Below are 288358 nucleotides of genomic sequence, written 5' to 3' on the forward strand. Positions count from 1 at the left end.
TGTATGTCAAAGGATCGAAATGCCTTTTTGGGGTACAGAGGATTTCATTTTTGGGATTTATTTTGTCTCTGTCAACTATTGAAATGGATCCGGCCAAGGTACAGGCCATTTATGATTGGGTTCAGCCCACTTCTTTGAAGGCCCTTCAGAAGTTTTTGGGTTTTGCTAATTTTTATTGGAAATTTATAGCAAAATTTTCTAGTATTACCAAGCCATTGACTGATCTGACTAAGAAGGGTGCTGATGTGTTGAATTGGTCTCCGGTGGCTGTTTCTTCCTTTCAGGAGCTGAAGCGAAGATTCACTTCTGCCCCGGTTTTGCGGCAACCAGATGTCTCACTCCCGTTCCAGATAGAGGTGGACGCTTCTGAGATTGGTGCAGGAGCTGTTTTGTCCCAAAAGGATCCTGTAACATCTAAAATGAATCCCTGTGCTTTCTTTTCCCGAAAGTTCTCCCCATCTGAACGTAACTATGATGTGGGGAATCGGGAACTGTTGGCCATGAAATGGGCATTTGAGGAGTGGAGACATTGGTTGGAGGGAGCTAAACATCAAGTCGTGGTCCTCACTGACCACAAGAATTTGATTTGCCTGGAGTCGGCCAAACGCTTGAACCCTAGACAGGCTAGATGGGCCTTGTTTTTTACACATTTTGATTTTGTGGTCTCTTTTCTTCCTGGCACTAAGAATGTCAAGGCTGACGCTCTTTCCAGGAGCTTCTTTGCTGATTCTCCTGTGGTGACCAAGCCTGCTACCATCTTAGGCGAAGGGGTAGTTCTTTCTGCCATCTCACCCGATTTGAGACGTGCTCTGGAAGAGTTCCAGGAGGACAAACCTGAGCGTTGTCACAGTGGAAAGTTGTATGTTCCTGACCAGTGGAAGAAGAGAGTGATGTCTGAAGTTCATTGCTCTGCATTGGCTGGTCATCCAGGTATTTTTGGTACTAGAGATCTGGTGAGTAGGTCTTTTTGGTGGCCCGCCTTGTCTCGTGATGTCAGGAATTTTGTGCAGTCCTGTGGGACTTGCTCCCGGTCTAAACCTTGTTCTCGCTCTAGTGGGTTGTTGATGCCTTTGCCGGTCCCCAGGAGGCCATGGGCCCATATTTCAATGGATTTCATCTCTGATATGCCTGTCTCTCAGAGAATGACTGTTATTTTGGGTGATTTGTGATAGGTTCTCTAAGAAGGTTCATCTTGTACCACTCCCTAAGTTGCCATCTTCTTCTGAGTTGGTGCCCCTGTTTTTGCAACAAGTGGTTCGCTTGCACGGGATTCCTGAGAACTTTGTATCTGACAGAGGAGTTCAGTTTGTGTCTAGATTTTGGAGGACGTTCTGTTCCAAGGTGGGAATTCAGTTGTCCTTCTCCTCTGCGTTTCACCCTCAGACCAATGGGCAGACGGAGAGAACAAACCAGACCTTGGAGTTGTATTTGAGATGTTTTATTTCCGCTGATCAGGATGATTGGGTTTCATTTTTGCCCTTGGCCGAATTTGCTTTAAATAATAGAGCTAGTTCTGCCACTTTGATGTCACCTTTTTCTTGTAACTTTGGGTTTCATCCTCGATTTTCTTCAGGGCAGGTGGAGCCTTCTGCCTGCCCAGGTGTTGACACTGTGGTGGAGAGAATGCACCAGATCTGGGACCAAGTGGTGGATAAGTTATCTCTCTCCCAGGAAAGGCCCAGCGGTTTTCCAACCGACATAGGACCGTTGGTCCCCAGTTTAAGGTGGGTGATATGGTTTGGTTATCATCAAAAAATATCGCTATGAAGGTAGCTTCTCCTAAGTTTAATCCTAGATTTATTGGGCCTTACAAGATTTTGGAGATCATTAATCCGGTCTCTTTTCCGTTGGCTCTTCCTGTCACATTTAAAATCCATAATGTGTTTCATAAGTCCTTGTTGAAGAGGTTTGTTGAACCAGTAGTTCCTGGGGTGGCACCTCCGGACCCTGTATTGGTTGAAGGTAACATGGAATATGAGGTAGAGAAGATACTGGATTCCCGTCTGGCTAGACGGAGACTCCAGTATTTGGTTAAGTGGAAGGGTTATGGTCAGGAGGATAATTCCTGGGTCTCTGCCTCTGATATTCATGCCAAAAGATTGGTGCGTGCCTTTCATCGGGCTCACCCTGATCGCCCTGGTGGCGTGGATGAGGGTTCGGTGACCCCTCCTCAAGGGGGAGGTACTGTTATGAGTTCATTTTCCCCTTCACCATTGAGGTCTGATGAACTCCCTCTTCTGGTGAAGGAAGGTAGTGAGGCTGATTACCAAGCACCTGAGCTGGGAGAGGATGACTGGGCGATGGGGATCTCTGACTGGATATAAGGCAGCCGACGCTCTTCTGCCTCGCTGGTGATTTCTCTGTGGAATTCTAGGAGACCAGTCTGATTCCTGCTCCTCAAAAGCTAAGTTTTCTGCTTTGCCTTTTTGCCTTTGTGTTTTGGTTTTAGTTTGCCTTGCTTTTCTGGATTCTGCCATTCCCTTCTGGGGTGAGCTGAATTCCTTTTTGTCGGTTTGCTCTGTCTTCAGAAAATACCTGAGTACTGACATAGTCTTTTTGAAGTCTAGCGTCTTCAGGGCCTTTTTCCCTGTCAGTCTGTTGGCTCTTATTTTGATAGGGTTTTTCGCGGATTGCAGACAGCAGCCTTCCTATCCTGTCCTATTTAGTTAGCTTGGGCCCCATCATTTGCTCAGCCTATCTTTCTATCTTTGTTAGTGTTTTTTCTTCTTGCTTCACCGTCATTATATGTTGGGGGCTGCCTATTGCTTTGGGGTCTGCTCTGGGGCAGTTTAGATTTCCCTTTCTGTCTTTAGGCTAGGCAGTTCTCCGGCTGTGATCGAGGGGTCTAGGGCATCGTAGGAACCCCCCACGGCTACTGCTAGTTGTTGTTGATAGGTTCAGGGGTCTGCCATCCGATAGCTGCCAACTTCTCTGGTTTTCTGGACTTAGCTAGCATTTCTGTTTTTGCCTCCTACGGTGACTCATTCATAACAGATCCTTTTACCTCGCGTCCTCACATTTAACTGTCATTTTTCCTCACAGCTCACAGCTGCTTCGTTTCCATGACAACTCCCTCAGCTGATTTCTAGCTGACTTACCAACCCCCTCTGCTGGCCAGAATTTATAAGGCATCTCCCTTTTTCTGACCTGCAGCAGGAAATTGTGATTAAATCTATGCTGCCTGGCATGGGGGTCCCTTTTCTGCCTCCAAGCATGACTTTACCCATTAGAGGGAGGTAATGTCACTGTGACAACCGGACTCTGGGGTGTCACATTCCCCCCCCAGTTAGGTCAGTACTTCTGGACTGAGGAAAATATAACAAGAATTGTTAACAACAACAATTAATGAAAATTTACAAAGTCTTAAAAATGTAAAAATTATCAAAAACCAGACAAGAAAAAAAAAACAATAGCACAGTTACTGCAGCGACCAGTCCTTAAGCTGCTATCCAGGAATTGTCTTTGTGCTTGTACCTGGAGTTTGGTTGGTGGGAACTGCCTTAGCCCACTTTGTGTGTCGTCCCTGGGCGTGGCTACAGGGCACTCTGTAGATGGGCCTGTTTTTCGGCCACACCGGCGGCTTATTTCCAAGGCCTTTTTGGAGTAACTATTTAAAAATACAGTTCTGACCACACATAGTCCTGTGGCCCAATTGTCCTTTAACTGGTTATTGCGAATACTTAAAAAGGTTCTTACAGTAAGTCTCTGTAGGCTCTCATGCTTAACGGTTACAACTATACATTCTTATTACTTTATTTACATTACGTAATCTCTGTATCGGGCAGGGATTTGACCTCTAGTACTACAAGTGGATCTACGCAGTATAGGTATTTCTGATGACCTGGCCTGTTCTCTGATGTCTACTGTTGGTGCATTAGTCACTACGCTATAAGTAGACTTGTGTAAGATAGGTATTCTAGACTGCTTTCTCTCTACTCCTAGACTCACCATGTGATCATCAGATTCGCTGTTAGCAGGGGACAGATTTCCGCATTCCCCTGCAGATGTGGTATCTGTTACTGGAGCCATTTCATTTAAGGCCCTTTTACATTTAGCAATGCACCAGCGATCCGACCCGGTCAGGATCGCTGGTGCATCGCTAAATGATCGCTAGTGAGCTTTCATACAGAAAGATCTCACAGCGATGCAGCAGCGACGCAGCGCACGATACTCACCTTTCACACACAGCGATCCAGACGTCCTCCCGCCCGCCTCCAGCGTCGCTCGTCGTCACAGCAGGAAGCCCAGCAGGAAGCAGACGACGAGAAATGGAGCGATCAGCGATGGACAGCGGGGGAGCCGGTCGGAGGTAAGTATCACACATAGCGATATCGCTAGCGATATCGCTATAACGTCACAAAATCACTAAGGTTTTAGCGATATTGCTAGCGATATCGCTATGTGTAAAACCCCCTTTAGAGTATCTTCTTCATCTGGTGCAGTAGGCTGATGAAAGGTTAGTACTGGTACTACTATTGCCTGATTTACTTGTGTCCATATTCCAAGGAAATTCTCCAAGTATAGTTTGAATCTCTTCTTCCACCTCTACTATGGGTTGTGGAGTGCCTTGGACTTCTTTCTTGTCCTTCAATTGATCAGGGCACATCTTTAGATGATCTCTTGAGACTGCTTCGAAGGTTTCTCCTCCATCTTTGCTGATGATACATACTTTGGTGTTATTAAAGTCTGAAGGTATCACAGTGCATGGCTCTGCTTCCCACTGGTCATCTAGTTTGTGAACACGTCTCTTTCCTTTAAGTACTTGTTCTCCTGGTGTCAAGGGAACTGCAGGGGCATGTTGGTTGTAATTTCTTTCCTGCCTCTGTCTTGCTTGGGACAAACTTTTCTCCACACATTCTTGCACTTTGCGGTATTGTTGCTGCCGCTCTGTGTCCCAGTCTGCATCTGGTGATGTTGTCTCAGGTGTTAAGACTCCCATGTCTAAATCAATGGGTAACTTGCCAGGTCTCGCTCTCATCAGGTAGGCCGGAGTGCAATTTGTAGAGTTTACCGGCATATGATTATACAGATCTACCAGATCTGGCAACTTCTCTGGCCACTGGTTTCGTTCTTCCAGAGGTAAGGTCTTCAATAAGTCAATGACCACCTGGTTCATCTTCTCACACATACCATTTGTCTGTGGATGGTACGGCGTCGTTCTGATTTTCTTGCAACCGCACATGTTACAGAACTCCTGGAACACTTCTGCCTCAAGGCTGGACCTTGGTCGGTGAGCACTTGTTCAGGGTATCCGTGCGGTCGACAAAAGTGTTGCTGAAATGCCTTGGCTGCTGTCTTCGCTGTTTGGTCTTTAACAGGCACAACTACCAAGAACCTCGAGTAATGGTCCACGATGGTCAAAGCATAGGTGTAGCTCAAAGCGCTTATTCCTCACTCTTTGAGAGCGCTGGGCTGCAATTGGAAGGTGGAAGGCTGGTAACTCGATTTCTTCTGGATCTTCTCCCCCATCTGATGAATTAGGCATCCTGGACAGCGCATCAGCATTAGCGTTCTTATGTCCAGCTCTGTACTTGATGGTGAACTCGTAGTTGGACAGCCGGGCCATCCATCTCTGCTCTAGTGCCCCGAGCTTTGCCGTTTGAAGGTGAGTTAGCGGATTATTGTCCGTGTAGATGGTGAACTTTGCAGAAGCCAAGTAGTGCTTTAATCGCTCTGTTACTGCCCATACTATGTCGAGGAACTCCAGTTTAAAGGAACTGTAGTTGTCGGGGTTCCTCTCAGTGGGACGAAGCTTCCTGCTGACGTAGGCAATCACTCTCTCTCTGCCTTTCTGCACTTGTGACAGCACTGCTCCCAATCCCACGCTGCTGGCGTCAGTGTAAAGTACAAATGGTTGGTCATAGTCAGGGTAGGCCAGGACCTCATCTCCCGAGAGGGCCAGTTTCAACTTGGTGAAGGACTCTTCTATCCTTTTGTTCCACTCGAATGGAAGATTTTTGTTCTTGGCCTTCTTGGATTGGCCCACTAGAAGATCTTGCAGCGGTGCTGCTATCTTGGTGAAGTCCTTGATAAATCTTCGGTAGTAGCCTACTAACCCAAGAAATTGCCTCACTTCATGGATAGTGCTTGGTCTTTGCCAGTCCCGGTTAATGGTGACTTTGTCAGGATCGGGTGCCACACCTTCCGCACTCACCACATGGCCTAGGTACTGCACCTTGGGTTTCAAAAGGTGCCATTGGACAGCTTTATTTTCAGGCCAAAGTTTGACAGGGCTTTGAATACCTTGGCTAGGTGCTTCAAATGGTCTTCGTAGGTTTTGGAGAAGACGATGATGTCATCCAGGTACAGCAGAACAGTTTCAAAGTTTTTATGTCCAAGGCAGCATTCCAATAACTGCTGAAATGTTCCTGGTGCATTGCTGAGCCCGAACAGCATGTACTTAAACTCGCAGAGGCCCATTGGTGTTGTAAATGCCGTCTTCTCTTTGTCTGCCTCTGTGACAGGAACCTGCCAATACCCACTGGTGAGATCTAAGGTAAAGAAATAATTAGCAGTTCTCAGTGCAGCTAGTAATTCCTCAATTCTAGGCAATGGGTACGTGTCTTTATGTGTAATGCTGTTAATCCGCCTATAGTCTATACACATTCTCATAGTACCGTCTTTCTTCGTAACGAGGACTAATGGAGCTACCCAGGGGCTACAAGTATCTCTGATTACCCCAGCCTCCTTCATCTCCCGTAACATACTCTTGGCACATTGGTAGTGTGCTAGGGGTACAGGCCAGTGTCTCTCTTTAATGGGTGGATGATCTCCGGTGGGGATATGATGTTGAACCCCTTTTGCCTGCACAAAATCTAGAGGATGCTTGCTGAAGACCTGTTCAAATTCTCGAGCTGCCCGGTAAGCCCCATGCTTTTGGTGTGAAGGGGTGGAGTCAGTGCCTACATGTAGCTGCTGACACCAATCCTCCTGTTGCCCTTCAGAGCCATTCTCTTCCACCTTGTCAGACGGAAGCAAGGGTTCTAGTGCCTCTATTGCATTGTTACTGACGGTGAACAATTTAGCATGGGTGGCATACCGGGGTAACTGGACCTCTCTCTGCCCACAATTTAAGATTGCTATTGGTACTCTCCCCTTGCGAACATCAACTACCCCTCTGGCTGTCAGGATAGTGGGCCTACTGTCAGAGTACATGGGTTCTACCCTGGCTTGGTAATCTTGACCCCTTAGGCCTATTGCTGCCCGACACCAAATTAACATTTCACTTCTGGGAGGTACTGCAATGGGGAAAGGATCATTCACTCTGACACTGCCGACTTCTCCACCAGACAGCTCTACCTGTTATCTCTGCATCAGGGCTCTGATCTCCTTTTGCAGGACCCATTGCTGACTGGAGCTGGCGGTCTCGGCTACCTGTTGTAACAAAGCAATAATTTCTCCAAGACAATTTTCAAATACATTAGTGCCTAAAGTGATCATAGGATGTCATTCTCGTTTGTCAATATCAACTATTATCAAACCTTGCGATTGCAATTCTACGTGGCCAATTTTGATGGTCACCTCTTTATATCCCATCTGAGGCAAGGGCTGTCCATTGCTGGCAAAAATGGTAAGGTCTTTATCTGGGCTATGAGTAATGTCTGAATCAGCCCAGTACTGCTTAAAAAAAACATATGGTATTATTGTCACCTGGGAGCCGGTGTCCAGTATAGCGTTCATTGGAAAACCGTCAATCACAACAGGCAAGACTGGTCGTCCTCCTATGTACTTGTCTCGCCAATTTGGTGGGCCTGGTCGTCTTACTCCTGAGGGTTGGCCCTTTGCCCCAGGGGTTGCTTGTTTAAATGACAGTATCTTGCTAGGTGTCCTGCCTTGTTGCAGCGGCGACAGATGAGCTTTCCGTCCTCGTCATAACGATCACTGTCTATTCCTGTGGTCGGTGGGATCCTTTTCTGCTGTCACCACGGGACGTCTTCTGGACTGAAGGCCAGCTGGATCTTCTTCTTTGGAATCACTTGCAGGGACTGCACAGTTTCTCTGAGTGCAGCCACACTTTTGGTTAGTTCCTTGACTTGGAGACGTAAGTCTGCAGCAGAATCATCATCTTGGGACAGCTTGTCAGTCTCAATAGAGGTCTTTGGAAAGGATGCTGTCTCCTGCTGGTATGTAATTGCAGGATGCTTAGAGGGCTCTGTGCTGCTAGGGTTTGGTACACAAGCACGGAAAAAAATGGATTAAAAACACATGTGACATGCACACATATGAACAAGTCGGTAGGACACTGTTCATACCACCCACTGACTCAAACACAAACAGAGAGCACAGAATGACAATTGTGCAAAAATATCCTGCAGCAAAACATATAACAGTAGCCAGCAAGTGCTGATGAAAAGATGATAACAAATACAGGGTATTTAGTCGATATGTTTTTTTGCAAAAAAATGTATATCAAGCTGCTTCACCGCATCAAGGTAACCCTATTGAAGCAGTCCCTATCTAATGTATTTAAAACCTGAACATGTGAACAGTGTCTAAATGAACAGGATGAAGATAGGCCGCTTCCTAGTATGGGCACATGGTGTAAGCCAGCTCTTACATGTCACATGTGTTTTTAATCCAGTTTTTTCCATGCTTATGCATGATTTGAGAGACCCCACCCCTCTCTTGTATGACATGCACATAAAGAGCTGGCTTACACCACGTGCCCATACTAGGAAGCGGCCTATCTTCATCCTGTTCATTTAGACACTGTTCACATGTTCAGGTTTTAAATACATTAGATAGGGACTGCTTCAATAGGGTTACCTTGACGCAGTGAAGCAGCTTAATATACATTTTTTTGCAAAAAAACGTATCGACTAAATACCCTGTATTTGTTATCTTTTCATCAGCACTTGCTGGCTACTGTTATATGTTTTACTGCAGGATATTTCTGCACAATTGTCATTCCGTGCTCTCTGTTTGTGTTTGAGTCAGTGGGTGGTATGAACAGTGTCCTACTGACTTGTTCATATGTGTGCATGTCACATGTGTTTTGAATCCAGTTTTTCCCGTGCTTATGCATGATTTGAGAGACCCCACCCCTCTCTTGTGTGACATGCACATAAAGAGCTGGCTTACACCATCTGCCCATACTAGGAAGCGGCCTATCTTCATCCTGTTCATTTAGACACTGTTCACATGTTCAGGTTTTAAATACATTAGATAGGGACTGCTTCAATAGGGTTACCTTGACTCGGTGATGCAGCTTGATATACATTTTTTTGCAAAAAAACGTATCGACTAAATACTCTGTATTTGTTATCATCTTTTCATCAGCACTTGCTGCCTACTGTTATATGTTTTACTGCAGGATATTTCTGCACAATTGTCATTCTGTGCTCTCTGTTTGTGTTAGGGTTTGGTACATGCAGCACTCGGATGGCTCTATCCTTAAAGTGTGCAAAGTCCAATTCAGGATTTTGTAGGGCCATTATGCACAGCTGTTTCCTTTGGTTGTTAGACTGGAGTCCCTCTATGAACTGCTCTGTTAGTAATTTATCTTCATCTTGCACGCTCTCAGGGTCAACCTGCTTTACGGCCCATAGTGCCTCCTGAAGATTATGGGCATAGTCCCGTATACTGTCCTGCACTCTCTGTTTGCACCCAAAAAATCTCATTTTTATCTCTGTTGCAGTACGGGTATCAAAAGTGTCTTCAGTCTGGCTAAGATTTGTTTGACAGTTCTTTTATCAGTGTCCTGCCAGGACTTTACTTCCCTCTGAGCCGCACCAGTTAACTGGCCAATGAGGATATTGACTTTTTGGCTTTCTGACAGGGGGTACACTTTGAACAAACTACAGTCTTTCTTTAAAATTGCTCTGGATGTGCGACTCCCTTGAGTACTGTGGTAACCAGGCTGCTCCTGGTATATATGGCATTGATAGCGGCATTATGGAGGCTGCGGCTGCGACCACCACTGAATCTTCACCCACGTTGGGCATTTTTCTTCCTGCTTTTTCACTTGCTCACTAACGTCAGAGCACGGGCAGGGGTTTCGCTTTGTGCTTTATTTCTGGCTCTGCCCACAATTGTACATCCCTCTCTGCTCGCATGTGCTGTATGACGTAGTTATGGCGGTTATTTGAAAGCTCAGTAAAGTCTTTAGCACACAATTTAATAAAGTCTATGGCACACAGTACCCAGCTTTGCCAGGCTCCTTTACCCAGCTTTGCTAGGCTCGCTAAATCCTGTTCGTGACGCCAGTTGGAGCGCCCCACGGGGCCTGGGGATACTTGGTACCGGGCCCATCGACTTCCATGGGGGATGGTGTCACGGCGGCGGCTATCAGGTCCGTGGCCCAGAGGCGTCCAGTAATAAAATAGGGGAAAGTTGTGTGGTATTTATGTGGTAAAAATGAAAATAAAGTTATTAGATGGTGAAATACGTGACGCCACCTGTGGCTTTCTAGTCCGAGGTGACCAACGCTGCGGTGTTGCTTCTCTAGGATGGATGTTGGATGCAGCTATGATGTTGTAGCCCTCCACAGGTAGGGCTGTAGTCCCAGGGCAAAGATGTTAAATAAATAGTTAAAGTGGCTGTAAACATTGGGGTGAAAATAAATGAGAGAAAGACACAGAGAAGTGCAGTTTCTTTACCTTTTACTGGTAATTGGTTGTACTCCGGAGTACCACATACAGGTGATGGAATGAGTCCGGCTCGCCTGGAGGCATTCAGGGGATCCACCTTGCCAGGTGGGGATTTAGGACCTTCCTTTCTGCGCTTTGTGTGTGGGTCTCCGCTGTATATAACTATGCTGCAACCTTCTATTCGTGATGGTTTCACTAACCTGTACGGCTGTCAGCGTGAGCCTATTCCACGGGTACCGTTCTCTTCACCATCGGCCCCGGGCTCCTTATCCGCTGCCATGCCCTCAGGTGATTAATGTGCACAGGAATTTACAATCCCCTGTACTTTCAGATTCGGCTATCAGGACTTACAGCTCCTGTCAGCCTAGGACTCTGATGTCCCTTTTCTCTTTATTAGCGCTTCACTCAAGGGTCTGCTATATGCAGTATTTTAGCTTCCCTAGAGTCTCTCAGTCTCTGCTCGTGTCCTTTTCCTCTTGTCAGATCAGCTGCCTGTCTTGAACTGACAGGATCTTCCAGAAAGGTCCTTTTACCTCACGTCCTCACGTTTAACTGTCATTTTTCCTCACAGCTCACAGCTGCTTCGTTTCCATGACAACTCCCTCAGCTGATTTCTAGCTGACTCACCAACCCCCTCTGCTGGCCAGAATTTATAAGCCATCTCCCTTTTCTGACCTGCAGCAGGAAATTGTGATTAAATCTATGCTGCCTGGCATGGGGGTCCCTTTTCTGCCTCCAAGCATGACTTTACCCATTAGAGGGAGGTAATGTCACTGTGACAACCGGACTCTGGGGTGTCACATGTCTATATAGAGAAATCCCATGAGACACGTCCATTGGGTGTCTGGTGTCAAGGAAACTCTACTGGAAAAGCATTGGAAGTATCGAATGAATGCGCAGAAACAATGTAAACGCATGCAAAAACGCATACAAATGCATGCACACGCAGCGTTTTTTTGCCGTCATGTGTAAGATAATGCAGATAAAAAACGCTACGTAAACATGCGCTTTGCATGCGGATGATACGCTGCGGACTCAAAAGCTATTGTGAACCTAACCTAAGTACACAGTATAAAACAACATTCCATCATGTACAACCATTATCTGTCCATGCTTTTCTGCTTATCTTAGTTCCTGCAACACCCTTTAGCAAAACCAAAATGCACAGAAAACTAAAAAAAAAATTTTTAAAAATTGCCTGCCTGAACTTCAAGGTCTAGGTGCACAATATATACCTCTCCACACCTCTCTACCTATCTTAGTCCATCCATCTCCGTGGATGTGGCTCTATTATCCTGCTATCTGTGCTACTCTTAGGCTAAATCCGCACTGGGCATTTTTGCTGCGTTTTTTTAAATGCTTTTGTATGCTAATTTTCAGCTGCATTTGACAGTACCAACTATGTCTATGAGATATCAGAAATCTCATGCACACAGCTTGTTTTTTTTCATCTGTATGCATGTTACTTCTTTCAGTGTTTTTTCAGCGTTTTTCACCAATTGAATTGAAAGGAAAAAACACAAGAAAAAAACTCACCAAAAACGCTGCAAAAAGAACAGCAAAACCTGCGTTTTTGCCACAGCTTCTTTCCTGCCAAGCACTCAGGTTTAGCTGCAGGAAAAATCGCCCAGTCTGAACTTGCCTTATCCTTATGAATTCTAGGGAAAAACTGGAGCTAAAAGTAACAGTATCAGCAAATAAAAACATTTACTTCACAGGTGTTCTGATAGAAGACAGAAAACAACCAGCATACTAACAAATCATGTTATACAATGCCTTCATATTGAACCTTAGATAAAACTTTTTTGGCTCCTGTCTGAAAATCGCAGGTCCAACAATATATTGAAATTGTAAAAGAACAAACCTAGTAAACAAAGGAAAAGTAAAGTAAACTAATAAAACAAAACAACCATGTACATAAAGAAACACTACAGGCCTGTTTGAACCACATTAATGGTAAAAACGGACACACTGATGGTAAAATCAGGCATCATGATGACACAGTGATGATAAAAATGAACACATAGACGACACCCTGATGGTAAAAACAGGCACACTGATGACACACTGATGGTAAAAAGAGGCAAACTGATGACGCACTGATGGTAAAAACAGGCACACTGATGACGCACTGATGGTAAAAACGGAGATACTGAAGACACACTGATGGTAAAAATGAACACATGGACAACACACTGATGGTAAAAACAGGCACACTGATGACACAATGATGGTACAAATGGACACACTGATGACACACTGATTGTAAAAACAGAGATACTAAAGACACACTGTTGGTAAAACGGACACATGGATGACACATTGATGGTAAAAACAGGCACACTGATGACACACTGATGGTAAAAATGGACACACTGATGACACACTGATGGTAAAAACGGAGATACTGAAGACACACTGATGGTAAAAACGGACACATAGACGACACCCTGATGGTAAAAGCAGGCACACTGATGACACACTGATGGTAAAAACAGAGATACTAAAGACACACTGTTGGTAAAACGGACACATGGATGACACATTGATGGTAAAAACAGGCACACTGATGACACACTGATGGTAAAAATGGACACACTGATAACACACTGATGGTAAAAACGGACACATGGACAACACACTGATGGTAAAAACAGGCACACTGATGACACACTGATGGTAAAAATGGACACACTGATGACACACTGATGGTAAAAACGGACACATGGACGACACACTGATGGTAAAAACAGGCACACTGATGACACACTGATGGTAAAAATGGACACACTGATGACACACTGATGGTAAAAACGGACACATGGACGACACACTGATGGTAAAAACAGGCACACTGATGACACACTGATGGTAAAAATGGACACACTGATGACACACTGATGGTAAAAACGGACACATGGACGACACACTGATGGTAAAAACAGGCACACTGATGACACACTAATGGTAAAAATGGACACACTGATGACACACTGATGGTAAAAACGGAGATACTGAAGACACACTGATGGTAAAAACGGACACATGGACGACACACTGATGGTAAAAACAGGCACACTGATGACACACTAGTCCAAAGCACTGATGATACTGGTACCATTTTTTCACATACATGTTTAACCACAGACATGTGAATGAGATCTACAGTAGAAACATTAACCATTTTACTCCCAAGGATGGCTTCCATGTTAATGCCCAGGCCAGTTTTTACAATTCTGACCACTGTCCCTTTATGAGGTAATAACTCTGGAACGCTTCCATGGATCCCGGTGATTCTGACATTGTTTTCTCGTGACATATTGTACTTCATGATAGTGGTAAAATTTTATTCAAATAACTTGCGTTTATTTGTGAAAAAAAAATGGAAATTTGGCGAAAACTTTGAAAATTTTGCAATTTTCCAACTTTTAATTTTTATTCTCTTAAATCACAGAGATACGGCACACAAAAAACTTAATAAGTAACATTTCCCACATGCTTACTTTACATCAGCACAATTTGGGAACCAAAATTTTTTTTTGATAGGAAGTTATAAGGGTTAAAAGTTGACCAGCGGTTTCTCGTTTTTAAAACACCATTTTATTTTTAGGGACCACATCATATTTGAAGTCACTTTGAGGGGTCTATATGATAGAAAATACCCAAAAGTGACACCGTTCTAAAAACTGCACCCCTCAAGGTACTCAAAACCAGATTCAAGAAGTTTATTAACCCTTCAGGTGCTTCACAGGAATTTTTTTAATGTTTAATAAAAATGAACATTCAACTTTTTTTCACAAAAAAAATTACTTCAGGTTCAATTTTTTTATTTTACCAAGGGTAACAGGAGAAATTAGACTGCAAAAGTTATTGTGCAATTTCTCCTGAGTGCGCTGATACCTGATATGTGGGGGGGGACCACTGTTTTGGCGCATGGCAGAGCTTAGAAGGTAAGGAGCGCCATTTGACTTTTTCACTGCAAAATTGTCTGGAATTCATATCGGATGCCATGTCACGTTTGGAGAGCTCCGGAAGTGCCTAAACACTGGAAACCCCCACAAATGACCGCATTTTGGAAACTAGACCCCCCCAAGGAACATATCTTGATATGTGGTGAGCACTTTGAGCCCCCAAGGGCTTCACAGAAGTTTATAACGTACAGCCGTACAATTAAAAAATCATATTTTTCCACAAAAATGATCTTTTCACCACCAATTTTTATTTTCCCAAGGGTAACAGGACCCCAAAAGTTATTGTGCAATTTGTCCTGAGTGCGCTGATACCTGATATGTGGGGGGGGACCACTGTTTTGGCGCATGGCAGAGCTTAGAAGGGAAGGAGCGCCATTTGACTTTTTCACTGCAAAATTGTCTGGAATTCATATCGGATGCCATGTCACGTTTGGAGAGCTCCGGAAGTGCCTAAACACTGGAAACCCCCACAAATGACCGCATTTTGGAAACTAGACCCCCCCAAGGAACATATCTTGATATGTGGTGAGCACTTTGAGCCCCCAAGGGCTTCACAGAAGTTTATAACGTACAGCCGTACAATTAAAAAATCATATTTTTCCACAAAAATGATCTTTTCACCACCAATTTTTATTTTCCCAAGGGTAACAGGACCCCAAAAGTTATTGTGCAATTTGTCCTGAGTACGCTGATACCCCACATGTGGGGGTAAATCACTATTTGGGTGTATGGCGGAGCTCGGAAGGGAAGCAGCGCCATTTTACTTTTTTGGCTGGAATAGAGATCGGACGCCATGTCGCGTTTGGAAAGCACCTGATGTGCCAAAACAGTGAAAACCCCCCAATTCTAACTCCAACCCTAACCCCAACACACCCCTAACCCTAATATCAGCCCTAACCCTATCCCTAATCCTAGCCCTAACCCTAATGGGAAAATGGAAATAAATACATTTTTTTTATTTTATTATTTTTCCATAACTAAGGGGGTGATAAAGGTGGGTTTGATTTACTATTTATGGCGGGTTTTTATATTTGGCAGCTGTCGCATGCTAAAAGATGCTTTTTATTGTAAAAATAGTTTTTGCATCACCACATTTTGAGAGCTATAATTTTTCTATATTTTGACCAACCGAGTCATGTGAGATCTTATTTTTTGTGGGACAATTTGACATTTTTATTGGTACCATTTTCGGGCACGTGACTTTTTTGATTGCTTTTTATTCCGATTTTTGGGATGCAGAATGAACAAAAACCAGCGTTTCATGAATTTCTTTTGGGGGGTGCGTTTACACTGTTCCACGTGTGGTAAAATTGATAAGGCGGTTTTATTCCTTGGGTCAGTACGGTTACAGCGATACCTCATTTATGCTCATTTATGTCTTTTTTTATGTTTTGGCGCTTTTATGCAATGAAAACAATTTTGCATAAAAAATAATTAGGCCTCTTTCACACATCAGGTTTTCTGCTTTGACTAAAACCGGATCCGTCGAAATGCAATGCCGGATCCGGTTTCCCCCCCATTGACTTGCATTAGAGCCGGATCGAGCCGGATGGCCATGCGTTTCATCCGATTTTCGCCGGATCCGGCAATGTGACGCGATCCGGCGTCTGGAAAAAACGTTGACTGTAACGTTTTTTGTATCCGTCGAAAAAGGCGGACACGCCGGATCCGGCGTGTCCGGCTTTTTCATACAATGAAAGCCTATGAGCGCCGCAATGCGCCGGATCCGGTTTCTTTGGTCTGAGCATGCTCAGTAGCTCTGCCCACAGGACATATATAAAAGCAAGACAATGGGACCCTCAGCCACACCCAACATGCCACCCAAGCCAAGAACCAGGAGCAGGAGAAGGCAGCAGACATCTGCAGCAGCAGCACCATCAGCACCACCCCAAATGGAGCAGCATGCTGAACAGCGGGAGGGGAGTCCAGCAGCAGATGAGAGACGGTAATTATCAAATCCCCCATTCCTCCAAACTAGGGCTATGGAATATCAAGATATTCATTGGCCCTTTGTTTCTCTTTATTCAACAGCTGCCCAATAGATGCAGCAGCAGCAGCAATGGCAGCAGCAGAAACACCACCCACAGCCATGGAGTCTGGCCATGAGGAAGACAGCACATCTTCATGGAGCCATCCCTCGCATCGTCAGCGTTTGACGGTAAGTTTTTATTTCCAAAATCCATCATCTCTGTAATATATGTGTATTCATTGCCTTTTATTTCAAAACAGGAATCACAAGATGAAGAGGAGCTCCCAGAAGAAGAAGGAAGGGGTGGACAGACACTTGGAGTGGGCTCACAATTGGTAAGTTTTTTGCATCAAACGCAGAAACACAACATCACACTACACACAACACATAGAAAACAATGTTCTGCAGACCACACACAGCAAACAAATGCCTACATCCAAAGACATAACATTTTTTGTTTTCTTCTCTAGTCTTCCCAATCTGGTGCTCGGCCAAGAGGTCCTCGCAGTGCCTCCCAGGGTCGTCGGCGACAGCAACGCGGCGGTCACCAGCGTGTAAGTATAAATATTTTTGCTTTGTTTTTTTTGCACTTTTTACTTCATTTCTTTTGTGGAGGCTAATTATGTTATTTTTGTCTTTTTCTTTAAGAGCCTTCACAGCGTGCTCCCGACTCTGACGGTGAGGATGGAGGGATTGATGTGGACCGCCTCATCGATCTCGTCAGAGAAAGGGAGCCGCTCTGGAATATGGCTGACCGACGCCACGCTGACCTGATCGTTACCCGACGACTCTGGGAGGAAATCTGTTCGCTCCTTGTGGACCGCTGGGAGGACCTCGAAGCTCGGGCCCAGATTAAAGAGCGTAAGTATATACAGTACCGGTTGCTTGATTTAAACCAGTGTTTCCCGAACTCCAGTCCTCGTGGTCCCCACGGATCATGTGTTCAGGATTTCTATTTACTTTGGAAATCCTGAAAACATGACCCCTGGGGACCATGAGGACTGGAGTTTGGGAAACACTGATGTTGTATACTAACCACTTTGTCCTTTCTCGTTTCAGGGGAGAGAATTGTGAAGCGGTGGCGGTCTGTGAGGGATCGTTTCAAGAAGGAGTTCAATAAAGAGATGCGGGCCCCGAGTGGATCTGGAGGACGCAGGAGCAAGTACAAGTACGCACGAGCCCTGTCGTTCCTCCGGGAGACAATGCTCACCAGAAGGTAAATATTACACACCACATGTGACAAAAAAATGTTTAGATGTAACTTTTTTTTTTCAGCCGGGGCCATACCATGTCACTATTTTAATTGTTTTTTTTTCTCTTTATTCCAGAGCACGGTGAGCAGCACTCGGGAGCCTGCACGATTGGACCCTTCTGAGGCGATCCCTGAGGAGACCGGCACCGAGGGACACTTGACCGCCCCGGTACATCTGCACCTTCCCAGCCTTCCCACACATTCGACCCATCTGTCCCATCCACCAGCACAGGAGCATCGTGGCCGCCTACATTACATGAAGCTGCTGGTGAGATCGCTTTCCCTTTACCCCACCCTTCTGCCCCTGCCACCTCTAGTACACCTGCGGGTACTGGGCGGCAGCGGCAGAGGGGTCAGGAAAAGACTTATGCGCCAGAGTTCTTGCATCTGAATGCATCTTTCCAGAACTGTCTAAAAGTCTTGTCAGAGCAAATCTCCGCAGGGTATCAGCAGATCAACTCCAGCATTCTGGAGGTGAAGACACTTCTGCAAACCATGCATTCAGAAGCAAGATCTTCGCCAAACCACACCTTTTTCAGGTCTGTTGTGGAGCGCATGGAAACGCTCTCTCCTGCCCAGCAGATGCATGTAATGCATTCATGCCACGCTGCTCTCCAGCAAGTTACCTCCCAACCTCCTCCTCCCACCACAGTAGTTCCTCCACCTGCACCCCCTCCAGCCACTTTCCATCCTCCCCCTCCTATTACATCTACACCCCCTCCAGCCACTTTCCATCCTCCCCCTCCTATTACATCTACACCCCCTCCAGCCACTTTCCATCCTCCCCCTCCTATTACATACCATCCACCTCCCCAGCACCATCCACCTCCCCAGCACCATCCACCTCCCCAGAACCAGCAACCTCCCCAGCACCAGCAACCTCCCCAGTACCAGCAACCTCCCCAGTACCAGCAACCTCCCCAGTACCAGCAACCTCCCCAGTACCTGCAAACTCCCCAGTACCAGCAACCTCCCCAGTACCAGACATCTCCCCACTTCCAGTAACCTGCCCCGTACCAGACATCTCCCCACTTCCAGCAACCTGCCCCGTACCAGACATCTCCCCACTTCCAGCAACCTGCCCCGTACCAGACATCTCCCCACTTCCAGCAACCTGCCCCGTACCAAACTCCTTCCCCATACAACTTGCCATCAACATCATCTGCTCCTACAGTCCCTGCCCAACCCTCCACTCCACCACCCACCACCTCTTCTGCTTCCCACATGTCCACCCATTCTGTAGTTTTTTCCACACCTTCACCTCTAACTGTTCCTTCCCCACCACGATCCCAGTCCTCTCTCCACACTCCCAGTGTCGAAGTGTCCCACAGCCCCTACAGCAGTATTTCCACCACACACTACACAGATTTATAATGTGTGTATTTAAATAAAAATGACCAGTTTTATGGTTTCAAAGCTTTATTAAACAAGTTTATTAAAATTTTAAAAAAGTTTACTAAAAAAACATTTTTCAATAAAAGTTAAATTATTTTAAACTGGTTGTCTGTCATTTCTTTCTGCGGCGAAAAAGGTTAAATACAGGGTATTTAAAAGGTGAAATGGTATTCAAAACTAGGTATATAACTGTGGGTAAATTTTAGCTTTTTGCCACAGTTGTGTTCCTGGTTGTGTTTGAAGCAAAGTATTTCACCTAAAAAGTTGTGTTTATTGTTGGTGATTTCATAACAATGTACACAACTTTTGTTAAAAGGTGAAATACTTTGCATAAAACACAACCAGGTACACACCTGTGGCCTAAAGCTAAAAATAGAGACCATGACAAGATAGCCAACTTTGGTTGGCAAAGGTATATACTGTTGGTACAGAAGGTACACAAGTTTGGTTGGGCACAAATCTTTCACACTCTGTCATCCTGCCAGTGTACTCTGCCTTGAGGTGACATAAAGTATAGTGCAAAATTGTCCCTCATTACTGAAACCGTCACAGAACTTCTAGTGGTAATGTCATGGTAATCTTGCAAGGTGGTTTCTTCAGAGGTGTCCTCAATGGAAATGGGTTCCTTGCAGATAACAAAATTGTGGAGTACCACGCACGCTTTGATCACCTCGTCCACAGTTTCTGTCTTGAGGTTGATCGCAGTCAATAGGACCCGCCATTTGGCTGTCAGAATACCAAAGGTACATTCAACCATTCTTCTTGCTCTTGTGAGGCGGTAATTAAAAATGCGTTTTGGTCTTGTCAATCCTCTGCTAGAGTACGGTTTCAAAAGGTGTTCTGACAGCTGGAAGGCTTCATCCCCTACACAGACAAATGGCATAGGTGGACCAGATGTTTGCGGCAGCGGTCTAGGTGGTGGGAACTGGAAGGTGTTTCCATACAGTTTACGCCCCATGGCAGACAGTTTGAAAACTTGAGAGTCATTGGAGCGGCCATAGGCCCCAATATCAACCGCAATAAATTTGTATTCCGCGTCAGCGATGGCCATGAGGACGATTGAAAAATATTTCTTGTAATTGAAATATTCCGATCCCGATCCAGCTGGCTTTACAATGCGGATATGTTTCCCGTCCACAGCGCCCAAGCAGTTGGGAAACTGACATATCTGTTGAAACTTGTCAGCAATTTCAATCCACCTCTCTGTTGTGGGCTCTGGTAAAAACTCTTCAGCTAAGGAGTCCCACAGTGCACGGCATGTGTACTTCACTATTCCAGATATGGTGGAAATCCCGAGTCTGTACTGGAAATGCAGTGACGAAAGGGATTCTCCAGTTGCAAGAAATCTGTGGGGAATTAAAAAACAATAAATTAGTTTTAAATCACAGCATTACATACCAAAACTGAGCTATAACACTTGGAGATACAAACTACCACCAACAAGATTGCAGTGAAAGTGTGCTCTGATGCGATCACATCCAATAAATGTGGCTTACCTTAAAGTCACCATCAGACGCTCTGTGGGTGAAACAGAGAAGCGGCAATAGGTGTCCGCTTTTCTTATGAGGTGTGCAATGCGCTCCACCAAGTAATCAAAATTCTCCATTTTCATCCTAACATATCCAAAAAATGTATCCGGGTTTCGTCAAAGGTCCATGCAGAGTGTAGAATAGACCCCACGCGTCATTCTCTTGGCTGTGATGGGGTGGATCCACAAACGTCGTCTACGATGCCTGATGCGCTGCTGTCTCGCTCTCTCCTTCTCCAGAACAATCACCCTCAAACGATTCGCCTCCGCTATAAAATCCGCCAAATTCTTCAAAATATTTCCAATGACAACATCCATCTTCGCCAGTAACTTGCTCTTCTCTCCAACCTGCACTTTCTCTACAACCTGTCAAAGAAGGGCTGTAGGAACATGCTATATATAGTTTTCCAGTAGCCAATCCCGTTCGGAAGGCCACAAGGGTCAATTTTAAAAACCGGATCCGGCGTAATCCGTCGAAAAACGGATAGAAAAACGGATGGACCGGATGAGACGGATCCGGTTTTGTCTGTCAAGAAAAAGACGGATCCGGCAGAAAACCGGATCCGTCACATCCGGTTTTACTAAACATTTGCCGGATCCGGCGTTCCGGCATGACGCCGGATCGCGCCTGACGCCGAAAACCTGAAGTGTGAAAGTAGCCTTAATTTTGCATCGCTTTATTCTGCAAGCTATAACTTCTTTCATTTTTGCTGATGACGCTGTGTGGCAGCTCGTTTTTTTGCGGGACAAGATGATGTTTTCAGCGGTACCATGGTTATTTACAGTTGTGGCAAAAAGTATTGACACCCCTGCAATTCTGTCAGATAATACTCAGTTTCTTCCTGAAAATGATTGCAAACACAAATTCTTTGGTATTATTATCTTAATTTTATTTGTTTTAAATGAAAAAGCACAAAAGAGAATGAAGCAAAAAGCAAAACATTGATCATTTCACACAAAACTCCAAAAATAGGCCAGACAAAAGGATTGGCACCCTCAGCCTAATACTTGGTTGCACAACCTTTAGCCAAAATAACTGCGACCAACCGCTTCCGGTAACCATCCATGAGTTTCTTACAATGCTCTGCTGGAATTTTAGACCATTCTTCTTTGGCAAACTGCTCCAGGTCCCTGATATTTGAAGGGTGCCTTCTCCAAACTGCCATTTTTAGATCTCTCCACAGGTGTTCTATGGGATTCAGGTCTGGACTCATTGCTGGCCACCTTATAAGTCTCCAGTGCTTTCTCTCCAACCATTTTCTAGTGCTTTTTGAAGTGTGTTTTGGGTCATTGACCTGCTGGAAGACCCATGACCTCTGAGGGAGACCCAGCTTTCTCACACTGGGCCCTACATTATGCTGCAAAATTTGTTGGTAGTCTTCAGACTTCATAATGCCATGCACACGGTCAAGCAGTCCAGTGCCAGAGGCAGCAAAGCAACTCCAAAACATCAGGGAACCTCCGACATGTTTGACTGTAGGGACCGTGTTCTTTTCTTTGAATGCCTCTTTTTTTCTCCTGTAAACTCTATGTTGATGCCTTTGCCCAAAAAGCTCTACTTTTGTCTCATCTGACCAGAGAACATTCTTCCAAAATGTTTTAGGCTTTTTCAGGTAAGTTTTGGCAAACTCCAGCCTGGCTTTTTTATGTCTCGGGGTAAGAAGTGGGGTCTTCCTGGGTCTCCTACCATACAGACCCTTTTCATTCAGATGCCGACGGATAGTACGGGTTGACACTGTTGTACCCTTGGGCTGCAGGGCAGTTTGAACTTGTTTGGATGTTAGTTGAGGTTCTTTATCCAACATCCGCACAATCTTGTGTTGAAATCTCTTGTCAATTTTTCTTTTCCGTCCACATCTAGGGAGGTTAGCCACAGTGCCATGGGCTTTAAACTTCTTGATGACACTGCGCACGGTAGACACAGGAACATTCAGGTCTTTGGAGATGGACTTGTAGCCTTGAGATTGCTCATGCTTCCTCACAATTTGGTTTCTCAAGTCCTCAGACAGTTCTTTGGTCTTCTTTCTTTTCTCCATGCTCAATGTGGTACACACAAGGACACAGGACAGAGGTTGAGTCAACTTTAATCCATGTCAACTGGCTGCAAGTGTGATTTAGTTATTGCCAACACCTGTTAGGTGCCACAGGTAAGTTACAGGTGCTGTTAATTACACAAATTAGAGAAGCATCACATGATTTTTCGAACAGTGCCAATACTTTTGTCCACCCTCTTTTTTATGTTTGGTGTGGAATTATATCCAATTTGGCTTTAGGACAATTCTTTTTGTGTTTATTCATTTAATACAAATTAAATGAAGATAATAATACCAAAGAATTTGTGTTTGCAATAATTTTCAGGAAGAAACTGAGTATTATCTGACAGAATTGCAGGGGTGTCAATACTTTTGGCCACAACTGTATATTCGTCTTTTTGATCGCGCTTTATTGCACTTTTTGTTCGGCAGTATGATGATAAAACATTATTTTTTGCTTCTTTTTTTTATTTTTATTTTTTAAGGGGTTCAATAAAGGGGTTAACTAGTGGGACAGTGTTATAGGGCGGGTCGTTTCGGACCCGGCAATACTAAATATGTTTACTTTTATTGTTTTTTATTTTCAAAAAATGAATTTATTAGGGAATATTTTTTTTTTATAAGCGATTTTTTATAAATTATTTTTACACTCTTTTTTTTTTAGTTTATTACATTGTCCCAGGGGGGGGACATTATTGTAATATGTCAGATCGCTGATCTGACACCTTGCACAGCAGTGTGTCAGATTGGCGATCTGCAGGCACTGCTGGAGGATTTCTCATGCCTGCGCTCTGCAGGCACTGAGAAAGAAACCTCCCTGCAGGCCCCCGAAGGCCCCCGCCGCCATATTGGATCCGGGGACCTGCAGGGAAGGAGGCCCCCGCAGCAGCGCTGCACATCGTGCTTCTGCGGGGGTCTCAGGGAAGCACGGAGGGAGCCCCCTCCCTGCCCATACTTCCCTGATCCTCCGGTACACTGCAATCACGTTTGATCGCAGTGTGCCAGGGGTTAATGTGCCGGGGTTGGTCCGTGACTGCCCCTGACACATAGTGCCGGGTGTCAGCTGTGATAGTCAGCTGACACCCGGCCGCGATTAGCGGCGCTCCCCACGGGGGGCATCGCTGATCGCTATGACGTACTATTCCGTCCTTGGGACTTAGGTCCCAGGTCACATGGACGGAATAGTACGTCTAATGTATGAAAGGGGTTAAAGTAGAGATTAAGTAAACATTCATTCTTTAGTTCACTTGATGAATATTTTGTGAAGATGTGAAGACATTAAACAATTATCATGAAAAAAGACTGCTACACCTGCTACATTACAAAGCTAAAGATGAAAATAACCGGGTGTGTTATGAATGGGTCACCGAAGAGGAGAGCACAATAGGCTATGCCACCAGAACACCAGAGAGGTTGGTCGCTCAGCGGATTGCAGACCCCTGATTTTAACAACACAACCAGCAGTAGCCGTGGAGCGTTCCTATGTTGCCCTAGACGCTTCATCACAGCTGGAGGGCTAATTAGGCCTAAAGACAGAAAGGTGAAATCTAAACTGCCCCGGAGCAGATCCCCAAAGGAATAGACATGCCCCCAAACATATATTGTCGATGAGACAAGATGAAACACAAACACAGACAGAAAATAGACTGAGCAAATGATGGGGCCCACACTGACTAGATAGGACAGGACAGAAAAGACACTGTCTGCAATCACGCAAAAACCCTAACAATTCGAACACGACTGATGTACAAAAATACTGAGGTTTGCGCAAGCCTCGTCCCCACTATATCAGCACTCAGGTGAGAACTGGCGGCTAGCAACAGGCTAATACAGCAGGGGACTGAGCAAACAAACACAAGATACAAAAATACAGGGCTGGAGCCAGCAGCCCCTGGGGGAGCAAGCTGACCCCTGACAGCAAGGCAAAATTAGATGCAAAGGGTTTAGCAAATGTCACTTAGCTGAAAAATGCAGGGTCAGGCAGGAGACAGAAATCCTCAGTAAGCAAAGAAAGGAGTATCACCGGCAGCCACTGAGAGAAGTCTGCTAGCTTATGCAGTCCCAGTCACTACCCCCACTCCTCCAATTATCTTCTGCAGCTGTTGGGTTAACATCATGTTGACCAGCTCAACTACCAGCAGTGTCCACCAGAGGGAGCCTTGCCTCAAAAGTCGGATTAAGAGAGTTCACAACACGGGTGCCTCTAGTGGTCACCTACAATCCAAATCTGGAGATGCTAAGGGGAACTGCACAGAAATTACAACCTTTACTGCAAAAAGATGCCAGATTACAATCCATATTTCCAGACCCCCCACTGCTGTGTTTTAGGAAGTCCCCAAATTTAAGAAGCATAATTGTCAGAAGCTCCCTGTCCTCTCCAACAGCTGCAGGAACCTTTCCTTGCAACCAGAAAAAATGTAAAACCTGTCCATTTATAATGACCACGGAAAAGATAAAGATCCCCAACTCATCAGGAATACAAGATCCCAGGTACTTTCAGCTGCATTACATCTAATGTGGTGTACTTAATTATTTGTACTAAATATTAAACTGGGGGTCTGTATGTGGGGGAGACAAGGCAAAAACTGAGAACAAGGATGAATGCTCATCGTCACACAATAAGAGAAAAAAGAATGGATCTACCAGAGGCAAAACATTTTTGTATCCCTGGTCATAACATGATGGACATTAAATTACTTGTATTAAAAGGTAACTTCAAGTCTCAGAGAGAGAGAAGAATCTTGGAGTACAAATTTATGAAAACTTTCCACACATTCAGTGCAGGTATTAATGTGTCGCATGGATTTATGTTTTTTTACATCAATTAAGGAATTTGCTCTTCAGATCTTCTGAGGTCATCTCAACACAGAACTAGACCCCATCAGAGGACAATAAAACTTTCAGGCTCCTTATCTATGAACTGCTCCAATATTTATGCTTATCCCTCTCCCATATCGACATTTCTGCTTCACATCACTTGTCTTATCTATTGCATTTTTTCTGTGCTGTCTTGTGTATAAATATGTGACTCTTCAGATCTTGTATTAGTCTAGCCTGATGAAGAGACCTGCGTAGTCTCGGAAGCTTGCAATGTGTTACCATATTTTCAGTTAGCCATTAAAAGGTTTCAACCACTGAGGACTCTCAATTCTGAATATTCTTCATGAATAAAGAAACACTTAGCACCGTAAGCCTGATAAGTGCGGACTCTTCATATCCTGGTTGGAAGTCTGACATTATATACACATAATTCCCCTTCTTGACCTTTTCCGGTATCCATGAATGGTGTGAGAACGCTTCATAGGGTGAACAAGTGGTGTTTAAAGAAAAAATGTCTCAAGACAGAAGTGACAGATTTATGACCCCTAATAACTAAACTGTCCTTACACAAAAATCAGCTAATGTGAAGAAAACACTTGCAGCTGTCAGGTGAAAATAAATATGTTCTGTGAGAGTCCATCAGTTATCCTTATCTATGGAGAGGGTAAGCACAACCTGAACAACCACTTGGGGGTCACTTGTCCTCCACATTAAATAGGGTCATGTTATCTGGTAATGTGCCAGTGACCTTAGCCTGTATACTGCAGATGGTGCATGTAACCGCACTGCACAATCTTCCCATGTGAGTCCAGTAACAAATGAGCACAATAATGCGTCACTGCAGATGGAAATTAAATACAAAGAAATCATATTTTTTTCATTTCATGGTGATTAAACAGTGTACATTCATTCGGTAAATGTTCAGAAATAGTTTCTCATTGACTTCATTGACAACCTGTTGACACCTGCGCTGCATTAGCAGGAAGCAGCTGCTTGAACCATTCACATTATGCAGTTTTTCTAAGGCCTCTTTCACACTTCAGTTATTTGCATCAGTTAAAATCCGCCAAAAAGGGAGACAAGCGGATCCGTTGTCAACTGATGTGAACGGATGGCACAGGATCCGTTTTTAGAAGGATCCTGAAAATGAGTAAATGTAAAGGAACCGCTGGCCGGGAAGGAGAGAGAGAGAGAGAGAGAGAGAGAGAGAGAGAGAATTTTTTTGTCCGGCACACAGACAGATTTTGGGGTTAATTCAGTGTCTGGAGGATCCGCCGGCAAAAAAAAACGTTGCAAGCTCTGTTTGGAAATCTTTGAGGATGTTGACGGACACAAACATTGTGGCAGATCCTCAAAAAAACGGATGCAACGGACGGCAATCAGTCAGGATCCGCCAATAATGAAAGTCAATGGGGAAAAAAACGGATCCGCAAAGAAAAATAGCGGATCCGTTTTTTTTCAAAATTGGCGGATCTTGACTGATTGTCAAAAACGGAAGTGTGAAAGAGGCCTAACATGCATAGCTTTATTGGTCTCTATGAGTGACAGAACACAATTGGTGATATAGCATATGGCAATTTAAAAAGACTTTGTGCAGTATAAACTTTTAGTTCCCCCAAAGGTTTGCAGACATAAAATAATTAACTGAGCTGGTACCCTCCCTAGGTCCAGCACTGCATTTCCACTATTGTACTGGTTTTTGTTGACAGGCTGCAGCAGTGGTTTGGCGACAAGTCGGAATTGCTCGCCTACTGGGAGGCGGAGCAGGGGCAAGTCAGAAAGGCAGGGGCCCCACCCCTACTGCACCAGGCTACATGGAAGGACTGAGAAGACCAAAGTTGGGGCCTATGACAACTGGACAAGGAATGAGACTCCTGAAGAATTTGATGGCTTCAGGAAGTGGAAGAGTGGGTGGAAGAAGAAAACCACAGCTGCAGGGGTCATCGACAACCAAGAGAGGAGACATGACTGACCACCTCATCCCTGCAGACAAAGCCAGGGAACACAGGCCTGCAACAAACTCAACAAATGACCAGGTGACCCAATACAAAGTGGCTTAGGCTGGTTTCACACTTGCGTTTTTTTGCGCTGTGTTTTAGCGCAAAAAAACGCATGCATTTTTTCCCCTATACTTTAACATGGGTGCGCATATGTGCGCATACACATGCGTTTGTACGCGTTTGTATGCGCATGCGTTCTTTTGTAGTGTGCGCTCGGGCGCACAAAATGCATCCTCTTGCATTTTTTGTGAGTCCGACTTGCGCTCAAAAAACGCATGCGCACGCAATGCGTTTTTTTACAGCAAAACACCCATTCTAGTCTATGGGTGCGCATACGTGCGCATTGTAATGCATACGTATGCGCAAAAAACGCATGCGGGTTTTTAAAAAAAAATGCTCCAAAACCCGCAAAAAAAGCACAGAAACGCATGATGCGTTTTTTTCATGCATTTGTGTGCGCAAAAAACGAGCAACAAAAAAACGCAAGTGTGAAAGTAGCCTTAGGCTACTTTCACACATCAGGTTTTCGGCGTCAGGCGCGATCCGGCGTCGTGCCGGAACGCCGGATCCGGCAACTGTTTCGTAAAACCGGATGTGACGGATCCGGTTTTCTGCCGGATCCGTCTTTTTCTTGACAGACAAAACCGGATCCGTCTCATCCGGTTCATCCGTTTTTCGACGGATTACGCCGGATCCGGTTTTTAAAATTGACCCTTCTGGCCTTCCGAACGGGATTGGCTACTGGAAAACTATATATAGCATGTTCCTACAGCCCTTCTTTGACAGGTTGTAGAGGAGAAAGTGCAGGTTGGAGAGAAGAGCAAGTTACTGGCGAAGATGGATGTTGTCATTGGAAATATTTTGAAGAATTTGGCGGATTTTACAGCGGAGGCAAATCGTTTGAGGGTGATTGTTCTGGAGAAGGAGAGAGCGAGACAGCAGCGCATCAGGCATCGTAGACGACGTTTGTGGATCCACCCCATCACAGCCAAGAGAATGACGCGTGGGGTCTATTCTACACTATGCATGGACCTTCGACGAAACCCGGATAAATTTTTTGGATATATTAGGATGAAAATGGAGAATTTTGATTACTTGGTGGAGCGCATTGCACACCTCATAAGAAAAGCGGACACCTATTTCCGCTTCTCTGTTTCACCCGCAGAGCGTCTGATGGTGACTTTAAGGTAAGCCACATTTATTGGATATGCTCGCATCAGAGCACACTTTCACTGCAATCTTGTTGGTGGTAGTTTGTATCTCCAAGTGTTATAGCTCAGTTTTGGTATGTAATGCTGTGATTTAAAACTAATTTATTGTTTTTTAATTCCCCACAGATTTCTTGCAACTGGAGAATCCCTTTCGTCACTGCATTTCCAGTACAGACTCGGGATTTCCACCATATCTGGAATTGTGAAGTACACATGCCGTGCACTGTGGGACTCCTTAGCTGAAGAGTTTTTACCAGAGCCCACAACAGAGAGGTGGATTGAAATTGCTGACAAGTTTCAACAGATATGTCAGTTTCCAAACTGCTTGGGCGCTGTGGACGGGAAACATATCCGCATTGTAAAGCCAGCTGGATCGGGATCGGAATATTTCAATTACAAGAAATATTTTTCAATTGTCCTCATGGCCATCGCTGACGCGGAATACAAATTTATTGCGGTTGATATTGGGGCCTATGGCCGCTCCAATGACTCTCAAGTTTTCAAACTGTCTGCCATGGGGCGTAAACTGTATGGAAACACCTTCCAGTTCCCACCACCTAGACCGCTGCCGCAAACATCTGGTCCACCTATGCCATTTGTCTGTGTAGGGGATGAAGCCTTCCAGCTGTCAGAACACCTTTTGAAACCGTACTCTAGCAGAGGATTGACAAGACCAAAACGCATTTTTAATTACCGCCTCACAAGAGCAAGAAGAATGGTTGAATGTACCTTTGGTATTCTGACAGCCAAATGGCGGGTCCTATTGACTGCGATCAACCTCAAGACAGAAACTGTGGACGAGGTGATCAAAGCGTGCGTGGTACTCCACAATTTTGTTATCTGCAAGGAACCCATTTCCATTGAGGACACCTCTGAAGAAACCACCTTGCAAGATTACCATGACATTACCACTAGAAGTTCTGTGACGGTTTCAGTAATGAGGGACAATTTTGCACTATACTTTATGTCACCTCAAGGCAGAGTACACTGGCAGGATGACAGAGTGTGAAAGATTTGTGCCCAACCAAACTTGTGTACCTTCTGTACCAACAGTATATACCTTTGCCAACCAAAGTTGGCTATCTTGTCATGGTCTCTATTTTTAGCTTTAGGCCACAGGTGTGTACCTGGTTGTGTTTTATGCAAAGTATTTCACCTTTTAACAAAAGTTGTGTACATTGTTAGGAAATCACCAACAATAAACACAACTTTTTAGGTGAAATACTTTGCTTCAAACACAACCAGGAACACAACTGTGGCAAAAAGCTAAAATTTACCCACAGTTATATACCTAGTTTTGAATACCATTTCACCTTTTAAATACCCTGTATTTAACCTTTTTCGCCGCAGAAAGAAATGACAGACAACCAGTGTAAAATAATTTAACTTTTATTGAAAAATGTTTTTTTTTAGTAAACTTTTTTAAAATTTTAATAAACTTGTTTAATAAAACTTTGAAACTATAAAACTGAAACCATAAAACTGGTCATTTTTATTTAAATACACACATTATAAATCTGTGTAGTGTGTGGTGGAAATACTGCTGTAGGGGCTGCGGGACACTTCGACACTGGGAGTGTGGAGAGAGGACTGGGATCGTGGTGGGGAAGGAACAGTTAGAGGTGAAGGTGTGGAAAAAACTACAGAATGGGTGGACATGTGGGAAGCAGAAGAGGTGGTGGGTGGTGGAGTGGAGGGTTGGGCAGGGACTGTAGGAGCAGATGATGTTGATGGCAAGTTGTATGGGGAAGGAGTTTGGTACGGGGCAGGTTGCTGGAAGTGGGGAGATGTCTGGTACGGGGCAGGTTGCTGGAAGTGGGGAGATGTCTGGTACGGGGCAGGTTGCTGGAAGTGGGGAGATGTCTGGTACGGGGCAGGTTGCTGGAAGTGGGGAGATGTCTGGTACTGGGGAGGTTGCTGGTACTGGGGAGTTTGCAAGTACTGGGGAGGTTGCTGGTACTGGGGAGGTTGCTGGTACTGGGGAGGTTGCTGGTACTGGGGAGGTTGCTGGTACTGGGGAGGTTGCTGGTACTGGGGAGGTTGCTGGTGCTGGGGAGGTTGCTGGTGCTGGGGAGGTGGATGGTGCTGGGGAGGTGGATGGTGCTGGGGAGGTGGATGGTATGTAATAGGAGGGGGAGGATGGAAAGTGGCTGGAGGGGGTGTAGATGTAATAGGAGGGGGAGGATGGAATAGTGGCTGGAGGGGGTGCAGGTGGAGGAACTACTGTGGTGGGAGGAGGAGGTTGGGAGGTAACTTGCTGGAGAGCAGCGTGGCATGAATGCATTACATGCATCTGCTGGTCAGGAGAGAGCGTTTCCATGCGCTCCACAACAGACCTGAAAAAGGTGTGGTTTGGCGAAGATCTTGCTTCTGAATGCATGGTTTGCAGAAGTGTCTTCACCTCCAGAATGCTGGAGTTGATCTGCTGATAGCCTGCGGAGATTTGCTCTGACAAGACTTTTAGACAGTTCTGGAAAGATGCATTCAGATGCAAGAACTCTGGCGCATAAGTCTTTTCCTGACCCCTCTGCCGCTGCCGCCCAGTACCCGCAGATGTACTAGAGGTGGCAGGGGCAGAAGGGTGGGGTAAAGGGAAAGCGATCTCCTCACCAGCAGCTTCATGTAATGTAGGCGGCCACGAAGCTCCTGTGCTGGTGGATGGGACAGATGGGTCGAATGTGTGGGAAGGCTGGGAAGGTGCAGATGTACCGGGGCGGTCGAAGTGTCCCTCGGTGCCGGTCTCCTCAGGGATCGCCTCAGAAGGGTCCAATCGTGCAGGCTCCCGAGTGCTGCTCACCGTGCTGTGGAATAAAGAGAAAAAAAAACAATTAAAATACTGACATGGTATGGCCCTGGCTGAAAAAAAAATGTACATCTAACATTTGTTTTCACATGTGGTGTGTAATATTTACCTTCTGGTGACCATTGTTTCCCGGAGGAACGACAGGGCTTCTGCGTACTTGTACTTGCTCCTGCGTCCTCCAGATCCACTCGGGGCCCGCATCTCTTTATTGAACTCCTTCTTGAAACGATCCCTCACAGACCGCCACCGATTCACAATTCTGTTCCCTGAAACGAGAAAGGAGTGGTTAGTATACAACATCAGTGTTTCCCAAACTCCAGTCCTCATGGTCCCCAGGGGTCATGTTTTCAGGATTTCCATAGTAAATAGAAATCCTGAACACATGATCCGTGGGGACCACGAGGACTGGAGTTCGGGAAACACTGGTTTACATCAAGCAACCGGTACTGTATATACTTACGCTCTGTAATCTGGGCCCGAACATCGAGGTCCTCCCAGCGGCCCACAAGGAGCGAACAGATTTCCTCCCAGAGTCGTCGGGTAACGATAAGGTCAGCGTGGCGGCGGTCAGCCATATTCCAGAGCGGCTCCCTTTCTCGGACGAGATTGATGAGGTGGTCCACATCGAGTCCTCCATCCTCACCGTCAGAGTCGGGAGCACGCTGTGAAGGCTGTTAAAGAAAAAGACAAAAATAACGCCTCCACATAAGAAATGTAATAAAAAGTGCAAAAAAACAAAGCAAAAATATTTATACTTACACGCTGGTGACCGCCGCGTTGCTGTCGCCGACGACCCTGGGAGGCACTGCGAGGACCTCTTGGCCGAGCACCAGATTGGGAAGACTAGAGAAGAAAACAAAAAATGTTATGTCTTTGGATGTAGGCATTTGTTTGCTGTGTGTGGTCTGCAGAACATTGTTTTCTATGTGTTGTGTGTAGTGTGATGTTGTGTTTCTGCGTTTGATGCAAAAAACTTACCAATTGTGAGCCCACTCCAGGTGTCTGTCCACCCCTTCCTTCTTCTTCTGGGAGCTCCTCTTCATCTTGTGAATCCTGTTTTGAAATAAAAGGCAATGAATAGACATATATTACAGAGAAGATGGATTTTGGAAATAAAAACTTACCGTCAAACGCTGACGATGCGAGGGAGGGCTCCCAGAAGATGATGTGCTGTCTTCCTGGTGGCCACACTCCATGCCTGTGGGTGGTGTTCCAGCTGCTGCCATTGCTGCTGCTGCTGCTGCATCTATTGGGCGGCTGTTGAATAAAGAGAAACAAAGGGCCAATGAATATCTTGATATTCAATAGCCCTAGTTTGGAGGAATGGGGGATTTGATAATTACCGTCTCTCATCTGCTGCTGGCCTCCCCTCCTCAGCATGTTGCATTTGCTGCTCCATTTGGGGTGGTTGTGGTGCTGATGGTGCTGCAGTGGTCTCCTGCCTTCTCCTGCTTCGCTTGGTTGCTTTCTTGGGTGGCATGTTGGGTGTGGCTGTGGGTCCCACTGTCTTGCTTTTATATATGTCTTGTGGGCAGAGCTACTGAGCATGCTCAGACCAAAAAACCGGATCCGGCGCATTGCGGCGCTCATAGGCTTTCATTGTGTGAAAAAGCCGGACGCGCCGGATCCGGCGTGTCCGGCTTTTTCGCCGGAGACAAAAAATGTTACAGTAGCCGTTTTTTCCAGACGCCGGATCGCGACACATTGCCGGATCCGGCGAAAACCGGATGAAACGCATGGCCATCCGGTGCGATCCGGCGCAAATGCAAGTCAATGGGGGGGAAACCGGATCCGGCATTGCATTTCGCCGGATCCGGTTTCTGTCAAAAGCGCCGGATCGCGCCTGACGGCGAAAACCTGATGTGTGAAAGAGGCCTTACATGTGTGAAGATCGTCATTCAGACCCACTCCTAAAAACAACATACAAAAATATTAGAGAAGTCTTCAGAGATGATGTTTTGATGACTTCTCTACCTGTACTCTGCCATACAACTATGCTCCACTGCTTGTGATGGTCTAGGTAGTGATCACCAGTGTGCAAGATATGATAGTCCATATGATGTCATAAATGATGTTAGCCCACTCTCTGATGCTTCAGCATTGTGGAAAATGGTGTCGGGCAAGTTTTTTTTGTGAACTGTTGATCACCCGAAATCGTGAATTTGAGAAAATTCAACGCGCAACTGATCTTCTGTGGAACAATCCACTCATCTTTACAGATTCCCAAATTTATTGGTTGAAAACTAATAAAGGTGAATTTGTGGATAGTCTTCAATAGACGTTACAACAAAATCAGTTAAAAGCTCCCAAAAAACAATACATAGGAACACGGGACTTCATGGGAGACGACTAAGGAGGACACCATTGTTGAAAAAAAAATCATAAAAAAGGCAGTCTGGTATTTGTCAAACTACATGTTGACAAGCCACAAAGTTTCTGAGAGAATGTCCTATAGACAGATGAGACAAAAATGGAACTTTTTGGCAAGGCACATCAGCTCTATGTTCACAGACGGAAAAATGAAGCATATCAAGAAAAGAACACTGTCCCTACTGTGAAACATGGAGGAGGCTCTGTTATGTTCTGGGGCTGTTTTGCTGCATCTGGCACAGGGTGTCTAGACTCTGTACAGGATACAATGAAATCTCAAGCCTATCAAGGGATTCTAGAGAGAAATGTGCTGCCCAGTGTCAGAAAGCTTGGTCTCAGTTGCAGGTCATGGATCTTGCAACAGGTTAATGACCCAAAACATACAGCTAAAAACACCCAAGAATGGCTAAGAGAAAACCACTGGACTATTCTGAAGTGAACTTCTATGAGGCCTGACCTAAATCCTATTGAGCATCTTTGGAAAGAGCTGAAACATACCATCTGTAAAAGGCAACCTTCAAACATGAGACAACTGGAGCAGTTTGCTCTTGAGTAGTGAGCCAAAATACCTGTCGAGAGGTGCAGAAGTCTCATTGACAGTTACATGAATCGTTTGATTGCAGTGATTGTCTGAAAAGGTTGTGCAGCAAAATATTAAGTTAAAGGGAATCTGTCAGCCCATTTTTGGCCTATAAGGTGCAGCCACCGCCATCAGGGGCTTATCTACAGCATTCTGTAATGCTGTAGATAAGCCCCCGATGTAACCTGAAAGATAAGAAAAAAGAGTTATATTATACTCACCCTGGCGTTCGGTCTGGTCCAATGGGTGTCGCTGTCCCGTCCAGCGCCTCCTCTCTTCATACGATGATGTCGTCCTCCTTGCTTCTCCCTCAGCTCCTGCGCTGGCATACTTTATCTGCCCTGTTGAGGGCAGAGCAGAGTACTATAGTGCGCAGGCGCCGGACCTCTCTGACCTTTCCCAGCGCCTGCGCACTGCAGTACTTTACTCTGCCCTCAACAGGGCAGATAAAGTATGCCAGCGCAGGAGCTGAGGGAGAAGCAAGGAGGACGACATCATCGTATGAAGATGGGAAGCTTCGGACCGGACTGCGACACCCACCGCACACAACTCCGCCCCCCCCCCCCCGGGTGAGTATAATCTAACATGTTTTTCTTATTTTTCAAGTTTCATCGGGATCTTATCTACAGCATTACAGAATGCTGTAGATAAGCCCCTGATGGTGGTGGCTGCACCTTATAGGCCAAAAATGGGCTGACAGATTCCCTTTAAGGGTACCATCATTTCTGTCCAGGCCTATTTCATGAGTTTTATTTTTTTTTAAATTCTGTGGAAGCATGGTTGAAAAGCAATGTCTGACTTTCATTTGTTCATTTTCATAGATTTTTGATTTATTATTACTTTTGTCAGATTCAAGTTACTTCTGTCACCAATGTGGGTTTTTCTGTCATTAAACGGGGGGTACCAACAGTTTTGACCAGGTGTGTGATCTGTCTTTGGAAGCCTGGGTGGCCCCCCATAATCATTAGACTGGGGTGATACTGCGGTGTTGCGGTTTGGGCTAGCTTTAGCCCAGGTGTATAGGAGCCTTATCCCAGTTATTTCAGTATGTGGTATGGGTTTTTTTTTTAGGAATAACGCCCAGAAAAACAAGAAAAAGTCCGGTTTGTTGAAATTCATCCAGTCCGATCCTTCTCTCCACCGGCCTCTTCCTTCAGGGTAGAGTGGGCACAAGCACATAGCAGGCTGCCCACCCGTGACAGTGTGTGGGGCCCTCTGTGACACTGAGAGTTAGCCATTAACAGAATGACGTCATCCAGAGGAACCTGTAGCCTGATAACCATTAACTTTCTGTGAAGAAGACAGAGAAAAGCCTTGGATTCTGGGTGTATCATTTCCTATATGCCTGTATAATGAGGAGGTGACAATGCGATGTGTGACAGCTGTATATAGGGACAATGTACAAAACAATCCCTGTACATGGTCCCCTCTCTGCCATGGGACCAGCTAGGGATTTCCGGCACTCCACATGTAATGCTGTGGTGGTCGCACCTCCATAGGACTCACCTCTCCCCTGACCCCCGCAGCGCAGAGCGCAGGGTCTGGCATCCAGCGGCTCACGGGCAGCCCCTCCCCCTCCTGGCCGGATCCGGCACTGCAGGTTCCAGAGTGACTCACAAACAGGAGCTCCTGTGGGAAGCAGCACACTCTGCCGAGGGCTCCTCTCCCCGGGACGGACGCGTGAGCGCAGCACCTTACACATGTGGATGCCGGCTGGGAGGGAGCTTGTGCCACCCTCACCTCTTCTCTGGACAGCCGGCCCCAGGTAAGAGCCCGTGCTGCAGGGTGACTGACTGCAGGTTACCGTTATCTGAGGAGCCCGACAATCCACATATGTCTGATCGGAGGGCATGCTGCCCGTGACTGGCACACACAGGGCGTAGTGTCGGAGCCTTGATGGCAGCCTGGAAGTTTTCCTTGATGTTATGTGAAACTTTCTGCTATTGATTATCAGTGTCCTGTAGTAATGATGGAGGAGGTGACAGCCGGGCAACAGAGAGTTAATCTGTGAGCTATGATTATGGAGTAATTGCAGAGGTTTCCTGGTACTGGAGGGTGACGGTGTGGTTCTGGTGCCAGGGTGCCAGGACGGTGACTGCTGAGCCTGGAGGGGCTGCCATACTGGGAGGGTAAAGTGCTGCACACTCATTATAGTGTATACCTACTGGGAGAGCAAACACTGGGGGGCAGGGGTGTGGGGGCAACATGGTGCAAAGGGGCAGGGGTGTGGGGGCAACATGGTGCAAAGGGGCAGGGGTGTGGGGGGCAACATGGTGCAAAGGGGCAGGGGTGTGGGGGCAACATGGTGCAAAGGGGCAGGGGTGTGGGGGCAACATGGTGCAAAGGGGCAGGGGTGTGGGGGCAACATGGTGCAAAGGGGCAGGGGTGTGGGGGCAACATGGTGCAAAGGGGCAGGGGTGTGGGGGCAACATGGTGCAAAGGGGCAGGGGTGTGGGGGCAACATGGTGCAAAGGGGCAGGGGTGTGGGGGCAACATGGTGCAAAGGGGCAGGGGTGTGGGGGCAACATGGTGCAAAGGGGCAGGGGTGTGGGGGGCAACATGGTGCAAAGGGGCAGGGATGTGGGGGCAACATGGTGGAATGTGCAGGTGTGGGGGCAACATGGTGCAAAGGGGCAGGGGTGTGGGGGCAACATGGTGGAATGTGCAGGTGTGGGGTCAACATGGTGCAAAGGGGCAGGGGTGTGGGGGCAACATGGTGGAATGTGCAGGTGTGGGGGAGAATATGTTATGAGATAGAGAGAAGATGGATGGATGGATAAAGATAGATAGATAGATATATAGATAGATAGATATGGGATAGATAGACAGACAGACAGACAGATAGATAGATAGATAGATAGATAGATAGATAGATAGATAGATAGATACAAAGATATATGAATTATAGATATAGATAAATAGATATGGGATAGATAGATAGATAGATAGATAGATATATGATATATACATATGGGATAGATAGATAGATAGATAGATATGGGATAGATAAGAGATAGATATGGGATAGATAGATAGATAGATAGATATGGGATAGATAGACAGACAGATAGATAGATATATGATATATAGATATGGGATAGATAGATAGATAGATAGATATGGGATAGATAGATAGATAGATAGATAGATAGATATGGGATAGATAGACAGACAGATAGATAGATATATGATATATAGATATGGGATAGATAGATAGATAGATAGATATGGGATAGATAGATAGATAGATAGATATGGGATAGATAGATAGATAGATAGATAGATAGATAGATAGATAGATAGATAGATAGATAGATAGATAAGAGATAGAATATAGTGTGAGGTATAGGCTGAGTGTTATCCCATATGTTTTTCCGGAATCTACTAATGACACTTCTCAGTGATTGGATTTTTTCGCTAACCCTAGAATACACACATTTCCATGATTGTTGCATTTTGCTGCTTCTGACACAAGCCCTGATAATGTCCGGTGTGAGCCATCATGGAGCTCCCCGGGTGTCAGTCTCCGTAGTGTGGGGTCATGGGTATGAGGTAATTCTTCTCACATCAGTCGGCTGTCTGTTATTCATTGGGAAGTAAGAGGCAGAACGTTGATTATTTTGCTCAGGCTATGTGTGTTTCTCTATAATTAGTGGCATTCTTTATAATCTGGCCTCTGCACATATTGGAGAGTTGCTGAGCACTTGTTGTTATACAGTGAGGCATGGGTGCTGGCTCTAGTCATGTTATTGTTTCCAATCTCTAGCCGTTCTAGAAGGTGGAACGTTCCCTGTCATCACCACATAACAAACTCACCTCGTTTATCCGAATTTCTGGTGAAAAGAGTTTTTCAAACTGATAAACTTTCTATAATTACTGTCTTATGAGAGCCCCACCGCCGTATTGTTATGTCCTGCATGGTGGTGTCTCATCCACAATAATTATCACTGAGCCAGTGACTGACAAAGTAGGGGACCAGATCATCATTCTAGAGCTTCTATGGGCTTACATATACTGTATACACACACACACATATATACACACATACACACACACTACACACACTACACACACTACACACACACACACACACATATATACACACATACACACACACTACACACACTACACACACACACTACACACACACACACACACATATATACACACATACACACACACTACACATACACACACACACACACACTACACACACACACACTACACACACACACACTACACACACACACTACAATCTGGCTCAGTGGGACTTTCTAGCATTTTTGGTGCCTGAGGTAAAGAAAGTGATATAATGATGTTCTTCCTTTCAGATGGGAGGTGAAAAGAGGGCTCAGGCTGAGTATTAGTGAGACCACTGCCCCTTGCTTTCATGGCTTTGTACTTTTGCGCTGTGAGCAGACGGCAGCAGGCATTAGTTACACCTGGCACGGCATAAATACCTACCTGATACATGTGTAGATGTGTTTATGCTAATTTGTTAAAAAAAGAGCTATATTATAGATCCTCCAAATCAAATATATATGTTTGTCAGTGCAGACATACTTCCAATATAAATATTTCATTTTTAGTAGTAATGTTTGTAACTGATCAGGTTTACTTAGTAGTGTAACCTACCGCTCCTCGGTCTGTGTGCAGCAAAGCCCCTGTAATAAGCCCCCAACTATCATCTGTCATTTATAGTGCTGATATTGTCATATTTACTGAAAGATCATGATTTCTATCAGGAGACTATACCCTATTACAAAATTAGCAACTAATGCCAAATAAACCCCTGACTGATGTATCCTTAAGGTTATGTGCACACAGTGTGTTTGTTTTTGTGGCGTTTTTCCGCATGGAAATGGGCTAAAAACGCTATGGAAACCTTATGAAGGTTATTCAATGACAGTCCTGAAGTGTTGTGAACATGATCAATAAATTTCAGTGAGTGTTTGCAGTACATTTTTTTTCTGCAGCATGTCAATTCTTTGGGTGGATTTGTAGCATTTATCCCCCATTGACTTCAAATGAGTCAGTTAAATCTGCAGAAAAAACGCAGGTATAAAAATGTTTGCGGATTTGCTGCATTTTTGTTTGTGTTTTTACTGACTTCCTATGTTGTTTCCCACGCTGTCGTCTGTGTGACAGCATGGGAAAAACCTGCACGGTAGTTGTTATCGGCAATAACGCTACCATCGGTAAGACTGTCATTCTGAGCGTTGCAGGATCATGCTGTCAGATGTCAGCGTGATCTCGCAGCTGTGACTGTCACCCGTGGTAATGCTACTGCCGGTAAGACTGTCGGTCAGAGCGCTGCGGGATCATGCTGTCAGATGTCAGCGTGATCACGCAGCTGTGACTGTCACCCGCGGTAACGCTACTGCCGGTAAGATCATCGGTCAGAGCGCTGCGGGATCTTGCTGTCAGATGTCAACGTGACCCCGCAGCTGTGACTGTCACCTGTGGTAACACTACTGCCGGTAAGACTGTCTGTCAGAGCGCTGTGGGATCATGCTGTCAGATGTCAGCGTGATCCCGCAGCTGTGACTGTCACCCGCGGTAACACTACTGCCGGTAAGATCGTCGGTCAGAGCGCTGCGGGATCATGCTGTCAGATGTCAGCGTGACCCCGCAGTTGTGACTGTCACCTGCGGTAACACTACTGCCGGTAAGACTGTCTGTCAGAGCGCCGTGGGATCATGCTGTCAGATGTCAGCGTGATCCCGCAGCTGTGACTGTCACCCGCGGTAACACTACTGCCGGTAAGACTGTTGGTCAGAGCACTGCGGGATCATGCTGTCAGATGTCAGCGTGACCCCGCAGCTGTGACTGTCACCCGCGGTAACACTACTGCCGGTAAGACCCTTGGTTAGAGCACTGCGGGATCATGCTGTCAGATGTCAGCGTGACCCCGCAGCTGTGACTGTCACCCGCGGTAACACTACAATGCAATGAATAAACAGCAGAAAATCATTGAAAAAAAAAGTGCGTGAGAAAGGTGAAAATATTTTACATCTGGAAATTTGACATTTTTAATTTATTAAATATCCTACTGATATAATTATGTTTGTTTAATGAAGGTTTTCCTTCATTACTGACTTAAGTTATGAAGGTAGAAGACTCCTGCAGCTCTGGGACATGTTATGGCTAAGATATTAAAGAAACCTTCCCATTAACTTTTTTTCTCCCCAAATCTGTGTATATGTGTATATAGTGTACTGTCAGTGTGTTAATATACTCACCTACTGCTATCTTCAGTGTCCAGCACCTGTTTGCTCTCCTTCTCAGTGACGTCACCGTTCTTCAGATTCTCAGGGTCACACTGTGCTCTGAGTGACCCGGTAGTGACTTTAACATTGTAAAACTACTGAGTGTCACAACAAGACTCCATAGGTTTACACTGTAAAAGAGACTTCCAATTCACAGGTAGAGCCCAAGGTGAGCCGTAGAGTCTGCAGAGTGGTGACATCACAGAGAAATAAAGTGGAGTGGTGCTGGATACCGGCGAAGGCAACGGTACGTGAGTATATTAATACACTGATAGCACACTACATACAAAACCTAAAGAGATGAACTGGAATATAAGTTGGTGTGCATGCAGTGTATAAGCGCATTTTACACTGGCCAGTAAATAGACAAAACCCAAGATAAAAACATGATAAGCTAATACCCTGCAGTAAATAAATAAACAGTAATAGTGCATGAAAATAATATAGGGTGCTTAACTAACATCATTTTAATTAAAAAAATGTAAAAGCTATCCCGCCCCGACACAGTGACCATAGTTAGGACAGTCCTAACCTCTAATATTTAAAGGGAACCAGTCAGATATATTCATAATGCAGACTGCTGATAGGTCACTGATCCCTCACTGACCAGCCCCCTAGTTTGTATAATGAGTACCATCACATACTGAAAAAAAACAAAATAAAAAACTCTTCTGTAGGCAGGTGTTTAGTGTGCCAATAATACAGTTTCGTGATGTTATTCAACTAGGGGAAGAAAAAAAAAAGTATTTGAAAATGGCGCCTACTGCTCCTGCGCAGTAGTAGATATCGGTGTCCAGCTGTGATCCGATAGCTGCTACTGCACATGCACTTGCGGCGCCATTCAACTGGAGATGAAAAAAAACTCTCCAAGATGGCGCCGCCTGCGCAGTAGCAGCTCTCGGTTATCTTCAAGCTGCTCCTGTGCAGGCAGCGCCGTCTTGGAGGGGAAATTCTTTTTTTTTTCATCTCAAGTAAAATGGCAAACACCGGCGCGTGCGCAGTAGCAGCATCAGATCTATACACACTGATAGCTGCTACTGCGCAACCTTGGATGGTGCCATCTGACAGGAGAATTTTTTTTTCATCTCCAGTAAAATGGCACCGCTGGCGCATGCGCAGAAGCAGCTGTCGGATCACAGCTAGACACTGATAGCTGCTACTGTGCAGGCGTGGCGGGTCCATTTTCAAATAGATTTTGTTTTCTTTTTTCTTTCCCTAGCTGAGTAACATCACAAAACTGTATTATTGGCACATTAAACAAACTATTATGCTGCAGAGCAGGTGCCATGGCTGGCACCTGCCTTCAGAAGCATTTTTTTTTATTCAGTATGTTAGGTATTCATTATGCAAACTAGGGGGCAGGTCAGTGAGGGAGCAGTGACCTGCCAGTAGTCTACATCATGAATAGCTAATCAGAGCCCACATACATGAACCCCACCTTAGGGCACGAGAATTCAAAAATTACAAACTGAAAATAAAGATTAAGAAACAGCCACAAGACAGATTTCATCACCCAGGTATCATTTTAATCAGTATAACGGCGCCGACCTGACACTGTCTGTAGGTTACTATGCACAATCCTGCTGACAGGTTCCCTTTAAACCTTACCATTTGTCAAGTGACTTGCATGTGGATAAGGGCTGAGATGGATTGAAACCTAGCTAGTAGACATGGGAACTACATGAGTGTAATGTCAAGTTCAAGGAAAAGGCAGACCACTCCTTTATCTGCACTCAATGCAAACGGGCTGAACAGAAAGCATAAAGAGATCAACTGGAATATAAGTTGGTATGCATACAGCGTGAAGGCGCATGTTCACACTGGCCACTAAACAGACAAAAACCAAGATAAAAACATATGGAATACCTGCAGTAAGTAAGTAAACAACAATAGTGCATGAAAATAATATTGGATGCTTACGTAACATAATTTTGATCCAAAATATATAAAAGCTATCCCACCACGTCATGGTGACCCTATTTGAAGACGGTCCACTTGCCTGTCACGTCGCCGTCAGACTCGGGGCCCGCTGTTCCGCCCTCAGCCACTAGGAGGCGACGGACTGTCACACCGCCCTCGGGCTCGGGGCCTGCTGTCCAGGCCTCGGCCACCAGGAGACGCCGGACTGACATGTCGTCGTCGATCTCGGGGCCTGCTGTTCCGCCCTCAACCACTAGGAGGCGCCGTGGCTTGCGCCCGAGTGAGGGTCGCAACAATGAAAGGGGTTCTGCGCAGGCGTCTACTGGACGCAGACTCCGCTCCTCTGTCAGTCATGAAGGGGCTGGTGCATCATCATCAGGTCTGGTCCTGGGGGCGGTCCTGATGACATCACCAGCCCGGGAGCCTGTGAGGGACGACCTGATCCCTCAAATACCTTGGGACTGGGCTTGCAAGCCGCCGGATATATTCTTGGTTCCCCTACGTGTTACTTGTGATTGCCTATCGTTAACTCCGACCTCAGCCTGAACTTCTGACTACTCTGTTGCCTGCCGTTTTTGTACCTTGCATTTCTCCTGATTACTGACGCTGACCTTGGCCTGGATTCCTGACCCCCTCTACTGCCTGACGATTTTGTACCTCCGCTACTCTCCCGGTTTTTGACCTCTGCCTGGACTCTCGACTCTGCCTCTGCCTGCCGTTTCTGTACCTCCACTACTCGCCTGGTTTCCGACTCCATTTTTGGCTCCCTTCCTGCTGTTCTATTGCGACCGTTCTGCTCTGGCACTCTGCTCCTGTTCAGACAGCGCTTCCTGGGCTCTGCAGTAAATCCAGATCCCTGTATAGGGGTAAAGGGTGTCGGTGCTACTCGGGGCGCTGTCTGTCTGCAGCCCAGACTTGCAGACGGACGCAACATTATATCCGGCCCAAATAAAACTGTCTCTTGTGTGTGTATATATATATCACACCTATATAAAGACAGTTTCTCTGAATTTTTTTTTTCCTTTCCTCTCTTGCCTGAGCTGATTGTTGGCCTAAAACACCTGTTACTAAGCCTCAGTATACAGCCTGGAGGATCAGTCTCACCTTCCTGCTCGAGCATGCTGCAGTTAGGAGACTCCAGGGACAAAGCTGAACGTCAGAGATCCGTACCCCGGGAACATCAGCCTCTGAGCAGCTCTGGCTATGGTTGCGCAGAGGCTCAGGTATTGCCCGCAGATGCGGCCAAAGTTTTACTACCTATTTCATTGTATTTTGGTCAGGATTCTCTGTGTTTAAAAGCCTATGTCGATAGCGGGTCTGAAGGGAATTTTATGGACTCTTTTGCTGCTAAAAAACTTGGTGTCCCACTACTGAAACTTAATATTCCAATTAAAACCACGGCTATTAATGGCACATCCATTATTCAGGAGGGGGTCAAATTTGTTACTGCTAAGATAACTATGTCAGTAGGAGCACTACATACTGAGCTTATTTCCTTTTTTGTGTTGGACAATCTATCTTCTGCAGTCATTTTGGGAATGCCGTGGCTACGTCAACATAACCCTGTCATTGACTGGCACCTGGGTGATGTGGTGCGCTGGAGTTCGCAATGCCAGGATAATTGCATGTCTGTAGCAGTAAATCAAACCAAGCTAAAAAAACACCCCTTCATACCGTTTGCTCTCAGGGATTATGGAGATGTCTTTTCCATTATAGAGTCTGAGAAACTACCGCCCCACAGAGAGTATGATTGTCCTATAAACCTAATTCCAGATGCCCGTCTTCCAAAAGGGAGAATATTTAATCTCTCTGGTCCAGAGCGTCAGGCCATGAATGAGTACATAGCGGATAGCTTAAGAAAGGGGTTCATTAGACCATCTATTTCACCAGTTGGAGCTGGGTTCTTCTTTGTAGAGAAGAAAGATGGTGGTCTCAGACCCTGCATTGACTACCGGGAATTAAACGCAATCACTATAAAGAACCAATACCCACTTCCACTCATCCCTGATCTTTTTAATCAGCTAATTGGAGCCCGTTGGTTTACTAAACTTGACCTCCGGGGGGCATACAATCTAATCCGCATAAGAGACGGCGATGAGTGGAAGACAGCGTTTAATACACCTCTTGGTCACTTTGAGTACCTAGTAATGCCTTTCGGACTCAGCAATGCTCCTGCAATGTTTCAGCACTTTGTTAACGATATTTTCAGGGACATCTCTGGTGTGTATGTCGTTGTGTACTTGGATGACATTTTGATTTACTCCACTGACCCTGTGACACATGCTCAACACGTTCGTTCAGTACTGCAGAGACTGCGGGAGAACTCCTTGTTTGCTAAGTTGGAGAAATGTGTCTTTTTCGCTGAGGAGGTACAATTTTTGGGGTACATGGTCTCAGGCAGGGGGTTCCGCATGGATCCTGCCAAGATCCAACCTATTAAGGCATGGGTGCAACCCAAATCGCTGAAAGCACTGCAGCGATTTTTGGGATTTGCCAATTACTACCGTAAGTTTATCAGGAGTTTTTCTGAGATTGCCAAGCCACTCACGGATCTAACCCGGAAGGAGGCGGACGTGGCCAACTGGAATCCCGAGGCCATTCAAGCATTTTCTACGTTAAAAGAATGCTTTGTGGCCAACCCGGTTTTAGTACAACCTGACTTAGACCGCCCATTTATTGTGGAGGTGGATGCCTCCGAAGTCGGAGTGGGAGCAGTGCTATCGCAAGGCACTGCAGCCCTCACTCAGCTGCGCCCATGTGCTTTTTTTTCCCGAAAGTTCTCTGCCACAGAGAAGAACTATGATATTGGGAATCGGGAATTACTAGCAATCAAATGGGCCTTCGAGGAATGGCGTCACTTTCTCGAAGGCGCCAAACACAAGGTCACCGTCATTACAGACCACAAAAACCTGACCTACCTGGAGTCAGCTAAAAGACTGAATTCCAGGCAGGCCAGGTGGGCCTTGTTCTTTTCAAGGTTCGATTTTTTTAATCACCTTTTGCCCTGGCACGAAAAATGTGAGGGCTGATGCCCTCTCTCGCAGTTTTTGCCCCACACAAGCCGAAGACTGTGAACCCGTTCCGATATTAGCCAATGGGATCGTCGTGTCGGCAGTTTCCTTAGACCTTCTGGAGGAGATCCGTAGGTCTCCGGAACGAGCTCCTGACACTACACCCCCCAAAAAATTGTTTGTTCCGAATTCCTTTCGCCTTCAAGTTCTTAAAGAGTCACATGACTCTGTTCTGGCAGGTCATCCTGGGCTCAATAATACCACCAGGTTGGTAACTAGGAACTTTTGGTGGCCGACGGTGGTCAAGGACTGTAAGAACTATGTTTCAGCATGTGAAGTCTGTGCCCGCGCCAAATCCACCCATAATCGCCCTGCTGGCTGGCTTCAGTCCTTGCCCACCCCTGAGAGTCCATGGACCCACATCTCCATGGACTTCATCACAGACCTGCCGACCTCAGATGGGAAAACATGTATCTGGGTGGTGGTAGACAGGTTCAGCAAACAGTGCCATTTTATTCCCCTGTCTGGCTTGCCTAACTCCGAAACCTTGAGCAAATTGTTCCTTGTGCACATTGTACGTCTTCATGGTGTTCCGTCAAATATTGTGTCCGACAGAGGTACCCAGTTCGTCTCAAAATTCTGGAGGGCGTTCTGTAAACGCATCGGTGTTGAGTTATCCTTCTCCTCGGCCTACCACCCCAAAACCAATGGGCAAACCGAACGTGCTAATCAAGCTCTGGAGCAATACCTCCGTTGTTACGTGTCAGGACACCAGTCCGATTGGGTAGAACATCTGCCATTGGCTGAGTTTGCCTTAAATAATCGCTACCAGGACTCCATTAAAACTACCCCTTTTTTTTGTAACCTTGGATTGCATCCGCGCTTTGGGTCGTTCTCGGCTAGGATGTCGGAGCTCCCTGGGGTAGAGAAAAACATACATCGCTTGAAAACAATATGGTCTGAAGTAAATACGAATTTGAAAGGGGCTCAAGTTAGACAGGCTTCAGCTGCAAACAAACAACGGTCCAAGGGGCCACACTTGGGGGTTGGGGACAAGGTTTGGCTTTCTACTAAAAACATCAAACTGAAAGTACCGTCTGCCAAACTGGGTCCCAGATTTATCGGCCCATATGAAATTATAGAAGTGGTTAACCCGGTAGCCTTCCGTTTGAAACTTCCGCAGTCATTTAAATTACCTAACGTGTTCCACAAGTCTCTCCTCAAACTGTATCGCTCCCCAATTCACCCTGTCCAGTCCCCTCCTCCTCCTGTTTCGGTCGGAGGGTCCTTGGAGTATGAAGTCCAGGGTATCCTTGACTCCCGCCTTGTGAGAGACTCCATACAGTATCTTATACACTGGAAGGGCTACGGCCCGGAGGAGAGGTCCTGGGTCCCCGCAAGGAACATCCATGCCAAGGCATTAATTAGGAGATTTCATCTCCTTCACCCTGACAAACCGGGTTTTGAGGGTCCGGAGGCCCCTCCTGGAGAGGGGGGTACTGTCACGTCGCCGTCAGACTCGGGGCCCGCTGTTCCGCCCTCAGCTACTAGGAGGCGACGGACTGTCACACCGCCCTCGGGCTCGGGGCCTGCTGTCCAGGCCTCGGCCACCAGGAGACGCCGGACTGACATGTCGTCGTCGATCTCGGGGCCTGCTGTTCCGCCCTCAACCACTAGGAGGCGCCGTGGCTTGCGCCCGAGTGAGGGCGGCAACAATGAAAGGGCTTCTGCGCAGGCGTCTACTGGACACAGACTCCGCTCCTCTGTCAGTCATGAAGGGGCTGGTGCATCATCATCAGGTCTGGTCCTGGGGGCGGTCCTGATGACATCACCAGCCCGGGAGCCTGTGAGGGACGACCTGATCCCTCAAATACCTTGGGACTGGGCTTGCAAGCCGCCGGATATATTCTTGGTTCCCCTACGTGTTACTTGTGATTGCCTATCGTTAACTCCGACCTCAGCCTGAACTTCTGACTACTCTGTTGCCTGCCGTTTTTGTACCTTGCATTTCTCCTGATTACTGACGCTGACCTTGGCCTGGATTCCTGACCCCCTCTACTGCCTGACGATTTTGTACCTCCGCTACTCTCCCGGTTTTTGACCTCTGCCTGGACTCTCGACACTGCCTCTGCCTGCCGTTTCTGTACCTCCACTGCTCGCCTGGTTTCCGACTCCATTTTTGGCTCCCTTCCTGCTGTTCTATTGCGACCGTTCTGCTCTGGCACTCTGCTCCTGTTCAGACAGCGCTTCCTGGGCTCTGCAGTAAATCCAGATCCCTGTATAGGCGTAAAGGGTGTCGGTGCTACTCGGGGCGCTGTCTGTCTGCAGCCCAGACTTGCAGACGGACGCAACATTGCCAGGTTTAGTCCTTCTCAACCCTTATCCACATGTACGTCACTTAACAAATCTTAAGGTTTTATTATTTAAGGTTAGGACCATCCCGAGGAGCGTCATTATGACGTGGTGGTATGGCTTTTACATTTTTTGTTATCCAAATTGTGTTCACTAAGCACCCTATATTATTTTCATGCACTATTGCTGTTTATTTATTTTCTGCAGGCTGTTTGATTACTATGTTGTTATCTTTGGTACGGTCTGTTTAGTGGCCAGTGTGAACATGCGCTTACACGCTGCATGTACACCAACTTATATTCCAGTTCATTCCTTTAGGCTTTCTGTTTCAGTCTGTTTGCACCAAGTGCAGATAAAGGTGTGGCCTGCATTTTCCTTGGGCTGGACATGTAGTTTCCCATGGCTGCTTGTCCACTAGCCCGATTTCAGGCCTTCTCAGCCCTTATCCACATGTACGTCACTTGACAAATGGTAAGGTTTTAATATTGAAGGTTAGAACTGTCCTGAATAGAGTCACCGTGACTTGGTGGGATGGCTTTTATATTTATGTTAATCAAAATTATGTAATCTAAGCACTCTATTTAATATTTGTGCGCTATTGCTGTTTATTCTGTTTAATACTGCTATTTGCATATTATGTTTTTATCTTGGGTTTTGTCTTTTACATACACATGTACACTTAGAGAACCAAAAAGTTCATGGGAGGGCTTCTTCTTTGTTAGGCATGGATTAATGAAAAATAACAATCATCTTTCAGCGCCCCCATTAATCCAACGCAAGCCTCTTTATACATCTCCGCCGGCTCCGAAAGCAGTGCCTGCCTCCCTTGAAAGCTCCTGCACCGCTGTAGACGAAACCTTTTATTTTTTTTTCTGATGGCGCCGTGTTCTAATCACCTGACCACTGCAGCCAATTACAGACTGCAGCGGTGCTGGGGCTTCCAAATGGAGCATACGCCTTTTGCAGAGCCAGTAGAAACCTCTGAAGCAATCCGTGCTGTATCTCCAGGGGCACTGGGAGGTGTATATTCCTACATTTATACATTTTAATCAATCCATGACTAAAAGAAAAATTATTTTGATGTCAGGCAATATACCCCCAATATTGCTAGGTTATATTATTTCAAAGAAATAAACTTCTGATACTGGGAACTAACGACTTTATAATAATATGTAATATTAGTGCGTTTTGGATGAAACATTAATTTAGTAACCTAATGGCATAATATTTGTTCTAGATTCCATTTCAGTTTAGACTTTAACTGGAAAGTTCTAGATTTGTCACAGGATTTCATAACAAGATAAAATAGATGATTCCTAAATTAATCATTTTCCTCTACCACTGGTGCCCCATCACTACCAAGACCAGAATTCAAGCCATATCAGACTAAAATGCCTGTGTTATCACACACGCGGAATCTTGCAGTGTATACCGTATACTGAATAACACTGGTTGAATCTTCGAGGTGAGAGGATTATTGGTAAATAATGAAAATCTGAGGTTCCAGTAATTCTCCTTGAGCTTGAGGCGCATCATATGCAAATCACATTATGGCTTCATTTTTCTTAAAGGAAACATGTCTTGAGCAATGTGCTTATTCAGCTAGAGCCATGACAGTAACATGAATGGATCAAAATGAGAAAATAGTTGCACTCAATCAGCATGTCAATGTGAAATACAGGAAGTGTGAATAGCAAAATGGCTTTAACAAGATTGAGTGCAACCATTTTTGCATTTTGATGTACAAGCTGCTTTTTTTGGTATGCACCTGTTCAGACTAGTTCTTGGTGTTTCAGTCAGTTTCCTTGTTATTTATACGCTAAGCTTTCTGACTGAGTACTGCTTCACCATGTGGTGATTTTAATTACATCTAATCCCATCAGGTTCTCACCAACCCATAAAAGTAGGCTTTACCAAGAGAGATGTTTATATTCACCCATGCTTTCCGAGATTAGCCATATTAGTCAGCGCTGGCGCAACTGTCCCACCTTCGGACAACCTGCACATGAAGGGGAAACCGGGGATCAGCTGCAGCCCGGACTTCGTCTTCATGTTCAGTTTGTTTGAAGGTGGAGACAGTGATGCCAGCGCTGATTGGGCGCCGGCGTCACCTGTCACAACACCGCACCAGAGCACTGGGGAGAGCAAGTGCTGGGAACAGAGCTGGCACAGGAGGAGAGTACAAACTTTATTATTTTAGTTTAAGAAGGGGTTGTCCGAGTAGTAGACAATCCCTTTAAGGTCTGGAAAAATTTGGATAACACATTATATTAATTAAAATAAATACTAAGCTACAAATCTTACATACAAATACCAGAGGAGAGCAGAAAATATTATCTGTGTTAAAGCACAACCATAAAAAACAGCACCACCCCGGTCCATAGGTTGTGTATGGCAGTGGAGTTCAGCCATATCCGAGGCAGTGGAGCTCGGCTACTTTATCATGCTCAGCTGTCTTGTTCTTCCCTTCATAACAAACCAGCATATCTACTACATAATTGTCTAATTCTGTCTGTCTGTCTGTCTGTCTGTAATGGAAATCCCGCCTTGCTGATTGGTCGTGGCCTAACTGCCGCGACCAATCAGAGACAGTTGCTTAGTCGTCGCAGCAACACGGCTGCATTGCTTATTGTAGAGGCACATTACAGCCGTTAAAGGCATCACTGCTGCGTCGCTCATTACACAGGCACAGTCCTTTACATATTCTAGAGTACAATACATTAGGTAACAGCAGAACAGTGACTGCAGCTCTGGGTGTAACAGGAGTACAATACATTAGGTAACAGCAGAACAGTGACTGCAGATCTGGGTGTAACTGGAGTACAATACATTAGGTAAGATCTGAACAGTGACTGCAGCTCTGACTGTAACAGGAGTATAATACATTAGGTAAGAGCAGAACAGTGACTGCAGCTCTGGGTGTAACTGGAGTACAATACATTAGGTAACAGCAGAACAGTGACTGCAGATCTGGGTGTAACTGGAGTACACTACATTAAGTAACAGCAGAACAGTGACTGCAGCTCTGGGTGTAACTGGAGTGCAGTACATTAGGTAACAGCAGAACAGTGACTGCAGATCTGGGTGTAACTGGAGTACACTACATTAGGTAACAGCAAAACAGTGACTGCAGCTCTGGGTGTAACAGGAGTACAATACATTAGGTAAGAGCAGAACAGTGACTGCAGCTCTGGGTGTAACTTGAGTACAATACATTTGGTAAGATCTGAACAGTGACTGAAGCTCTGGCTGTACCAGGAGTATAATACATTAGGTAAGAGCAGAACGGTGACTGCAGCTCTGGGTGTAACTGGACTACAATACATTTGGTAAAAGCAGAGCAGGAACTGCAGCTCTGGGAGTAACTGGAGTACAATACATTAGATAACAGAACAGTGACTGCAGCTCTGGGTGTAACTGGAGTACAATACATTATGTAACAGCAGAACAGTGACTGCAGCTCTGGCTGTAACTGAAGTACAATACTTTAGGTAACAGCAGAACAGTGACAGCAGCTCCGGGTGTAACAGGAGTATAATACACTAGATGGTGGCCCGATTCTATCGCATCGGGTATTCTAGAGTCTCTGTTAAAATAAAAAAAGCTATATACTCACCTTCCGACGGCCCCCGGACTCTGTCCCGCCTCTCACCACGCTCCCGGCATCTTCCGGTCCCAGTAATGCTTTGCGAGAAGGGCCGGAGATGACGTCACTCTCAGCGAGCGCGACATCATCAGCGGTGTTTCGCGCAAAGCATTACTGGGACCGGAAGATGCCGGGAGCATGAAGAGGAGAGAAAGAGTCCGCGGGCCGTCGGAAGGTGAGTATATAACTATTTTTTATTTTAACAGAGACTCTAGAATACCTGATGCGATAGAATCGGGCCACCATCTAGTAGTAAAGAAGAGTGTAACGAGCAATTCCCTAATATTCATACAACTCCTCTGCTATTGAATGTATATTAACTGTTATTTATTAGGTATGTTCCATGCAGGGGTGGATTAAGGGTAGCCAGGGCCCCGGGCTTTCCAGACTCCGTGGGCCCCCCGGTCATGTGACGGGGTCATGTGACGGGGTTGGGAAGTCACTAGTTTTCATGACACATATGGTGTGTCAAGGGGCGGGAAGGGGTTAAATACTGAGGTAAAAAAACTCAGCAAATACACAACGTGTGCACAAGGCCTCACAAATACTGAGGTAAAAAACACCAAATACTCAGCGTGTCCGTGATGCCTTACAAATACAGAGAGAAAAACTCACCAAATACTCAGCGTGTGCACGAGGCCTTACAAATACTGGAAGGCTTCCACCCAACATCTAGTCCTGACTCACCTGTACCTAACATCGAAACCAGCTAATAGTCTGCAATCATCTGCTGACCTGGACCCATGACCTGTCAGACAAGTTACTTCACGAGTCACACAGGGGCTTCTGCTTCATGAACTTCCCCAGATCGAAGAAGCAGCCTCCGATGTGCAACCTGTGGTCGGATACACAGGAAGAGACGCTCCTCATCACAGGCTGTGCCCAACATGGCAGCAGAGGGGTTAATGCCACAGACAAGTCGCCGTCTCCTCACACACTGGACACGACGCTGCATCTGGCGACGAACAAGTGCACATTGCGCAATATTAGTCATGTCCTAGAAGTTCAGCATGTGGAAGACCAAGGGGGGACAAAAAAGACACCAGGATTGGAACAGGAGCATGGGAAAGTGGACAGCAGTCAGAGGGGCAGGGTTTATATAGGGGTTGGAGTAAGTAAATATAAACACACACACATATTGCTACATGTGGGCAGCGCACACATGCACAATCCTCAGGTTCTATAACTTTCAACTGGTTAAAACATTTCTCTCAGTAGGCCAAGAAAGAAATGTGGCAGGAATAAAGTACACCTTATGTGTGAGGCAGAGGTGACAAGACCTGCCATCTCGTGCCCACCTTACTAGAGGTGCCCACTGCCCACATATAGCAAAGTTGATGGAAACAGACGACTTCCACTATGATGATTGGTTACTGGCCCCCGGCCACACCCATTTCACAACTAGTCACACCCATGTCCACACCCCAACCACACCCATTTAGCACTGCTGATCACACTGAGTGGTACTGAGGGCACAGTGGCTGGCATTGTGGGCACAGTGGCTGGTACTGTGGGCACACTGACTGGTACTGAAGAAAAGAAAGAAAGAACAGAGAGAGAGAAAAAAAACAGTGAGAGAGAGAATGAAAGGAGAGAAAGAACAAAGAGAATGAAAGAAGAAAGAAAGAGAGAAACAGAGAAAGAAAGGGGACAGAAAAAAGAACAGAGAGAGAGAAAAAAAGAAAGAGGGAAAAGAAAGAACAGAGAGGGAGAGAGAGGGAAAGAAAGAACAGAGAGGGAGAAAGAAAGAGAGGGGAAAGAAAGAACAGAGAGAGAAAGAAAGAGGGGAAAAAAGAAAGAAAGAAAGTACAGAGAGGGAGAGAGAAAGAGGTGAAAGAAAGAACGGAGCGAAAGAAAGAACAGAGAGAAAGAAAGAAAGAGGGGAAAGAAAGAACAGAGAGAAAGATTCTATAAAGATACTATAGCAGCCCGGCTTCCATTGTAATGCCCACCTGAGCCTCCTGGTGCAGGACATATCATGATCCACTCACATGGCCGACATCCCCGAGTCCAAGGCGATCCCGCTGTCCGCGCTGTTGGAGGACACGGTGATGGATCTGAAGCATTCCCTGAAGTGCCTCCATGGTTCTGTCACAATCTCCTCCTGAAATTACCTAATTTACGGTCAGCTTCCAGCACGTCACTTCCGATGGAACGTCACGTGCGAGATTTCAAGTGCTCCTCGGGGCTCCGCCGTGTACTCCTGCGTCCGCGGGAAAAGTAAGCTCCCGGTCGGCACAGTGGGGCAGACTGTCAAAATCTGGGACGGTTGGTAGGTATGAATGCTCCCCATCATACACCTTGTACGCGCATGGCTCTGCACACCTCATACACACACGGTTTCGCTTTGTATGCGTCGTACACACATGGCTCTGCTCCGTACACCTTGCACACACACGGTTCCACTCAGTACACACATCGCTCCACTCCGTAAACCTCATACACATGCAGCTCTGCTCTGTACACCTTGTACACACGGCGGCCATGCTCTGTACACCTTGTACACATATGGCTCCACTCCGTAAACCTTGTACACATGTGGCTTTGCTCCATACACCTCGTACACACAGGACTCCGCTCCATAAACACACGGCTCAGCTCTGTACACTTTGTACACATAGGGCTCCGTTCCGTACACCTCGTACACACGCGGCTCTGCTCCGTACACCTCGTACACACACGCGGCTTTGCTCCGTACACCTCGTACACGTGCGGCTCCGCTCCGCACAACTCGTACACACGCGGCTCGGCATCGCTCCGCACACCTCGTACACACTCAGCTCCGCACACCTCGCACACGCGCTGCTCCGCACACCTCGTACACGCTCCGCTCAACTCGTATACTCTCCACTCTGCACAACTTGCACGCGCGCCGCTCTTCACAACTTGCACACGTGCGGCTCCGCTCCGTACACCTCTCACACGCATGGTTCTGCTCCTTACACCTCGCGCACGCTCCGCTCCTTACACCTCACGCACGCTCCACTCCGTACACCTCGCGCACACGCAGCTCCGCTCCGTACACCTCTCACACACGGCTCTGCTCTGTACATCTCGTACACACACAGCTCCGCTCCGTACTCCTCGCACACACAGCTCTGCTACATCCACCCTGTAAACCCCTCCTGACCCCACACATACTTCCCTCATCCAGCACGACAACCTGCATTCCTGCACAGCAGAGTCCTGCATCCAGAACATCAAGGGCTGTGCCCAAAGGACCTGTGATGAGGTCACAGGAGGGGAGGAGTCAGGGGTCACATGATCAGGCGTCTCTGACTGAAGCCTCTGATCATGTGACCCCTGACTCCTCCCCTCCTGTGACCTCATCACAGGTCCTGTGCTCACAGAGCGGGGATTTATGAGTGAGGGGCAGCGGCTGCAGTGTCCAGTGGGCTTGTCTGGGAGGGCGAGGATGGCGTCGGTCGGTACATGGGGGGCCGTGGCGCTATGGTGGCGGATTATAGTGGGGCAATTTACCCTGGGCTGGTAGGCCTCCCACACCACTGGGCCCTGGGCTACCGCCCAGATTGACCTCATTATAATCTGCCACTGGTTCCATGATGGGCTGAGGGGCTTTTTAATAACCTGTGCTTATTGGCGTCCACAAATGTTTCCCCCTACACACATTGCACTGTGTGCGATTCTTGCTACTTGTTTTCTGCCTTTTTAAAAGAAAGCACTTGGTGGATTCCAACTTTATCCTGTAGATCAAAGGTTTGTGAAATCTACAATCCTAGGAGGCTTTCCACATCTCACACACCTGCTGTTACTGTTTAACTAAGGTATATGTATTGGCAGCTGCACTCACAGCTATGTAGAAGAGTAGGCCGGGGCAATAATTAAATACCAGCATTTACATAGTTGTATGTTCAGCTCTACAGAAAGGGGGGTGCATTTTTATAGTCTTTCATTTAAAAAAAAATGTTTATTAATTGCATTTTTGGAAGATTTTTCAAATTACAAATCATGACATAATATGAAACATGCACCAAAAACATTATCACATACTTTTATATGAAGGGGAAAAAAAAACTAAGAAGGTTATGGGAGAAAAACATAACACACTAAGGATATGCTCCCACTATGAGCTTTTGGTGAGTTCTGGATGTTGCAGATTTTCTGCATCTATTAATTAAACTAGATTACTTGTATTTTTTTCATTGCATTTTTATACACATTTTTTGTTTTTTTAATTTCTTGTTTTAAACAAAGCTGCTTTGTTTTTGATATTTCCTGGTATTTGGCTTTGAAAAAACTGTAGTGATACAGTTATGTGTGGATTGCTTTCCACCACGCAAGAGCACTTAAAACGTATGTCCGTTTTTATTTGCGGATTTTGTGCATCTAATGCAAGTCTATGGAGCGCTTACTGATGGTGTGCACATACCGTTAGACGCTGAGTTTTTGAAAATACGTAGCATCAAAAACATACTAAAAACTCATTGTGGGTTCACAGCCTTATAGTAAAAAAAAGCAAAAACAACGAAAACAAAAACAAGACAACTGATATCAACTGATATTCCAGATATTGTTTTCCCTTACGTCGCAAGACATCAAAACCTTCAGCAAGAAATGGGAATTTGAACACCAGACGTCTTCTCCCAGATATCCTCAGAGTAATGGTAAAGCAGGGTCAGCAGTAAAAATAGCCAAAAGACTCATGCAGAAAGCAAAACAGGCGGGTACGGATGTATGTCTGTCTATACTGGATCATAGAAACACACCCACTCAAGGCCTAGACAGCAGTCCGACACAGAGGCTCATGAGTAGGCGTACAAGGACACTCATACCAACTGCTAGTCATCTGTTGAAGCCAAAGTTGCTGGGAAACATCAAAGCTAAACTACTGAAGACTCAAGACAGGCAAGCTTTCTATTACAATAAATCTGCAAAGGATCTGCCTGAGCTCCAGAGGAATTACAACATTTGGCTGCAGTCAAGTAGCACATTTGACAAACTCTGGCAAAAGGCAAAAGTTGTCCAGAAACTAGGACCTCGGTCCTACGAAATTCTAAAAGAGGAAGGAAGAAGACTAAGGAGAAATCGGAGGTTTCTGAGGAAAACGCAAGAAAGAGATGATTCATTTCCTTTTGAACAGTATCCTGACACCCAAGACAACGAGGCGGCAAGTACAAGTCAAGTACCAACAGTGACAGCTGACCATCAGGGTGAAGATTCAGGCCAGAGACAGGCAATATCAGAGGCATATTACCAGAATGAGAAGAACTACAAGATGTAGAGAATGACACATCTTATGTTACTAGAGCTGGCAGAATTATCAGAAAGCCGGCGCATCTCAAGGATTATATCTAACTGGACTTATTATGTTATAGCTCTAACTTGGTCATGGTATCCATTGTTTTATTATCTTTTATTGTTCCTCCAGTTAAAAGAGAAAGGATGTAGCAATATGTTATATAATGATGTGGCCTCTAGGGGTCTCACTATGTTTATGTATGTACTATAGTCATTTTTGGAACTTGTTGGTTTGTGGTTGTTAGGAGATATCTTGTAATGGAAGATTGCACCTCTTGTAATAAACAGCCTGCAGATACCCACAGAGTGTGATCCATGACAGGAAACAACAAACAGAACAGACACCATAATAAAAACAGAAAGCATTGTTTGCACTTTTATATACAGTGGGGGAAATAAGTATTTGATCCCTTGCTGATTTTGTAAGTTTGCCCACTGACAAAGACATGAACAGTCTATAATTTTAAGGGTAAGTTAATTTTAATATTGAGAGATAGAATATCAAAACTAAAATCCAGAAAATCACATTGTATAAATTATATAAATTTATTTGCATTTTGCAGTGAGAAGTAAGTATTTGATCCCTCTGGCAAACAAGATTTAATACTTGATGGCAAAACCCTTGTTGGCAAGCACAGCAGTCAGATGTTTTTTGCAGTTGATGATGAGGTTTGCGCACATGTCAGGAGGAATTTTGGTCCACTCCTCTTTGCAGATCATCTCTAAATCATTAAGATTTTGAGGCTGTCGCTTGGCAACTCGGAGCTTCAAATCCCTCCATAAGTTTTCTATGAGATTAAGGTCTGTTTGTCATACTCTTAAGGCCCCGTCTCACATAGCGAGATCGTTAGCGAGATTGCTGAAACGTCACAGATTTTGTGATGCAACAGCGACCTCGCCAGCGATCTCGCTACATGTGAGACATAGCGGCGACCGGGCCCCCGCTGCGATCTCGCTCATCGTGCTCGAATGTCCTGGGCCGCTGGCCAGCATGCATTTTTGTGTTTGACGCCGACAAGCGACCTAGTTGGTGACTCAGAACTCATGGACGCAGGCGGGGAGTCATCAGAATAGCTGCTGTGTCCTAACAACCGCCGAGGTTGTTATACGGATTGCCGGATCGTTGCTGCGTCGTTGAGTAGATCTGTCTGTTTGACAGATTACTAGCTACCATTTAGCGACGTACAAGCGATCCTTACCAGGTCGTATCGTTGTCGGGATTGCTGGTGCGTCGCGTAGTGTAACGGTACCCTTATATGTAGCTAACCTAAAAGTAGGCACCTTAGAAAAAAAAGTTGGCTTTTCTTTTGGAGGAGTTTTGGCTGACTGGACAAGTCAGATGGTTTGATGTATAAGGCGATTCTTAGGAAGTAGGAAGGGTTTCATGTTTAGCTCCCCAGTTGGCACTTTCAGAGAGATTACTAGAAATTCTAGGCGAAGATCTTGAAAACCAAATAAAGATGAAATTTACAAATACAGAAAATAGTTAAATAGTATATGCACACTGAGTTTTTTTTTTTTTGCTGCGTTTTTGGATCGGAAATTGAGTAGAGTTTTGCCTCTTTGGGGAATATTTGGAGAATTTCCAGTCAGTTTCTGCTAAAAAAAATAATCCAAAAATTCTGTGTGTACATAACCTAAAGCCACATGCACACGTTACGAATTTGGTGATTATTTTTTTTACCTCAGTATTTGTAAGTCAAAATCAGTACTGGATAAAAGATGCAGAAGGGGTGCCCATGTTTCTATTACACTTTTCCTCTGATTGTTCCTCTCCTGATTTTGGCTTACAAATACTGAGGTAAAAACTTACCAAATACTCGATCAACATGTGCATGTGCCTAAGGCTGTATTCATATGCTTAAGTTTATAGGAAACTTTAAAAAAAAAAAACTCTACATAACTAAAGTTTTTTTGTTTTGACCTTTTTTGTGGTGTTTTTTTTATTTTGGTATTTTAATTTTTTTGCAGAAGTCACTGTGATGTGGATATAGTGTTTTTTTTCCGCCTCATGTTTTTCCTATTGGGTAACTTTTTAAACTTAAAAGATGCCAGAAACTAAATGGACCTTGGCGTTTTTTTTTTACAAGCTTTTAAAAGTGCTACAAAATAACGTGTGCATCCACTATTTGGTATGGCTGCTGGATTGTAATCTACTGGCCCTTGCTATGACAGAAATGAAGCAGGACATTACGGCCAAGCTTTTACCGTATTTTTAATTTGTCCTTTCGACAGCACATAATATCAGCATAAATGTTTCTTCTTCAGCAGTTTTCTGTACTAGACTGGCTCTTTGTGCCATATTAATGTCAACATCATCTTACTATGATGCCTGGAAATTCAGCAGATATGTCGCGCTCATCAATTCTGCCTCAGATTTTTGACCTGTGCTGATTTATTTTGATATCTGCTTGCATCTTACAATGGGCGACATTTATTAATATTCATTTTATGCAGCAGACCGCTTGTGATTATACGAAAGGAAGCAGCGGGGATTTTCGTATGCAGATATGTTGTGCTGCTCTCTCCTATGAGACATTGTTGCTACCAGCTTGACAAGTCATATTGAATCAGATTCTTTCTAGTTTGAGCTCCGGTAGACATAATGTACCCCCTATAGCTTTCTCTTACATGCAGGCACAACATTGTTCTACACAAATTCAATCCTAATAAATGGATCCTTGCTTTATTTGACTCAGAGAAAGCTTTAGTTGTACCATCCATTTATGTTTCCCAAACTGGGCGTAACTGAAGCATGTCCCTTGTCGAGCATAAAGTCTGCGAATTTCTGTAGGCTGATCAGTTTTTGGTGCGATTTGCCCAATCTTTAGGCTAAAGATTGATTCTTCTCAGTGGGAGAAACAAAATAATAATCTTGTAGCTATGGTTAACAAATCACTAACTAATGGCTAACAAACATAAAATTAAAAAATAAGTGCTGATACAAAGCAAGCTTTCGAGGCATGGTATTACAAAGTATCTGAAGAAACTATAATATATACACAGAAGAAGCAGACATTACGTCATGTCTCTGCTCCTTTTGTCTTTTTTTAACTGGCTAACAGGTACCAAAGCACAACTCAATAATACAATACAGCAGCCAATGGAGTGCACTTTTGTGCTGTTTTATAAGACTTTTAAAGGGGTGATCTGAAATTAACACTGATTTAATCCTAAAGGTCTATCTATTTCATGTAAAAATCTCATCTGTTTTGTAATATACTGTAATTAGAAATTCTTTATCGTTCCCTCTCTAGTCTATCTACCTGGAGTATTTTTTTTTTCATCAACTTCATGTTTGATGACATTTTGTTTTATAATCCCAGTGCTTGCTGGGGTACCCAAGCAAGACCTCATCAGATGGAAGAGGCTGTAGCCACTGCCACAACCTCTGCTTCTTCCCTGAAAAGTCCCTTCTCTACAGAGTATGCATCAGCTGTCAATTCTGACGTATGCTCAATAGGATTTTGTCACTGCAATATTGAAATTAATGCACAGTGACAGTGCGCTCTTTGATTGACTCTAATGAGAAGTGATGAGCTGGAAAAGAGGTTGCACTGTCAGTGCACATTTTAAGGCGATAACCCTGTGATCATAAAAAGCAGAGACCAGCACTGCTCCCAAAAGAGATGTCAATTTCAGACCCGCTCCTTTTTGGAGCCGTTTTTAAGGAGTTGTCAACAAGTTGCATGGCAACGTGGCTTAATGTTCAATTGAATAGTGAGGATAAGTCATTAATTTCCAAAGAAGAAAAAAAACAGCACCACTATCACTCCAGAGCCCAATGTCTGTTGTGCAAAATAACCTCGCTTCTAGCCAAATTGCACGAGCTCACAGGTGCCAACCCATTGAAAACAGTCCATTGTATAACATGCAAAAGAGAGGAAGAAAAAGGTGGCACTCACCGTTCTTAAAAAATCCAAGTTCGTTAATGTCCGTTCATCATCCACTGGTTCTATATCGTACCTGCCTGTATGAAGATGTGTTGACGTCACTGAATAAAGTTTGGATTTTTTAAGAATGGTGAGTGCCACCTTTTTTTCTCTTTTTTTTTCTCTCTTTTGTAAGTCATTAAATATTTTTGTGGAAATGGAAAACTCCTTTAAAAACTATGAGGATGATGGATATTGGGCCTGATTCATAAAGACCTTCAGCGCTCATGCCAGTCTTGATGAAGGGGCATGCTGAAGCTAGACACTCCTGATTTATGAAGAAGCCTCTTCATGAATCAGGAGCATCAGGCAAGCAACTACTTGTGTGCGTTGCTACAAATTGGACTCTAGCCCTGCTGAAGTAAGATGTGTAGTGTCGCTAAGGCCACTCCTCATCAGGAATTAGCGGCGGTCTCCACGCCCCCATCCCGTCATGAATTTGACTAACAGCGGTCTCCACACCTCCATCCTGCCCTAGCTCTGCCAATTTTGTTGGCACTGCGAGAAACTAGTGTTAAAATGTCAAAAGTTTCAAAAATATGGCCAACTCTAAGTTGCACCTAAGTTCTAAATTTTGCAACTTTTCAAAGCTTTTACACCACTTTGATGAATTGTGCCCATTGTGCCCACTGCAGTAACACCTATATCATGTAATATAATTAATGAGGGGTGTCTATAACAATTGCCATTATTTAGCCATAGCTGGTTATGAGCCTGTGTCCTCTGAATCTGCTGATGTGGAGCAGTTTGGAGCAATCGTTATTATTATGATTCCTATTTGTTCAGCCTGATAATACATGCAAGCTTCAATTAACCCAAGAAAAGTTGTTTCTATTTGCAAGCTGTTAAAAGTAGATAATGCTTGCTACCCATTTGACCATGAGTCGGTGTATACGCTCGGTGTTTTGTACTGTCATAAAACATTTCATCCGAGTTTCTCTTTAGATCAATTGAGAAGACAGACTGCTGCATACAATGCAATGGAGAGCGAAGGAATTTCAATGAGCACGTTACAGTGATGAATCACTTTGCCTCTTTTCAGATTATTGAAGATGTTAATTGTCTGTCTGCTAAGCTATTATTCTCACTCCTCAACAAGTTTGAAAGATGATTTATATTTATTTTGCTCAGTAATTGAAAAAACAGCAGCAGGTAAATAAATTCAACAGCAAATAGCCATAAAGAAATGGCAATACAAAGCTGACAGTACATACTAAAGCTGATCATCAGACCACTTGTCCGTAAATATAAGGGATGTTCAAGTTGACGGGATATGCCATAAATGTCTGATTGAAGCAGGATCCCACCAATGGGAGTACATCTGTCTTGAGAACAGGGCCCCATCTGGAGAGGAATGGAGAGGTGGCTGCACTTGCACGATTCTATTAGTTTATTGGGACCTGCAAAAATTGCCAAGACCAGTGGGATCTGCATTTTTTGAGCCTTTACAGTGTATCCCTTCAATGTGCCGTAAATGTCCCAGATTGGACATCCCTTTAGTGGAGTTCACTGTCAGATATGATAGTGATTAATATTCCACAAAGTAATCTTCCAAAAGGTATGGAAAATCGCTCATTCTCCTAGAATTAGGATTTGCTTCATCCAGTTTCTTTGTTTCATGTTTTTAGGCTTGTGCAAGGTGCCATGAATTTCGTGCATTTTATTAGTATTATTAAGTGTTTTATTTTAGAATGGCGTTTTTTTTCTTTCATTCTAACAAGCACTGCACAATTGGTGGCCTCTCTCTAGGATACGTTAGGGAACGGCTTCACTGCGGTGACATTATTTTGGATGTTAACAATAGAAAGGAACAGCATCCAGTCCAGTGATGAAAAAGAAAAAAGCCTTTATTCCGCCATGATATGAAGTTTTGACCACAATTGGTCTTCAAGTATACACAAAGCATAAAATGGCAACCTTATTTAGTGTGGTGACACATGCACACCAATCACAAACAAGGTACTGCCCAATTTACATCATTACAAAAAACACATACAAAATCAGAAAATACTCAATAATGTATACATTAATAAATATCAAATCATTTTAAGAAAACCGAGTTCACTGTGGTAGTGTGAGTACTTGCGATTAGTTAATGTACCTGATTAATTAGCTGATTTATGGAGCGCCAATGTTTATATATGCACCTATTGGTCAGGGCCTTCTGTGTATGCGTCCGTCATGGGTCGGAAGATTGGATTGGAGTGCAGTCACTATAACAACCATGATGCCATAATTTGATTGATTTCTAATTAATTATGGGGCGGATTCTGCACAAACATATTTCTAGGTTATTGGCCTTTTTTCTTAAATTGATATGATATTTATATCACATTTGTTAATGTATATATTATTGTGTATTTTGTGATTTTGTATATGTTTTTTTGTAATGATGTAAATTGGGCAGTAGCTTGTTTGTGATTGTTGTGCATGTGTCACCACATTATATAAGGTTGCCATGTTATGCTTTGTGTATACTTGATAAAGACCAATTGTGGACAAAACGTCGTATCATGGCGGAATAAAGGCTTTTTTCTTTTTCATCACCTGGACTGGATGCTGTTCCTTTCTATTGTTTGTATCACTTGATGTCCGATTGGGTCAGTGGACTTGGATCGTTCATCCTGGGACTGATGTGCTGTCAGCTGATTTTTCTTTGCTTGGATTATTTTGGATGTTAACATTGGCATTTCTCCGACCTCTTCTCTTCACCTTAAGATTTTTCTGAGCTGTATGAAATAGTAAAGCCTGAGGTATAAAATGGAGGGCTCATTCAGACGTCCAATGTTCTCATGTACGAGAAAAACGGACCGTTTATTACGATCAGACTTTGATCAGTGGAGTCCAAGTGTCATCAGTTTTTCTCATACATGGAAAAAAAACATTTCTCCACCTTCTTTCTAACTGTCCATGAAAATCGAACTGCACGCGGATGTCTGATTTTTTCAAGGATCCGTTGACTTGCTTTGCTGATTTTGATTTGACCATTGAATCAAAAACAGACATGCCTCCACGATTTTATGCGGACTGCTCGGCTCATGAAAAATCACCGACATGTGAGCCATAGACTATCACAGGTATGATTGCTATCCGTGAAAGACACAGCACTCATACGAGAACATCGGATGTGTGAACGAACTCTTAGTAGGGCTCACGCGTGTTTTTTTTTTAACTGTCTCTTTTCCATTTTAGATTTTTATACAACTGGTGTAAACTGTTTCGAACACTGGTACATTTATAATAGATTTACTGCAGTGTTTCAATGTTTTGGATGTGGTTCCAGTTTGGAGAACCAGAAAAATGAAAGGGTTGTTCGAAATTGGAATAAAAATTAGCAAAGGCAAGTAAAGTGTAAAATGACAAAACAACACTTGGCTTTGTTTACAAGGTTGCAGCATTGATGTCCTGTGACTGCGGCAGTCAATCACTAGCCGTGGCCATCTTGTGCTGTCTACATCTGAATCACCGCTGACACCAGTGACTGGCTAAGGCGGTCATCTGTTAAACCATTACCACTGCAGCCCAAAACTATAAGATCTAAGAAAAATGCTTTAATGGGATTTATCAATATATCACATCATATCTTTTTACAGCACAGTATTATGGAAGCATTCAGACCATGCAGACAATGAAATGTTGCAATACCTCGGCATTATCCGCTGGAATGTGCTGGTAAATACTGAGGCATTTGATATAAAAACATCTTTGTGGAGACATTCCCTTTAATCTTTAACTTCCCCACAAGGCAACGTCTATCTACCCAGTAGTCTGCTAAGCAAACAAGGACATCCAGTTACAGGAACTTTGGATAGCAAATATGGAGCACAACTGACATTAAAACTGGTTAGTGTGAAATCAATAAAGGCATAAAAGCATACAGCTTGGCACATGGCACTGGTGGGAAGACTGCCTTGAAGCTGAGAGGGAGTTATATTGCAAGATTATTACTTAAACAAATATATTTGTATAACCTCATACTCAAATAAAGCTTGGGAGAAATTAATACCTAATTGCACAGTAATCTGAAGTTGCAAACTACTATATACATCAGTTTTCTAGACGCTGTATAGCTAAAAATGTAGCATAAGACATCATGCACATTGCATAAGCAAAGGCATGGATTCCTACAAGATTGTGTGGAGCCCCTGAGGCTCAGCTGCCACAGAGGTACTGCATCTCCTCCTGAGGTGTGGTGCCCCACCATCCAGGTAGGTTGGAGGCTCCTGACCACGCTCCAACACTCGCACCCCACACAACAGAGTAGTTCAGCAAAGCCACATTGCGGCTCCCTGCTTGGAGTGTAGCAGAGCACCTTTGGTGGCTCCCTGCTTGGAACACGAAACGTGCTGGGAGGCGGGTGGAGTTGAGAATACATAAAAGAGCGGGAAGGTTTAGAATTACAGGTCAGTCTAGGAGAGGAAGCCACTCAGAGAGGAGTGAGGAAAGAAGATCCCTGAGAGAGGGATAGAGGAAGGAGGTGCTGCAGCAGACCTGAGTGACCTGGGTCTGATGGCACGGGAAAGGAAAGAAGGAGAAAGACATTGAACTGAAACCTGATATTCCATAAGAAGGAGAGATTAGTACGGAACGAAGGAGTAAAAGGGAACAGAGGACGTGGGTTAGAAGAGAACCCTGCCTAGAAGTTCTAAGCGCAAGGCCGGGGCCTTGTCCCCGAGGTTGTATGGATGCTAATAGTCCTGCAGCAGACACCGGTGGAGTAGTGGGCTGTAAATGCACTACTCCCATCTAAGGCTTAGGGGCACAACAGCAACTTGGATAGTGAGCCGGGACTCAGGAGTGGAGAGTCCCTGAAGCAGGCTACAGCTGTCTGCCGTACAAGTAGAGTTCTTGGGAACATCTGTCAGGAGGAACTCCAGTGTAACTCAGTACTAGGAGATCTTCGCACTTAAGGGCGCTATAAGAGGAGACGTTCAGAAAGGCACATGTTGGCTTAGTGTTGGAAGGGAGCATTCCATCTGACCTGGAGGTTGACTGAGCCTCTGCCCCGGAGGACATAGTACGGAGGCAGGCACCTGTGTGTACTACAGACTGTGAGCAAAGCTTTGGAACTACAAGCCCTGATGTCCTCCATTCACTTTTGCACCAACACATCTGGGTACCAGCTTCTACACTGCCTGCGCCTCTCAGCTACCCCTACATCTACACTACCCTGGGACTACAGCTCCACCTGTGGAGAGCTTCACCATCTTGGCTGCAACACACCACCAGTCCCAGAGGATCTGCATGCAGCGTCGGCTTAACATCTCACTTGCCGAGCACCACAGGTGGCGTCACGAACTATTCCATTAACTACATTCCACTATTCAATCTTCCCCAATACTTGGGTGCCCAGGGCCACGGACCGGGTCACTGCTGCTGTGACACATCCCGCTGACACCGGCCCGAGTACCCCACGGCCCTGGGAGGGCGACCCAATTGTATACTGCATTACAGCCCTGTAATATACTCTGTGGAGAGGCTCTGCATTCTTCCCAGGACCTTCCGAAGGAGTCTCCACAAGCCTGTACTTATATATAAGGCCTCATTCAGATGTCAGTGAACACAGTGTCTGCTGATCAGTGATTTGGATCAAAGTTCAGTGTTTGGTCCTTGTGTGTCAGTTTTACCATCAGTGATTTTCAATGATGAAAAAATAAATGACAAAGCTTGTCCTATACATTACAGTGTTAATCAGGGACAACACACTGATACCTTCCAAGTGCCGTCCATGATTTTCGCTGAGCCACAGACTTGTATGGGTAATTTTCATCCGTGACAGGGATTAAAAACTGACACATCCTCGCAATTTAGATATTGATCAAACCTACCAATTTCATCCAAGAAGACTTATGTAATGTAAAGCACCACTCCAGCATTTTTTATTGCAGTACTGGAGTGGTGCTACTAATGAAAGATCCCTGCACCTAATGTTATACTCACCACTCGCCGTCTTCTGCTCTTCCTGGCGTCGCTCCAGTTCCACGTTGTTATCTTGTGACTTCAAATCTGACTGTCCAGAAGTCATAGGTAACAGTTACAAGCTCTCAATGTCTGCATTCAATGACCGGCAGGTCACAAACTGCTAGAGATCAACCGGATCGGGCATATAATATCAGAAGACGGCAGATGGTAAGTATGAGACTAAGTGCAGGGGCCTTACATTAGTATCACCACTCTAACACTGTAACAAAAAAACTCCACTGGAGTGGTGCTTTAAGTAAGGTATTCGTATATTAGTACTGTTCTCTTCTCTGCCCTCAATGACAGCCATTCTCTTCCATTTATCTATTTGTGACCTGTAACCTTCATCTCTCTGCCTTATAAACTATACTCAGACTTGAAAGGTAATGTGAGGGAAGATCCTGATTTACTGGGACGATGAGACACCTGTTCAGAATAGATCAATTTCACAAGGAATCCCATTTTTAGCTTGTCCTGGGAAAGTTCAGAAGGACAAAAATAAGGAGAAATTTGTGCAGATCATCAAAGTGACAGATATTCTTTTAAATTCTGTGTACTTCAGTCTGCATGGCCTTGGGAGAAAAATGACACTTATCTACAGGTTTAAGTTACATGTATATAGCTACATCAGAACCGCAAGCCCTCTAGCCTTAGGGAAAGAAAACAAGACTTCTTACCTTTCAATGCTAGTTTATCCAACTGACATGAAAATACCAAGTTCATTGCAAAACTGCAAAATTATTCCTTCAATGCAAAAACAGACAATCACAGGGGATAAAGTGCATTCCCATATTGCATCAGTCTTCCTATAAAATAGCTATTTGATCAGCTGATTATGCTAGAATTACTTCTGATATTGTAGAAAAATACATTTCTGGTGAGAGCCTGCATACAACTTACACCTGAACTCACAAACTCCATTGCCAACATTTCATGTTAACCCATGTGTCATTAATTACTTGTAGTAAACACTGCTATCATTAATCACTTGCAGAAAAAGGCACTACTGTTAGCTTTATGATATGGTCATGTTTCTGACAAGGTCACAAGAAAAAAACAAGAAGTACGATGTATCTCTTAGTTCATGTCAGTACGCAAAATGTTAGGCATGTAATTCACTCATACATGGGTAACGGGAATAATAGAGCCTACAATGCAGAGAAGCCACACCTACACCCTACTGGTCCCTGTACAGACTTGACAATCCCTAGTCATGCAACTGAAAAACACCACCTTGTACATGGCTCCTTAAAAGACCATTTAGGGTGTGTGCACACGCTGCGGATTGGGGTGCAGATTCATCCGTGCGGATTTTGTAAAATCCGCAGGTGAAACCGCAGGTCAAAAGACCTGCGGTTTTACCTGCAGATTGCTCTGCGGTTTTGCCCTGCGGTTTTTCATCTCCTCAATGGAGGAGATGGCAAACCGCAGCAGAATCTGCAGAAAGAATTGACATGTCAATTCTTTCTGCGGATTGAAAACCGCAGCAATACCGCGCAGAAAAATCTGCACCGTCTGCACTGTGGTTTTTGATTCCCATAGGGAATCATGGTACTGTACACCACAGCAAAAACTGCTGCGGGTCCGCAGCGGCCAAATCCGCTGCGGAACCACAGCAAAATCCGCTTCGTGTGCACACACCGTAAGGGGTTTCTTGTACCTACTGAAGAACCAGAGGAGACAATGCTATGCACAGCTAACCAGGAGAGGAAAAGTGTGCTGAAGGATACGACAAGGACCCAGGGTGAGGAAACTTAAAGCACATGCATAAAGGGGAAATATGGAGAACTAAGGAGAATAATAAATGAAAGAAGAAAAATCTCCAACCAACCTAACTGATCAAAAAGGAAAGATGCTGGGAAGGCAGACAAACAAACACACAGCAGAAACGAGGAAAAATTCATTTACTAAAGGCTGAAACTCCTTAGCACTAATCCACTTAGACATATAGCCAGCAAGGAAGTGTAGTGAAGGGAGAACATAAATAGTACATCCCAAACTGTGATAGTGCAGCCAAAATGGGACAATGGGAAACATCTGAAGAGGAGCAAACCCAGAAAGGAAAAATAAAGGCAGAAGGAACCATCAGCATAAGAACAGAGAAGAATAGGGCAATAGCTCAGCAGGCAGAAGAACCAACCACGGAAAAGAGGTCTCCGGATTGAATCGCCAAACCGAGGCATGACACAAATATAGAACATGAAATGTATTTCTACCACTTTACAGATCACTAGTCAAGTCGTGTATGGAATATTCAATACCGTTTTCATGCAGTTTTAAAGGTAATCTAGAACGGAATTGTTCGGGAAGGTGGTTGTATACAGGGAAGACATTTCTCTTTTTCTAATCCACTGTTTGATCTTCAAAACAGCCAAGAATAAACTACATGAAAAAAGCAGATATATTGGGGAACTACTTAAATAGCATTATCATGATACTGGTGTGAGTTGAACTTACCCTTTTAAAGGGAACCTGACATGAAAAAATACTTTTAATTTGCAGTTATGGGATTAATCTGTACGCTAATAGCTTTTTGAATCTGCCTGGCACCCACACTTAGAGCCGCCCCTGTAACTGAAATTGGAATGATGCCAGAAAGAATAAAGTTAATTTCCTTCTGGCAGCGGGTCTCTAAGTACGGGCGCCAGGCAGGTGCAAAATGCTAAAAATCTGCAGAAAACCCATATCTGCAGGTTAATAGGGTTTCATGTGACAAGTTCCCTTTAAATGGTAAGAGCATTGCAGCAGGACTGTCACATTTCTTGGTCTGCAGCAGGGTTGCTAACAATCCAGAAATTCCTGGACTGTCCGTACAAATAGGGCACTTTTTTCCCTATTCATAAAAAAATTGAAAACGTTCTTCAATGGGGTGCAGAGTGTACATTAATGAGAAAAAAATGAACTTTTTTGAATTTACCAAATGCCTGCAATGAAACAAAGAGTGAAAAATTTAAAGGGGTCTGAATACTTTCCATACCCACTGTACAGGATGGGCCAAGGATAGGATACATATATATTTGAGTGGGGAACATAAATATATTGGGGACATGCATACCGGGATGAGAGACATATGTACGAGGAAGGGGAATATATATACCAGAAAGGGGGGACATATATACCCAGATGGGGGGCATATATACCAGGATAGGCCAAGGATGTGATACATTTACATATATGCCAGGATGGAGAACATAAATATACCTGGATTGGGCGCCTATATACCAAGATGGGAGATATATACCAGGACGGGCCAAATCCTGGTATATATCTCCCATCTTGGTATATATGCTAGTTACGCCATTGGTGCCATGGCATTGTTGCTGAAGAAATAGGAACCCAATGTAAGTGGGAGGTGATAGACCTTCCAGCATCAGGTAAATCCTATTTTACAAGGCAATCTGTTTCACCCTTGGGACCTTACATTTGTTATAGCTACAATGAGAGGAAACATTGGTCTTTGGACTTTATATCTTTTACTAACAACGGCATGCTGCTATACTCTGGGAACTTTCCCTTTATCTGACATTCATAGTATTATCTGTACCTGACTTCCTGTTGGACTATACGTCTGCCCTTATGCACGTAGCACTTTATTAGTGCCTGCTAGTTGTGTTATTTGTCTACCACTATACATTGTGAAACATGTGGCTATAACCATTGGATTACCCAGGTGCTGTGTGTACTCTTTGGACTTCTCCTAGTTTTTTAATGTTTTGCACTGTGTTTACTGTCTGTTTAATAAAGTATCATCTTTTATTTATACCTTTACACGTATATTGGTTCCCTTTCTTATAGGACTATGAAGAAAAAGGAAGGCTCTTTTTTTGTTATTTCAAACAACCAGTACAAATCATATACTGTTGGTAAATCCATAAAAATAAGTACATACAAATGTAAAGAATCTTGAAAGTATTGTAAAGAAAATGTATTTATTTATTATTACCTATACTTAAAAAATCCTTTGCTGTAAGACATGAGGTGACTGAATGACTCTACGTGTCCTACTGTATTCAGTTATCTGATTTCTCCTAACCAGCGTACAGGATATTTTCAGTGGAAGCGTGAGGGGGCTCATGGAGCAATGAGGATATGTTTTTCATGACAATTGTCCTAGCAAACAGCTTCTGACTTTCCTAGTGTGATTATTTGATGTATGATGTATGAGTCACATAATGTTTGCGACACTCGTTCTTGTGTAAAGTCACAGGCCAACAGCTTATAGAGTCTGAAATGTCACATTGGTCATCAGTCTAAGCCACATCAAACCTCAACATAGTAATTTAGGATAAAAGAAAAGTGTGAGCTCTGTAAACCTAATCAGTGTAGGGGTAAAATTAGATCCGAAACCACATGAGACAAGGCTATTATTGTTTAACATTGAGTTAGGGACAGTTATATTACTGTGTTAAATCTCAAGAAAAACTTCATTTGTTGTCCTCCTTTTGCCTTCTAGACATTTGCTCACTTTTTTTTGCTGTTTGTTCACCTTTACTTTAACTTTTGCTTTTCTTCACGCAGGTGCATTACTTCAAGATGCTAAGAAATGTCCCTGCTACCTCAATACTAATAATTGTCTTCGGATTGCTGCAATATAGCCTGGAACAATGTGAAGATGCAACTCAGATGTCAGAGATGAATCTGGATCTAAAATACAACTTTAAGTCCTTCACCACTGACACACCAATACAAAATGTTCTGCAGCACAAAGGCTATGTATATGTGGGGGCAGTAAATAAAATCTATGTGCTCAATGATAACCTCGTGATGGTGTCTGAGTATAAAACTGGACCTGTGCTTGACCATGGAAGCTGTGGGTCACCATGTGAAGGATGTCTGAATGAGGCCCCTTCATTGAACGGCACCTGGAAAGACAATGTCAATGTCGCACTACTTTTTGAAGACTTCTATGATGATCAACTTATAAGTTGTGGAAGTGTAAACCAAGGAACATGTCAACGACACATGCTCGACTCTGACAAACCCTGGGACATATCGAGTAATGTTCATTGCCTGTATTCTACTCCGGTTAAAAACATCACAGGCAGCTGTCCTGATTGTGTTGTCAGTGAGCTAGGCAGCAAAATCCTGGTGACCGTAAAGGACAGATTTGTCAAGTTCTATGTAGGTAACACTGTATCGAGGTCACAATCCAATATTCATTCCTTGTCAGTCAGAAGACAAAAGGAGACACAAGATGGCTTTGAGTTCCTCACGGATCATTCCTACTTGGATGTCCTCCCCCAGTTCAGAGATTCATATCCAATTCGATATATTCACACATTTGAAAGTGGAAATTTCATTTACTTTTTAACAGTACAAAGAGAATCAAATAATTCTCCAGCCTATCACACTAGAATTGTAAGGTTCTGTTCTGCAGACCCAGAGCTGCGCTCTTATATTGAGATGCCCGTAGTTTGCTTTTATACAGAAAAGCGCAGAAAGAGGTTGGCTGACAGCGAGTATTTCAATATATTACAAGCTGCGTATGTAAGTAAAGCGGGCCATACCTTGGCAAAAGAATTGGGATTCAATGAAACCGAAGATATTCTATATGCTGTGTTTGCACAGAGTAATACAGACTCTGCTGAAGCGACCAATAGATCTGCCCTGTGTGCCATGTCTATAAAGATGATTAATGACTACTTCGACAGCGGTGCAGAAAGAAACAGCCAGTGTTTGGAGCATTTCTATGAAAGGGACAATTACCAAGCATGCATCCAAAAAGTAAGTTTCATATATTCCCTCATTCTTTATACTGTGTTATAAGACAGCTCAATGGCCTGTACTTGCACAGGTAAAAGATGTGTGGAGTACATAAATACAATCAGTGTCGGCCTGGAGTGCCAAGGGCCCACCAGTAACATTGACTTTGAGGGGCCCACTTTTCACCTGCGTACAAATATTACACTCCCCTCTTTGACCAATGTACCTATATCTCTAAATAATAATAAGCTAGGTAGTTTGGTTAATGAATGATGAGATGCTGCTTTTTTCTGTACAGAGTGAATCAAGTGAATTATGCCTAGTACTATCCATATAGTGGGGTTGTCGGCCTAGATCTGCACAGGGGCCCACCAGAGGATTCCCCTGTTGCCTGTAGGCCAGTCTGAGCCTGAATACAATATAGATCCACACTATGTCTTTATTCCACCCCAATTTATTGTACTGCAGAGTTAATCTGTGATTACACACAAAGAATTTCTAATTTTTCTTTTTTCACATTTTTCTTTTTTTGTGTTACACACAAACAATTGTCACTAGTCAGGCTGATCTAACAGATATTATTTATGTTACTTATATAGCGTCTTTATATTCTGCAGCACTTTACAGACATTATTGGCACTTTCCCCAGTGGGGCTTGCAATCTAGATTCACTATCAGTATGTCTTTGGAGTGTGGGAGAAAACCGAGGTATCTGCAGGAAACCCACACAAACACGGGAAGAACATACAAACTCCATGCAGATGTTGTCCTTGGTGGCAATGGTGCTAACCATTGAGCTGCGCTAATATTAAAGCTCTTATATCCCGCAATATTTATTTATTTTCTGTTCATTTTGACTTCATTCCTTTCCAATAAGATGGAGACTCAATGAACTTAATTAGCAGAACGTTAAATATTTATAAAATGTAAATGATCCATAGTATTCATATTACAAAATAAACAGCTCTATGCATTATATTCATTTTCTTTCTATGTAGGGCAGTGTATGGGTCAGCATTGAGATTAGGTGGAGGGTATGGCTTATTTATGTAGAACTTGAACTCTTAAACTTTACATTTTGTTTGAGAAATAGGACTCTCCTGAAAGTGATAAGTGTACTTGACGTGTTCTCTGTTGTAGCAAGAAGCTGGCGTATACATCCGACTACATATATTACTAGCTATGAAGCCGTTCTACGCCCGGGTGGCGAGCATTTTTATTGGTATATGGTCTCCCATCCTGGTATGTGCTGCCCCCCTCCTATCCTGGTGTGCATGGCACCCCTCATCCCTATCCTTTCTCAGCCTGGTATGCATGGTCCCCTCACCCCCAATCCTGGTATGCATGGTACCCCCTTATCCCTATCCTGGTATGTATGGTCCCCTATCCTGGTATGCATGGTCCTCTCACCCCCCAATCCTGGTATGCATGGTCCCCTCACTCCCCGATCCTGGTATGCATGGTCCCCTCACTCCCCTTTTGTGGTATGCATGGTCCCCTCACTCCCCTATCGTGGTATGCATGGTCCCCTCACCCACCTTTGGTGGTATGCATGGTCCCCTCACTCCCCTTTCATGGAATGCATGGTCCCCTCACTGCCCTTTCATGGTATGCATGGTCCCCTCACCCCCCTTTTGTGGAATGCATGGTCCCCTCACTCCCCTTTTGTGGTATGCATGGTCCCCTCACCCTCCTTTCATGGTATGTATGGTCCCCTCACTCCCCTTTCATGGTATGCATGGTCCCCTCACTCCCCTTTCGTGGTATGCATGGTCCTCTCACCCCCCTTTCGTGGTATGCATGGTCCCCTCACCCCCTTTCCTGTTATGCATGGTCCTCTCACCCCCAATACTGGTATGCATGGTCCCCTCTCCCCCCTTTCCTGGTATGCATGTTCCCCCTCACCCCTATTAAGCTGCACAAATACAAAAAAAAAAATTTATACTCACCCTTCTTTCCTGTGCTCCAGCGTTGTCACGTTCTGCTGGAGGCCAGGAGAGGAATCTGGCGCCGGAGTACACGCATGCCCATAGCGCTGTCCGGCACCATATTGCTGAAGACACTGCAAATGTGTCTTCAGTAAAATGGCACCGGATCACGCTATGCGCATGCGCGATTCCGGCCGCACTCCTGCCCCGGTCTCTGGCCGAAGAGAAGCGCCGCGACAACGCTCCTCCCGATCAGGTAAGTATAGCGCCCGAGATGGCGGTATGTAAGCATACCGCCATCTCCGGGCGCCAAACACACTCCTCACCGCTGGCTGCCTCATGTGAAAAAGACTTGGGTATACTAATTGATCACAGACTGAATATGAGTCAACAGTGTGATGCAGCAGCAAAAAAAGCAAATGCAGTTCTAGGATGTATAAACAGAAGCATACAGTCTAGATCACGTGAAGTCATTATTGCCCTCTACTCTTCTTTGGTCAGACCTCATCTGGAATACTGTGTCCAGTTTTGGGCGCCACATTTTAAAAAAGACGTCAACAAACTGGAGCAAGTTCAGAAAAGAGCGACCAGAATGGTGACCGGTCTGCAAACCCTGTCTTATGAGGAAAGGTTGCAGGATTTGGGAATGTTTAGCTTGCAGAAGAGAAGACTGAGAGGAGACTTAATAGCTGTCTACAAATATCTCAAGGGCTGTCACATTGTAGAAGGATCATCTTTATTCTCATTTGCACAAGGAAAGACTAGAAGCAATGGGATGAAACTGAATGGGAGGTGACACAGATTAGATATTAGAAAAAACTTTTTGACAGTTAGAGTGATCAGTGAGTGGAACAGGCTGCCACAAGAGGTGGTGAGTTCTCCTTCAATGGAAGTCTTCAAACAGAGGCTGGACATCCTGCTTTGAGCAGGGGGTTGGACCAGATGGCCCAGGAGGTCCCTTCCAACTCTACGATTCTATGATTCTGTCTGGAGCCAGACTGCGAAGGCGCGTCGCGCTTACGCAGTCTATAAAGGCTTCGGACAGAGTGACGCTTAGCCCGTTGTATTATAGACTAGAGATTTTGTCTGCTCATAGCCTAGTAACTAGTGTCATTCTCAATGAAATATTAGTCAGGTTTTGGCAGAGTCAACCAATATTGACAGTATCAATACAAAATAGGATATTCCCCTTTTTATCTTTTTGTTCGTATGTACAAGTCAGTTGAAGATAAGAGAAGAATATCTACTATATAATTGCCTTAAATTGTCCTTCATCCAGTTCCCTCTGGATGTCCTCAAATCCGACAATCCACCGCACCGCACTGGAAGGACGCCAACCGCCATATTCAAATACCCAAGTGATGGGTATTCCAATATGGCACCCGCTGGTGGTACCAGGCCCTTCCGCAGTACCACCAGCGGGACACCCACGCTGGATCCCCGCCAGGACCAGCCTTCAGGACCCGCCGCCGGACCCGCCTCCAGGACCCGCCGCCAGACCCGCTGCCAGACCTGCTGCCGGGACCCACCGCTGCCTGACTACATGTGCTGGGTCCCGCCTCTGCCTGCCCACCCACCTCCGTGCAGTCACAGCCGGCAAGAAGGACCGCGGCTTGCGGCCTGTGTTGGAGATGGGGTTCAGACTCCCTCTGGTGGTGCCGCACCCCATCTCCAGCACAGGCCGCAAACCACCATCTTTCCTGCTGGCTGTGACTGTACGGAGATGGGGGGGCCAGAGACTATTATAGTGGCTCTTATTCTGATGTGAGCTTTGAGGCTATGATGGATCTGGAGGGTCCCAGCAATATAGACTCTTTAACTATGATAATGTTTATGTGGCTATTATGGTGGCATTGGGACATATGGCTCAATTGCGGAACTGTGGCTGTGATGGGGGGCACTGTGGCTGTGACGTTGGACACTGTGGCTGTGACGTTGGACACTGTGGCTGTGACGGGGGGCAACGTGGCTGTGACGGGGGGGCACTGTGGCTGTGACCGGGGTACTGTGGCTGTGTCGGGGGGCACTGTGGCTGTGACGGGGTCACTGTGGCTGTGAGAGGGGGCACTGTGGCTGCCTGCCCACCCACCTCCGTGCAGTCATAGCCAGCAGGAAAGACCACAGCTTGCGGCCTGTGCTGGAGATGGAGTACGGGCGCCCTATGGTGGTGCCGCACCCTATCTCCAGCACAGTCTGCAAACCACCATCTTTCCTGCCGGCTGTGACTGCACGGAGGTGGGTGGGCAGTCAACGGCGGGACATACACCCCACACACACACTTCCCTCCTGATGCGATAGCATCGGACTCACTTTAGTTTAGTAATAAGGGCGGACACAGACAGAAGAGGGACCCTGTTCAAGAACAGTATATGGGCTCTTTGCTGTCCAGTAGCTTATCATAATTCATCCTGCTTTGGAGGTAAAAGTGGCCCTCTTACCTCCTCGGCCCCTGTGTGGCTAGATAGGCTGCACCAATTGTATATATCCACTCCTGAGTTACAAGGAGAATCTTTGGATCTTTTGAGTTATTTAAAAAGGGTAGCTAGTGACAACAGGGGCGTACATAAAATTCATGGGGCGCAATAGCAGAACTTCTAATTGGTGGGGTAATAAAAGAGCATATCTCACAACTTTGCAGCCTTTACAAAGTATTTTACTCCTACTGAAACCCTTGATTCTCCTTTCATTGCACCCATAAAGTATGAAGTAAGCAAAAGTGCCCCACAAACACTATGATACTCACACAGTGAATTCTTCCACAGTACCCTTCAAATGCAGAGTATGATGACCCTACTATACCCCACATCAACTCACCTTTCAAAGTATGGTGGCCCCCAACACAGCATGTTCCCCTAACTGTGGCCCCCACACAGTCCTCCATGCAGTATAATTGGCCTACATACAGCATAATGGCCCCACACCTTACCGCACTGTATAATGGCCCCCACTAGCCCTCCAAACAGTATAATGGTCCCGACATAGCCCTCAATAAAGTATAAAGACTCCCACGTAGCCCTCCAAATATTATAATTGCCCCCACATAGCCATCCACGTATTATAATTGCCCCCACTTAGCTTTACATGCAATATAATGGGCCTCTCATAGCCCTTGTAGTGCAGCGGGGTTGGTGCAGTGCGACAGATAGGCAGGAACCATAGAAAGTTCAACATTAGCAGTTTTTTATTTTCAGACTCACATACAGGAGTGATATCCTCCAGATCGCAGCCGGGTTTCCACAAATGTATTCCATGTTCAGAACTCATTGCCGTGGACAATGGCATCGCCGTGTCTCTTGAGCACGTCAGCTGCCTTAAGCTCCCTGGTTCTGTGTTAGCTCCACACAGACCTGGGTTGCACAGAGCCTACTGCTCTGCAACTTGCAAACTCCAAACTAACCCACACAAGACACAACTGACAGACTTTAAATGGAATCGTGACCACAGAGCCAATTCCAAAACCCAGAGTGGAGATAGGGACACTAGCAAACCCGCAAATCCCTCTAAAAACAAAATCCCTTGACGTATTTTCCTAAAAATCTGACTTGAGTCACTACTTGGACCCAATCCACTCTTTCTTTTATTTTGCCTTGTGATTCACAGGCATTCTGCTGTGAACACAAGGCGCTCGTGCGAGTTTAATAAGACTCCATCTTCACATATGATCCCCCTCACTACCTCACACCCTCCATAAAGTGTAATGGGCCCCAATTTGCCTTCCATATAGCATAATGTACCCCATAGTCCTCCATATAGTATAATGCACCCCATAATCCTCCATATTGTATACAGTAATGCACTCCATAGTCCTCCATATAGTATAATGCACCCCCATAGTTCTCCATATAGTATAATGCACCCCCCATAGTCCTCTATATATTATAATGCACTCCCCATAGGCTTCCATAAAGTATAATGCACCCCATAGTCCTCCATTTGGTATAATGCAGATCCCATAGTCCTCCATATACTATAGTATAATTCACTCCTTATAGTCCTTGATATAGTATAATTCACCTCATAGTCCTACATATAGTATAATTCATCCTCCATAGTCCACCATATAGTATAATGCCTTCCATATAGTGTAATATACCCCATAGTCGTCCATATAGTTTAATGCACCCCATAATAATCCAAATTGTATAATGCACTCCATAGTTCTCCATATAGTATACTGCACTACGCATAGTACTCCATATAGTATAATGCACTACACATAGTCCTATATATAATATGATGCACCCCCATAGTTTTCCATATAGTATAATGCACCCCCCATGCTCCTCTATATAGTATAATGCACTCCCCAAGTCCTCCATAAAGTATAATGCACCCCATAGTCCTCCATTTAGTATAATGCCACCCCATAGTCCTCCATATAGTATAATTCACTCCTTATAGTCCTTGATATAGTATAAAGCACCTCATAGTGCTACATATAGTATAATGCACCCGTCATAGTCCACCATATAGTATAATGCATCCCCCATAGCCCTTCAAATAGTTTAATGCACACCCCATAGTCCTCCATATTGTATAAATCACGCCCTATAGTCCTACTTATAGTATAATGCACCTAGTAGTCCTCCATACAAATTAAAGTACTCCATAGTCCTCCATATAGTGCAATGCGCCCCCTATAGTCCTCTATACAGTATTAAGGCCACCATCATGTACTCACTGACATTAAAAAAACAATACTCACCTCTCCTCTTCGTTCCCCTGCTGCTGTGGTCTCTCCAGCGAGCGTTCTGAAGCACAGCACATCTCAGCACAGTGGGCATCATGTAGTGATGTCATCGCACCCACTGCATTGAAACGTCTGATCATGATGCCGAAGAAGAATGATGCCGATTCAGTCGAACGTGCGATGACTGGCAGGGGCCTAGTGCAGGTGCTGGCAACGCCACCCAGCTCACTGGCCTCATAGCGGCTGCATGGCCTGCTGCCATATGCGGTATGCCACTAAGTGACAGGTAAAAGTGTTCATTGCGACAACTCTGCCCATTGTAATCTGTGCATTCCTTGGGAAGGAACCTTATAACTCAAGCAACAGTACGGGAAAACTTTTTGTTTATAATCTTGTATTAAACTGTTGCAAAACAGGGTTTTGTATGAGAATATTTTAGTTTCAGTGATGTTAGAAACAAAGGAAAAAGTATTTACAAATCACAAAAAATATGGGCTGAACTAATCTAAAAATGTGGACTGCTGAAATGTTTATTTAATATAATTAATATAGTTAACACATTAAAAGGAATGTGCCATCAGAAAAATGATCTATTGTTTAAAGGGTTACAACAGAGAGATTAAAATGCATTTCAATATACATTCTGTCTGAAATGGTAGAAGCTCGTATAGCTCCATGTCCCTATATGTAACATTGTGTGATTTTTACTATTTCTCACTGTGACTTCTTATTAAAGCAAGTCATCCCCCCGACCAAGGCTTATCATGACCTGTGTGTAGGTTTGTTATTCTCCTTCCAGATCCCTCTCGTTCTGTAGAACCTGCACCATACAGCTTATATATCGCCTGTAAAGGCATGCGGAGTGAGAGTTGGAGTATCAGGGAGTCATATGCAAGTTGTGAAGATGCAGGCGGGCAGCCTATTCAAAGTCTATGGGACACACAAAGATGGTTGACTACTTTATTCTGCTTTCTTCATCAGTTTCTTGAATATTTGTATAGAGCAATAGTGTTCACTTGTGACCACTGCTCCATTTAAACTGGAGCTGTGGAGCTCCCATCCTCGGTACAACCATTTTTATAGTAAAAATCTGCTCATGCATGTGTATTTCACTGTGTAGAGGGGAAAAACTGGTTCAAAAGATCGAACATAGGGAAATACAGCATGCCAAACTTACTTTCACCAACATATGTTTTTGAAGAACTACTAGACTGACCCCATAGATGAGCTCCTATTACAGCATTGAGCTATTGTATTTCCAAAGCAATAAGCAGTCTATGTATTAAAAAGGACTTTGATTCTAATTCATTAAGATTGATGTTGTGTATGCCAGTCTTAATGGAGGCAGCACTGGCAATAGATGCACCAAATTCATCTTTTAAAGGGCATCTGTCAGCAGGTTTTTGGTACCTCATCTGAGAACAGCATAATGTAGGAAATCTCTGTAAAAGACCCTGATTCCAGTGATGTATCACTTAGTTTACTGAATTCAGCAGTTGTGACACAATGTGATTGTTTTAGATGTAGAATGCAGCAGAGCTGAGAACACTGCCCCTATCCATACCACAGCTTTCTATTTAGATTGTCAATAGACAATGAGCTGCTTGTCAGAGGATGGGAGTGGATGTACCAGGGCTCACGTGCACTGTAGTCAGAGCAATAATACTTTCCTAGTGATAAAATCTTCATTGTAAGTAAATAACAGCACATAACCTGATAAATCACACATCACTGAATTCAGTGTCTCAGCTGCTACGTCATACAGTCCTCAGATTATATAGACAAAATCTGCTGACAGATTATCTTTAATAAATTTGGCACAACTTATGTACACCTTGCCAGAAATGCAAGCTTCTTCAAGCCCCATCTCACATCAGCTCTACCCACTTTAGTAAAGGTAGTTGGTACTGGCATAAAAATGTCACTGTGACAAAATTTTGCAACATTTCAAAGGGAAAACTGGTTACAACCACTTGATGAATTGAGCATTTGTCTTTTCCCCATAATAATGCAGCACCTTGGTGAAGCTGTTTGTTAAAGCGAACCTGTCAGCAGGATTTTGCTAGGTAAACTACAGATATTGTCAAGTTAGCTTTGTTATACTGATTAAACTGATACCTGGGGTGAAGAAATCATTCTTGTGGTTCTTGTGTAATCAGTGTTAGATGTTTTCAGTTAATGAGATGCCCGTGCTCCAGGGTGGGACTGTAGGCAGTCTTACCTTCCTGCTCTAGGCCAGAGAAACCAAGAAAAGACCAGCCCACAGGCCGCCCTGAAGCACAAACTTTCTATCTCTACGATGAGGAACATGTTTGTGCTTCGGAGCAGCCTGTGGGCAGGTCTTTTCTTGGTTTCTCTGGCCTAGAGCAGGAAGGTAAGACTGCCTACAGTCCCACCCTGGAGCACGGGCATCTCATTAACTGAAAACTTCTAACACTGATTACACAAGATGGATTTCTTCACCCCAGGTATCATTTTGAACAGTGTAACAACATCAACCTGGCAATGCCTGTAGTTTACTGAGCAAAATCCTGCTGACAAGTTCGATTTAAACTGTCAAATGTTCATGCAATTGAATAAAAGAGAACTCTCCTAGAACTTTGACTAATACTAGGTTCACCTCTAAGAACACCTCATGATTTGGTAGAAGTGCATTTGATTTTATTCAGATCCTCAGGTCAGCAGACAGATCAATGATGTTATAATAATTAAGACAAATGAATCCACCCAGATGAGGAGCATAAATATTTGCTTTTGTGGAGTACAAGTGAGTACAACTAAAATCAAATGATACCCTGGTATCCCACTGTGCCTGGTCAGCACCCGCTGCCCCTGTTGAGTTTTTTACATGTTGATAGAACAGATCTCGGGGGAACATCGTGACACCAGTACGCAGATAAGATGAACCCTTTTTCTTTTCTTCCATACATGGCAGATGTCAAATCAATCCAACCTCTCTGGTTTTGAAGTTGCTCATAAGAACCGACGATGTGATTGTGCCAGCTTTATGTCTTCTCTTCAGTAACACATTTAATAACCTTGTTTCAGTTCCCTTTATGACAACAGTCCAGTGGCTAAATAATAACCATAATGACTAACTTGATGACTAAAACTCTTTGAAGGCTTTACAATAATTCCTCTTAAAACAAAATGTTCTATTTAAGTGGCTTAACTGATGTTCTCTCCAGTGGTGAACGTTGGGCTGCTAAGGCAGGGCCGGACTGGGACTAAAATTCAGCCCTGGCATTTGAAGTTACACAGGCCCACTAGTCACATGGTGACTATATAATATCTTTGTACAGTTGTAGTTCACAAGAAGTGAGAGGAGATTAACACGACTATATAACATGTAGTCAGAGCTGCGCCCAGTATTTCAGCTCAGTCCTATTTATTGCTTTTAGGTACAGTACTCCTCCCAAATCTCTGTCCCCTTTTGTATGCATGATTACAGAATTCCTGGCAGAACTGCTCTCTATTGGGCAACCAGACCCCCTGGTCACAGCCGCCCCTATCATACCTCCCAACTTTTGAAGAAGGGAAAGACGGACAAAGACTGCGGCGCGTGCTAATTTTGGCCACGCCCAACCACACCCATTTCACAACTAGTCACACCCATGTCCACACCTAATCGCACCCATTTAGCACTGCTGATCACACTGACTGGTACTGAGGGCACAGTGGCTGGCATTATGGGCACACTGACTGGCACTAAGGAAGAGAGAAAACAGAGAGAGAGAGAAGAAAGAACAGTGAGAGACAAAGAAAGAACAGTGAGAGACAGAGAAAGAACAGAGAGAGAAAGAAAGAGGGGAAAGAAAGAAAGAACAGAGAGAGAGACAGAGAGAGAAAGAAAGAAGTAAAGAAAAGAAAGAAAGAACAGAGAGAAAGAGAGGAAAAAGAAAGAAAGAAGGGAAGAAAGAACAGAGAGAGAAAAAAGAAAGATTAGAGAGAGAAAGAAAGAACAGAGAGAGAATGAAAGAACAGAGAAAGAAAGAAAAAGAAATAAAGAAAGATTCTACAAAGATACTATAGTAGCCCGGCTCCCATTGTAGTGCCCACCTGAGCCTCCCGGTGCAGGACCTATCATGATCCGCTCACATGGCCGGCATCCCCGATTCCAAGGCGATCCTGCTGTCTGCGCTGTCGGAGGAGGACACGGTGATGGATCTGAAGCATTCCTGGTTCCGTCACAATCTTCTCAAGAAATTATCTCATTTCCGGTCAGCTTCCAGCACATCACTTCAGGTGGAACGTCATGTGTGTGTTTTAAAATGCTCCTCGGGGCTCCGCCATGTACTCCTGTGTCCGTGGGAAAAGCCCGCTTTGTATGCTTTGTACACACTTGGCTTCGCTCCGTACATCCCGTACACATATGGCTCCACTCCATACACACACGGTTCCACTCCGTCCACCTTGTACACGCGTGGCTCCTCTCCGTACACCTCGTACACGCGTGGCTCCTCTCCGTACACCTCGTACACGCGCGGCTCCGCTCCGTCCACCTCGTACACACGGCTCCTCTCCGTACACCTCATACACGCGCGGCTCCACCTCGTACACACACACTGCTCCGCTCCGTACACCTCGTACACACACTGCTCCGCTCCGTACACCTCGTACACACACGGCTCCGCTCCGTACACCTCGTACACACACGGCTCCGCTCCGTACACCTCGTACACACACGGCTCCGCTCCGTACACCTCGTACACACACGGCTCCGCTCCGTACACCTCGTACACACACAGCTCTGCTACATCCACACTGTAAATCCTGACCCCACACATACTTACCTCAACCAGCACCATGACAACAGCAAAGCAGAGTCTTGCAGACGGTAGAGGCAAGGCTGAGCGCACAGGACCTGTGATGAGGTCACAGGAGGGGCGGAGTCAGGGGGTGATATGATCGGGGGTCTGGACAAAGGCTCCTGATCATGTGACCCCCTGACTCCTCCCCTCATGTGACCTCATCACAGGTCCTGCGAACAGAGCGAGCAGGCAAGCGAGTGCGACGCTGTGAGTGGCTGCGGGGGTGAGGGGGTCTCATGCTACGGTGAGGATGGGGTGCGTGGGGGGGCGTGGCGGCTTATCTCCCTTCAGTGCGGGAGGAACTTGAATCTATCACCGCCGTGCTGCAGAGGGCCGGCGGCAGGAGCAACAGTGGCCACAGCGGCTGGCAAGTGGCCAGATGTTCGGGCGCTGCCGCCCGCGGCCCACATGACAGCGGCCCAGCGGGAAAATGCCCGGTTGGTTATATTGCCAATCCGGGCCTGTGCTAAGGGTTCACCGCTCAGTCTAATTTATCAGCAGAGCTGACTCTCTAGGGCTCACAATTACACAACTGCATTTTTATATTTTATTCTTTATTCCTTCTTTTTCTCATTCACTTTTTATGAACTCATTGTACTAACACAGATTAGAAGAAGAGATCATTTAATCAAATCTCCAAAAACAACAAGTCTAAAAATTATCACTTCATGATCTATGGCTAGGCAGAAATCGTAAATGTAAAATTGTGTGTAAGCGGTGAGAACTTCGAAGAGAAAGGAGTCAGATTTATAATACACAGATATTTATGAATGATTTCTTAGCTCTGTAACTTTAACTACTCTCTCTACTCCTACCTTAGGAATGCGATGCTTTATCTTTCAAGACACAATTTCTCTTAGGTGCAGCTTTTCTTAGTTTATCAGCTCTCCAGTGTACAAGATATATTGAGCAAGGCGCGCTGCATGGAAGCGTCAAGCTGGCTCCTGAGCTGAAACCATGGAAGAAATAGTGGAAAAATCCAGACACCGCAGAAAAAAAATGTTTTCATGTACAAAACATCACGTTTATTTGGATGAGGCTAAAAGCAAAGAAAAAAATGAAGATAATATAAAATAGCATGGTGGACACTGGGTCTACGCATAAGTCTCGAAACGCGTAGACCCGGTGTCCACCATGCTGTTTTATATTATCTTCATTTTTTTCTTTGTTTTTAGCAGTTTTTCTTAGGCCTGTTTGGGGTAAAATGAGCATATTAAAAATAGTCCAATTTTCATCCAGAATTGTCATCCGCGTGCCATCTGTGTGTCCATATTTTATGTCCGTGTGACATTTGTGTGGAATTCTCATTCATACATCAACTTTTTAAAATGTACAAGATGAAATGTAGTATGGGATGTGAGTTTTTAAAAAATTTTGCTCGCCCATAAATAACAATGGGAGTGTCCAATAAAGAACAGGATAATGAATTCTGCAATTTTTCTCCATATGATCAGCAGGAGATTATCACATGAGCATATATTCATGAGTTCTGTGTAACCCCGCCACCACCAATGATTGGCAGCTTTCTGCCTATGCACAGTGTACACAGGGGTGGGGTTATACAGAACTCAACATTCAGAGAACTGGTAGATCTGCTTCAGATAAAACAATGATTTTATCAAATCTTCAGCCAGCGGCCCAATAAGTGACACGTCGATACATCAGGTTCTCACCCCCTACATTAGGCTGCTCTTAGATGATGTAGCAAAAACTCGGTGACAAATTCCCTTTAATTTTGTTCTTTGAAGCCAATATTTAAAACTAGTTAGCTACTTTGCATAAACAAATTAAAGAATGCTATTGTATAGCAACATTTTAAGAAAAAAGAATCTTTGTCAGTGATGAGTAAAAACCTTTCCATGCCTCGTCTGACTCCTTTGTTTCTTCATTATAATATGCACATCAGGTCTAGATTAGTAAGGAGTTAGTTTATCATATCGGTGACAATCCGTTCAATATCAGGAATGTTATATCTGCATATATCTTCTTTTTGTCAAAGATTATACTGTTCCATGGCAATATATTTTTAAATAGGGGATTTAATGGTTATTTACTGAATTAAGTATAAGACATCTATCAAATGCCATAAAACATGTGCAGCGACTTTCTTTAGAGTAGAAAATCCTCAGTGTCCGAGCCAATGTACGTTATAAAAAAAGCTATAGTTAGTAGTGAGATGTTTGTCTGAGAGTTATACATGTGTTCTCATACAGCAGGCGGATTATAATGGAGGGACTCAAGACTTTTTACATGGGAACCAGTTGGTTGTGAGGCTCAGTACCACAGAGAATACATTAAAAGGCCTGATGACTTACAAAACCAAGTGTTCCTTTGCTTTAAGTTACATTCCCACTATGAGATTTTGGTGATTTTTTTGATGTTCCACATTATCTGTACCCATTAAGTAAAATAGGTTATTTGCAATTTTTCGAAAATATACAAAGTAAAAAACTCGTGGGAACATAGCCTTATATTGTCAGCTCAAGCTGATGAGATTGAACGGAAGTGAAATATAGTGTTTTACCCAAACTTCTGAGAGAGCCTTCATACAGTATATCATAGAATCTTCGAGTTGGAAGGGACCTCAAGGGTCATTGCGTCCAGTATATGACTTCGGGCCTCGTTCACGCGTTCGTTTTTCACAAACATGTCCACATTTTTGACACAACACATACTCATTATAATCCACCAAAAAAAATTGAAATATGCAGAATTGTGATCCATTTCGCGGTCCCACCCAATCAAGTCAGTGGGAACAAGACAAAAATTGATAAACTTTATTTATTCTTGCATACAAGAAAAATGGAGGCTAGACTGCTAGTGAAAACACACAGACTGAAAATAGATGAAAATCGGATAAAAACACTGATTAAAATCAGTGAATTTTTCAGCTGGGAAAAAAAGGACATGTAAATGAGGCCTAAAACATTTTTTAATACATGACCCTCTCCTGTCTCATTGTGTTTCAGATATGTTATGTGACATTGCTTATGTTGTCATATTACTTTTCGAATATTTGTGTCTGCGTAGGCTCAAACAAGCCAAAATGTAGGAATACTCAATGTCCCATGTTAAATGTCCCATGACAGAGTTGCAGAATATTTATGTGCTGTGAATATAGAAGGTGAAGAGCAAAGTACCGTATGCTAGAAAAACTGCTAGCTGCATTTTAAACATCTTATGATCGGAAATGGTAACTCAAGAAAACTTGACTCTCATAACTCAACCCTCTTAAGATTTGTTATGACATCATTAATGCCTTTGTTAATATTGGAAATAGCATTTATTGGCTTTGGTATGTTAACCCAGATTGGTTAGAATGATCACAGATATACAAGGTCATGCTAAGGTTATGTCCCATAGTATCCTGCACTGAAATTACATCAGAAAAAGCAAATTTGTTCCATCTGTTTTAAAGCTGAAAACGAGTAAATCAAAATACTTTCAGGTCCTCTGGCCTTAAGCACATTATACTTTAATACACTCTATGACATACACATGGAACATACTTCTTAAGCCTCAAGTCAGAACATTGAAAGTTTATCTTATTATTTAATGACATCATTTTTGACTTATGGGCCTATAAGATGAGAAGCCTTCATGAGCCAGGATTATGTAATGAATTACCAATGCTGGACTTTATCACTGTTTAACACCTTGAAAATGCATAGAATAATTTTGAAAAAAAATGCCAAATCTTATTATGCATTTTAAGGGAATGTGTCATCCGAAAATGATCCACTATTTAAGTCAGGTTTTTATACATTTTAATTTATTTTTATATTATATTTTGTATTAAAAAAAATTGAAATCTTGCAATTTTGACCCTGACCAATGAGGTCAATTTAGAATGACATCTTCTGTTCCTTACAGAAGACTTTTCAGAAGACTCATTATCATCACAGACAGGATTACAAAGACATGTAGCACACAGCTGATAACACAGGATGCACCATTGTGAAGTGAGGAAGTGCAAGAGGAGCTGTTACACCACCTATTGTGATGTAACAGCTCTTTTTGCACTTCCTCCCTTGACAATGACCTTTGAAGCTGCTCATTAGATCCTTCAATACAAAAGATAGGGTCTGAGTCAGTCTATTTCTGCAAATGTACATGTGGATTTCATGAAATGACTAGCCATACAAGTGTAGAATAGCCCCAGAGACCACTGTGAACATTTCAATTTTTTTAATGCCTATTATAATATGAAAAATGACAAAAAAAAGTTAAAATATAGAATACACTTAAAAATAATTGAATTTGATCATTAGCTAACTTTCTGTTGATACATTCCCATAAACGAGGTATCCACCCCTGGGTTTTGGAAAGATTAAGAAATATGGTGTAAAATAAAAAAAATTGTATACTCACTCATGATCCTTCCTCTCAGAGTTCTGCTCGGGCTTCTTGGGTCCCATGTTGGTCTTCGTGCTTGTTGCTTATTTTTTCAAAAATAACTACCATGTGAGCACTGTAGACAATCACTGGCAGTGACCAATGAACAGCAATTGGCTGCAGTGTTCACAAGCAAAACAAGATGCCCACAACAAAAAGAACACAAAAATTGTGGAATAGGAAGTGCAACAGGTACAGGTGCTTCTCACAGCATTAGAACATCATCAAAAAGTTAACTTATTTCAGTTCTACAATGCAAAAAGTGAAACTCCTATATTATATAGAGTCATTACAAACAGAGTGATCTATTTCAAGTATTTATTTCAGTTAATGTTGATGATTATGGCTTACAGCCAATGAAAGCCCAAAAGTCATTATCTCAGTAAATTAGAATACTTTATAACACCAGCTTGACAAATGGTTTTAAAATGTTGGCCTACTGAAATGTAAATGCACAGTAAATGCACCCAATACTTGGTGAGGGCTCCTTTTGTATCAGTTACTACATCAATGCGGCGTGGCATGAAGGCGTTCAGTCTGTGGCACTGCTGAGGTGTTATGGATGCCCAGGTTGCTTTGATAGCAGCCTTCAGCTCATCTGCAATGTTAGTTATGGTGTCTCTCATCTTCCTCTTGACAATATCCCATAGTTTCTCTGTGGGGTTTTGAGCAAGTTGCGGGATGCAGTGACAGACAGAAGGCAGAGCAAGAGTTAATAACTTTACTGTAACAGAGGGATACTCCACGCAGGGAGGTAAACTGTTAAATGGGGAAATAAGCAGTTCAGTGGTAGAATAGACAGTTCAAAGGCAAAAGAATATGCAGTGTTGAAGAACAAGGGATTCAGTAACGGCAGTTCGTTTAAGTTAACATATCCTGTCAGTCGTTTCTCAGGCTGTGGATGCTGCTGAACAGACGATGGCGCCAAAAATGGCGGGCGTGATGCTGGTCTGATGAGTCCTGCGGGAAAACGATGATTCGTGTTCTGGCGGTAGTGGTCGGTCTCTGGTACCTTCCGCTGAGCCCCTAGTCCATTAATTTATGTGTCCGAGATTGGACAGGTAACAGCACTATCCAGGTCTAATGTAGCCTGGCAAATGTACAGTATATTGGCAAGTGTGGGTGCAAACGTCTGTCCCGCATCCGGTCTCTCTTAGGTGGAGTGTGCGCTGTACTCTTGAACTCGCAGCGGATATCACCTTGTCTGCTGATTACCACTGGACACACTGCATGTCTCTCTCTTGTCTCTGCTGGAGGATGCGGAGGTCACGGGCCTGCACAGTAACGGTACTCCAGGGACGGCACACACTTCTCTCCCTGCCGTGCACTGTCTGTTCCCGCAAAACCGCGCGTGCTGTCGCTGCAGCGCCTTAGCCACATTCCCTACTTCTGGGTGCAAATGTTTGTTCGGTCCCTTATGCTTTCCCCTAGACAACAGAGGAGACAGCCGTGACAGTTCCGAACCCGGCACAGAACAGGTATCCGCAGTTCGGTCTTCCTCCTTACAGGATTAAGGTCGGGCGAGATGCTGGCCAATCAAGCACAATGATGCTGTTCTTTTTAAACCAGGAATTGGTACTTTTGGTAGTGTGGACAGGTGCCATGTTCTCTTGGTGAATGAAATTTCCATCTTCAAAAAGCTTGTCAGCAGAGGGAAGCATGAGGTGCTCTAAAATTCCTGGTAGATAGCTGCGCTGACTTTGGTCTTGATAAAACACAGTGGACCTACACCAGAATATGACATAGCTCCTGAAACCATCACTGATTTTGGGAACTTCACACTGGACCACAAGCAGCTTGGATTATGTGCCTCTCCACTCTTCCTCCAGACTCTGGTACCTTGATTTCCAAATTAAATGCAAAATTATCTTTCATCTTAAAACAATACCTAGGGCCACTGAGCAACAGTCCAGTTCTTTTTCTCCTTGGCCCAGGTAAGACACTTCAGGCATTGTCTATCGGTCATGAGTGGCTTGTCACAAGGAATGCGATGCTTGTAGCCCATTTCCTGGATACGTCTATGTGTAGTGGTTCTTGAAGCAATAACTCCAGCACCAGTCCACTCCTTGTAAATCTACCCCAAATTTTTTAATGGCCTTTTCTTAACAATCCTTTGAAGGCTTTGGTTATCCCTGTTACTTGTGCACCTTTTTCTACCAAACTTTTTCCTTCAACTCAACTTTCCATTAATATGCTTTGATACAACACTGTGAGCAGTCAGCTTCTTTAGCAATGACCTTTTGTGGCTTATCCTCCATGTGGAATGTGTCAATGACTGCCTTCTGGACATCTGTCAAGTCAGCAGTCTTCCCCATGATTGTGGAGCCTACTGAAACAGACTAAGGAGCCTTTTTAAACGCTTAGGAAGCCTTTGCAGGTGTTTTTTGTTAATTATTCTAATTTACTGAGATAACGACTTTTGGGTTTTCATTGGCTGTTAGCCATAATCATCAACATTAACAGAAATATACACTTGAAATAGATCACTCTCTTTGTAATGAATCTATATAAGTGATTCACTTTTTGTATTGAACTGAGCAAAATTAACTTTTTGATGATATTCTTATTTTGTAAGAAGCACCTGTAAATTGTGCAGCCCACTTGGGTTCTACCTCTTGTTTTCTAAGGAGCAGAGAGTGCCAAATATCAGGAAATAGATTACGTAAGCTTGGAAACATGTCACTGATGCAATAAATATTTAGAAGAGCTGCATTATTCTTCTGATATCATACTATAGTTAAAGTAGTGGTTAGGAATACACCAACATGTCATTTTTCTTTGGAGTATAGTGCAAAAAAATATCAGCAACTAAAGAATTAGAAACAAGCAAGTATAACCACTTTAGGTTTATTTTTAATAAAAAGATGATATATGAATTGCATTAGTTTTGTTATGCAGTCTTATTGAAGTATACAATTGCAGAGTTCCATAGGAAAAACCACAATAGCTCGTATAGATTTATCTTCCTCTAGGCTTGTCCAATAAGATAAAATAAACTAAACTAAGACAAATGGTTCCTTGGGGACCTTATCGCTGAATCCCACACATCATTTGGTCTAGTAATTTTGACTAAATTAAAAGTAATAACACAGCTGCATAATAAAAAGCCTTCACACCGATCACAGCCATCTGACAGCAGTAATATAAAAGTTAGTCAAAATAAAAGAGAATAAGTAGAAATAGAATAATGTTTCAATTTATTAGAGAAGATTAGAAAGCTGGTGTTACCCCCCCTACCCGATAACAAATACGCCATATTTTATAAATAAGCAAAAGGATGGAAATAACATTTGACATTTAATTAATTTACGTCTGTCTGGGTCTGCCATTCTTATTTAGCCAAGTAGAGTGCACATAAAATAGAATCATAGAATAGACTTAGTCATAATATTATCATACAGCAGGATGGTGCCCTTATCATGGCTGTTCTCACCATTTCCATAGATTGCTGGGTGTTCCATAGTAACCAGTAAAGATGAGTGGATCAATCCGCAGAGGATCGAGTTTGAAATTCACAATTTCACATAAATGCAAACATTTTTAAACTCGAATCCTGGATCTGAAAAAAAAAATTAAACTTGCTGGACACAATTTCCAGCACTGCTGAAGCATCAGAGAGTAGGCTAACGTAATTTTGCGTTGCTGTGTCGGCATCCCCATAATGTCCTGCAGCTATGATATCTTTAGTATTATCATAACTTGGTCAGTACCTCGGCCATCACAGATCAGCAGTTCTCAGCTAAGGCCTGTTTCACACATCAGTTTTCTTGTGTCAGTTAAAATCCGCCAAAATGGCGGAAAGCGGATCGTTGTTAACTGATGTGAACGGATGCCACCGGACCAGTTTTTTGACGGATCCGCTGAATGAAGAATTTTAAAGGAACCGCTGCCCGGGAAGGGGAGAGAGAGAGAATTTTTTCTGTCCACCAGAAATGATTTTAGGGTTAAATTTCCGCCTGACTTCATTCCTCCGGGCATGCGCACTATAAAAACGCGGATCCTGCAGCACAAAAAACGTTACATGGTCCGTCCAGGCATCTCGGCGGACGCAAAAATATTGACGGATCCGCAAAAAAAGGATCCAGCGGATGACCATCCGTCAAGATCCGCCGGTAATGCAAATCAATGGGGAAAAAAACGGATCCGCCAAAAAAAATGGTGGATCCGTTTTTTTGCAAAAGCGGCGGATTTTGACTGATGGTCAAAAACGGAAGTGTGAAACAGGCCTAAGCAGAGTTTGTACAGCAGAGTCGTTTTACATCTTCAGAGTCACTAGGTAAGTGTCTCTCTCCTTTAGGCTCCCTTCACATGTACGTTTCTCCGGTTCATGTGGCATCCTTCTTTACATGTACCAGAGACACATATCTACACATACCCATAATAATCTATGGTGCTTCTACCACGTCCGTGTTTTCCCCCAGACCATGTGTCCATGTGACCCACATGTAGACTTGTCCATTTTTAGCTGGCAGCATGGATGACAAGGGCCAACATAAGTCCAGGGGTCCGTGTAAATATGTTCAGCACACGAATGACATCCATGTGACATCTGTTTGCCATCCGTGTGCTACTTACCATGTTACACGTACCAGAATAAAATGCATTGAAGAAATTGTTGATTTTTATGTGTTAAAAATGTGCAATGATATCAGATAGATAGATAGATAGATAGATATGGGATAGATAGGTAGATAGATAGATAGATAGATATGGGATAGATAGGTAGATAGATAGATAGATAGATCGTCAGATAAATAGATCGTCAGATATAATTTGTGCCTTGCATGTGTAGCTTAATGTATATGTACTGACCAAGTAAATAAACTATAAGTTTTTATGGTTAGCAGGGTCCTCTCTCTCCTGTAGAGTGTAAGCTCTTATGGTCAGCAAGGTCCTCTCTCTCCTGTAGAGTGTAAGCTCTTATGGTTAGTGGGGTCCTATCTTTTGCTTTATAGTGTAAGTTCTTATGATCAGTAGAGTCCACTCTCCTGTAGAATTTAATCTTGTATGGTAAGCGAGGTCTTCTCTCTTTCTCTATTGTAGAGTGTAAGATCTTAAAATCAGTGGAGTCCTCGCTATCTCAGCTGTAAAATGTAAGTTCTTATGGTCAGGAAAGTGCTCTTTCTTTCCTCTCCCTCATGTATGTATATTATCAGAGCAATTACAAGCTTTCTAAAATTGAGATTTGTGCAAATTTATTTGCCATGAACTGAATTTTGGGGGGAATATAGTCAGCATATTCAAATTTCGAAAGATTCGTTCATCTCTAGTAACAAGTTACTGGGTCCCCCTCCGAGGGCTGTGGGGTACTCGGTACCGGGCCGGTGTCAGTGGGATGTGTCACAGCGGCGGAGACCCGGTCCATGGCCCTGGGCGCCCAAGTAATGGGGGATGTAGTAATGAAGTGGAATAGTTTGTGACGCCACCTGTGGTGTTTGGCAAGCAAGATGTTAAGCCAACGCTGCGTGCAGATCCTCTGGGGCTGATGGTGTGTTGCAGCATAGATGGTGTAGCTCCCCACAGGTGAAGCTGTAACCCCAGGGCAGTGTATAGGCGCAGGCGGTGTGAGGAATGTTGGTACCCAGATGTAGCTGTGCTGACGGGGTTGGCTCACAAATGAATGGAGGACACCAGGGCTTGTAGTTCGAAAGCTTTACTCACAGTTCGTTGTACACACTGGTGCCTGCCTCCGTGCCGTGTCCTCCGGGGTAGAGACTCAATCAACCTCCCGGGCAAGTCAGGATTCTGCTCTCCAACACCCCGCCAACATGTGCCTCTCCTGAACGACTCCTCTATTGCACCTTGTAATGTGAAGAGCTCCTGTACCGTGGTACTCTGAAGTTCCTCCTGTCAGATGTTCCTAACAACTCTAGTTGTATGACAGACAGCTGTAGCCTCTCTCGGGGACTCCTTTCTCTGGAGTCCTGGCTCTCTATTCAGTTGCTGTTGTGTCCCAAGTCTTGGATGGGAGTAGTGCATTTACAGCCAACTACTCCACCGGTGTCTGCTGCAGAACCATAAGTGTCCATACAACCTCGGGGACCAGGCCCCGGTCTTGCGCTGAGAACATATAGACAGGGTTCCTCTTCCAACCCACAACTCCTCTTTGTTCTCCTACTCCTTCGTTCCGCGCTGTTCTTTCTCTCTCTTATGGAAGCTTAGGTTGCAGTTCTACGTCTTTCTCCTTCTGTTCCTTTCCCGTGCCAGCTGGCTCAGGTCACTGAGGCAGCTGAAGCACTCCTTCCTCTCTCCCTCTTCTAGGGATCCGTCCTCAGACTCTCCTGACTGACTGACCTCCAGACTGAGCTGAACTCCAATTCTAAACTTTCCCACTCTTTTATATCAACTCCACCCACCTCCCAGCACATCTCGTGTTACGAAGCAAGGAACCACGAAAGGTGCTCTGCTACCCTCTAAGCATGGAGCCGCAATGTGGTCCATCGCTGGACTATCCTGTGTGTGTGGGGTGCAGGTGTTGGAGTGTGGAAAGGAGTTCCCAACTTACCTAGGTGGTGGGGCACTACACCTTAGGAGAAGGTGCAGTACCTCTGTGGCGACTGAGCCTCAGGGGCGCCACATTACAACCTGTGAAAAAAATTTATTTTTGTCAGATACTTGGAAAATAATTCTAACACTGGGTTCCTGACTTTGTATCATGGGTTGTCCCACCTTTAAGGAAGACGTATTAACTGATTCATGCTGCCCGAGCAACAAGCATCACAATCAGATACCGATTCTGCTATTGCAGACGTGTATGTTTTACTTTGAAGCGCTACAGAGAGGTCACATTTTGAGCAGCTGTCTGGAGACTAACGCATCTCTGTTCCAAGATGCAGGTCTCTGGCAGCTTCTTTCCCTGCCACTCACTTAGACTGACAGGTCTCCCCTTATATACATATATCGGGAGGGACTTGTCAGTCTAAGGGCGTGGGGGCGGAGAGATTCCGCTGGAGACCTGCTTTGGACTAGTCATCCAAGACGCATAATCCAACTGGCTTTGCAATGTATGTTTTCACTGTAATGATGCAGCATTTCGTAGTAAACCGGCTGCAATAACAGAGTTGATTGGGCAACATGTCTCAGACGAAAGACTCCATTTAACTATTCATTGCATAGATGATAAAAAAACAAATGGTATATAATATGCATTGCATATGTACTAAAAATATTATAGTATGTGTCAATTTGTCAATTATATGCTTTTAAAAATAACAATCTAGTGAAGGCCTATTGCATTTATTACATAGTATGGGGAGCTGCTGGACGCGCATGCTTAGTCATTTTCCCATCAGCATACACAACTTAATAATATACTTGTATTAAGAAAAGTTCGCCAATCTCAAGATATCAGCGGTGGAAATTCCCTTTGAAAAAATGCGGTACTTGTAACCATACAAGCACTTCAGAGAGGTAAATGTAATATACAGTATATAGATATTAGATGGATAGAAAATTGTGTCATACATCCTCTGATGGCAAATTGGACAATTGTGCTTTATATACAGAATTCATTTTATCAATTGAAAATCCCATTTACATGACAAATATTAATGCTTGGAGCTTTTCTGTAAACTTCTCTGACATTTCACGTTGGTGAATCAGAGCGTGGTCCATATATGTGAGTCAGTACCACTAAGCTGCTCTAGGGCAATGCAGATTAATGTAAAAGGAAACCAAATAACTGGATAAGGAAAGAGATAGACCGCACTGTCAGAACATTAGAATGGTAATGTGATCTATTCTACCCTCAGTAAGATGAATGCTGCCGGCATCTATTAGATTAGTGCCTGATTCAGCATTTATTATTTTAAACTGCCACAAAATGACACTTTAATTCATTATGCGTGCTTTTACTAATCCGCCAATCAATTATCTGAATGTGTAGTTAGGTTATGATAACAGAGCATCTTTTTTGGTTTCTTTTATTTTTTATTTCACAGCAGCAGTAAGAGTATGTGGCTTTACAATATACTCCTCAGTTTTTGGAAATCATATGGACTTAATCGTCTTTCACATCACTGTCCTATCGCTTCTGGATTTATTAGGTTCTGAGACTTGATTACCCAGATCCATCACCATCTAGCCATATTGCTATTATTAAGGACAGTCATATTGTGTTTGTAAGCTGTAGCATTAGGACTTGCCTTTACCAGAACTCAGAGCATTATTGCTCTTCGACTAACCTATACAGAAGACACTATGAGTTTGATTCATCAAGACCGCCATTGTCCACACCAGTCCTGATGGGGAGATGGGCTGAAGTCAAGAGCTCCTGGTTCATGAAGAGGTGTGTTTCTTTATGAATCAGGATCTTCCGACCAGTGGTGTACACCTCTTTGCGTGCCTCACTACAAATCTGACTCCAGACCAAAAAGTCACAAAATTTTAGCGTAGCTTCGAGTTGCATGAACGTTAAGCAGCTTTTGACAACTGGCTTAAAAATGTTATTGAATCAGGCCGTATGCATTTAATCAAGATGCAAACTGTATAGGGTTTGTTCATTCCCCTATTGGGAACAGGATATCCCTTCCAACTTGCAATGTGATGCCGACTGCAGTGATTTTTTTTTTAAGCCGCACAAATGATGTGATCAAAAAAGGACAGAGTGTTCTGCTCATTCATTGGCTGATCACTGCCATGTTTACACAGGTCAATGATCTGATTAGATTCTACTAGTGATGAACAAGTGTGCTCGGATATAGTGTTATTCGAGCATGCTTGGTTGTTATCCAAGTATCTTGGGTGTGCTCAACAATTATGTTTGAGTCCCCGCTGTTGCATGATTCACAGCTCTTAGACAAGAGCCACACATGCGAAGATTGCCTGTTTGTATCTATAACACAAGCGGGGATTGCCTAACAGCCACTAAACATGTAGCCGCTGGGATTCGAACATACATTACTCGAGCACTCCCAAGACACTTGGATAACACCCGAGCATGCTCAGATAACACTAGATTCTACCAATTATTGACCAGTGTAAAAAAAAGGCCTTTATCTACAACTTGGCACCAATTTAGTTGAAATGAGTATGTGCTAATAAACCACAGTGCTACAAGTTATTTTATATCATACATGGGTATAGGGTGGTAGTTAATTAAAGCTGACTTAGTGCTTAGTATACTTAGTATAATGTAGGATGTAGGACTGCCCATAAAATCCGCCATGATTCTATTATTTATACTGATTTCAAATAGGAAAAGAGAATCCGGCATGTTGGATTTCAACAGACCATGAAATCTTTTACTTCGATGACACACAATAAGATTTGCTCCTTCACTGGTATATTAATTTTATAACATTAGGAATCTCCTGCCCAATTAAATTGAGCCGATGCAAGGCTCGCGTGACATTGTATCAGGGAATTGCATTGTTTGCTGCTTCCGATCAAACTATATCTCACAATTAGTTTTCTGCTTATAGAACAAATTAATTAGTGTATTATATTTGTCTGAGTCAATGACGTTTTATTCCTCTGCACTAATCAAATTAGTATCTACAAAACCGTACATCTTAATATAATAAGCAGATCTATCTCATCACTGTGAATTTGAAGTGCTCATTTATTGTTGGTGATTCTTTGCATTAATGTGTAAACTAATGTGCACATTCTGAAATGAAATGAAGTGCTGCTCCATAAATAATCCCAAGTGGGAATTGGAAGGGTGGCATGTGAATAGTAAAAATACATCAATTCTTTTAGGCAATGTACATGGAATTATATAAAATACTAGCTGAAGAGCCCGGCGCTGCCCGGGCATAGTAACTAACTGTGGATAGTTGTAACAAATTATAATTATCCTCCATCCCATAGTCCCGTGCCCATATACCCAACATACCTATCCTCCATCCCATAGTCGAGTGCCCATATACCCATCACACATCCTCCATCCCGTAGTCAACCATTATGACATCATAATGAGCAGCGGAGCTTGCAACCTATGATGACATCAGTGTCGCCATGGCAACCATTGTGACATCATAATGAGGGGCGGGGCTTGACACACACACACACACTTTTTCCCCATTATGTAGATAGGGGCAAAATTGTTTGGTGAATTGGAACGCGTGGGGTTAAAATTTCGCCTCACAACATAGCCTAGGACGCTCTTGGGGTCCAGACGTGTGACTGTGCCAAATTTTGTGGCTGTAGCTGTGACGGTGCGGATGCCAATCCCGGACATACATACATACATACAGTACACACACTTGAGCTTTATTTATTAGATAAACTTAAAGGATTTGTCTTAGTGTGACTTCCATTTTCCAAAAATGATTGATGAGATTAGTCTTAACGTCCCCATGTATATTAGATTCTCGGCCGGACCTGCCGCTATCGATGGGTTCAGCTGAAGGTCTAATGTGTATGGGGGCGCCGACTGAGGGTCCGGTGTGATGTCGATTCTGCCTATCTAATTTTGCACTGCCGATCGCATTGTGCTCAAAGAGATAAGTCAGCCCACGTCTTTCTAAAGAAAGTCACAGAAGTGCTTGACCGAACAAGACCACTGTGTAGAGGAGAGGGCTATCGGTCAGACAACAGCCATCTAGTGTGTATTGCCAGCTTAAGGCTTGCAGTTCTCCTCTGTGAACCAGTCAGGAGTCACTAGGTAAGAGCAGAGCCCACTCTCTCTGGCCAGGCATGTTAAAATATTAAAGTGGATCTGTTACCAAATTTCACAATATAAACTACATGCATTTTTAAATATAACCCCCAAAACCTGATGTGTGTTGTGTATTTACATTCAAAATCCATATCAGAATTACTGCAAAATCTAAACTTTAAAATGAGCATTTTATGAGTCCAGCTAAAGAGTGAATTAAATTTCCTAACACTTAGCCTGAAGGACAGCTGCAGAGTGTACTGAGCAGTGTGAGTAGCAGGGAGGAGGGACAATCAGGCTAGGTGAAGAGAAATTGAGTAGAAATCTTCTAAAAGGATTATATAGTTATTCTGAAATATATTTTCAAAATAAGTATACCAGCCTCATCTAGTCTCAGAAATTTTTGTAATTATGTATGCAGTTTGTATTATGAAATCTCATAAAAGATATGATTAAACAGAAAACTACTCATTTGATTTTCTGGCATTTATAATAATAAAAATAATTATTTTATTTATTTTGCACGAACATATTCCGCAGCACTTTATAATTACCGTATATACTCGAATATAAGTCGAGTTTTTCAGCCCCCTTTTTGGGCTGAAAAAGACCCCCCTCGACTTATATTCGGGTCACGGTTCAAACTTACCTGGTCCCCGTCGTCTCCGCGTTCCCCGGTATGTGTCTGCGGTCCCCTGCAGCCTGTCAGTGTCCCAGCGGCGGCGGTGGCGGCGGCGGCGTTACAAGTCCCAGCGCGCCGCTCTCTCCCAGCGCGCCGCTCTCTCCCAGCGCGCCGCTCTCTCCCAGCGCGCCACTCTCTCCGAGCGCGCCGCTCTCTCCCGTCCTCCGGCAGTGACGTGCAGGGGGCGCGATGACGTGGATAGCACGCGCCCTCTGCCTGAGTCACTGAAGAGCCGGTAACACTCAGGAGCAGCTGTCAGCAACGGAGGTGAGTATATAGTGTTTTTTTTTTTTTTTTTTTAAATTCCAGCAGGGGCAGCAGCAACATGATAGGATTACCGGTACCGGTAATCCTATCACTTGGCCAATAAATCATGCACTGTGCAGCATTTATGGGGCATACCTGTTGTGCAGCATTACGGTATTTGGGCCACCATTACTCACTGTGCAGCATTTATGGGGGCATATGTTCTGCAGCATTACGGTATTTGGGCCACCATTACTCACTGTGCAGCGTTTATGGGGGCATACCTGTTGTGCAGCATTACGGTATTTGGGCCACCATTACTCACCAGTATCTTCGGCAATTCCCACCCTAGACTTATACTCGAGTCAATAAGTTTTCCTAGGTTTTTGAGGCAAAATTAGGGGGGTCGACTTATACTCGGATCGACTTATACTCGAGTATATACGGTAAGCGGTGACATATACAGATAATAAATTCAATACAAGGTAGGACAGTGTAAACAGTTACATTAGGAGTGAGGGCTGTGCTCGCAAGCTTACAGTCTATAAACAAATGTTATTTCAGATTCAGCAATTGTAATAAATTGGGATTTTCATATAAAACTGCATGATCCGTTCATCAGCCATTGTGTTTAAGTGCAATTTTCAGGTATAGTGGTCATGTGCATGGCAGCTGTGGAGACAGATGAATAGGAGGGAGCAGGTTCTGAATAATATTTAGAAGGAGGGAATAGGGGAGAGGAAGGTTAGTGAGTTGAGATGGTAGGCTTCTTTAACCCCTTCCTGACATCCGACGTACTATCCCGTCCACGGTACCCGGGCCCGTATGACCGTGGACGGGATAGTACGTCTACCGCGATCAGCGGCGCCCACGTGGTGAGCGCCGCTGATCGCGGCCGGGTGTCAGCTGATTATCACAGCTGACACCCGGCACAATGTGTCAGGGGCGGTCACGGACCGCCCTCGACACGTTAACCCCTTGCACACCGCGATCAAACACGATCGCGGTGTACCGGGGGTTAAAGGGAAGCATCGGCAGGGAGGGGGCTCCCTCCGTGCTTCCCTGAGCCCCCCACGGCAGCGCAATGTGCAGCGCTGCTGCGGGGGGCTCCTTTCCTCCAGGCCCCCGAATCCAAGATGGCGACGGGGGCCTTCGGGGGGCCTGAGGAAGCTGGCTTCTTCAGTGCCTGCAAAGCGCAGGCATGAGGAAGCCTTCTGCAGTGCCTGTGTCAGATCGCTGATCTGTCACAGTGATCTGTGATGTGACAGATCAGCGATCTGTCACAGGACAGTGATGTCCCACCTGGGACTATTTAATAAAGGAAAAAAAAAAAAAAAAAAAAAGTGTAAAAATAATTAAAAAAAAAAATCGCCAAATATATTAGAAAAAAAAAAAAATATTCCCCCAATAAATCCATTTTTGGGAAATAATAAAAAAAAAAACAATAAAAGTACACATATTAGGTATCGCCGCGTCCGTAACGGCCCGCCCTATAAAACTGTCCCATTAGTTAACCCCTTTAGCGAACCCCTTAAAAAATAAAAATAAAAAATGAAGCAAAAAATAATGATTTATTATCATACTGCCAAACAAAAAGTGTAATAACGCGCGATCAAAAAGACACATATAAATATCCATGGTACCGCTGAAAACGTCATCTTGTCCCGCAAAAAACGAGCCACCACACAGCATCATCAGCGAAAAAATAAAAAAGTTATAGCTCGCTGAATAAAGCGATGCAAAAATAATTATTTTTTATATAAAATAGTTTTCATTGCATAAAACCGACAAAAACATAAAAAAACGACCTAAATGAGGTATCGCTGTAACCGTACTGACCCAAAGAATAAAACTGCTTTATCAATTTTACCGCACGCGGAACGGTGTAAACGCACCCCCCCCAAAAGAAATTCATGAAACGCTGGTTTTTGTTCATTCTGCGTCCCAAAAATCGGAATAAAAAGCGATCAAAAAATTCCACGTGCCCGAAAATGGTACCAATAAAAACGTCAACTCGTCCCACAAAAAATAAGACCTCACATGACTCGGTGGGTCAAAATACGGAAAAATTATAGCTCTCAATATGTGGTGATGCAAAAACTATTTTTACAATAAAAAGCGTCTTTTAGCGTGCGACAGCTACCAAACATAAAAACCGCCATAAATAGTAAATCAAACCCCCCGTTATCACCCCCTTAGTTAGGGAAAAATAATAAAATAAAAAAAATGTATTTATTTCCATTTTTCCGTTAGGGTTAGGGCTAGGGGTGTGTTGGGCTAGGGTTAGGGTTAGGGCTAGGGCTAGGGTTAGGGTTAGGGATAGGGTTAGGGTTAGGGGCGTGTTGGGGTTCGGGTTGAAGTTAGAATTGGGGGTTTCCACTGTTTGGGCACATCAGGGGCTCTCCAAATGCAACATGGCGTCTGATCTCAATTCCAGCCAATTCTGAGTTGAAAAAGTCAAATGGTGCTCCTTCCCTTCCAAGCTCTGCTATGCGCCCAAACAGTGTTTTACCCCCACATGTAGGGTATCAGCCTACTCAGGACAAATTGCAAAACAATTTTTGGGGTCCAATTTCTCCTGTTACCCTTAGGAAAATAAAAAATTGGGGGCAAAAATATCATTTTTGTGGAAAAAAATGATTTTTTTATTTTCACGTCCGAGTGTTATAAACTTCTGTGAAGCACTTGGGGGTTCAAAGTGCTCACCACACATCTAGATAAGTTCCGTGGGGGGTCTAGTGTCCAAAATGGGGTCACTTGTGGGGAGTTTCAATAGTTTAGGTACATCAGGGGCTCTCCAAACGCACATGACACCCGCAGACCATTCCATCAAAGTCTGCATTCCAAAACGTCACTACTTCCCTTCCGAGCCCCGACGTGTGTCCATACAGTAGTTTTCTCCCACATATGGGGTGTCAGTATACTCAGGACAAATTGGACAACAACTTTTGGGGGTCCAATTTCTCCTGTTACCCTTGGGAAAATGAAAAAATTGGGGACTAATTGATCATGTTTGTGGAAAAAAATACGATTTTTTTATTTTCATGCCCGGGCATTATAAACTTCTGTGAAGCCCTTGGGGGTTCAAAGCGCTCACCACACATCTAGATAAGTTCCTTAGGGGGTCTCGTTTCCAAAATGGGGTCACTTGTGGGGGTTTCCACTGTTTAGGTACATTTAGGGGCTCTCCAAAGGCAACATGACACCCGCAGACCATTCCATCAAAGTCTGCATTCCAAAACGTCACTACTTCCCTTCCGAGCCCCGACGTGTGCCCATACAGTAGTTTTCTCCCACATTTGGGGTATCAGCATACTCAGGACAAATTGGACAACAACTTTTGGGGTCCAATTTCTCCTGGTACCCTTGGGAAAATAAAAAAATGGTGACTAAAAGATCATGTTTGTGGAAAAAATACGAATTTTTTATTTTCACGCCCGGGCGTTGTAAACTTCTGTGAAGCACTGGGGGGTTCAAAGTGCTCACCACACATCTAGATAAGTTCCTTGGGGGGTCTAGTTTACAAAATGGTGTCATTTGTGGGGGGTTTCCACTGTTTAGGTACATTAGGGGCTCTCCAAAGGCAACATGACACCCGCAGACCATTCCATCAAAGTCTGCATTTCAAAACGTCACTACTTCCCTTCCGAGCCCCGACGTGTGCCCATACAGTAGTTTTCTCCCACAAATGGGGTATCAGCATACTCAGGACAAATTGGACAACAACTTTTGGGGTCCAATTTCTCCTGGTACCCTTGGGAAAATAAAAAAATGGTGACTAAAAGATCATGTTTGTGGAAAAAATACGAATTTTTTATTTTCACGCCCGGGCGTTGTAAACTTCTGTGAAGCACTGGGGGGGTCAAAGTGCTCACCACATATCTAGATAAGTTCCTTAGGGGGTCTAGTTTCCAAAATGGTGTCATTTGTGGGGGGGTTCCACTGTTTTGGTACATCAGGAGTTTTCCAAACGCGACATGGTGTCCGATCTCAATTCCAGCCAAAAACGTCAAATGGCGCTGCTTCCCTTCCGAGCTCTGCCATGCGCCCAAATAGTGGTTTACCCCCACATGTGGGGTATCAGCGTACTCAGGACAAATTGCACAATAACTTTTAGGGTCCTGTTACCCTTGGAAAAATAAGAATTGAGGGTGAAAAGATCATTTTTGTGGAAAAAATATGATTTTTTAATTGTATGGCTTTATGTTATAAACTTCTGTGAAGCCCATGGGGGTTCAAAGTTCTCATCACACATCTAGATAAGTTCCTTAGGGGGTCTAGTTTCCAAAATGGGGTCACTTGTAGGGGGTTTCCACTGTTTAGGTACATCAGGGACTCTCCAAACGTGACATAGCGTCCAATCTGAATTCCAGCCAATTTTGCATTGAAAAAGTCAAACGGCGCTCCTTCCATTCTGAGCTCTGCCATGCGCCGAAACAGTCGTTCCCCCCCACATATCAGGTATCTGCGTGCTCAGGACAAATTGCACAATAACTTTTGCAGTTCAATTTCTCCTGTTACCCTTGGTAAAATAAAAAAAATTGAACCTGAAGTATTTTTTTTATGAAAAAAAGTTAGATGTTCATTTTTTTTAAATATTCAAAAAAATTCCTGTGACGCACCTAAAGGGTTAATAAACTTCTTGAATGTGGTTTTGAGCACCTTAAGGGGTGCAGTTTTTAGAATGGTGTCACTTTTGGGTACTTTCTATCATATAGACCCCTCAAAGTGGCTTCAAATGTGATGTGGTCCTAAAAATAAAATGGTGTTGTAAAAATGAGAAATCGCTGGTCAACTTTTAACCCTTATAACTTCCTAACAAAAAAAAATTTTGGTTCCAAAATTGTGCTGATGTAAAGTAAACATGTGGGAAATGCTAGTTATCAAGTTTTTTGTGTGCCGTATCTCTGTGATTTAAGGGCAAAAAAATTCAAAGTTGGAAAATTGCGAAATTTTCAAAATTTTCGCCAAATTTCCGTTTTTCTCACAAATAAACGCAAGTTATTTGAATGAAATTTTACCACTAACATGAAGTACAATATGTCACGAGAAAACAATGTCAGAATCACCGCGATCCATGGAAGCGTTCCAGAGTTATGACCTCATAAAGGTACAGTGGTCAGAATTGTAAAAATTGGCCCGGTCATGAACGTGCAAACCACCCTTGGGGGTGAAGGGGTTAAAGAGATGTGTTTTTAAATCACGCTTAAAAATGAGGGGGCTAGGTAATAGTCGGATCATTTGGGGGTAGTGCATTCCAGAGAACTGTCACAGCATCGAAGAAGAGGTTCGGATTATGGAGGATGTTAGTCTTAGGTCAGTTTCAGAATGGAGGGCACGTGTAGGACGATAGACAGAGATGAGGGAGGAAATATTGGAGCGGAACTGTGTAGGATTTTGTGGGTGAGAGATATGAGTTTATATTGTACTAGATGGAGGCCCGATGCTATCGCATCGGGAGGGCGATAATGTCACGATGGGGCAGGCTTCGCAGCGTTGAGAATCTCTCCCACCCATGTGCTCACCCACCTATCCACTCTCTTTCCCCATGTGCTGACTTCTCCCGTCTGTGCTCTCTTCTTTGACCTGTCTACCCCATGTGCTATCCCCCTTATCTGCTGTCTCCTTCCTGTGCTGTCCCGTTTGACCTGTCTCCCCCTGTGCTCTGTCTCTCTCAGCCCTGCGCGTTTTCTCTCTCCCCATCTGCTGTCTTCTCCCCTCATTGTCTGTGTCTGACCGTGTACAGAACATACCACAGCTCATCAGCTCATGGGCAGGGGAGGAAGCAAAAGACAATACTGACATTACAGCAGGAGATCACAGAGGATACATTTTGTGAGGTAAAATATTGTTTAAAAAGAGTCAGTGAAATATTTTACCTCTCAAAATGAATACTTTGTGATCCCCTGCTGTAATGTCAGTATTGTCGGCTGGTACCACCAGCAGTTTCCTTATTGAGACACCCATCACTTGGGTGTCCCATTATGGCGGTCGTTGAACTTCCGCTGCTTGGAATTCTGGGATCCGGACACATCTGGACTTAACAGGATGTGAAGACATTACAAGGTAATTGTCATGATCCAGGATGGGGTTTGTCTTTTGCCCGTCCTGGTCAGAGAGGGGTTAATTGTTTCTGCCTCTCTCTGGCAGAGGACGGCTATTTAATGCTCACTTGACCTAGGTCCGGTGTCAGTTATGCTCCTGCCCTCGGCTGAGTTAGTTGACCTCGTGCGTATGTGTGCCTTGTGCCTGATAACTTGTTGCTTGTTTGTCTTTTTGATCCGGTTCTGTCCCTGTTATGAGTTCTGCCTGTCCCTCTTGTACTGCGCTACCTCTCTGTGTATGACTCTCTGCCTGTGACTTGACTATTCTCTGCTCGTCCCTCTGGTACCGCACAGCCCTCTCCGTGTACGAACCCTCACTTGTCTGACCCGCGTTTTCCTCTCCTCTACTAGTTTTCCCTGCAGTAGGTACATTACATCATCTGCAGCAGTAGGACGCTAAGCCCCGCCCCCTGCAGTCACATGATCGTAGGTCCTGGGACTCCTTACTATTTTCAGTGCCGCAGGTCCTGTCTGCTTGAACCATCACTACAGTATTGAACCCCGCGCTCTCCCATAGTGTGGGTAAGTCACCCTGCTCTGCGTGGCAGTTTGCCGACGCTGACAGGGTCCTGACATTAGAATCCTGACAATAATTATATAGATTCTGTAGTGAATGAGCAACCAGTGTAATGACTGGCACCAGGTGGAAGCATCGGTGAAGCGGCTGGACATAAATATGACCCTGGCTGCTGGATTCAGGACAGATTGGAGGGACGAAAGCTCACTTAGAGGGAGGCTAATCAATAGAGAGTTACAGTAGTCCAGATGAGAAAGAATACAAGCGACAGTAAGAGTTTTAACAGTTTCAAAGGATAGAAAAGGTTGGATTCTGGAGATGTTTTTAAGATGGAAATTCCATGAGCGAGTGAGTGATCGGATATATATCTTGTAGATTGTGAGCCCTCGCGGGCAGGGTCCTCTCTCCTCCTGTACCAGTTATGACTTGTATTGTTTAAGATTATTGTACTTGTTTTTATTATGTATACCCCTCCTTACATGTAAAGCGCCATGGAATAAATGGCGCTATAACAATAAATAATAATAATATAGGAAACAAAGGAAAGTTGTGTGTCAAATATAACCCCAAGAAAGTGGGTGTGCTGCTTGGGGGGGGGGGGAGTTATGGTTGAATCCTCCAAGGTAATTTCAGTGTCAGGTAGAGTTAGGTTAGTAGAGGGGAGAAACACAAGAAATTCAGTTTTGGAGAGATTCCGTTTCAGATAGAGGGAGGACATGATGCTAGAGACAGTGGACAAACAATCCTTGGTATTTTGTATTCGGGTGGGGGGTGATGTCAGGGGAAGAAGTGTATAATTGCGTGTCATCAACATTTAATACTGCATTGTGACTGATGCAGGAGAAATATGTGACCAGCTACAACGTCCATCAGGGATAGCACCTGATTGCCTAGGGGGTTCATCAGCAAAACCCATGTCAAGCATTTGAAAAAAAATGTTCTCCATGAAATACATAGTTTCTGCTATTATTACATTATTACGTAATGTGCAATGTTCATGAAAGAGACATCAACATGGGAACAGCATATTTTAACATATACATTTATGAAAACATAACTTATCTTATAACAGCTGGGGGTCCAACAGCTGGAAAAAGCAAAACATAGCACCCAGCTATTACTGGCAGTCCTATAGATAATGAATCTACCATGCGCTCTAATTAAGACAGGGCTCTGTAATTCTGGGAAAGCCCCTTTAAAGACAAGTCTTATTTCTGTATTTGATGTGCTACTAGAGAACTAGTAAAGCCAGCATCAATCAAATCAAATCAATCAAATCAAATTTATTATCGCCAAGTACATATTACATATATACAAGGAATTCCTTGTGGCAAAGAGGCAACATAATATATAACAGATACAACAAGTAACATCTAACAAGACAGATACAGTATATAGTCTACACATGACGATTTAATTGTTGAACAGAGAGTGGATAGAAGCTGTTCATATGGCGGTTGGTGCTGCATTTGGGGACTCTGAAGCGACGTCCTGAAGGGAGTAGTTGGAATGAGGAGTGTCCCGGGTGAGAGGGATCGGATGAAATTTTCAATGCGTGGGATCGAATACTCTTATCATAAAGATCCTGGATTTTAGGCAGGGGGAACCTATAATTCTCTCTGCTGTTCTGAAAGTCCTTTGTAAGCGGAGTTTGTCATGCGCAGTGGCTCCCCCATAAACCAAGTACTGCATTCCTGTGCTGGTTAAGATCTGTACATAATAGTATAAGTGACTGTGAGCTTACAACAGTAAGAAAAATAGTAAGCCACAAGCTGCAGACTGTTTCATTGATGTGTTTCCTCATGAGGAATTCTCTACGTGGCCGGAATCATCTGTCTGAAATGAAAGCCAATCATCAATATTAAGCACATTACCAATTAATAGATTCCTATTGAATTTTCAGTGCAGTTAACATGCTCGGAGAGGAGGATTGTGAAGCTCAATACACTGCTGCAGAATATAAATGAACTGTCTAGACTATATGAGGATGAAACCTATGAAGAATCAAATAAGGCATTAGTGGAGTTTATTGGAGGTGTTTGCATAAATTCACATTAAACACCTGAAAATAGCAAAAAATGTATCACAGTAGAACTAGTACAGACTAATTACAGCAGTGCAAATGGTTTGTGATTGTTAGTTGTACCCATAGATATACAGTATATATATATATATATATATATATATATATATATATATATATTAATAAGATACTGAGTCACCTTATAATAATGCAAAAACAAATGTCCCCAACCTTCCAGTCCCCATTAAAAAAAAATCAAGGCATTGCAATTAGATATTTCACAAAATTAATATTAAATAAATAATTTTCAAAAGTTAGCAAAGTTTGTTACTACTCATTAGATGAACATTGTCCAAACCACTTATATTGGCAGCATTGGCCAACAGTCCAATGTGCTAAGCCAGCCATACATATTAGACAAATGTTGTCCAAACCTACTGATATCGACAGGTTCAGCCAACGTGCATGGGACTCCATTGTGGGAGTTAAAGGGAATCTGTCACCCCATTTTCGGCCTATGAGATTCTGTAATGCTGTAGATAAGCCCCCGATGTAACCTGTAAGAGAAGGAAAACAAGTTAGATTATACTCACAGGGGGTCAGGGGCGGTGGGTGTCGCGGTCCGGTCCGGCGCCTCCCATCTTCATACGATGATGTCCTCCTTCTTACTTCTGCCGCATCTCCTGCACAGGCGTACTTTATCTGCCCTGTTGATGGCAGAGTAAAGTACTGCAGTACGCAGGTGCCGGGAAAGGTCAGAGAGGTCCGGCGCCTTCGCACTGCAGTACTTTACTCTGCCCTCAACGGGAGCCGCAGCAGAAGTAAGAAGGAGGATGTCATTGTATGATGTAAGATGGGAGGCACCGGACCGCGACACCCATCGGACCGGACCAGATCCCCGGGTGAGTATAATCTAACTCGTTTTTCTTATCTTTCAGGTTACATCGGGGGCTTATCTACAGCATTACAGAATGCTGTAGATAAGCCCCTGATGGCGGTGGCTGCATCTAATAGGCCAAAAATGAGGTGACAGATTCCTTTTAAGGTTCAGGCTTTGGACTGCTGATCCTTTTGTTCTCCTGAAGATGTACTGGTGGTTCTCTTATAGAGAACACAGGGGCTTGACCAAGCAAGTGCTCTTGTGTAAGGTAGTGACAGTTGAGATGGTTGCCGGTAAGATCAGTTGAAACAAAGTTTTATTTAGCAGACAGCCATGTATGGCAGGCCTTAGTGAGAGTTGTACCTAATGGAGAAAAGGATCTGTTTGCTAAATTTCGACATTATAAATTAAGGCTATGACAAGTTACTGTGTCTGAAATGTATAAGCCTGTTTGAAGATATTCCTTTCTACAGACTGTTATATTTTCAGTACGGTGGCTCAGTTATTAGAGCTGTTGCCTTGCAGCGCTGAAGTCCTGGGTTGAAAACCCACCAAGGATCTGACCCAAGCATCCACCAAGGACAACATCTGCTTGTTCTCTCAGTGTCTGTATGGGTATCTCCGATTTCTTGCCATGCTCCAAAGACATACAGATAGGGAATTTAGATTGTGACCCCAGTGGGGATGCTGATCTCTGTAAAGCCTGCGTCACACGTAATTATGTCCCAGCGATCCCACCAACGATCCGACATGGAAGGGATTGCAGGGACATCATTAGGCTGATCGCTGGTGAGCTCTCACATAGACAGCCCCAGCGATCAGGACCAGCGACGCTGGTTTCTAATGTAAACGTCGGGTATCCAGGAGCCGCGGCTCCTGGATACCCGCTGTTTACCTTGGAAACCGGCGTACACGCTTGTTTCCAAGGTAAACATCGGGTATCTAGGAGCCGCGCGACACCTGGATACCCACTGTTTACCTTGGAAACCAGAGTGTACGCTGGTTTCCAAGGTAAACAGCGGGTATCCAGGAGCCGCGGCTCCTGGATACCCGTTTACATTAGAAACCAGCGTCACATCGCTGGTCTCTCACTGCCACACGCAGCGATGCGTGCTGGGCAGCGGGAGACCAGCGATGGAAAAACAGCCCAGGCCGCTCGAGCACGATCAGCGATAACCGGCAGGGGGGCTGGTCGCTGATCCCCGTCACACACAGCGATCTCGCTGGCGAGATCGCTAATGTGTCACAAAATCAGCAATCTCGCTAGCGAGATCGCTCTGTGTGATGGGACCCTAACGCGTTGTTGAATTAATGGTGCAAAATAGGTGAGTAGAATAAATAAATATTTTTGATTAATAAATATTTTGGTGGGGGATTCCCATTGTTTCTCTGCTGTTGAGATCCAAAAGATGTCTATAGTACAGTATATGCTGATTTTACAATTTAGTAATTTTACCTATGGAGAAAGGCAGCACAAAAATATATTTACTTATTATCTACAGAAAATTATTCTTCTGTAAGTCTATGAAATGTTTGAGGTGGATTAGCACCAACTTTACATAAGGTCTTGCTGTATATTTGATATGTGTGGTAAATCATTTTTTCTTTCTTTTCTAGACTTATTTGAAGAATGTCTCCCACTGTTCATCACCAATTGAAGAAAATCGATTTGAAGTTACCTCGCCAATACATCGCCTTGATTTATTAATGGGCCAATTTAACAATGTGTTGCTGACATCCATTTCCATCTTCATTCAAGGTGACCTTACCATAGCTAATCTAGGCACTTCGGAGGGACGCTTCATACAGGTAAACTCAATAGACATTATATTACCAATTTACAACAACCAAAGAATAAGAGTGTGCTAAAAGAGAACTATATAACCTATAAAGGGAATGCTGCAATCGAAATAAAAGTTTAAAATGGTTTATGTATTAAATAACTTTAAGAAATAGATAATCTTTCATTCATATAATATGTAAAAAAAATTCCAGGGAATTAATCAACACAACAAACAGTTGAGAAGAGGGATTGGGTATATGGATATGTAAACAATGGAAGACTCAATATCTGATATCAATACAATTTGAGATTGAAATTCATGTGTAGAATTGTTTAAGTGGTTACAAGTAGATACGAGAAAAATTCATATATAATATATATATACATAATGAATATATATCTATAATATAACCGTGGGAGCGTCACTCTGTCTGAAGCCTTTATAGACTGCGCAAGCACTACGCTCCGGCGCAGTCTGGCTCCAGACAGAATGAGGCATCCAGCGGAGAGGAGTGTGTATGGCGCCGGAGATGGCGGTACCGTACGCACTGCATACCGCGATTTCCGGTGCCATACTTGCATACTTACCTGACCGGGAGGAGCGTTGCCGCGGCGCTTCTCTTCGGCCGGAGAATGGGTCCGGAGTGCACGTGAGTATCGTGCATGTGTTTGACAAAAAGGAGAGAAAGAAATAGGCCATGAGCCTGAATAGGACATAGCATATATAATACAAATTTTATTAAACACAGCAAACAGCAAAAATTCTTAAAAACATTAAAAATGGTCACAATTGTGACACATACACAAATAATACAATGCTCATAATAGAGCAACCCACCTGCTACCAACTATCACCCTCACCGAGAATTATGCCTATACCCCTAGGTCCATGTAAACAGGATGCTCAATAGGAGAATTAGTAAGCCCACACAGGGCCGGCCCGAGAGATTACGGCACCCTAGGCGAAACTATTTTGTTGCGCCCCTACTATTCTTGGCAGTAGATGAAAACTTGGGATATAAATTTAGGAGCAAAATAAACCACAACAACAATGATTAATTAACTCTCTCCTAACTCTTTAATCTTCTGAGAAGTTGTATAGGACAAATATATACAAAGTAATCAATAACACAAAACAAAAATGACCATAGGTAATTAAAATTTTTGTTTCCTTGCCTTTTTTTTTTTAAAAAGATGACACTAAGTCACTGAGATTAATTTGTTTAGCAACTTCAGATTCTATCGAAATTGTTGCCAACCCAACCAACCTCTCTTGCGTCATATTTGCCCTTAAATATGTACACTTTTCTTTCCATCCCTAAAACTTTTTGCCTTTTGAAAAGATTTTTTATAATTTTTTCTATTTTTTCTCTGGCGCCCCCTTTGGGTCGGGGCCCTAGGCGGCCGCCTAGTTCTCCTATACGTTCGGGCCGGTCCTGAGCCCACACATAGGTAATATAGAGAATATGAGTCAGAAACACCAATAATATACAAATACAATGAAAAAAATGATGCAATTCCAACCCAATAATTACAAAAAAACAGTACAAGGGATAATGTAAACCCAAGAAGATGCTGATCACTATGAGGTGTACAAAAAAGTTAGAAATGCACACTAAATAGACCTCATATATGCGTAGAGGTACCCCAGCCCAAGATCAGGCATAGGGAACATCAAGGACCAGATCAGCCAGACCATTAGGGGCTACAGAGGGTCTAAGTGGACAGAGAAAATATCCATAACCACCCCAAATGATAACCACACATACAAATCAGCACAATGCAAAACCCATGAGAAGTGAAGTGGGGCAGGTAGAGCCAGTGACCCGACGCGTGTCGCCACTCTAGGTGGCTTCGTCAGGGGTCAGTATCGTGCATGGGCATAGCGCTATCCGGCGACATTTTACTGAAGACACATTTGCGTGTGTCTTCAGCAATATGGCACCAGACCGCACGGTATGGGCATGCACTCCTCCCCCAGCCTCAAGCAGAATGTGACAGCGTTGGAACACAGAGAAGAAAGGTGAGTATAATTTTTTTTTGTATGTGTGCTGTTTAATAGGGGTGAGGGGGACCATGCATACCAGGAAAGGTAAGCGAGGGGACCATGCACACCAGGAAAGGGGGGTGAGGGGACCATGCATACCAGGATAGGGCGTGAGGGGACCATGCATACCAGGAAAGGGGGGGTGAGGGGACCATGCATACCAGGAAAGGGGGGGTGAGGGGACCATACATACCAGGAAAGCGGGGGTGAGGGGACCATGCATACTAGGATAGGGGGTGAGGGGACCATGCATTCCAGGATTGGGGGGTGAGGGGACCATGCATACCAGGATGGGGGGGTGAGGGGGACCATGCATACCAGGATAGAGGCGGTGAGGGGAACCATGCATACCAGGATTGGGGGGGTGAGGGGGCCATGCATACCAGGATTGGGAGATGAGGGGTACCATTCATACCAGGATAGGGGGGTGAGAGGACCATACATACCAGGATAGGGGGGGCGAGAGGACCATGCATACCAGGATTGGGGGGTGAGGGGACCATGCATACCAGGATTGAGGGGTTAGGGGACCATGCATACCAGGCAGGATAGGGGGGTGAGGGGACCATGCATACCAGGATAGGGGGGTTCAGGAACCATGCATACCAGGATATGGGGATTTGGGAACCATGCATACCAGGATAGGGGGGTTCGGGAACCATGCATACCAGGATAAGGGGGTTCGGGGACCATGCATTCCAGAATAGGGGGGTTCGGGGACCATGCATACCAGGATAGGGAGGTGAGGGGACCATGCATTCCAGGATAGGGGGTGAGGGGACCATGCATACCAGGATAGGGGGGTTTGGGGACCATGCATACCAGGATAGGGGGTACGGGGACCATGCATACCAGGATGGCGGGGTGAGAGGACCATACATACCAGGATAGGGGGGTTTGGGGACCATGCATACCAGGATAGGGGGGCAAGAGGACCACGCATACCAGGATGGGGGGGCGAGAGGACCATGCATACCAGGAAAGGGGGGTGAGGGGACCATGCATACCAGGATAGGAAGGTACGGGGACCCTGCATACCAGGATGACGGGGTGAGAGGACCATGCATACCAGGATAGGGGAGTGAGGGGACCATACATACCAGGATTGGGGGGGTGAGGGGACCATGCATACCAGGATTGGGGGGTGAGGGGACCATGCATACCAAAATAGGAGGGGGGCAGCACATACCAGGATAGGAGACCATGTACCAATAAAAATGCTCGCCACCCGGGCATAGAACGGGTTCATAGCTAGTATATTATAATCTAAATGACTCTATCTTGATCTGATACTTGTATCTATTTTGTTTAAGAATTATATTTCCATCAATTTGGTGTATGTTATTAAGTATAAAAAAGTAGTATAATTATGCACGTGCACTTTTATAAGTCACTTTTTCTTCAATCTACTTATAGCCACTTAAAAAATTATATGAATGAATTATAAATTAGTGTTACCTGTTTGTCTGACCCAATTGTCTGTTGCATTGCACTAAGCACTTTAGTATGGCCAGCAATAGGTGTTTTTTTTACATTGTATTTAATTGAGTTGTACGATCATGGTATTTTTTCTATGCTGTATCTATACTTATCTGCCAAACTGTGACTCCTCTGTATATTTTGGCTTTAACCACAGATCACCTGTTCATCTTGTACTATGATAGTAGTTTAATAGTTGCCCTGATGCTTAATACGCTATTGTCTTATACAAAGTAGTGAGTTGCCATAAATTGCATGTAAAACCGTACAATGATTTTTTTTGCTGTACAGAGATTAAATCTCGTTAAGCTCATCGGGCGATCAGTAGCTCTTTTCTTTTTTTTTTTGAGACACTGTTGATGTGTAACAACATGCAGAATGTAGATAAGAGGATATCTAAAGGGTACTTCACACATAGCGAGATTGTTAGCGAGATCGCTGAAACGTCACAGGTTTTGTGACGTAACAGCGATCTCGCTACCTGTGACACATAGCGGCGACCGGCCCCCCGCTGCGATATCGCTGATCGTGCTCGAATGTCCTAGGCCATTTTTTGATCGTTGGTGTCCCGCTGGCCAGCATGCATCACTCGTTGGCGACTCAGAACTCAGGGACGCAGGCGTGATATTGCTTTGTCTTTTCAACGCCCCTCAGCTCCGATTGGTGGTCTCAAATTAGGATCTTTGTAGTGTTTCCTTTTATAGGTCAGCTATCAATTATATGCAATCATAACATTTAACATGTACAGTTGTAATAATCGCGTGTCCCCGTGTCAGTGACTGTGGATCCACGAATAAATAGCGCACTAGCGACTCAGACAGGGACGCTGAAGCAAACCGCATAGTGATAGCGCAGTAGTGGCCACCAATCGGAGCAGAGGAGCATGGAAAAGGCAACGCTGAAGCACGCCTATCGAGGTCTGAGTCGTCAGAATAGCTGCTGTGTGACAAGGTCCCAACGACCGCCGATGTCGTTATATGGATCGGTGTATCGTTGCTGCGTTGTTGAGTAGATCTGCCTGTTTGACAGCTTACTAGCGACCATGTAGCGATGTACCAGCAATCCTTACCAGGTCGCATCGTTGTCGGGATCGCTGGAGCTTCAGTCTTCCAATTCTCTCTAAGATAACTGGCATTAATCATCTCTTTCCAATGTTTAAGATGTCATCTAAGGTTTTACTGTTTGTAAGATTAAGCCACAACTTTTCACTTCTAAACACGAGTTGTAATTTGTTCATATTATTTTGCTGCTGTATTAATGGCATGAGTATACATATTAGTCCATCAGACCTTAACTAGGTCACACTCCATACATACTATATCTACACAAAAAAAAAAACAGATGAAATCTGGAAAGAAGGAGTGTCAATATTCAGGCTCGGACTGGCCCATAGGGTAACAGGGCAATCCCCCGGTGGGCCCCTGTACAGATCTGGGCCTCCAAATCCCCTGTATGAGTAGTACATGGCATAATTCTCTTGATTCACTCTGTACAGAAAAAAAGCAGCATCTCATCATTCATGAACCAAACTACCCAGTTTATTATTATATAGACATATAGGTAAATTTGTGAACGGGGGTACTGTAATATCTGTATGCAGGTGAAAAGTGGGGCCTCCCAAAGTCAATATTACTGGTGGACCCTTGGCACCCCTGTCCGACACTGTCAATATTCATGAGTCGGAATCCAAGAAGTACAGTTTCTCCTTGCGGAGATTGACATGTTAAGTATGTAGACATAAATTTTATTAAATTACAACATACTGTGGCTACGGAAAGAATTCAGACCCGTTTACATTTTTTGCTCTTTGTTTCATTGCAGCCATTTGTTAAATTCAAAAAAGTTCATTTTTTCTCATTAATGTACACTCTGCACCCCATCTTGACTGAAAAAAACAGAAATGTAGACATTTTTTCAAATTTATTAAAAAAGAAAAACTGAAATATCACATGGTCATAAGTATTCAGACTCTTTGCTCAGACTCTCATATTTAAGTCACATGCTGTCCGTTTCCTTGTGGTCCTCCTTGAGATGGTTCTACTCCTTCATTGGAGTCCAGCTGTGTTTAATTAAACTGATAGGACTTGATTTGTAAAGGCACACACCTGTCTATATAAGACCTTACAGCTCACAGTGCATGTCAGACCAAATGAGAATCATGAGGTCAAAGGAACTGGCCAAGGAGCTCAGAGACAGAATTTTGGCAAGGCACACATCTGGCCAAGGTTACAAAAGCATTTCTGCAGTACTCAAGGTTCCTAAGAGCACAGTGGCCTCCATAATCCTTGGGACCACGAGTAGTTTTCCTAGACCTGGCCGTCCAGCCAAACTGAGCTATTGTGGGAGAAGAACCTTGGTGAGAGAGGTAAAGAAAAACTCCAAGTAATGTCTGTACAGACAATACGGAAAGAAAGCAAGAGTCTCCAACATGGCTGCCCAGTTACATTTTTAATAATAAAAAATAAATAGCTACTTTATGTATTATTACTGTATATTATTATTCTCATTACATTAAAAAACATTATTTTGTGTTTATATAATTTTATTACAGGTATTAAAATGAAATATTAGATATTATAGACATGCCTCTTAATATTTTGAATATTATGGCTTGGAGATAAAGCTTTTTTTTCAATGCTTGTTGAATATAACTATTTGGCTTAATAGAATACCATGTTGATTGATTTCACAGTGTTGCAGATTAGGAAAAATTCATTAGGTCTATACTTCGACAGATGGTTTTAGTGAAAAGCCTGGAGATGTTAATAGTAGCATATTTAGTGGGATGTTTTGGCTCCAGAAGTGTTGGGGTCTGTCTTCTGCTTACTAGCAGCTCTTTATTAGACAGTGTGAATATGACAACGCAGACGGTAATATAGTTCTTGAGGCAGCTGCCAAGGAAAAAGAGGAAAAGAGAAACAATTTCACTTCCTTCCTATGCTGGACTTGGTGAAAAGCTTTACATGCTTGGTTTTTTCTGAAAAGTTGCAGCTGTTTGGGCCTCTCACATTGTTAGGGTCCGGGCTGCGGCTGGGAAACAGTGCGAGGAGTCCAGCTGTTGGGTGCAAAGTGAATCAGGTATTTTACAATGGGCTTTTTTCTGGAAAGCGTAAAACCAAGCAGCATTGCCAGTTAACATCACTCCTCCGCTGTGAAAAGAATGTCAGCAAGGTAATTAGATATTTCAGCAGAAATGGGAAAGATCCGTCAGATTTTATTTCAGGATGGACTGTAGGTTGGGTCACTTATTAAAGAGTAGCGGTTGTGTTCATTATCTCCGAGAACCAGAGCATGAAGCATAAGAAGCATCAAGAGATCGTAGACACAATGACAGCTTTCTTGCTCAATGAACTTTATGGAAATATTAAAACATGGTCTTCCAACCCCAGACTTGGCTTATGTCTCCTGTTCAATTGTTGCAAAGTAGAATTTGCTGTAATTCTACTAAATGCATTTCTTAAACTTAAAGGAACATTGATACACGTACCATGATGTCACTTGCCAAAGTTTTACAAGGGTTTTCCAAATCTTCCATTTAAATAATTAGTTCTTACCCTATGAATTCCCTACTGTTCCAGCATCACCACTCGATTGGTCCTCAATGGTGCCAGAAGTGGTGATGACACCCCTTATATCAGGAATGTGGCCACAGTCGCCAATTATCGGCCTGAGCAGAATTTTATCACAGTGCCAGAGAGTATGACCAAAGTGGTATAACAGGAGATTCAATGGGTAAATAATGCAGGTTTTTACTTTATTACATTTCCTCCCTTGTGAGAAATTTTGCAAAATCAAGGAAAATCCCTGTAAGTTTTGTTTCACCTTAGTGCAGAAGCACACATGCATATCAGCTATGCCAGGGGTACTGCCATGGTTAAGGGGGGTCACCAACAAGCCACCTTGTTTGCCAGGGTACCTAACACTTTGTACCATCCCCAGGTTACTAAATTACTATATTTTCAAGTGTTGTGAGCATCATTTAATTGTTGACAGATATGTTACACGAAATCTTATATTCCCAAATATTGGAAATATGGAATAAGTGTTTGATAATGTTACAGTTTTTCATTTACAGTATTTATCTACCACTACAGCCCCAATTCATCAAGACTGGCGATTTTCTCCCAAGCCCTGATAAAGGAGTATGGTGGAGTCAGACGCTACTGATTTACGAAGAAGTGAAAGTATCTTCATAAATCTTGAGTGTCTGGCACAGGGTTGAGCGCTTCCATGCACTGTGACCAAAATCTTACTCCAGTCACGGACTGGAGTGAGATTTATGACATATGGAATGCTACAGCTCATCGTGAATGCCCTCAATACGCGCTCTTCCACTTCTACTGAAGTGGGAGAAATAGGTGTGTAAGGCTATGTGCACACAGTGCGGATCCTCCCGCAGATTTTTCCGCGCGGATTTAACTAAATCCGCAGGTCATATGACCTGCATTTTTCCTGCGGATTTCTTCCTTTTTTTTTGCGGTTTTCCACCTGCGGATTTGTAGAATGGAGCAGGTGGAAAACTGCAGCAAAACCGCACAAAAGAAGTCACATGCTGCTTTTTTTTTTTTCGCACAAAAACCGCGCGGAAAAAACCACAGCATGTGCACAGCGATTTTTTTTTTTTTTACATAGGCTTTAATGGTACTGTACATCACCTGCAGTTCTGCTGCAGATCCGCAGCTGCAAATCCGCTGCGGATCCGCAGCAGAATCCACACCATGTGCACAGGGCCTAAATGCCAAAAGATGCAAAATTTTGAGGCACTTTTGAGTTGAGTCAAAATTTTGAGACTTTTCAAAACTTTTATGACTTTTTATTTTCGGGGGCGTATGCGCTTAGCCAAATTAAAAAAAAAATCTCCATTACTATGATGTGGCCACTAAAATTATTTTCTGTTTTTGCTTTTTAGGTGGTTGTTTCACGTTCTAGTCATGCTGAACCCCACGTTAATATTCCACTTGATACACATCCTATTTCTCCAACAGTACTTATCAATGAAACCTCCAAGAATAGCGGATACATCTTAGTTAGCGCAGGAATGAAGGTAAGACAGCACCAGTCAGAGTTCTCCGCTGTGACTGATAGCATTGCATACTCAGTATAACACAAGATTTTAGCTCTCAATAGTCTGCATTACTGAAACATCATAATGGATATGATAAAATACATTGTGATTGATCCGTATATGTCTCGACAAAATGTTTTATTCAAGAGCTATTTCTTTTGATATATTGGATTGCATTCATACAGTTAAAATGATTTTGTACTGTAGGTCGCTAATTTCTGCCATGGCAGTAAGTCAGGCATAAACCAATAGTAGGCTTATGTCATCACCACCCTCATTATCGCAGGAAAGGGGCCATTGTACTTTTTACTGTTTTTATATCTGATTACTGTGAATGTTACTGTGGCAGTATTACTTTGCAGGAAAATTCCACTATAATAAAACTCTGCTACGTTCACGTTCTCGATTATGTGAAATCAACAGGAGAACAGAACTATTTTAATGCCCCTGCATAGTGTAACATGGAGCACGCCAAGAATTCACACATAGCATTTTCTTGCAAGACATTTAAGAGGATTTTGGTTAGTGTTTTTTTTTTTACAATTGAAGGGGTTGTCTACCTTTTTTAAGTTAAATGCATGTATTTTGGGTTAACAATAATTTGTGCAATTAGGTCTCATTTAATATTTTTCACCGTTTGGCTTTTACAGGCTTTTTTTGCCTGCACATTCAACTTTAAAGGGGTTGTCCGGTCTAAATCAATAAGTCTGCAGTCACCTTGTTTGACTGCAGACTTATGAATCCCTCCAGCGCACGCACTGACGTCTTTTTCTAACCCAGGACCGGAGGGTATGTATGAGTTATACATACTCCCGGCCAGTGGGCATGGCCTTGCTTCCATTCACTTGTATGGAGTGAAGTCACGCAGTCTATTCAGCCACGCCCACTGGCCGGCCAGGTCACTAGATCGGGCACGGCCTCTCTCAACAAGTGTATGGAGTGAGTTCACGCCCACTAGTTGGGTTCTGGCCGGTAGTATGTATAAGTAATTCATACTCTCCGGTCCCAGGTCAGAAACCGTCTAGTGACACAGCTGGCAAGTGGGTGTGCCTCATTCCATACATGCCTTGGCCTTGTCCACTGGCCGGGAGTATGTATTACACCTACATACCCCCGATCCTGGGTCAGAAATCGGCATCAGTGAGTGCGCTGGGAGGATTCATAAGTTTGCAGTCATACAGAGTAACTGCACACTTATCGATTTGGACCGGACAACCCCTTTAATGCAGTCTGTGTTAATCAATCAAATGAGAGCTCAGAAATAGACAGATAAAAGAGTTACAAACTCTCCAGTTTGTATGTTTGGAAAGACCATCAGAACAAACTCACTGACAGATTCCTAGTTAATTCATTCTGCAGCCAGTAATAAAAAGTACAAGACAAAGGCAGTAGAAGGCAATCGGTTCAACAATTTTGCATGAAAACCAATTGCAAAAAAGAATTTTAGCAGCAAATACATGCTTATAAGTAAAAAAAATGTTCCCAAAGGTGGACAACCCCTTTAAGATATTTTTTATTTTGAGATATTATCACTACGTTGAGATGTTACTTGATAAAGTGTTTTTGTTTGAGCTATCTATAGGATTTTTTGTTTTATTTTATTTTTTTTTTCTATTTCTTCTTTCTAAAAGTGCACACAAGTAAGGAATCTATTCTAAGTGATTTTCCCATTGGCTTTTCTTTGTGAATTGAAGAATGCCAGAAAGAATGTATTTTTTACAGAGCCACAAAAAATATGTATAGCAAAATATATTATCAAATAATTGCAATAATGCTGTTAAAAATGCTCGAAGTGTTCAGTGTTTTCACAAGCAGTTTTTCAATATGATGAAGATTACCAAAACGACAAAAACACTGCTGTGCTACCAGTCCATGCATGTGGATTAGCCATGATGTCAGCGAGTGAAGGCACCATCTATTCACTTCTCTATATGTGTATTGCAGATAATAAAGGTGCCATTATTAGGACTTGGGTGTGAACAGCACAGGTCCTGCAGCAGTTGCATCTCGACACCTACATATATGAAGTGCGGCTGGTGCAAAGACCATTGTTCCACAAAACAGGACTGTTCTAATGAAGAATGGACTCAAGAAATCTGCTCTCCTGTCGTGAGCAAGGTAAAGAGTCTACTGATCACACTAGTTACTTACATACTTCAGATTATGGGGGACGTTTGCATTAGCACAATTCTTTTCTTTTCTGTATGCATATTATTTGTTGTAGACCATTTCCTCCCATATTATATGTTTCCTAACTTTTCCATTCTAAAAAATAATCTGTGTTGCTCACCCATATTACCGGGCTCTGACCTAAGGATCTGCACCAGAAATAGAAATGTAAGGCGCTCTTCATTTTTACATCCCTTAGCTAATAAAGTAAGGCTAGTTTCACACTAGCTTTAGGAACTCATACAGGAAATGTATACATCTCACGTTGCACCTAAACTGCACCGACAGACCCTACTAGAATATAAATGAAGGAACCTGCATGTGTGAATGAAGTCTTAAAGAGAATCTGTCACCAACTAATCTGAGAGCATCATAATGACCCTGATTCCAGAGATGAGTTACTTACTGGGCTGCTTGCTGCAGCTTTTGTAAAATCACTGTTTTATTAGCAGGAGATTATGGCTAGATGACTATTAAACCTGCTGCCATCTATCCCTCCTTATTCATGAGCAATGTATGGCAGGGGCGTCATGCACTGCTTGCAAGCCAAAGGGCAACTGCCGGAATACTCACTGCTCTGCATGCTAGGACTGTGTGCGTGGAGAGCAGTGAGTATTCATTGTTCTTCAGTAGCGTTCACAATGTCAGCCGGAGCCTTCCTGCAGCTGCCTGGTGGTCACGTATGCCACTACTTAAGAGAAATAAATATTCACCTCATTCCACTCCCATTGGCGTGGAGCGAGGTGAATGTTAATTTTTCTTTAGTAGCAGGGATACGTGACCGCTGGCCACTGCAGGAAGGCTCCGGTTGACACTGTGAACGCTACTGAAGAGCAATGAATACTCACTGCTCTCCACGCACCCAGTCCCGGCGTGCAGAGCAGTGAGTATTCCGGCAGCTGCACTTCGGCTTGCAAGCAGCGCATGACATCCCTGCCATGCGTTACTTACAAGCATAAATCAGCTGCTGGCAAGGGTGCAGGACACTGTGAGGTAGCCCCGGAAAGGTAAGTTTAATCGTTTGTATTTTTAATGTTTTCGTTTTCTGATGGGTCCATGCATACCAGAATGGGGGTGGGGCCAATCATACTAGGATAAGGATGGATGGCGCGCCCCGCAAGGCCTTAGGTTACTCGGTACCGGGCCGGTCAGGCTCTCAAAAGGGGATGTCACGGTGGCAGTGACCTGGTCCATGGCCCTGGTCGTCCAGTAATTAAATAGAGGATAGTTATGTGGTGTTTAATTATGACGCCACCCGTGGTGTTCGGCAATGGGTGGCCGACGCTGCGGTTTTGGTCCTCTGGGGCTAATGGTGACGCAGCAAAGATGGTTCAGCTCCCACGGGTAGAGCGGGGCCCCAGGGCAAATATATTTGACTGTTCAGATGGTGGTGAACGTTGGGGTGCAGAGAATAAGTGAAGGACACAGAGAGGTGCAGTTTTCTTTACCTTTTACTTGAAAGTAGTTGCAATCTGGGGTACCACATACAGATGAGGGATTGAGTCTGGCTCGCCTGGAGGCATTCAGGGGATCCACCCTGCCAGGTGGGGTGGGGGACCTTCCATCTGCGCTCTGTTTTCGGGTCCTTGCTGCTTGTAGCTAAGCTGCGGCCCTCTCCTACGTGATGATCTCTAACCTGTATGACTGACAGCATGAGCCTATATCACGGGTACTGTCCTTTTCACTGTCAGCCCCGGGCTCTTGGTCTGCTGCCGTGCCTTCAGTTATTCAGTGTGGCTAAGGAACTTGCAGTCCCCTGTACTCCAGATTCGGCTGTCAGGGTGTACAGCTCCTGCCCAGTCAAGGACTCTGGCGTCCCTTTTTATATCAGCGCTTCACTCTGGGGTCAGCTATACGCAATTTTAGTTCTCCCAGAGCCTTTTGTCTCTGCTCCTGTCCCTTTCTTCTTCACAGACCAACCTGAACTGTCTCTAACTGTCTTGTCATGAGCTCCAGCTGCTCCCGTTTCCATGACAACTCCCTTGTTTACTCTCTCAGCTGACTTCTTACTGACTCACTAACCCCACCTGCTGGCCAGAATTTATAAGGAATCTCCCCTTTCTGACCTGCAGCAGGAATTGTCATGTAACCTGTGTTACCTGGCATGAAGACCCCCCTCCTGCCTCCAGGCATGACATCACCCCTTAGAGGAAGGCAATGTCACTATGGCAACCAGACTCTGAGGTGCCACATGGAGCCATGCATACCAAGACGGGGATGGGGGCCGATCATACCAGGATGCTAAAGAGAAATGAATATTCATTGCCCTCCATGTCCATGGGTGTGGAATGCAGTGAAGATTAATTTTTCTTTAGCAGCGGGCAGAGGAGTTAGCTGCAGCAGCTGGCTCCTGCCTCTGTGACCCGCTGCTCCGCCGATGCTGCTTCCCCACCTCCTAACCACAACCAGAGCCGGTACATCCGGATTATAAGATGCACCCCCATTTTCCCCACATTTTTGGAGGAAAAAAGTGTGTCATAAGAAAAAATAGGGTACATGTTTAGCCCTGAAGGTTTTTTAAAGAAGCCAAGGTGCGTTATTATCTCTTTATTTGCATACATTTCTGCATATAAGCCTAGAAAGGTGCATTTGCATAATAATAATAATAATAATAATAATAATAATAATAATAAATTTTATTTTTATAGCGCCGACATATTCCGCAGCACTTTACATTTCAGAGGGGATTTGTACAGACAATAGACATTACAGCATAACAATAATCACATACAGTAGATTATAACAAATACCAAGAGGAAAGAGGGCCCTGCTCGCAAGCTTACAGTCTATGAGGAAAGAGGTAGACACGAAAGGTGGGTGGTAACAGTTGCCCTGATTGTATGGACCAGCCATAATGTTAGGTGTGTGACAGTACGGACACAGAGGGCTAATGGATGCATAAAGCATGTGGGAGAATGATGCGGGGAAACTGGTTATGGTAAAACTTTTGACTCTGCCACACAGGGATAGATTAGGTTAATGTGTTGAGGCGGTAGGCCAGTCTGAATAAATGCGTTTTCAGGACACGCTTAAAATTGTGGGAATTGGGGACTAATCGTATTGACCTGGGAAGTGCATTCCAAAGAATTGGCGCGGCACGTGTAAAGTCTTGGAGACGGGAGTGGGAGGTTCTGACTATTGAGGATGCTAACCTCAGGTCATCAGCAGAACGGAGGGCGCGGGTAGGGTGGTATACTGAAACAAGGGAGGAGATGTAGGGTGGTGCTGAGCCATGGAGGGCTTTGTGAGTGAGGGTAATAAGTTTATACTGAATTCTGGAGTGGATGGGTAGCCAGTGTAATGACTGGCACAAGGTAGAGGCATCGGTGTAACGATTGGTGAGGAATATGATCCTGGCTGCAGCATTCAAGACAGATTGGAGGGGGGAGAGTTTGGTAAGAGGGAGACCGATTAGAAGAGAGTTACAATAGTCGAGACGAGAATGAATAAGAGAAACAGTAAGAGTTTTTGCAGAGTCAAAGGTAAGAAAAGGTTGAATTCTAGAAATGTTTTTGAGGTGCAGATGACAAGAGCGAGCCAGTGATCAAATGTGGGGGGCAAAGGAAAGCTCGGAATCAAGTATGACCCCAAGACAGCGGGCCTGTTGCTGGGGAGTAATAGTGGAACCACACACAGAAATGGCAATGTCGGGTATAGGTACATTAGTAGAGGGAGGAAACACCAGGAGTTCAGTCTTTGACAGGTTCAGTTTCAGATATAGTGAGGACATGATATTAAACACAGCGTTTAGACAATCGCAGGTGTTTTCTAGAAAGGCTGGCGTGATGTCAGGAGAGGAAGCGTATAATTGGGTGTCATCAGCATAGAGATGGTACTGGAAACCAAATCTACTGATTGTTTGACCAATAGGGGCAGTGTACAAGGAGAAGAGGAGGGGGCCTAGAACCGATCCTTGGGGGACCCCAACAGTAAGGGGAAGATGAGAGGAGGAGGAACTGGCAAAAGATACAGTGAAGGAGCGGTCGGAGAGATAGGAGGAGAACCAGGAGAGAACGGTATCCTTGAGGCCAATGGAACGGAGCATAGTGAGGAGGAGCTGATGATCCACAGTGTCGAATGCTGCAGAGAGATCCAAGAGAATTAGCATGGAGTAGTGACCATTTGATTTAGCTGTTAGCAGATCATTAGAGACTTTAGTGAGGGCAGTTTCAGTGGAGGGTAAAGAGTGGAAACCGGATTGGAGAGGGTCGAGAAGAGAGTTTTCTGAGAGATAGCGGATAAGACGGGAGTGGACCAGGCGTTCCAGGAGTTTAGAGATGAAGGGAAGATTAGAGACAGGTCTATAGTTAGCGGCACAGTTTTGGTCGAGGGATGGTTTTTTAAGTAGTGGATGTATGATGGCATGCTTAAATGAGGAGGGAAAAATACCAGAAGAGAGAGAGAGGTTAAATATTTTAGTTAGGTGAGGGGTGACAGCAGGGGAAAGGGACTGGAGGAGCTGTGACGGAAATGGGTCACTGGTGCAAGTAGTTGGGCGAGAAGATGCAAGGAGCCTGCTTACTTCTTCTTCTGTGACTGGTTCAAAATCAGAGAGTGAGTTAGATGCAGTGGGGGAGGGAGGACAGTGCATGGTATGAGGTGATTGGGAGGTAATTTCCTGTCGGATCTGGTCAATTTTTTCTTTGAAGTAATTGGCCAGATCGTCAGCTCGGAGCTCCGTGGTTGGGGCCTGTACTCTTGGATTGAGTAGAGAATGAAAAGTGTCAAAGAGACGTTTCGGGTTATTGGACAGTGAGGTGATGAGGGTGTTGAAATAGGTTTGTTTGGAGAGGTGAAGGGCAGTGTTGTATGTTCTAAGCATAAACTTAAAATGGATGAAATCTTCGGGTAGATTGGATTTTCTCCACAGACGTTCGGCGCACCTGGAGCACCACTGCAGGAAAAGTGTTTGCACCGTCTGCCAGGGTTGTCGCCGTCTGCGTTGTGGTGTTCTATTTATAGGGGGTGCAAATTCATCCAGGGCAGTTTGAAGTGTTTCATTGTAATGCTTCAATGCAGAATCAGGACTTGAGAGGGAGGAGATAGGGGCCAATGAAGACTGCAAGTTCTTCATAAGTTTCTGGGTGTTAATGGCCTGTATGTTTCTATAAGTCTGGACAGTGGGGGTGACCTGAGCAGCCTGGCAGTTCTTGATAGAGAATGAAAGAAGATTGTGGTCAGAGAGCGGGAGAGGGGAGTTTGCAAAATCATCCACTGCACAAAGCCGAGAGAAGACCAAGTCGAGGGAGTTTCCGTCTTCATGCGTTGGAGAATTAGTAAGCTGAGAAAGGCCAAATGAGGAGGTTAGAGATAAAAGGTGAGTAGCAGATGGTGAGAGGGGAAGAGCAATGGGGATGTTGAAATCTCCCATGATGAGGGTAGGGATGTCACAGGAGAGAAAATGTGGAAGCCAAGTGGCAAAATGATTTGTATTTGCATACAAAGCTATCGGCAGTCATTCAGCTTAATGGCCTCCTCTATGGGGGTTGTATACTTTTCTTTAACGGCATATAAAAGTGCAGTAGACTGAGCTTAGCCATACCGTGGGTCATAGCAAAAAGAAGCTGCCCAATATACATTTTTAGTAACTTTGTGGCCAATTGATGAAGCGTATGCCACCATAAGCCTTTACAGTAGGATATGTTAGTACAGTCCATTGAACATACAGTACATGTCAAGAATACTCATTAAGTAAACCTACATTGCACGGCATCGGCATAAGGTAAACAGTAACTAAGGCTTTAGTTAAGGTGACAGTAAACTGATTGACCTCATTACCCCATATCTAATATCTTTAGCCCACATTAGTCTTTCTATTATGCTAAGAGTGGATGGCGTGCTGGAGAGTATAAGGACATTCTATAGTAGGGCTTATAAGGATAAAGGGTGTGGGTTTACTGCTCAGATTTTGGGGGATATTTTAGTATTATACAATTGTCACCTCCATCTTGTCTTGTTGATGTCTTTAAAGTCCCATTGCAGTTTGGAGTCAACAACATATTGCTACAAAAGGCATAGAAACTAATCTCAACTGCCATCTATTTTTAGGACAAATAATTAAGAATACACATACAGTATATAGAGCATTCTACTAATGTGAACCTGTTGCTTATTTATGTAGTATTATACCATATTTGAGGGTCTATACTACAGCAACACCCAGATCTCCCACAGTTCCACCAAACTAAACGTAGAACCCTATGTTGAAGGGAAGCTGCCATCAAGTTTTTCCAATATTATTATTTATTTGTAGCGCACCATTGATTCCATGGAGCAATACATTAGAAAGGTTACATAAAGGACACAAATATAAAATATGGTCAACAAACTAACAATGACAGAGGGGAAAGGGCTCTGGGCTTATAGTCGACAGGGTAAATGGGAAGGAGACAGTAAGTTGGGGGGGGTTACAGGCGCTCCAGTGGAGGTGAGGTGGCAGTGGTGTCGTTGCAGGCCGTAAGCGTTCTTGAAGAGATTGGTTTTCAAGTTTCGTTTGAAAGTTTCAAATATGTTGGGCAATTGTAGGTCAATTTTCGTAGTTTGATCTGGGTAGGTTGGGGAATTGGGAACCAGTGAAGGAATTTGCAGAGGGGAGGAACAGAGGAGTAGTTGGGGAGACGTGGATTAGTCAGACAGCCTTAAGGATGGATTAGAGAGGTGCAAGGGTGTTAGCAGGGAGGAGGAAATTGCAGTAGTCAAGGCAGGAGATGATGAGGACACGCATTAGCATTTAGTAGATTGAGAGTTGGGGAAATATATGGTATATTAAGTTCGGCCAACACCTTTAAGCCCACTATGTAGGCACACTTCTCTCTGCCCTGTCAAGAGCAAAACACTGTAGTGCACATTCACCGGCTTTAGCTACAGGTAATTGTTGCTCTTTGGCCTTTCTCAGCACATATGTGCTACAGTGTTTTGCTCTCCCCGTAACAAGGCAGACAGAAGGACACTTTCTCAGGTGTGCGATGAGGGACACGGTGTGGATGACGTACGACACATCATCCATATCAAGCAGAGAAGGAAAATGGCGTTCGTAAATAGAGAGGGTGCGCTGGGTCAAGACCAGAGATGCCAATCTGACTGAACCACGACATTTGTGAGTATAATAAAAGGTCTTTTTTGTGCCTTGCATAGAGGATTGTGGACATATATACAACATACCAGAATGCTGTAACAGGAGGCTGAAAGATTATGGCCGCACTTTATATTGGGAAACCTGGTGACAGGTTCCCTTTAATGTAAGTTGCCCTGATGCGTTGCATGGGATTCAAGTGTTACAGCCATAATTTGGCCAAGCACCTGACCTCAGAATGCATTTGCTAATGTATATGAGAAAGGTGTACATGATGTTCTAGGTAGGTGCTAATTAATTTGAATGAGCTATTCCTGCCATGTACAGATTACAGTGCTAGTTAGAAATGTGTGGGGGTATATGAGAATTTCCACTGGCAATGGATGTAATTAGATGAGCTCCGTTATCACAGCGCATGCACATATTTACGTGTTGTTTCCTATTTCTTTTATGCTATTTTTATTCATGGGAATGCTTTAATTAGATTCATTTCTAGATGTAGTGAGAATGATTAATGCAACAAGACAAATCATTTTTTGTGACGATTCATTAGCCGGACTGCTTATATAAATTGCCTCTGTCACATTGTGATGACGGGAAGATTTTACTGGCTTATCTCTCAGTATTTTTCTCCAAGTCCCTTGAAGCTTAACCGTTAATGACAATATGAAAGCATTGAAAAGTGTTTTTCACTGCATAACTTAAATTGTGAGTCACCTAGAAAATATATAATTATTGTGTAATCTATAATAATGACATATTAAAGAGGTTTTATAAGATTAGAAAAACAACTCCTACCCATTATTTGCATCTGGCCTTGCAGTCGAGCTCCACTATAATGCGTTGTGAAAATGGTGTGACGGTCAAAATTGACACCATGATGTGAGCCCTATTATGAACTTTTATATGGAGTCCTCTCGCTTCTTGATATATGTCTTTTTTCAGACCTGTCAAAGTTGTGTTGTCTGAATTTGAATGTAAAGATGTTCCGAGAATACATTCCCAAAAGCATTCCAATTCTTATATTGAGGCCACTCGCTAGAGATTTTCACTAATGGTATACATCTTGGGACTATTAAAAAGAATTCCAACTGCATTCTTCCCCCTAGCCCACTGTTAGAGCTGTATTGTGAATGTGTTTATGCCCTTCATTGCTAGATGTAGATTTTGAAGAAGTAGTTGTCTAAACTTCTCATACATGCTTTTAGCTGCTTGATAAATTTGGAAGAAGTCATTCACGAGAGTTCCCAGGACTCTTTTATTCGGGGATCTCATTTACAGCACAATGATAAATCTGCCCCACTGTGTCTTCTTTGACTTTTCTGAGATGGGAGATTTACCATTATATTATCTGGGTTTCCAAGAACTTTGGTAATTCCCACAAATATTTGGACATGCTAGTTATGAGCTTTTACAACACTTTATTTAGTTATTCCCCTATACATAGTCTTCCCTGAAATACCATTTCTACAAAATAATTTGAAAACAATTAGATATATGTAGAAAATAAGAAAATAAATTTAACAAATGATGTTGATTTACGGAGGCACCATATGGTGATGCGCAGAATACAGAAGATATGTGTACATAGTCCCTAGCTAAGGATGGACCCATGGTCATGTCATGACATAGTCTGTTTTTAGAGAAAATACCAAAAAGGTTTACCTTATCTCTTGTAAGAATCTAAAAATATAAGTAATTTAATAATTTTTCATGTAAAATGTGTTAATAAAATGTATCGTAATTTATTTATAATCCTCCTTGGTTGCCTAAGTACTCTTCATTTCTGTTAGTAAATTCAGTAAATTATGATGGCAGTTATACATTTTAGAGAGGCAGAAATGCTTAGTTGGTTTTCTCATGGCAAAACATGAAGCTGTGATGATGACAGACATGTAAAATTTATTACAAGACATCTGCTATCTGTCTTCTTGAGTTAGAGGTTGCTGCATGTTGGAGGCCAAGGATGAGACAGAGTGATGTGTGCTTCATGTATCATTACCTCCACCATTAGTAATTATGTGACTCCAAATATATGTATGACGGGTGTGGTGATTTTAGTTAATTGTGTGTCATTGATAACCATCAAATCAGACTAGCAGATTGTGTTTTATACAGTATGTTTGCTATCTTCATTTTCACGTATTCCATGTACTTTACCTACAAATGGACATCATGGTCTAATCATTATCTGTTCATATGTACAAAACGATGCCCAACTGCATTTCCATCAAAGGGGTTCTCCCAGTATAGAAAATAATTATTTGCTAAAGGAAATGTCATCATAAAAAAAATCCTAAATGCAATTAACAAATCACAATCGTTTTGTCTAGAGAGATAATAACTATAGATTCAAATCACGGGGGCAATACAGACTGACAAGGCAGGTACTAGCGAGGACAAACTGGAACAAGACAAGAACCTGCAGGTAGGGCTATGGGCAGACTCTTGCAAAGCTAGTGGGTACTAACGGACTAGGACCTGAGGACTATCAAGCGTGTTGGGAACAAACTAACAACGTTGCACATTAAGGTGCCTTAAATAATAAGTGTCTCCTAGCCATTAGTGCATGGCCCCTCTGAGAAGGAGGGAGCGTACGCATGCGCCCTAAGCACAGTGCCCGGGGGTCTGCACACCATGCGCAGACCCCAGGCAGCAGCCAAAGAGGAAGGAGAAGGAAGTGTAAGGTGGGGGCCGCAGCAGTGAGCGAGTTGGCGTCCTTGCCGGGCATGAGGGGAAGCGTGCAGAATATTTTTCAATTCTTTAACATAGGAAACTATATTTGGTCATGTAAAATTTAATTACTTCTGATGCATAAAATGGATGCTGTCTGGATGTCATACAGATGACAATACAGATGATAAAAAAAAATTTTGGATGAAAATTGGACGATTTTTTTTTTGTATACTTGTGTGAACTTAGCCTTACAGGGAGTCTGTCAGAAGATTGCTGCTTACCAAGCCACTGGAATTAACTTTATGCAAATTAGCTCAGAAGTACCCACGGGGCAGTACTCTTCACAAAACCATCCCCAACCTGTCCTGTTAAGGATTGGATGAAAGGTACAGTGGCTGTTTTCTAAAAATGATATGACTGCACCTTGCACTGGTAGGGCTGCCAATATGCAATTGGGAACGTTGCTCTAAACAGAAAACGTGACTGAACATGCATCAATTTCCAGGTGTGGATCCACCCACTTGGCACTTGTGACATTTGTGAGCTCAGTTACTTCTGGGAAAGAATTTCATGTTTCTCTGCTGACACTGTGAACAGTCACAAAGGTCAGTATTGTTAGCAGTTTCATAAGTAGAAAGTATAACACTACTCTACAAATCCTACTTATGGGAGCCTTAAAATATCATTTCACCTCAAACACCATGTACAGAGATGTGCGTGTGTGTATGTATATATATATATATATATATATATATATATATATATATATATATATATATATATATATAGCACCCAATAACAAATGAACATGATAGAAATAGTAAAAGCAATCTATGCAAATGTAAAAAATATATATATGAATTCATCTACCAAAAATCTATACGTCCAACAAACCAGAGTGAAAAACCACTCAAAATTAGATAAACCTAAACCCTGGATGTGGATCGAAAATAAATAAAAAATTATCTGTATACTAAAATAACCAATAATATATGGTAAAGGATGGGACAATCATATTAAGGAAAAAATGCCTTTATTAGAAGTAATTGGCAAAAAATGGCACTATATACAAAAGGTGACCGCACACTCAAAAAATAACAATATAAGGCAAAAGATACACATGTAAGAATTTTTTTTTTTTTAAATAACTACAATGAGATAGGGACCACATAAAAATTATTAGGTATAAGGGGACTACATGTATAATGAAGATATGAGATAATAATTCATTATAGTAAAATAAATAATTACAAAATATTAATAAAGTCCCTCAAACACACTGTATAATAATCTACACTACTAATATAATAAATAACTTTGCTATGGGATTAATAGATTAGCATCTTGTATATAAAAATTATATGTAATATGGCAGCTGCTCTCAAAAACGCCGTCAAGAGGTGCAGAAGTCTCATTGACAGTTACAGGAATCGTTTGATTGCAGTGATCGCCTCAAAAGGTTGTGCAGCAAATTATTAAGTTAGGGGTACCATCATTTCTGTCCAGGCCTATTTCATGAGTTTTATTTTTTTTTAATTCTGTGGAAGCATAGTTGAAAAGCAATGTCTGACTTTCATTTGTTCATTTTCATAGATTTTTTTATTTATTATTACTTTTGTCAGATTCAAGTAATTTCAGTGACCATTGTGGCTTTTTCTGTCATTAAACGTGGGGTACCAACAATTTTGACCACGTGTGTGTGTGTGTGTATGTGTATGTGTATATCTATATATTAGTTTTTAGAGGATTTTCCTTGGAAAAAAAAACCATATATTTAATACACTTTACAATCCAGTAGTGTTCCTGGAGTATATCCAATTCTATCAATTGCCCCAGCAGCTGTACAGTAATCTTGATGGGAAAAATAAACTATCAGAATGAAGTGCAACGAGAAGCCTGGCTAAGGTGTAAGGGCGAGTTCACACTAGCCATTGGCGGCCGTTAATCTTCCACTGAATTTCTATATATTTGCCAATTGACGGTCACATATTAGCCTGTTTAGAAAGGCTAACTGCTCTCCCCATGCACTCAGAACAATTGGTAATAGCTTGCTCAGTGTTCGTGGGCCGCCATCTCAGCAGCACACTCTGCTGACACCGGATGCTGAACTGCTGAGAACAATGATTTTTAGGCAATTTAAAATTCATTTCACTCGACAGTTGAGCATTTTACTCATACATTGGGTGATTGACAGCCAGTTTGTACTGCACGATTATCAGGAAAATAAGGCCGGGGTCACACTAGCCGATGCAAAATACGGTCCGTATTTTACATGCGTAATACGGATGAATGACCCCTAAATAGTGCTCCGTATGTCATCCGTAAGCAAGGTGTGGTCGCGTATTTTGTGCATGTCAGCATCCGTATGTAATCCGTATGGCGAGATTTTGTCGCAGGCTTGCAAAATGGACATTTAACGGTTTTGAGGCCTGCAAACTATTTAAATCATTAGCCTACACCCTATTTATTGGCTCAGGAACAGGTGGCTGCCTCCATTCTGTCCATTTGTGACCTTGCCTTCACTAGGTGTGTTGGTGTTGTATGTGCAACATAACATGGCAGACAGTCTGAGTTTCAACACAACTGAGCAGGTTCTCTTCAACTATATTTTGTCATGCCGCTTTGGTCACCCATACCCAGTGATAGTGGATCCACAGAGGAGGAGACGCATATGGGTGGATCAACTTTTGAGGCAACGACTCACAAGAGGTCATTTTCACTGCCTCTCTTCTTCTCTGCGGGATCATCCGGAAAAATTTTACCAATACTGTCGCATGAGCCTTGCAACATTTGATCTACTCCTTGGAGACAGTGCGCCCTGGGATAACCTTTCATGACACAAGGAAGCGCGAAGCTCTATCTGCAGAGGAGCGACGTCTACTCACATTACGGTATGTACTACACAACCACATTCTCTATGTTCATGATGTGTTGCCCAAGGTATGTTTTTTTATTTTTGTACTAAGTTTAATGCCCTCATCTTATTCCCGATATATTTAAACTTACAGACCAGAATGTTGTGTGTAATATGTACTGAATATCACGTAGTGATTGTGCGACCAAATATATGTGTGTTAGTAGATATGAATCACTAACAAGTTTGGTATGTATGTACCTGGTGTTTTGTTAATTTGTGCATTCTAAAATGTTCCATTTCTGTTGTTCTTCAGCTTCCTGTCCACTGGCCTGTCTTATGCCGTCCTCCACCATGAGTTTCTCATTGGAAGATCTACCATTTCTGGCATAGTCAGGTCGACATGTAGTCAAATATGGTCAAGACTACATCAACTCATCATGCCCGAGTCCAGGATGGAAGACTGGTTGAGGATATCAAGGGACTTTGAGGAGGACTGCCAGTTTCCTAATTGTATTGGGGCCCTTGATGGCAAGCATATCTGGGTGCGTAAGCCGCCGAACTCTGGCTCCCAATTCTTCAATTATAAACAATACTTTTCTGGTTGTATTGTTGGCTCTGGCCGACCCTCAATACAAGTTTATAATTGTTGACATTGAGGCCTATGGAAGGACGGGAGACTCTAGAGTCTTCAATAATTCCATTATGGGTCGGCGGCTACGCACCAACCAGTTGGATCTACCACCACCACGCCAGCTACCAGGCTCCACTCAAGACTCAGTCCCTTATGTCCTTGTGGCAGATGAGGAGTTTCAGTTAACGTGCAATGTCATGAGGCCATATCCCCGGAGCAACCTGGACCACCGGCACAGAATTTTTAACTTGCGCCTATCACGTGCTCGGCGACTGGTGGAGTGTTCCTTTGGCATTCTTTGTGCCAAATGGCGGGTCCTACAGTCTGCCATTCAGCTGAGTGAACAAAATGTAAATGAAGTAATTAAAGCATGTGTCGTTCTTCATAACTTCACAAGGATACATGATTGTTCCTCCTCTGCTGGTGTTGTGCGTGGGTCAGACAATGTACGTAGGGCGAGACCACCTATCAACCCTCAACGTAGACCGCTCTCTGGGCTCAAAGTGCGTGATATTTTCACAAATTACTTTATGTCACCTGAGGGGGAAACTTCTTGACAAGAGCATGCTGTGTCTATGTTATAATTTTTTGGTTTGTCTGTCTAAATATATATATTTAAACCCCTTCTGATTCTATGACTGTTTAATTGCATTGGTAAGCGTATGTTAGTATGCTGACACCTTTTTTTATAATTGAGACAGAGATGTAAAATGTAGTAGACAAATGTTTACTTTTGCCTTATTTTTTTTTTTTTTTTTGAAAAACATATTATTGCCATATGATAAATGTGGCAATGGGCCAAATTGGCCTTGGTGCAGATGCGAAAATTGGGAACAAAAAACATTTTCTGACAAACAAAACAACCACAAAACCATTAGGCAATACCAAAATGGCAACATTATAAATTTTGGTAGGTCGGGTGAGGAGAAGGCGGAAGACCAGCCTGTGTTTGCTGCTGGCTACTTTGCCCAACCTGGCCATAGCCCTGTGTGGGGGCATACTGTTGCCCATGATGTGGGTAGTGTACTGCCTCCTGTGATTGTGGTTGGTACTGGGCAGACTGATACTGGAAAGGGGCCTCTTGTTGGGGCTGGTAGGCCCGTGGCTCATACCCACCAAAATAGCCATGTCGTCCCCAACCAGGTTGGGACCAGCCTCCAACACTGGGTGGGAACAAGTTGCCATATTGGTGAGGTTGGCTAGAGCCAGACATATGTGGCTGGTGTTGGAAAGGTTGAGTAGGGGGTGGAAGGGGGTTGAGGTGTAGGCCCACGTGTTTGAGGATCCTCAGAGCCTGCTTGAGCAAGCATGTGTGTGGGGTGTCTAAGGCGCATCAAATTCCTGGGGGAAAGCTGCCACCTCTCCAGATATTCAAATAATTCATTTGGGGTGTCTGCTTGCATCAAGCAGGATCTGAAAACATCTTCAAATACGTAGCCTCACCTCACGGGAAAGGGGCCGAAGATAACGGGCCAGGCTGCGTGAGTACGCCTCCTCACCATCATCATTATTGACTCTAGCCAGATAGTTCAGTACCCCTGTGTCAACATTGGTACGGGTATCTTGGGCAGGGATCTGGCGCCTTCTTCTTCCTCACCGGGATGGTCCAGCAGGCTGTGGGGAGCCCTGGATCTGGGCAATTGGGCTGCTGCTGATGTTGCCCTGCTCCTCCTGTACGGCTGATAGTGCAGCAGCAGATGGTCCTGCTTGTGGATGTGGTCCTGGTGGTGGGGTTTGTGGTGCAGGCAATGGGTTTTCCTGAGAGGTATGTTCACCCATGCTTCTTGGAGCGGGAGAAGATGGGCCAGCCACCTCTTCCCCTACAGACCCAGGATCTATAATGGGCTCTATCTGAGCCAGTTTCTCTGTAAGGTTGGACTGAGTTCTGTTATGAAATAGAACAGAGCCAAAAATAAATCAATTTTTTTGGCCCTGTAAAGTATCTGTGTAATGTGGTGTGAGGTATCTACTTACGGTCTCAGATCCAGAATTGGAGCGAGGAAGGAGAGGTGGTCATAATATATATATTTCCACTTTATGTGGCCCGCATCACCACTCCTGGCACGCTGCTGACGTTCCCGCCTGTATTGGTCGCGGATGCTGCGCCAGCGTCTCATCACATCTTCCACTGCAATGTGACTGGAAATATTCTCAATTTCACATATTTGTTAGGTCAAATTTGCTACAAGTAGCCTAGGCATGTGGCCTTCTAGGGTGTGCTTTCTACCCAGGGTGGCATATATAATTGGGGCATCCAGGCCAGATACACACGGTCACAATAGTTAGGTACCAAGTAACTACACTTAATAACTTGGTTGGCTAGGAGGATGAGGAGCTTGTGGCCTGGGCCAAATTATGTCAGTGTATAACCATGGGTCACATAAAAATCTACCCTGATTCTAAATGCCTTTTTTGATGTGAGGTCATTTTAAACAGTTTTTGGGTTGTACTTACTCATTTGCTGCTGCTCCTCATGTGGCCGATCACCAAAATCGTGGAACATCTGGCGACATTTGCGCCTCCATGACGCCTCCTTTCTTGCCCGGTTGGCATAATGGGCATCACGTTGGTCCCAGATTTCCGGCCGCTCCTGCACTAATACAATCAGCATCTCCACATTGAGGAAATATGGCGCCATGATGCTGCAGGACTCCGTGGAAACGTACTTCCTGGATGTCTGTAGCGTTTTTTAAGCTAATTAGCATGCCTAAGCTTCCTGATGATGAATTGGCCCATTTCCTGTCACCTGCCAAAAGACCTGCGTATTTCTCGCGAATCACATGTGTGGTCCGTGTGTAATCCGTATTTTTGCGCACCCATAGACTTGCATTGGCGTACTACGGGCGTAGTGCGCTGACAATCGCAGCATGCTGCGATTGGCATGGACCGCGTAGAATACGGACGAGAAATATACGGCTGTTGGGAGCTGCCCCATAGAGAATCATTGGTCCGTGTGTAATGCGTGCTTTTAACGCCTCTCACTCGTCCATATTCCTCTCTAGTGTGACCCCGGCCTTAATGTTTATTCCTGATAAAAGGCTAGTGCAAATGGCTGTAAGTCTGTAACCCCTTCAGCCCCCAGGCCTGTTTTCACCTGCATGACCAGGTCAAATTCTGCAATTCTGACCAGTGTCACTTTATGAAGTTATAGCTCTGGAATGCTTCAATGGATCGCACTGATTCTGAGAATGTTTTTCGTGACATATTGAACTTCATAATAATGGTAACATTTCTTCAATAAGACTTCCAACTTCAAAATCCAGCAATTCAGGAATTGTTTTTTTTTTTTTTTTTTTGGGGGGGGGTTTATGTTGTTCCGTGTAATTCTTTTTGCATCGCTTTATTCTGAGAGCTATAACTTTTTTATTTTTCTGCTTATAGAGATGTATGGCGGCTTGTTTTTTGTGGAACAAGATGAAGTTTTCAGCGATTAATCTTTTGATCTCGTTTAATTCCACTTTTTGTTTGGCGGTATGCTCATAAAGCATAATTTTTTGCATTTTTTTTTTCTGGCGGTGTTCACTAAAGGGGTTACGTAGTGTAGTGTGACAGTTTTATAAATTGAGACATTCCGGACGCAGCAATATACCAAATATATGTATTTTGATTTCATAACTATTTATTTATGGGTACAATATATCTTTATTTTTATTTATTTATTTTTTTACAATTTTTTTCACTTTTTTTTTACTTGTTTACCAGTCTGATCGCTGGTAAAGCATAGGAATAAAGGAGCTTTGTTATGTTACACAAACTGTCAGCACTGCACTGACAGTCAAACTTGCTACATCATACACCCTGAGCATGATCTAGCAAGTTTGCTAGTTCTAGAGACCCGGATGTCTTCGGGTCAACATCGCATCACCATGGCAACAATTGACCCCTTGCAGTGACATTGCGGAGGCACCAATCGGAGAGCAGAGGGGCTCGTTCCCTCTGATTGCCTGTTAAATACTGTGAACGACATCGATCACAGTATTTAGGGGGTTAAAGTGCCAGGAGCGGTGCAGGTGCCGCTCCTGCACTAAGTGCCAGCTGTCTACTGTCAGAATCAGCTAACACCTGGCGGCGTTATCGCGAGCAAAATCGCCACTACGTATTCATACGTCATAGGTCGTTTAGTACCAGCCAATCATGACATCCAGTGTCGGAAAGGGGTTAAAGGGAATCTGTTAACACGAAAATGCATTGTAATCTGCAGACACCATGTTAAAGGGCAGTGGGGAACTGAGCAAATTGATATATAGTTTTGTGAGAAAAGACTCAATATAGCCTGTGTTTTTATTATCTAATCCTCTTTTTGGGATTCTCAGTCGAGTAACCTGTCCCATCAGTGATTGACAGCTTTCCATGTGGCAGAGCTGTCTGTCACTGATAGATCCACCCACTGGACTGAAAATCTATAAATCATAAAAAAAATCAGGCTATACTGAATCTTTTCTCCCAAAACTATACGGTGGCTTGCTAATGTATTCACCCCCTTGGCTTTTAACATATTTTGTTACAAGGACGTCCACCTGTGTGCAATCTAAGTGTCACATTGTCAGTATATACACACACCTTTTCTGAAAGGCCACAGAGGCTACAACATCATTAACAAGAGGCACCACTAACCAAACAACACAACGAAGACCAAGCAGATCTCCAAACAAGTCAGGGACAAAGATGTTGAGAAATACAAGTCAGGGTTGGATATAAAAAAAAATTCCAATCTATGTTGATCCCCCATGAAATCCATTATCATCAAATGAAAAGAACATGGTACCACAACTAACCTGCCAAGAGAGGGCCGCTCACCAAAACTATCAGCTCTGACAAGGAGGGCATAAATCAGAGGGGCAGCACAGAAACCAAAGGTAATCCTTAAGGAGCTGTAGAATTTGCAAGCAGAGACTGGAGTATCGGTCCATACAACCACAATAAGCCATACATTCCATAGAGGTGGCCTTTACAGAAGAGTGGGCAGAAAAAAGTGTTTACTTACACACAAAAAATGTAAGGCTCATTTTGATTTTACCAAAAGATGTGGGAGACTCCCCAAGTGTATGGAGGAAGGTGGTGTGGTCAGATGAGCCCAAAATTGAACTTTTTGGCCACCAAGGTAAGCACTATGTTTTATGCCAAACCAACACAGCTTTTCACCCTAAGAACACCATCCCCACAATGAAACAGAGGTGGGAGAATCATGCTGTGGGGATGTTTTTCAGCAGCAGGCACAGGTAAAATGGTCCTAATCGAGGGGAAAATGAATGGTGCGAAATACAGGGATATTCTAGAGCAAAATCTGCTTTAGTCTGTCAGTGATTTGAGACTGGGATAAAAGTTCACCTTTGAAAAAGACAATGACCCAAATCATACTGCTAAAGCAACACTAAAGTGGTTTAAGGGGAAATGTGTAAATGTTTTGCAGTGGCCTAGTCAAAGTCCAGACCTTAATCCAATTGTGAATCTGTGGTCAGACTTGAAGATTGCAGTTCACCAGAGGAAACCATCTAACTTGAAGGAGCTGGAGCAGTTTTGCTTTGAGGAATAGGAGTGGGGTTGAATACTTTTGTAAGCCACTGTATATCAATCTACTCAGCTTCTCCTGTTCTGCAACATGATGTCTGCAGATTAGAATATGTTTTCATGATGGCCGGTTCCATTTAGATATGTAATTTATATACAGAGTTTCCCAACTTTATATGTAGATTATATATACATATATAAACTATAACATCTAATATGATGGAGATTGTAATATTCAAAAATCATAGAATAGTACATTTTGAGTTATTTCTTCTAATTATTATTAGTAGGATTAGTATTTTCTATTTTGTTTCAGTTGGTAAGAATACCGTGAAAGTGCCACATAATGAGCTTTATTGGCACAGCTTTTGTAAAATCATCTACACATGTTTGTATGTTTCCCACCATTGTTATAATTTTAACACAATTTACAATATAGAAAAAGCCCTTCCTTTAATAATTGTCACTGCACAGCTTGGCTTATTTCACTATTTCTATTACAGAAAGAATAGAAGGTAAACAAAGTTCAGAGGAAGAATGGCCGAGTGTAGGGGGTGCAAAGAAATCAGAATATGGTTTTTGTCCTATATATACCTAATTGAGCAGAACACATTCAGGACTTCCTTCCATGCAATTCATTGTTTCTTAATGTCTTTTCAGGTTACAGACATTAATTGTTTCATGAATGCAAATAAACAAGAAAATGTTTGCTGCACAGAAATATATAATGTCTATCTATCTATCTCATATCTATCTATCTATCTATCTATCTATCTTCTATCTATCCATCTTTCTATCCCATATCTATCTATCTATATATGTATCTATCTATCCCATATCTATTTGTCTATCCCATATCTATCTATCTATATATCTAGCTATCATCTATTCATCCATGTATCTATCTATCTACAGTGGGGAAAAAAAGTATTTAGTCAGTCAGCAATAGTGCAAGTTCCACCACTTAAAAAGATGAGAGGCGTCTGTAATTTACATCATAGGTAGACCTCAACTATGGGAGACAAACTGAGAAAAAAAAATCCAGAAAATCACAGTGTCTGTTTTTTTTCATTTTATTTGCATATTATGGTGGAAAATAAGTATTTGGTCAGAAACAAGCAATCAAGATCTCTGGCTCTCACAGACCTGTAACTTCTTCTTTAAGAGTCTCCTCTTTCCTCCACTCATTACCTGTAGTAATGGCACCTGTTTAAACTTGTTATCAGTATAAAAAGACACCTGTGCACACCCTCAAACAGTCTGACTCCAAACTCCACTATGGTGAAGACCAAAGAGCTGTCAAAGGACACCAGAAACAAAATTGTAGCCCTGCACCAGGCTGGGAAGACTGAATCTGCAATAGCCAACCAGCTTGGAGTGAAGAAATCAACTGTGGGAGCAATAATTAGAAAATGGAAGACATACAAGACCACTGATAATCTCCCTCGATCTGGTGCTCCACGCAAAATCCCACCCCGTGGGGTCAGAATGATCACAAGAACGGTGAGCAAAAATCCCAGAACCACGCGGGGGGGACCTAGTGAATGAACTGCAGAGAGCTGGGACCAATGTAACAAGGCCTACCATAAGTAACACACTACGCCACCATGGACTCAGATCCTGCAGTGCCAGACGTGTCCCACTGCTTAAGCCTGTACATGTCCGGGCCCCTCTGAAGTTTGCTAGAGAGCATTTGGATGATCCAGAGGAGTTTTGGGAGAATGTCCTATGGTCTGATGAAACCAAACTGGAACTGTTTGGTAGAAACACAACTTGTCGTGTTTGGAGGAAAAAGAATACTGAGTTGCATCCATCAAACACCATACCTACTGTAAAGCATGGTGGTGGAAACATCATGCTTTGGGGCTGTTTCTCTGCAAAGGGGCCAGGACGACTGATCCGGGTACATGAAAGAATGAATGGGGCCATGTATCGTGAGATTTTGAGTGCAAACCTCCTTCCATCAGCAAGGGCATTGAAGATGAAACGTGGCTGGGTCTTTTAACATGACAATGATCCAAAGCACACCGCCAGGGCAACGAAGGAGTGGCTTCGTAAGAAGCATTTCAAGGTCCTGGAGTGGCCTAGCCAGTCTCCAGATCTCAACCCTATAGAAAACCTTTGGAGGGAGTTGAAAGTCCGTGTTGCCAAGTGAAAAGCCAAAAACATCACTGCTCTAGAGGAGATCTGCATGGAGGAATGGGCCAACATACCAACAACAGTGTGTGGCAACCTTGTGAAGACTTACAGAAAACGTTTGACCTCTGTCATTGCCAACAAAGGATATATCACAAAGTATTGAGATGAAATTTTGTTTCTGACCAAATACTTATTTTCCACCATAATATGCAAATAAAATGAAAAAAAAACAGACAATGTGATTTTCTGGATTTTTTTTTCTCAGTTTGTCTCCCATAGTTGAGGTCTACCTATGATGTAAATTACAGACGCCTCTCATCTTTTTAAGTGGTGGAACTTGCACTATTGCTGACTGATTAAATACTTTTTTTCCCCACTGTATCTATCTATCTATTCCATATCTATCTATCTATATCTATCTATCCCATATCTATCTATCTATCTATCTATCTATCTATCTATCTATCTATCCCATATCTATCTATCTATCTATCTATCCCATATCTATCTATCTATCTATCTATCTATCGATCTATCTATCTATCCCATATCTATCTATCTATCTAGAAAAAAGATTTAGCACAGCACAGGAAAAAAATAAAAAAGAGGGTGCAAAGTTTCAAAAGCATGTACCAAACCTTGTAAATAGTCAAAAAAATAGAAACAGCACGCCAAATGGCAGTTGTAAGGTGCTGTTTAATGGCCCATGTGGCGACGTTTCAGTCCTAGGTGGCTTGAGAAAGGTCTGCACCTAGGACCAAAACGTCGCCACATGGGCCATTAAACAGCACCTTATAACTGTTACTTGGAGTGCTGTTTCTATTTTTTTTACTCTATCTATATGTCTTTCTCTATTCATCTATTATCTATTCATCCATGTATCTTACTATCTCTCTATCTGCAACGGACTTCCCCTAGAACTCCAAACTTTGCAAGGATTTCTGGGAGAAGACCGTGTTCTGCGTTTAGGGTCGGACACTAACTGTCCGGTACGAAGCCCCAACTTTTACGTTCAGGTTCCCTCATCTCTGCTCATTGGAGCAGTAGTTAAATGTACATTTGAATGTACCTATGCTGTAAATACAGTATGTAAGATAAGGATACCTCTTTAAATGAACTACAGGAAATATCAACCTCTTTTCATCTTATTTTATTATTTCTTGCTGTATCTTTCTGTTTCCCAGATCTTTCCAGTGGCAGCTCCAATTGACGGCAGCACTCCCTTAACAATCTGTGGATGGGACCTGGTTTCCAGAAAAGACAGTTTTAAATTTAAGAATGCATCAGTCATTATTGGGAAAAATATGTGCCGAATAGATGGAAAAAATAGCAAACCAAACACGTAAGTACTATTTATACTTATCAGCTAATGAAAACAGCTCTCGCCATGGTTTTCCCATTTCACATGCTTTTGTTCTTTACAAGATATTAGTGTACTCCCTTTATTTTTGGGAAAGGACAGGCTTCTTTTTACAACCATACCGTAGGATCCATATAGCCACACTACAGTGTGCACAGTAATATATGTAGGAACTCTTCCGTAGTCATTTACTGGACAGACATGCCGCTAATGACATGTGTAAGTAAGTGATATTGGAAAGCGCTAGAAATCATATGTAACATCTCGCATCTTACAGTATTCAGTACCTTGCTAACTAAAGCGACACATTTTACTAAGTGAGTATGGGGAACATCTGTGGGAAAGAATGTCAAATTAAGAAGGCAGCATATTATTGATCTCCATATAATAGCTTCTCATAACTCACAGCACAGGTCTCATATAATAGAGTGAAACCCCTGTTAGCTAGTAATATGCCACTTACAGATTTTTAGTAGTTGCCACGTTTTAGTCTTGGTGTTCGAATCGATAGCATACTGTACCTGCCACGGAATTTGGGCAGAGCGCTAATCTGTGCTCCCACGCCAGAGCAGAGCTTGAAAGTAACATGGGAGAGCCAGACTTCTCCTCCACCACTCTGCAGATCTCAGGGTGGGGAGGTTTAAGGGATAGTTTCTAATTTTGCACTGAGGCTGTAAGGTACGGTCTGTGATACTATGAATTCTAATCCTCTCTGTCACACACCTTTCCTATGAAACAGCAATCTACCAAGGTACATTTTATGCTACATCTGAAAAATTGTGGTTGTGCTGAATATAGGATTTTATTTTATCTTTAAGGTTGGTCTGCAGGTTAGGCCAAGAAGATACTCCGAAATTTAATGTAAGCAGCACTGTGTCAAATGGAAGGAAGACCGTCAATTTTAACACGTTCTCCTTTGTGGTAAGTGTAATCGATAATGAAATACGTAACACCTACAGCAAACACAACTGCGACTCAAGTACTAAGCAATACAAATGTCTATTGAACCAAAAATAAATAACCAACACACATCAAAAAACAAAGTGGACCATTATGGATGGCAAAGAGGAGAGACAAACCACAACATATCCAATAGTTTGAGAGTAAAAAACAGCATAGGATAAAACCAGCCTGGGAAGACAATGAAGCGCAAATAGGGTCTTATCCAGTGGAAAAGAGAGAAAACAGAAAAAACTCAGTGACAAATAAAAAACACTCCCAAATACCCTTCACTGTCCTTTCATCGTCTGGTGGGAGATTGGCAGCGTGATTTCAGATCCATCTTTCCACTTGTCTACAAAAAACAGTACACGCAGAGGTAGATATGTGAATATATCTACAGTATATCTATATATAAATATATAGAAATATATATGTCTGCCTATATATATATATATATATATATATATATACATACACATAAAAGATAAATGCAACTGTTCCAGATGTGGTCGGCAGTATGGTAATGTTAGAGGGCCAGTATTAAGGGCCTGTCACACTAAGCGATATCGCTAGCAATATCGCTATAACTTGTGACGTTATAGCGATATTGCTAGCAATATCGCTGTGTCTGATACTTACCTACGACCGGCTCCCCCGCTGGTTATCGCTGATCGCGCGAGAACTTCCTGGACTGTTTCTCGTCATCAGCTTCCTGCTGGGCTTCCTGTGGAGAGACGAGTGACGAGCGTGGAGCCGGGCGGGAGGACGCAGGATCGCCTAGTGTGACAGGTAAGTAGCGACCCCCGTCCCCAGCGATGTCGCGGATCGCTGGTGCATCACTAAGTGTGACAGTACCTTTAAAGTAATCAAAAAGGAGGCTGTGTACACAAAAAAATCTAAATTGTATATAATAACCGTTAAAAGCAATGCATGAATGCAGATGGCATCTTGCAACATGATTACAGAAAAGTACTTGCATATACTAAATGCAATAGATATTTACAGGTTATTACGGTACTTAGTATTAGATTCTTGGTTGTTTGCTGTAGGTGACATTTACATCATTCTTTTATGTCAGGCAGTATGTTACTGTGGGAAAAGTGTTGTATAGTCAAGTACAGTGCCCATACTGTATATTGTTTAATTTCACAAAAATTTACTATAATGATATGTTTTTCCTTATAAGAATCCCGTGATAGAAAGCATTACACCAAGTTATGGACCACAATCTGGGGGAACTTTGCTTACCGTTAAAGGACATTACTTGAAAAGTGGACAAGACAGAACTGTTTACATTGGTAATGACATCTGCACCATCAGGAGGTAAATCTGACTTAAGAAGTCATTTATTCTATTTTGTTTCCTAACAGATTGAGATAGGATAGGCCAGTCATGCATATTATATTGGCAGCTTTCTCTTCCCACACCCATATAAAACTGCATTCCAGGATAAGCATGCACGGTCATTTCCAGGGGAATAAGGCCGCTGTTAGGGCCCCGTCACACATAGCGACACACCAGCGATCCCGACAATGATATGACCTTGTCAGGATCGCTGGTGGGTCGCTACATGATCGCTGGTGAGCTACCAAACAGGCAGCTTCACCAGCGATTAGCACCAGCGACACGCGCGTAAAAAGCACCGCACATCGCTTAGTTACCCACTGTGTACCTTAGATTCCAGCGCGCTGGTGCAGGGAGCTGGTAACCAAGGTACACATCGGGTTTCTAAGCGCCGCGCGTCACTTAGAAACCCGATGTGTACCTTGGTTACCAGCTCCCTGCACCAGCACGCTGGTAACTAAGGTACACATCGGGTCTCTAAGCGCTGCGCGCCACTTAGAAACCCGATGCTTACCTTAGTTACCAGCTTGCTGATCGCTGGTCTCCCGCCTGCCACACGCAATGCGTGCTGGCCAGCTGGAGACCAGCGATCAAAAAAATGTCCTGGCCATTCCAGGACGATCAGCGATAACTGGCAGGGGGGCCGGTCGCTGGTCAGTGTCACACACAGCGATCTCGGTGGTGAGATCACTGTTGTGTCACAAAACTTGTGACTCAGCAGCGATCTCTCTAGCGAGATCGCTGTGTGTGACGGGGGCTTAAGACATCATCAGCTATGTTGAAATCCAACATTTGCAAATCTTGCCCAAACAGAAGTCCCCGAATGCATGACATAGATTATCTCATTACTTGCTTCTGTTCTCTGTTTTGTACGCCCAGATATAGACCTGTCGCTTGCACTGAATCATCTGTTCTGTATTATTTGCATTTTCATTTTTTGTTACTTTTTCATTTTATTACTATAGTTATTCTTCTATTCTTCTGTATTTCCTCACGTCTCCTGCAGCATATCCAGTACAGCTATCGAGTGCTACACGCCAAGAAAAAAAAGTAACACCTACCGGATTATGCTGAAAATTGACAGCGCTCGTCGGGATTCAAGCACTTTGTTCACTTATAGAGACGATCCTGTCATTTCCAAGATACACCCAGCCAAGTCTTTCCTCAGGTAAGTGCGGAGGCGATGGAACAGCTGTCACCGGTGACATAGACTTTATCAAGTAGAGATAGATCCAGACATGTTACACTTCACATATTCATACTTCTGAAACAGTTCATCAAAATAATGGTAAAACTATTGACGTGGTATACCGACAGTAATAATAAGTAGAGCAAATTCTGGGGCACATGTAGACAAACATATGCTGGCAACGGCTTGTACTGTCTATAAAAGAGTACCATTTTTATGTGTAACTGGTTTTGCAACATTTAGATGCATCAATAGACTGCAAGAAACTAGTCGGAGGTGGTGGTGCCAAATGTATAATGGTAGAAAAGCTTCTGCGTGTGAGATTTTATAGCTAGATTGTGAGACCCCCTGGTGATAGGGACAAGGGGGTGAATTTTCTGTGTTAGGCTGGTTTCACATTTGCGTTTCTTTTTCGCGGTAATTTAGCGCTAAATAGCGCATGCGGTTTTTTTTCCTATACTTTGCATGGGATGCGCTTATGTGCGCATACACATGCGTTTGTACGCGTTTTACCGCGCATGCGTTTTTTTGCGGTATGCGCTCGGGCGCACAAAATGCAACTTGTTGCATTTTTTGTGCGTCCGATTTGCCTCAAAAAAACGCATGCGCGCGCAATGAGTTTTTTTACAGCAAGACACCCATTATAAGTCTATGGTGAGCATATGTGCGCATTGGCATGCTTATGTATGCGTTTTTTTGCACATGCGTTTTTTTTTACCATTAGTTTAGACAATGGAATTTAGGGGTTTGGGTAAAGTTAGGGTTAGTTAAGGGGGTTTAGGGTTAGGGTTAGGGTCAGGGTCAGGGTTAGGGTTAAGTATGGTTTGGTTAAGGGTTAGGGTCAGGGTTAGGGTTAGGGTTAGGGTCAGGGTTAGGGTTAAGTATGGTTTGGTTAAGGGTTAGGGTCAGGGTTAGGGTTAGGGTTAGGATCAGGGTTAGGGTCAGGGTTAGGGTTAAGTATGGTTTGGTTAAGGGTTAGGGTCAGGGTTAGGGTTAGGGTCAGGGTTAGGGTTAAGGTTAAGTATGGTTTGGTTAAGGGTTAGGGTCAGGGTTAGGGTTAGGGTTAGGGTTAAGGTTAAGTATGGTTTGGTTAAGGGTTAGGGTCAGGGTTAGGGTTAGGGTCAGGGTTAGGGTTAGGGTTAAGGTTAAGTATGGTTTGGTTAAGGGTTAGGGTCAGGGTTAAGGTTAGGGTTAGGGTCAGGGTTAGGGTTAGGGTTAAGGTTAAGTATGGTTTGGTTAAGGGTTAGGGTCAGGGTTAGGGTTAGGGTTAGGGTCAGGTTTTGGGTTAGGGTTAAGGTTAAGTATGGTTTGGTTAAGGGTTAGGGTCAGGGTTAGGGTTAGGGTTAAGGTTAAGTATGGTTTGGTTAAGGGTTAGGGTCAGGGTTAGGGTTAGGGTCAGGGTTAGGGTTAGGGTCAGGGTTAGGGTTAAGGTTAAGTATGGTTTGGATAAGGGTTAGGGTCAGGGTTAGGGTTAGGGTTAGGGTCAAGTATGGTTTGGTTAAGGGTTAGGGTCAGGGTTAGGGTTAGGGTTAAGTATGGTTTGGTTAAGGGTTAGGGTCAGGGTTAGGGTTAAGTATGGTTTGGTTAAGGGTTAGGGTCAGGGTTAGGGTTAGGGTTAGTAAAGTCATGGTTTGGGTTAGTGTGAGGGGCCACCTAATGTTGGAAAAAACCGCAAACGCGGTAAAAACGCACTAAAAACGCATACAAACGCATAAAAACGCTGCGTTTTTTTCATGCATGCTCATAAAAATGCTTGAAAAAAACGCAGCAGTTGTATGCTTTTGTATGCGTTTTTCAATGCGTTTTTTTGCGGGAAAAACGCGCTGCAAAAAAAAGCAAGTGTGAAACAGGCCTTATACTGTGTAATCTCTGTACTGCATCAATTGTGAAAATTAAATAGACTGGTTATTAAATGGTTATCGGGAAGCTGAGTCCAATTGATATCTGCACACTGCCCCCTATTCTCGCTATATAATAGATGGAAGCAGAGAGCAGGCGACATTTCCAGGATACGGCGTTCACAGTTTACCATCTTATCATCCATAGTTCGAAATAATTGTATTGGCATGGGATCTTCCTCATTTAATTCACTCCTGCAATACTATATCATGCTGAGTGAATTTATTGCCGCTGTCGTTCTATCTAGACATAATCATTAATTCTAGATGTGAAGGGCGGCCTGTAATTTCGCAGATTGGCAAAAATTTTGGGGGAGGTAATGGACATATCATTCCTGACCTGGGAGGCTATTAGTATCAGCAGATTCCTCCCTGAATAGTTTATGTGGTTGGATCTTCATAGAAATGAGATGAGTTGTCTGCCTAGTGTCTGGAAACAAAGACCATTGAAAGCCATATCAATCTACAAGACCGGGATGTTGGGCATACTCTACGGAAACCTCAATTTTAGACGTTATATGTTGTAATAAATTAGATGTTTCATACAAATCATACTTTGCTATCCATATTCCCCTTGTTGGAATGGTTCACCGTACATAGAAAATATGCTAATTTCATGGTTTTCTCTCCCACCCCGACATTATATTGAATGCCATCCACAGTGGAGGAAGCACAATAATTGCACAAGGAATGAATCTGAATGTAGTGGCCTCTCCCCGAATGGTAATCCAGTTATCCAAGCCGAGCACGCAGTACAATATGGTAAGCACGAAAGTACACAGTATTACTGTATAGCTGAATGGTAGAAATGTTAGCGTTATCCTTGTAAGTATAAATCTAAATCAAGGATTTTGTTCCTCACCTTTATCTTGAGTAATGTACATTATATTTTGATAGTATATATTAATAACAATGTTATGTGTTGTACTCTTGACCCTCTACATTTATATACTACCATGGCAGTATACAGTTGTGCTTAAAAGTTTACATACCCCTATAGAATTTTTGCTTTTTTGGCTTTTTTTCAGAGAATATGAATGATAACACCAAAACTTTTTCTCCACTCATGGTCAGTGGTTGGGTGAAGCCATTTATTGTTAAACTACTGTGTTTTCTCTTTTTAAATCATATTGACAACCCAAATCATCCAAATGACCCTGATATCAAAAGTTCACACTCTGGCCATGGGCCCCTCCTGGATTCTCGGGCCCCAAGCGGTAGCCTAGATTGCCCTCATTATAATCCACCTCTTCTGCCACATTTTCTTTTAGAACTTGATGTTGGAAATGGCTTGAAAACTAATGATTTCCTTAGCTTTATTTAAAAGGAATTTGTCACTGGGTTTTTGCTGACCCCATCCGAGAGCAGGAAAATGTAGAGACAGAGACCCTGATTTCAGTGATGTATCACTTATTGGGCCGCTTGCCCAGTCATTTGTAATATTGTATCAATGTACTTTGATGTAACCAATATATTGCATGAAGGTTCTTTCTTATCTATGTTACTCTTTGCATTCTAGAAAAGTACTGGGTTATAGTGACAGGAAAAGCAGTCTTGTTTACCAGAAATATTGTAGAAATGTAGCTGGCCTAAAAATAATGTGATGTGGAAAAACAGTGGCATTTCTCATGAAGCAGAACTAAACAGAACATGGAAAAACCTCAGTCAGCCAAGACTCTGCGCCTCATCTTAGTGACGCAATGCAAAGCTTTTTTGCATTCTTTTAGAAACTACACGAGGGTTGAACACTGTCACTCTAACCCCAGTAGAGACAATTAACAAAAAGAGTCAGGGAGGCCCCTTATACATTGGATTGTTGTCACCAAAAATGGCAGGTTAATCCGTCTTTGAAACCTCTCAAACGTTTTCTATTGGGGCCTCACCAGGCAGACCAAAATATTGTCTAGCCTCATCCTTCTGTAAAAGAAGTTCATACTTATTATAAATATCTCTTAATTTTCCTTTTTTGCCTCATGAACACAGTATAACATTAAAATAAGTATACAGTGAGTCAAATATTAAACCAACATGACGATTGCTGCAGCCAAAGAAAGGCCAGTGCAGCACAAGACTTCTATATGAACTGCCTCTCCAGCTGCACCTCCCCCACACCTAGCTGGCATCTCACCGGTGAGCCCCACCGCACAGTTTGAGAAGCCGACTAAGGTAGTTACTCCGGGGGCTACAGACAGTAAAATGGTGACTGGATCACTATTTCTGAGGAATCGTTGATATAATTCGTATCTTTCGTTTATGTTTTTCTTTATCTTAACAAAAATTGCCATCATTATTATAAATAAACTGAAAATTCCAAAATAAATCCTAAAGTCTATAAGTATTATGTGCTTGCTTATAGCCAGGGATGCATCAACGTGGCCCCAGTGCAAAATCTCCAATCAAGCCTCCAACCATCATATGTTTGTAATAGCATTTGTCTTCTTATCCGGGCCAATGTGAGCTTTTCGAGCTTATTAGGCTCCAGGGTTTGCGTGAGACTACAACCCTTGCACCAACTGTAGTTTAGCCTGTTACGGCAATAATCCGCATGCATTCTCAGCGCCTCCCCACTCTCCATGGTCACCGCGCGGCATCGCCTCACATCAGGTTGGTTTGCTGAGGTTTGTTTCTTGCTGCACTCCTTTGCACTGCTGCCAATGCATTGTGGTTCCATCTGGCCTCAGGGAGGCATGGCCGTTCTCTGCAGCAATTTAACCCTGCTGTGTCCTGTACAGATTTGGCTCCCTGGCCTATCCCATGCGAGCAGGCTCTATATAGGGCAGCTTCTCCCACCACCCCTTGCCCAAACATTTGGTTCTTACCCTGTTTGTTCATGTATATGTTTTCTTCTGTATTCTACTTCCCGTTGCCGACCCATTTAGTTCTCCTATCCTGCCTAACCTCTCTACTCCTGACCTCGGCTACTCCTACTGATCCTGTGCTGCGTGCCCTGACGTTGGACCGTCTGACCACGTTTAGTCTTTGCCCTTCTGTACCACACACCCATGCCTCTGTCTCTCCAGTCAGCTGCGGCAGTCAAGCCTACTATCACCAACAGGCGCCCTAGCGGAAACCAGGTAGTCTCTTAATCATGCTCCTTCAGGATAAGCCCGGCCCGTGGCGTAGTGGGTCCACACCCACCAGCATTACATAGCCCATGCTTACACATAATAAAGCACAAGTTATAGTAATGACATATAGTAGAGGAGGTACCTGCAAGACCTCACATGATGTCATGATAGAGACATTGCAAGTTCTTAAAGTATTATTCTCAAGTTGTCCCTTAAGCAGCTCACAACTTTGCAGTGCAGTCTCCTTACTTCTTGCTTTCTGGCAGGGTGGGCACTTCGCTCAGCAAAAGTTATGTTGTAACACAATCAACTATCATTGGTTTGGGGCGACAGGGAATTCACCAATACCAGTAAGTGTAAGTGTCCATTATGAATAGTTTGGTATGATCTTTCTGCATAGTTACCGTTATGCCTTAATGTAGACAAGATTACAATGTCACAGTATAGTGCTGTGAAAGAAGTATTGGTGGATTGAATACCAGAGATTTTCCTTACATAGATATTTATATTTATTGGACACTATTCATTAGTATTATTATAATCTATGTACCAGACTGGGATTGGTAAAATGTATATCCTTTAATAGCAGCGGGTTTGGCGTGCTAGATTTGTCTCTTGTGAATGCTGATTAAAAAAAGCATAAAAAATGCAGTGAAAAAGTAAGGAAAAAGGGTTTATTTCTGCAGCTTCTTTCCTGCCAAGAGTTCAGGTTTTGCTGCCGAAAAAAAAACACTGAAAAAAGAAAAGCTTAAGTTAACCTTTCCTTGGTTTTTCTTGCGTTTTTGTGCATTTTGGCATGCTATATTTGTCTCAACTGCATGCTGATAAAGTTCAATGTTAAAAAAAAAGGCCTATTCTATAGAATCAGGTTTTGGCACAAAAACACAGCAGAACCTGATACTTGCGTTTTGGTGCATTTTTTTCAGCGTTTTGTCACCACTCATTCAATTCAATGGATGAAAAACACTGAAAAAAACACTGAAAGAAGTGACATGCTCCATTGTGCCAAAAACATGTAAAGTGCAAAATCCTGATGACAAAAAATAACAAGCAGTGTGCATGAAATTTCTGAAATGTCATAGACTTTGCTGGTATTGTAAAACGCACCTGAAAATTTGCACAAAAAAATGCATTAAAAAAGCCTAGTATGAACTTAGGGTACCGTTACACGTAGTGATGCACCAGCGATCCCGACAACGATATGGATCGCTGGTGCATCGCTAAGTGGTCGCTAGTGAGCTGCCACACAGGCAGATCTCACCAGCGACATCGCTGGGGACGGGGGTCGCTACTTACCTGTCAGATGCGGCGATCCTGACGTCCTCCCGCCCGCCTCCATGCCTCGCTCGTCAGCGCCACAGGAAGCCCAGCAGGAAGCGCCCGACGAGAAATGGTTCAGGAGCTTCTCGCGCGACCAACGATGAGCAGCAGGGGAGCCGGTCAGAGGTAAGTATCACATGCAGCGATATCGCTAGCAATATCGCTGCAACGTCACAAAATCGGTGACTTTACAGCGATATTGCTAGCGATATCGCAGTGTGTAATGGGGGCATTAGCCTAACAATCAACTGTCATTGTTTTTTTTTTTGGAGCCTACACTGTTATCACTGTATTTACACATAGAGATAACAGAGCACTTGAACAAGCACACCACTCAGTACAGTGAGAGTGATGATGCTTGGTGCCAGGGGATTGTGATTCTAAAGGACTGATAAGAGAAGCTGGTCAGGATCTAAGGGGAAGGGAGATGAGCAGGTAACTGTTGTATAGACATTTTTATTAATCAATCAATAGGCTGGAGAGAGCTGACTAGTATTTTAGGAGTTAACTCCTCTCCTGGAATGTAACTATTATGTACCCTAGGCTAGGCTCTGGTGGCTAAAGCCCCCGTCACACACAGTGATCTCGCTAGCGAGATCGCTGCTGAGGCACAAGTTTTGTGACGCAACAGCGATCTCACCAGCGAGATCGCTGTGTGTGACACTTATCAGCGACCGGCCCCCCTGCCGGGTATCGCTGATCATCCTGGAATGGCCAGGACGTTTTTTTGATCGCTGGTCTCCTGCTGGCCAGCACGTGTGGCAGGCAGGAGACCAGCGATCAGCGAGCTGGAGCTGGTAACCAAGGTAAACATCAGGTTTTTAGGCTAGTTTCACACTTGCTTTTTTTTGCAGCGCGTTTTTCCCGCAAAAAAACGCATTGAAAAAACGCATACATAAGCATACAACTGCTGCGTTTTTTTCAAGCATTTTTATGAGCATGCATGAAAAAAACGCAGCGTTTTTAAGCGTTTGTACGCGTTTTTAGTGCGTTTTTACCGCGTTTGCGGTTTTTTCCAACATTTTTAGGTGGCCCCTCACACTACCCAAACCATGACTTTACTAACCCTAACCCTAACCCTGACCCTAACCCTAACCCTAACCCTGACCCTAACCCTTAACCAAATCATACTTAACCCTAACCCAAACCCTAAACCCTAACTAACCCTAACCCTAACCCTAACCCTGACCCTAACCCTTAACAAAACCATACTTAACCCTAATCCTGACCCTAACCCTGACCCTAATCCTTAACAAAACCATACTTGACCCTAACCCTAACCCTGACCCTAACCCTAACCCTAACCCTGACCCTAACCCTTAACAAAACCATACTTAACCCTAATCCTGACCCTAACCCTGACCCTAATCCTTAACAAAACCATACTTAACCCTAACCCTAACCCTGACCCTAACCCTAATCCTGACCCTAACCCTGACCCTAACCCTTAACAAAACCATACTTAACCCTAACCCTGACCCTAACCCTAACCCTGACCCTAACCCTAACCCTAACCCTGACCCTAACCCTTAACAAAACCATACTTAACCCTAATCCTGACCCTAACCCTGACCCTAACCCTTAACCAAACCATACTTAACCCTAACCCTGACCCAAACCCCAACCCTAACCCTGACCCTGACCCTAACCCTAACCCTAAACCCCCTTAACTAACCCTAACTCTAACCCAAACCCCTAAATTCCATGGTTAAAAAAAAAAAACGCATATGCAAAAAAACGCATACATGAGCATGCCAGTGCGCACATATGCGCATCCATAGGCTATAATGGCCATTTTTAGCGCAAAACGTGCGCATATGTGCGCATGCGCTTTTTTGCAGGGCCAAAAAATGCAACATGCTGCGTCTGGAAAATACCAACGCACACCCCAAAAAAACGCAGCGCATGAAAATCGCATACATGCGCTTACCAGCGCGCAGGTATGCGCACCCATGTTAAATATAGGGGAAAAAACGCATGCGCAGGTATGCGTTTTTTTCCAGCGCTAAAAAACACAAATGTGAAACCAGCCTTAAGCGCCGCGCGGCGCTTAGAAACCTGATGTGTACCTTAATTACCAGCGCGCTGGTGCAGGGAGCTGGTAACCAAGGTACACAGTAAGTAACTAAGCGACGTGCTTCGCTTGTTGCCCGCATGTCGCTGTCCTGATCGCTGCTGAGATCTGCCTGTTTGGCAGCTAACCAGAGATCATGTAGCGACACACCAGCGATCCTGACAAGTTCACATCGTTGTCGGGATCGCTGGTGAGTCGCTATGTGTGACGGGGCTCTAAGCACCATGAAAACAAGCTGTATACTATGTAAGAGAAAAGCTCTGATTGCAGGATAATGAAAGCAGATAGGATAAGCAAGTCACTTGCAAAACTGCTTATTTTCATGCTGTCTAATTAAAACAATTTAATGGCTAATTCTTTTTCCAGCAGCTAACTGTTCAGTTTTATGAGTATATTAGTGTAGTACTCTGATATATCTCTGTTGTGGATATGCAGAAGTTGTACCTGACATCTCAGTACTACAACTAGAATTCTATTTTTGCCTTGAACTTTTGCTAAAGACGCTCGATAACCACAAATAGACTTAAAAACTGTGATATCTTAATGTAACATACACACACATAACCTTCATTTCTACCATTCTGTTCCTTCCTGTCTTACCCCAGGAAGCTGTGGCACACATATGAATAACATTATTTATCACCTACATGACTCGCAGTATAAGACGGCGTGAGCTGAACTTGGCCGGACAGAACCTTTTGTTTAGCTTGGCACTGTTACAATTCTAGAGATTCATGGGAATGTTACTCTCTGGACCTCTTTGTGGTCTTTGATATTGACAAACAGATAATTTTCAGATTTCTCCTATAACACAAACACAAGTAGAGGGGAAATTCAGTTTTTCCCATTAAAAGACATTTAATTCAATCATAACCAAAGGTGCTGCTTTGTGGCCAGTATTCTAATTGAGTAGCCAGTAGATTAAATTACCGCATTTCCTCATTGTTCTGCAATCCAATATTTCTTGAAAACTAAAACCATCGTATTCTTCAATTGCTAAAACCAATTTGGAGCTTAAAATGTCATGTCAAATCACATAACAGCAAGGTCATCGCAAATGAGATTTTCCTGCCCCTACCAATCAGTCATATTACATCGCTTCTAAGGAGCATTATTAGATTTTATCATTCCATAAGAGCATCTACTTCACTGACCTGCCTGCTAAAATGTGTGGTCTGCACTCGTGAACCACTTCTATAGAACAGCCTCAAAGAGACTTACAGATACCACCATTATTAATTTAAAGGACATCGCTACTCTTCAGTTGATAACTAGAGCAATGAATTCACCAATAATACAATAAAAAAAGAAGGATTACAGAATAGACGAGCCCGATACAGTTCAAGGAACACGTGAACCTCTTCTCAGACGAAAGGGGCTTGGTGTCAGCGTAGGGTTTGAAGGCAGCAAACCAGAGAAATGATCTTTCTTTGAGCAGTAGTGTTTGATTTGAAAGTTCTTTAAAACTATTGATTATTTTACAGTTTCCACATACATTAAGATCACAATTAATCCACTTGCACTCAATGGAGACAAAGCAGCGAATAACAAATAACACTTCATACTAGAGTTGATTGGAACAAACTAATGCTATTGTCTATTAGCAATTAATGCTGAGCAAATAGAATTCTCTGTTTTGCCAATTTTTAATTTAGAAATTGCATTAATTAACCTTAATAGATGCAACTGGAGATACATCACCAGATCTGCGAGATTACTGCCACCTACTGGCTGTAGCATGCAGTATGTTATTGCTTTGATGACCTCTACTATTAGTCATATATAAACTAGCTGACCAATAGGTGATGGAGCGTTGTGGCGTTAGAAGCCTATAATGGATATAGGTCAACAACATCCCTCAATGTGAAAAATCTTGTGACTGCGCTGGCCAATAATGTACAATATAACCCACAAGCAAAATCCATCCAAGAAAATAAAAATTGCCATAAAATGGCATATTCAGAAAGACAAAACTACAAGTGAAAGACCAGATGAGGAGAACACCTCTAACAAGTGACAGTGTACATGGCATGTAATAGTTTGGGCACCCCTGATCAAAATTACTGTTAGGGTACCGTTACACCTAGTGATGCACCAGCGATCCCGACTAGCGATATGATGCGGTCAGGATCCCTGGTGCATCGCTAGGTGGTCGCTAGTGAGCTGCCACACAGGCAGATCTCACCAGCGACATCGCTGGGGACGGGGGTCGCTACTTACCTGTCAGACGCGGCGATCCTGCGTCCTCCCGCCGGGCTCCACACGTCGCTCGTCGTCACAGCAGGAAGCGCCGCAGGAAGCTGACGACGAGAAATGATCCAGCAGCTTCTCGCGCGATCAGCGATAACCAGCGGGGGAGCGGGTCGGAGGTAAGTATCACATGTAGCGATATCGCTAGCAATATCGCTGCAACGTCACTAAATCGGTGACTTTGCAGCGATATTGCTAGCGATATCGCAGTGTGTAACGGGGGCTTTAAACAGTTAATCAAGTTGAAGATGAGATTATCTCTGAAAGGCCTGATGTTAAAGATAACGCATTTCCTTTGTATTTAAGGCAAAAAATATATATATTTTCATCTCTTATATATTAAAATAAAAAAAGGAAAATGTGCCGATGCTATAGTTTATGGAGATTTTTGTGCTCAGATAGCTTTGACCATGGTTTCAGACCTTAATTAGCCTGTTAGGGTTATGGCTTGTTCACTATCGTCGTTAGGAAAGGCAGGGTGATGCAAATTTCCCAACTTTATAAAAACCCAGCATCCTCTAACCTTGTGCTAAAAAACAGCAGCCATTGGTTCTTCTAAGCAGCTTCCTAGCACTCTGAAAATAAAAATGGTGGAGGCCCGCAAGGCAGGAGAAGGCAATAAGAAGCTAGCAAAGTGTTTTCAAGTTGCCCTTTCCTTAGTTTGAAATGTAGCTTAGAAGTAGCAATTAACATGAACAATGGAGGTCAAGATAAGATCTGGAAGACCAAGCAAAATTTCAGTGAGAGATGCTTGTAGGATTGTTAGAGAGCCAAATCAGAACCCCCCCTGCTTGACTACCCCCTACCTATACTCACATATAAGGAGAGACCTATTAGTTAAGGGAAGAGGGCAGGGAGAAACCAAAGGGACCTGCCAGATTGCATAAATATTTTTTTCTCTGAAAGGCTGCAGCATTTCAAAGTAAAATATACGGTACATTGCTGCAACAGAGCCGGTCTTTGAGTTATGCTGCTTATGGTTTGAGTTGCAGGAATCATCTGTCACGTTGCCTCAATGAAGGACTTTAAATATCTGGTCCTTCAGTTCTTTAAAGATATAGCTCAACAATAAAAAAACACCACTTAGCCTGTAGAATATGTCAATAATCTAGTTTGACTTTTCTTACTGAAAACATAATACATATAACCAGTGGGGTAACTTGAAGCTCATGGGCCTCAGTGTAAAATTTCCAACAGGGCCCCTAACTATCATGGGGTGTGTAAAAGTATTAGTCTTCTCATATAGGCTAAAGGGACCATTTGGTCTCCTTAGACTCAAGGGCTTGGGTGCGACTGCACTTACTACTCTCCTGCAATTAATATAATTATGAGAACATGGGGTACAATTCACCATTTGCTGTTTACATTTTTTTTATTTTGTTTATTTGTCTTGTGATTCTCTTTGAATGTCTTTGAACCAACTTCTTAAAAATGTTGCTCGTGTTTCACGAATGTCATTCAAAATAACAAAACTGCTCTTGAATTCTTTGTCTTTAGCACAAGAAGTCACATGATTCTCAAAATGGCACCAAATTTACACCAAAATAACTGGCATATATAAAATCACTCTGTGTGGGGAGGAGAGAATTTGGAAACCCAAACCCTGCCCACAATGACAGACGTAAACAATAAAAACACAACAAATAGGAAAAATGTAAGAGCAAATAAAAACCAGGCGAAAAACACCAAAAACTAGACAAAGGCGCAAATACGATAATGAATCAGGTCCATAGTTCCCATCCTAGAAAAACCACTAAGGAGAGCAAACCTAGTCTGTGTTTTGGACATCAGAAGAAAACTAAATATTCAAAAGCCACAATAAGAGAGAAAGCAATAAAGTCTTGAGAAATGAGCACAACGTCCTACACAGAAATTAAATGGAGGATGACAAGGGACAAATGCATACATGTTTATACAAAACACCATCTATTAATTGGTTTTATACATTTTTCATAATGTTTTTGGCTACACACATAAATATCATTCTTCATTGAACTGTGTTTGTCTTTTAAATAATTTCACATGTAATGAATATTAAAACAGATACTTGTGATTTACTCTCAACACTTGTAGAATAAGAATTAGGAAGCCTTCCTACAGCCAGCCAGTTCTTTAAATATCTGAATTATGTGAAATTGATACTGGCAATTAATAAGTGCCCGCGCTGTCCAGTGTCATCGTATTTCATGAGGCTGATATAAGTGTTTATTGAGACAGGAAATTATTGTGCGTTATTGGTATTAAACTTGTATTAAAATATGAGAATGAGTGATATATATGTATGCATAAAGAGCACTGTGCAAAAGTTTCAGGCAGGTGTGGAAAAGTAGGAAAGCTTTCAAAATAGAAGTGTTTATCATTTTTTTATCAGTTTAAAGTGAATTAACAAAAGAGAAATCTAAATCAAATAAATATTAGGCACCTGACCACCCTTTTTCTTCAAAGCAGCATCAATTCTTCTAAATACATATGTACAAATTTTTTATAGGAACTTGGCAGAGAGATTGTTCCAAAAATCTGGGCGAACTAACCACAGATCTTCTGTGGCTGTAGGCTTGCACACACCATGCTTTCTCTTCCTGTAATCCCAGATAGACTTGATGTTGCAATCGGAGCTCTGTGGGAGCCATATCACTCGTCATTCTTCTTGATTCTGGGAATGTGTGACAAATGGCCCCCATATCTGACAAACTCCTCCCCCATACCCAACCAATTACCAACCAAATAAAACAACTCCTTGCGTGATGTTGGATGTAAACCCACAGCAACCTCATTTATTAAATAACCACAAACAGTATATATAACTTTAAAGGGAATCTTTCACCTCACTTTTGGCCTATGAGGTGCGGCCACCGCCATCGGGGGCTTAACTACAGCATTCTGTAATGCTGTAGATAAGCCCCCAATGTAACCTGAAAAATAAGAAAAACGAGTTATATTATACTCACCCCGGGGTCCGGTCCGATGGGTGTCGCGGTCCGGTCTGGCGCCTCCCATCTTCTAGCGATGATGTCCTCCTTCTTACTTCTGCCGCGGCTCCTGCACAGGCATACTTTATCTGCAATGTTGACCAGAGTAAAGTACTGCAGTGCGCAGGTGCCTGACCTCTGACCTTTCCCGGCGCCTGCGTACTGCAGTTCTTTACTCTGCCCTCAACAGGGCAGATAAAGTACGCCTGCGCAGGAGCCACGGCAGAAGAAGGAGGACTTTGTCGCTAGAAGATGGGAGGGGCCGGACCGTGACACCCACCGCACCGGACCATGCCCTCCGGTGAGTATATTCTAACTCGTTTTTCTTATCTTTAAGGTCACATCGGGGGCTTAACTACAGCATTACAGAATGCTGTAGATAAGCCCCTGATGGCGGTGGCCGCACCTCTTAGGCCAAAAATGGGGAAGGAATTTTTTTCCCCAATGTGAAGCTTAGGCCTCTTTCACACATCCGTTTTTTGTAATCCGGCACGATGCGGCGAAATTTTTAATAACCGGATCCAGCACCGGATCCGGTTTTGCCCCATAAGCTCTCATGGTCGCCGCATCGTGCCGGATGGTTATGCGTTGTGTCCAGTTGTTGCCGGACACGGCATAAATTAGCCGTCCGGCATCTGCAAAAAACGTTCCCTGCAACGTTTTTTGTCAGCGCCGGACCGGCTTTTTCCACAGCGCATGCCCGGACTCTGTGAATGTTAACCCCACAAGTGCCCGGCGAGAGAGAGATCTCTCTCTGTCACCCGGACACTTGTGAGAGATCTCTCTCGCCGGGCACTTGTGGGGTTAACACTCACAGTGTCTGGGTGAGAGAGAGATCTCTCTGTGGGGTTAACCCCACAAGTGCCCGGCAAGAGAGAGAGATTCTCTCACCTGGACACTAAGTGTTAACCCCCATGTCTCTCTCTCTCCACCCCCCTCTTCCCTCCCCTCCCCTCTTTTCCTCTCCTCTCCTCCCCTCCCCTCACCTCCCTTTCAGCAGCTGTCTCTCATCGGCTGCCTCTGTCCACCTCGTCCTGCGGCTCCTTTAAATAATGTCCGAGCCGTATCTCTCGCCGCACACACATCCGGTGTCACGGCTGCAGGCCGGATCCGGCGGCCCAGCTTTTCGCCGCACGCCGCCGGACCCCACACACTGGATGTGTGAAAAGTAGCCTGTTTGCCACATGGGTTTTTTTGCCTTCCTCTGGATCAACATGTTAGGGCATGTTAGGACAGGATATGGGTTGAACTAGAGGGACTTAAAGTCTTCCTTCAACCTTAATAACTATGTTACTATGTTACTGACAACTTGTCTCCGAATTTCCAAGCAATAAATTTTGTATTTTCAGAAAATCAGTAATGGTCAAAATAACAAAAAAATGCAGTGCTAGCAGACCTCAAATAATGCTAAGAAAACAAGTTCATAATCTTTTAGAAACAACAATACTAATGTTTTAACTCAGGAAGAGTTCAGAAATCAATATTTTGTAAAACAACCATGATGTTTAATCACAGCTTTCATGCTTCTTGGCATGCTTTCCCACCAGTCTTTCACACTGCTTTTGTGTGACCTTATGCCACTCCTGGTACAAAAATTTAAGCAGTTCTCCTTTGATGGCTTGTGACTATCCATTTTCCTCTTCATTACATTCCAGAGGTTTTCAGTGTGGTTCAGGTCTGGAGAATGGGCTTCCCATGACAGGGTTTTGATGTAGTGGTCTCTTAATTTTTGCCGGAGCTGTATATGTTTATAAGTTATGCTCTTATCTTTTAGCACATATAGTATGAACTATTAAGTGTGGCAACTTTACTAAACTGGTGAAAACCTGTGGAGTCAGAGACAATCACTGTAGGAATCTGCTGGTGCCATAGCATATCACAATAAAAATGTAGTATTACACAGGGTTTTCACATTTTAAGGGATGCTAAATAATATATAGCCACACCAGAGCAATGGCTACTTTTTGCTCCCTCTATGATCATACATCTATATGTTCTAATAGCTATAAGTACCAGAAATCAAAAGTTTCGCAGGTCTGTGATGGTGACCCTCATCTTACCTGCTGGCATTCCCAGATCCTCTTTTGTCTTGTAGGCTTTGCGCAATGTCATTGTTGCGGTGTCATGCAATCTTGACTTCACACTAGGCCTACAAATCAGAGGATGTACTGGAGATGAAAATCTTTTTGCTAAACGCTAATAAATTCTAATAGGTGTTCCTATTTCAGTTATAGGAGATTTTCTTATTCTAAGTTCTTTTTTTTTTAACAGATTGGAATTCTGTCTGCACAGGAAAAAAACAGTCAGTGAAAGGACAAGTTATAAATAGATGAAAGCGTACAAATTAGAATAATCTACCATTTACCACTCACATCAAAACGTTTGATGTTAATACAGACTCCTTGACTTGGCTATAGGTCTCAAAAAGTCAGGTTATTTCAAAGACATACATTTCCTACGCAGTACTTCCTTTATGGACTTGTGGTGACGGGTGTAGAGTTTATTTGTATGACTAAGTCATCCTTTGAAACCATGTACGATGAAATGCTACTTGTTGATGGCAGCTCCTTGCGGCTTTTTATTGGCAGTTTACAATGTGTCAACCACAGTTTTACATTATGTTGTACTGTATGTCTGATTCATTTTACAAACACAGGGGGAAAGTAACCAATTTCATGTTAACCCTATGTAACCGTATAGTTGCTCATAATTACAGTGAAACAAAACAATATATTGTATACAATTTTGGAATTATGGTTTTACATGATCAGTGGAGAATAGTTCTACCAAAAACATCAGAGAGCAAAACTTTTTGTTTTGTTTTCTTTCATTTTTTTACCTTTTAAAGTGCAAAAGCAAATTACTTTTATTTTGTCAAAAAGTATTATTGTGGTTGCCCGGTCTAAAATGATAAGTTTGCAGTTACTCTGTACGCAGTGTGCGCTGCAAAGATTTGCTGGTTTCTGAGCTGGGAATGGAGGTGATGAATGCGTTATGCATACTCCAGGGCAGAAGCCATCTAGCTGGAGAGCCCTTGCTCCATACACTCGTATAGAGCGAGTCCACACCCACTAGACCGACGTGCCCACTGGATGGCTGCATAACTAGACGGGGTGCCGCCTCGTTCTACACAAGTATATGGAACAAGGCCGCTCCCATTAGATAGGTTCTGACATGGAGTATGTATGACGCACACATCACCGCTGTTCCTGGCTCAGAAACCAGCCAATCTTTGCAGCGCACTGTGAATGGGCTGGGGGGGGATTCATAAGACTGCAGTCATACAGACTGAGTGCAGACATCAATTTAGACCAGACACAAACAACCCCTTTAAAATATATATATATATATATACACAGTACAGACAGTTTGGACACACCTTCTCATTCAAATAGTTTTCTTTATTTTCATGACTATGAAAATTGTAGATTCATTCTGAAGGCATCAAAACTATGACTTAACACATGTGGAATTATATAATTAACAAAAAAATGTGAAACAACTGAAATTATGTCTTATATTCTAGGTTGTTCAAAGTAGCCACCTTTTGCTTTAATTACTGCTTTGCACACTCTTGGCATTCTCTTGATGAGATTCAAGAGGTAGTCACCGGAAATGGTTTTCACTTCACAGGTGTGCCCTGTCATGTTTAATAAGTGGGATTTCTTGCCTTATAAATGGGGTTGGGACCATCAGTTGTGTTGTGCAGAAGTCTGGTGGATACACAGCTGATAGTCCTACTGAATAGACTGTTAGAATTTGTATTAAGGCAATAAAAAAGCAGCTAAGTAAAGAAAAACGAGTGGCCATCATTACTTTAAGAAATTAAGGTCAGTCAGTCCGAAAAATGGGGAAAACTTTGAAAGTGTCCCCAAGTGCAGTGGCAAAAACCATCAAGCGCTACAAAGAAACTGGCTCACATGAGGACCGCTCCAGGAAAGGAAGACCAAGAGTCACCTCTGCTGCGGAGGATAAGTTCATCCGAGTCTCCAGCCTCAGAAATCGCAGATTAACAGCAGCTCAGATTAGAGACCAGGTCAATGCCACACAGAGTTCTAGCAGCAGATACATCTCTACAACAACTGTTAAGAGGAGACTTTGTGCAGCAGGCCTTCATGGTAAAATAGTTGCTAGGAAACCACTGCTAAGGACAGGCAACAAGCAAAAGAGACTTGTTTGGGCTAAAGAACACAAGGAATGGACATTAGACCAGTGGAAATCTGTGCTTTGGTCTCATGAGTCCAAATTTGAGATCTTTGGTTCCAACCATCGTGTCTTTGTGCGACACAGAAAAGGTGAACGGATGGACTCTACATGTATGGTTCCCACCGTGAAGCATGGAGGAGGAGGTGTGATGGTGTAGGGGTGCTTTGCTAGTGACACTGTTGGGGATTTATTCAAAACTGAAGGCATACTGAACCAGCATGGCCTACCACATGATCTTGCAGCGGCATTCTATTCCATCCGGTTTGTGTTTAGTTGGACCATCATTTATTTTTCAACAGGACTATGACCCCAAACACACCTCCAGGCTGTATAAGGGCTATTTGATCAAGAAGGAGAGTGATAGGGTGCTACGACAGATGACCTGGCCCCCACAGTCACCAGACCTGAACACAATTGAGATAGTTTGGGGTGAGCTGGACCACAAAGTGAAGGCAAAAGGGCCAACAAGTGCTAAGCATCTCTGGGAACCCCTTCAAGACTGTTGGAAGACCATTTCCGGTGACTACCTCTTGAAGCTCATCAATAGAATGCCAAGAGTGTGCAAAGCAGTAATCAAAGCAAAAGGTGGCTACTTTGAAGAACCTAGAATATAAGACATATTTTCAGTTGTTTCACACTTTTTTGTTAATTATATAATTCCACATGTGTTAATTCATAGTTTTGATACCTTCAGAGTGAAACTACAATTTTCATAGTAATGAAAATAAAGAAAACTCTTTGAATGAGGTGTGTCCAAACTATTGGTCTGTACTGTATATATAGTTAGGTCCATATATATTTGGACAGAGACAACATTTTTCTAATTTTGGTTCTAGACATTACCACAATGAATTTTAAACAAAACAATTCAGATACAGTTGAAGTTCAGACTTTCAGCTTTCATTTGAGGGTATCCACATTCAAATTGGATGAAGGGTTTAGGAGTTTAAGCTCCTTAACATGTGCCACCCTGTTTTTAAAGGGACCAAAAGTAATTGGACAATTGACTCCAAGGCTATTTCATGGACAGGTGTGGGCAATCCCTTCGTTATGGCATTCTCAATTAAGCAGATAAAAGGCCTGGAGTTGATTTGAGGTGTGGTGCTTGCATTTGGAAGGTTTTGCTGTGAAGGAAACAAGCAGTCAAAGGAGCTCTCCATGCAGGTGAAACAAGCCATCCTTGAGCTGCAAAAACAGAAAAAAACCATCCGAGAAATTGCTACAACATTAGGAGTGGCAAAATCTACAGTTTGGTACATCTTGAGAAAGAAAAAGCACTGGTGAAATCATCAATGCAAAAAGACCTGGGCGCACCACGGAAGACAACAGTAGTGGATGATCGCAGAATAGTCTCCATGGTGAAGAGATACCCCTTCACAACAGCCAACCAAGTGTACAATACTCTCCAGGAGGTAGGCGTATCAATATCCAAATCTACCGTAAAGAGAAGACTGTATGAAAGTAAATACAGAGGGTTCACTCATAAGCATCAAGAATAAAAAGGCTATACTGGACTTTGCTAAAAAACATCTAAAAAAGCCAGCACAGTTCTGGAAGAACATTCTTTGGACAGATGAAACCAAGATCAACCTCTACCAGAATGATGGAAAGAGAAAAGTATGGCGAAGGCGTGGTACAGCTCATGATCCAAAGCATACCACATCATCTGTAAAACACGGCGGAGGCAGTGTGATGGCTTGGGCATGCATGGCTGCCAGTGGCACTGGGTCACTAGTGTTTATTGATGATGTGGCACAGGACAGAAGCAGCCGAATGAATTCTGAGGTATTCAGAGCCATACTGTGTGCTCAGATCCAGCCAAATGCAGCCAAACTGATTGGTCGTCGTTTCATACTACAGATGGACAATGACCCAAAACATAAAGCCAAAGCAACCAAGGAGTTTATTAAAGCAAAGAAGTGGAATATTCTTGAATGGCCAAGTCAGTCAACTGATCTCAACCCAATTGAGCATGCATTTCACTTGTTAAAGACTAAACTTCAGACAGAAAGGCCCACAAACAAACAGCAACTGAAAACCACCACAGTGAAGGCCTGCAGAGCATCAAAAAGGAGGAAACACAGTGTCTGGTGATGTCCATGAGTTCAAGACTTCAGGCAGTCATTGCCAACAAAGGGTTTTCAACCAAGTACTAGAAATGAACATTTTATTTACAATTATTTAATCTGTCCAATTGCTTTTGGTCCCTTTAAAAAGAGGGTGGCACATGTTAAGGAGCTGAAACTCCTAAACCCTTCATCCAATTTTAATGTGGATACCCTCAAATGAAAGCTGAAAGTCTGAACTTAAGCTGCATCTGAATTTTCTGTTTAAGAGTCATTGTGGTAATGTCTAGAACCAAAATTAGAAAAATGTTGTCTCTGTCCAAATATATATGGACCTAACTGTATATATATTGTAGGGATTCAACTCGCTCAGGAGCAACGGGAGACAATCAGGAGGCACGTTCCTTTAAAAGTTCATAGAGTTTATTGCTCCATAACCCATAAACCAGCACATAACATAAGGAATAGCCTTTAGCTCAGGCGAAAGTAAGTATAAGTGTCCATTGTTTCAGGCTCAGTCCTGGAGCCTCAGCAAACACAGGAGGCTTATCCCTCCTCACATACAGCCAATATCCACAGGCCTCACCGGGTCAGCAGCCTCAGCACGTGGTCTTCAGGAAGGTAGCACGCCTTCCTCCATATAGGCCTTCCGGGACCTTCCACATGGCCCAATCAGATCCATGCGCTCTCTCTCCATGTGACCTACCCTGGCCACATTATATGGTCCATAGCCACGCCTACCAGGTCACATGACTATGACCTCATCACAAGTCCTTCCACACTCACTCTTCACAACAGTGTTCTTTAAACACACCCCCTGAGTGGGTTTATAGGTAACTGGCCCGTCCATCTCCCCAGTTACCTGGAGACTTCTCCCTGACGCATTAAAGCAGCACCTCAGCAGTATCATTGCTGAATAACACATAAGTCTCCATCCCAAAGCCACCCACTTTGGGATACATAACGGCCATTCCGTATTCTGCCATTCATCCTTTCTCCTGGGACATCCACACAGCGCCCCCTAGCGAACTCAGTTGTTACTACACCACATACCTCCCCCTCTGTTCAAACTTGTGGGGTTGAACACATAACATCACATCAGGGTCTCGCGACCGGGCACTCACTACACCTTGCCCAACAGGTCGAGAGAACCGTCTCCATCTGTCATACAGCCTCATTCCTACGTTAGACCTCCCCCACCTCCAGTGGTCAGAATATCGGTCATTGGCTTTGACCCCCAAGTCACGGACTGTCTGCGTTGTCAGACACTGGTTAGTCACCATCCTTTATCTAAGCGTCTTGTAACAAATGGTACCCCACCACATCTAAGTTTACTTTTCAGTGCATTAACCTCACAGTTCTTTGCATCTGCTGTCTCTGTAGCAACCTCCAGTTCACACTGTAATCTACGGTGCAACGTATTGGCACATTGAGCCTCTTTCTCTGCTTCTTCCACCTGGCGTTTCAACTGTTTCAAACGCACATCATTTCCCTCCACCAGGCCTTTGTACTGCTCAGAATTACGCCTTTCATCATCCATTTGCCTTAGTACAACCTTCAGTTTTTTCTCCGTACGACGTACTTGTTTGCTAACAGATTGTCGCACTTGAATTTCTGCATCAAGCTGTTCCTCCAGTAGTGCAACCTTTGCTTCTAAGTCCTTATTCTGGCGAACTAATTGCTGACGGGCTCTCTCATTCTTCTGAGCATTACTACGTTCTGTCTTCAGATCAGCATCCATCTGGTCAACCTGAAGTGTGGCCTTTCTCAGCTTGTCATTGGCTAATTCAACGTTGCTGTGTTCTTCCTCCACTTCTTCAAGCTGAACAATGCGAGACTCTAACCACCTCTTTTCTTCCAAAGCCAGAGCACTTTCACCTCTGTTGTTGGCAATCACATCAGCCAGTTCATCTCTTTCCTGCTGTGCTTGTCTTTTAGCACACTCTGTAACAGCAAGCTCCGTCCGCAAACGAATCACCTCTGCTTCCATACTTTTCAGTTTCTTTTTGTCTTCACACTGTTCCTTACTCAGGCCTGGCTGCTGTAAGTCTTTGTCCCACTTCTTCTCCCGCAGAAGACCTCTTTCAGTTTCTGTGAGTACTCCTACCTCTTCTCTGAGGGACTTATTCAGACCTTGCCACAATGCCAGGTGACCTTTGAGCTCGAGGACTTCTTTCTCTAGCCCTTCTAGTCTGTGCTCCCTTTCTCTCTCAGAGCGACAGTCACCCCTAGAATCTGTCACACCGATCATCCGAGTCAACCCTCCAGTTACCCTCTGACCGTGTGTCCACCCCAGTCACCTCATCTCCCAGCCCACCATCTGTCTTGTCACGAGATGTCAGGTCAGTAAGTTGGGCAGATGTACTTTTTCTTCCGGTCGGTTCTACCTCTGACCTGTCCACTTTAGGAGGCGTCACTGTCTCAGTTTCCGCTGGCCCCACAGTCGAAACGTCTTCATCGTCCGACCTTACGTCATCAAACACGACAAAGTCTCGGCCCCTCTCAAAGGTATGCCCTAAGTTTGGTGGCATACTACCACCTTGACATTTCCCCTTTGTCATCTCAATCATAACTCTGTCCACCGTATAATTCACAATGACCCCATGGTCGCAGCGAACCCTGACGTTTTTCTCGGTCAGAGATAGAATGAGAGGAGTTCCTGTCAGAGTCACCTGACTCTTTGAGTCCAGCCTACCAGGGACTCCTTCCCGGTGCAGCATCACGGTACACACCTGTGGCCCATCGTTATCAGAAAAATACATGCCGCACTCCTCAAAACTCATACAGACACACTGCGTTTCTCCAGACATACCCACTGAGGCAACCAGTGCTGCCCTTTCCTGAACCACCCCAATTTGGGTCGCCGCCCCCTCCTGGGACTCCACCCCTTTTTGGGTTACCATGCCAATTTGGGTTACCACTCCAATTTGGGTCACCGCCCCCTTTTGGGACTCCACCCCCTTTTGGGTTACCACTCCAATTTGGGTCACCGCCCCCTTTTGGGACTCCACCCCCTTTTGGGTTACCACTCCAATTTGGGTCACCGCCCCCTTTTGGGACTCCACCCCCTTTTGGGTTACCACTCCAATTTGGGTCACCGCCCCCTTTCAGGATTTCCCCATGACCGTTCTGCAGAACTTCTTATGCCACAGTTCACACAGTACAGTTTGTCTTTTTGGGCTGGTACTGGCCTTTTAAGCACGACACCACACCAGTTCCTTCTGGTGCTGCCACAGCTTCTGCTGTCACAAATCACCGGCACCACTGGTTGCTGTTCACACACAGCAGCTGATGTCCTCTTCGTAACCCCGCTGAGTTACCAGAAGCCACTTGTCCCCTTCGTAACCCCGCCGAGTTACCCGAAGCCGCTTGTCCCCTTTGTGACCCCACTGAGCCACAGCAAGCTGCCTTGCAAAAAACCTTCATGACCCCTCTGAGCCACAGCAATCACTTTCAGGTTTTGCAGAGGAAAAGAGGAAAAAGAAAAAAAAACGCACCACACAAAAAACTCACGTGTCCTGTCTGTGTGCTATTCAGGACATACCGTCTCCGCCTGAGACCATCCAACTCACAGGGCGCACCGGGTGCTATTCAGGGAGCCGACCCTCCTCGCAGGGTTTCCCAACACACCGGCCTCACCAGGTCCAGGGGCTCAGCGGGAGCTCTTCAGGACATCCGTCTCCTCCTGAGACTGCCCAACACTCACGCCTCACCAGGTCCAAGGTCATACCACATGCTCCAGGGAGACAATTCTTCTCCTAGAATCTCCCAACACTGACCCTCCAGGACCTTGCTCACTGAACCCTCTACACAGTCTTTATCTCTGACACTGGTCAGTACAACACAGACTCCTGTCTGTTTCCTGTGTCGGCCCCACAGGTCTTTGGATACCTCTTCTCCACAGAGGCACCCTATAGCAATCACCAGTCTCTTTCTCACTGACCCCGGTCAGTACAACACGGTTTTCACGGCCGTCACCTGCAGGCCGCGCAGGTTCCTGGACGCCTCTTCACCTCAGAGGTATCCCACAAATATCAATACAGTCACTTTCTTTGACATCGGTCAGCATTACTCATGATTTTCCAGACCATCTGCTCTCCTGGCTCAGAGCCGCCAGTCCGGCAACATGTGCTTCTTGGAACCGCTGCCCGCATTATCCACCAATTGTAGGGATTCAACTCGCTCAGGAGAAACGGGAGACAATCAGGAGGCACGTTCCTTTAAAAGTTCATAGAGTTTATTGCTCCATAACCCATAAACCAGCACATAACATAAGGAATAGCCTTTAGCTCAGGCAAAAGTAAGTATAAGTGTCCATTGTTTCAGGCTCAGTCCTGGAGTCTCAGCAAACACAGGAGGCTTATCCCTCCTCACATACAGACAATATCCACAGGCCTCACCGGGTCAGCAGCCTCAGCACGTGGTCTTCAGGAAGGTAGCACACCTTCCTCCACATAGGCCTGCCGGGACCTTCCACATGGCCCAATCAGATCCATGCGCTCTCTCTCCATGTGACCTACCCTGGCCACATTATATGGTCCATAGCCACGCCTACCGGGTCACATGACTATGACCTCATCACAAGTCCTTCCACACCTACACTCTTCACAACAGTGTTCTTTAAACACACCCCCTGGGTGGGTTTGTAGGTAACTGGCCCGTCCATCTCCCCAGTTACCTGGAGACTTCTCCATGACACATTAAAGCAGCACCTCAGCAGTATCAATTGCTGAACAACACATAAGTCTCCATCTCAAAGCCACCCACTTTGGGATACATAACGGCCATTCCGTATTCTGCCATTCATCCTTTCTCCTGGGACATCCACACAGCGCCCCCTAGCAGACTCAGTGGTTACTACATCACAATATATATATGTTAGGGACGGTGGAACGCACTAAATATAAAATAACATAAAGTGTGTTCGCTGCCCGGGGTCCACCGTGCAGAAGGTGTTAACACTGCTGCTAACTGATGGCGGACGTACAATATGGCGGTATAACGCATGCGGGTTGAACGTCACCCAGGTGCGCTGAGCGATCTCTGTTTTACTCACAGAGATGCCTTAAGTGCAAACCACTAAAGGGCTGAGCCTGCTAGCGTCACAGGTCTCAGAGGAGTGCACGCACGGTATATGGTCACAGGAGCTGGGCCCTAGGCAGAGGGTCAGCGTCCGTCTAGACCTACCATGCGTGTGGCTTCGCAACTGCGGACGCCAAAAGGAGCTGCAGACTGCAGCGAGGCGACAGACACTGCTGCTAGTCGACAATGCCCAAGAGGGAGCGCGCTGTTGGACGCTAGTACTGTGTAGATGCTTATTGTGGCTATAACATGCCACTGGCTGGCGCTGACTCTAAAGCTAAGTCCTTATACACACTCGGAATATCAGAGGGAGGGGATCTTAATGAGTCATTCGCAGGTTCATGCATCCATCATCATTCACACAGTAGCAACTAGAGACTATACTAGCGCATGGCCGAGCGGCCATGCAAACTTTTTATAGCCAGGACCTTCCGGAAGCTTCCAGATCCCTGAGATGGACCAATCAGATCTGGAGAAGGACGTGGACATGTGGCTCCCGATCTCCAATGGGAGATCGTCTCGTGAGCATACGGAGGGACTTAGCCTCTGGAGTGATTTGCTGCTGAGCAGCCTGCATTGCCATTGCTGACCCAAAGGTGGCAACAACAGCCAACCCCACAGAGCAGGTCTGGGCAGAGCGGCTGGGGAGCTGGGATTGCTGAGCAATGTCCTCTGCGGTAGAAAGATAATGGGAGACCGCAGAATGTGAGGCTCTAGATTCCTGTTGAACCGCTGCAGGAACCTGACGCCTAACGTATATATATCACTTGTTTTGACATACATTAAGTTAAGATTAATTGCTTCCTATGACGCTACTATTGAAGAGTAATTATATATATATATATATATATATATAATGTCAATCAATAGGTAAATAGTTTAAAAATTAAAATAACATATTAAGGATATATATATATATATATATATATATATATATATATATATATATATAGGCAAACTTGGAAGCAAAAATCTGGGACATGGTAACAAAAAAGCAATCATTAAATTTGGACTGGTGGAAATAAAAAACAAATGCAGTGTTACATCAGGAAGCAACTAGTAATCAGTAACTATCAGAAGGTATCTCAACCACCTCACTAAGCCCATTGGGCTACAAACATGAGAGCTCATAATTCCAGAAGGCTTCTCCTTGTATGAGCTTACGCAACCGTTTGGGGCATCACACACAGCGGACAGAGAATTAGACCCAAGGGGGTACCTAGTGGATGGGATTTTGGAGTGTTTTTTTTTAGGGTAGAAGCTTTATTTTGGATAGATAAAGTACTTTGTAAGCTTGGTAATCAGTGCACCGGCCATGATTCATACCTAAATGTATGGAAGTTAAAGTGAATATAAAGTCAAAATGTGGTAGTTACAAAGTTACATATTGTCATGAGCTTCCAACATCTCTCTACACCAGTGTTCCCCAACTCCAGTCCTCAAGAGCCACCAACAGGTAAGGTTTTAAGGATTTCCTTAGTATCGCCCAGGTGGTAGAATCATTGCCTGTGCAGGTGAGCAGATCTCACCTGTGCAATTTTAACCCCTTCGCACCCGAGCCTGTTTTTGCCTTTGTGACCGGGCCAATTTTTTCAATTCTGACCAGCGTCACTTTATGAGGTCATAACTCTAGAACGCTTCAACAGATCCTACTGATTCTGACATTGTTTTCTCATGACATATTGTACTTCATGATGGTGGTAAAAAAATTTTAGATATGATCTGCGCTTATTTGTTAAAAAAATCAAAATTTGGCGAAAATTTGGAAAATTTTGCAATTTTCAAACTTTTAATTTTTATGCCCTTAAATCAGAGAGTGATATCGCACAAAATAGTTAATAAATAACATTTCCCACATGTCTACTTTACATCTGCACAATTTTGGAAACATAATTTTTTTTTTAGGAAGTTATAAGGGTTAAAAGTTGACCAGCGATTTCTCATTTTTACAACAAAATTTGCAACACCATTTTTTTTTAGGGACCACCTCACATTTGAAGTGAGTTTGAGGGGTCAATATGACAGAAAATACCCAAAAGTGAGACCATTCTAAAAACTGCACCTCTCAATGTACTCAAAACCACATTCAAGAAGTTTATTAACCCTTCAGGTGCTTCACATGAATGAATGGAATATGGAAGGAAAAAATAAACATTTAACTTTTTTTCACAAACATTTTACTTTAAAACCATTTTTTTTTATTTTCACAAGTGTAAAAAGAGAAAATGAACCACAACATTTTTTGTGCAATTTCTCCCGAATACGCCAATACCCCGTATGTGGGGCTAAACCACTGTTTGAGCACACAGCTGAGCTCAGAAAGGAAGGAGTGCCGTTTGACTTTTTCAATGCAGAATTGGCTGGAATTGAGATCGGATGCCATGTCGCATTTGGAGAGCCCCTGATGTACCTAAACAGTGGAAACCCCCCACAAGTGACCCCATTTTGGAAATTAGACCCCCTCCAAGGGATTTATCTAGATGTGTGGTGAGCACTTTGAATCCCCAAGTGTTTCACTAAAGTTTATAATGTAGAGCCGTGAAAATAAAAAAAATCATTTTTTTTTCCACAAAAATGATCTTTTAGCCTCCAATTTTTATTTTCCTAAGGGTAACAGGAGAAATTGGACCCTAAGAGTTGTTGTCCAATTTGTCCTGAGTACGCTAGTACCCCATATGTGGGAGAAAACTACTGTTTGGGCACACGGTAGGGCTCGGAAGGGAAGTAGTGACGTTCTGAAATGCAGACTTTGATGGAATGGTCTGCGGGTGTCATGTCGCCTTTGCAGAGCCCCTGATGTACCTAAACAGTGGAAACCCCCCACAAGTGACCCCATTTTGGAAACTAGACCCCCCCAAGGAACTTATCTAGATGTGTGGTGAGCACTTTGAACCCCCAAGTGTTTCAGTAAAGTTTATAATGTAGAGGCGTGAAAATAAAAAAATCATTTTTTTTCCACAAAAATGATCTTTTAGCCCCCAATTTTTATTTTCACAAGGGTAACAGGAGAAATTGGACCCTAAGAGTTGTTGTCCAATTTGTCCTGAATACGCTGGTACCCCATATGTGGGAGAAAACTACTGTTTGGGCACACGGTGGGGCTCGGAAGGGAAGTAGTGACGTTCTGAAATGCAGACTTTGATGGAATGGTCTGCGGGCGTCATATTGCATTTACAGAGCTCCTGATGTACCTAAACAGTGGAAACCCCCAATTCTAATTCCAACCCTAACCCCAACACACCCCTAACCCTAATCTCAGCCCTAACCATAACCCTAAAAACAAGCCTAACACCAACACACCCATAACCTTAATCCCAGCCCTAACCCTAGCCCTAACCCTAACCCTAGCCCTAACCTGTGTACCTGCTTTTTTTTTCTTTACTTTTTTTTATTTTTGTGACAAGATCGCTGCCCTGCGATCTGACTCATAGTACCGCCACTTCTCCTCTGATCTCACACTGACAGATGATCAGAGGTGAAGCAGCGTTACTATGTGACAAGATCGCTGCCTGGCACATAATAACGCGACTTCTCCTCTGATCTCACAATGACAGATGATCAGAGGTGAAGCAGCGTTACTGTGTGACAAGATCGCTGCATGGCACAGCTGTGCCAGGCAGCGATTAGCTGTGCCAGGCAGCAATCTAGTCACACAGTAACGCTGCTTCACCTCTGATCATCTGTCAGTGTTAGATCAGAGGAGAAGCTGCGTTACAATGAGTGAGATCGCCGGGAAACAAGCAGCTTTCCCAGCGATCGCTCCCATTGGCTGCTGTGACGCTGACGTCATCAGGACCTGAACCAATCAGGTCTCGATGACGTCGGGGGTCCCAGCATGCATTGTGCACCGGGATCCCCGCGTTGTAAGTTATGTGGGGGTCCCGGGGGGCACAAAACCGCCGACAGTAGATAAACGTCGGCGCTGCACAAAGCCCAGTAAGCGCCAACGTTTATCTACTGTGGGCGGTCGGGAAGAGGTTAAGGAAAATCCTGAAAACATGAACCGTTGGTGGCTCTTGAGGACTGGAGTGGGGGAACACTGCTCTACACTATGTTTTACTATATACAGGTGCTTCTCACAAAATTAGAATATCATCAAAAAGTTAATTTATTTTAGTTGTTCAATACAAAAAGTGAAACTCGTATATATTATATATAGTCATTACAAACAGAGTGATCTATTTCACGTGTTTATTTCTGTTAATGTTGATTATTCTGGCTTACAAATGAAAACCCAAAAGTCATTATCTCAGTAAATTAGAATACTTTATAACACCAGCTTGAAAAATGATTCTAAAATCCGAAATATTGGCCTATGGAAATGTTTGTTCAGTAAATGCACTGAATACTTTGTCATGAGTGCTTTTGTATGAATTACTGCATCAATGCGGCGTGGCATGAAGGCGATCAGTTTGTGGCACTGCTGAGGTGTTATGGAAGCCCAGGTTGCTTGGATAGCAGCCTTCAGCTCATCTGCATTGTTGGGTCTTGTGTCTCTCATCTTCCTCTTGACAATACTGCATAGATTCTCTATGGGGTTAAGATCAGGCGATTTTGCTGGTGAATCAAGCACAGTGATATTGTTGTTTTTAGACCAGGTATTGGTACTTTTGGCAGTGTGGACAGGTGCCAAGTCCTGCTGGAGAATGAAATTTCCAACTTGAAGCATGAAGTGCTCTAAAATTTCCTGGTAGACGGCTGTGCTGACTTTGGTCTTGATAAAACACAATGGACCTACACCAGCAGATGACATGGCTCCCCAAACCATCACTGATTGTGGAAACTTCACACTAGACCTCAAGCAGCTTGGATTGTGTGGCTCTCCACTTTTCCGCCAGACTCTGGGACCTTGATTTCCAAATGAAAACATCACCTTGGACCACTGAGCAACAGTCCAGTTCTTTTTTTCTTTGGCCCAGGTAAGATGCTTCTGGTGTTGTCTATTGGTCATGAGTGGCTTGACACAAGGAATGCGACACTTGTAGCCCATGTCCTAGATACACCTGTGTGTGGTGGCTCTTGAAGCAATGACTCCAGCAGCAGTCCACTCCTTGTGAATCTCCCCCATATTTTTGAATGACCTTTTCTTAATAATTCTTTCAAGGCTATGGTTATCCCCGTTGCTTGTGCACCTTTTTCTACCACACCTTTTCCTTCCACTCAACTTTCCATTAATATGAATGGATACAGCACGCTGTGAACAGCCAGCTTCTTTAGCAATGACCTTTTGTGTCTTACCCTCCTTGTGGAGTATGTCAGTGACTGCCTTCTGGACATCTGTCAAGTCAGCAGTCTTCCCCTTGTAGTCCATGAGCCGGGCCAGATATCGGTACTACCCGGAGTGACTAATTCTCTTTGGTGTTTTTAGGTAGATGCATGTCTGTAGTTTATGTTTTGATATGATAGCCCTTGCACATCAGTAGCTTAACCCCTTCAGGCCTATTTGTACCCAAATGCCTAAGCCATTTTTTGTAAATCTGACCTGTCACTTCATGCGGTAATAACTTTGGGACGCTATCACCTTCCCACGCCATTCTGAGATTGTTTTCTCGTGACATATTGTACTTCATGGTAGTGCTAATTGTGAGTCAATAGATTTTACCTTTCTGCATAAAAAATTACAAAATACACGAAAATTTGGGAAAAATTCGCTATTTTTGAACTTTGAAATTCTCTACTTTTTACAAAAATGCTGATACCCCCCATAACAGTTATTAGTTTACATTCTCAACATGTCTACTCACATTGGCATCATTTTGGAAATTAAATTTTATATTTTTCGGATGTGATAAGGCTCATAGTTTTATACGCAATTTTTAAAGTTTACGACTAAATTTCCAAAACCCATTTTTCCAAGGACCAAGTCAGTTCGGACGTCACTTTATGGGTCTTGTATAACAGAACCCACCCATACATTACCCCATTTTGCAAACTACACCCCTCAAGGTGTCCAAAACGGATTTTCAAAACTTTGTTAACCCCTTAGGTGTTGCACAGGAATTCAAGCAAAATGACAGTGAAATATCAAAATTTCAATTTTTTGGCAGATATTCCATTGTAATCCAATTTTACCTGCAACCCAGCAAGGGTTAACAGCAAACCCAAACCTAAAATTGGTTACCCCAATTCCGCAGTTTATAGAAACACCCCACATGTACACGTAAACTAAATTATGGGCGCGCAAGAGGGCTCAGCACAGAAGGAGAGCTAGGCGGTTTTTGGGATAATAGATTACACTGGAAGAAATCTAGTGGGCCATGTCGTATTGGAGAGACCCTGAGGTACCCCCAGAGTGGAAACCCCCAAAAGGTTACCGCATTTTGGAAACTACACCCCCTAAGGAATGTTTTAGGGGGTATAGTAACCACTTTGACCCAACAAGCGCTCCATTGGAGTTTCATGCACTTGGTTGAGGAAATTGAAAAGTACGTTTTTTACCGAAAAATGTCGCTTTAGGCCCACATTTTTCATTTTGAAAAGGGGGACCAAGAAAAAGTACACCCCACTTTTTATTCCCCATTGTCTCCCGAACATGGCAATACCACAAGTGTTGTCTAAAACCACAGTATTGGCGCACGGCAGGCTTCGTAAGCGAAGCTGCGGCAAAATTCACTGTAAGAAATCTATGGGGCCATGTCACATTTGGAGACACACTGAGGTCCCGCACAGTGGAAACCCCAAAAAAGTGACCCCATTTTTGAAACTACACCCCCTAAGGAATGTTTTAGGAGGTACAGTAACCACTTTGCACCGGGAACCGGCTCCCGACCCGCGGCGATCGCCCGGCATATGATCCGGGTACGATTCGCCGTACCGCTACGGCGGCCGGCGCGAAGGGGTTAATGGTATTTTTCACCTTTTGAATAGATCCTACCTATATTTCCAAAAAATAATGATTAAAGGTCGATTTAGGGGAAATGCCAAAATGTCAATACAATGCATGTAGTATTTGTAACAAAATTTAATCCAAGTTATGTAAATACACACTGAACATGTCATGGGCTTGTCCATACTAATATGTGTGTGTGTGTGTGTAGGTGTGTGTGTGTATATATATATATATATATATATATATATATATATATATTGTGTGTGTACGTATAATTATATAACGTTACTCCATAATATCTTCAACATCAGACTCTGAATCTGACTGTTGTTCTACTGGCTCGTCTTCAATACCCTTGTTCTGGCATGTCTGTAACCTGCACATGTCCGTGCACTTCAGGCCATTGCTGAGGCAAGTACACTGAGGAAGTTCGCATGACCGCACACACTTGCAGGACAGTAGCTGGATAATAGCTTCTGGTGCTGGTGCCCCTCGCATCCACTTGACAACAAGCTTTCCATCATTATCTATCATCCAACCGCAGTCTGTTTGGTTTGCAACAAATGGCTGGCTCTGCAGACTTCTCCTCCAGATCGCAGCCTGGTAGTTTGCACGCAGTGCATGCATGAAAAGGCAGTCTTGGCAAGGAGGGAGTTGACTTGACTCTACCACTCCACGTCTGGCACAGAACAGCTGATACCGGAGCCTGTTTACCTCAGTTGTTTGAGTAGTTGGCAGGTAGATGTGGCAGGTGATTAGCTGTAACTTCTCAAAGAGTTCGGGGACACTTCCCATGAACGACCAACTTCCTGAAAGGCATCCTGGTATGTCTTGTTCATCTTCAACTGCTTGAGTGTCGTCATCTTCCCACGGCCAGCGAATGCACTGACTGTGTCACAGCCTGTAAATGCATGCATACCAATCAATGAATCACACACGCTGCCTCCCAATGTTCTGCTCAGAGTGGTGATATCCAGGAATCTTGTCCGGTTCTGTGTACCGCATTTCTGGAACAGGTGGGATGGGATTTTGTGGCACATGCCCAGACACAGGACCATGACATCAGTATCCTCTGAAGTGATGATGACAGACTTGTAACCAGATTCTGCTGCATGAAGAGCATGGAGAAGGAGGCGTGTGTCTGCTTCTTCTTGACTTGACTTAAGGTCAGCAGCCTCTTCCCACTGTTCTTTGGTGATGTTAAAGCAGAGCTGCTCACATGTGACATACATCTCCTTCTCCTCAAGCTTCTCCCTGTAGTGTTTCGCCTTCTATTCTTCTACCAGAAACTTTATGAGACTTGCCTTGTTGGAGGAATTACTTAGTAGCTTTCTCCACTGCTGGATGTTGTGCCCATGTTGAATGTTCTTGAAATGGATCCCTGTGCCTTCATATCTGTTGACTCTTTCTGTATCTTTGATGGATGTCTCCTTGTAGACGTCAAAGACAATATCAATGCGCTTGCTCTTAGCACCCTCATGGATAGCGCGACTCATTGCTGTGCCTGCTAGGTGGGCAAATGTTGCATCGTTTCCCTTCAGTTTCTGAACCAGGCTCATCCCATCAATGATGGTTGCAGAGGGCTCAGGGATCACCTCTGCAGGAGGAGCATTCCTCTCCAACTCCCTTGCTAGGGCAGCCTTGTTGGTCTTGCGGATAGACCCATCACCGTTGGCAAGTGCCCATGGCAATGGCCCCAGGGGATGAGTCAAGACATCACTCATTTGTAGCTTTCTGTTCTCAGCTACAAGTATCATCTGGCCAAATAGGTTCCTGTCAGCCTTCAAAATTACCTCCTTGCCAAGGCCTTGTCTGTGTGTCTTCATTCTGATGTTAGAGAACGTTTTAAGATTGTTCTTCGTCATCTTGTCATGAAACAGTGTAGTTGGCGTATCGGTACCCAAACGCTCATCCTTGAATGTGTGATATGCATCCTCTCCTATACTGTATGCCCCTAGAAGGTCTTTGGCTACATCTGGTGGTGCTGCAGTCGCTGTTGATAAACTGATAAGTTCACCATTATGCTCTTTGTTGAAGGGGTTCAACCAACCAGTCTCCAGCAGTTCAACAAAAGATCGGACATCGGCTTCATCTCTTCTAATCCTGGACACCTGTAGGTCTGAATGACTGAAGTCAGTATATTGTTGGCCTACTAGGGCCCTCAGCTGCCTCAAGTACATGCTGCGGTACTCCGATGTCAGGTAGAATCTGGCGACAGCTCCAACTTTGAGGCTGAAGCCTTTTGTGCCCCCTGGTGTCTGGGTGTCTTTGTTGATTGTTTCTTCGATGGTCTGGTCCACAGGAATCCGTCCAAAAGGATTCTTGCTACCGATCTGGACCGAAAAGCCACCTTTCATGAAGTATTCATGGACCTCTGGGTGGTCTATGGGCAGCCGAGACATCGTAGCATAGTAATAGGTTAGGTATCGGGCATAGTTGACCTTGTCATAGGCAAAACACCACGGTATCATCTGTCGGATTGCTCCTAGGTGAAGCATCCAGTTGCATTCTCTTGAAGCTCGAACCAGGGCCAGCATGGTCTCGACCATGTCCAAGTATGACATCCAGAATGCTGAGAGTTGTTCATTTCTGAAGGTCTCAAGATAAACTTGAAAGAGCTTCAGGGTAAGTGTGCAAGATTCATTATCCAAGAACTTTTCGAAGGATCCCTGCGACACACTGATGCGAAAGTTTGTGATGTTCTTCAGTGTTTCATCCAGATGGTGAAGGTCCCTTGCATGGATTTCTTCTAGCCATGGAAGGAAGTTTTTCCTTGCAAGCCTCATAAGTGCTTCATAGACCAGCTTGTGTAGTCTCACTGCTCTGTTGTACCTCCGGCCGTCCATCACTCCAGACACTGATCCTTCAGCGATGACACCGGATTCAACACACAGATCTCTAAGGCCTGCATCCTGAAATCTCTTACCTATGATGGAGAGGAGATTACAGATTGTGTGGAAGACACCCATTCTAATTATAATGTTCTTGAACTTCTCCTGTTTCCAGATAACCTCGGCAGCTTTGGCATAGAGTGCTTGATCAAACATGCACACAATTCTGTTAAGCTTCAGGGTCTGCATGATGGCATGTGTTTGCTCCAAGACTTCATTCACAGTGGACATGGCTGTTGCAGGAGCATTGATAGTGGGCAGGTAGCTTACAGTGTCCTGGGCCACTACAATGTCGCTGCGGATTTGGATGTTGAACCCAGTCCAACTGCTAATGGTCTGATCCTCATGGTCTGACATTCTAGCCAGAAGCCAGATATGGTTCTTGGTTTTTGAATCCTGGACCTCCTCGGTAGTGTTAACATTCGCAGTCTCAATCCTGGGTGGCCCTCCCCGCCGCCCAACATTGTATATTGGTAGCATTAATTCTGTCAGAATTATGCTTCTTTTCTTCGACTTGGTTACATCTGGCAGGACTTTTGTTACAGAGCATGCAACATTGGACTGAACAGCGATGCCATTGACTCTATGAGATGTACCTGCTCCACTTAGTGTCTCCTCAAGTCTGTCAATGTTATCCCAGGCCAAGGTTGTGAACACACCAGGGTAGATATTTGCTGGCATTGGGATGTCATCCGTTGAACATTCCAACTTCTGGATACAAAGGGCTGTATCGATCTCCTCAGCCGTTGAATATGACACACAGTGGCCAAGACGATTCAGAGTTCGAACCAGTTCTGTATTGCCGGTCAAAGACTTAATTGCAAAGGACAGCAGTACGTGCTTGGGTGGCTTTGTCTTTCCATTGGTAACAGCAAAAACCAAGTCACTGCCGAAGGATGTGGCAAGACGTTGAGCTCTTTCAGAGGGAGTTTGGCACTCACAATCTCCTGTAAGCAGGGTTTGCAGGAATTGAGTGACTAATGCAGGAACGACATTCTGATCTGTATTGGGAGGCCATGGCTGACTCACATCTTGCTTCTTGATCTCATTCCTCAGCTGCATTGCTGCTTTGGTTACGACATCTCCAGAATTAGCGGCTCTTGCTTCTTGCAGATCTTTTGTCATGCTGTGTGCTTTCCGGGCAAGGTCGTCCATTGATAGGCTATATGGATAGACTAGAAGCTTACCTTTCTCATCGGAGAGAAAGCGGAGTGATTCACCAAACTCTGTTTCAAGTTTTCGGCGAACATGTTTCTTTGTCGATGGTTTCAGTTTGATGATACCACGGGACATCATGCATCTCTGAAGCCTAGATGTGAGGTTTATCATAGGCAGTACTTCTGGGTTTGGGAACAATTCAGTCCTTATATACAAGAAGAGTTCCTCAAGGGCTTCTCTCTCTGCCTCTCCGTAGCGTACTTCCTTGCTTTCTTCCTGATTTTCTGCTGCACCAGACCTACAGGCCACTTGGGAATCATCTTTTGTGAATAGTTTGTAGCACGACTTGTGGTAGTGCCCCTCTGAAGCAACAAGGTCTCTGCTAAGTAAACCAAGGATTCTCTGTGTGCCTTTCCTTATCGCTGCTCTGCGGATCGTCTCATCTGCTCGTAGCTCAACACACTGGACGATTGGCTCCCTTGTTTTTTCTCCTTTGAGATACTTGCTTGACTTCTCGCAGAACATACATACTTTGGCATACACCCTGCTATCACTAGGGGTACCCCTCGGTAGCCTCCTCCTGGGGATTTCGCTTGCTGTTTCGACATTGACACCCTTGGCAAGGATAGAATCCAGTGACTTCTTCATTGTAAAGAGACTACGACATTTACGGTGATATTGTATGTGTGGTATTTCTCGTTCTTCAAGGCCCTTAGCTGCTTCCAGGACAGATTCATGCTGTCTGATCTCTGCAGCCCTAAGCAATGTTTTCCAGGAGTCCAAATCCTGTAGGGACGCCAGATCATCACTGTCATCATTAGAGCAGTGTATGATACAGTCGATCCGTGATTTCTTCCTCGCTGGTACTTCCATCATGCCATTAGATATGTCAGTAAACACCTGCAAACACAAAGAAAAACATTAAAACCCTTGGCACCGAGTGCCGTACGAGTACTGCTCTCTCGTCCTGGACCAAAGGACAAGAGCAGTACTAGTACGGCACAACCCCTTTAGCATCCCCGCCGCTAATCGCGCAGGGATCGGGGGTAGATGGCCGCACTTACCGGCAGCAGGGCTTGTCCCCTCGCCGTGTGTGGCCATCGCGCCGACCCCCTGCAGCTAGAATCACTGTGATTCGCTGGGCTATATAGCCCAGCGAATCGCAGCATGCCTTGTAAAACATGGCGTGATTCGCTGCAGGGGTTCGTGCCTGTGGAGCGATTGGTGCATTTACCAGTCACTCCACAGGCCAGGGGGAGGATGTCAGTGTCTGATCTCCTCCCCCTGTGCTGCGATTGGCTAGAACATCGTTTGCTGTTAACCCTTGCTGGGTTGCAGGTAAAATTGGATTACAATGGAATATCTGCCAAAAAATTGAAATTTTGATATTTCACTGTCATTTTGCTTGAATTTCTGTGCAACACCTAAGGGGTTAACAAAGTTTTGAAAATCCGTTTTGGACACCTTGAGGGGTGTAGTTTGCAAAATGGGGTAATGTATGGGTGGGTTCTGTTATACAAGACCCATAAAGTGACGTCCGAACTGACTTGGTCCTTGGAAAAATGGGTTTTGGAAATTTAGTCGTAAACTTTAAAAATTGCGTATAAAACTATGAGCCTTATCACATCCGAAAAATATAAAATTTAATTTCCAAAATGATGCCAATGTGAGTAGACATGTTGAGAATGTAAACTAATAACTGTTATGGGGGGGTATCAGCATTTTTGTAAAAAGTAGAGAATTTCAAAGTTCAAAAATAGCGAATTTTTCCCAAATTTTCGTGTATTTTGTAATTTTTTATGCAGAAAGGTAAAATCTATTGACTCACAATTAGCACTACCATGAAGTACAATATGTCACGAGAAAACAGTCTCAGAATGGCGTGGGTAGGTGATAGCGTCCCAAAGTTATTACCGCATGAAGTGACAGGTCAGATTTACAAAAAATGGCCTAGGCATTTGGGTACAAATAGGCCTGAAGGGGTTAAGCTACTGATGTGCAAGGGCTATCATATCAAAACATAAACTACAGACATGCATCTACCTAAAAACACCAAAGAGAATTAGTCACTCCGGGTGGTACCGATATCGTCAAAATTGGCTCTTGGCCCATGGACTATTGATTGTGGAGCCTACTGAAACAGAATAAGGGACCTTTTTAAACACTTAGGAAACCTTTGCAGGTGTTTTTTCTTATTTTCTCTAATTTACTGAAATATCGAGCTCTTGGGTTTTCATTGGCTGTAAGCCATAATCATCAACATTAACAGAAATAAACACTTGAAATAGATTACTGTTTGTAATGACTCTATATAATATGAGTTTCACTTTTTGTATTGAAGAAGTTAAATAAATTAAGTTTTTGATGATATTCTAATATTGTGAGAAGCACCTGTATATACGTGCATATACTAGGAATAATCCCCCAAAAATACCGTTTAAAAAAAGTGACATTTTCTACTGTTTTGACAAACACAAGATGAGGAATCCACTGGGTGGCAATTAATTGTTTTTGCTCTGTGTGTGGCTGAGTGATTACGGTAGTTATGCATTAACTGTACGATTTCAGACCCAGCAAGGGGTTTCCTGAGAATAAGCTGTCTCTTCAGCTAAGTCTGTAATCACCGTGAAGTAAGTTTGACTCTAATAAAGTAAACACACCTAGTTCTAAAAGCTTCTCATCTGGTGGGAAGTGTCTTTCTATGTCTTTACAAAGGTTACTAATGTACATTATTGTGATTTATGGTGTCTTTGTGGCCCGGGAAGACGTCAGCATTAGTATTAGATGCCGTCCTACAATGGGTGATCACTAGGAGCACCATTGTACAATGCCTTCCATGTTTCCATGGAAATTACTACTAACACAAGAACCCCTTGCTCATGTGTCCAGACTACCTGCATGATTGTGCGGCTTGTACAAGGCAGGGCCTCCTGTCTAAAAGGAAAGTACGTGTAGCAATAACGTTTTTAAGCGTATGCCCAAATTAGTTACTGTAGTTGCAGATTTTGCAATCCTTATTTACGTTTATTTTTCCTGTATTTTTTTCCAGACATGTGTCCATAGATCTTCATCTGAGATGATCTGCTCCTCCACTCCATCCCTGAAAGGACTAAATCTGAGGCCACCAATTGTAACCCAAGCTTTTTTCATTTTTGATGGAGCCATATCTGCCACATTTAAATTTACATTTGTAAATAATCCAGTATTTAAATCATTAGATAAACCTTTGGTGATTGCAACAGGTAACATCCTAGAAATTAAGGTAAACTATCCAGTTATGCATTTTTTACGTTATTATGTGCAATGCATTATGTTTCTGTATTAGCTTTCATACAAGTGCAATAATACTATACTGTACTTCCAGACAATTCCTCCCACGTAAAAATTCACATCCAGCCACAAAGATCAGTGCAGAGATCACGTGGTGGCACGTGGCCTTCATGGTGAAGTAAGGAAAATCATTATAACTGCAGCAGTATTATAGGTGGCCGACCTTAGAGAGAGAAAGCTGTAACATGAATCACTTGGGCCTAGTGCTACATCTTTCACAGGACTCCACACCTAAAATATTCCATTTCTAATGATATAATGATATTTGACAAATACAACACTCAAAGGGACGGTGTCATCAGAAATGATCTATTATTCACAACAGGGTTTTGTGTTAAATGTAATTTTGACAGTGACACTTTTTTCCATATCACAAATTTTATTAAAAATGGTAATTTTATTCTTTTTTATAATCTAACTTTATTTTGTTTCATAAAATCCACATGTGTATTAGCAGCAATGAATAGGCTCCGATCCTATCTTTTGTATTAAAGTGCATGTGCAATGGTGGTCATGGTAAAGGGAGGTGTATCAGGGTCAGCTGTGATCACACCTATTGTGATTGGTGGATCCTGCATTATCAGCTGTGTATGTAGGTGTTACCTGTCATTGTAATCCTGCCTCTGATTAGGAGCCTGCTGAAAGCTCCTCCTGAAAGGTCACAACTTATTATCCTGATTCATCAAGAACTGCAATTTTCTTGCCCAGTTTTGATGATGGGGCGTAGTGGAGTTAGACACTTCTGATTTATGAAGACATGCACGCCTCTTCATAACTCTGGAGCGTCTGATTGGCGGCATGCGCCTCCGTGCTTTACCTAAGAAATCTTAATCCAGTTAGATACTAAACTGAGATTTCTGGTGTACGGAACGCCACACCAAACAAACTGTGGTGTGACGCCTCCGCTGTGCCCTCATCCCACCCTAGCTCTGTACATTTCAGCATAGCTGGGAAAAACTGTTGTGAAAATATCAAAAGTTGAGTCAAAATTTGTCAAACTTTTCAAAGCTTTTACATCACTTTATTTCACTTAAAATCTTTGATGAATTAGGGTCTATGAGTCGAAAATATACCAAGTGACGAGAATGAAAATTGTAATACTAATATTGCTTTGTAATAAAGATCATGAAACTAAAACATTGCCAAATAGAAAATATGTCATTTTCTTATCATACATTTACTTTAATATTATTAGATTACCATATTACATGGGTGCTTTGTTAACCTGCATAGTTGGTCATTGTATGTGGGTTTCATTTCTAATTCTTGCTGATCGGTTTGGTTTCAGGGAGATAATATTGATTCTGATGCTGTAAGAGGAGAAGTGCTGAAAGTTGGTAACAAGAGCTGTGAAATTATTCAATCTAAATCGGATTTTGTGTCCTGTGCTGTTTCCAATGACTTGATGAAAAGCAACAGTGAGCTGAAAATAGAGGTATGACCTGTTCATTTTGGTGTGTGGAGTTCTGTATAACTAAGCTTACATCGTCATATATCAGTTTATATATTATTACTGAAGGTCGGCGCGTTCTCTCCTCATAATCAAATTGCGCTGCCTTGTTTGTTCATCAGTCATTTGGCTACTGTTGATTGAAATTTCCAAATGTCTCTACGCAAATCATGAATAATTAAGCTGCACGCCTGCTGTGAATGATAAACTTTTATCACTTGTAGCGTGTGGAAAGCTGCATTGTAATTATCTGAAGAGGGTGCACAAGGCAGGTGCATTTCTGGCTCTTGAGACCCCCCCCCCGGGCCATTCAGACCGACTCAACATGTAGTGAACATATATAACTTGTAACAGCAGTTTTCATTAGGGAAATGACATGTAATTGTTGTTTATCAATGTGCGCTAAATAGGATTACCCCCGGTTAATCATGAAAGAGCATTGGATGTGGTAGTAGAAGTGGCTTGGGTGTAGAAGATGGAGTTTTATAAACTTCTGGTAAGATTATAGTATATATGAACACATGGATAGGAAAAGTTACGTGAGAATTCAAGGACTTTTCTGATAAAAGTAACACTAAGAATACCCAAGTATAAAAACTAAACAAAAAATTGAAAAAACAGTGGTGTCCATAGTTCATGCACCGTAATGTGTAGTTCATAAAGATGGCACCTTGTAACCATGGAGGCCAATCACTGTCATCAACAGTTTCCTCCATAGATAATATCTGGCTCTTCAAAACCTATTTTTTAGCAGAGAGAAACAAATTAAACTTCAAACATGCATGACTATTTGATTTATTTTATGCTGTAAGACTTTTTACATGCTGTCGTTATTTTAGCTCCTACAGGAAACGTCCTCCATTGTCATTGGTAAAGTGAGAGTCCAACCAAACCACAATTACATAGGAATTATTTCTGGGGTCCTGTCTTGTTTTGTCCTGCTTTTTATAGTTCTGGTGGTTTGCATATGTTTAAAGAAGAGAAAGCAGCTGAAAGGTAAAACACTTTCTCGTTCAATCAGTTTGGACCGCCATCATTATGAGACGACTTGCCACATTTTATCAATATTTCTTTGTAGATATAGGCAGCGAGCGGGTCCTCTTTGATGGAAGGGTACATACACCTCATTTGGATAGACTTGTGAGTGCAAGGAGTGTAAGTCCTACAACTGAAATGGTATCCAGTGAATCTGTGGACTACCGGTCTACGTTTCCGGAAGGTAGGAGTCATTTATTATCACTACTCATACAGTATGGATAAATGTTAGCCTGAAAAGACTTGCCCTATATAATTGTTGTGTTTCCTGTCCTGATTTTTGGTAATGATATTATAATAACCTAGTATGTCTGGGACCACAAACCTTAAGTGGATAAACAGACTAGAGTATGGAAATCATCACATCACAAAAAATCTGATGTCTGTGTTGTCAAACCATATGTAGATATGTGTTACAGCGGTCAGATTATTTTATTGCACAGTGGCCATCCACAATGTTTATGTATGGCGCTTGGATCCAATCTAATTTTCTCATATACTGTGCAAAGAGCATAAAAACCCAAAAGTAATGAGCTGAACACATGTTGGTATACATGCAATTTGTAGGTGCACATTCATACTGTGGCCATTTACAAACATAACCTAAGGTAAAAATAAATAAATAAGAAAATACCCTGCAGCAAGTGAATAGTAACAGTACATATAAATACTATTTTCATAAAAAATGCATAAAACCCATCCCACCGCAACAAGGTGTACCCAATCAAGATGGTCCTATCTCTAGTATTAAACCTCTCAATGTGCCAGCAAGCATCAATAGATGGGTGCTGAGCATGGCCCAAGCCTGACTATTCAGACACCTGCCTGTGGAAAGCTATGTATACAAAATGCACAGCCCAAAAAGGGAGAGCCACATCCCTGTATGTTCAAAGTACAAAAAACTAAAGAAAAACCAAACAAATGAGCTGGAACACATGTTGGCATACCCTGCAGTAAGTAAATACAGAAATTAATAGTACTAGTACATATGCATAACATTGGGGACTTATGTCACAATTTTGATCAAAATAGCGTAAAAGCCATCCCATAAGAACATGGTGTACCCTCAGGATGGTCCTATATCTAGTATTACAGACAAAAGAGTGTATACTATAGACCCTTGCTTTGACTTTTCTAAATGCCACATATAATAATAAACTGTAAAGCTTCTCCTACCCATTACAATGTTAATTACATACAGTACACAGATTGTACTCTGATGCCATCTGTGTGCTGTCAGTGATTTTCATTGATCCATAGACTTCTATGGTTAAATTTGTCCCTCGACTCTGATCAAAAACAAATACCTTATATACTCGTGTGTAAGCTGAGATTTTCAGCACATTTTTTTGTGCTGAAAACGTCCCCCTCAGCTTATACGCGAGTAATTGTCCAGAAAGCCGGAGGGGGAGCGGCGGAGCAGCGGCAGAAGCCGGCAGCACCGGTTGTAACTGTGCTGCTGCTAAAAAGAAATGAATATTCATTTCTCTTACAGCAGTGTCGACTTCCAGAAGACATCATAGTCACCCTCCTTGCGCTGTCGCTGCATCTTCGTTGTTCCCGGCACCGGCAGCTCTTCCTGTGCTGAGCAGTCACGTGGCACCACTCATTAATGTAATGAATATGCACTGTTCTCCACTCCCATAGGCGTGGAGCACATAGGCGTGGAGCACATAGTCATTACCTTAATGAGCGGTGCCACGTGATCGCTCAGCACAGGAAGCACTGCTGGAAGCCGGAACGAGGTGCTGCGTCTGCGATGGCACGCTGGAGGAGGGTGAATAGGATGTTTTTTTGAAGCATGCATACCAGGAAAGGATGGGTGAGCCATGCATACAACAACAGGACCGGTGGGGGAGGGGGCATGCATACAACGACAGGATCTAGGGAGCCATGCATACAACATGGACTGGGGGAGCCATGCATACAACAATGGACCGGGGAGCCATGCATACAACAATGGACCGGGGGAGCCATGCATACAACAATGGACCGGGGGAGCCATGCATACAACAATGGACCGGGGGAGCCATGCATACAACGATGGACCGGGGGAGCCATGCATACAACGACGGACTGGGGAAGCCATGCATACAACTACGGGACCGGAGGAGCAATACATATAACGACGGGACGGGGGGAGTCACACATAGCAGGACAGTGATGGGCGAAGCCACGCATACCAGGACAGGGATGAGGGGACAATGCATACCCGGCTTATACTCGAGTCAATAAGCTTTCCCAGTTTTCCGTGGCAAAATTAGATGCCTCAGCTAATACTCGTGTCCACTTATACTCGAGTATATACAGTATGTCTTTATGATTTTTGCGGAAACATGTTTCGCTGAAAAAAACATGAACATGTGAATATTACCATAGACTTTAATGAATATATGTTCTATTCTGGAAACTCATGCACTGAACACACATGTTAAAATGGACATCTGAATGTGACCTAGGACATAGCTATTGGGACATAGCCCATGATATTGAGGGAAAACCTGGAGTTTGGAATTGTGAGCAATTAAGAAATAGTCGTTCTACTCTTTTTACTCACGTAGCCGGTGAAAGTGAATATGGCTGTCACTCATTACATATGTGAAACAAGTAAGTAATGTTCTGCAGAAACTCTGCTTTAAGTGCATGACTCCTTGGTGAATCAGTATATTTGTTCTTCATGATTCATATTGTTTTATGGATACTATAGCAAATTGCAGCACACCCTCCCCTGTTCATATTTTACCCAAGCGTTAATATCAGTCACCCAATCACATTTTTCACAGTTTGGATTCTAGTTATTAATTACAGTTTGTTTCTCTGTAACCAGATGAGGGTTTTCCTGCTCTTGCTTGCAGCAAAGTTGTTCAGATTTTCTCATTAGATTGTCTAGTTTAGTTCCATCTGATGGTCGGATGACATATAATATGTTTTATTCTTTCCTTTTCTCTCTGCTTCTCTGCATTCCTGATAAGATGAAGATTGGTAAAGAAACTCCCATTCCTAAGACTGCAGGATATGAATCACCTCCTGGCATTTCCTTGGTTTCATAGTTACTGAACCTTGATCTTAAAGCCGAACACACATAATTCACATCTAACGTGCAATCTTCCCAAATATAATATGTCCATTATAATCTTCTACCACTGTACTAAATCAGGAATATAGGTTAGGTACAAAAAAGGGTCTTTCCCCCCTTCTTTACTCCTTTGTCTTTACCGCCGTTCTCGTACAATGCCCAGAATTCCTCATGACAAACAACAATATTTCACATGTTTCTCAAATGTCATATTGCCATAGACTAGGATAAAATATACTAGCTTAAAAATACCTTTCACCAAATTGGGGCTGTCCTTTTTATTTAAGAAAATAAAGTGGGCAGTCCAGACAAGTGATTTTGAACAAGTTAGTGTTGATACCGCTCATAAGTGCCCCTAATAATTGGATCCATACCACACATTAAAAAACAGACAGGTGTCTGGCAAATACTTCCTTAGTCGTAGTACTAGTATGTCGTAATTCTACAACTAAGGGCGTTTTTGCCAGAAATGCATCTGTTCTTTTAATGTGCTGTATGGATCCACTCATTTTTTAATGAAATTCGAATAAAGGACTTTTATGTTACCGGATCGACGTGCTAATTCCTCCTTCCTTTATCGTAGGAGCACTTATAAGCTCTTTAACACTAACTTATATTTAATAAACGTACCATTATGAGGTTGCCCACTTTTTTATTAACTAAAAAGGGCAGTCCCAGATTGCAGATAGGTAATGCATAAAATGTGCTGCAGGTGTAACAATGATATGGCTAATGCTGATCTCTTGTGTTGCATTTTTTTTATCCGATTGTTGAACTTTTATGATACATTTAATCTATTAGGTGTCAGAAAGGAGTCACCCAGTACAACAGCAGTCTAATATAAAAAGAGACTTAGTAAATCCAGATAAGATCGCATCATGTGAATAGGTTTGATGCAAGTCAGACTATCTGCCCTTTGCCATAGCAAATATTTTGTGTTGTCCCAATGTTCCAGGTCATCTAAGATCTATCCCATGGTATGGCCGCATTAATAACTGTATGGGTTTTTTAAGAAGTCATAAGGGTTACAATGGAATGGTATTTAGCAAATCTTTCTCATTCCTTCTGCTTTCACTAATTCACATGATCGCATTGAATAGAATTTAATTCTATGGTTTTCAAAATGCCAACATGTTTATTACCTACAGATAGATGTTCATGGCTAGCGTTTACCATATATTGTGAGTATTTTCCTTCACTGTGTGTTGGACAAAAACTGTAAGCTTTTCGCTCTAAAGTTTCTCATTCTTTTTACACATTATAGATCAGTTTCCGAATTCATCTCATGGTGGATCATGTCGAACAGCTCAGTATCCTCACAGAGATCTTTCCCCTATATTGTCAAGTGGAGATTCGGACATTGCCAGCCCGTTGTTGCAGACATACGTCCATATTGACTTAAGCGCCTTAAGTTCTGACCTTGTGAAAGAAATAGAGCACATGGTTATCGGTGTGGACCGCCTCTTAGTGCACTTTAATAAAGTAATAGGAAGAGGTACGGTTTTGCATGCTCGATTGACTAAAAACATTTATGATAAAAAAATGGAAGTATAAAAAAAAGCTTAATGATAGCCCCTTGGGGAATGAAATGACTTGATAGATGTTGGTTTCTTTCAGGACACTTTGGATGTGTGTATCATGGTACGCTCTTAGACACTGATGGGAAGAATTTGCACTGTGCAGTGAAATCTCTAAACCGTAAGTGTAACGGAGAACATATGCTTGCCGGCTCAGGCAATATTATATGAACAGTATGTAGCTAAATATCTATGGAAATAGTGTGAATTATTGTTAAATATGCTAATTACATATTGCATAATTGTTACCTTCATTATGCTAGTCTTTGATTGGGCTTATTTGTTGAACTAATTTTGAAGTATGGTCTTCAGTTCACTAAAGTGGTACATCAAAACTAAAAGACCGAGACTTCAGCCATGCCACTTAAAGGTCCAGTTTTATGCAATAGCATCAAAAGATGTAGTAACCGTAAAATGCAAAAAGCCTCTGCAGTATCGCTCAGTATTCTACTCACCTGCTACGTTTGCAGAGGTCCTGACACTCAAGAAAGCTGAAGACGCACAAGCCTATGTCCCAAGATAGCATAAACCTTAGGTGGGGTAACTCAGTATATTCCTAGGTCCCTACTAGTACATAGGTTTGGCTATTGAAACAATTATTTGACTGGACTATAGTGTTGGAATATGGCCACACATGAAAAAAGATAATCAAGAGATGTTTCATAATGAAAATCACTTCGCTAAACACAGCTGATAACCAGAGGTCCAACTCCTGGTTCCCATGCCCTGATTAAATAGGTGTACATGCTGGTCACTAAAAAGGATGGACATCTATGGTCTACCGGTACAGGATCTATTCTTCCTGTGGGCTGACTACTCAGATCCATGTACAACACGAGACCTTATTTGTGACAGGAGACCTACTGTCTGATGCCCATATGCCTACTAAGGCACAAGGGCAGGGGTTGCCTTTATGAGACATCCCTTCTAATTTGATACTCCAAAAACTATAAGCATGGAGCATTGCAGAAATGGCATAACCAAATTCTCACCTACATAAAATGCTAATTTTCTAAACACCTCCAGATTACATCTAATCTCATGAAAAGCATCTTGTACCTGTGAAGGTATGACGGTAATTCTAATGTAGTCACTGTATGGAGATTTCACAATCGTTTTTCCATGTCTACACAATAATTATTTCCTTTCAGTAACTCTTATCTTGCGATTGCTCAACATATGTTAATAAAGGAATCTACTACTAAAGGGGTTTTCCACTTTAAATTTTTTTCACTTATTTTTCCTGGCCGTATTAAAAATAATAAAATCAGTTTGTACCCACCCTTCCTGGGTCAAGTGTTGTGTTGCCAGCCATTGCTCTAGTGACTTGTACAGGCTGCAGTAGTGATGTCAAGTCACCAGCACTGCAGTCAATCACTGCGCTCAGAGGTACAGTAGATGGCACAAGCTGTTGAGCCCAGTGAATTATTGCAGCACTGCTGATGTGATGTCATTGCTACACCCTATAAACAATCACCAGAGCAGCGTAGGAGTCACATCTTTGGACCCAGGAAGGTTTAGTACCAGCTGACTTTCTTACTTTTAACACTGCCAGGATGAATTAGTGAAAAATAAAAGTTTAAAGGTGAAAAACTTCTTTAAAGCAACACTCCAGCATTTTTTTATTGTAGCGCTGCAATATTGCTTCTAGCGTAACATCAAAGTCAATGAACTGGTCACAAGAAATTCACAGGTGAAACAATTCATACAACAGATCATATGATAATATACTTATTTTTTCTGTAAACCATCCACCCTTTGCATATTGCAGCTATTCATCTATGTCATCAGACTGATATGTCGTCAATTGTATCTTTAAGGTATTACAGATATTGAAGAAGTTTCACAGTTTCTCAAAGAAGGCATAATCATGAAAGATTTCAGTCATCATAATGTTTTGTCCTTGCTGGGCATTTGTCTGCCCACAGAGGGTTCTCCTCTGGTAGTGCTGCCATTCATGAAGCATGGAGATCTAAGAAACTTTATCCGGAATGAAACCCATGTAAGTACATTGGTGACTTATCATGTAAAGACATAGCAAGAGGTCTGGTCAATTAGTGGCTCCTTTGGAAAATCTATCAACTCTCCCGACACACTGAAAATATTCACAGCAACCTCCACCCAATGTAGTAATTGCAACTATACATTTCCAATGTATAGTCACTATACTGACTTGACTCTGCTCAACTGCCATTGCTTCTGCATCTGAGGTCAACGCCCTTTATCTTCTCGTCAAAAATGGCTGCTGCAAAGGCATTGAAAGTAAAAACGTAAAGAGATTAACTGGAATATAAGTTGGTGTGCATGCAGCATGTTGGCGCATGTTCAGGTTGGCCACTAAACAGACAAAACCTAAGATAAAAACAAAATAAGCAAATAACCTGCAGTAAAAAAAACAGCAATAGTGCATGGAATAATATAGGGTATTTAACATAATTTTGATTTAAAAAATGCAAACGCACTCCCACCACATCAAGGTGACCTTGTTTGGGATGGTCCTCACCTATAGCATTAAAACCTTACTATATGTCAAGTGATGTAATGTGAATAAGGGCTGAGAAAAACAGACCTGACTATTGGACACCCAGCGATGAGGAACTATATGAAGGTAATGTCCACCCTTATTTGCACAGGGCACACAAAAACTGAAACAAAAACCTAAAGAGATGAACTGGAATATAAATTGGTGTACTGTACATGCAGCGTGTAGGCGCATGTGCACACAGGCCGCTAAACAGACAAAACAAGCATAGAGAGTTGTTATGATTGAGTCACCGTAGGAGGCAAAAACAGAAATGCTAGCTAGTCCTGAAAACCAGAGAAGTTGGCAACTATCAGATTGCAGACCCCTGAACCTATCAACACAACTAGCAGTAGCCGTGGGGGGTTCCTACGATGACCTAGACCCCTCGATCACAGCCGGAGAGATACATAGGCCTAAAGAAGGAAAGGGGAAATCTAACTGCCCCAGAGCAGACCCCAAAGCAATAGGCAGCCCCCCACATATAATGACGGTGAAGCAAGATGAAAACACTTACACAGACAGAAAGACAGGCTGAGCAAAGACGGGGCCCAAAAACTACCTAGATAGGAACGGATAGGAAGGCTGCTGTCTGCAATCTGCCAAAACCCTATCAGAGACAAAAGCCAACAAGCTGATATAAAAATGGCCCTGAAGCAACTAAGCTTCAAAAACTAAATCAGCACTCAGGTACTTTCAGAAGACAGAGCTCTAGGAACACTGCACACTCCAGCAGGGAGTGGCAGAATCCAAAAAGCAAGAAAAAACAAAAACAAATCTTAGATGCAAAAAGGCAAAACAGAAAACTTAGCTTTAGGAGAGCAGGAATCAGACTGGTGTCCAAGAGTCCACAGAGAAATCACCCGCAGGGCAGAAAGGGCGTAGGCTGCCTTAAATCCAGTCAGTGACTCCACTCAGCCAATCGTCTTCATTAGTCCCAGGTGCCTGATAATCAGGCTCACTACCTTCCTTCACTAGAATAGGGAGTTCACCAGGCCTCAGTGACGGAGGGGAAAATGAACTCACAACAGTACCCCCCCCTTGAGGAGGGGTCACCGAACCCTCAACAACGCTACCAGGGCGATCAGGGTGAGCCCGATGAAAGGCACGCACCAATCTTTTGGCATGAATATCAGAGGCAGAGACCCAGGAATTATCCTCCTGACCATAACCCTTCCACTTAACCAAATACTGGAGTCTCCGTCTAGCCAGACGGGAATCCAGAATTTTCTCTACCTCATATTCCAAGTTACCTTCAACCAATACAGGGTCCGGAGGTGCCACCTCAGGCACAACTGGCTCAACAAACCTCTTCAACAAGGACTTATGGAACACATTATGGATCTTAAATGTGACAGGAAGAGCCAAACGAAAAGAGACCGGATTAATAATCTCCAAAATCTTGTAAGGTCCAATAAATCTAGGCTTAAACTTAGGAGAAGCCACCTTCATAGCAATATTTTTTGATGATAACCACGCCATATCACCAATCTTAAACTGGGGACCAATGGTCCTATGTCGATTGGAAAACCGCTGGGCCTTTTCCTGGGAGAGAGATAACTTATCCACCACTTGGTCCCAGATCTGGTGCATTCTCTCCACCACAGTGTCAACACCTGGGCAGGCAGAAGGCTCCACCTGCCCTGAAGAAAATCGAGGGTGAAAACCAAAGTTACAAAAAAAGGTGACATCAAAGTGGCAGAACTAGCTCTATTATTTAAAGCAAATTCGGCCAAGGGAAAAAATGAAACCCAATCATCCTGATCAGCGGAAATAAAACATCTCAAATACGACTCCAAGGTCTGGTTTGTTCTCTCTGTCTGCCCATTGGTCTGAGGGTGAAAAGCAGAGGAGAAGGACAACTGATTCCCAACTTGGAACAGAACGTCCTCCAAAATTTAGACACAAATTGAACTCCTCTGTCAGATACAATGTTCTCAGGAATCCCGTGCAAGCGAACCACCTGTTGCAAAAACAGAGGCACCAACTCAGAGGAAGATGGCAACTTAGGGAGTGGTACAAGATGAACCATCTTAGAGAACCTATCACAAATCACCCAAATAACAGTCATTCTTTGAGAGACCGGCATATCAGAAATGAAATCCATTGAAATATGGGTCCATGGCCTCCTGGGGACCGGCAAAGGCATCAACCACCCACTAGAGCGAGAACAAGATTTAGACCGGGAGCAAGTCCCACAGGACTGCACAAAATTCCTGACATCATGAGACAAGGTGGGCCACCAAAAAGAGCGACTCACCAGATCTCTTGTACCAAAAATACCTGGATGACCAGCCAATGCAGAGCAATGAACTTCAGACATCACTCTCTTCTTCCACCGGTCAGGAACATACAACTTTCCACTGGGGCAACGCTCAGGTTTGTCCTCCTGGAACTCTTGCAGAGCAAGTCTCAAATCTGGCGAGATGGCAGAAAGAACTACCCCTTCGCCTAAGATGGTGGCAGGTTTGGTCACCACAGGAGAATCAGCAAAGAAACTCCTAGAGAGGGCGTCAGCCTTGACATTCTTAGTTCCAGGAAGGAAAGAGACCACAAAAACAAAACGTGTAAAAAACAAGGCCCACCTAGCCTGTCTAGGGTTCAAGCGTTTAGCCGACTCTAGGTAAATCAAATTTTTGTGGTCAGTGAGGACCACAACTTGATGTTTGGCTCCCTCCAACCAATGTCTCCACTCCTCAAATGCCCATTTCATGGCCAACAGTTCCCGATTCCCCACATCATAGTTACGTTCAGATGAAGAGAACTTACGGGAAAAGAAAGCACAGGGATTCATTTTAGATGTCACCGGATCCTTTTGGGACAACACCGCTCCTGCACCAATCTCAGAAGCATCCACCTCTACCTGGAACGGGAGTGAGACATCAGGTTGCCGCAGAACCGGGGCGGAGGTAAATCTACGCTTCAGCTCCTGAAAGGAAGCAACCGCCTCCGGAGACCAATTCAACACATCCGCACCCTTCCTGGTCAGGTCAGTCAATGGTTTGGCAATACTAAAAAATTTTGCTATAAATTTCCGATAAAAATTAGCAAAACCCAAAAACTTCTGGAGGGCCTTCAAAGAAGTGGGCTGAACCCAATCATAAATGGCCTGTACCTTGGCCGGGTCCATTTCAATAGTTGACGGAGACAAAATAAATCCCAAAAAAGAAATTCTCTGTACTCCAAAAAGGCATTTTGATCCTCTGACATACAGAGAATTCTCTCTCAAGATCCGGAACACAGTCCGAATATGTTCCACATGAGAATCCCAATCCTTGGAGAAGATCAAAATATCATCCAGATAGATAATCAAAAATTTATCGACAAAGTCTCGGAAAATATCGTTCATGAAGCACTGGAAGACAGAAGGGGCATTAGTGAGCCCAAAAGGCATCACCAGGTACTCAAAATGTCCCTCCGGAGTATTAAACGCCGTCTTCCATTCATCCCCCTGCTTAATGCGGATAAGATTATACGCCCCCCTGAGGTCAAGCTTGGTAAACCAACAAGCACCTCTGGCTCTAGAGAGTAGATCCGAAATCAGGGGTAACGGATACTGATATTTAATAGTAATTTTATTGAGGGCACGATAATCAATACAAGGCCTTAAAGAACCATCCTTCTTGGCCACAAAAAAAAAAACGGCACCTAAGGGTGAAGAGGATGGTCTAATATGACCCTTCTCCAACGCCTCCTTAATATAGGACCGCATAGCCTCGTGCTCGGGTACAGATAAATTGAAGAGCCGACCCTTAGGAAATTTACACCCCGGGTTTAGTTCAATTGCACAGTCATAACTCCTATGAGGAGGCAAGGACGCAGACTCATTCTCACTAAATACATCATAGTAGTCCGCCAAATAGTCAGGAACCTCATGCGACTGAGGAGAGGTGGAAAAAACCGGAGCCTCACTAAAGGTACACCGGCAACCCCAACTCACCTCAGACACAGACTTCCAATCCAAAACTGGATTATGAATCTGCAACCAGGGAAACCCCAGAACAACGGCATTATGCAGACCATGCAACACCCAAAATCTGCAATTTTCTTGGTGGTCTGGGGCGACCCGCATGACCAACTGGGTCCAAAACTGAGGTTTATTTTTAGCCAGAGGGGTAGCATCAATCCCCCTCAAAGGGATAGGCGTCTGCAGAGGTGTCAACGGAAATCCACAACGTTTAGCAAAATCCAAGTCCATTAGGTTTAGCGCTGCTCCCGAATCCACAAAAGCCTTGGCGGAAAATGTGGACAGGGAACAGATCAGAGTAATCGCCAAAAGAAACTTAGGCTGAACCCCACCAACAGAAAATGTGTGTGCAAAGCGTTTCTCACGTTTAGGACAAACAGAAATAACATGTGAGGCATCTCCACAGAAAAAACACAGCTTATTACGCCTTCTGAATTCCTGACGTTGCGCCTTAGACAAAACTCTATCACATTGCATAGGTTCAGACGTCTGTTCAACCGGTGGCAACACCTCTCGTGTAATCCTGCGTTCACGTAAACGCCGATCAACCTGAATGGCTAAAGACATAGAATCGTCCAGACCAGAGGGAACAGGAAATCCCACCATAGTATCTTTTACGGCTTCTGACAAACCCTTCCGAAAGAGAGCAGCCAAGGCACTATCATTCCAGGTAGTAAGGACCGCCCACTTTCGGAACTTTTGACAGTACAACTCTGCAGATTCTCGACCCTGGTTCAATGCTAACAGGGTCTTTTCAGCCTGATCAATAGCATTAGGTTCATCGTAGAGCAACCCCAAGGCTTGAAAAAATGCGTTCACATTAGTCAGAATAGGGTCATCTGGATTCAAAGAAAACGCCCAATCCTGGGGATCGCCGCGCAGCAAAGAGATGACAATTTTAACCTGCTGCGCGGGGCTCCCTGACGAGTTAGGCTTCAAAGCAAAAAATAATTTACAATTATTTTTGAAACTCAAAAATTTAGATCGATCCCCAAAAAATACATCAGGTGTGGGGATCTTTGGTTCAACAGCATGTGAACGAGCAAGATAGGCAGAAATTCCTCGCACTTCAGCAGCGAGCTGCTCCACACGATCAGACACTTGCTTTATCTCCATTGAGAGAAAAAAAAATTCCCCCTACGGCCTCAGAGATATAGAGGAAAGAATATACACACACCTTTTTTTTTTTTTTAAACACAATTCTTTCCTGCTATTGAGTACCCCAGGATCTGCGGTTTGGGCGGGTGATTCTGTTATGATTGAGTCACCGTAGGAGGCAAAAACAGAAATGCTAGCTAGTCCTGAAAACCAGAGAAGTTGGCAACTATCAGATTGCAGACCCCTGAACCTATCAACACAACTAGCAGTAGCCGTGGGGGGTTCCTACGATGACCTAGACCCCTCGATCACAGCCGGAGAGATACATAGGCCTAAAGAAGGAAAGGGGAAATCTAACTGCCCCAGAGCAGACCCCAAAGCAATAGGCAGCCCCCCACATATAATGACGGTGAAGCAAGATGAAAACACTTACACAGACAGAAAGACAGGCTGAGCAAAGACGGGGCCCAAAAACTACCTAGATAGGAATGGATAGGAAGGCTGCTGTCTGCAATCTGCCAAAACCCTATCAGAGACAAAAGCCAACAAGCTGATATAAAAATGGCCCTGAAGCAACTAAGCTTCAAAAACTAAATCAGCACTCAGGTACTTTCAGAAGACAGAGCTCTAGGAACACTGCACACTCCAGCAGGGAGTGGCAGAATCCAAAAAGCAAGAAAAAACAAAAACAAATCTTAGATGCAAAAAGGCAAAACAGAAAACTTAGCTTTAGGAGAGCAGGAATCAGACTGGTGTCCAAGAGTCCACAGAGAAATCACCCGCAGGGCAGAAAGGGCGTAGGCTGCCTTAAATCCAGTCAGTGACTCCACTCAGCCAATCGTCTTCATTAGTCCCAGGTGCCTGATAATCAGGCTCACTACCTTCCTTCACTAGAATAGGGAGTTCACCAGGCCTCAGTGACGGAGGGGAAAATGAACTCACAACAGAGAGTGATGAAGTTAACCTGAACCACACCTTCCCCACGTTTCCATTTATGTGGGATGGAACAGAACTCATGATGACAGTCCTGTGTCCAACTAAGGGCAGAGAAAGCTTTCCCGCCTTTCCATTGATGTGGGATTGATCAGAGCTGATTATGACAGTCCTGAGTCCATCTAGGGCAGAGAAAGTCAGGGGAGTCAGTGAACCCCATGTCTATGCAGTGGCTATTTTGGACATAAAGCGTATGGGGTACTAATCCTAGATATGGAGCGGCATCAGAGCAGGGCATTAGGAATAGTGACTATACATTAATTGCATAGTCAGTTTTACTATGGGCGGGTTTGAAGGTTGCTTTAAATAAGAAAAAAATAATTTAATTCAAATAAACTGCATTATTTTACTTCATGTGCGAAAACATTTGTTTTCTAGTGCTAACAATGTTGTACCATGCTGCATGACCTTATATGCCACATGTTCCAAAACAATAACGAAAGATGCATGAGCACATCTATAAAACTATGCATCATACAGTAACTTCTCGGCCTTGCAGCCATTGTCTAAACCAATTATTCTTGAAGTCTTGCTGAATGAGATCAGTCAGGACCTACAATATGGCAACAGTAACATAATAAGAAGTTGATTTAAAGAATCATCACTGGAGATGAGCAAGCACTAAAATGCTCAGATGCTTGTTACTTGAACCAAGCAATTTCTAATGCTCAGATGCTTTTTTTCGAGTAAAGAGGACAGTTGGGTCCATATATATTTGGACAGAGGCAATATTTTTCTAATTTTGGTTCTAGACATTACCACAATGAATTTTAAACAAAACAATTCAGATGCAGTTGAAGTTCAGACTTTCAGCTTTCATTTGAGTGTATCCACATTAATATTGGATGAAGGGTTTAGGAGTTTCAGCTCCTTAACATGTGCCACCCTGTTTTTAAAGGGACCAAAAGTAATTGGACAATTGACTCCAAGGCTATTTCATGGACAGGTGTGGGCAATCCCTTCGTTATGTCATTCTCAATTAAGCAGATAAAAGGCCTGATGCTCTGCCAGGCCTTCACTGTGGTGGTTTTCAGTTGCTGTTTGTTTGTGGGCCTTTCTGTCTCAAGTTTAGTCTTTAACAAGTGAAATACATGCTCAATTGGGTTGCGATCAGGTGACTGACTTGGCCATTCAAGAATACTCCACTTCTTTGCTTTAATAAACTCCTGGGTTGCTTTGGCTTTATGTTTTGGGTCATTGTCCATCTGTAGTATGAAACGACGACCAATCAGTTTGGCTGCATTTGGCTGGATCTGAGCACACAGTATGGCTCTGAATACCTCAGAATTCATTCGGCTGCTTCTGTCCTGTGTCACATCATCAATAAACACTAGTGACCCAGTGCCACTGGCAGCCATGCATGCCCAAGCCATCACACTGCCTCCGCCGTGTTTTACAGATGATGTGGTATGCTTTGGATCATGAGCTGTACCATGCCTTCGCCATACTTTTCTCTTTCCATCATTCTGATAGAGGTTGACCTTGGTTTCATCTGTCCAAAGAATGTTCTTCCAGAACTGTGCTGGTTTTTTTAGATGTTTTTAGCAAAGTCCAGTCTAGCCTTTTGATTCTTGATGCTTATGAGTGGCTTGCACCATGCAGTGACCCCTCTGTATTTACTTTCATGCAGTCTTCTCTTTTGGATATTGATATGCCTACCTCCTGGAGAGTGTTGTTCACTTGGTTGGCTGTTGTGAAGGGGTTTCTCTTCACCATGGAGACTATTCTGCGATCATCCACCACTGTTGTCTTCCGTGGGCACCCAGGTCTTTTTGCATTGATGAGTTCACCAGTGCTTTCTTTCTTTCTCAGGATGTACCAAACTGTAGATTTTGCCACTCCAAATGTTGTAGCAATTTCTAGGATGTTTTTTTCTCTGTTTTTGCAGCTTAAGGATGGCTTGTTTCACCGGCATGGAGATCTCCTTTGACCGCATGTTTCCTTCACAGCAAAACCTTCCAAATGCAAGCACCACACCTCAAATCAACTCCAGGCCTTTTATCTGCTTAATAGAGAATGACATAACGAAGGGATTGCCCACAACTGTCCACGAAATAGCCTTGGAGTCAATTGTCCAATTACTTTTGGTCCCTTTAAAAACAGGGTGGCACATGTTAAGTGAAGGAGCTAAAACTCCTAAACCCTTCATCCAATTTTAATGTGGATACCCACAAATGAAAGCTGAAAGTCTGAACTTCAACTGCATCTGAATTGTTTTGTTTAAAATTCATTGTGGTAATGTCTAGAACCAAAATTAGAAAAATGTTGTCTCTGTCCAAATATATATGGACCTAACTGTATAATGGGAGCCAAAGGAAATCCGAGCAGCTCATGTCAGGTGTCCAGCTTTGAAAGCAATAGCTGAAGGTCATAGAAGAATTAGGTAGTGCGCTGGTTTTCTCGGCCAGATATTGCTTGGCCATCTTTAAAAACTTTTCCCTCCTTTTCAAAAACACCTGGTCTTCAGAGCATGAGTGCTGAGAGGGTGTCATGAAATTAGCCCAGACCTTTGACAGTGTACCCCTGCCTCTGCTGTACCTGATATTTGTCTCCCTCACCTCTCCTCTTTGGTTGGGCAAGGAAGCTTGCCACCTGCCACTAGCATTGTCTGACAGGAATTTTTTCAACATACATTCCTCAATGGCTTCCTGATATAGCACCATTTTAGAAGACCTCTCCACCTCAGGAACAAGAGATGCAAAGTTCTCCTTGTAGCGTGGGTCTAGCACGATAATCAACCAGTACTCTTTTTTGGGCCCAAATGAATGTAACACGAAGGTCACCGGAAAGACAGTTGTACATAAAGTCTGCCATATGTGCCAAGGTCTTTACAGCCAACACTTCCCTTTGTCCATCACGATGACTTCTCTCCATATCCTCCTCTATCTCTTCCTCCTCATTCCTCAATCATGTACGAGAGATGGGACAAAGCTTTGTGGGTACTAGCATCTGTTACGCTGGCCGGTTCCTGTTCCTCCTCAGCCTTACCGTCCACATTGTTACACAGTCCGCACTGAGCATATTAGATGAGGCTGAGGTGGGTAGTCTCATGTCTTACTCCATCTCTACCTGGGCTGCATGCAAAGCTTCAAGTTTGTCATTTTAAGTAGGCACAGAAGGGGGATCATTGCACTAATGATGGTGTCATCGCCTCTCACCATCTTTGTGGAGTCCTCAAAGTCTTGGGGAACCGCACCAATGTCAAACATCCAAGCCCACTCTTCAGTTGTTATGTGCAGAGGCTGACCAGAATACCATTGGGAGTTTTGGAGCTGTGTTGTGAGCTCATCTGTTCATTCACCTTTTGTGTCCGAGGATCTCCCTCTTCTGGTGAAGGAACGTAGTGAGGCTGATTTGGATGAAAGAAACCAAACACCTGATCAGGTGGATTGTGACTGGGTAATGGGAACTTCAGACTGGATATAAGGCAGCCGACGCCCTTCTGAGTGGCTGGTGATTTCTCTGCTGGATTCTTGGAGACCAGTCTGATTCCTGCTTCCCAAAGATAAGTTTTTGCTCTGCTATTGAACTTATTAGTTTTGGTTTTGTTTTCCTTGTTTTCTGAGTTCAGCCATCCCCGGCTGCGGGTGTGCTGGATTCTTTTTCCTTGGTCAGTGTTCTCTTTTGCTCTGCTTTCAGAATATTCTGAGTGCTGATATAGGGTTTGAAGTCTTGTGACTTCAGGGTCCTTTTTGCTTATCAGTTTTGTTGGTAATATTTTTAGCAGGGTTTTCTCGGATTGCAGACAGCAGCTTTTCTGTCCTGTCCTTTTTAGTTAGCTTGGGCCCCATCATTTGCTCAACCTATCTTTCTATCTGTGTTAGTGTTTTCATCTTGCTTCACCGTCATTATATGTTGGGGGCTGCCTATTGCTTTGGGGTCTGCTCTGGGGCAGTCAGTTTTTCCCTTTTCTCTCTTTCTCACCGTAGGAACACTCCACAGCTACTGCTAGTTGTGTGATAGGATTAGGGGTCTGCAATCCGCTACTTTCCAACCTCTCTGATTTTCTGGGCTGAGCTTGTGTTTTGTTTTTTCCTCCTCGGTGACTCAATCATAACAGAGCTGGTATTCCACAACTGGTCTGAATTGCTAACAAAGCCTTGACAGCATGTGCAGTGTGGAGTTTCAGTGTGTGGTAACGTTGCACACCAGTCATTAAGCTGGCACTTGCATGCGCTTCAGTACTGCCAGAGCGGTAGCAGCTGTAGCCGACTTGCAGAAATGGCCGCTGGTGTGGTGTACCTTGGGTAGGTTTTCATAAACAGCTGAACTACAAAGTTGAACACATGTGTCAAGCATGGTACATGTGTGAGCTTGCCAAGCTTCACAGTCGCCACCAGGTTACGGCCATTATTACACATGACCATGCCACAAATTTGCCTGGTCTGTTATTCCTTTCAGTAACTGTGCCATGGTGTGTGGTTTGTCTCCTAAACAAATTAGCTTTAGCAGAGCCTGTTGCCACTTCACTGAAGCAGTATTTCAATGCTTCCAGCTGATGTAGCACATTGGAGATGGAGAATGAGGAGGAGCACGAGGGGCTGCAGGAACAGCTGTAGGAGGTGGAAGAAACCCTGACAGAAGTAAGGCAATCAATTCTCAGTGTCAGTAGCATATGTGCCATGTTAGGGTGGGACTCAGCCCTGGCCTCCACAATGTTCACCCAGTGTGCCATCAGTGAAATGCATCCCGGGCCACAAGCGCTGGACCAGGTGTTGGTCATTGAAGGGAACCTGTCATTTGGATTTTGCTAAGTAAACTAGAGACACTGTCAGTCAGGTTGGCACTGTTATACTGATTAAAATGAGTTGGCTGGGGACACATCAGGAGTGCGCATGCTACCCCTTTAAGAAACAGGATGCGCGCTCACTTAGCATGTTGCTCAGAGACCTGTGAGGCATGCGCAGACATGGGGACCAGGGAGCTGTGATGGATGCCTGCAACAGACTGGGATGCTGAACATGGTGACGTACCTGCTGGGGAGAGAAGGAGGCACGCAGGGACACTGGCATTATAGGCAACGCCATAAAAAGACCTTCACAAGGGAATGTGAGAGTGTCCGAGAAGCTGGTTTTTAACACAACAACAGAACTCCACATTTGCTATTGCTACCATAAATAACCTGTGTGTGTTAAACATGCTACTGTGGCCTGCAGAAACTTCAGACTTGTTTCTCATCGAGTACATCTGAGACGTCATTGGTCAGCAATTGCAAAAGTTGCTGCCAACAGCGGATCTTGATGATTTGTGTACTCAAATACATTCAGGGTGGAAGAAAATTCCTCAGACAAGCATTAATAACCTCATTAATTATATGTCAAGATGTATAAGTACGTGCATGTACTTCTGCATGTGGCCCTCATACTCAATACTGAATAAATCACAAAGCTCTGAAAATTTTGGAGAGAAAAGGGAGAGGAGAGAGAGTGTAGATTTTAAGCATATAGGTTGGATAGAACAGCGTGGCTTAATCCTGCACAGTGCCCCTCTGGGGAATTCACCTATTCCCTTGTGTGTCAGTTCAAGCCTGATGTCAAGTCAATAGAATTGAGCTGCAATATTTGTCACAGTTCATGTATGAGAGTGGACCTATGTAGGGAAAAGTCAGAAGGGGCTCTTACTAAATAGGAATCTGCACTAACAGAAATATAGAATCTCGAAATGACCTATTGTTTAAATCAACTTTTTATGTTAAACTTATTTTTTTAAGATTGTTGGTGTTTTTATACCTCTCTATGTAACAATCTACCTGTATATGAAAAAAAAAAAACTGAAATTTTGTAGTTTTCAATTTATGAGGTCAATGAGCCTCATGAAAGACTGACACTCATTTTGGTGATGACAGTCACCAAATTATCACTACACTAGATGATAACATAATATTAAAAAATAGCATACAGTATCAGAAAAAGGAACATGTTTGCATTTAATTAGTGAATGCATTCCCCATTACATACACATCCGAAAATTTGCATTCAGAAGTAGCTGAACAGTTGTGACGTTACTATGCTATGTTCACTGATATTAAAAGATTATATTTAATATTTTATTTTAGAACCCAACAGTGAAAGATCTCATAGGATTTGGCCTACAGGTTGCTAAGGGGATGGAATACTTAGCAAGCAAAAAGTTTGTTCACAGAGACCTAGCAGCAAGGAATTGCATGTAAGTATAAAAATAAGTTCATTATTCAACATAAATTATAATATGGTATTTTCCATTGCTTAGTTCCATTATGGGACCCACTAAACTTGCAGAGATCAGAACATGTAAATCAGATAACTAGTATCTAATGGAGGTGTCTTTGCCTGTTGACAGATGGATGAGGGCTTACCCTATTAAACTCCTAAACTATTGCTGTTGCTGCATGCAGGGTCATACTGGCCCACAGGAGAATTATCCGGTGGGCCCAGGCACTGACACCTACTGGCATACTGGCAAGCAGCTGCCTAGGGCCCACACTGCTTCAGGGGCCCCCAGCAAGTGGCGTGTCACTAATAGCAACTGCAAGGAAAAAAAGCGCAATAGGGTCTTATCTGAGAAAACCAAGATATCAAATAGTAATTTATACTCACCGTATATAGGAGAGTAACAAGCATAAAGAAATGCGGTCAGCTTGCTGCACATCCAAATGACCACGCTGTGGCCATAAATCTTCAGATTCACTAGTAGGACTTTTATGGATTAAAACGTGCGCTGCCAGACCATCAATCCTCACAAGTTGTGTACTTAATATATTTATTTCCCAACGCGTTTCGAGGTCATAAACCTCTTCCTCAGGGGATGACATGTCATCCCCTGAGGAAGAGGTTTATGACCTCGAAACGCGTTGGGAAATAAATATATTAAGTACACAACTTGTGAGGATTGATGGTCTGGCAGCGCACGTTTTAATCCATAAAAGTCCTACTAGTGAATCTGTGTCACTAATAGCGGCACACTGGGCAACTATGGGGCCCCTGAGTCAGCGGAGCAGCAGCTGGAGACAGTAGCCTGTCCCCGCTGATAAAAAGAAATGAATATTCACTCTTCCCCATGCCCCATGGGCGTGGAGAGGAGTGAATATCATTTCACTTTAATAACGGGCAGTGTTTTCCGCAGGCTGAGGCTAACGCTGCCCGCATATAAAGCCCGAGGTGTGTGTATGTGTTGCGGTGCGGTGCTTTGTGTGTGCGTGTGAGAGAGTGGTGCGGTGCTTTCAGTGTGTGAGAGCAGTGCAGTGCTGTGTGTTTGTGAGTGAGAGAGAATGGTGCGATGCTGTGTGTGTGTGTACTGGAGATTGTCTCCTTCCCCACCACCCCCATCATTGCCAATGATGGAGGTGGTGAAATGGGCAATGATGGGGGTGGTGGGGAAGGAGGCAATGATGGAGGTGGTGAAATGGGCAATGATGGGGTGGTGGGGGAGAAGGTAATGATGGTTGTGGTGGAAAGGACAATGATGGTGGTGGGGGGAGGCAGTGATGGAGGTGTGGAAATAGGCAATGATGGGGGTGGTGGGGGAGAAAGCAATGATGGTTGTGGTGTAAAGGACAATGATGTAAGTGTTGGAAAGGGCAATAGTGGTGGTGGGTGAGGAGGCAATGATTGAGGTGGTGGAATGGGCAATGATGGGGGTTGTGGGGCGAGAAAGCAAAGATGAGGTGGTGATGAGGACAATGATGGGGTGGAGGGGGAGAAAAATGATGGAGGGTGGAGAGAGGCTGCATTATACCCTATGAGAGAGGCTGCATTATACTTTGAGGGGGCTACATTATATTCTGTGGGGGGACTGCATTATTCTCTCAGGGGACTACATTATATTCTGGGGGCTACATCATAGTATATGAGGAGGCTACGGTATACTCTATGGGGGTGCCGCATTATATTTTGTGGTGGGGCTGCTTTATTTTCTCAGGGGACTACATTACATTCTGGGGGGCTACATCATACTATATGAGGGGGGCAGTATTATGCCCTGTGAGGGGGCTACAGTATACTCTATGGGGGGCTGCATTATATTCTGTGGTGGGGCTGCTTTATTTTCTCAGGGGACTACATTACATTCTGGGGGGCTACATCATACTATATGAGGGGGGCAGTATTATGCCCTGTGAGGGGGCTACAGTATACTCTATGGGGGTGCCGCATTATATTTTGTGGTGGGGCTGCTTTATTTTCTCAGGGGACTACATTACATTCTGGGGGGCTACATCATACTATATGAGGCGGGCAGTATTATGCCCTGTGAGGGGGCTACAGTATACTCTATGGGGGGCTGCATTATATTCTGTGGTGGGGCTGCATTATACTATATGAGAGCAGCTGCATTATACCCAATGAGGGGGCTATATTATAATCTATGGTGGTGACTGCATCATACGTTATGAGGGGGTTGCATTATGTTTTGTGGGGTGCTGCATTATACTTTGAGGTGGGCTGCATTATATTCTGTGAGAGGGGGCTACATTATATTCTACGAGAGAGGCTACATTATATTCTATGAGGGGGCTACGTTATATTCTATGATGGGGCTACCCCAACCACTGCTACATAATTAAGACGTGTACTACCTTGTATTATACCCTGATATTAGCGTGTTATACCTCACAATTGGTGGTCTTGTATTTATTTCTATGGAGCTACATAGTGGGCCCCAAGAATTATTTTCTCTGTGTCCATCTTGTTCTGTTATCATATGAAATTACACGCAGCAGAATTATCCCTGGTCAGTGGGCTTCAAAGCAAGAAATATCGGGCAGGACCTTAAACCAGCACTGTCAATTCCACTGCTCGAGTCATTTTCATGTTCCTATCCTTACATAGTACAACAACAGACAGCACACTGTGGGCAATACAGAATGAAGGCACATGTTATGACCTAAGGTGCACCATGGTCATTTGTTATAATAGTATGCCACAAACCAATATTTCATATTATATACATTGCTGGACTACCCCTTTAGAGGGGCTGTCCACTACTCGGATAACCGTTTTTCAATTGCTATATTTTTTCTTATAAAATGACAACAGTCTATACAGTCGCCGTTCCAGCAATCACTGTGCTGGCTCTCCCAGGGCTTGCATGACATTATTATGTCACGCGAGCCCTACAGACACTCAAGCAGCCACTTCACTCTCACTTCCTTCAGACGTAACTGACATTCGGAAGAGGTGACAGAGCTGCAACAGTTCTCATGTCTTCCGAGTGTCATTTTGATCCGGGCATAAAAGTGTCGGAACAATTTTTTTTTTAAATGCGTCTAATTGTCAAAAGCAGAGATTCCCATTTACAGATGAATGACATTCTAGATTATTACATCAGGTTTAACCACTGTGGGGAATAGACAGCTTAGCTGGGATCTTTGCTTTGGCACAAGCGTGTGGCTATGAAGTCACTTCAGCAGACTAGCAATTTCCACATGAATATGGACACGGCATATTTATTGTGCACACTTGTTACTCAATGTTACAAATGCCAAACATGAAATAAAACATCTAAGGCCATCTGGCCACTAACTAACAATAGCAGGCTAACTACAAAATAAACCTATATAACAGCAAACAAGTCCATGTAATCTTACTGTGTCAGCTCCCAGCTCAGCAGACGAGATAGACTCTCAGATCCCAGCTCCTCCTGATTATATCAGCTGGACCAGTCAGGAAGCCAAAACCTGGATTGAATTAGTGGAGGGGGAACTACCAGTCCTTTCCATGCTGATCACTAAGGAAACCAGGACTGGATTACAGTGAAATAAACTGGCTTCATCATCAGTACAGGGAGACATATGAAATGAAACGGGGAGAAATATACCTGTTTTCTAGTACCTCTCCCCTTGGCACCTCACACACCCCCCTCCTCTGTTCGAGCCTGTGGGGTCGGACACGACGAGTCACCAAGCAGTGCGTTCTAGACAACGCATCTGCATTTCTGTGCGCTGTGCCCGCCCTGTGCTCAACGGAAAATTTAAACCCTTGTAATGCTAAGAACCAGCGTGTCACCCGCGTATTGCCTTCTTTTGCCCGGGACATCCACGTTAGGGGCGAATGGTCCGTCACTAGTCTAAACTGGCGACCTAGTAAATAATAGCGCAAGGTGCACAGGGCCCATTTCACAGCCAGGGCTTCCCGCTCAACTACACTGTAGTTCTTTTCTGCTCTCGTAAGCTTTCTGCTTAGATAGGCCACTGGGTGTTCCTCGCCATTTACTTCTTGAGACAAAACCGCACCTAGGCCCACCCCAGAGGCGTCCGTTTGAACAATAAACTCCCGTTTAAAGTCTGGTGCAACCAACACTGGTTGGTCACAGAGGACTGTTTTCAATCGCTGAAAAGCCTCCTCTGCTTCTGCGTTCCACTTTATTGTGACAGATTTCGACCCCTTAGTAAGATCTGTGAGAGGAGCTGCGATGGTCGCAAAATGTTTGATGAACCGCCTATAATAACCAAGGATCCCTAAAAAAGCTCCAACCTGTTTTTTGGTTACCGGTCGTGGCCAATTTTGAATAGTGTCCACTTTATTGGCTTGAGGCTTCACGACGCCTCTCCCTATGCTATATCCCAGATAGCGAGCCTCTTCCAATCCCAACGTACATTTCTTGGGATTGGCAGTCAACCCAGCTGTTTTTAGGGAGTCTAAGACGGCTTGTACTTTTGACAAATGCGTGTCCCAGTCATCGCTAAAGATAATGATGTCGTCCAAGTACGCGGATACATACTGGCCATGGGGTTTTAGGACAATATCCATTAGACGTTGGAAGGTGGCTGCGGCACCATGCAACCCAAATGGCATATCTCGGTACTGGAATAATCCCTGGGGTGTAACAAAGGCAGTTTTCTCTTTGGCTGATTCCGTGAGGGGAATCTGCCAATAACCTTTTGTTAAGTCAATAGTGGATATGTACCTGGCCGAACCCAGTCTCTCTATCAGTTCATCGACTCTTGGCATCGGTTAGGCATCGAATTTCGATACTTCGTTTACTTTCCGAAAATCGTTACAAAATCGGATAGTCCCATCGGGTTTGGGCACCAGTACGATAGGGCTAGCCCAATCACTCCGGGACTCCTCGATGACCCCGAGCTCTAACATCTTCTTCACTTCCTGGGCAATGGCTTGTCTCCGAGCCTCCGGAATTCGATATGGTTTTAGCCGTACCCGCGCCTGTGGATCAGTAATAATGTCATGTTTAATTAGGTGAGTCCAGCCAGGAAGTTCCGAGAAAATATCTGCGTTCCTCTGTATGAACTCCCTGGTCTCTCGTTTTTGGCTTTCGGATAGCGTGTCTGCAATACCCACTTCTGGCGGAGCTACCTGGGGGTCCTTTACCTTAGAAGGTGGTGCCCCTCGAGGCCCATCCTCAAGGGCAGCTCCTGCCACCAGACTCTCCCTGTCCCACCAGGCCTTAAGCAAGTTTATGTGGTATATTTGTTCGGGCTTTCTCTTGTCTGGTTGGTGTATCTTATAATTTACTTCACCTATTCGTTCCAGCACTTCGTATGGTCCCTGCCATTTCGCAAGAAATTTATTCTCTACGGTAGGCACCAATACCAACACCCTGTCTCCGGGTTGAAAGACTCGTGTTTTTGCCGCTCGGTTGTATACCGTGCTTTGGGTATGTTGTGCGCGCTCTAAACACTCTTTAACTATTGGCATAACTGCTGCAATTCGGTCCTGCATAAGTGTTATGTGTTCAATTACACTGCGATAAGGAGTCACCTCTTGTTCCCAAGTCTCCTTGGCAATATCTAACAGGCCTCTAGGACACCGCCCATAAACCAACTCAAAAGGTGAAAAGCCTGTGGAGGATTGGGGTACCTCACGTATAGCGAACAGGAGGTATGGTAGTAGGGCATCCCAATCTCTCCCGTCCTTATCCACCACTCTTTTCAACATTCCCTTTAGGGTTTTGTTAAAGTGCTCCACCAAACCATCAGTCTGAGGGTGATATACTGAGGTACGCAAATGGGAGATTTTTAGTAGTTTACATAAATCCTTAAGTATACGAGACATAAAGGGGGTCCCTTGATCCGTAAGTATCTCTTTCGGAATGCCGGTGCGGGAAAACATATTAACCAGCTCCTTTGAAATTGATTTCGCATTGGCATTCCGCAAGGGCACTGCTTCGGGATAACGCGTGGTGTAATCCAATACTACCAAAATGTACTGATGACCCCTGGCAGATTTTACTAATGGACCGACTATATCCATTGCTATCCTCTCGAAGGGAACCTCTATTATTGGTAAGGGCACTAAGGGGCTTCTAAAATGTGACATAGGTGCGGTCAATTGACACGTAGGACATGACCGACAGTACTGGGTCACGTCTCCCACTAGACCCGGCCAAAAGAAACGTTGCAGAATACGGTGTTTTGTCTTTTCTACCGCCAGGTGTCCTCCCAAGGGATGTTTATGTGCCAACTCCAAAACTACCTGGCGAAAGGACTTAGGTACCACTAGTTGTTCTACCACCACCCCTCGCACCTTGTCTATGTGATACAACATATCCTGCTGCACCGCCACATGTGGGATCTCGTTTTGAGCCCCTGGGTACAATGGTCTTCCCTCGGAGACCTTTATGTTTTCCCACGCCCTTGCTAGAGTAGGATCCTGGTGCTGAGCAGTCCCGAACTTACCACGGGCCACCTCAAGATCAGGCATTTCTAAAACATCCTCTAGCTGGTCTGCCTCGCCTGCATACACAGCCAGAGGAGAGTCCACAGATTCTAGTACTTCCTCTGAGATGAGTTCTCCGTCGTCTTGCTGCAATGGTTCAGGGGCTAGCTCCGGAGCACCGTCTTCAACTAGAGGGTTCATGCCACTTTTGAAGTTCCACAAGTCCCAAAATAAGGGAAAGTCTCTCCCCAGGATTACACTGTGTCCCATAGACTTTATGACTGCTGCCTGATGTCTTTTGGTCCCTACTGGCGTGGCAAGAGTAACCCAGGCAGTGGGGTAGTTCTTAGTATCCCCATGGATGCAACTAATGCCCACGGTTAAGTTCGTTAGGGCGCTAGAGTCCACCAAACTGGCATGTACCAAAGTTACTTGACTGCCGGAATCCCAGACTGCATTCACACTATAACTGTCAACCTCGACGTGGCACACGTGTTGTTCATTTCCCGTGAGGGTCTCCGCCACACAAACTGACTGCACATATAACGAAACACGCCTCATATCGTTACAGTCCATTGGCTCTGTAGTCATTGGGCAGTTAGCTGCTACATGGCCAAGTCCGCGACATCGCCAACATTGTATAGGCCCTTGTCCCCTCGATGGAGATCCCAGACGAGGTCTGCTGGCTTGATGTGAGCCCGTACCACCTCCATAGTCCTTTGTGGGTCTGCTACCCTTCCTTGTGACGTTCTCTTCTTTTGAAGATGAAGTAGGTTTCGCAGGACTCTCCAGCGATTTCTTGGGGAGCCAGTGGGGTGCTAACGTCCCTTGGAGTAGGCTTTCAGAAGCATTGTAGCGTTCGACCATATTCACCAACTGGTCAGCGGTAGTTGGGTCACCCTGTCCAACCCACCTCTGGATCTTAGCGGGTAAGGACCGCAGGTACTTGTCTAGAACAACACGCTCCACCATCTGTGCGAACGTCAAAGCCTCTGGTTGCAGCCATTTTTTTACTAGATGGATGAGATCATGCATTTGTGAGCGGGCTGGCTGATGCTCCACAAAATTCCATAAATGCACCCTCTGTGCGCGTACATACGTGTTTACTCCCAGCCTTGCCAGGATTTCGCCTTTGAGTTTGATATAGTCCATAGCATCCACTCCACTCAGATCGTAATAGGCCTTTTGTGGATCTCCGCTCAGAAATGGAGCAACTACCTCAGCCCATCTGTCCAGCGGTAAGTGCTCACGTTCTGCAATACGTTCAAACACAGTGAGGTATGCTTCCACATCATCGTCTGTGGTCATTTTAAGCAAAGTCTTCTGTACGGCTTTATGCGCACTAGCAACGCTTTGTGCACGGTCTCCCTCATCTCGGGGTTGCCGAACCAAGGCCTGTTTTATTGCCTCCAACTGCTCTTGCTGCATCTGGTGTTGCTGCTCCAGAGCCTTCTGGAAGCAAGTATTAGTCTGCTGTTGCTGCACATTTGCTTACAATAACTGCTTCACTAGTTCCTCCATATTACTGGACTCTTGGCTCTTCAAAAGCGCAGAAGCTTTCAGCCAGGACATACACAGCGTTTTCTCTGCAGTGACAGTCCAGCAGCCACAAGTGCCCGCATTCGAAACACCATTTGTGGGGAATAGACAGCTCAGCTGGGATCTTTGCTTTGGCACAAGCGTGTGGCTATGAAGTCACTTCAGCAGACTAGCAATATCGACACGGCATATTTATTGTGCACACTTGTTACTCAATGTTACACATGCCAAACATGAAATAAAACGTCTAAGGCCGTCTGGCCACTAACTAACAATAGCAGGCTAACTACAAAATAAACCTATATAACAGCAAACAAGTCCATGTTATCTTACTGTGTCAGCTCCCAGCTCAGCAGACGAGATAGACTGAGAGATCCCAGCTCCTCCTGATTATATCAGCTGGACCAGTCAGGAAACCAAAACCTGGATTGAATTAGTGTAGGGGGAACTACCAGTCCTTTCCATGCTGATCACTAAGGAAACCAGGACTGGATTACAGTGAAATAAACTGGCTTCATCATCAGTACAGGGAGACATATGAAATGAAACGGGGAGAAATATACCTGTTTTCTAGTACCTCTCCCCTTGGCACCTCACACCACAGAAAGATTGCTTTTTAGTCCAGAAGACCAGCGCAAAATAGACCTGCATTCCTATTAATGCAGGCATAGCAAGGGCCGCTATCATAGCTCTGTGTGTGTTACTTTTTATCCCAAAGAGACAATAGTTTTTCAAGGAAATGTGAGTGCCTCCTAAAATAGGATTTCCACTTAAACAAAACTAATTACTTTCAATGCAAAATTTGGATGGTGATATTGTGAAAATTATAATGAAATCTTAAACGCTGGTTTTATCCGTCTGGCATTAGGAAAGTGAAATCTATTTACTTCCTTTTGAATCATGTGGTGAATTGCCAGTAAGGAAAGCATAAAACATGACTGTTGTAAATATTGTGGTTGTGATCTTGTTCCAGGGATAGATAGATAGATAGATATGGGATAGATAGATACAGTGGGGAAAAAAAGTATTTAGTCAGTCAGCAATAGTGCAAGTTCCACCACTTAAAAAGATGAGAGGCGTCTGTAATTTACATCATAGGTAGACCTCAACTATGGGAGACAAACTGAGAAAAAAAAATCCAGAAAATCACATTGTCTGTTTTTTTTTATTTTATTTGCATATTATGGTGGAAAATAAGTATTTGGTCAGAAACAAGCAATCAAGATTTCTGGCTCTCACAGACCTGTAACTTCTTCTTTAAGAGTCTCCTCTTTCCTCCACTCATTACCTGTAGTAATGGCACCTGTTTAAACTTGTTATCAGTATAAAAAGACACCTGTGCACACCCTCAAACAGTCTGACTCCAAACTCCACTATGGTGAAGACCAAAGAGCTGTCAAAGGACACCAGAAACAAAATTGTAGCCCTGCACCAGGCTGGGAAGACTGAATCTGCAATAGCCAACCAGCTTGGAGTGAAGAAATCAACTGTGGGAGCAATAATTAGAAAATGGAAGACATACAAGACCACTGATAATCTCCCTCGATCTGGTGCTCCACGCAAAATCCCACCCCGTGGGGTCAGAATGATCACAAGAACGGTGAGCAAAAATCCCAGAACCACGCGGGGGGACCTAGTGAATGAACTGCAGAGAGCTGGGACCAATGTAACAAGGCCTACCATAAGTAACACACTACGCCACCATGGACTCAGATCCTGCAGTGCCAGACGTGTCCCACTGCTTAAGCCTGTACATGTCCGGGCCCCTCTGAAGTTTACTAGAGAGCATTTGGATGATCCAGAGGAGTTTTGGGAGAATGTCCTATGGTCTGATGAAACCAAACTGGAACTGTTTGGTAGAAACACAACTTGTCGTGTTTGGAGGAAAAAGAATACTGATTTGATTCCATCAAACACCATACCTACTGTAAAGCATGGTGGTGGAAACATCATGCTTTGGGGCTGTTTCTCTGCAAAGGGGCCAGGACGACTGATCCGGGTACATGAAAGAATGAATGGGGCCATGTATCGTGAGATTTTGAGTGCAAACCTCCTTCCATCAGCAAGGGCATTGAAGATGAAACGTGGCTGGGTCTTTTAACATGACAATGATCCAAAGCACACCGCCAGGGCAACGAAGGAGTGGCTTCGTAAGAAGCATTTCAAGGTCCTGGAGTGGTTTAGCCAGTCTCCAGATCTCAACCCTATAGAAAACCTTTGGAGGGAGTTGAAAGTCCGTGTTGCCAAGTGAAAAGCCAAAAACATCACTGCTCTAGAGGAGATCTGCATGGAGGAATGGGCCAACATACCAACAACAGTGTGTGGCAACCTTGTGAAGACTTACAGAAAACGTTTGACCTCTGTCATTGCCAACAAAGGATATATCACAAAGTATTGAGATGAAATTTTGTTTCTGACCAAATACTTATTTTCCACCATAATATGCAAATAAAATGAAAAAAAAACAGACAATGTGATTTTCTGGATTTTTTTTTTCTCAGTTTGTCTCCCATAGTTGAGGTCTACCTATGATGTAAATTACAGACGCCTCTCATCTTTTTAAGTGGTGGAACTTGCACTATTGCTGACTGATTAAATACTTTTTTTCCCCACTGTAGATAGATAGATAGATAGATAGCTTACTCCAGATCTGGTAATACCGCATAGCCAGTCTGTGTGCTTACAGCAGTTTCCCGCACCATGCCAGACGGCCCCTCCTTTATCGCCGTATTCGTAATTCTCAGATGATTGATGCCACATCTGAGTCATTTCTCATTTCGACTTGTAGCAATAAAATCCACATTTAATTAAAGGCAGGTCATTGTACTTAAAAAGTCTTTAAATTTACTATGACATAATGATTTTAACGCCATAGTGCTGTAAATTACAGCTAAAGTGAGTAGGTCAGAGTGCAAACAGGAGAAGTCTATGCTGCAGCAGTGTAACATAATCTGTAATGTAGGGAACAATACATTAGAAGTGTTACATTGCTTTTACTGTGACCTGGAAGAACTTGTTACTAAATAGACATTTGTTATAACAGCACAAAAATGGCCACACATCATGCAGACCTAATTTGTAGTTTTAGAGTTTGTTTATTTGTTAAAACATTATTCTAACTATGTACATGTGAAAAGAAAAACAAGATTTTATCTGAGCTTACAGGAAATGCAAAAAGTTATTTATATGAGAACTCTCACCAGATGATGACACCATAGTGCATCTTTGTTTTGATGCTGCTAATAAAGGCCCCGTTACACGCATCAATGCGATCCCACCAATGATCCGATGTGGATGGGATCGCTGGGACATAGTTAGCTGATCGCTGGTGAGCTGTCACATAGACAGTCACCAGCCATCAGGACCAGCGAGCATGCTGGTTTCCAATGTAAACAGCGTGTATCTAAGAGCCGCACTCCCAGCGTTGCTGATCGTTGCTCTCCCGCTGCCACGCGCAGTGATGCGTGCTGGCCAGCGGGAGACCAACGATCAAAAAAACGGCCCAGGACGTTTGAGTGCGATCAGCGATACCCAGCAGGGGGGGCCGGTCGCTGATACATGTCACACACAGCGATGTCGCTGGCGAGATCGCTTTGGCGTCACAAAATCAGCGATCTCGCTGGCGATCTCACTGTGTGTGACGGGGCCTTAAGTTATATCATCACTTTACGATCGGGGGTCCAACCTCTGGAATCTCCACCAATCCTGAGATTAAAAAGTAGTACTCTTTTCGGCAGCACGTTGGCTCAGTGGTTAGCACTGTTACTTTGCAGCGCTGGAGTCCTGGGTTCGTATCCCACAATGGACAACATCTGCAAGGAGTTTGGATGTTCTCCCTGTGATTGCGTGGGTTTCTACTGGGTTTTCTTGTTTTCTCCCATACTACAAAGACACACTGATAGGGAATCTGGATTGTGAGGCCTAATGGAGACATAGATAATAATGTCTGTAAAGCGCTGTGGAATTAATGGCACTATAAAAGCAAGTAAATTAAACAAGTATTCTCTACAATGTTTTACTTGCCTCCAGCACCCAGCAAATCAAGTTTACTCATATTAGGCTGTGCTAAAATTTATTGCCAAGCAAGATGGCTAGGAGCATCATTGCAGGGGAAAGTAAGATGAGGAATGCAAACACTTTATTCGTATGATCAATGGAACTCCCTGAGGTTGGACTCAATGTTGGACTGGGGTGCCCACCAGTAACCAACTCTGGGGCTCCCCTTTTCAACTACATATGCAAATATGATTGTATCCTCATTCACAAATTCCTACAGCAATAAACTGGGTTGACTGTTAAATTCATAAGATTCTGCCTTTGTCTGTATATGATGAATCAAGTGAATTGTGCCAATTACTTCTCATGTAGGTGGAGAGTCCATTCCTGCACAGGGGTCCACCGGAGGATTCTCCTGTTCTCTCGGGGGCCAGTCCGAGCCTGGTTGGACCCCTCCTGTCACAAAATGATGACATACAGTAGCAACATACCGTTTATTAGATACATTGATTTTTCTTGGAATGGCTACATTCGGGAACATGTACTCTGCTAAGGAATAGTTATACTCTACTGGACACAGTCTACTCCATATACTGTGATGGACAGAATACAATTAGTCAAACAGCATATTACATGTAGTTTACTTTTCCTTTATTGAAAAAGCCATCAACCTAAAAATGTACTTCTAAGCATAGTTTGATTTTTTGACACTCCCCCCCCCCAAAAAAAAAATAGGGTCTTATGGGTGTCAAATGTTTCCACTATTCAGATGTCCCAATCTTTCTGACCCTGTGTGAAGCATCATTGTTTTTAAGCTATTCCAAGGTTATTCTTGGTTTTATCACCGGAAAGAACAGTATCAATTTCCCATCTGATACCTTCCACACGTGTGCTTTTTTCGGGAAGATAAATGTTAATATGTTTATAAGTTCCCTTTGCTTCATGCTAAATTATAAATGGATTTCCTGTGTCACATTTCTTCATTTTCGTTTCCCTTTATATAGTGATGCTAGAAAGATAACTACACCCAAAAGGTCAGTTTTCATCTGCCTGATCTTAGGCATTAATAACATTTTCTAAGTTAGGTCCCAGCTAAAAATTTTGGAAATGCATTCTAGCATTAACAGATCCATAACATCATTTTGTCATTTTTGAAGTTGATTAAATGCACTATTATTAAATACTCAGGTAACATTTGACCAGAAGCCGAGGCAGTAAAATATATCTGTGAACAAACACATTGTATACAATCCACACATTGTGAAAATAGTGAAGCAGAAGCTGTGATGACACGGACTCCCGTCTCTGCACTCTTCCTACGCTGCTATGTAAAGTCAGCACACCGCCATCAGCATTGTAAATGATACATTCATTAAACATAGGAGCACCAACAAGTGACATGAAGCAATCAGCCATAACATTAACACCACCCATAGGGAAAATGAATAACACTGATCTGATTTGCTACAATGGCACAACAATATATTAGGCAGCAAGACAGCAGTCAGTTCTTGAAGTCAGTGTGTTAGATGCAGGAAAAATGGGCAAAAGTGGGGATGTGACAGTTTTCCCCAATCCAACACTTCTCAGGGGTTACCCTGCCAGCATCTGTGCTTCCTGCTGTATCAGGACAGACCTGACAAACACAGCTCATTGTTAGTTTGTGCGGTGAATGTTGGCAACAAGCTCATCCAGATAGGGCAGAGAGCCCAGAGACTTGGAGGGGACCGGAGATCTGTCAGAACAGCAGGCGATTGGTAATGTGAGTACTACTTCTTTTATTACTTTTATCACCATTCTGTGTTTTTTTTATTTAAGTGGCTAGGCAACTCTTTCTTGATGGCTATGATAGAAATGTTAAGGCCCAGCACAGAACACGCAATGCATTGCAGCCCATCTGCTAGTGACAAGGTGGCCTTTTTAGATGGGAATCTACGCTAACAAACTTTTCTCTTATGAGCCTAGGACTAGGGTCTAAGCAGTAATGTTTCTCCTTTTGGAGAGTGGAAAGCCAAGCCTGGAATCTCAGAGTGAGGAGACTTATAAGCCATGCATGCTCCTCTGAGAAATTTGCAAATTGTTTCTTCAGAAAGGAAGAGAACCAGAACTCTAGCGCCACCTATTGGAAGCAGCGATCCTAAAAAGTCAATATCGAATCTTTAACAAGCCTTACTGTATGACGTAGAATAAAAGTCAAACCAGAATCACAATTTACAGACACCATGTTTCAGGATGGTTTGGGTTTTATCTAAAGTCTTACTGCATGGCTCGTTAAAGGTTTGATATTGACTTTTGGGATTGCTGCTTCCAGTAGATGGCGCTAGATTTCTAGTCCTCTTCCTCTCTGAAAGGACAATTTGTATATTTAATTTCCCAGAGGAGAATGCATGGCTTACAAGTCTCCTCGGTCTGACATTCCAGGCTTGGCGATCCACTCTCCACTCCACTCTCTCCTCACTCTGACATGGCAGGGTTGACTTGTCACTCTGTACAAGGAGAGCCTAGGTCTACAAATATAAAATGCAGGTAGGATGGAGCTCTGCGTAAAAACAGCCTTAAACATAAGAGAGAGTATGGAGACCACCATCCCCAACTCTAATGAAAAACTAAAGTGACAAGCACCTGCTAACAATATAAAATAAATGTACAAGCGCAGGTTATGCCTACTAAGGTATATGTTGTGGTGTAGTGACCACTGTGTCCGCTAGGGGGCGCTGTGTGGGTGTCTCAGGAGAGAGGATGAGTGGCAGAATGCTGAATGATCGTTATGTATCCCAAGGTAGGTGGCCATGGGATGGAAGCTTGAATATGTGTGTTGATCAGCAGAGGTACTGCTGAGCTTTTGCTACACTGTGTCAGGGAGAGCTTTCCAGGTAGCTGGTGGGACCAGCTACCAACAAATCCACCCAGGGGTGTGTGTTTAAAAACGCCTATAGTAAAGACTATGTGAGTGTGCTTGTAGGACCTGTGATGAGGTCATAGCCATGTGATCCGGTGGGCGTGGCTACAGACTATATAAGGTGGCCAGGGTAGGTCACATGAGTGAATGCTTGGACCCGGTTGGTCCGTTTGGAGGGTCTTGCTGGAGGATGTGTCTGCCTTCCTCAAGTGCCTGTGTGTAATGGCTGCACGTGTCTGAGAGTTCCCAGAGGAGGGAATGGACATCTGCAGTGTGGTGAAGCAACCATGAGGTAACCCTGACGGGGTGAGATAACTGTGAGGCTAGAGAGCCTGCATATTGGACATTGCATAAACCTGTGTGACTACAGGGTTAACAGAGTGGAGCTCTGTCATGGACGCTATGCTGTTTGATATGAACTTTCTATTGCTTTCGGTTTATGATGCCTGAATAAACCGCATGGACTGTTATTGTTTTATGGAAAACCCGTGCCGGATCTGGTTATTTGGCTGCAAAGCGAGTATCCCCAACCTTAAAGACAAGCGCTACATTACAATGTGTACATGTGCACTCACAGGGCCTTTCTTCCTATGCTAGTGCAATGCAGTAACAGCATTTTTGTGCTAGGAGGTGCTTGTCTTGGTATCCATATGGATGCTATTTTCACGTATTCCACCTATGTAAATGTTATTGCAGGCCAAGTGCAGTCCCTCATAGCAATGATATTCTCTGATGGCAGAGGCCTCTTTCACCAGAATAATGCATCTGCCACAGACCAAAGATTGCAGTGGTTTATGGGACACAACAAAGAGCTTAAGAGGTTTATTGGCCTTCAGATTTCAGCCTATAGGAATCACAATCTGAGGATGAGCTAGTTGGATTTATAAAAGAATCGGCTGTTAACATTTTGGTACCAGATACCATAGGCGACAGCTTCAGAAGTCTTGTGTATGTAGTCCATGCTTTGTCAAGAGAGATCTATTTTGGCAGCATAAGAGAGAACCTAATAATATTAGGCAGATGGTTGTACGTTATGGCTTATTTCTGTATATGACAAAGTGAAGTTAGTTAAATGAGTGAGGCTTTTCCCCCTCCTCCCTAAACCTTATGCGGTCATTAGGTTTACCATTGTGATTTTTGTAAGGACGCAACTCATCCTGGTCTGTAGGATATAGGCTTGGTATTTCCACAGCAACCTCCTCGAGATTCATGTAAGCATTACTGGGGGAATTCTCTGTTTCCATGGGTGATCTATGGCTGCACCATGGGATTCAATTGCTGCAGGGCACAGGCCTGGTGTTCTATAACAGAAACCGTCTTGATATACATATAAGCCTTACTGGGGGATATTTTTGTGGTCCCCATTTTTTGGTAACCTTTAGTTGCATTATGGGACTTGATTCATTGAGTCTGTACTGGTAGTACTGCCTTTTCATTCATACAGCACTTTTATTGTGTATTTGCACATAATGTTCTATTTTGTATTATATGAAATCAATGTCCTTTTGCATATGTTTTTCTATTGAGGATCAATATATGGTACATAAAGTATATTGCTTAATATTTTGAAATTACTATATATTTTTTGCCTGGCATAATGGAGGAGGAGAGTACTGGGTCTTTATTATAGGACTTTCTTGATGGTGTTGTCATGTGGCCAAATTGTTTGGGTCTTTTTAAATGTTTTGAATATATGTCGCTTTTTGCATGTTTTTTGTGCCAATAAAATTTATTTTCATATGTATACTTTCTCTTGATACATTGCAATTATTATTGTTGGGTTTATCACTCCCTTATACACACATCTTTTTTCAGGTTGAAATGAGTGAGGCTTATCCAGCCTGGTAGGGACTTCCTAAAAGGTTTATATCTAAAAAGAAAAAACAACAAGTTATCCTCCATCTATAGGGTAGGGAGCATTTGTAATAACTTGTTGTTCATGGGAATTTTGACAACTGGGGAATCTGTCCCACGATCGGGGCTCTGGAACCTCAAAAATATGGCCCTGCGGCCCCATCCTGAGTAGAGCGTAGGTTTGCTTTGCTCCATTCACTGCCATGAGAAAGCCAGAGCCATGATCTTAGGTTCATGGCAGTCCCAGTGGTGAGATCCCCAGCAATCAGAATGTTATCTCATATCATATCGATAGGGAAAAACTTTTGGAAGGAATAACCCTTTATTATTAGTGATTCACAGGCTCTAATACTGTAGTAGGGAGGATAAGAAATAACTTGATGCCTCCTAGAACACATACAAAGGACTTCCTGTTCTCATTCTTCATAATATCAGTGGATGAGTTTAAGGAAGATTACGGTCCCCTAAATAGGTCAGTTAATCGTAGTGACCAATAATTTCTGCAGTAAGATTTTATTTATGCTGATGTCTACAATGAATAGGGAAGGAATTGATTTGGAGTAGGACAAAGCCAGGAAGGTGATTGAGTTCTTCACTTAATTTTTCTCATGTAGGCTTGATGAAACATTCACTGTCAAGGTGGCCGACTTTGGTCTTGCCAGAGATGTGTACGATAAAGAATACTACAGTGTCCACAACAAAACTGGAGCCAAACTGCCGGTGAAATGGATGGCCCTGGAAAGCCTACAGACCCAGAAGTTCACAACAAAATCTGATGTGGTAATTATTATCAAATTCATTCATTGTTGGTTAATTGAAATGTTGACATTTTAATACATTTTTTATGTTTTGTCCATGGCCATTGTATGTAATTTTTTTTTATTCACCCATATGTGTTGTTTTTTTCCACAAGATAATTTTTAAAATTTGCAGCAGGTACACTAAAAAATTGTATTAGATAGCGCAGCACTGGAAGCAATAAATGGGTTTTCTGTGAAAATCTTTGATGCAATATTACTTAAAATAATAAGTCAGTAAATATGTTATTGAGCACCCTGGTCCCTTAACCCCTTAATGCATTATGATGTATAGGTACGTGATTACAGGGGTCATCACGTGTGAAGAGCTGAGTTCCCTCCACATGAGACAGATAACGATTGCATTAAATAGATGGCATCTGTCTCAGCCGAATATGAGCTCCAGATTTGGCTGTTAACCAGTCTCTGGAAGCGGAATTTAAATAGAAGTTCTGACAGAGGCACTTAAATGTAATGCAAGCCGCTGCTTCCACTTACCGACTCCCATCGGCTCCCTGTGCTGAAGGCATCTTCCACTGCCATCTTGGTACTCCTCTGAAGCTTAGCTATATGCTGAGATTCAAAAGACACCGAGATTCACATGATATACTTCAATACTGTGGTATTGCACTATATATAGCATAAGCAGTTAGACCATTGAAGGTTCAAATCCTTGAGGGGTCTAGAAAAATAAAATTAAAAAAATTTGTAAAAATCTAAGAAAAAAATTATAAGATATAAAAGTTCAAATCAACCTTCTTCTCCCTCACTGAAAATAAAGAAATAAAAAAATATATATTTTGCGTCATCGCTTTAATAAAAGCTTGATCTATTGAAATATAAAATTAATTAATCGGATTGGTAAACACTGCAACAAGAAAAGAAATCAAAACGAAAGAAGTGGATTTTTTGGTCACTACTCTTCCCTTAAAAAAATGCAATAAAAACAAATCAATGTTACATCTAGCCAAATATTGTATCAATAAAATCGTCAACTTGTCAAGCAAAAAACAAGCCTCACCAAGCTGAAACGATGGAAAAAAAATGTTGCGGATCTTCGAATATAACGACACAAACCCACTTTAATAAAAAAAAAATATACAAATTTGGTATAACCATAATCATACTGACCTGGAAAATCATGATTTCGAGCAAGTTTTATCACAGAATGTACTGTATGCTTTAAAAACAATGGTAAAATTGCATTTTTTTGTAAATTTCGCCACACTTGGAATTTTTTTCCCATTTTTCAATATATTGAATGGTAAAATGAATGGCGCCATTCAAAACTAAATCTCATCCCACAAAAAAGCAAGCCATCATACAGATATTTACATGAAAAAAAAAGTTATGGCTCTTGGAAGAAGCGTATGAAAACAAAGACTGACTGTGGAGGGAAGGGGTTAAAGCGTAACTAAGCATTTTTCAATATAAGTTTCCTTCAGGCATTGCAAAGTTATCCTTCTTTTGTAATATAATGCAGTACCTTGTTTTGCTTTGCTCCCAAAACACTAGGCTGCAGTGCTGTTTTAATGACCAGTTCATGCTTCTTTAGAAGTTGCTTCCAACTGCTGCTCAGCAAGATCTGTACACTATATCCAAACAATCTGTGTACATGAATTCTGCAGTATAAGTTCAGGGGTGATGACAAGGCTGATTCACACAAGGGAATTCCCATACACAGACTGAATATGGAGTAGAGATCTCTGCTGATCAGCAGTTGAAAGACACTACTATAAGAACATGAACTGTGCAATGAAACAGTACTTGAGCAAAGTGTTTTGGAGATGAAGCTAAGTAAGGTAAATGTATTACAAAAATTCGTAACGTGTCAGTTCCTGGAGGATAATAAAATAAAACAAGTTGATTAACTTTTTAAGCATTTATTCAAGCACAGTATCTCCCCCCTACATGTACCAGGCACTCAACCCCATTTAGGTGAATACAGCACAGCTATAACTTCAGACCTCTTCAAGGATGTAACTACTATCATGACATAGGCAGTATATAATCTGTATGCTGTACGCTGTAGGAATGTACTCCAAACAGAGTGCACTTTTAAACTATTCATATATACAGCTACTGTTCCTTTATGTTATATGAGATCCATTTTGAGATTCCTTACCTATCCCTGCACCCCTATTGCCATATCCATACATATGGACAACATTTGTGGCAATTCCATGTTCTCAAGAATTTTAGATGAAGCTTTCCTTTTTTACATTAGTAGAACTATGCAAGTTTCTAATATTTAGGTTTCCTAGCAATGACAAACAATTTATCAAAACTAAACCGTGCTTGGTCATAGAATCCCCTGTATAACATGTAAAGCAATATTCTCAGTGGTGAGTACATATTTCTGGAAAGCCGCTCGCTATATTACCCTTGTATGACAGGGTTTCATGCGAATGACTCTCATGTGTATTTGCAGTTATTACCCAGGTGATATAACCCTCAATGGTTTAATGGTCTCATGAATACTTCACAATTGCGTTAGTCGAATTGGGGCGTCTGCAATTATGATATAAATTACTTAATGCTGCCTTAACCCAAGAAGAAACTGTCATTAGACATCTGGACAGCATATTATTATATTCATTCTGTCAAGTCTTATGTTCCAGAAAGACAACTGTTATAATAAGTATAAAACCTACAATAGCACGCTGTGATTAGTGGTATACATGTATTAGTGATTACTAATAAATATATGTCAAAAGCCAAAAATCAGCTTTCTCGGGTGAAAATCCAGATCTTTACTGCAATACAACACAACATACAGGTATCCGAGGAGGACGGGAAAGAAGAAGAAAACTAAAAGTGTGAAATAATAGACTGGGGGCTGCATGGACCCGTGGAGAGACCTCCTGTCCGCAGGTGGCGTGGACGTCTCTCCCGATAACTCGGCGCACATACAGACTCCTCCGGAGCTTTCCTCTGAGATGGCGGGTGCAGAGGGAGCAGGACTCGGACTCCATGACGGGTCTCTCTGTTCTGCTGCACGGATCCAGCTCTTCTGTCCCGGCATCACCCGGTTATTTTGTGCCTTCGCCCCTGGGAATCGCTGTTCTGTTGCTGATTTCGTTAATAGTTTGCGGATCGGCAGACTTAATCTCGAGGCCTCACGTGATTGTAATAAACCCGGATGTTGTCGGTGTCTGTAACTCGAGGTTGTCAGCCTTCTTTGTTGTGTCATCATTAGTCTCTGAATGTGTTTCCATCCTGGCAGTGATCCGCTATGTTCTCCGGTCCTGGGACTGCACCGCCCACGAGGATCCACTGCAGTTAGTACAAGGTGCGATGCTAAACGCTCCGCTCGTACTCCGCGCTGGTGCATTGTCTGCTCGCTCCTTTCTCCTCTTCCTGTGATGTTGCATCTTGATATTTTTCATTACAGCTCCGGTGATGAGCCGACCCAGGTACAGTTAGGTCCATATATATTTGGACAGACAACATTTTTCTAAACAAGCATTTCTCACCTACTGTGTCCCCGCATTTCCTTGTAGATTGTAAGCTCGCGAGCAGGGACCTCACTCCTAATGTCACTGTTTGAATTGTCTTAACTTGTATTGAATTTATTGTCTGTACATGTCCCCGCTTAAGTGTAAAGTGCTGCGGAATATGTTGGCGCTATATAAATAAAAATTATTATTATTATTATTATCTATAATAGTAATGTATTTCATTATTTTGCAGTGGTCATTTGGCATACTGCTATGGGAGTTAATGACCAGAGGAGCACCACCCTACGCCGATGTTAACTCTTTTGATATAACTGTATATTTACTACAAGGACGAAGACTTTTACAGCCTGAATATTGCCCTGATGCTTTGTAAGTTTCAGATGAACCACGTACTATGTTACAATGTTCAGTATGTTAGCATGCTCATGATAATTATGTGATTTGATCATATTTATGTCTTTATTACTTGTAAATTACAATTGTAATAGCTCCATATAGAGGTTCTCCGAGAATGTGATAAAAATAGCCATCGTCCCATATTTGAAGCAGCAACCTATCTTAGTCCACATGTCAGGACAGTTTGAAGTCAGAAGAAGCACCATTCTAGACATGTATCTCAACTGTCAGAGGAACATCATTGTGAACTAACATACTAACATGACGTACCTCTTCCGACAAGCCTACAACTTGCAGTAACCACCGATCCACCAAACCGCTGCACGACCAGCTCTACCCTCGCCTACTGTATCCTCACCCATCCCTTGTAGATTGTGAGCCTTCATGGGCAGGGTCCTCTCTCATCCCGTACCAGTCGTGACTTGTATTGTTTAAGATTACTGTACTTGTATGTATTATGTATACCCCTCCTCACATGTAAAGCGCCATGGAATAAATGGCGCTATAATAATAATACCTGATCTGCTCACTCTGTCCCAAATCAGTAACAGGAGAAAAAAAACTACTCAGTTGGCTAAGTATAATAGGGTTTATGTTCTCTAGGTGCATATTGCTCCTTCCTCAATTATAAACCAATTTTGCTCAGGCAGCCTGAGAGCTCTACAGTAGGGCACAAAGACTGACTGAGCACAATGCAGGATTGAAGCTGGAGAAGAAAAACCTGTTGTGCACAGCCAGCCAAGTTGTTCTTTCCTCCTTGTTGAGAAGAACAGAAATGTGTGTTCATAAAACTGCTCCTCTGAGGGTTGAGACACACGTCTAGAGCAGAGTTTCTTCAGGCTGCAACTGACACATGACTAGGGCAGGTTACTGCTTGAAATATGTGATGGGGCCATTTTTATCCCATTCATGAAGAACCCCTTTAAGATTTAGAGACTATAACTATTGAACTTACCATATTTTTAATATAGCATTTTGAATGCTTGTCTGGCTAAAATTAAGCAGACTGAGAAGGTCAAAGTTAAAGATTAAAAGTTATTCTACTCACTGGAGATGGATATCCTCTAATTCACTTTCAGTTTAGTACTGGCTAGCCTGTGCTGGTAACGGAGGGCTGAAGGAACAGTACCATAGTCAAGAACCAAGCCAAAGATTGTTACACTTTATGACTATCTCTACAGGTCAAACCAGGGCTATTATAAGAATATTGACAGCCTAACCTACACAATCTATCAACTAATAAAATTGTCCTGTTAGTAAGCCCATTTAATTTTCCATATCTATGGTTCATGGTAGTAAACTTATGCAAAAGTTTGCTACATAGAGTTGTTCACTGAACTGGTTAAAGTACCCTGGATTAATTTAAACCCCTTTCCTACATTGTGACCTGGGCCCTAAGTCCCATGGACGGAATATTACGTCATAGCGATCAGCGGTGCCCACGTGGTGAGCGCCACTGATCGCGGCCAGGTGTCAGCTGATTATCACAGCTGACACCCGGCACAATGTGTCAGGGGCGGTCATGGACCGCCCCCGACACGTTAACGCACACCGCGATCAAACACGATCGCGGTGTACCGGGGGTTAAAGGGAAGCATCGGCAGGGAGGGGGCTCCCTCCGTGCTTCCCTGAGCCCCCCACAGCAGCGCAATGTGCAGGTTGCTGATCTGTCACAGTGATCCGTGATGTGACAGATCAGCGATCTGTCACAGGACAGTGGTGTCCCCCCTGGGACAACCTAATAAAGTTTAAAAAAAAAAGTGTAAAAATAATTTTAAAAAAATCGCTAAATAAATTAGAAAAAAAAAAAGATATTCCCAAATAAATTCATTTTTTGGAAATAAAAAAAAAAACAATAAAAGTACACATTTTTGGTATCGCCGTGTCCGTAACGACCCGCCCTAATAAACTGTCCCATTAGTTAACCCCTTTAGGGAACCCCTTAAAAATTAAAAATAAAAACCGAAGCAAAAAATAATGATTTATTATCATGCCGCCGAACAAAAGTGCAATAACGTGCGATCAAAAAGAAGCATATAAATATCCATGGAACCGCTGAAAACGTCATCTTGTCCCGCAAAAAACGAGCTGCCACACAGCATCATCAGAGGAAAAATAGAAAAGTTATAGCTCGCAGAATAAAGCGATGCAAAAATAATTATTTTTTATATAAAATAGTTTTCATTGCATAAAAGTGCCAAAACATAAAAAAACGACCTAAATGAGGTATCACTGTAACCATACTGACACGAAGAATAAAAAGAATAAATTTTACAGCACGCGGAACGGTGTAAACGCACCCCCCAAAAGAAATTCATGAAACGCTGGTTTTTGTTCATTCTGCGTCCCAAAAATCGGAATAAAAAGCGATCAAAAAATGTCACGTGCCCGAAAATGATACCAATAAAAACGTCAACTCGTCCCGCAAAAAATAAGACCTCACATAACTCAGTGGGTCAAAATACGGAAAAATTATAGCTCTCAATATGTGGTGATGCAAAAACTATTTTTACAATAAAAAGCGTCTTTTAGCCTATGACAGCTGCCAAATATAAAAACCGCCATAAATAGTAAATCTACCCCCCCCGTTATCACCCCCTTAGTTAGTGAAAAATAATAAAATTAAAAGAAAATTTATTTCCATTTTCCCATTAGGGTTAGGGCTAGGGTTAGGGCTAGGGCTAGGGTTAGGGCTAGGGTTAGGGCTGAGATTAGGGTTAGGGATGTGTTGGGGTTAGGGTTGGAGTTAGAATTGGGGGTTTCCACTGTTTGGGCACATCAGGTGCTCTCCAAATGCAACATGGCGTCTGATCTCAATTCCGGCCAATTCTACGTTGAAAAAGTCAAATAGTGCTCCTTCCCTCCCAAGCTCTGCCATGCACCCAAACAGTGTTTTACCCCCACATATAGGGTATCAGCCTACTCAGGACAAATTGCAAAACAACTTTTGGGGTCCAATTTCTCCTGTTACCCTTAGGAAAATAAAAAATTGGGGGCAAAAATATCATTTTTGTGGAAAAAAATGATTTTTTTATTTTCACGCCCGGGCGTTATAAACTTCTGTGAATCACTTGGGGGTTCAAAGTGCTCACCACGCATCTAGATAAGTTCCGTGGGGGGTCTAGTCTCCAAAATGGGGTCACTTGTGGGGAGTTTCAATAGTTTAGGTACATCAGGGGCTCTCCAAACGCACATGACACCCGCAGACCATTCCATCAAAGTCTGCATTCCAAAACGTCACTACTTCCCTTCCGAGCCCGGACGTGTGCCCATACAGTAGTTTTCTCCCACATTTGAGGTGTCAGCATACTCAGGACAAATTGGACAACAACTTTTGGGGTCCAATTTCTCCTGGTACCCTTGGGAAAATAAAAAAATTGGGGACTAATTGATCATGTTTGTGGAAAAAATATGATTTTTTTTATTTTCATGCCCGGGCATTATAAACTTCTGTGAAGCCCTTGAGGGTTCAAAGTGCTCACCACACATCTAGATAAGTTCCCTAGGGGATCTAGTTTCCAAAATGGGGTCATTTGTGGGGGGTTTCCACTGTTTAGGTACATCAGGGGCTCTCCAAAAGCAACATGACACCAGCAGACCATTCCATCAAAGTCTGCATTCCAAAACGTCGCTACTTCCCTTCCGAGCCCCGACGTGTGCCCATACAGTAGTTTTCTCCCACATATGAGGTATCAGCGTACTCAGGACAAATTGGACAACAACTTTTGGGGTCCAATTCCTCCTGGTACCATTGGGAAAATAAAAAAATTGGTGACTAAAAGATCATGTTTGTGGAAAAAATACAATTTCTTTATTTTCACGCCCAGGCATTATAAACTTCTGTGAAGCACTGGGGGGTTCAAAGTTCTCACCACACATCTAGATAAGTTCCTTGGGGGGTCTAGTTTCCAAAATGGTGTCATTTGTGGGGGATTTCCACTGTTTTGGTACATCAGGGGCTTTCCAAACGCGACATGGTGTCCGATCTCAACTCCAGCCAAAAACGTCAAATGGCGCTGCTTCCCTTCCGAGCTCTGCCATGCGCCCAGATAGAGGTTTACCCCCACATATGGGGTATCAGCGTACTCAGGACAAATTGCACGATAACTTTTAGGGTCCTGTTACCCTTGGGAAAATAAAAATTGGGGGTGAAAAGATCATTTTTGTGGAAAAAATATGATTTTTTAATTGTACCGCTGTACGTTATAAACTTCTGTGAAGCCCTTGTGGGTTCAAAGTTCTCATCACATATCTAGATAAGTTCCTTGGGGGGTCTAGTTTCCAAAATGGGGTTACTTGTGGGGGTTTTCCACTGTTTAGGTACATCAGGGGCTCTCCAAACGTGACATGGCGTCTGATCTGAATTCCAGCCAATTTTGCATTGAAAAAGTCAAACGGCGCTCCTTCCCTTCTGAGCCCTCTCATGCGCCGAAACAGTGGTTTCCCCCCACACATCAGGTATCAGCGTACTCAGGACAAATTGCACAATAACTTTTGCAGTCCAATTTCTCCTGTTACCCTTGGTAAAATAAAAAAATTGAACCTGAAGTATTTTTTTTGTGAAAAAAAGTTAAATGTTAATTTTTTTTTAAATATTCAAAAAATTCCTGTGACGCACCTAAAGGGTTAATAAACTTCTTGAATGTGGTTTTGAGCACCTTAAGGGGTGCAGTTTTTAGAATGGTGTCACTTTTGGGTATTTTCTATCATATAGACCCCGCAAAGTGGCTTCAAATGTGATGTGGTCCGTAAAAATAAAATGTAGTTGCAAAAATGAGAAATCGCTGGTCAATTTTTAACCCTTATAACTTCCTAACAGAAAAAAATTTTGGTTCCAAAATTGTGCTAATGTAAAGTAAACATGTGGGAAATGTTACTTATCAAGTTTTTTGTGTGCTGTATCTCTGTGATTTAAGGGCATAAAAATTCAAAGTTGGAAAATTGTGAAATTTTAAAAATTTTTGCCAAATTTCCATTTTTTTCACAAATAAACGCAAGTTATTTGAATGAAATTTTACCACTAACATGAAGTACAATATGTCACAAGAAAACAATGTCAGAATCACCAGGATCCATGGAAGCGTTTCAGAGTTACCTCATAAAGGGACAGTGGTCAGAATTGTAAAAATTGGCCCGGGAGTTAACGTGCAAACCACCCTTGGTAGTGAAGGGGTTAAAGGGCATCCGTCAGCTGGATTTCACCCCTCAAACTATTTATAGGCATATGTATTTCTTGCAAAGACAAATCCAGCAATACCTTTAATTAGACAGTCTGTTCCTCCATTTCTGAAAGTTTAGTGTTTAAGTCGGTATGCAAATGAGGCTGAAGTTCTTTCCGGGTGTGAAAGCTCTTCACAAGCCTTAGTCACTGTGGCTCTTTTCCCCACCCATTGTGGCTTTCTCCTGCTTGACTGACAACTCCTTTGTCAAGACAGCTCCTTTGAGAGATCCTGCTGAAATATTTCCTTTAAGTATACAAATCTGCCCTATATGTGCTTATAAGATTTCTATACTGCATGTGTATTATACTGATATGGCTTCATGGTAGAGATAGTAATTAATTAGTACATTCTATTGAGTACACCTTCTGCTTCATATTATTAACTGAAGCCATAAATGTCGAAAGAAATTTAGTGATTAGGTGCAATCTTTGAAACATTTGCTGAGGGAATCCTGCTATGTAGTAAGACGATAAGCACTTGTGGTATGACATAGTTAGGGATATCAGCTATTATATATCTTCAAGTTTACAATTTAACCAATATTTTTTTTCCTGGACACTATCTTTAATGTCCTGGGGTAATTTATTGAAAGGACAACTCAGGTCTATCACATAATTAAGTGTTAAAACTTGCGTTCCTTTTATGTTGTTTCCAGACACAGAAAAGAGCGAGTAGCTGCATAAGAATGTCTGTAGATCCTCTAAACAATATGATTTTCTTTTCTAAAACAGGTTTGAAGTTATGTTGAAATGTTGGCATCCAAAATCAGAACTCCGTCCAACGTTTTCTGAACTGGTCTCAAGAATTTCTTCCATCTTCTCAACTTTCATTGGGGAGCATTATGTGCTTATCAACACAACATACGTCAACATAAAATGTTCTGCTCCCTACCCTTCTTTATTACCGGCTGACGAAAACATGGAGTTTAACCTTACTACGTGATTTTTCACTATTTCAAGAGACGAACCCTTCAATCTCTCCGTGTCGATTTTCAACTAGAGACTAAATATTTGTCTACTACTTCTTCTGTCAGCGCTGGTAGCGTTGGTCACAGTTTTGTTTTATTGCACTAGAAGCAGAACTTTATGAATAATGACAACTACAGACTGATGTCATGAAGATGGTACAAAATAAGCAACGTTATTTTTATGTTTTCTATTTAGTCTTCACTTGCCATGTGTTGAATACCAGGAAAATGGTCCATAAAGTAAAGACGGACAATATACTATATGGCTGTTTTTGTCATTGGGAGGACTGTATTTTATTTTATCGTGTCTGTATAGCACTTTTATCTAGGCAGATGTTAGTAAATGGATTAATATCTACACTATTTGAAGAAAATTGTGGACAATAAAAACATATCTAAAGGAAGAAGAATGATAATGGCTCAAATCTGAAAAATACGATACTATATGCGTAAGAAAAACGCCGTATTGGAAACTTGGAAAGCCAAGAAAGAGGACTGATTGTATGACTGCCGAATAGGTGGTGGAACAGGATATTATTTGGATGTGATTTCAGCGGCACACCAGGAAATGATTCATTTTTCTTATGATGCTTAGAATAGCCATACTGGACCAAGATTATATGTCAAAGACATAGTTGTTACTGAGTCACTGTGTTGTGATGTCTTAGTAGCATTTCTGTAGTCAGTTTCTAGTTTTCGATCAGTAAAAGAGGCGGAAAGGAGTTAAAATGTTTCAGCAATCAGGAATTCTTGTTAAATAACCACATTTTTTTTTACACAGCGTAAACTCACCCGCGGCGCGTGTTTCAGATCTGCAACATGTCCATTTCTCTCTCGAGTATGCTTAGTTTTAGGTGTAGATTTTCCCCACAAAGTTGCTTTAAATGTGGAAAATATGCAGGTAAAAACACCTGTAATCCGCACATGACTGGATAAAAAAAAAAGTCTCTCCTGCTCTGTTCCCTGCCCATGGTTGCCTTGTCCTGACAACTCCTTTGTCAAGACAGCTCTTTCGAGAAATCCTGCACCCCTGACATAAAGTCTGCTTAACAACGCTATGAAGAAAAAAGAAAAGATCATTTCAGAGGACCCTAGTGTGGGAACCTGGATGAATTCCTTCAGCAAAGCAAAGGATTGAGTCCCTGCCAGACTCCATAGACCATGAGGAAGGAAAGATAATCCAGCTTCGTTGTTAAAATCGAAAAACCTTTATTCCAAAAAAGTTTTTAAAAACAAAGGATAGCGTCGAATACAAAATCAATGGCAAATGCAGATGGATTGGCGGGTGCAGAAAAAACTATGGAGAAAGCAGACGCATTTCGAACACTGTGACGTGTTCTTAAACTCCGTACTTCAGTGTTTGAAATGCATCCGGTTTCTTCTTGGTTTTTTCTGCACCCCCAATCCATCTGCATTTGATTTTGTATCCTACGCTATCCTTTGTTTTTTAAAAAAAAATTTGGAATAAAGGTTTTATGATTTTAACAGTGAAGCTGGATTATCTTTCCTTCCTCACTAACATCACTAGACCTGATGGAAACAAGACAGGGGCATGTTGTCATCAAACTTAGATCATATCTGGGTGTAGATAATATTCACATTTTTTTCTGCTCACGAAACATCCTTATAAATTGCCTTTTTAAGGCCTGTTGTGCTGTGATCTCACTGTATATTGAATAGTGTATTGCACAAGTTACACTAACCTCTTCAGAGCGTTACTGATGTAACCTATATATGTACAATAAAAGGTTAAATATATGTTTTTTACCTTTGTCATACAGTATGTAATTAAACACTGGAATTCAGATGTACATTTCATGTCCCTTCCATTAAATGGATGGGCAATGCCTGCCCACTAGTGACCCGGAAGGTGCCCTTCTTGGCCGAGGACTCGCCCTGTTACTATACTGTATAATTATTTCTCACTGTCAGAACAGAATCGGAACAGTTTCTACTTATATAAATGGTGTATAGATTTCATGATTCTAGACTATTAGTTATGTGAACACTGGAGCAGCACATTTGTAAAATAACTTTACCCAGTAACTAAAAGTAATTGCTTGTTCCTGTGGAATTGTTTAATGTTGTACAGATTATTCGGTGTGGGATGTAACTGGATTTGTTGATTTAAAAGTATGACATTAAAAGTTTTATATTTTTATAATAAATGTTTATTTTTAATGCTAAGTACAATATTACTTTAATGTGCAATGGTTAAAATGTGATGTTTTCTTTTTAAAAGTGCTATTAAAGTTCTTAGACGTTACCTTCTTACTGACGTGATGTCTAATACGCGTTTACCGCCTAGTAGAACTATTGCTTTTGCTTGAGTTATTTTTAGTGAAGTACCTTACATAAAGCAAGACTATAGTTCCATCACAATGTTACTCAAGAGATGGCTCCGATATTAACTGCTTTCCATCACAATAAAATTGTTGCTGTCATTAAAATGGTTGTTCTAAACTGATAAGTCTGCAGTCACATGGAGTGACTGTAGACCTTTAATTTTAGACCGGACAACTCCTTTAGTGTCAAAGACTATAGTGCTTTGTTATTTTAAAGGGCAAATAGCTTCTTCAGAGAGAATGATGGCAGGAACTTTAATGCCACCTATTGCAAAGGCAGACGCAAACAGGAGATGGCCCCTGTGCAAATACAGTATATGAGCCCTTTGTAGAACAGTATTTTATCATAAGGCACGGCTTTATGTGTCTCTGGCAAGCTGCTTGTAGCTTTGGAAATGCAAGTGATCCCCATTACCTCTTCATCCCCAGTGCAGCCACACAGAGTGCACCAATGGAATGTCAACCTCTGCCAAATTCGAGATATCAATCCTAAAGTCAATATCAATCCTAGGGTCTTGTCACATGACTTGGGATAAAAAGTCATAGCAGAAACTTCATGTGCAAACTCGTGTTTTGGGGTTTTTGCCCCTTATCAGTATAAAGCAGGAGAACTGTTTGGTTGGTTGAGAAGTCTTTGTCAGGGTGTCTCAGGGTTAAAGTTTCCTTGTGAAGAGCGCCAAGTTTTCATAGGGAGACTAATAGGCGATACAGTGTGTGGTGTAGTGACTGCTGCGGCCGCTAGGGGGCGCTGTATGGATGTCCCAGGAGAAGGGATGAATGGCAGAATACTGAATAACCGTTATGTATCTCAAGGTGGGTGGCCTTGAGATGGAGACTTATGTGTGTGTTGATCAGCAGTGATACTGCTGAGGTGCTGTTTCAATGTGTTGGGATGTCTTTAGGTAGCTGGAGAGTCGGGCGGAACCAGTTACCTACAAATCCACCCAGGGGTGTGGTTAAGAACGCTATTGTAAAGTATGTGTGAATGGTTCAAGGACCTGTGGTGAGGTCATAGCCATGTGACCCGGTGGGCATGGCTATAGAACATATAAGGTGGGCAGGGTAGGTCACAGGGGGTGAATGCAGGGACCTGGTTGGTCCGTTTTGGAAGGTCCTGTCTGGGAGAGATGGGGGCTGTCTTCCTGACAGCAAGGAAAGCTGTGTTGAATGGCTGCACGTGCCTGATGATTCCCTGGAGGGAATGGATGTCTGCAGCGTGAAGAAGGAACTATGAGGAAACCCTGACGTGGGTGAGATAACTGAGGCTGAAGAGCCTGTGTATGCCTAACCTGTGTGACCACAGGGATTACAGAGCTGAACTCTGTCATGGACGCTATGCTGATGTTATGTAGTTTATGTTGCTGCTGTGGGTTTATGATGCTAAATAAACCGCATGGACTATGATTGTTTATGGAAAACCTGTGCCGGATCTGGTTTTGTGGCTGCTAAGCGAGTATCCCCTACCCGAATGACAGCGCTACCTTACAATTGGTGGAGAATGCTATGGGCAGTGTTGTAGCCTTGTTGCTAGGAGCAACGGAAGAGGACTGCAAAATTTCGGTTCCTAAGGGCAACGGTTTCCAAAGGCATATGGTGCAGTGCTGGCAACGCTGAGCCGGGAGAGCCGGTCAGTGGAAGAGACTTGTGGGACACCTCTGCGGTAGAGGGGTCCGAGAACCTGCGCGGCCAGCAGGTGACGGTCGTGAAAGCCGTGTGAAATGCTGACCGGGGTCAGTGAGAAAGAGACTGGTGATTGCTAGGGTACCTTTGTGGATATGAGGTACCCGAGGACCTGTGTGGCCAACACAGGTAACGGACAGGTGTTCATGTTGTACTGACCAGGGTCAGTGAGAAAGACAGTGTACCTGGAGGCTTCAGTGAGCAAGGTCCTGGAGGGTCAGTGTTGGGAGGTTCTGGGAGAAGAATCGGATCCCTGGAGCACATGGTATGACCTTGGACCTGGTGAGGCGTAAGTGTTGGACAGTCTCAGGTGGAGACAGATGTCCTGAATAGCACCCGCCGAGTTCTTGGACATGGTGAGGCCAGTGTCTTGGGAAACCCTGGGAGGAGGGTCGGCTCCCTGAATAGCACCCGGTGCGCACTGTGTGTTGGACGGTCTCAGGTGGAGACGGAACGTCCTGAATAGCACACAGACAGGACACGTGAGTTTTGTGTGGTGTGTTTTTTTTTCTTTTCTCAACTCAGTCTGCAGTGGCTCAGTGGGAGTCAAGAAGGTGACAAGCGGCTTCGTGTAACTCGGCAGGGTTATGAAGGGGACAAGCGGTGTCATGATCCAGGTTGGATTATGACAGATTTTGCACCAGTAACCTTTTTTTCCCTTTAAGCTGTTTGCTTAAAGTTAGTTTTGCCCCCGGTGGCCATTAGGGTCAATACACTGTGGTTGTTTTAGTTCTAGTTTTGCCCCTGGTGGCCGTTAGGGTCATTGCACTCTGGTTACTTTAGTTTAGTTGCCCCCGGTGGCCGCTAGTATTATTGCATGTGATTATGAAGCAGGTGTGATTCCCTGGCTCCTACCTATAAAGGAGTTGCAGGTGGTCTCACTCACTGTTGGTGATATTGCTCATTTCCAACCAAGTCTGGCGAAGGAAGGAACTACAGAGAGGAGTTCCTGGCAGCTCAGGGGAGCTCTGGTGTAATAGCTTCAGGCGGAAGCTGAATTCAGGTGTCAAGCTTCAGGGGTGAAGCTGAACTTTGGTGTTGTACTCTGTTGCTGGGAGCAATAGCAACAGAGCAAAGCTAAGTGGTGTTTTTCCCTGTTTGTTACTTTCCTTGTGCCTTGTGTGTATTAGTGCAGTGGTGGGATTAGTTTCTGCACCGTCCAATTCACTAGAAAGGGATAGGTGCAGGACGAGCTAGGGATTTGAGGTATCCAGCTCATCGCCAAGTGCAGAACCTGCCTAGGGATCGTCAGGAGTATAGGGACATTGACTCAGGGGAGTGCAGAAGGTCTCCACGTCCCCGTTCCCTATTGTAGGGCCCTCCATTGTAACAGTTTCCCCGGTGTTTCCCTTAACTCTGTTTAAATTCGCCCTGCTGGAGGCGGTGTATCCAGGTTCACGGGTGTTATAGAAATTCACCCTGCTGGAGGCGGTGTATCCAGTCACACGTGACATTACATTATCACCAACATTAACATTTTTCTCTGGTGAGCCATGGGCCAAGTTAAGACCGGTGAGCAGTTGCTGCTGGTCCTCACTGAGATGAGTGAGGAGCTGAATGATGTGTTTAAGCAGCACCTGCAGCGGAATTATGGGTCTGAGACCTACCCTCTGCCTCAACTAGAGGGTCCATTTGCGGCTTTGTCGAAGATGCGCCTTGGAGTCCCTGCTGGGGAGCATGACTTGCTTATACAGGTGGACGTACCCAGGCAGGTGGGAGGAGTTGGTGTCCCCATGGTGCTGCCTGGTGTTCCCCAAGGTGAAGGGGTACGTCCCTGTAGCGAGCAGACTAATGACTTAGTCCTTGGCACTCACGCTGAAACTTCGGTAATATCAGAAAAGCCGTGTCCCCCTGGTCGTGTGGAGGAAGACGACCTGGGAGTGTATATTTCCTCCTCGCCCTCAGAAGGTACTATGTCAGCAGAGGTGATGGTTGGCGAGGTACCTGAGGGCATACTGGTGCTTGTTAACAGTGGAGCAGAAGTCAGTCCGGTGGATGCTCAGTTTGTCCAGACTCATGGTCTGAGATGTGAGACGCTGGACAAACCCATAAGCGTCCAGGCCATTAACTCTGTCCCACTGAGCCAGGGGGGTTAAACCAAGTCGTAGAAGACATTGTGCTGCATAGTTGACATCATGATCAGTCCCAGTCATACTACGTCTTGGAGGGAAATCCAGCACCTATCGTTGTGGGCCCCCCTTGGTCTAAAAAACACAACCCGGTTTTAGATTGGTGGACTAGGGAAGTAGTCAGCTGGGAGCAGTCGTGTGAGGGCTGCTGCCTAGGAGCTACTGTCTCTGCCGTCTCTACAAACGGCCCCTTTCTCTCCAGTGAGAGCAGCGGAGATGCTGCAGGAGAGTAGGGGCAAGGTTCAACCCTCGCCATTAGCCAACCCTGAGAGACGCAGACCTCGTAGTGGAGGGGTTGAAGGGTGGTGTTTCCCTTGGTGAATTGCGGGGGTGTGAGTGTGGTGACACAGGGGGACGCCTCTGTTGTCAGTTCCAGAAAGAGTTCACCGTATTGTGACAAACGAATGTGTGGCAATAAACATTCAGGTCCGGACCTGTGTGTGAACGAGCATGTATGGGTGGCCACCAAAAACATCCAGTGGAGGTGTGTTGCGAGGGTCTGGAATTCTCAGGTGATCGGGCCGTATCTGGTGTCGGCCATCATTGGCCCAGAGACTTACCAGCTGGAATTACCCACAAACTTGCCCATACACCACTCGTACCCCAGATCGGCGCTTTGGAGATGGGTGGTGCCTCTGGAACATACATTGCCAATACCAGCGGTGCTCGTTTGTCATAAACCTGAAGTTCAGGTAGTTGTTGGGGTGAACTCTGGATCTGGGCGACCCCACTGTAGGTGTTTTATTTTTGGTCAAGAGCGGTCTTGAGGGTCATTGAGGGAGGGTACTGTCATGATCCAGGTTGGATTATGACAGATTTTGCACCAGTAACCTTTTTTTTTCCTTTAAGCTGTTTGCTTAAAGTTAGTTTTGCCCCCGGTGGCCATTAGGGTCATTACACTGTGGTTGTTTTAGTTCTAGTTTTGCCCACGGTGGCCGTTAGGGTCATTGCACTCTGGTTACTTTAGTTTAGTTGCCCCTGTTGGCCGCTAGTGTTATTGCACGTGATTATGAAGCAGGTGTGATTCCCTGGCTCCTACCTATAAAGTAGTTGCAGGTGGTCTCACTCTCTGTTGGTGATATAGCTCATTTCCAACCAAGTCTGGTGAAGGAAAGAACTACAGAGAGGAGTTCCTGGCAGCTCAGGGGAGCTCTGATGTAATAGCTTCAGGCGGAAGCTGAATTCAGGTGTCGAGCTTCAGGGGTGAAGCTGAACTTTGGTGTTGTACTCTGTTGCTGGGAGCAATAGCAACAGAGCAAAGCTAAGTGGTGATTTTCCCTGTTTGTTACTTTCCTTGTGTGTGTATTAGTGCAGTGGTGGGATTAGTTTCTGCACCGTCCAATTCACTAGAAAGGGATAGGTGCAGGACGAGCTAGGGATTTGAGGTATCCAGCTCGTTGCCAGGTGCAGAACCTGCCTAAGGATCATCAGGAGTGTAGGGACACTGACTCAGGGGAGTGCAGGAGATCTCCACGTCCCCGTTCCCTATTGCAGGGCCCTCCATTGTAACGGTTTCCCGGTGTTTCCCATAACTCTGTTTAAATTCGCCCTGCTGGAGGCGGTGTATCCAGGTTCACGGGTGTTATAGAAATTCACCCTGCTGGAGGCGGTGTATCCAGTCACACGTGGCATCACAAGCGGCTTCCGGTAACTCGGCGGGGTTACGAAGTTGACACCAGCAGCTGTGTGTGAACGGCAGTCGGTGGTGTCGAAGATCAGTGACAGCAGGAGCTGTGGTGGTGCCAACAAGGACTTGTGTGGTATCGTGAGAGACATAAACTGTGTTGTGTGAACTGTGGTCTAAGGAGACCTGTAGAAAGGACATGGGGAAATCCCGAAAGTGGGCAGTGGCCCAAATCGGGGTGGTAGCCCAAAAGGGGGTGGAGTCCCAGAGGGGGGCGGTGACCAAATTGGGGTGGTAACCCAAAAAGGCGTGGAGTCCCAGAGGGGAGCGGTGACCCAAATTGTGGTGGTAACCCAAAAAGGGGTGGAGTCCCAGGAGGGAGCGGTGACCCATATCGGGGTGGTTCAGGAAATGGCAGCACTGGTTGCCTCAGTGGGTATGTCTGGGGAACCGCAGTATGTGTGTATGTCTTTTGAGGAGTGTGGCATGTATTTTCCAGATAACGACGGGCCACAGGTGTGTACTGTGATGCTGCACCGGGAAGGAGTTTCTGGTAGGCTGGACTCAGAGTCAGGTGACTCTGACAGGAACTCCTCTTGTTTTATCTCTGACCGAGAAAAACGCCAGGGTTCGCTGTAAACACGGGGTCACGGTGAACTATGCAGTAGACAGAGTAATGTTTAAGGGGACCAAAGGTGGTGAGTGCCAAGGGGGTGGGATACCACGTGACTTAGTCTATGCCTTAGAGAGGGGCTGGGACTTTTTTGTGTTTGATGATGTGTGGCAGGAGGTTGGAGACGTTTCTACTGTTGCGACGGTGACGACTCCTTACGTGGACAGGTCAGAGGTAGATGTGACTGGACAAAGGGATACGTCTGCCCAACGGAGGGATCTGACGGTTCGTGACAGGACTGATAGTGACCTGATTGATAAGACTGATGAAGTATTTACACGGTTAGTGGATAACTTGCAGGATTACCCGACAGGCCGGGGGGTGTCTCAGACTCTGGGGGTGACTGTGGCTCTGAGAGAGAAAGGGAGCACAGAATAGAAAGGCTAGAGAAGGAAGTCTCTGAGCTCAGAGGTCACCTGTCAATGTGGCAAAGCGTGAATAAAATGCTTAGGGAAGAGATGGAAGAACATGTCAAACGGGAAAGAGTCCTGAGACAACTGGCCGAGAAAAGGGTCGAGGAGCGCGAGAAAGAAGTCTTGGAGCTCAAAGAAACTGTAAGAGGTTTTCTGCGGGAGCAAAGAGCTGAAGAAGACAGTCACCAAGTCGGGTCAACTGTAGTGAGGGAAGTGTCCATGGTAAAGCCAGAGCCTCCTGGCCTGGAAGAGAGCAAGGCCACAACCTTCAAGTTTGTGATTGATGTACCAGAAGACATGTAAGGAGCCTGTGCTGAGGAAGGTGTGCATGAGGCTTTCAAAGAGGCGGTCAAAGCGTGTAAGGTGCATTGGGTGCCTGAGACTCGACAGTTGGTGATAATATCAGCCAGAGAAGATACATCAAACCGAGTAGCTGTCCTGAAGGAAATGCATCTGCAATGTATTCACACCAAACAGCTGGTTAGGTGGAGTAATATGAAAGCTGCTCGACGCCTAGAGTTAGCAATAGAGGCTATGGATCGGCTGGGTTTGCGGAAAGATGTAGTTCTGGTTCCCAAAGGTCTGATTGGGAGAATTATTGGAAGATTCGGTAAGGTAGTGCAAGACCTTGTAAATATCTCCGGTGTGGTGAGGGTGAGGATCCCTCCTGATGATGAAGACCAGGTATCCAGTGAAGAGGGTAGGATTCCCATCATGGTGGATGGCTCCGTGGAAAGCCTGAGAAACTTTCGGATGCTCTTGGAGTATTGAGTGGGGTACCTGCAAGAGATTGCGCAGTTGAGGCTGGACCGTCGGCGGATCAATAAAGAGGTACGGAACACCAGGTGGCGGCCGCCTTCAACCCAAGATGTAAGGACCCGAAGGGTTTCTCCAAGAAGTGACATGGCAGATGGCCAAAGAATGTCAACAAGTGGTAGTTCGACTGGCAGGACGAAGTTGAAAGACCGTAGTTCCTGTGAGATGCTGAATGAGTCAGACTCAGGCTTAACTAAGACTTATGACCGCACTGACCGGGGGAGCTGGTCGGGGAACGGAACAAACAGGGAGAGGAATGTGATGACTAAACAGTGTCTGATGGCGCAGACAGGCTGTGACTGGAGGGCCAAAGATCAGGGCCGATATTCTGACCGCTGGGGGTGGGGAGGCCTAACGTAGGAATGAGGCCGTATGACAGATGGAGACGGTTCTCTCGACCTGTGGGGCAAGGTGTCGTGAGTGCCCGGTCTCGAGATCCTGATGTAATGTGTGTTCAACCCCACAAATTTGAACAGAGGGGGAGGTATGTGGTGTAGTGACCACTGTGGCCGCTAGGGGGCACTGTATGGATGTCCCAGGAGAAGGGATGAATGGCAGAATACTGAATAACCGTTATGTATCTCAAGGCGGGTGGCCTTGAGATGAAGACTTATGTGTGTGTTGATCAGCAGTGATACTGCTGAGGTGCTGTTTCAATGTGATGGGAAGTCTCTAGGTAGCTGGAGAGTCGGGCTGGAACAGTTACCTACAAATCCACTCAGGGGTGTAGTTAAGAACCTTATTGTAAAGTATGTGTGAATGGTTCAAGGACTGTGGTGAGGTCATAGCCATGTGACCCGGTGGGCGTGGCTACGGACCATATAAGGTGGCCAGGGTAGGTCACAGGGGTGAATGCAGGGACCTGGTTGGTCTGTTTTGGAAGGCCCCGTCTGGGAGAGATGGGGGCTGTCTTCCTGACAGCAAGGAACGCTGTGTTGAATGGCTGCACGTGCCTGATGATTCCCTGGAGGGAATGGATGTCTGCAGCCTGATGAAGGAACTATGAGGAAACCCTGACGTGGGTGAGATAACTGAGGCTGAAGAGTCTGTGCATGCCTAACCTGTGTGACCACAGGGATTACAGAGCTGAACTCTGTCATGGACGCTTTGCTGATGTTATGAAGCTTATATTGCTGCTGTGGGTTTATAATGCTAAATAAACCGCATGGACTATGATTGTTTATGGAAAACCGGTGCTGGATCTGGTTTTGTGGCTGCTGAGAGAGTATCCCCTACCCGAATGACAGTGCTACCTTACAATTGCTAGTGAATGTAAATGTGCAAATAGCTACTTCAGAGAGCAAAAGAAAGGAACTGTAGTGCCACCAATTGGAGGTGGTAATCCTAAAAGCCAATATTGACCCTTTAAAGGGCCTTGCTACATGACTTGAGATTGTAAACCAAACCAAAAACTCCATTTACAGAAACAAGTTTCAGAGATTTTGCCAGTCATCAATGCAAAGCAGGAAAACAAGTTGGTAAACGACAGTATATGTATAATAAATAAGCAAATGAGTGATTAAACATATAATTTTTATGCAGATTTTCCAGCTCTAAGCTGTACAAACTTAAATAATTGGTTTAACCTCTTTCCAACATCGGGCGTAATAGTAGGCCAATATCGGACTCCCTCCCTTTGATGTGGGCTACAGTGGTGAGCCCACATCTTTCCGGCAATAGCCGCGGATGGAATCGCGATCCTCCCACGGCTATTAACTAGTTAAATGCTGCTCCAGGAGACCTCCGGTTGTCATGCCAACACACCGGTGACCTACGACCACGTGACGGGGTCACTGTTGTGTTTCTGGCGTGATTGCCGTGAGCGCTTGTTAAATGCCGCTGTTAGAGTTTGACCCCGTCACGTGGTCGTAGGTCACCGGTGTGTTGGCATGACAACCGGAGGTCTCCTGGAGACCTCTATGGTTGTCAGTGCCGGCTTGCTATGAGCGCCACCCTGTGGTCGGCGCTCATAGCAAGTGAGTAAATCTGCTATATAGAGGCGATCTGATCATCGCCTCTATGTAGCAGAGCCAATCAGGTTGTGGCAGCTTATAGTCTCCTATGGAGACTATTGAAGCATGCCAAAAGTAAAAAAAAGTGTTAAAAAATATTTAAAAAAATAATAATAATAATATAAAAGTTCAAATCACCCCTCTTTCACCCCATTCAAAATAAAACAATAAAAAAATCAAACATACACATATTTGGTATCACCGCATTCAGAATTGCCCGATCTATCAATAAAAGAAGGATTAACCTGATCGCTAAACGGCATCACAAGAAAAAAGTCAAAACGCCACAATTACATTTTTTTGGTCGCCACGACATTGAATTAAAATCCAATAACATGCGATTAAAAGATCGTATCTGCACCAAAATGGTATCATTAAAAACGTCAGCTCAGCATGCAAAAATAAACCCACACCCAACCCGAGATAACGAAAAATGGAGACGCTATAGGCATCGAAAAATGGCACAATTTTTTTTTTTTTTTAACAAAGTTTGGATTTTTTTTTCATCACTTAGATAAAAAAGAACCTAGACATGTTTGGTGTCTATGAACTTGTAATGACCTGGAGAATCATAATGGCAGGTCAGTTTTAGTATTTAGTGAACCTAGCAAAAAAAAAAAAAAAAAAAACTAGCGTGGGAGTGCACTTTTTTTGCAATTTCACAACACTTGTAATTTTTTTCCTGTTTTCTAGTACACGACATGGTAAAGCCAATGGTGTTGTTCAAAAGTACAACTCGTCCCTCAAAAATAAGCCCTCACATGGCCATATTGACAGAAAAATAAAAAAGTTACAGCTCTGGGAAGAAGGGGAGCGAAAAATGAAACGACAAAACCGAAAAAAAGCTACGGGGGTTAAGGGGTTAAAGCATCAGGTGATGTATTTGTGTAATGAGGGAGCATGTGACCAAAGGATATCACCACCCTTTATCAAGTGCGCAGAATTATTAGGCAGCATGTTTTCCTCATGCAAAATGGAACAAAAAAATAGATTCAACTGACACTGAAAAGTCAAAAATTGTTGCAAGTCTTTAATAGGGTTGAGGCACTCTTGAAAGTGCTAAGGCATTGGGGCTGTGATCACGGAACCGTCAAAAGCTTTGTTCCTAATGGTCAGCAGGGTGACAAAAAAAAAAACCATGTTGCGAAAAAGATACAAATTAACTGCCAAAGTTTTGATAATGAATCAAAAGTGAAGCAACCAGGAATGCATTATATGCCAGTGCTGCCATGTTTTAGAACTGCAACTTCCCTGGAGGGCCCAAAAGTACAAAGTGTTCAGTGCTCAGACACAACCAAGGTAAGGCCGGTTTCACATTTGCGCTTTATGGCGCTGCGACGGCCTGCGCATGGCCGCCGCTAAGCCCCGCCCCCTGCCGGCTCCATGCCCGCCCCATCCGGTCATCGCCGCCTACTAGCGCACATGGACGCTTGCGATATGCGCACCCTATCTTTAGCATAGGGTGCGCAGATCGTGCGCTGGCCGTGCGCTAGCAGGATTTTGCCATGGGCTGCACACTTTTGAAGGTGCACCCGTGTGCGCCGAATGCAGCATGTTGCATTTCGGAGCGCACGGCGCACCTTCAAAAGTGCGCAGCGCACGGCCAGCGCACGATCTGCGCACCCTATGCTAAAGATTGGGTGCGCAGATCGCAAGCATCCATGTGCGCTAGTAGGCGGCGATGACCGGATGGGGCGGGCAGGGAGCCGGCAGGGGGCGGGGCTTAGCGGCGGCCGTGTGCAGGCCATCGCAGCGCCATAAAGCGCAAATGTGATACCGGCCTAAGGAAGACTGAAACCAGACCACCATTGAGCAAGACACATAAGTGGAATCATCAAGAAGATTGCAGAAGCTATTTTGAGGTGAATTTGGATAGTTAGAGGATGTCACACATGAAAAATGGTGAAAAAGCTATAAAACAGAGAACTAAGGGGTAAGGTTTCTCCTTGTGGAGAGTGACATACCAGCTCTGGCTTGTCAAGGTAAGGAGGCTTATTCGCTGTGCAATGCTACTCTGGGAAATTTAATATGCAAATTGCCTCTTCAGAGAGAAAGAGGACTTTTACTCTACAGCACCACCTATTGGTAGTAGCGATCCTACAAGTCACAATCAACCCTTTAATGAGTCTTGTAATATGACTTAGGATAAAAGCCAAATCAGAATCTCAGTTTGCAGACACGGTGTTTCGGGCTATTGGCCCTTGTCTCTGAAGAGGCAATTTGCATATTAAATTTCCCAGAGGAGCATTGCACAGTGAATAAGCCTCCTTACCTTGACAAGCCAGAGCTGGTATGTCACTCTCCACAAGGAGAAACCTTACCCCTTAGACCTCAGTCCAGAGCCTCTCACCTAGCCAAATCAGATCTCATACTTTGCACTGACGAGGGCCAAAAGCCCGAAACACCATGTCTGCAAATTGAGATTCTGATTTGGCTTTTATCCTGTCATATTACAAGACTTGTTAAAGGGTTGATTGTGACTTGTAGGATCGCTACTACCAATAGGTGGCGCTATAGAGTTCAAGTCCTCTTTCTCTCTGAAGAGGCAATTTGCATATTAAATTTCCCAGAGGAGCATTGCACAGCGAATAAGCCTCCTTACCTTGACAAGCCAGAGCTGGTATGTCACTCTACCCCTTAGACCTCAGTCCAGAGCCTCTCACCTAGCCAAATCAGTTTTCATACTTTGCACTGACAAGGGCCAATAGCCCGAAACACCGTGTCGTACAAAAGCCTTTGTAGGGGATGACAGTTTCAAGGCGCCATCTTTATGGAGAAACATTGTGCGTACACTGCTCATGTGTGATTTTGTCCCATTCTTCCACACAAGCACTCTTCAGATCCTGAAGGTTCAGTGGGCTCCTTCTATGAACTCTGAGTGTTAGTTTCTTTCACAAATTTTCTGTTGGATTCAGGTCAGTTGAATGGCTGGGACATTCTAGCAGCTTTATTTTCTTTCCCTGAAAACAATTGAGAGTTTCCTTGCCTGTGTGTTTAAGATCATTGTCTTGCTGAAATGCTCGCCCTCGTTTCATTTTCATCATCCTGGTAGATGGCAGCAGACTTTTATCAAGAATTTCTCAGTACATTTGTCCATTCATCTTTCCTTCAATTACATGAAGTTTGTAAGTGCCGTATGCTGAAAAACATCATCACACCATGATGTTCCACCTCCAAACTTCACTGTTGGTATGGTGTTTTTGGAGTGATATGCAGTGCCGTTTGGCCTTCAAACATGATTTGTATTATGGCATAAAAAGAGTTCAATTTTGGTCTCATCTGACCAGACTAAATTCTCCCAATATTTCACAAGTTTCTGTAAATGTTGTTGCGCAAACTTTAAACATGCATGAACATGCTTTTTGTTCACCAATGGTGTTTTGCATTGTAAGCATGCATACAGACCGTGGAATTTGAGTGTACTACATATTGTTTTGTTTGAAAGCATTGCACCTGCTGAATCCAAGTCTTTCTATAGTTTTCCACAAATGGTCCTTGGCTCTTGGATAACTGTTCTGATAATTATTTTTACTCATCTGTCTAAAATCTTGCGGGAGCACTTGGTCATGGCCAGTTTATGGTGAACTGATGTTATTTCCACTTCCGGATTATGGCCTAAACAGTGCTCACTGGATCCTTCAATAGTTTAGAAATTCTTCTGCAACCAATGGTGCTGGTATGTTTTGCAACAATAAGATTGTAAAGGTTTTGAGACACCTCACTGGTTTTACTCACCTTGTGACACTTTTTTATAGGCCATCAGTTGAACCAGCTGATATGATACACTACCGTTCAAAAGTTTAGGGACACTTAGAAATTTCCTTATTTTTTAAAGAAAAGCACAGTTTTTTTTCCAATGAAGCTAACATTAAATGATTCAGAAATACACTGTATACATTGTTAATGTGGTAAATGACTATTCTAGCTGCAAACGTCTGGTTTGTAATGCAATATGTTCATAGGTGTATAGAGGCCCATTTCCAACAACCATCACTCCAGTGTTCTTATGGTACTTTGTGTTTGCTAACTGTGTAAGAAGGCTAATGCATGGTTAGAATACCCTTGAAAACCCTTGTGCAAGTATGATAGCACAGCTGAAAACAGTTTGGCTGATTAGAGAAGCTGTAAACCTGACCTTCCTTTGAGCTAATTGAGAATCTGGAGCATTACATTTGTTGCTTCCATTAAACTCTCAAAACGGCCAGAAAAAAAGAACTTTCATGTGAAACTCGACAGTCTATTCTTGTTCTTAGAAATAAAGGCTATTCAATGTGAGAAATTGCCAAGAAACTGAAGATTTCCTACAACGGTGTGTACTACTTCCTTCAGAGGAGAGAACAAACAGGCTCTAACCAGAGTAGAAAGAGAAGTGGGAGGCCCCACTGCACAACTGAGCAACAAGACAAGTAAAATGAAGTCTGTAGTTTGAGAAATCGACGCCTCTCAGGTCCTCAACTGGCAGCTTCATTAAATAGTACATGCAATACGCCAGTGTCAACATCTACAGTGAAGAGGCGACTCTGGGATGCTGGCCTTCCGGGCAGAGTGGCAAAGAAAAAGACATATCTGAGACTGGCTAAAAAAAGGAAAAGATTAATATGTGCAAAAGAACACAGACATTGGACAGAGGAAGATTAGAAAAAAGTGTTATGGACAGACAAAACCAAGTTTGAGGTGTTTGGATCACACAGAAGAACATTTGTGAGACACAGAACAACTGCAAAGATGCTGGAAGAGTGCCTGACACCATCTGTCAAGCATGGTGGCGGTAATGTAATGGTCTGGGGTTGCTTTGATGCTGGTAAAGTGGGAGATTTGTACAAGGTAAAAGGGATTCTGAATAAGGAAGGCTATCACTCCATTTTTCAACGCCATGCCATAGCCTGTGGACAACGCTTGATTGGAGCCAATTTCATCCTACAACAGGACAATGACCCAAAGCACACCTCCAAATTATGCAAGAACTATTTAGGGAAGAAGCAGGCAGCTGGTATTCTATCTGTAATGGAGTGGCCAGCACAGTCACCAGATCTCAACACCATTGAGCTGTTGTGGGAGCTGTTGTGTAGGTACATACACTACATTTTACTTCACCTGAATCATGGAATTGATCACCCCGCTTGTGGAACTACACATCCAAAGCTATTTTGCCTCCTCCCGAACATGGAGTTATCACTAGAGATGAGCGAAATTGTTCGGAAAATGATCGCCAAACATAAATTCGGCACGAATATGGCATTTTCGAATTCGTGATCGTGAATCCGAGCAAAATTTCATAAAATCAGTAAAAAATCTGTAACATTTGGTAAAAGTGTGGGAAAATATTTGTGTTGCCACCAAAATATTTTCCGCACTTTAGCAATGATAATGATGGTGTTTTATGAGCGTTTGGCATGTGTTTGATGAGGGGAGGGGGTTTCCAGAGCTCAGACGTGCTGCGTTTTTGTAAGTACAGCACAGCAGTAATTTTTTTCCTTCCTAACTTTATGCGTGCATATTGCGGCTAGCCAATTAAGGCACAGGAAACACCCACAATGTCCTGACACAAGGAACGGCTCAGGGACCTGAGTTTAAAAAGAGTTTGCAGCATCTAGTGTGTTATAGAGGCCTGATCCATATGTCACAAAAAAACAATTCTTGTTATTAACATCATACAGTAAAGGACCTTAGTTTAAAAAGAGTTTGTAGCATCTAATGTGTTATAGAGGCCTGATCCATAGGCCACAAAAAAATTCTTGTTATTAACGTCATACAGTAAAGGGACCTGAGTTTAAAAAGAGTTTGTAGCATCTAGTGTGTTATAGATGCCTGATCCTTGGTCCAAAAAAAATACTTCTGTTATTAACGTCAAACAGTAAGGGACCTGACTTGAAAAATAGTTTTCAGCATCTAGTATGTTATAGAAGCCTGATCCTTGGTCCAAAGAAAAAATCTTTTTCTGTGACTAACACGATACAGTATGCCATATTTCAACTTTGAATTTACTATCACTGAAATTCAGCTGCTTGCAGAGGTGGTGCAGAGTTTAGAATCTAATTTTTGGCTGTTAATATTGTGCTCCTACCACACTATCTGAGCAATATGACTGGGAAAAAGTGAGGCCATGGTGGAAGGGGAATTAGGCTTGGTGTTCAAGATGTACGTGGGGTAGGTGATAATGTTGGTGAAAGCACTAGTGAAACAACATCATGTCCTATGCAAAGACAACTGACAACTTATGTTACTGGACAGGCTACACCACTACCTTTCTTTGGCAGACGCACAGTGGTACGCATTGTCGATGATGCCCAGAAAGAGCATGTTCTCAAGTGGATGGCAAGTGCAGAGGCCCCTTTACATTTAGCGATGCACCAGCGATCCCAACCACGATATGACCCGGTCAGGATCGCTAGTGCATCGCTAAATGGTCGCTAGTGAGCTGCCAAACAGGCAGATCTCGCTAGCGATGCAACAGCGGTCAAGGGTCGCTCTTACCTTTCAGACGCGGCGATGAAGACATCCTCCCGCCCGCGTCCATGGCTCGCTCGTTGGCGCCAGCAGGAAGCCAACGACGAGAAATGGGCCAGGCCAATCTCGTGCGATCAGCGATAGCCAGCGGGGGAGCCGGTCGGAGGTAAGTATCACATGTAGCAATATCGCTAGCAATATCGCTGCTGCGTCACAAAATCAGTGATGCTTTAGCGATATTGCTAGCGATATCGCTATGTGCAAAGCCCCCTTAGCTTCAAGTGGCACCCAAATTCCCCTTGATTCCCCCCGCATCCCAACTATCCAAACGTTCAACTGACTGCATGGAACCACAGATGGGTGATTCTGAAAAGCTGTTCACACATTTTATGCCATGTTCATCAGAAGTGTACTCAAAAGCTTTGTAGAGTCAAGTTGAGGAAATCTGCACCAATGCCCAAATTTTTTTTAGCTTGGATCCGGGGCAGGAAGAAGTATGGTCCCAACAGCATCCTGACCCTCGTCATCAGACGTTAATCCCTGGGGGAGGTGATCCTGATGAGACTCAGATATCTGAGACTCTTGAAGACTGAACTGTGCTGTCAGGGCAAGAAGAGGAGGAGAGTCACTCCAATGGCCAGGAATGTGATAGCACACAGGATGATGATGTGTTAGATCTCAGGTGGCCTGAACATAGAGGCACACAGCTGAGTAGGTCATCTGAGGAGGAAGACAAGGAGGTTACGTTGTGCAGTCCGTCACAGACACGTAGTGATGTAGCCACCATGAGCGATGCATCCTCAGCCACAACTGTGCCTCTTACCAGCAGGGTCCACGGGTCTGCAGCTCACAGGGGTGACAAGGGTTGCCTAGCCTGAGCATTTTTTGACACTGCAGAGAATGAGCCAACTCACGTAATCTGCCAACCTTGAAAAAAAAAACTGAGTTGAGATAAAAACTGCAATAATTTTACTACTACATGTATGAACCTTCACATGCGCAATCAACATGCATTAGTGTGGGAATCCCACTGCGCAAAAATGCGGACCAGCAGACATCAAACAACATCAGCCGCCCCATCAATCACATCTGCTGCTTCTTCCTCCTCCTCTGTTACCGTTCCAACTATTGAGATGCAGGTCTTTGACCGTAGAACCTCGGGTCCTTTACTCGATCGAGTCACGCTGACTGAGAGGCCGCCTTTAGCTGTAACGCAAGCGGACATGCCTGCTGTTTTTGACTGATATCAGAGACCAATCACACCACAAGTTTCTCAATTCACAGTAACATTTCCACCTGCACCTCTCTCACAGTCCAGCGGTTTGTCCGGTTCACCATACTCTGCCCTCTCACAGCACTGCAGCTAGCCCACAGTTCCACAGTTGTGGTCACGGAAAAGATTGTTTCCTCCTACGCATGACAAAGCTAAGAGATTGAGCTCCACCATCTCCAAGTTGTTGGCCATGGAAATGCTGCCTTTCCGCCTGGTGGATACCGATGGTTTCTGAAAGCTGATTGCCATCGCAGTCCCTCAGTACCAATTACCCAGTTGCCATTATTTTTCTAAGAAAGCTGTGCCTGCGCTACACCAGCATGTAGCAGACAACATCACCCGTTCCTTGACAAAATCTCTGTTTTCCAGGGTGCATTTCACCACAGGCACTTGACCGAGTAAGCATGGTCAAGGGTGTTACATCTCGCTGACTGGGCACTGGGTGACTCTGGTGGCTGTGGGGACAGGCGCTGCTGCACAAGTCTTGGAATCCCCAAGGCTTGCAGGCCAAACCTCTACATTTAACACTTCCTCCACTACTTCTGCCTCTGCCTCCTCTATCTCCTCTAGGGCCTCCACCTACGCACTCAATCTCTGCCTTCACAAGATACACGTTCCAACAGTGCATAGCGAACCCCCACCACCTCTGTACTGCGCAGCCAGGGCTCACCGCAATTAGGCAGTCTTAAAATTGATATGCCTTGGAGATCACAGTGATTCAGCTGAATAGTTGTGGACAGCTCTCCAGGCTGAATTTGATCAATTAGAAAACCTAAAGCATTTGCTAATATATGGGTATACTCAGTTGAACCACCATATAGAAAACCCAAGACCTGTTTTTAAAAAAAAATTTTTTTGATACAATAGAGTAAATATATATAGACAAATATAAGTGACAGCACCTAGAGCAAGGTAGGTTTTGAAAAAACGATACAGATCATCTCAGAAAAAGAGGGGAATATTAAATATAAGCCCTCTTGAATACCAATAAAAACAATATTTTTATTTGCCAAAAATATATAAAAGTAGTTCTATTGCAATAAAGGGCTACAAAGATGAAATAATTAATAGTATATTGCAAAACACAAAACTAACCTATCACCACCCAACCACAAACACACACAAGAAAAAAAAAACAGCTGAATAGCCAATAGAGTTTATATGTCTTTGAGGGAAAAAAAAAGCACCTGCTCCTAAATTGAAGCAGTGTGAACTATAATATAGCTCACTAAACTTGGTGAAAACATTGTCTCAAAAAATGCCCATAAAAAACTGACCCTCAATAGGAGGTATTCTTCACCAGCTAGTCATTCTGTAAACTGGACCATATAAAGTACTAGATGGACAGGAATTTCACTACCTGGATGTAATATGCCTAGTCTAGAAGCTTTCCCTCAAGCAATAATTAAATGCACAAATGAAATGCTTGATGTACAAACATGCTATGGCTACTCAGCTAGTAAATATCTGTACATGCTTAGTAATTTATAGTCCCTATCAAATACAGGAATCCTATATCACAGTTTTGGTCTGTGGTACAATCAATCCCAAGACCACAAGAAAAAAGCATGCCCAGAAAAGACCATAATAGTTTACTTATCTGAATCCAGTCCCAATAGCATCGTCCCTACACGTGACACCCCCTCCCAGTGTCAGGGCTCATCAGGGGACCACAATTAAGGAGTAATCCATAATGGCATGGCTGTTGAATGTGGGTGGACCTGGTGGCAGCATTACGGTGAGGCAAGCTCACACAGGTGCCATGCATGGCTCACGTCCTCAACCTGGTGGTGCAGCATTTTCTCAACCACTATCCTGGCCTGGGTGACCTGCTCCAGAAAGCACGTAAACTGTGTGCTCATCTCCGCCGTTCGCACTCCTCTGATCATCGACTTGCATCGATACAGAGGTCTGTGTCCATGCCAGTTAACAGGTTGATATGCGATGTGCTTACACGGTGGAATTCCATTCTGCACATGTTGCAGTGACTGTAGCAGCAGCAACGAGCCCTGACGCAGTATGTTGCATAGCCTGGGCCAATGAAGTATGGAGGTGGTGCATATCACGTTTACAGAGTGGACACAGATTAAGGACCTCTGCACCCTTCGGCACAGTTTTGAAATGGCTACTAAGATGGTTAGCGCTGACGACACCGTCATCAGCATCACTATTCCGGTCATTTATATGCTGGAGCCGACTTTGAATAGCCTGCGGGAGGAGATGTTGGTCCCAGAAGAAGAGGAGGAACAGAGGAGGCTGCAGACAAAATAATATTGTCTTGAAGTTCAAGACTGTGCAAACATAGGTGGCTGTCAAGGGAGGGTGGAGTACTGTGATTGAGGTGGCTGGTGATAACAGACAAAATGTTATCGAAGGTGCAAGATCTGAGGAACAAATTCAGGAGGAAGAGGTGATGGGCGAACAACTGTCAGATGTAGAGGATAATCCTCCCCTCTCTGTTGTTTGGGGTTGGCGGGAGGGGATGGAGGAAACGAGCCTCATTGGTACCCAGCCACCAAAGCAACATGGGCTCGGACCTCATGGTAGAGCCCGACATATGAGTGCCTTCTTGCTGGACTATTTGCAACATGATCCCCATATAGAAATGATTAGGAATAATGCTGATGGAGCGCCCAGGCGCGCGAGCGCGGAGCAGGCTGGGCAGTTGGGTACTCGGTACCAGGCCCGTCGACTTCAATTGGAGGACGGTATCACGGCGGCAGCGACCCGGTCCGTGGCTCTGGGGCGTCCATTAAATAATAGAGGGGAAAGTTGTTTGTGATGTTGATAGATGTGGTAAAAATGAAGATAAAGTTTATAGATGATTAAATACATGACGCCACCTGTGGTATTCTGGTCAGAGGTGACCAGCGCTGCAGTATTGTTCCCCTGAGACTGTTGGTGTGTCGCAGCTGAGGTGAAAATAGCTCTCCACAGGTAGAGTAATAGTCCCAGGGCAAAGATGTTTGATTAAGAGTTAAGATGGCTGTGAACGTTGGGGTGCAGAGAAATGAGAGGACACAGAGAGGTACAGTTTCTTTACCTTTTACTGGCAATTGGTTGCAATCCGGAGTACCACATACAGGTGATGGAAGGAGTCCGGCTCGCCTGGAGGCATTCAGGGGATCCACCTTGACAGGTGGGGGTTTAGCACCTTCCTTCTGTACTTTGTGTATGGGTCTCTGCTGTTTATAACTAAGCTGTGACCCTCCATTGCGAGCTGATTTCACTAACCTGTATGGCTGTCAGCATGAGCCTATTCCACGGGTACCGTCCTTTTCACCATCAACACCTTGGCTCCTTATCCGCTGCCGTGCCCTCAGGTGTGCAATGTCGCACAGGAATTTACAATCCCCTGTACTTTCAGATTCGGCGATCAGGACATACAGCTCCTGACAACCAAGGACTCAGACGTCCCTTTTCTCTCTATTAGCGCTTCGCTCTGGGGTCTACTATATGCAGTTTTTTTAGCTTTCCCTAAAGCCTCTCCATCTCTGCTCGTGTCCTTTCCCTCTTCACAGATCAGCTCCCTCTGTCTTGAACTGACTGGATCTTCCAGAAAGATCTTTTTACCTCACGTTTAACTGTCTTGTCATTTTCCTCACAGCTGCTCTCATTTCCATGACAACTCCCTCAGCTCATTTCTAGCTGACTCACCAACCCCCTCTGCTGGCCAGAATTTATAAGGCAGCTCCCTTTTCTGACCTGCAGCAGGAATTGTGATTTAATCTATGTTACCTGGCATGGGGGACCCCTTTCTGCCTCCAATTATGACTTCACCTCTTAGAGGGAGGCAATGTCACTGTGACAACCGGACTCTGGGGTGTCACACTGACTACTGGGTAGCCACTTTATTAGATCCACGTTATAAAACTAAATTTTGCCAGATGATTCCTGCCCTAAAAAGTGACCCGCAAATGCTGGAATATTGAAACACGCTTTTATACAACCTTACGATAGAAAATCTCCAAGACAGCAATGAAGCACAGAGTTCGCATCGCAGCTGTAGACTTCCAACCTCCAGTCCGTCAATTCGTCTACGCCAAGTCATTAGTAGGAGCAGCAGTGGTGGAAGTGGAAGAAGCAATTTCTGTGAGTACTTTGACACTTTTTTTAGACCAGCTTATGCACCAGCACAACAGAGTCCAAGTCTTACACGTGGTGAACAAATGGAGATGATGGTGCAGGAGTATCTAGAACTAAATATCAATACCATCAGGGAGGGTTTGGACCCTCTCACATTTTGGTCTTCCAAAATGGAGGAGTGGCCTGAGCTCGCCCCCCATGCTTTGGAGGTTTTATTGTGCCCGGCATCCAGCGTTCTCTCAGAATTTGTTTTCAGCGATGCTGGTAGTGTCCTGACGAATAAGTGCATATGGTTGTCCCCTGAAAGTGTTGACCGCCTAACTTTCATTAAGATGAATAAGTCATAGATCTTCAAGGACTTTTGCACCCCAATTGCAGGCTGTACAAACTAGATGATATTACCATGTTTTTGTGATGTATTAATGTCACGTAACTGCACTCTGTGATATCTTTAGTGTTGCTTCTGTGGATGCTGCTGCTGATGTTACCACAAATTTGCGTAAATGTGAACAGTCATGGTTGGTCTACACCTGCTGAGTTAGCTGTAGTGGAAGACGTGTCGGTCACAATTATACTAATTCTATTCTCATGAAAGTTATTCCACTTTGGTGGTGTCAGGCCCTCATTTTTTAAAATGTGAACACTCCAAGTTGGGTGTCCATCTGATGGATTGGGTATAGTGAAAGACCTGTCGGTCCCTATTCTACTATTTCTACTGTGTTGAAATTGATGCCACTTCTAGGGTGTAATGCTCTCATTTCTTTAAATGTGAACACAACTTGTAGGGTGTTCTTCTGCTGGATTGGTTGTAGTGAAAGACCTGTTGGTCCCTATTAGACTATTTCTACTGTGGTGAAATTGATGTCACTTCTGTGGTGTAAGGCCCTCATTTATTTAAAAGTGAACACTCCTTGTAGAGTGTCCATCTGTTGGATTCTGTGTAGTGAAAGACATGTCAGTCCCTATTCTACTATTTCTACTGTGGTGAAATTGATGCCACTTTGGTGGTATCTGCAAATAATTTTTGGAAATGTGAACACTCATGGTTGAGTGTTCATCTGCTGGATTGGGTGTAGAGAAAGACCTGTTGGTCCCTATTAGACTATTTCTACTGTGGTGAAATTGATGATACTTCTGTTGTGCAAAGACCTTATTTCTTTAAATGTAAACAAACCTTGTAGGGTGTTCTTCTGCTGGATTGGTTGTAGTGAAAGACCTGTTGGTCCCTATTAGACTATTTCTACTGTGGTGAAATTGATGTCACTTCTGTGGTGTAAGGCCCTCATTTATTTAAAAGTGAACACTCCTTGTAGAGTGTCCATCTGTTGGATTCTGTGTAGTGAAAGACATGTCAGTCCCTATTCTACTATTTCTACTGTGGTGAAATTGATGCCACTTTGGGGGTATCTGCAAATAATTTTTGGAAATGTGAACACTCATGGCTGTGTGTTCATCTGCTGGATTGGGTATAGAGAAAGACCTGTTGGTCCCTATTAGACTATTTCTACTGTGGTGAAATTGATGACACTTCTGTTGTGCAAGGACCTTATTTCTTTAAATGTAAACAAACCTTGTAGGGTGTTCATCTGCGGGATTGGGTGTAGAGAAAGACCTGTTGGTCTCTATTAGACTTTTACTACTGTGGTGAAATTGATGCCACTTCTGTGGTGTAAGGCCCTCAGTTCTTTAAATGTGGGGCCCTGACGAAGGATTTATTCCAAAACGCGCGTCGGGGCTGTGTTGCTCATTCACCAGCGGTCCTTAAAGGTATACACCCTCAATTGCCCTCCTTCACTTCTCTTGCTATTTTGCACTCAGCACTTTGCACTTTATGTATTGGTTGAAATTTTATTGCTGTTGGCTAGATTACACCTTTATATTTTGTTTTTGTGCACAGTCACTTTCTTTTGAGCCTAGATACATTTGGTCCCGGCTCCTTATATTTTTCATGTCACTTCCTTATAGGGCAAATATATAGAGGGTGTAATTACATGCTTGATACATGAGGACCTTTGTGTTTATTAAACCTATATAGGTATATATTTTAAATAGCTTGAGCACACAAAGCTTTTTATATATATGTGCCACTATTGTTAAATAAAAGGTATTTTAATCTCATTTATGTTTTATTTATTATTTAATATTTTTTATTACTTTTATTTTTTGACCATAATTTCGGGTTTTCTTTTGGTTCGTTATGCAAGTTTTTCTTGAATGGTCTACCATTCTTCCATTAGCACCCACTGAAAAGCGTTAGAAAATGGTAATTTATTAAATCACATTCTATTTCATTATTTATTTTCTACCGTTTCTGTGTGGTATTGCTTGCAATCAGGTTAATTGGATTCAAAACTGATATTTGTGCTACCTGAGTGTGGCTCAGCATGAAAGCACGTAGAGGTGTTGCATGTGTTATCAGGGCTCCCAGCAAAGGAGTCCTACACTGATCCCTCACCCACCTCGTCTTACTGTGACATTCATTGGAAAGCTGTAAATGCTGTCCCAGACCCCAATACCTCATGCCTGGCTGATTGCTGCAGTTCCATTCTGCAATTTGTACTGTGGGTGAATTGAGGCCACTTTCCTGGTGTTTGTCCCTCATTTGATGTGTTTTGGCAGCATTTGGGGCCGTTCTAAGGTGTTGTGCATGCGTTTGTTTTTGCCTCCCATTGACTATAGTGGCGTTCGGCGAATATTCGACTAATTAATCAGCGAATATTGCAAATTCGGCGAACATAATCCGAAGCGAATATTGAAATATTCGCTCATCTCTAGTCATCACCATACTGGACTGGAATCAAAGTGGATTGTGTCTTCTTCATTTAATGTACTTCAGAACGATTATAGGAAGGATGCCGCGGCTGCAGCAGTTGGTTTTATCCAGCCAGTTATAATATTTGTGTAGAACGACACCAGGATACATTTATGTTAACCGGTTTTACTTGCTTTTAGCTTTAGTGATGCCCTATGGTCCTCAACCTTTGCCTTGACATGTTGACTTCTGGTTGTCTTCCACTGCTCTATATTTTATGACATTCTATTGATTTAAGCTCGGCAAACATATCCCTTGGTAAAAACAGCAATCTACAGTATGATCACTACATAGCACACAGATATGTGAGAAGTACAAAACTGTAGGAATAAAACAATATTGTTTTATATGATACACAATGAATGGCAGAAATGCACATAGCTGGTGTCAGTAACAACTGTACCACCATGTACAGTAAGCGTATTTATAGGGGCAGCAGTATCTTTCACATCTTGAAATAAGTCACAAAAGCAACTAAAGTCAAGAGAAAGATCTTGTAAAGTCGGTATTTCTGTACTCATGTACAGTAGCAATGAGCCTCCTCAGAAGCTCCCTGATAAAAGTGTCTTTTATTTGTTACATTGACCTTTTATCACATTGGCTTGGGTGATTCAGCTCTGTGTTCCGCATGATGGTCTCTAGTTCTGTTTAACAATGTTTGGCAGGAGCAGCTACATTACTCACGTTACGTTAATTATATTGTCAGTATTCTTCAGCTGGATCAAAGTCATCTTGGAGAAAGCTTGGAGTCACAAGTCTTTGGACTGAAGTGCAGCTGTTGTTCAAGTAAGTAAAGAATGATCCTAGTCAAGGTCTTATTGAGCCCCATCAGTGGGCAGCAAATTTGATAAAAAACAAATGAACTATACATCCCTAGAAACAGCTTTTATGTACTCAGGACAAGTCTAAGAAGTATGCAGAATTATATAAAGCAGTCAAAAAAACACAACATTTAAGAATTCCTGATGATTTATTATAGCATGTTACATTAATTTCACTTTTAGGACATTAAAAATACATGGTCTACAGTGTCAACTGTGTTGTCAAATCAACTTATTATTTATCAACTTAAAATGTGAAAAGAAAAAGAATTTCATAAGCATTGTGAACGTAAACATATATAGAAGTTATAGTATCCTATAAAGAAATTATAGAACACTTATAGACAACAGCAAATCAAATGTATGCCAAAATACACTGCTCAAAAAAATAAAGGCAACACTTAAACAACAGCCAGCTATAATATTTGTGTAGAACGACACCAGGATACATTTATGTTAACCTATTTTACTTTTAGCTTTGGTGATGCCCTATGGTCCTCAACCTTTGCCTTGACATGTTGACATGTTGACTTCTGGTTGTCTTCCACTGCTCTATATTTTATGACATTCTATTGATTTAAGCTCGGCAAACACATCTCTTGGTAAAAACAGTAATCTATGATCACTACATAGCACACAGATATGTGAACAGATAAAGGCTGGGGCAGCACAGGTGCAAACCACTGATGAAAACAGCCAGTAACCCAAGATGGTCTGGCTGCCTAGTGGAAAAAATGCATACAAACCGGGCTTGCATAGGACATCAGTCACACAGATAAGGGTGGTGCAAAGTGTCTGAGCAGCCTATTAATGACGCCCATAGTATTAGCAAGCGGGCTGCTCAGCACTATATATATATATATATATATATATATATATATATATATATATATATATATGCATCACACAGGAAAAACCAAGCCAAAATAAAGAGGTCTAGCTGCATCCTGCAAAAATGATAAAAAGTGCAAAAAAATAAAAAGATATAGGGTATTAGTTACTATTTTGGCCAAAGCAGATAGGCTCGCAACCCAACGTCAAGGGTCCCCAAATTTTGCGAATCCCTAACACTAAAGGACACTACATAAAAATACATGGTCTACAGTGTCAACTGTGTTGTCAAATCAACTTAATATTTATCATCTCAAAATGTGAAAAGAAAAAGAATTTCATAAGCATTGTGAACGTAGACAGATAAAGAGATTATAGTATCCTATAAAGAAATTATAGATCACTTATAGACAACAGCAAATCAAATGTATGCCTAAATACACTGCTCAAAAAAATAAAGGCAACACTTAAACAACACTATGTAACTCCAAGTCAATCACACTTTTGTGAAATCAATCTGTGCAGCTACACCAATTGTGAATCAGTTTTCCTTGCTGTTGTACAAATGGAACAGACAACAGGTAGAAATGATAGGGAATTAGCAAGACAACCCCTATAAAGGAGTGGTTCTGCAGGTGATGACCACAGATCATTTCTCTGTTCTCATGCTTTTTGGCTGTTGTTTTTGGCACTTTTGCATTTTGTCATTGCTCTCACCCCTAGAGGTACAGTAGTATGAGGTGGTGTCTATAACTCACAGAAGTTGCTCAGGTAGTGCAGCTCATCCAGGATGAAACATCAATGCGAGTTGTGGCAAGAAGGGTAGCTGTGTTTGTCAACACGGTGTCCAGAGCATGGATCAGATACCAAGAAACAGGCCACTGCATCAGGACACATGGAGGGGCCCATATGAGGGCAACAACCCAGAAGCAGGCCTGCTACCTACTCCTCTGTGCAAGGAGGAACAGGAGAAGCAGTGCCAGAGCTTTGCAAAATGACCTCCAGCAGGCCACTAACATACATGCAGCATGTCTGATCAAACTATCAGGAACAGACTCCATGAGACTGGTATGAAGGCCTGATGTCCACAAGTGGGTGTTGCGCTTACAGTCCAAGAACATGTAAGGCGATTGGCATTTGTCAGAGAACACCAAGATTGGCAGATTCAACATTGGCGCAGTATACACTTCAAAGATGAGAGCAGGTTCACACTGAGCACATGGGACAGATGAGATAGATTCTGGAGATGCCAAGAACGTTCTGCTGCCTGCAACATCCACCAGCATGACTGGTTTGGCAGTGAGTCAGGAATGATGTGGGGAGGCAATTCTTTGGAGGCCCGCACAGCCATCCATGTGCTAGCCAGATGTACCCTGACTGCCATTAGGTACCAGAATTAGATCATCAGACCCATTGTGAGACCACATGCAGATGTGCTGGACCCTGGGTTCCTTCTGATTCTTGACAATGTGAGACCTCATGTGTCTGAAGTGTGTCAGCAGTTTCTGTATGATGAAGGAATTGATACTATGGACTGGCCTGCCCATTCCACATCTGGGACATCATATTTCACTCCATTCATTCACCAGTTGACTGATGCTTTAATCCAGGTCTGGGAGGAGATCCCTCAGGAGAACATCCACTGCCTCATCATGTACGAGCGTTGTAGGGAGGTCATATAGTAACGTGGAGTCCTCACACACTACTGAGCATCATTTCCTTGTCTTGAGGCATTTCCACTGAAGTTGGATCAGCCTGTAAATTGATTTTCCACATAAATTTTTCAGTATCATTCCAAATTGACCTCCATAGGATAATAATTTTGATTTACTTTGATTATTTTTATGTTTTATTGCTCTCATAGCATTTCACTATGTAACGAATAAAGATTTGCAACTGGAATATTTAATACAGTGATATTTAGGATGTGTTATTTTAGCATTCCCTTTATTTTTCTGAGTAGTGTATATTGCATTGGTACCTAAAAGGGGTTGTCTGGGACTTTTATATAGATGGTCTATCCTTATAATGCATGGTCAAATATCTTATTAGTAGGGCTGTAACACCTGGCATCCCAGTCAATCAGCTGTTCCTGATACTGGTGACAGCCATATGTGGTCTGTTGTGGGGCTCTGTCAACTGTATAATGGCCACGACCAGGTAGTGCACATCTATCACCTATTTGAATCAATAGAGGGCGGATGTGCAGTATCCAGCTGATGTCACTATACAGCTGACAGAGTTGTATAGTTCTTCTCCACAATTTAGCACATCTGGCCGCCACTGGCAACAGGAACAGCTAATCCACGGTGGTGCCAGATGTTGCACCCCCACCAATCAGATATTAATAATCTACCCCAAGAATTGTCCTTCAATAAAAAAAGACACAGACAACCTCTTTAAGTAACGCTAATTTATTTATAACCCTCAATGGAATTTACCATTAGGTAAGCATTCAGCCCTTTTTGAATCATATCATAGCATCTAATTTTACTACTATACTCTTTGAAACAGAACATATACTTACTGTAAAGTTTCAAATCTCTTATTGATCTCAGAATCTCCTTTCCGCCACATAATGTATGCCACTGGTCTTTTTAAGATTCTTATCACATTTAAATAATGTGCTATCTGTTTGTATTGACCATGCATATAGTTAAGCATGTTGATAATAATACATTAAAAGGATTTACAAAGGGGTATAGCTACATTGAGATCATGGTCCTTACCACTCTTGGTAAAGCTACATTTAGAACACGGTCCTTACCACTCTTAATGAAGCTACATTTAGAACACGGTCCTTACCACTCTTGGTGAAGCTACATTTAGAACACGGTCCTTACCACTCTTGGTGAAGCTACATTTAGAACACGGTCCTTACCAATCTTGGTGAAGCTACATTTAGAACACGGTCCTTACCACTCTTAATGAAGCTACATTTAGAACACGGTCCTTACCACTCTTGGTGAAGCTACATTGAGATCATGGTCCTTACCACTCTTGGTAAAGCTACATTTAGAACACGGTCCTTACCACTCTTAATGAAGCTACATTTAGAACACGGTCCTTACCACTCTTGGTGAAGCTACATTTAGAACACGGTCCTTACCACTCTTGGTGAAGCTACATTTAGAACACGGTCCTTACCAATCTTGGTGAAGCTACATTTAGAACACGGTCCTTACCATTTTTGGTAAAGCTACATTGAGATCATGTTCCTTACCATTTTTGGTAAAGCTACATTGAGATCATGGTCCTTACCATTTTTGGTAAAGCTACATTGAGATCAAGGTCCATATCACTCTTTTTATACATTCAAAAAGGTTACCTGCTTTTGGAGCTGCTGCTTTAAGTGAGAATTGCTTTATTGTTTAGTTTAGGGGCTGTCCACACAGCAGTGTGCTCATTAGTCTGTATGGGGATTCCGTCTCAATTGCTGAAAACATGATTTAAACATTCTCTCGATCGGTCCACTGAGTTTAATTAGAGTAGACTACTGTATTATGCCCATTTGAACATAGAAATACCACTGGAAATAAGGTTCATACTTTGAGCTACATTTGCCAGGACTTGTTAGAAGTTGAGAGTTACCTATAATCCATAATACAGGGGATAACTTGCTGATCATGAGGAGTGAGTGCCTACTGGGACTCTCACATGCCCTGCATAATATGGATCTGAAGAGCCGCATCTGAATGTAGCAGAGGTCGAACATGCACATCTCTACTCAATTCATTCTCCATGGGACTGACTGCTAGAGATAGCCAAGCGATGTATGAATGAATGGAGTGGAGGCAGGGCTGGACTGGCCATCTGGCAATTCTGGCAAATGCCAGAAGGGCCTGTCTGGTTGTGGGCTGCCTTGTCTGCTACATTGTTAGCAGAAACGGTGTTCTCAAGACACCCATACTGTTAAGAGTTGTGACGGAGCAGAAAGTCACTGACTCCGTCACTTACCCCAGCAGACCGCAGGTTTCACTAGAAATATTCGTCTTGTAGTAAAACTTGCCTTCCTCAATCTAGGATAATATTAGTAATATATCCCATGTGGTGCTTGGGGATGGGCACAGAATGGGCCTGTGAAATTTCAAATGACAGGGCTGAATTTTAGCCCCAGTCTGTACCTGAGTGGAGGTGTACAAGTTTGACCTCTGCTCCATTCAGATGGGGTTCTTCAGGACCCCTGGTGATCTGGAAGTTATCCCTTATCCTAAGTATAGGGGATAACTTCAAAACTTAGCATAACCCTAGCTCCGATCCTAGCAGTTTAACTCCTCTCATGCTGCTGTCAATAGTGACTGACAGAAGTATGTGAGAAGTTTGATATCGCTACCTCTGTCAGTCCATCAGCACTACCACAACATCATTGCAGGATACATTTGCTATGGCAACAAGGATGACTAACAATGGCCTTCCCATCTACCATAAGCCTAAGTCCATCAGAGCCCACCAGAGGTATGGTTTAATAGGCTGTCAGTCAAACACTTAGAGCCTGGGTAATGCACTGCGATATATAACTTATCAAATCGATTATAGAATCACATGTTCAAGTTCCCTTGTGGGACTAATAAGCATTGTAAAAAATGTTTTTAAGTGTAAAAAATATATAAATATAAAAACATCAATATATCAACTTTAATAATAAAAAAAGGTTTACTTGTGAAAAATAGCTCTTTTCCAAAAACAACATTCATTTATAATGACCTGTACTATAAAAGTTATAGTATTATTTATCCCACTTAGTGAATGCTGTAAAAGAAAATATGAAACATCCAAACAACTGCACTTCTCACTTGCCTCAGATAAGGTCAGTGTTCATGACTCCACCATAAGAAAGAGACTGGGTAAAAATAGCCTGCATGGCAGAGTTCCAAGATGAAAACCACTGCTGAGCAATATGAACATAAAGGCTTGTCTCAGTTTTCCCAGAAAACATTTTTATGATCTCCAAGACTTTTGGGAGAAAACTCTGTGGACTGGTGAGACAAAAGTTTAACTTTTAAAAAGGTGTATGTCCCATTACATCTGGCGTAGAAGTAATGCAACATATCAGAAAACGAACATCATACCAACAGTAAAATGTGGTGGTAGTGTGATGGTCTGGGGCTGGTTTTCTGCTTCAAGACCTGGAAGACTTGCTGTGGTAAATGGAACCATGAATTCTGCTGTCTACCAAAAAGTGCTAAAGGAAAGTATCTGGCCATCTGTTCATGACCACAAGCTGAAGAGCACTTGGGTTATGCAGCAGGACAAGAATCCAAAACACACCAGCAAGTCCACCTTTGAATGGCTTAAGAAAAACAAAATTAAGACTTTGGAGTTGCCTAGTCAAAGTCCTGACCTTAATCCGATTGAGATGCTGTGGCATGACCTTAAAAAGGCAGGTCATGCTCAAAAACCCTCCAATGTGGCAGAATTACAACAATTTTGCAAACATGAGTGGGCCAAAATTTCTCCAGAGCATTGTAAAAGATTCATTGCCAGTTTTTGCAAATGCTTGATTGTAGTTAATGCTGCTAAGGGTGGCCCAAACAGTTACTAGGCTTAGGGAGCAATCATTTTTTCACACAGGGCCCTGTAGGTTTGAATTTCTTTTTTCCTTAATAATAAAGACCTTAATTTAAAAACTGCATTTAGTGTTTACTTGTGTTATTTGTCTAATATTTTAATTTGGTGATCCAAAACATTTAAGTGTGACAAGCACACAAAAGAATAGGAAATCAGGAAGGGGTCTGTAAAGGGAAGTGCCCCAGGTGGTACTGGTATATATGTACTTGCATGCTAGCCGTGCATGAATATATATATATATATATATATATATACATATATACACATAAATATGTATATACAGGGTGGGCCATTTATATGGACACAGCTAAATAAAATGGGAATGGTTGGTGACCCAGATCGGCGCGCTGAATTGGCAACAAAACAAAAATTGAAACAGGACCCTCAGTTTACACAGAACATTATGTTCAGTTATTAGGCAAACTTTTTTGGGTGGGCCATTTATATGGATACACCTAAATAAAATAGGAATGGTGACAGTTTTCTTGTGTAGGGTGTCTTGCATTTAAATCTGCTGCAATGACCCGGGTACTGCGTTCACCAGATATCAACACAATTTCTATCGGCACGTGTTAATCTCTGTGTCATGTCAATGGCTGTAAACAAAAAGAAACTTGTAAATAACTCACAAAAGAATAAATTTACGTTAAAACCAAGCACACCATTGGTTTTTTTTGTGAAAAAAAATAAAGTTGAATCCAAAACGGCTGACTTCAAAATGGCCACCATGGTCACCACCTATCTTGAAAAGTTTTCCCCCTCCCATATGCTAATGTGCCATTTGTCTGCACAAACGGCTAGAAACCGACTCCATGAGGATGGTCTGAGTCCCCGACGTCCACAGATGGAGGTTGTGCTCAAAGTCCAACACCGTGCAGCCCTCCAAAGAAATGCCACCCCACACCATTACTTACCCACTGGCAAACCGGTCATGCTGAAGGATGTTGCAGGCAGCAAATCGCTCTCCTTGGCATCTCCAGACTCTGTCACGTCTGTCACATGTGCCCAGTGAGAACCTGCTTTCATCTGTGAAGAGCACAGGGCGCCAGTGGCGAATTTGCCAATCCTGATGTTCTGTGGCAAATGCCAAGCATCCTGCACGGTGTTGGGCTGTGAACACAACCCCCATCTGTGGACGTCAGGCACTCAGACCAACCTCATGGAGTCAGTTTCTAACCGTTTGTGCAGACGCATACACATCTGTGGTTGTTGACCTTCCAGTATACTCTTTATGGCTCTTTTGTGGGCCTTAATAATGATTGTGTCAAAATATAATTTAGGTTATTATTTTTCATTTTATCATTTTGTCTTTAGGACACATTAAGCTTGCTTCGTGCTTTTGAGGGGGTTCAGTATATTCTGGGAAACGTGTGATGTATCGATATCATGAATGCTGTAATTTGATGAATTATGCTGGATATAACAACATACAGTGGGGAAAAAAAGTATTTAGTCAGTCAGCAATAGTGCAAGTTCCACCACTTAAAAAGATGAGAGGCGTCTGTAATTTACATCATAGGTAGACCTCAACTATGGGAGACAAACTGAGAAAAAAAAATCCAGAAAATCACATTGTCTGTTTTTTTTTTCATTTTATTTGCATATTATGGTGGAAAATAAGTATTTGGTCAGAAACAAGCAATCAAGATTTCTGGCTCTCACAGACCTGTAACTTCTTCTTTAAGAGTCTCCTCTTTCCTCCACTCATTACCTGTAGTAATGGCACCTGTTTAAACTTGTTATCAGTATAAAAAGACACCTGTGCACACCCTCAAACAGTCTGACTACAAACTCCACTATGGTGAAGACCAAAGAGCTGTCAAAGGACACCAGAAACAAAATTGTAGCCCTGCACCAGGCTGGGAAGACTGAATCTGCAATAGCCAACCAGCTTGGAGTGAAGAAATCAACTGTGGGAGCAATAATTAGAAAATGGAAGACATACAAGACCACTGATAATCTCCCTCGATCTGATGCTCCACGCAAAATCCCACCCCGTGGGGTCAGAATGATCACAAGAACGGTGAGCAAAAATCCCAGAACCACGCGGGGGGACCTAGTGAATGAACTGCAGAGAGCTGGGACCAATGTAACAAGGCCTACCATAAGTAACACACTACGCCACCATGGACTCAGATCCTGCAGTGCCAGACGTGTCCCACTGCTTAAGCCTGTACATGTCCGGGCCCGTCTGAATTTTGCTAGAGAGCATTTGGATGATCCAGAGGAGTTTTGGGAGAATGTCCTATGGTCTGATGAAACCAAACTGGAACTGTTTGGTAGAAACACAACTTGTCGTGTTTGGAGGAAAAAGAATACTGAGTTGCATCCATCAAACACCATACCTACTGTAAAGCATGGTGGTGGAAACATCATGCTTTGGGGCTGTTTCTCTGCAAAGGGGCCAGGACGACTGATCCGGGTACATGAAAGAATGAATGGGGCCATGTATCGTGAGATTTTGAGTGCAAACCTCCTTCCATCAGCAAGGGCATTGAAGATGAAACGTGGCTGGGTCTTTCAACATGACAATGATCCAAAGCACACCGCCAGGGCAACGAAGGAGTGGCTTCGTAAGAAGCATTTCAAGGTCCTGGAGTGGCCTAGCCAGTCTCCAGATCTCAACCCTATAGAAAACCTTTGGAGGGAGTTGAAAGTCCGTGTTGCCAAGCGAAAAGCCAAAAACATCACTGCTCTAGAGGAGATCTGCATGGAGGAATGGGCCAACATACCAACAACAGTGTGTGGCAACCTTGTGAAGACTTACAGAAAACGTTTGACCTCTGTCATTGCCAACAAAGGATATATCACAAAGTATTGAGATGAAATTTTGTTTCTGACCAAATACTTATTTTCCACCATAATATGCAAATAAAATGAAAAAAAAAACAGACAATGTGATTTTCTGGATTTTTTTTTCTCAGTTTGTCTCCCATAGTTGAGGTCTACCTATGATGTAAATTACAGACGCCTCTCATCTTTTTAAGTGGTGGAACTTGCACTATTGCTGACTGACTAAATACTTTTTTTCCCCACTGTATATATCTAGCAATATTGACACTTAATATAGGGCATATTTATGTCCTAAGAAGGGGTGTTTTCATAGATTGCTTGTAGAAATGTATTTACATCAGGCAGTATGTGTCCGCGTTTGGTGACAGGACCCGGAAAATTTGGTATTTATCTTTTTTCATTATATCTCCGGTATTATGGAACATATGCTGTGTTCCCGGGGTTTTTGCTTCGGTGTTCATATTTATGTTTTAAGAAGGGGTATTTTGCATATTATTTGCAGATATGTATTTACACCAGGCAGTATATGTCCGCTTTCTGTGATAGGATGCATGAAATGTAACAGAAGAATACCTATCTCCCTTCAGTATATATCTGATACTAAGTAACATAAGCCATGTTCCCGGGATGCTTGTTTTAGGTGTGCACTCGTCCTGATGTCATCTGAGCAGAAGTCTGACTAACCAGCGCTACGCATCATTGAGTGTCCCTCCCCTCTATTACACCCCTCCGGTTCCTTGGAACGCAGTGTTCGCTCCATTTGAACTTCATGATGGATTACCTGTGACCGGAAGTGGCGTTCCATATCCACGCCGAATCTTGAAAGGACACAGTGCATTGTTCTATCGGCCAGGGGTAATGAGACCCAACTTTTTTGACCCCTGATGAACCCTCACCAATCTGGAGGGGGAAACGCATCGGGTTTCGTCTGCATCAATGGCTGATAAGTATATTGCTACGCATTATATCTGGCAGACCCTCTGTGGTACCATATGATGAATGGGTATTTGGGTTATTGTGAAATACCTAATGAGACAGAGAGTTCTCTGAACAATTTTTTTCTGTTGCAAGAAATACTGCATATTGCATGCAACTTTTTTGTTTGTGAAATTTATTGATATCCTTTACACCTTTTGGGGATGTGAATGAACTTCTATATAGGGTTATTGAACGCCCTTATCCAGTTGCAACAGTTGGTGTTATCTATGTCATATGAGTATCGGTTCTGGGTACCACAGGAGAAAAGGCCTATTGAGGCTAATTTATTAGCCTCAGGAGATATAATACTCTACCCTGGTGCATTTAATATTACATATGGTATATAATATTTTTTCCATGTGTAATTTATTTTTTATTTAAGGTGGATTTGACCTCAGGCTTTTTAGAGGGTCATCCAAAACCCTTCTTCAGATACAACAGTTGCTGCATACTAATGCGGTTTTGTCTGTCTTTGATGTGCAGTGTTTGAATTATTCTATGTGCGTGTCCTTATATTTGGACAAATGAATTTTCATATGTGCTGATTATTATACAGTATATGAATTTCTCTGTAGACGTTTTTTACTGATTATTATCATATGGGTCTGCCTATTGCAGCTGGTCAGTATTTTTTGACTGCGAGATAAGTCTTATTAAAGCTGCACATTCTATACCCTTGGCTTTTTTCGAGATGAGACTCTAGTCTTTGGGTATTGGTACTACGAGATAAGTTTACAGTTTTGTACTACGAGATAAGTTTACAGCACTTTAGCACTTTTTGTATGAGACAACTTATACTTATACGATGGACTACTTGCTAGAGATGGGGTGCACCTTACGAAGACTGGAAAGCATGTATTTGGAAGTCGCCTTGCTACACTTGTAAGGAGAGCTTTAAACTAGAACAACATGGGAAGGGAAGCAAAAGACCAGAAAAATCCATACACCTGACAAATGCTATTGAGAACTCTGCTATTAGAAGTGGAAAGGAAGAACAAAGACAAAAGAATCTAATTAATAAAAATATTGGAGAAAGAGAAACCAATCACAAACTAAAATGTTTCTATACTAATGCACAAAGCATGGGCAACAAACAAGGAGAATTGGAACTACTAACACAGGAAAAGAAATATGATGTCATTGGAATCACTGAAACTTGGTGGGACAATACACATGATTGGAATACAAGACTAGAAGGATACAACTTATTTACAAGAAACAGACTTGATAAACGAGGAGGGGGTGTCGCATTGTATGTTAGAAACACGTATATCTGCACAGAGATTGATGCTTCAGAGACTGGGAGTTCTGTGGAAACTGTTTGGGTAAGAATACAAGGACAGAACAATGGAAAGGACACCATTGTAGGCATTTACTACAGGCCGCCTGTGCAAGCTGAAGATATGGATGAACTCTTTATGCATCAAATGGCCAAGTTCTCCAAGAAAACAAGGGGAACTGCTACCTTGGATCTAATCCTTATAAACAGGGAGGAAATGGTTGAGGAGGTAAAAGTGGCTGGGACCCTAGGAGGTAGAGACCATGCTATTTTAGAATTTTGGATAACTAGAGGAGGAAGACCTGTGAAGACTCAGACGTCAAGGTTAGATTTCAGAAAGGCAGATTTTAAGGGATTCAGAAAGAGAATTGGAGGGATCCAATGGCTGGATATCCTTAAAGACAAAAATGTCCAGGAAGGATGGGAAATCTTGAAAAATGAAATTCTCAAAGCACAGTTGTTAACAATTCCGAAAAGAGGGAAGAATAGGAAGCATTTAAGGAAACCAGGATGGATGAACACAGAACTTAAGCACATGCTAAAAAGGAAGAAAAAAATGTTTATAAAATGGAAAGAAGGAGGCATATCTAAAGAAGAATATAATGCTGTCTGCAGAACCTGCAGGGCACAAATCAGATTATCTAAAGCTGAAAATGAATTGAGGCTTGCAAGAGATGTCAAAAGCAATATTAAAGGATTTTGGGGATATGTCAAAAGTAAAAGAAAAGTCAAAGATGCTATAGGATTTTTACAGGATGAAAATGATGAAATGGTAAGACAGGATGTTGAGAAGGCTGAACTTTTAAATTCCTATTTTGCATCTGTTTTCTCTCAGAAAGGAAATGTAACATCAACTGTTATTCACTGTCCTATTAAGGGAATAGAAGAATCCAGGATATCTATAAACAGAAAGATAGTGAGGAAACACTTAGCTAACCTAAATGAATTCAAGTCTCCAGGTCCAGATGAATTACACCCCAGAGTACTGAAGGAGATAGCAGAAGAAATTTTTGAACCCCTCTCCATAATCTTTGAAAATTCTTGGAGAACAGGAGAAGTGCCAGAAGACTGGAGAAGAGCAAATGTTGCTCCTATCTTCAAAAAGGGGAAGAAGGTGGACGCAGGCAACTATAGGCCGGTGAGTCTGACTTCTATACCAGGAAAGATCTTTGAACAAATTATTAAACAACATGTATGTCAATACCTGGATAAGAATGAAGTGATTAAACAGAGTCAGCATGGGTTTGTAGCTAATAAGTCATGTCAGACTAACTTAATTTCCTTCTATGATGGTATCACTGATTGGGTGGATCAAGGAAATGCTGTAGATATAGTATATCTTGACTTCAGCAAAGCATTTGACAAAGTCTCTCATACAATCCTTATTGAAAAAATGACTAAGTATGGAATGGACAAGGCAACTGTTAGGTGGATTCATAACTGGCTTAGTGATCGGACCCAAAGAGTGGTCGTAAATGGCTGCACATCCAGTTGGAAGAATGTCTCAAGTGGGGTACCACAGGGCTCTGTCCTGGGCCCTGTATTGTTCAACATCTTTATCAACGATTTAGATGAAGGAATTGAGGGTAAACTGATTAAATTTGCTGATGACACAAAGCTAGGAGGGATAGCTAATACTAGAGAAGAGAGAGAGGATTCAAAAAGATTTAAATAAACTGGAGAAGTGGGCAGCAACTAACAGAATGGTTTTTAACAGGGAGAAATGCAAAGTACTACATCTGGGCAATAAAAATGAAAAAAGCAGATATAGAATGGGAGGAATAGGGCTAAGTGACAGCACATGTGAAAAAGACTTGGGTATACTAATAGATCACAGACTGAATATGAGTCAACAGTGTGATGCAGCAGCAAAAAAGGCAAATGCAATTCTAGGATGTATTAACAGAAGCATACAGTCTAGATCACGTGAAGTCATTATTTCCCTCTACTCCTCTTTGGTCAGACCTCATCTGGAATATTGTGTCCAGTTTTGGGCACCACATTTTAAAAAAGACATCAACAAACTGGAGCAAGTTCAGAAAAGAGCAACCAGAATGGTGACCGGTCTGCAAACCCTGTCTTATGAGGAAAGGTTGCAGGATTTGGGAATGTTTAGTTTGCAAAAGAGAAGACTGAGAGGAGACTTAATAGCTGTCTACAAATATCTAAAGGGCTGTCACATTGTAGAAGGAACAACTTTATTCTCATTTGCACAAGGAAAGACTAGAAGCAATGGGATGAAACTGAATGGGAGGAGACACAGATTAGATATTAGAAAAAACTTTTTGACAGTTAGAGTGATCAATGAGTGGAAAAGGCTGCCACGAGAAGTGGTGAGTTCTCCTTCAATGGAAGTCTTCAAACAGAGGCTGGACAGACATCTGACTGGGATGATTTAGTGAATCCTGCTTTGAGCAGGGGGTTGGATCAGATGGCCCAGGAGGTCCCTTCCAACTCTACGATTCTATGATTCTAATGTCTCTTCACTTTTTGTTTGTCGGTATCATAGGTGTGAGTGTGTGTATTTTTTGTGTCCTCTTTTTGTAAATGTAGAGTGGTCTAGGGCGTTACTAGGGACACCGACGTTGAGCGGGGCCACCACATCGTCTACAATTAGGGTGCCAACCTCCGCAGTCAGGAAGGGCCATATTAGGGCTCATTAGGGCATGGTAGCTTTTTTGCCCCTTGGTCAACAACCAGATATATTTGTAATGTTGAATTTACAACTTATATTTTGATCTCTGACCCCCCTAGGTATTAAGTTATTTCTGCTTAATGTTTTTTAATGATTGAATTAACCCCTTCCCAACCTGTGACACAGCATATGCGTCATGATAGTCGGTGCCAATCCGACCCATGACACATACCCTGTGTCATGACTTCAAAGCCCCCCTGCGGGTCGGGTGACCGGGGTCAATGAAAGGTCACCTGACCAGCAGATACAGGGGGCTTTGTAATTCACCACAGGGGGCAAGGTTTCGCCCCCACGTGGCTACGATCGCTCTGATTGGCTGTTAAAAGTGAAACAGCCAATCAGAGCGATAGTAATATTTCATCAATGAAAATTGATGAAATATTACAATCCAGCCATGGCCGATGCTGCAGTAGCATCGGCCATGGCTGGTGACTCCGATCGCCCCCTCGGGACTGAATAACAGCGGCGATCTGCCGCCGCTGTCATCATCTTCCCCCCTCCCCTTCCCTCTGCTCCCTGCCAGCTTCCTATCCCCCCTCACCCCCCGGTTCCTTCTGAGTCCCCCTGTCGCTCCCAGTGTCCCGTGGGTCCGGATCATGGGCGCCGCCATCTTGGAAAATGGCGGGAGCAGGCGCAGTGCGCCCGCCCGAATCTGCCGGCTGCAGATTCCATTCTTTCATTTTGATCACTCTCACAGTGATCAAAATGAAATAAAAAGTAAATAAACCCCCCGATTATCACCCCCATAGATAGGCACAACTAATAAAATAAAGAAAATATTTTTATTTTTCCATTAGGGTTAGGGTTAGACTTAGGGTTGGAATTAGGGTAAGGGTTGGAATTAGGGTTAGGGTTGGAATTAGGGTTAGGGTTAGGGTTGGAATTAGGGTTAGAGTTGGAATTAGGGTTAGGGTGGAATTAGGGTTAGGGCTAGGGTTGCAATTAGGGTTAGGGTGGAATTAGGGTTAGGGTTGCAATTAGGGTTAGGGTGGAATTAGGGTTAGAATTAGGAAAAGGGTTGAATTAGGGTTAAGATTAGGGTTAGGGGTGTGTTAGGGTTAGGCTTGTGGTTAGGGTTGGAATTAGGGTTAGGGGTGTGTTGGGGTTAGGGTTATGGCTAGGGTTGGGATTAGGGTTAGAGATGTGTTGGGGTTAGGGTTGTGGTTATGGGTGTGTTGGGGTTAGGATTGGAGATAGAATTGAGGGGTTTCCACTGTTTAGGCACATCAGGGGGTCTTCAAACGCAACATGGTGCCACCATTGATTCCAGCCAATTTTGCGTTCAAAAAGTCAAACGGTGCTCCCTCCCTTCCAAGCCCCGACATGTGCCCAAACAGTGGTTTACCCCAACATATGGGGTATCAGCGTACTCAGGAAAAATTGCACAACAACTTTTGGGGACTAATTTCTCCTGTTACCCTTGGGAAAATAAAAAATTGGGGGCTAAAAAATTATTTTTGTGGAAAAAAAATGATTTTTTCATTTTCACGTCTCTGCATTATAAACTTCTGTGAAGCACTTGGGGGTTCAAAGTGCTCACAACACATCTAGATAAGTTCCTTGAAAGGTCTAGTTTCCAAAATGGGGTCACTTATGGGGGTTTCCACTGTTTAGGCACATCAGGGGCTCTGCAAACGTAACGACGACCGCAGACTATTCCATCAAAGTCTGCATTTCAAAACATCACTACTTCCATTCCGAGCCCTGCTGTGTGCCCAAACAATGGTTCCCCCCCACATATGGGGTACCAGCGTACTCAGAACAAACTGGACAACAACTTTTGGGGTCCAATTTCTCCTGTCACCCTTGTGAAAATAAAAAATTGCGAGCTAGAAAATCATTTTTTGAGGAAAAAATTGATTTTTTATTTTCATGGCTCTGTGTTATAATCTTCTGTGAAGCACTTGGGGGTTCAAAGGTGCTCACCACACATCTAGGCAAGTTCTTTATGGGGTCTAGTTTCCAAAATGGGGTCTCTTGTGGGGGTTTCCACAGTTTAGGTACATCAAGGGCTCTGCAAATGTAACATAATGCCCGCAGACCATTCCATCAAAGTCAGCATTTCAAAATGTCACTACTTCCCTTCTGAGCCCTGACGTGTGCCCATACAGTGGTCATCCCCCACATATGGGGTATCAGTGTACTCAGGACAACCTGTACAACAACTTTTGGGGTCCAATTTATCCTGTTACCCTTGTGAAAAAAAATTGCGGGCTAAAAATCTTTTTTTTTGAGGAAAAAAAATGATTTTTTATTTTCACGGCTCTGTATTATAAACTTCTGTGAAGCACTTGGGGGTTCAAGGTGCTCACCACACATCTAGATAAGTTCCTTGGGGGGTCTAGTTTCCAAAATGAGGTCACATGTGGGAGGTTTCTACAGTTTAGGCACATCAGGGGCTCTGCAAATGTAACATGGCACCCGCAGTCCATGCCATCAAAGTCAGCATTTCAAAATGTCACTACTTCCCTTCTGAGCCCCAACGTGTGCCCAAACAGTGGTTCCCCCAACATATAGGGTACCAGCGCACTCAGGACACACTGTACAACAACTTTTGGGGTCCAATTTCTCCTGTTACCCTTGTGAAAATAAAAAATTGCGGACTAAAAAATATTTTTTTAGGAAAAAAAATTTTTTTTATTTTCACGGCTCTGCGTTATAAACTTCTGTGAAGCACCTGGAGGTTCAAAGTGCTCACTATGAATCTAGATAAGTTCCTTAGGGGGTCTAGTTTCCAAAATGGGGTCATTTGTGGGGGAGCTCCAAAGTTTAGGCACACAGGGGCTCTCCAAACACGACATGGTGTCCGCTAACGATTGGAGCTAATTTTTATTTAAAAAAGTCAAATGGCGCTCCTTCCCTTTCTGAGCCCTGCCGTGTGCCCAAACAGTGGTTCCCCCCCACATATGAGGTACCAGTGTACTCAGAACAAACTGGACAACAACTTTTGTGGTCCAATTTCTCCTGTTAGCCATGTGAAAATAAAAAATAGCATGCTAAAAAATCATTTTTGAGGAAAAAAAATGATTTTTTTATTTTCACTGCTCTATGTTATAAACTTTTGTGAAGCACTTGGGGGTTCAAAGTGCTCACTACACATCTAGATAAGTTCCTTAAGGGGTCTAGTTTCCAAAATGGTACCACATGTATGGGGTTTTCACTTTTTAGGCACACAGGGGCTCTCCAAATGAGACATGGTGTCCAATAGCGAGGAGAGAGATGAATTAGTCAGGCAGCAGAGTTAAGGATGGACTGGAGAGGTGCGAGGGTGTTAGCAGGGAGACCACAGAAAAGGATGTTGCAGTAGTCGAGGCGGGAGATGATGAGGGCATGCACAAGCATTTTAGTAGATTAAGGGTTGAGGAAAGGACGGATTCTGGAAATATTTTTGAGCTTGAGGCGACAGGAGGTAGAAAGAGCTTGGATGTGCGGTTAGAAGGACAGGGCAGCGTCAAAGGTTACTCTGAGGCAGGGGACTTCCGGTACTGGGGAAAGCGTGATGTTATTAATTGCTATAGCTAGGTCGGGTAAGGAAGATCTGTGAGATGGAGGAAACATGATGAGTTCAGATTTGTCCACATTGAGTTTGAGGAAGCGAGAAGAGAAGAAGGAAGATATGGCTGATAGACACTCTGGGATTCTGGACAGCAGAGAGGGGACGTCTGGGCCAGAGAGGTAGATCTGAGTGTCATCAGCATAAACTACAGGCTCTTAGCTTAAGACTGGACAACCCCTTTAATATAATTTGGATAATAAGTTATGTGTACCCCAAAATGATTCCACTAACAAATCCAACTCATTCTGAAAAAAACACAGATATCACCAAAAAAAATGTAAAAAATGTACGGTCCCTGGAACGTGACAAAAAATTGTTTTTCATAAAGGCCCAAACTGGTATATTAAGACCATCTTAGGAGCACTTGCAGCATTTGAAACATAATGGAATTTTACTTATTTGTATCATCTTGTCTAAGTGATGGAATTTTTAAATAACATAATAAATGGGCATTTCTACCCTTTTCTCCATTTTTCTTTTGAGGACACATAGTTTTTGTGACTTCTGATGCACCGAGGATTACATCTTGGAGGTAAGTTGGCTGTTTTTTCCTTATTTTGCTTTTAGAAATAGCTAAACAGTTACTGGGTCGCCCTCCCAGGGCCGTGGGGTACTCGGTACCAGGCCAATGTCAGGGGAAGGTGTCACAGCAGCGGCGACCCGGTCCGTGGCCCTGGGCGCCCAAAAATCAATGGGAGTTTGTAATGTAGTTTAAGTGGAAAAGTTTGTGACGTCACCTGTGGTGTTCAGCAAGTGAGATGTTAGGCCGACGCTGCATGCAGATCCTCTGGGGCTGGTGGTGTGTTGCAGCATAGATGATGTAGCTCCCCACAGGTGAAGCTGTAGCCCCAGGGCCGTGTAGTTGCAATAGATGAGGAGAGGCGCAGGCGGTGTAAAGGATGGTACCCAGATAGAATCATAGAATCATAGAATCGTAGAGTTGGAAGGGACCTCCTGGGCCATCTGGTCCAACCCCCTGCTCAAAGCAGGATTCACTAAATCATCCCAGTCAGATGTCTGTCCAGCCTCTGTTTGATGACTTCCATTGAAGGAGAACTCACCACTTCTCGAGGCAGCTTGTTCCACTCATTGATCACTCTAACTGTCAAAAAGTTTTTTCTAATATCTAATCTGTGTCTCCTCCCATTCAGTTTCATCCCATTGCTTCTAGTCTTTCCTTGTGCAAATGAGAAAAAAGTTGATCCTTCTACAATGTGACAGCCCTTTAGATATTTGTAGACAGCTATTAAGTCTCCTCTCAGTCTTCTCTTTTGCAAACTAAACAATCCCAAATCCTGCAACCTTTCCTCATAAGACAGGGTTTGCAGACCGGTCACCATTATGGTTGCTCTTTTCTGAACTTGCTTCAGTTTGTTGATGTCTTTTTTAAAATGTGGTGTCCAAAACTGGACACAATATTCCAGATGAGGTCTGACCAAAGAGGAGTAGAGGGAAATAATGACTTCACGTGATCTAGACTGTATTCTTCTGTTAATACATCCTAGAATTGCATTTGCTCTTTTTGCTGCTGCATCACACTGTTGACCCATATTCAGTCTGTGATCTATTAGTATACCCAAGTCTTTTTCACATGTGCTGTTGCTTAGGCCTATTCCTCCCATTCTGTATATGCTTTTTTCATTTTTATTGCCCAGATGTAGTACTTTGCATTTTTCCCTGTTAAAAACCATTCTGTTAGTTGCTGCCCACTTCTCCAGTTTATTTATATATTTTTTAATCCTCTCTCTCTCTTCTCTAGTATTAGCTATCCCTCCTAGCTTTGTGTCATCGGCAAATTTAATCAGTTTACCCTCAATTCCTTCATCTAAATCGTTGATAAAGATGTTGAACAATACAGGGCCCAGGACAGAGCCCTGTGGTACCCCACTTGAGACATTTTTCCAGCTGGATGTGCAGCCATTTACGACCACTCTTTGGGTCCGATCACTAAGCCAGTTATGAATCCATCAGTTGCCTTGTCCATTCCATACTATACCTACTATACTATATTACTACACTATATCTACAGCATTTCCTTGATCCACCCAATCAGTGATTCCGTCATAGAAGGAAATTAAGTTAGTCTGACATGACTTATTAGTTACAAACCCATGCTGACTCTGTTTAATCACTTCATTCTTATCCAGGTACTGACATACATGTTGTTTAATAATTTGTTCAAAGATCTTTTCTGGTATAGAAGTCAGACTCACCGGCCTATAGTTGCCTGGGTCCACCTTCTTCCCCTTTTTGAAGATAGGAACAACATTTGCCCTTCTCCAGTCTTCTGGGACTTCTCCTGTTCTCCAAGAATTTTCAAAGATTATGGAGAGGGGTTCAAAACTTTCTTCTGCTATCTCCTTCAGTACTCTGGGGTGTAATTCATCTGGACCTGGAGACTTGAATTCATTTAGGTTAGCTAAGTGTTTCCTCACTATCTTTCTGTTTATAGATATCCTGGATTCTTCTATTCCCTTAATAGGACAGTGAAGAACAGTTGATGTTACATTTCCTTTCTGAGAGAAAACAGATGCAAAATAGGAATTTAAAAGTTCAGCCTTCTCAACATCCTGTCTTACCATTTCATCATTTTCATCCTGTAAAAATCCTATAGCATCTTTGACTTTTCTTTTACTTTTGACATATCCCCAAAATCCTTTATTATTGCTTTTGACATCTCTTGCAAGCCTCAATTCATTGTCAGCTTTAGCTAATCTGATTTGTGCCCTGCAGGTTCTGCAGACAGCATTATATTCTTCTTTAGATATGCCTCCCTCTTTCCATTTTATAAACATTTTTTTCTTCCTTTTTAGCATGTGCTTAAGTTCTGTGTTCATCCATCCTGGTTTCCTTAAATGCTTCCTATTCTTCCCTCTTTTCGGAATTGTTAACAATTGTGCTTTGAGAATTTCATTTTTCAAGATTTCCCATCCTTCCTGGACATTTTTGTCTTTAAGGATATCCAGCCATTGGATCCCTCCAATTCTCTTTCTGAATCCCTTAAAATCTGCCTTTCTGAAATCTAACCTTGACGTCTGAGTCTTCACAGGTCTTCCTCCTCTAGTTATCCAAAATTCTAAAATAGCATGGTCGCTACCTCCTAGGGTCCCAGCCACTTTTACCTCCTCAACCATTTCCTCCCTGTTTATAAGGATTAGATCCAAGGTAGCAGTTCCCCTTGTTTTCTCCCCTACCTTTTGGAAGATAAAGTTGTCAGAAAGAGAGGATAAGAATTTCCTTGACCTGTAAGTTTTCCCTGAGAGAGATTCCCAACAAATGTCTGGATAGTTGAAATCTCCCATGACAACTATGTCATATTTTTTGGAGAACTTGGCCATTTGATGCATAAAGAGTTCATCCATATCTTCAGCTTGCACAGGCGGCCTGTAGTAAATGCCTACAATGGTGTCCTTTCCATTGTTCTGTCCTTGTATTCTTACCCAAACAGTTTCCACAGAACTCCCAGTCTCTGAAGCTTCAATCTCTGTGCAGATATACGCGTTTCTAACATACAATGCGACACCTCCTCCTCGTTTATCAAGTCTGTTTCTTGCAAATAAGTTGTATCCTTCTAGTCTTGTATTCCAATCATTTGTATTGTCCCACCAAGTTTCAGTGATTCCAATGACATCATATTTCTTTTCCTGTGTTAGTAGTTCCAATTCTCCGTGTTTGTTGCCCATGCTTTGTGCATTAGTATAGAAACATTTTAGTTTGTGATTGGTTTCTCTTTCTCCAATATTTTTATTAATTAGATTCTTTTGTCTTTGTTCTTCCTTTCCACTCCTAATAGCAGAGTTCTCAATAGCATTTGTCAGGTGTATGGCTTTTTCTGGTCTTTTGCTTCCCTTCCCATGTTGTTCTAGTTTAAAGCTCTCCTTACAAGTGTAGCAAGGCGACTTCCAAATACATGTTTTCCAGTCTTCGTAAGGTGCACCCCATCTCTAGCAAGTAGTCCATCGTAAAGGTAATTCACTCCGTGATCCAGAAATCCAAATCGTTGCTGACGGCACCATCGACGTAGCCAGTTGTTCACCTGAAGAATCTTATTCCACCTCCTTGTTCCATGGCCATCCACTGGGAGGATGGAAGAGAAGACCACCTGCGCTTCCAGTTCTTTCACTTTCTTGCCTAAGTCTTCAAAGTCTCTGCAGATGGTTTCCAGGTCGTTTCTTGCGGTGTCATTTGTCCCCACATGTAGTAGGAGGAATGGGTAGTCATCTGTAGGTCTGAAGAGTCCCGATATCCTGTCAGACACATCTTTAATTTTTGCACCGGGAAGACAGCATATTTCTCTTGAAGTTATATCCGGTCTGCAGATAGCGGCTTCTGAGTGGGTTGGCGCAAGAATGAATGGAGGACACCGGGGCTTGTAGTTCCAAGCTTTACTCACAGTCTGCGGTACACAAGGGTGCCTGCCTCCGGGCCGTGTCCTCCGGGTCAGAGACTCAGTCAACCTCCAGGCAAGATGGAACGCTCCCCTCCAACACTCCGCCAACATGTACCTTTCTGAACGACTCCTCTATAGCGCCTTAAAGTGTGAAGATCTCCTAGTACTGAGTTACACTGGAGTTCCTCCTGACTGATGTTCCCAAGAACTCTACTTGTACGGCAGACAGCTGTAGCCTGATTCGGGGACTCCCTTCTCCTGAGTCCCGGCTCTCTATCCAGTTGCTGTTGTGCCACAAGTCTAAGATGGGAGTAGTGCATTTACAGCCAACTACTCCACCGGTGTCTGCTGCAGAACCATAAGTGTCCATACAACCTCGGGGACCGCGCCCCGGCCTTGCGCTGAGAACCTATAGGCAGGGTTCCACTTCCAACCCACGTCCTCTCTGTTCTCCTTACTGCTTCGTTCCGTACTTGTCTTTCTCTCTCTTATGGAAGCTTAGGTTTCAGTTCTACGTCTTTCTCCTTCTTTTCCTTTCCCGTGCCAGCTGGCTCAGGTCACTGAGGCAGCTGCAGCACTCCTTCCTCCATCCCTTCTTCCAGGGATCCTCATTCCTGTCTGAGTGACTTCCTACCTGACTGACCTTCTGTCAGACTGACCTGTCATCCTACACTTTCCCACTCTTTTATGTATCTTAACTCCACCCACCTCCCAGCACGTCCAGTGTTCAAGGCAGGGAACCACCAAAGGTGCTCTGCTACTCTCTAAGCACTGAGCCGCAATGTGGTTGTGCAGAACTACCCTGTTGTGTGGGGTGCGAGTGCTGGAGTGTGGAAAGGAGTTCCCACCTTACCTGAACGGTGGGGCACTACACCTCAGGAAAAGGTGCAGTACCTCTGTGGCGACTGAGCCTCAGGGGCGCCACATTACGAGCACATGCAACAAGCCATCTGTTATTTTTTTTAGACCTTTTTGACTATTTCTTATTAAAGTCACAGTAGATATTATTACCTTATTTTGTTAGGTGGACCTCCTGACCCATGCGATAATGTTAATGTAAAATAAGTTACAATAACAGCCTTTGTGCATACTTCTGTCGCCTGTGCTATTAAAAAAAAAATTAAGTGAATTAGAAAATTGACATACTTTGAATTATTCCGGCTTTTCTTAACAAAATATTCTATTTCACAATAAGGGTTAATGAGTTCCTATTAACCTGTAAGCAAGTTATTATTGAACTTTCCTAGTGCGTATTTGAAAGAAGAAACCTCATTATTTAACTGAATCAATATTATCAAAAAAAAAAAAAACACTCCAGCATTTCTAACTTGCAGGAAGTAGAGAAAACCATAGGTTGCCTTATTTAGACAAAGTCCATTCTGTGCGTAGCCGTCTTTAATAAAATATACACTTGATATCACTTTGCACATTGATTCAAGTAATATTGTTCTTAAAGTCTTTTCCAGTTTATTAACAGTATGGAGATTGAAGTGGTTCTGGGATAACTGTGAAGTAATTGAATCAGATGTACACAATACCCCATATCTATGTCGGCAGCAGCTATCCATTGTAACGGTAATATAGCACTCAGGGGAGTATATATTCTCAGTAAAAAGAAGTTCCCACATACTTTCAAAACAGCACATAGAGTAACAATCTGCTGTAGTAAGTTTCATCGTTTTCGATATACCCTGAAAAGGCAGATGTATGAACCAACGCTATACACCTACTCAGTACAAAAGTACCGATAGTTTTGTGAATGAGCAAAGGTTAAAGGGAACCTGACAGCTTATACAAGCTTGTCTCTGCTCGCAGACGGGAATTGACAGGCCTCTGCTTATGTGTGCACATAGGGAGAGATTTGTCAATCCAGGCCAGCAGGTGAGGAGAAGCCTCCGAGGAACCACCTGTCCGAGTAGTGTCCAGGGTGGCTCGGTCCCAGTCAGCTTTTAAAGTACTTTTTCTCTACAACGCCACCCTGAAGACGATTCATTTGAAGATGATGCTAGAATCAGTTGGACAGCGCTGGTATCACTTGATGCTTCTATCACCACCCTCTGATGACGATTAATGAGGGTGGTGCTAGAAGCTTTGGGGTGGTGCTGGTGTAACTCACTGCTTCTGTCTCTGCACCCCGATTTCATCTTGCTTCACAGTTTGAAGATATGGTGGCAGAAATAGAAGCAGAATGCCGGCGCTGCACTCGCCTCTCCCGCAGTGTCTATTAACATGGATCCAGAACATGTGTGCTAAGAAACTGCAGCAGCATCCCTTGAAGATGCACTGTTCCAGGAGGGGGATAGATGCTGCAGGGGAGTGAGAACAGCATCAGCTTCCTGTGGCATCCTTTATGAGACGAAATGCCACAGGAAGTGAAGTAAAAAAAACACATTACAATATTTACTAACACTGGAGGAACAGGTTAAATCCATCGAAACCCAGGAAAGGACTTTGTCTTCAGTAGTAAAATATAGCATTTAATGAGCCATTTTTAAAAAATATAACAGTGACGTTACAAAAAGTTTTTCACCAATAGTACAGGGTGGGTCATCTATATGGATACACCTAAATAAAATGGGAATGGTTGGTGATATAAACTTCCTGTTTGTGGCACATTAGTATATGGGAGGGGGGAAACTTTTCAAGGTGGTTGGTAAGCATCTCTGGAAACTCCTTCAAGACTGTTGCAAGACCATTTCCGGTGACTACCTCTTGAAGCTCATCAAGAGAATGCCAAGAGTGTGCAAAGCCGTAATCAAAGCAAAAGGTGGCTACTTTGAAGAACCTAGAATATAAGACATATTTTCAGTTGTTTCACACTTTTTTACATTTTTGTTAATTATA

At 43.4% G+C, this 288358-nt stretch overlaps 1 protein-coding gene across 1 annotated transcript; it reads left to right on the top strand.

The window, feature by feature from the left end:
* Window positions 1-35931: 35931 nt before the first annotated feature.
* Window positions 35932-236703, top strand: MET (MET proto-oncogene, receptor tyrosine kinase). The gene is made up of 21 exons (XM_073573343.1): window positions 35932-36286; window positions 71390-72595; window positions 111071-111262; window positions 119672-119806; window positions 121772-121945; window positions 144064-144221; window positions 145058-145160; window positions 146368-146504; window positions 147532-147693; window positions 150275-150374; window positions 186575-186787; window positions 188144-188290; window positions 189145-189301; window positions 189384-189524; window positions 193681-193911; window positions 194034-194114; window positions 195814-195995; window positions 208628-208737; window positions 226065-226230; window positions 229941-230077; window positions 236058-236703. The coding sequence occupies exons 2-21, from the start codon at window positions 71405-71407 to the stop codon at window positions 236266-236268; spliced, it is 4128 nt and encodes a 1375-aa protein (XP_073429444.1). The 5' UTR covers window positions 35932-36286; window positions 71390-71404; the 3' UTR covers window positions 236269-236703.
* The last annotated feature ends 51655 nt before the right edge of the window (window positions 236704-288358 follow it).

This window comes from Dendrobates tinctorius, unplaced genomic scaffold (genome assembly GCF_039654945.1).
Source record: "Dendrobates tinctorius isolate UK_male_01 unplaced genomic scaffold, ASM3965494v1 ptg000035l, whole genome shotgun sequence".
Classification (NCBI taxonomy): domain Eukaryota; kingdom Metazoa; phylum Chordata; class Amphibia; order Anura; family Dendrobatidae; genus Dendrobates; species Dendrobates tinctorius.

What these genes read in the sequence shown, in the direction of transcription:
- MET (XM_073573343.1), top strand. Translation starts at nt 71,405, where the DNA reads ATGCTAAGAAATGTCCCTGCTACCTCAATACTAATAATTGTCTTCGGA. An exon ending in TTATCCGGAATGAAACCCAT is followed by an intron (nt 195,996 to 208,627) that starts GTAAGTACATTG and finishes ATTTTATTTTAG; the next exon opens with AACCCAACAGTGAAAGATCT. An exon ending in TCACAACAAAATCTGATGTG is followed by an intron (nt 226,231 to 229,940) that starts GTAATTATTATC and finishes ATTATTTTGCAG; the next exon opens with TGGTCATTTGGCATACTGCT.